At 40.2% G+C, this 280,926-nt stretch overlaps 4 protein-coding genes and 2 long non-coding RNA genes across 12 annotated transcripts; 3 read left to right on the forward strand and 3 right to left on the reverse strand.

Annotated features, from left to right (window-relative positions):
- The first annotated feature begins 7,468 nt into the window (after nucleotides 1-7,468).
- CCN2 (cellular communication network factor 2) lies at nucleotides 7,469-10,621 on the forward strand. Its single transcript, XM_061474850.1, has 5 exons — nucleotides 7,469-7,852; nucleotides 7,960-8,182; nucleotides 8,300-8,551; nucleotides 8,764-8,975; nucleotides 9,281-10,621. The coding sequence occupies exons 1-5, from the start codon at nucleotides 7,802-7,804 to the stop codon at nucleotides 9,575-9,577; spliced, it is 1,035 nt and encodes a 344-aa protein (XP_061330834.1). The 5' UTR covers nucleotides 7,469-7,801; the 3' UTR covers nucleotides 9,578-10,621.
- Nucleotides 10,622-11,652: 1,031 nt separating this feature from the next.
- LOC133280305 (uncharacterized) lies at nucleotides 11,653-13,401 on the forward strand. Its single transcript, XR_009747114.1, has 2 exons — nucleotides 11,653-12,265; nucleotides 12,940-13,401. It is a non-coding gene; the product is annotated as an uncharacterized LOC133280305 (long non-coding RNA).
- Nucleotides 13,402-25,675: 12,274 nt separating this feature from the next.
- On the reverse strand, nucleotides 25,676-80,157 carry ENPP1 (ectonucleotide pyrophosphatase/phosphodiesterase 1). Of its 3 annotated transcripts, XM_061474872.1 has the most exons (25): nucleotides 79,928-80,152; nucleotides 63,676-63,748; nucleotides 62,061-62,177; nucleotides 59,250-59,375; nucleotides 59,025-59,085; nucleotides 54,100-54,197; nucleotides 50,860-50,939; nucleotides 49,390-49,509; nucleotides 47,504-47,613; nucleotides 46,206-46,271; nucleotides 45,833-45,905; nucleotides 44,063-44,171; nucleotides 43,686-43,817; nucleotides 42,021-42,052; nucleotides 40,759-40,886; nucleotides 39,812-39,881; nucleotides 36,659-36,746; nucleotides 34,333-34,508; nucleotides 33,752-33,803; nucleotides 30,843-30,997; nucleotides 29,930-30,065; nucleotides 28,815-28,895; nucleotides 27,660-27,792; nucleotides 26,778-26,934; nucleotides 25,676-25,930 (listed from the first exon to the last, which is right to left on the reverse strand). In XM_061474872.1, exons 1-25 carry the CDS (start codon nucleotides 80,117-80,119, stop codon nucleotides 25,763-25,765), a joined length of 2,733 nt encoding a protein of 910 aa, XP_061330856.1. In that variant the 5' UTR covers nucleotides 80,120-80,152; the 3' UTR covers nucleotides 25,676-25,762. The 3 variants fall into 3 exon arrangements, with proteins under 3 accessions (XP_061330856.1, XP_061330857.1, XP_061330858.1); XM_061474873.1 differs by lacking the exons at nucleotides 54,100-54,197; nucleotides 59,025-59,085 and having other exon boundaries at nucleotides 79,928-80,151; XM_061474874.1 differs by lacking the exons at nucleotides 25,676-25,930; nucleotides 27,660-27,792 and having other exon boundaries at nucleotides 26,794-26,934; nucleotides 79,928-80,157.
- A 20,997-nt stretch (nucleotides 80,158-101,154) lies between these two features.
- On the reverse strand, nucleotides 101,155-142,958 carry ENPP3 (ectonucleotide pyrophosphatase/phosphodiesterase 3). The gene is made up of 25 exons (XM_061474854.1): nucleotides 142,726-142,958; nucleotides 139,155-139,233; nucleotides 136,985-137,107; nucleotides 135,820-135,945; nucleotides 134,827-134,887; nucleotides 132,257-132,354; nucleotides 129,551-129,630; nucleotides 128,869-128,988; nucleotides 127,652-127,761; nucleotides 126,181-126,246; nucleotides 125,233-125,305; nucleotides 124,467-124,575; nucleotides 124,175-124,303; nucleotides 117,621-117,652; nucleotides 114,745-114,872; nucleotides 112,865-112,931; nucleotides 112,319-112,406; nucleotides 111,377-111,546; nucleotides 111,210-111,261; nucleotides 110,358-110,512; nucleotides 107,361-107,496; nucleotides 106,790-106,867; nucleotides 105,346-105,478; nucleotides 103,552-103,708; nucleotides 101,155-102,022 (listed from the first exon to the last, which is right to left on the reverse strand). Exons 1-25 carry the CDS (start codon nucleotides 142,840-142,842, stop codon nucleotides 101,849-101,851), a joined length of 2,661 nt encoding a protein of 886 aa, XP_061330838.1. The 5' UTR covers nucleotides 142,843-142,958; the 3' UTR covers nucleotides 101,155-101,848.
- Nucleotides 142,959-149,453: 6,495 nt separating this feature from the next.
- Nucleotides 149,454-192,904, forward strand: MED23 (mediator complex subunit 23). Of its 5 annotated transcripts, XM_061474978.1 has the most exons (31): nucleotides 149,504-149,625; nucleotides 149,825-149,978; nucleotides 152,919-152,950; nucleotides 153,063-153,150; nucleotides 153,889-154,013; nucleotides 154,162-154,273; nucleotides 155,010-155,108; nucleotides 155,662-155,763; nucleotides 156,754-156,823; nucleotides 158,434-158,546; nucleotides 164,124-164,219; nucleotides 164,794-164,811; nucleotides 170,985-171,185; nucleotides 172,718-172,861; nucleotides 173,968-174,113; nucleotides 174,683-174,928; nucleotides 175,124-175,266; nucleotides 175,809-175,983; nucleotides 177,740-177,903; nucleotides 179,007-179,131; nucleotides 179,626-179,831; nucleotides 180,803-180,983; nucleotides 181,672-181,842; nucleotides 183,105-183,321; nucleotides 184,099-184,335; nucleotides 185,468-185,633; nucleotides 186,678-186,750; nucleotides 187,804-188,018; nucleotides 188,851-188,971; nucleotides 190,824-190,955; nucleotides 191,612-192,904. In XM_061474978.1, the coding sequence occupies exons 2-31, from the start codon at nucleotides 149,964-149,966 to the stop codon at nucleotides 191,783-191,785; spliced, it is 4,107 nt and encodes a 1,368-aa protein (XP_061330962.1). In that variant the 5' UTR covers nucleotides 149,504-149,625; nucleotides 149,825-149,963; the 3' UTR covers nucleotides 191,786-192,904. The 5 variants fall into 5 exon arrangements, with proteins under 5 accessions (XP_061330960.1, XP_061330961.1, XP_061330963.1 ...); XM_061474976.1 differs by lacking the exon at nucleotides 149,825-149,978 and having other exon boundaries at nucleotides 149,454-149,625; XM_061474977.1 differs by lacking the exons at nucleotides 149,825-149,978; nucleotides 164,794-164,811 and having other exon boundaries at nucleotides 149,454-149,625.
- An 8,652-nt stretch (nucleotides 192,905-201,556) lies between these two features.
- Nucleotides 201,557-227,461, reverse strand: LOC133280301 (uncharacterized). Its single transcript, XR_009747111.1, has 4 exons — nucleotides 227,344-227,461; nucleotides 222,214-222,423; nucleotides 203,592-203,792; nucleotides 201,557-202,312 (listed from the first exon to the last, which is right to left on the reverse strand). It is a non-coding gene; the product is annotated as an uncharacterized LOC133280301 (long non-coding RNA).
- Between the last annotated feature and the right edge of the window lie 53,465 nt (nucleotides 227,462-280,926).

Here is a 280,926-nt window from a genome sequence, read left to right on the forward strand (position 1 = left end):
TGATAGGTTACAGAAACATAAATATGATTTTTGCATTTCTCCTTTAATTCTTCCTTTTTCCTTGCTTCACTGTCTTGTTACAGATCTGTACACTGAGATCAGGAGGATTTTATAAATGAAAATGTGCCTGATTCACTCCTTTTGGCTCATTTTGGATCATTTGCTTTCCTGATCATTAAGTAGCTCCTGAAAATTACTTCATTCTTTCCCAAAAATTGTTGACCAGGTTGTCCAATGATAAAAATCTGCAACACAGACTCCAAAAGCAGCCTGTTCCTGAGTACAGCAGGGCAAGGAAAAATGGAGACTGGCATCTGAAGGTGCTCCCAACAGCAGTACCCAGACTTCCCTGCAGACACGTCTTTTCTTCTTCTGGCGAATGAGTTTGCCCGTGGTTAAACAGATGAACACTGTTTATTGGTGGTAAAATGCTGTGAAGGTGGTGCGAAGGATGCTGCCAAGCCCACCTCATCCTTGGCTGGTTCATTTTCACCGCTCTCCTCACACACCATTTCCTCCATTTCCTTCTGTATTCTCTCCTAAGCTCTTCCCACACAAACACGTGTGAGCTGCTCTCTTCAGCCCTGTTTACCCTTTCTCACTAAGCACCATGGTTGGTTGACACAGGGCACACGCTCAAATCCGGCACGTGGGTGGGAAGCTGAGAGGAGAGATAAGCCCCCTTCCACCCTCTTGTGCTGCACTACCCCAAAATCCTAGCCCACTCCTTCCGCTCTCACACCCACATCCCCATTTCTGTCCCCATCTTTCCTCCTCAAATAAGGAGGAAAATGGGCACCAGGCCCACTGGCAGGGCAGGACAGTTGCTGACAGCCGTGCTGCTACCGCAGACCATGTGCTGCAAAAGCAACTGTGGGCAGACACAAGAGGAGAGAGTATTCTCACAGCTGGGGCTAAGGCATGAGGAACGCATCCCCTTCCCCACCCTTGCTGCGCAGGACCCACAGGGTCCAGCTATTCATGCATCAAGCAGATAGAGCAGATTCTCCATCACTAACAGTCCCACAAGAACAAACCTTTTCTATCAAGTTGTTAAAACTTTCCTCGATGTGTCCTCTGCCTTGCAAAGCCGCCTTGCCTCTGCCTAGCATTTTTTCTTCCTTAGCAATAGACCTAACGTGGGAAAAGCCTTTCGTCAGAGCAACAGGGATTTTGCAAGTACTGTACAACTCCCACATGTCATCTTCCCTCCTGAGGCAGGAAAACAATTCAGTCACATTCCCCTTACATCTGGACAGTAACGCTGGTTGGAATGAATAAGAAAAACAGCGTGGTTTTGCGTGCTGTGAACCATTCGGCTTGCCCCAGATGCAGAAAACCTCCAGCTCCTTCTCCCAACCAACACGTTCATTCCTAGCACATCCACTCTTCTTTGCGCCTGCTCTTCTCCCCGTAAAAGACTGGCCAGGGTACGCACATGGAATACAACACTCGCCTCGGTGGCTTCTTGGGCAGCACAGTCCTTTCCAAACTTCTACTCCCCCCTGTGGCAGCTTGATGGCAAAAAAGAAATGCAAAGCACGCTTCCCAAGACATGTACTCTGTCACTCCTCGCAAGGCATTTATGAAGGGGGAAAAAAATGATATATGAAGGCCTTAGCAAGGTTTCATTCAATTTAAGATGGAAAAATAAGAAAGCTGAAAGAAAAAATTTAAGATGGTAAAATAAGAAAGCCCAGGGAATTTGAAATTCAACCCTCTGTATCTTGGGAATGACACAAGGAGAAAGGAAAAGATGTTGCCAATTTATATATGCTTTTAACACTCACCTGAATATTACAAACTTCCTAACTCACAGGGTGAACACTGGTTAGGACAGTTTTAGGATTCTCAAATACCTTTCAAATCTTAGGTAATGAAAAAAGGCTATTGATGGACTGTCTTTTCATCCCATGTCATAATTGAATCTTAAATAATCATACAGATCTACCATGCTATTAAGGTTAGACTTTTCCACAGGATTCATCACAGGTAACTTCCTCACAAGAAATGCACCACAAATAACTTCACAGACTCAATCTTCATAAAGACCCCATTGTCCAAAATGGTCAAAACAAACACAGTGAAAACCTAACCCTGATTTCTATTTAAACCCCTATAATAAAATGGTTATAAATGGAGTAATATGCTCAGAAACTCTTGCTGTTAGTATGAGTCCAACCACTTTTACAACTTCATGCTTTTCACTTTAAAGCCAGGCATCACTACTACATTTGTACCAGCATGGTTGTATACTCTAGGCCTGGGACCATTGCCCTTTAAAAACACTACATTTCCTCGACTAGTTCCTGCAGGAAATCAAAGCATCTTAGAAATATCCTCACTTCTCAAACAATGCACATTTCTTGGAACATCTGTTTTTCTCAGCTCCATGTGAAAAGTAGTCTGACAGAGAATTTCCCACACGCACCAGAGATTAGCATTGTAAGATGGCTTTCAGACCTGGTCTTGTAGTTGCTAAATTTCACACACATCCACAGGTCAATAAGGAAGCCACTTTGGCTGTTGTAGGTCACAACCTAGTTTCCCTGTCTGCGTCACTTGTACAGATGTATTTACACAGGTCACATACCATGCAACACTTGCTGAAAAAAAGAGCCAGCCAAGCTGGCAGCTGAACCAGGGGGAACCATTTTCTTGAAAATCAAGCAACCTCTAAAATCTGATGTTATTATGTTAAGGACATCACATTCCTTTGTAGGTCAGCTCATGAAGCGCGCTTATCAAGTCCTCCAGAGGTGTTATAGAGCTATACAACAATGCAACTCCTCCACTTTTTCAGGAAGGCCTGTGTAAAAGAAAAGCCCATGCTACACTATCCCAAGGTCAGTGAACTCAGGTTCCATCAGCAATGGGGAAAATTATACAAACAGGGATGTCTGTCTGCCCAATGAAAACACTCTATTCATCATCCCCAAATATACAAATATCCATCCTAGCTTACTGGACAACATAGATATGTATCCCACAGGATTCTCTACAGGCCTCTACTTCTCCCAGAGCAGCTACAACATAAATTAAGAGATCCCACAGTTTAAGACAGAGCAAACTGTATTTATTAGGTGAAGGCTTAATTAAACATCAGTGTCTCTCAGCTTGGGGTAAAATAACCCACAAACCCTCAAAATTTATACTGACAGCTCTGAGAGCAGCAGGTTGAAAACTGAAAATAAAATCACATGCATTTTAGAATAAGCAGATCTAATTTATTCCTGCTCACAAATGCCCTGACAGAGTGGGAGGAAGTGCTCCTCCAGCTGTTTCCCACGTGGTTCCTCAAGAGACAGACCTCAAAGGACTTCTGGTGGATGTTCTGAATCAAGTCCCTGGTCAAGTTTCCTCTCCAGCCAGTGACACTTACTTTTTATGAATTGTTAACCGTTTACAGAACAATTGTTAAAGAAGCACTTAGTGACTCACTGCATTCCTGCAGTAGTTGATTTACTACTGCAAGAGGTTACGAACCTCAGTTAAATCTGAGGCAATAACTGAAAGTCTCTTCCCTCCTTAGTCACCTTTGCAAGCTGTGGAGGGGCTCTGTGCTTTCCCACAAAAACCTAGGACACAGCCAACCTCTGCACAGATGTAGTGAATGCTGCTCCCTCTGCAGTGCTGAGAAGACCTGTGTCAAATTCTTCAGAATAAAAGAACCTGAGGCTCGATAGGTAAAGGATCCCTGGCTTCATGCTACATATAATCTCTCATACCAACAGTTATATATGTGCTTTGAATACTCATTTAGATTATTCTACTTCCAGTAATCACTTTGCTGCTTTAAGACCACACACATTCATAAAAACTCCAATTACTTTTTAAGGATGAAGCCAAGAGCTTCAATCAGCATTCTCAATGACTCTAGAAGTACAAAATGTTACATGTCAGAACATAAAGAACGTAAGCTCTTAAATAATGACTATCATGGAAAACAACAAGATCTGCTAAAGGGAATCACATCTGATGGCTTTGCCAAAGCATGCACTAAGTAGCTTTAGCTCAATAGACTCGGACTTCTCAAGTCCAAGTATTTTGATGGCCAACAGTGCATTCAGTGAATCTGCCCAAATGACACTAGCAGAGAATCTGATCCAGTATCACAAGGAACTTGGACTAGGTCCACCAGTTCAGCAGCAAACATTTCCATAGGCTCTCTGCCATTCTCTGCATTGCCCAGCCTTCATATCCTGGTTCCTTTTGGAGAAGAGCTAATGCCTTTCATTGGTAAGATTAGCTGACGTGAACTGTCACGGCTCCAAAGCGGAAGGCTTGCACCACGTGCCTCACTCTAACAAAGCAATACAAATGGCACAACTTGGATAACTTGCTTGACAGCTCCTGGAAAAAGTAGTTCTCACTTTGCCTTTGTTGATTCATGAGCTCACGCATCCCTCCAAAAAGGGATGAGTAAAAGTCTAGCGAGTAGTCTACTTCACAGCACTTTCTATGCCTACAGATATATAGAATAACTTACCAAATGACTTCTAAGAAAGACAAATACCAGGCAACCACATTAACGATGAATAAATCTCTTTATTGTGTGTCTATTTCTGAGCTAGCAGAGTTAAGTCTTGCTTGGAATCTGCATTTTAAGTAAATGCCTGCTAACATAACTTTAACTGGACCTCTCGGGATTTTGAGATATATTTATTACGATTTTTAAGAAATATCCTGGTGAGCATTTTGGGAAAGGAACTAATAGGCATACCAAACGTGAGGCAAGCCAGAAATGTCTGAAGCCAGCTACAAGCCTATCGTGATGATAAACAGCTCAGGGTCCAGCTGTCCATATATGGCAAGACTTCCTATAAGACTGACAGTACTGTATGTGCATTGCGTATGGTTGTTGGATCAGATTCACATTCCTCGGGAATGTTTCTCTGGGAGTTTTTGATTTCCGCTTTGAGGGCTGGCTCAGACCTCCAACTGCTCTTATAAAAAAATATCTGACTGAAAGTTGAAAATGTGCAAGATTCTTTCTTTAAGTACACAAACACTCCAAGTCTAGCCACTTTCCTGTAGTCTTGCCAGATTTTCAGTATGTCTGATACCTGATCAAGTGGCTTTTTGGGGGGAAGGAGGAAAAAAAAAACAAGAAGGAAAAACACAAGAGAGGAATGCAGCCTATCCACACCTGTACGTTTTACAAGACTTCACCAAAGGAGCTATACCAACTGAAGCCGGTGTAGACACATGCATACCGTATATAGCTGTGTAAACAAGTCTGCAAGGCCAATGTAGTGAATTCCTAGTTTCAGCAGAAAAAATATACTATCATAAAAGCATGTGCTGTATAAACACCTGCATGGAAGTCAAAAACAGTGCTTTTTAACCATTTCATTTGTCAATGCCATACTTCTCCAACGCAGGACACTGTCATCAGAAAGGATAAGCTGAAGACCAACGGGACTCTGAAAGAACCACCTTTGCTTCCAGGTTCCCTTTGCCCCTGTGCATACACACACATGCACATATGAGGTAGTCAATGAGTCACATCTGACAGTACAGAAGCCAGAATGACAAAATGTAAACCTGACGGACTTTGATTCTTACCCACTGTCATGGGCTGGTACACCTTGCAATTCAGTGGGCTAATGCCCAGTATACAGCGCTGCAAGACCAGAATCAGTTCTGAAGTCCAAATGCTTATTTAAGTCTTTTTTCTCAAGGCAGCAAGCGGATGGGTCTTGCTGTGCTTGGCCTGCAGTGGGAGGACTTAGGACAGACTTATCCTTTAATTTTGAATTTCCTTGCTTTCTGGTGATTTGTTACTTTTAAACATACTTTTTATGTCAGTAAGATTCTTGTTTCGTTTAATAAAATTGTTTCTCTGAAAAAATACTCTTACATGGAAAGTTATAAAACATGTCTAGAGCTTCTCCCTCTCTGATGTTCTCCTACCATATTTAGGCATTCAAAAAAGGCATTCTGTTTACCTGGTTACATTTGCATTTTGGTATGCATGTCATACATAGCTTGGTACACATATTATTTACCCAGCACTGAAGCCATTAGAGTCTTTCAAGTACAGATTTTGGGAGGCCTCAAAGTTTGGGAACATACATTATTTACCATAACTGTTCCCCTGAGGTCTTTTTTTCTTTGTTTCAGAGCCAATCTCGTTTCTGTTAATGGAGAATTTCAACAAGAAGAAATGACATTCAAATGACTTTACCAGACAAAGTACAGTGCTGGCAGAAAATAAATAGCAGTTCTACAGTACAATATAACCTACCAGGGCTTTACATGAAATTGTTTCTTTTTCCCTCACACATATTGCTACGTCATAGTACAGCAGTATTCCTGCATATGCAGGGATGGAAAGAAGCGGGGTATGGCAGTGAGAGAAAGCCTGCATGAAAAGATGTTATCTTTTGAGATATGCATCAGATTTCAGTCTGCCTGATAAAATGAATTACGCTGATCTCTCTCATTAAACACTAACATACTTCTACAGGTCAAAAGCCAAAAGTCTGGCATTCCTTGCATTAAAGCTGAGGTCAAACAACATGACATCACTGAATATTCAAATGATATGTTGGGAGATGGGGGAAGAACCATCCTCCTGGTATAAATAAATAAACAGAAAGCCATAACAGTTCTCTGCAGTGATTTAATACAAGACACAATGCTTAGGTCCTGTGTTCAAATACAACCTACAATGTTAAGGTTTTGGCTGAGTGCAGTAACATGCCAGTCCCCTCTTCTTGTAATCCTGGGTAGCACCATCAGGGAGGCTGGGAAGCAGGGATGTGCGAGGAACGTGCTGCTCAGAAATGACAGCTGCACACAGGCAGTGGGAAAATAATAGCCACTTCTTCCATGCTTCAGACTCCATCCGCTGTGCCAAATATTTCAGAGTAAATAGGCACTCTCTCTATTCATAGAGAGCATCTATTAGGGAAGGAACACATTACAAATATCCAGTATGATTCAGTGGTACACAGAGTCAATTTATACCCGGTAGCGTAATTATACCTTTTTTTGGTGGTACCAAAGCACCGGGACCATTCGCTGCTGGGTACCAGGCACCCCGACGTGAGGGCCCTGATGGGGCCACCCCAAAAACACTGGCCTCCTGTCCCCTCTGCCGGGGGAGGGACGAGAGGCGAGCGGGGAGAACCGAGGAAGAGAAATAACGGATTCCCCCGGACGCCCCTGGCAACCGTCCCGCCGCCCCCCTCGCCCCTTCCCGCTGCCCGTCTAGGAATAACGCGCTGCCGGGGGTAGGACGGGACGGGGGGGACCCAAAGCCGCTGGTTCCGGAGAGGACCCACACTTAAAAACCATCAGGATGAAAAATAAAAAGACGTGAAAGGGGTGTGCGTTGGAGGGGGGGAACAGACGGAGGAATGCGGGAGTCAGGGGTCAGGGCCGCTCCGGGGCGGCGGCGGCGGCGTGGGGCGGGGCGGGCGGCGCGGCGCGGCGCGCAGGAATGCGCGGAATGTCGCTGTTTGTCCGCGGCCCCATTCAGCCCATTGGCGAGGCTGAGCCGAAGACGTGTATAAAGGGGCGTCCTTGCCGGCACTGCGCAGCACTCACACAGCCGCTCTCCCACCGGACTCACAAGGAGCGGAGCAGAGCAGCGAAGCACCGAGTAGCAGCCTGCACAGCGCCTACCGCGACAGGCCCGTCCGCGCACCGCTGCTGAGAAGACCCGCCCGACGGGAAGCGCTCATCGCCTCGCCTCACCTCGATTCGGCTCATCTCACCTCACCGCCCCTCTCTGCCGGGCAACCCGACTCCGCTGCGTGCTTGCCGCTCTCAAGCCGCTGACCGCCGCGGGATGGCCTCCGCCAGCTTCGCCGTAGCCCTTCTCCTCTCCCTCCTCAGCCTGGTAAGTGCCGCGGCCCGCGGCGCCGCCACCCCAGTTCCGGGCGGCTTGGTCCCGGCAGCGGTCCTGACGCCCCGCTTTCTCTTTCTCTCCCTCCCCGCCGCTGTCAGGAGGCGCAGAGCCAGGAGTGCAGCGGGCAGTGCCAGTGCGGCACAGGGCCCGGCCCCACCTGCCCCGCCGGAGTCTCTCTGGTGCTCGACGGCTGCGGCTGCTGCCGCGTCTGCGCTAAGCAGCTGGGTGAGCTCTGCACCGAGCGCGACCCCTGCGACCACCACAAGGGGCTCTTCTGCGACTTCGGCTCACCCGCCAACCGCAGGATCGGCGTCTGCACCGGTGAGTGAGCGGGGACGGGGCCAGCCGCGGGACAGAAACAGCCTCCCGCCGGGCTGGGGTCTAGCAAAGCCGGGGAAACTTTTCTTCGCCTCACCCTCCGCCTCCTGCCCCTCGCAGCTCGGGACGGTGCCCCCTGCGTCTTCGGCGGTATGGTGTACCGGAGCGGGGAGTCCTTCCAGAGCAGCTGCAAGTACCAGTGCACCTGCTTGGACGGGGCGGTGGGCTGCGTGCCCCTCTGCAGCATGGACGTCCGCCTGCCCAGCCCCGACTGCCCCTACCCGCGCCGGGTGAAGCTCCCTGGAAAGTGCTGCGAGGAGTGGGTCTGCGACGAGACCAAAGAGCAGACTGCTGTGGGACCTGCACTTGCTGGTGAGTGGGGGTCCCTCAGTGGGTGGCAGTCTGGGGGGAAGAGGTACCCTGCATGGAGGCTGAAGACAGTGGGATGGGTTGACACAGGGCACCCTGGCAGCTGGACTGCTGCAGTAAGTGTGGATACTCAAATTTCCCAGGAAGGGGAAGAGAGCCTTCAGCAGGGCATGAGGTCAGATGATGGTCTCATTTTGGCTGTCTGTCTCCTGCAGCTTACAGACTGGAAGACACTTACGGTCCAGACCCGACAATGATGCGTGCCAACTGTCTGGTGCAGACTACGGAGTGGAGTGCTTGCTCCAAGACCTGCGGTATGGGCATCTCAACCAGGGTCACCAATGATAATGCCTTCTGCAGACTGGAGAAACAGAGTAGACTCTGCATGGTCAGACCTTGTGAAGCAGACTTGGAGGAGAACATCAAGGTAAATAATCTAATCTTTATGTATAACCTACAGGGATGCTTCCATCCACTAACTAAAAAACAGTGTCTTGCCAAAAACTGTGTAGTTAGTTTCAAGTAGTTTACCTTGAAATTTGAGTTGCATCCCAGTGATGAACAGTTTATAATTAAATGTCCTGAATTTTCCTTTCGTGCTGTGTTGTGGTACTAAGACACTTGCCTAGTGAAGATGTAAGGATTAGTGTGCCTGCTGCCCTTAGCTTGCAAACTTAGTGCTGTGTGAAAGCCTACCTTCTAAACACTTTGTATTCACTTATACCCTAACAGAAAGGCAAAAAGTGCATTCGCACCCCCAAAATCTCCAAGCCTGTCAAGTTTGAGCTGTCCGGCTGCACCAGCGTGAAGACCTACAGAGCTAAGTTCTGTGGTGTCTGCACTGACGGGCGCTGCTGCACACCCCACAGAACCACCACCCTCCCCGTGGAGTTCAAGTGCCCTGATGGGGAGATCATGAAAAGGAAAATGATGTTCATCAAGACCTGCGCGTGCCACTACAACTGCCCCGGAGACAATGACATCTTTGAGTCTCTGTACTACAGGAAGATGTATGGAGACATGGCATAAAGCCAGAAGGAGAAGCTAACTAAATTCCCGACTTGAACTGATCTGCATCTCAATTTGTAAACATGATTCAATAGCACAAGGTATTTAAATCAGTTTTGTTTTTTTTTAATGTCAACAAACTGTTCCATGTGACTTAAGACAATTTTTCTACTGACCCCAAATGGCGGTTTGAAGAAGAAGGTAAAACAGATGGACAGTGAGACCACAGCAAGACACAGCTTCATAACACGTTGTTCATGAGGTGATGTGAAGGGTGTAAGGGAAATAGGCAGGAAAAGCAGATTCAGGCAAATGTTCCCTTAATGTGGTACAGCGTGCTTCATGTAGTAGTGCAATTCAGAAGGAGACTGTTAGCATGTTTGCTGGTGTTGGCTTAGTAACAGCAACAGCTGGAAGGCAAACTTTCACGCAGCAAAGTGCTAAGTAGAAGGTGTTCTGTTAGGACAGTAATGTTTCAGCTCTGACGCTCTGATTCATATGGCTTGGTCAACAAGAATCAGAATCATGTCTGTTAGACTGGACAGCTTGTGGCAGTTAATTTACCTGTAACAAGCTACTTTTTATTAATATTGTAAATACTGTGTGTATATATATATTTGTACAGTTATCTAAATTAATTTAAAGTTTTGTGCCTTTGTTTAATGCTTTGAAATTTCAATGATAGCCTTCTTTTTTTTGAACAAGATAGGTAGGATTTAAAGCTTGTTTGACAATGCATTCAAAGCATGAAATACATACTCTAGTGGAAATTGTTCAGATAGGGCCAAATGGCGAGTTGAGAACAAGATGGAGATTGTTAGAGTTGAGGTGCCCTCATCCTTACAAAGCAATCATCTGGCAAAATACATGTACTTCTACTTTATTGGACAAGTAGCTTTAAGAAAAAAGGCTCTTCTGTAGCTCATCAGTCTTTCCACTCGAGCATTTGTTTCTTTCTTTGACGATGGCTCTTTTTGGACAGTTTATTTGTTGAGAAGTGTGACCAAAAGTTACATGTTTGCACCTTTTTAGTTGAAAATAAAGTATTTATATTTTTTATATAAATGGCTTTGTATTTCATTTACCTTTAGTCTTCACTACTATTTTACATATCCCTAAAACGGCTTGGCTTTGCACTAGATGAAAATCAAGTAATGCATTGTGAGGGTTTTTGTCAAGAAGCACATACCCTTGCCACTAAGCTAATGATTTATGGTTACTTATTTTGTTACTAGTGAACCAAGTAGTTTGCTACTCTTCCGAATGGAGGGCAGGGCCAGGCTTGCTTTGGCAAGCCCAGTGTTGCATTAGAAAGTGCAGCAGGTTCCAATTGCATCACTTGTGGTGGCTTTAAAATGAGTCAGCTGGTCACCATAGCATTCAGCTCCTGCTGTAACACACCATGCAACATGCTTAATTGCACTGACATGTTCCAGTGGTTAAATTTTGTTTCCAACTAAGGTGAGAAACATTTTTAAAGTGTCTGCAGGGAAGTGGCTCCTGACTCTGAAGTCAAATCCAGAAGCCCAAAATCTGGTAAAATTCTCAGTGAAGAGCTAATGACTTGTATCATAAAAATCACAGAATGATACAGATTGGAAATGGCCTCTTAAGATCTCATGATTTAATGTTCATGCAGAGTAGGGCTAACTTAGATATGGTTTTCCTTGAATCAAAACCTTAGTATATAGTATGGTGGACAGAGCACTGAACTCAGATGGCAAATACTTTCCTACTTGGTCACTAGGAACAAATCATTTTACATGACAGTTCTGTGTAAAGCATCCATTGATTCAAACTCTTCCAGGCCCACAGATGAGAAGTACTGTAAGAGCTACACATTTTGATAACAGTCCAAACATTCTTCTCAGATAACCAAAAAACAGTATAAGGACAGTTGTGATTCACTTACCTCATCCCCCTAAAGCTAAAAGGAAAGCTTCAGTTCTATGCTAGGTCCTACATTAATAACAGACTTTTTTTTTTGGTCCCTTTATCAAGACAAGGGAATTCTTTGAATTTAAAATTAACCTTTGCACTAGAAGAATTAGTTCTTGTTTTCAAAAAAAAAAAAACCAGCAACTCTCCAACAAGAATCCTTTTCAGCAAAACAAGTTCAATCTGGAATTTCCTGGTGATGAAAGAGTGTTAGCTTACAAAAATGTCCATCCTTCCTGAGCACCTTCCAATCCCATTGATTTCAGCTAGCATAACAGCTAGCATTTCAGCATAACACCAGCTTTGACTAATGATGGACAACAGAGCCCTAAACTAACGGGAAGTCAATGGGAGCCTTGCCAGTGGCCTCACCAGGCTTTGCACAAGGCCATAGAAGTATTTCCCCTTCCTCTAAATAATACAAGGAATTTTCCTGGCATGAGGAAGTGGCTTTCTGTGTTCCATATTAAATAATAGTTTTGGGCAGCCTTTGGCTCTTACGCTCCCTGAGCCTCTCCAGCATTTTTCTCTATTTTGTTTTTTTTTGTTTGGGTTTTCTTTCAGGTTATGAATATGATGTGGCCATGCAGTTCACCTTGGAAACACTTCAAACACTCCTACAACCCCAAGGACTGGTTTTCCAACCACTGCTGTGGCTCCACCCCCAAATAACAAGAACACTGTCATTTCTAGTTCCAGCAAGGACAGGATGTACATGGACTCCAGTCATAGCCATCACTGTAGAAGCTATCAGGATCAGAAGAACAGAAGGTAGCATAATATACCTGGCAGGTTGGGATTAATGCCTTTAAGAGACGTGGTGTTTATGATGCTGCTCAAGCCCATTTATTAACAGAACTGCTCTGCATTCTTTTACAAATTTATATCAGACATTATAATGAATGACCATTCCTTATCCTTATAACATCAACATCTTGAGCCTCATGACTGGCTCATGAGATTCACCCAGGTTCTGCACCCAGTCCCCTGCAGCATGGCCTGCATCTCAGACACCTAAGCTGCACAGGGCTCTGGCCAATCTGGGCACTGTCCACCAGCTATGCCTATGGTACAAGGCTGCAGGGCCAGAAAGCAGCAGCAGTGGTCTGGTTTAGGAAGGGCCATCTGCATTTAGATACCCACAAAGGGTTTCCCCCACTACAGCTCAGGACCACGACCTACCCTCTGCCTGGTAATGCAGTGATGCAGCTGCTTTGCCTGCCATCTGACAAATTATCACACTGCTTCACAGCCTAGGGGAGAGGGACAGAAGAGGCCTCCTGTCACAATGTTTCAATGGTGGTTTGCTTCTATCAGTGTGAATTATAATAAGGAAGTATGTTGCATATGCAGATCAGTTTAGTAAGTTGCTGCTCTCCCCGATCACTTCGAGGATCATAAACCTCAGCATTATAATGATTTGCACTCACTGTTTTTTCTCCCAGGAACATGTGTATTCTTCTGACAGAAGCATCCATGTTACACCGCTCCTCAGGTGTTAGACCTCTGAAGGTAAAGAAATTTAAATACTTTGTTGTAAAGTTATCCTATAAGTGTAAATAGGCCTCATACTGTTTGTAAGACTTTCAAAGGCATCTTGGGAAGAAGGAGCCCTTGTGTGGAATTCATGCCATCTTAAATGATGGTTAAAATGTGAGCCTTTCAACTGTAAAGGTATTTCCTGATTTCATTCTTTGTGCCTAAGATGCATAGATGCAAGAATCAAAACTTGTGTTCAACAGTCCAAAGTCACCTACATGGGAGACAACATTGGTTCACATTGCTTCTAAAATACATTCTTTTGGAAGTTGCTTTCAGATATTTGCATCCTCAGAAAATCCTATTGTGCAGTTTGCTACCGTACTTTTAAAGCATTTTATTAATATATGAAAGCATATTAATTCAAATGACTAGCTCCTTAAAATGGATCTTCAGCAAAACTAACGATACAGTTGGTAAGGGACCACTGTAAAGTCAGTAATCATTTAATACATGATACTCAATTAATCATTAAACAGGAATTCAAGGTGGCTGGAGACCAGAGTATCAAATAATTTGTGAAATAACTCTAAGTCATTGTATTTCAGATTTTTGTACCATAACACTTTTGCATGGATTTGCAGCTTAGCTTTCTAACACAATACAGATGTGAACAACAGACACGGATTACAGCCCTTTCATATGAAATAGGCTCTGCTCTCCAGATGGAAATTTGTCAGATTCCTCAGAGCTAAGAAACATCCAAAAGGCACTAGTTAAGAAACTCTTCAAGAATGAGCCACTTTTAATGATCCATAACCACAGAGGAACAAATAAGTCTTTGAACAGTATCCAGTTGTTTGTCTCACGAAGACGGGGACTCAGCTGAGAAAACTGACTTTTGGACATCACTAGAAATAGCATGCTCTTAACTAGATCATTTGTATTTTTTTTCATGTAGCATGGCTTTTTCAGACATTGTGCTTGCAGAAAGTACTCATACCATTGCACTGAGAAGGACATTAAATGCAAGAAGGAATGGTAATATTCTTACCTAAACATATAATAATTCAAACATTCTGACTTTGCATCCTACCACCAAAAACCTAAGTTCCTTAAAAACAGGGCTTAAATGTGGCTTTAACTGATGTTATACTATGCCTACATATGGAAGCAGTTAGCAAGAAATTGGGATGAAATACCAGTGGAAGGCTTTGCCCAAAACCCAAGAAGAATCCGAGAGAGGAAGTAGCTCAGTTAACTTATTTTTCCTCTCATTTTCCACTTTTTTTCCTCCCTGCAGTTCCTTTGATTCATGCCCATAAATGGACATACCAAAAGCCACCACATTCTCACAGTGTTTTTCAGCCTGCCTGGAACCAGGAAATACCAGGAATTTCTTCAAGGAACCTGTTCCCGAACTGTACTAAAGCCTTCAACACATTTAGCATTTGAACACAGTTTAGAAGCGTGACTAAGGTCCCATCTCCACTGCATCATCCAGCATTGCTCCTGCAGAGAATGACTGCTTGCAGTCATTAACCCTAGCTCAGTCCATTTCAGTTCCTCTCAGTGCTAGTCCGAGCCCAGCCTCCCCAGAATAGTGAATCTGGGATGATTCAGAGAAGTCCCCCCAGAAACCCCTGGCGGCATGTTGTAGAAGTATTCCTGAACTCCTGTCTGTTACTGGGGCAGTGCCAAATGCAGGAGTATTTACGTTTGCTTAATGGTGAGTAAATCCAACCCCAATAGTAGTATAATAGTGTTTATGCTGTGAGGAACAAAGCATTTTACAGCCTCCTGAGCAGGACCAAAAGGTTGCTAACACAGTACCGCAGTGTAAAAGCAATCCAGTGGTGCCTCCATTCATTACTCAGCCCCATTAATTGGGCCGCTGAAAGAAATGCACAATCCAAAGAAATGTTTGGGGTTTTTAATTAGTCCTATTAAAAGCAGGTATTTAGCAGCTTTCAGCAGCTATGAAATATGTTTTCCTGCTCCTGCCCTAAATGCTAAGAACCAGCCAGTTTTCAGGACTTGGGTCAGCCTAGCTAATTGACGTAACTGCAGTCACACTGGTTTAGACCACCTGTGGCCCCAAGTCCTGTGGCTGTACAGCATTAGGGGAACTGCACAAGGCTGTGTGCCTGGGAAGGCTTCCAAGAGGACACATCCTGGCTCCTGTGGCATTTGCTGGGCAATAAACAGTTGCAGGAGCACAAACTGCACAATAAAGTATTCTGTAAACAGCTAAAAATACAACCTACTAAGGAAGTGATAAGCCAGTGTAAATGGTAAATGAATGTGATAGACAAGGATACAAAATAGACCTGAAATACTGTTCAGGCTTTAGCCAATATAACATCTGAGAAGGTATTAGATATAATCTTATACACTGTGATACAATATGGTGTTAATTATGCTTTCTTAATTACATATTTCTTAAATTGTACAACTAAAAAGTCTATTCTTAACCAAAGAAGACATTAGATGTCTTCTGATGAGAGACCATCTCATTGTGGACTTTGTAATTTGACACAACACCATGCTCTAAAGGGACTCACTTTGTCCTAACTCTCAGGTGCATCACATGCACAGAGCCATTTGCTGATCCAAGAATGGGTATGGTCCAGCTGACATCTGTAACAGCACCCTGCTATCACACAGCTACAGCCCCAGGTGGAGACCCTGGCAGGAGAGTGTTGTGGTTTATGATGGAATTTTTCTGGGAAGGAAAAGAACTCTGTTCCAGCTGAAACCAGGACAGAGGACTGGTAAAACGACACAAAACAGATCAGCTAAACAAATGAACCACTCTGGTGCTCAGCATCATAGCCAACAAGAGCAAGACAGAAAGATAATACTGTGCAAAATTTGCACCTTCTTAACTGTGAATCCAGAGTAAGAGAGTATCTGAAAAAAAGCAGATTAGTTAAGGACAACTACACCCTGTAATGCAAAAGTAAAAAGCACACAGGTAATAAAAGCACATGCTCTTGCTGAGAAAAAATTTTCACAAATTTCCAATTTCTGCCACCCTAATTTAGCCTTTTCCATTTATACATATTGTTCTAATTGTATACATATTCCATATATACATGTACTAATTGTAGGTTTGTTCGGAGGTCAAAAAGTCTCAGTACAATAATCAAGCTTCTGAAGTCTAACATGGTTGGAGTTAATGAAGAAGGCCAGCTCATCTTGTCTCAGGAACTGCCCTGAGTGCCTCTCAATGGGTTTTCCCATCAGCATTATAGCTGTAGTTGCCCACCTGAGGGAAATCTGCTCAACGGGTTTTTCTTCTGCCTGTGACTCCAAAGATTTTTTATAAGATGGAATAGGAATGAAATGTTTCTTTTCTTCCAGCTACAGGTCCACAGCCAGTAAGTAGCCACTTTAGAAAGCACTACATAGATCAGAACATGCTCCTGCCAGTGATCCCAAATGGATCTCAGCATGGCTTATGCCTACAAGAGGCCACCAGGAACCAGCATTGCAAGGAAAGGCAACATTTGGCTTTGCTTGCTGCATTATAGGCCTAGTGCTGATGCTCATCCCTATGTTCTGTAGCACTAATGGGTAGCATTGTGGAAGTGCCGTTTTGTTTTACAGTTATTTGACTAGATACCCAATGAAATGCTGTTACAGAAGCATTGGCAATGTTACCTGCCTTTCCTTAACAGCCACAGTACCTGACTTTTAGAGCTTGTCAACATGGAATTTTCAGTTCTGGCTTTTCTGACTTCTGCAAAGCTTGGAAGTACAGCCAGCCTGTAGAATGCAAGGACTCTCTGGATAAAAACTTGCTTTCTGAATGAAGAACTAATAGACTTTTTACATGCAGAAATTAAGACTCCTCTATCCTTAAGAGTGCTTTAATTTCATAAAGCAGATAGGAGGCTATTTATGTAATGTTTTCTTTGGCTCCTGAATGGCATTCTCCACAGCCCTTATCACAAAACAATTTAGAAACTGTATATTTGCTAGCAACCACAGAGCCATATGTAATGCCCCTCTCAACTAAAATCAGAGCAAAACAAGCAAACATAATGCTGGCTGATAAAATCTCATTGTGCTGTACAGTGACTGCTGACTGTGAGAGGCAGCATGTTCTTGTTCCAAATAGTTAACAGTTTCGACTAAGATGTCTCAAAGATTATTTATTAGACTTACTCTAAACCAGTCTTTCTTTCGTGTGTGTGTACTCTGCATATTCACACCAGGGCAACTTGTGGGGTGGTAGGAAACAGCCTGTCCTTTAGTCAGAAAGTGAAGAACTGTCCATTGCCACCTGAATTTTGTCTATCTCCTTCTCCAAAACAAGGAGGAAGGAAAAGTCAGTCTGTCATTTTATTTCATGAGTGCATTTAGGTAAAAACTGCCTTTTTGATGAGGCAGTTTTGGAGTGTATAATTTAAGTTACATGATGCTCTTGATGGTGTAGGAAGTATGGCAATGTAGTCTAGTAATAAACCTAGATAGCACTTAATACACCACCTGAACAAGTATCAGGCTAGCAGCTCCTGAAACAGCAAATACATCCTGTGCTGGGTACTGCGTAGGCCGTGTCGGGACCCGGCTGCCACCGGGCTCTGCTGCAGAGGGCTGCCAGACCTAGCGCCGGGTCTCAGCGATGATGATGACGCTCTTTCTCTGCATGACACTGACACCGTGTGGCTCCTCTGCAGCAACAGCAGCAGCCTTGTGCTCCAGGTACAAAAACTTCCCCTCTGTGTAAATAAAGGTAAGGAAGGTCATTATGCTTGTTTTGGCTGTAGGTATTTAGTTTCTCACTTGAAAGAATTCATGATATTTTGTTAAGAAGGATGGTGTGAGCTAAACATATTGTTTGGAATATAGGGAATAGTTCTTATTTTCTCAGAAAGTATTAAAATAATAGCTACACAGGTCTGTCTGAGCACCATGCATTACTTAGACATATGCTTATACATTTTGCACATCATTGCTACCTATATTAAAGATACAGAAAAAAAAAACCACTCATGCATGCAGTTGAGACTCCTCTGGAACCAGCTACAAGTCACAGGATGAGGTCTCACTGATCCCCATCACCTCCTGCTTTGGGCTGTTGCCATTCTTCGAACTGGCAGCAAGCAGCAGAAGAGGAGCCCACTGCAGACCCTCCCTCAGCAGCCTCTGACTTCCCAATGGCACCCATCCTGAAGGAACAGATCACAATAATACATCAGAATGTATCACAACAATTGCCACCAACAGGTACTTGGAAAAATCATCCAAAAGAGATGTTTGTTTATTAGAGGCAATAATAAAGAGTATATTTTAAATGTCTTGGGTTTCATCTTCCATGCTTCTTGAAAACTAATCTACCCTCCAAGGTTCAAGTTTTGGGATGAGCAGAGCTTTCTTCTCCTCCTTAGGTGGGTACAGATTCACATGTAGGCATCAGGCATCTGTTAGAAGTCCATGAAATTAGCTTACGTAATTGTGTCTCTTTTTCTGGTTGACTAATTATGGTACAATAAGCCTTTGAGTTAAAGTGTTGAAAGAGAAACTCATTTCCCTCCTGACTTCTTCAACATGCACAGACAGTGAGTCGCGTTCATCTCGTGTTGGTTTGGTCTGATAAATAGGACTTTGAGTCTGATGCTCTGAATCTAACCCAAACCTACTGTAAGAACCAGCTCCTCACTTGAGACCCATTTCTGTGTAATTGGTTTGGTCATACAAATGGGCAACAGGGCTGCTGTGCCTCAACCTACAGATCCTCTCTACTGCAGCTGGCCCCCCAGTTGAATGGCAGAGCAGGGTCTGGTACATGGACAGCTACATTACTTAGGCTCAAAAAAGCAGTGTAAAATGCTGGATGTTTGTTAGGTGCATACGCTTCTTTCACAAATAAGCAAGGTTTTTACAACTTTTTGAACACCACCTTTATTCAGTAGTAGTAACGATCTAGGTCTAAGGCATACTCAGGTAAACTTCTCCCAATCACTGTGTTCCCCATGTAAGTATTTTGTGTTGTGATTCAGCCTTAGCACTGCTGTTCTGGCTATTTTCAGAATGGCTTTGAAATTATTATCATCCACACACTCCATCAAAACTATAAACACAAAGTGTCACCTCTTATACCATCAAAATATGATATATATTACCTCTTTAAGAAAACCATCTTCTAAAGAGAGGCCTAAAATTAATGTATGTTTTGGTTTTAAACATGTGGCTTTAGGAAGATGCTTGCCATCTACCGACTCCGCAGAATTTACCTTTTTATTAACAGGGGGAAAAATTTCCTTTTTATGTTTTTATCCAAGTTTTTTCAGCCAAACCAGGCTTATTTCTTTTTCTGTTCCAAAAAGCCATATGATTGTTCTCAACTAGTGGATCTGTTCCCTCCAGTTCACAAACTACTGCCCCTCTTCTGATGCCCTTTCAATAATGGAATAGCTGCACTCTTGCTGAAATACCTACAGCTCTGTGCTTTTGTGGACTCTGACATTAAGCTTCACATGGCTTTTTCTTGTATGTATTTTTTTTTCTTGTAATACTTTGGGTTCACCATTATGTCTTTAGTGCCAAAAAATGTCCATCTTTGATAAGTTTTAGTTTGGCATGGATGATACTTTGACAAATTGTCATTGCACAGGATTCATTCCAGATGTTGCAGGAATCTCCGCACTTTCTGTATTCAAGGAGCTACATGCCAAAGGGCTACATGAATGCAAACTTCATCAGCTGCTGAACCTGAACTGCTGTCACCAACTCTTTTCCCAGAGCTAAAGCTATCTATGACCTCAGATGACAGAGTGTGCAAGTCATTCTAACTCCTGATAAGGACTTAAAGCCAGCTACTGGATATGTTTAACAATTTTCTTTCTCAGGGTGTTTTCTGATCTCCTCAAGTTTGTCTGTTTTGCCCTCCACACAGACTGAGAGGTGTTCTATCAAATGAAAACTCTTCTCCATATGAACTGCATGTCAGTCCAAGTCCTGTTCTCTGGAACATGAAGTCTGCAGCCAAACTTCTTGTCTTAATCAAAATACAGTCTTTACCATCCGATCCATTAGCTGACTTCCCTCTGAGTGCTCATTGTTATAACACCACCCCACCTCCCCCATGTGAATCAGGCTATTTTGGCTGCAATGTGTTCTGATCTTGTAGTATAAGGGGAGAAGGGGTCTGGGGTCAAACTTTTGCTGTTCTTATTTTTCCCTTTTTTTTTTTTCAGAAAGCTATGGACAACTTAGTTTGTATTATGTAAGCTCCAAGATGACATCTATTGCTGTGAGGTATCCTAAGAACAATTATTCCTGCAGTGATTAAGAGGTTAATACAGAGTCACAGTGCATTTCTACTCTGTTGAAGCCAGCAGTGGGAGTTAGCATAACTCCCATAATCATAGCATAATCATAGCATAACCTTCTCCTGCAGAATTTTTTCTGTAATTCAGCAATTTAGTCTTCCCAGTACTCTTGTCCCTAAAAATCGTAGCAGGAATGTTTGCTAATTGCAAGAATGTGAAATACTTCATAAAAAGCCTAGGAAGGCTGTTTCATCTCCAAGTGGCTTGCCTGGATTTCTACTGCCACAGGCTCATATTTCCATAGAAAACGTACACTGAGCAAAACAGATCATTTCCCAGTTATCTCACATCAAACCAGAAGAAGGCCAGATATCACCAGTAAATGCAGCTACATTCATAATTTTTTCAAAGTTAAATGCGTTCATAAGTGATTATCAAGCTTTTCACCTCCCTGAATAATTTATTTTGAACAGCAGAGCCCAGTGTACACATTCTCCAGTGTAAAGAGGCTAGGTAAAGTTTTAAACCTAGTTATAGCACTATATAAAGAGTATAATTGAAATTTTGTAGTGGACTGTGCCATCTTATGCAGCCAGCAGGCATGAGTTTTTAAAGTGAATCCATCATCCTCAAGCAGCTCCTTTGTACCACCCAGAAATTCAAAGCTCTGGTACAGATGCAGATGGCAAAGGTAAGGCCTCCAGCACAGAGAGATACAAAGAGACAGAAACAAATCCTTTTTCAAGCCCCAGATACTGGTGCTGAAGAACAGCTTTGCCAGTGCCATGAACGCAGTCTCATGCCATCTAGGCCAACTTTTAGCCATGCATATGTGCCTTAGGGACATGGCTAAAGGGTGCTTCCACTGTCTTCTCATCAGGTGAGAGTGATCATGAGCTTTGGGGCAACTCCAGATTTTTCCATCCCACTGTATTTATTTCAGCAGAGAAACTAAAAATAGAAAGGACCAAACCTGCAATAAAGGGCAACACTCATTTAACACATGTTGTGGCTGAGTAGGAATTTGGTAATTTGCAATGGCATCTTCTAAAATCTGTTGCCAAGCTTCCATAATTATTGCAAGTTTGTCCATGGTCTCCATAGCAGCCTTTCCTGAGTCTCAAGGCCTGTGTGGTGACTCACAGTGAGGCACTGGACTCCTTTCCAAGGGAGTCTGAGTCACAGGATGCCAAACCTGGACTGGTTTCCTGTAATACAGAGGTTCCCAAATTACAGTAGACATACTGCTCATGGTACACAAGCCACCTCAGTTTGGTGCTCCAGCACCTCCCAGACATTGCTGCCAGGCGTACGAAGGCAAGCAGATGCTGCTGCTGCCACTAGCGATGGTGGTACCCAAACAAAAATATTTGGAAACTTCTGCTTTAGCAAGTTGCTGGGCTCACACAGACGCTGTCCCTGAATTCCTCAGAGGGGCAAACAGTTTGCACAGCAGTAAAAGAGCTGAGCAAAGCCTTCACCCTGAGTCCTGGGATAGTTTCCCGCTGTCGATAACAGTGCTGCTGTGGGCACAAACTGTTAGAGCAGCTGTCCTGTGGCCATGCAGCAGGAGATGTCCCTTACAGTGCTGTCACCCCTGAACATCCACTCCCAAGCGGTACGATTGGCAACTCATCCTGGCACAGGTGCCACCTCAGCAACAGAAATGAGATCTTTCCTCCCAGCTGACTGCCCTAACCACAGAGTCACAGATTTAGGCTTTCTCTTACATTCCTTTTTGCCTCCTGATCCCCATGAATCTCATTTTCCTGGAAAAGTGGGTGCCCTCACATGCAACAGAGGGGTAGCTCCTCCCAGCTCGCCAAGGCCAGTTTATAACCTTGTATTTAAGGGGATAATTTTGTACTTTGAGCCTCCTCAGACTAAGGAAAGGAAGAAGCCCAGGCCACCCACTCACCGGATGAGACAGGGCAGCCTCTGGGAGGTGCCGTTAGCAGACAGCTATTGTGCACTGTGCTGGACACAGTCATTTAGTGGATGCTGGATGCATCGAAAAGAGAATTTACCAGAACAGGACCATCTCAAATACAGGCAGTTAGGTATTGCTTCATTTTCTTAAAAGACAAGTGAATCCTGAGGTAAATAAGAGCAAGAAGCCTGTAACACATTAGTCAAATTAATTACCTTGCTGTTACTGACTGGAGCAGCCAGCAATATAAATCTGTACCACCTGAATACCTCTGAAGGCACAACTCCACATGCATTTATTTCAGCAGCAAAGCTAGTAATTAAAGGGTGGCTACAGAAAAGAATGCGACTCCCTTTTTATAAGGAGACACATGGAAAAGACAAGGGGTGATGGGCACACATTACTCCTAGAAAGATTCCAACCAGACACAAGAGGAGTATTTTTCACAATCAGAACAGCCAGCCACTGGAATAATCTCCCCAGGGAAGCGTTGGATTCCTCAACACTAGACACTTCTAAGATTCAGCTGGACAGGATGCTGGGACATCTAGTCTAGGTCATGCTTTGCCTTGAAAGGTTGGACCAGATGATCCTTGAAGTCCCTCCCAGCCTAGTGTTCCATGATTCACTCTGTTGACCCTGAAACAATCTTTAATGTCTGTGAAGGCGCCTATTACTCCCTTCTTCAGTTATCCTTTCCTCGTCCTAAGCAAATATTATTGCTTAGGACATGGAAACTGGTCAGCACCTTCACAGTAATAGTTGGGCACCAACTACAGCTTACAGTATCTCCTAGTGCTTTCCCTGGGAAGGCCTGGTGACACATGACACTGGTAGGCACATCCAGACTGATGACCTTTAGTCTGCTCCTCCACTATCTTTTTTTACCGCAAAGAAGGCCAGATGATGCAGCAGCTGAAATTAAGCAGCAGTTACATTGAAAAATGCTGACATCATGACAAAGTTGCTCTGACACCTTCCAGCTTCATCTACTAAGAACGCTCACTGGAGCTCTGATACCTCAGCTGAAACAAAATATTTTACATCCAGATAGACAAAGCTGTAATTTTTTTCCAGAATTATGAGTTTGACAGTGGCCACAGCATGCTCCTTGGGGCCCACTGGGCTTCAAAACCACAGTTCAGTATCTGCCATCCTGGGGTGTCACCAGCCACTCAACACCATGACTAGCACCAGCAATTATTCAGAGTGCTCTGCCACCACTACTACAGATGTTTCTAAAAAAGCAAAGATGAAGAAATAAAAGAAGCAAAACTATTTGCACTAAGTTTAAAACAGGATAGCTCTCTTCCTTGTCAAGTTGACTTGTCAATTTCTGGCAAAGCCATGTGCCAAAACCCTCTCAGCCAGTACCCTCTCTTGATGACCATAGTAGGTTTCACAGCTCTCTCCCTCCCAAAATCCTCCCTAGGTCAAACCAGCAATCACTTGCTTGAAGCCTACCCTGTTCCATCTTTACCCAAGAGCTAGGCTAGCCTGCCTCTTAACTGGCAATGCTTCACTTTCTGAAGATGTTAACATCTGTCATTTGCATTCAGGAGACACTGCCAGTTCTAAAAAGAATTTAAGAACATCTTCACCATCTTTCTTCCTACCTTCCCCTTCAACAATGAATGCTTTCAATAATAACCTCAATATTCCAGCTGGAGGAGAAGTTATTTTCAACTCAAAGAGCAGGCATTGAAGCAACTCCCTCCCCACACCTCCAAAATAATGCAAAATAGTGCTGTATATCTGCACCACTGTTTCAGCTAGCCAGCAGCATTTGGTACAGAAAGGGTCATGAACAACATACTACTTCCGATGGTTTTATTGGTCACAGGCAATGTTACAAAGCAGTTACACTGAATAATGCTGTCACAGTCATATCATAATGTGAGGTTGCTACAAACACATTTGAATTTCACACAGTGAAACTACTTCAGGTGGAAAAAAAAAAATATCAAGCTTGTAACAGAAGATAAAGAAAATACATTTGGTTAAAAGAAAAAAAATGGTCCCAGGATTTCAGCCCACTCAAACTGAAGCTAATGGAAAAGCTTCTATTGACTTCCAACAGGCTTCGAATCCAGCCTTCTACATCCCCTGACCAAGCTGTAATGCAAAATATCTCTCTGCTCAGTCACAGGCTCTTCATTCTTCTAACATACTTGTGCGTGACGTATTTTCTTCTCTTTAAATAAGAGCATAAATGTGTAATTGACTATGCCAAACTTTATATATAAACAGAGCCAATTTTGGCTCATCAGCTTTAGAGAGAGTGGGAGAATTAGGAAGGTGATTGCATGTGTACTGGAAAAGGAGGGAGTTCCTACACTCCTGAGTGCCTGTAGCAGCTGATTGTGTAGCCTGAAAGTTTCCAAGAAAGCTCATTACATGCTTCTTCAGAATTTACATCTGGCCATGTCTGCATTCAAGATGGGAAACTTATGCGAGTTGTAATTTGGATGATAGTGCACTAAAGACAGCTACAAATGCAGCTCTGTTCTGGTCATTTGTCACCAACAGACAAGTGAATGGCCTGCGAGCATCTACTTCAGTGATGAGATGTGCCATTACAGATGACAATCTTAGCAGTCTAAATAAGGAAACAATCTCAGGGCAAAAATTACCTTTTCTTGACAAAAATGGGTTTTCAGAACTGCAGCTGACAAAATTATTCACCAAATTGAGAAAGACATCTTTGCTTCAAGAAAGCAAAATCTTTGCAGCGAATTGAAGTTTAATTTGAAGTAAGATCACAGAATCGTTATAATTGTTTCTGGGAGCTCAGAGATATTCCTGAATTAATTTCTAATTTCTTGTGATTTGCAGGTGACTTGATGCATACAATTCCTGCTTAACCTGAGGATGCACTGAACAACATGCAACCTGTGCATCAAATTCTCCTTAGGTGTCGGAGACACCAGGGGGCAGCAACATATCAAGGCTTCCCAGATAACACAACTTTAGCCAGGCATCTTTTCTGTGCTGTGGAAGTTTCAGTTGCCAGTCCTACTAGCTTAGCATTAGTTTATCGAACCATTATTTTATAAGAACCAAAGCTCAGGATATAATTCATGCTTCAAGGAAAATTGGAGTGAGAAGTCCTCACTCCTTTTGAGGACTCAATGGTCACCAATGGTGACTCAATGGTCACCAAGAATGTAGTTATTTCCCAGAACTGTATTTGTTAAGTATTTATATTTGAAAGTAGAATACTGATCATAATTCATGCTTTATGAACTTTTCCCTCTCCAGTGCATATAAAAGATAACATTTTTGTTCGTGTCTCAGACTGTGATGATTAAAGGCTGTTAACATTTAATAATGGACATGGTTCTACCACATTCAAGTGGGAATGACAGGAGCTGCCATCCTGTGTTTCACACATAGTCCACCAGGAGTCCCTGAGATAGAAATACGGCACCCACTCTCCTCCCTACTGGCATTTTGGTCAAAAGTTCAATAAATGTTCCAGCTTATTAAAAAAAAAAAGTTTTCATTAATTAAAACCAGTCTATTTACAAATCAGTTGTGAAATGGATAACAACATTCCATAGGGAAAAAAAAAAATCAGACCCTTTCAAAAGCTGGTAAATATGTTTTTAACTGTAAAATTTCAGCTACTGGCTGTTTTCTGTCTTGATAGAAGCTGAGTCCAGTAAGTAATTCTATATCTCTGACCCGAGCTGTATGAAACTTCATTCTCTCTTCAACCCACATGGACTCAGATTTGCCATCCTATTGGGACAGAGGAGGAAAAGAAGAGATTGTAAACCATCTTTTTTGTTACATATATATATTAAGTTAGCAAAAGACATTTTGACATTTCATAGAAACAGAAAGCAGTCGCTGTTGGCAAGCATCTAACAAACAGAGAACACTGACTTAAAAATAGCTATAAGCTTGCCTGAATTTAATACTTGTTGTTACTTCCTTAATTACACAGACCGTGTTGCTGCACCAGAAGAAGTTGGCAATAATGTGGAATAGGAGGTGATGTCCAGCATCTATCCAACATCTATGATAAAACTATTTCTGAGCCTGACTTGGGCAGCAAGTTGTGTCATACTTTGCTGTAGGATAGGTCAACACACTTTCCATGCTTTGTTCTGGCTTATGTGGAGCATAGCTGTGTGCATTCCAATCACAATTTCAAAGTCTCAACTAGAAGCAACCGATGTTCTTCAGGAACATCTGTCTTCTCCCTTTGAGTACACATTTGGCCTAGCACTGACCTTCCTTTGTGGATGACTCATCTTATCCCAGAAGTTCTTCATCCTTCTCAGCTGTTGACTGGATATTTGTGCTGCAGAAGTCTGTGCGTGTATCACACTGATAATGGTCTCTAAATACTCTGACTCTGCTCTGATAGCACGAAGTTTTGCTCTTTAAACAGGGAACACCTATTTTCACATTTGAAGATATATACAGGCTTTAACATAGCTCTGTTTGCAGAACTATTGTTTTCTCTCTCAAGATTATCATGATAGACTGCCACACTTTTACAGTCTTACTAGTTAATTTCAAAGCAAAACAAGTTCAAGCCTGACTTCAGATGTATGTGGGGACTGAATAGACTACTTACTGCACAGCTTTCACTGTTGTCTTCTCTGTGAGGTACAATGAAAGGCAAGACATCTAGAGACCCTTCACAGTCCAGAGGAGTTTCAGAAGTATTTTTACAACTAGTCAGCACAATGAAGAAGTGAGTCGGAACTGGAACTTCTGAATTACTGGGGTGTCTGAAACACAAAAGACTGCTCTGTAAAATCCATCAAACCATACTTGCACCAAGAACAATGACAGCAAATCAGGTATACTCTGCCGTATCAGTTTTAGCAATCCACTTTTTTAGCCCAAAGAAAGCTTAGGCCTTAGGAAGGAAAATTCCAGATTACTATTTTGCAAATTCAGTTTGGCTTGTAGGCTGATGTGAGTAACAGGTTTGATGAGGCATAACAAACTGATTTATCATAAAAATGCCTTAAGAATCCACAGTACATGGAGAGTTCAGCCAGAATCCAGAAAACCACCTGCCTGCTGGCTTGAACCAATTTTGCTAACTAGTTTATTTGCATTCACAGCTTTGTAGTGGAACGCTGCCAGGTCAGGAAGTGCCAACCATGCCACCAGGGACAAGCCCCTGCCTTGTCTGCTCCTAGAGTCAATATCAAAAGATTTCAGGCTAGCAGACATTTTTCCACATGCAACATCTGCTCTTACACTTCACTTTCAGAGTTCAGGATGACACATTTTGAGGGTGCATTTTCTCTATGTGCTTGCAGCTTATTTTTAAGCTTTACACTTCCATACCTGCTTAGGGCTATTTGTCTGTCCCTCTGAACTGATATAACCTGACAAGGGCCCATCTCCACAAGATGCTTTTCTCGATAACAAATATCATAATTGCTTTTTGACCACTAATAGGAGAAAGAAACAAAGCATTAGAATGTGGAAAGGTTCCCACCTTTTCACTTTTGCTGGAGTATCATAGAGCCCATCAGAGTCATAATCAAACACAGGACCACTGACTACATTGATACCATTCCTGGCTGCAGCATATTCAGGTAGCAGGTATTGATGAAAGTAGTTCCATAACACTGAAACACAGTAATGGAAGTGGGAAACACATATCCAAGGTAGAATCTGTTAATACAACTGTGCAGATTTTTCAGGAATATAAATAGACATGATAAGCTAGGAAAATAATTAGTTATACAGCTGTTTATAGTTTTTAAAGGTTGCATCTAACTGGGCAGCAGCATGCACTGCAGTATCTCCTGACATTGTGGTTTCACAGCTACCCTAATCACAAACCTGATTGAGGCATAGTGATGCTGCTCCCTTGTGTCCTTGGATTTCTGTCACTGGAATGCAAATTGCAGAGAAGCTAGAGGAGGGAAGGCAACCTGTGTCTTACCACACTACCAAATTGGCCTGGATAGCTTTGTCACCCACACCTATGAGCTGTGAAGTACCAATATGATATTTTTAATTACAGTTAAGTGTCGACCTCTACTCTGTTACAAAACAGGACATTTCTTTGTCCAGAGGAAATGCTACCCTTTTTTTTTCACTAGGAAAATGCTTAATCCCCCTCACCCAAGAAAGCCAGGTCTTCATATTTTTTCTGAGACATCATTATTATCCTGTTTCAGGATAATACTGAGGCCCTAGACTCTTGCCTGGAACCCCATCTGAATTTAGAAGACATCCCTGAATTTGAAAGTAATTTAACTCACACAGTTATATATGGCATTGGTGTTCTCTAGAGCATATTCAGTTTAAAACCCCGTTTAGGTAGGCAGGAAAATGTAAGATGTCAGACATTAAATGTCTTGCACTATGTTCCCATGTAATGCGCCAGTTGATTAGGAATCATAAGCTCACAATGGTGGGCCTTTTTCACAAGACTGATAATCCTACTTCTGGGAACTTTTCATTGAGGTAAGAAGCCCGCAGTTGAGGGAGATCTTATTTTACAGAGACAGTTGAAGCAGGAATCATTTGCATGGTTTGGAAGCAAGCAAAAAAAAAAAACAAAACCAAAAACAAACAATAAAAAAACAGTAGCCTTTCTAAGATTCAACTGTGCATACAAAATACGCATATAAATAAATACCTTTAAATGCGGGATACATTGGCACAATGTTGCTAGTAAGCAAGGCATCATACTGATGTTTTTTTCCATCTATCATGAAATCTAAAACGAAAAAAAGCAATTAATTACTTGGATTTGTTACTTTAAGCTTGCATTTTCATGCTTCAAAAGACTGGTGTAAAAAGTTAAAGTGTAAAAGTTAAAGTGGAGCTGACCTAACTTCACTTTCCAAAGGTGATGTGGGTCTAAGTGCTAACTTCAGTACATGCTGTTTCCCATCCAAAATAAATAATCTCAGCAGCACCAGCAACTGCTCTTTTCAGAGGTACAAGGGACAAGTTTTTGTGAGATTTAAAAATACCAGAACAGACTTTTCAATTGTGGGGAAGGGAGTAAAATTCACTTCATGAGTGTCAGACCAATTTGCTCTTACTGCTAAATCTAGGCATAAAAATAGGAGCTCTAACAGAACTTAACAAATTACATTTGATATGGATGTTTAAATAACATACTACTCAATACTTTATGCAGTAAAGTCAATGTAAAATGCTTCCAAACCAGCTCAGCAACAATTCACAAACAATATAACCACTTACAAACAGAAAAATATTTTGTAACATGTTTGAGAATCAGAGCTATGTTCTTCAGATCAGTAATGAGTTGCTTTACTAAAGACCATATATGGCACACAACAGTATATTTCAAATAGAAAATAAACTTATCAAGACAGGTTTTTTATTAAGTGAAACATCCCTAAATTTTACTTTGGATGTTTCCATCCAAACACGTTTTGGGTGTTTCCAAGTAACACCCCTCTCACAAAGTGAATCTGCAATTTACTAGCTTGTCAGACTTGACTCAAGGTTTAGATGCTCCTTCCAGTTTCTTCTATGAGATGCCACTTTAGAAACCTGGTAAATTCCAAAGCTTTTGGAAAGTACTAAGTGACCTCGGACAACCCACTAACTGCTGAAGTGCCTAAAATGTTCTTCTTTTGCATACGCTGAACAGCAACAATTCAGCAACTACTGCTCTATACTCTGATTAGTTATCAGGAACATCGATAATGGACTATACCTACTACATTACAAATCATTTAAATCAGATATGCAGTACAATGAAGGCAACATACTTACTTGGAGGAGAAAGGAATCCATAAGTTAGGCGAGGATGATTGTTGTAAAACAAACACGTCTGGTTATGATTAAAAGAAATACGAGCATCCTTGTGTAAACAACTGGAGGTATTTTCTGTATCAGAAACCCATTTGTCCTATTGATGAGAAGAAAGTATCAACAGTAAAACAGATAGTTGACATACGATAATTCTCTTCAGTGTGGGGGACTGCAGAATGCTCAGTATTTAGCTGCTACTGCCTTTAAATACATGAAGGCTGTTAACTAAAATGCAAGAAATGTTCCTCTTTTGTCAGTGGAAAATGAGCCCTCCCATCTATTTTGTATATTTTGGAAACAAAGTGAACTGCAGCATTTTACTCAAGTTGAGAATATCATCTTCCAAATGAGAATCTAGAGGTGCCCATTAAAGATAACCTGATACACTGTAAATGTACTTGTCCATTCAGGCTAGCAGAGGCAACAAGATGTGTTACCATCTCTCTCCACTAGGCCACTTGTTCAGATTAACTGGTAGCTTCATGCCACTAACCTCAATATATTTAGCATCAAGCAAACGGCCCTGCCACATTACAAACACTTCTTTAAGACCATGAAACTGGTATTGAGCCCAGACTTTAAGAACAGCACTGGCAGACTGCTATGGCAGACCTACACTGCCAATCAGTAAGCCAGTGCAGACTCATAGGGCTTCTCTATGAAAGGCAATGGGCTCCTCACTTACTGGAGGATTTGCTTCCTCTGAAGGCAAAACTGCATCTCATTCCAAGAAGCACTAAATAGTCAAGGATAGTCCTTACTAACATAGGACAGTAAAGTTCATACACAATTCCTCTTTTTATCACACATGGTTCTATTTAGTTCCCTGGGAGACAGTACTGTGAGATCTAGGAAGCATTCAGGAATAACTTACATTTTTGTTAACAGAGTATGCACTCCACAGAGACATCCTGTAGTCCTTGCTGTACCCACTCACATAGCGGTAATGGTAAAGAAGACAGTAATTATGGCTCTTTTGCAGAACCCTGGGCCGTCCATAGGGCAAAGTAAGCTCCTCTATCTTCTTAACTGTGGCAGAAATAGTGCTTGTTACACTTCAATCAATAATGGTTATTAAGCATCTTCCTCTTTTATACACCCTCAATATGCTTGCCTCAATTTCCAATTTTCAAATAGAAAAGGCACAGTAACTAAAGAAAAAGATTGTCATTCTTATGTCAAAGGAAGAGTTTCTATGCTAAGAAAATAAATGACAAAGCAAGTATAAAGCAATCATTTAAACTTACGCTGTACAAATTAAGCTTATATTTAAAACAAAACAGTTTGCCATTTAAAACAGGAGATGGATCTAAGTTAGAATCTTTGTTGACTTTGTGTTTCAACTTAAATACAATGTGGGAACTGCTTTTAAGTAACATTCAGATAGAACAGAAACCAACTGTGGTGTTTTGAAATTTGCTAAGGGGACTATTTTAGTAGAAAACACAAAGTCATATGCAAAAGTGACATTTACAGGACTAAGAAATAGAGATTTAAATAAACGATACAGTGAAGGACTGGGTGAATTTTCTGATGTGCAAGGACTTGCTTTATAATTAATGTGATAGTCAAAACCTTCCTTCTCCCTCTTTCTCATGGACCACCTCTCTTTATAAAGTTTGTATACAGAGATAGAGATCTCCAAATATTTATGCATAATACTGCACAGGCGTTTTCGCAGACCCTTGCCTAAGGCATGGGCTATTTGTTGGCAAACTACTGCATCCAATGAAGAGTAAAGACTTTCTTTTGAAAATCCGCAGAAGGTATGTCATTAGAACCTGAAAAGTAAGGCAGTTAGCAACATAACTACTTTAGAGTCAATGCCATTTATCTTAAAGAAAAAACAACTAACAAAATAGAGTCATGAGAAACACATGCTCTTGCAATTATTTGCTGCAGTCAAATATCAGTAGAATGTTTGGGGTTTTAACTCACAAGGTACATTTCCATTTCATCAAAACATTGAATATTTACATTTTTGCCAACTGGAAACAAAAAGAAGGTTTTCAAGTTTTAAATTCTCTGATGTAAAATACAAACTTGAGGAAAACCAGCATATCATGGAAATATGTTAAAATAAAAATACTACTTTGCCTTTGAAAATGCAAGTATTTCCAATCATTACACAACTGGAATTATAACAAAGGTGTAAAAACATGTAGTCCTTAATGGACTACTTAATGGACTACTTAATAGGTCACTACCATCCACAAGTTATGCAGAACTACAATTTCAAGATAATTGTTTTAAATGGGAAAATAAATTGAGCAATGAATGCTGCAGGTTTTTTTCCACAGCAGTGCCGCAACACAAGAAAATGTCAAGATTATTACATTTATTTCTAACCCGTCAGGGAAAAACTAAACATTTTTTCATAAGACTAAAAATGCAGTTGATATTATGTTGTTCTTACAGGTCGTCAGGTTATGACATTCAATAAGGGAATATGCAAACTGAGGTAACTAATAAGCTCTAAATAGTCTAAGAATCATCTAAACTGGTTACTATAATTCTTTTATCTGTAATTGTGCTTTTCATATCAAATTAAAAGTAATAATTTCATCATCTTCAAGAAATTATTAAGACTAGTGCTAAGCCACTTCTCACTGATAACCTAAGCCAAATTCTTACTGTTTCAGAATCATAGGTTTAGAGACTTAGGTTCCTATTTGTACCAAACAGAAGAACCGAAGTAGGTTGTGTACCTGGCCTTGCCATGTTTCTTCAAAGCCAGGTTCAGCAGGCACTCAAACATCCACCTACACATCAGCAGTCTGTTCCTGTGAATCCATCTTACATGCTTCAGGGAAAGCACGCTGTACTGTACTAACTGGATTTCATCTTGCTGCTCTCATGATTGTTAATTTTAAAAGAGTTATTTTTAAAGGGTTCTGGGATTCATTTTAAAGAGATGTGCTGTTAGTGGAAAAGACTCAAGAAAGCTCTATCTGCTCTTTCTACCAGGACAAATTACACAAGCCAACAGAAGCCTTAAATCAGCCCTGAATAAGCAGCAAGCACTGGATCTTGTCTGTTACTGGCATTTAAGACCAGAGACCTACAGTGAGGTGTTTCCAAATAGAGTTTATCTGCATAAAAACCAAGGTTTTATGAACACTCACAAGGCAAGGTCTCAGCCTATTTCTCTGTCTGACAGCCTAATTGTCTTGATTTTCTTTTAAGGCATTAGCACTAAGGGCTACATTCTATTTTGGCTTACAATTGTCATGATTTATTTATTGTCTTACCTGCTACATGCTCAAAATAGTTTACTTTGCTTTACAAATCAGGAGCACATCTACAGCCTTGCAAATTGCAGCTCAAACATGGTATGTTCAATAAATGGAAATAAAACATACATAAAACAAGCAAAAGCTTCAAACCACATAATAACTCAACCACATAAAATACCCCTTTTGCTCCATTAAAAGTATGCTGCCATTGTGATGTCAGTATTTGCACAGATTTCTTCTCAGGTGCATACATGCACATTCCCTATACACCATTTTTGCTTCCTATCCTGAAATGCTCATTACTTCAGTGCTAGAAAAGTCAAAAGTATCAGATAATATGTATGCCATAAAGACACATGGAGTAGGATACATATTTATTTGTAGAACAAAGGGTTCAGTAAAATGATGTTTGAAAGCCTCAGAACTATAGCAAGCCCTAGCAAATATTTAAAAGTACTTGAGAGTTGCTCAGAAGTTTAACAAACACTTCATATTTTAATAATTCCTACCTTTTTTAACATTTTATATTAATAGCTAAAGTTCTTACCTTCTTTTTCAGTGAGATTTAAACGCTGGTGAAAATCCTTTACTGGCAAGCCCTGTAATTATAAAGCAAAAACAGTGAGATTCTACTAAGTATCAGTGCCCTACAAAGCATATTATGAGCCATTACTACACTTAAAGTACTGAGTGTAACATCTGCCTTGCACTGTACATAACTGTGACATCTATTGGCTAGAGGCTATGGAGAATTTCCAGAAGCAAACTGGTTTTGCCAAAGGCAAATCTACAGTCTTGAAAACCACAGCCCAAATGCACAACATTCACAGAAGGGAAATTTCAGCATAATTCAGTAAAGCAAGCAAGAACTGAATGCTTTCCCCATCAATGCTTGCTTCTACGGCATCTTCCAGGCTCTGTAGACCTGAATATGACTTCACATAAGCAGACTGCAAAAATGGATATACAAATAAAGGCTGGTACCCCCTAACCCTAGGCAAGATTTGATTTTGAAACCAACAATAGGGAACTGCTCAGCTGGTGAATAAACACAGGAGAATCCAGAGAGTTTCATTCTTTGAACGCAACACAGCTGTCTGCCTCCACTTTAACAACTTCAGTACTTACCCCTGTCCTGCAGGAGCAGCCAAGGCTCACTGAGAAGGCTCTTTGTCCCACCAAAGAACATTCAGAAGGATGGCTTGTTTCTGTGGGATGTTGGGGTGTGTAAACAGTATTCCTTAACAGATGGTTTAGGCGACCATGAGTTCCATTGTTTGGGGCTGGTTTCAAATCAAGCAAATCTATGAAGAATTCAAGTGATATTAGCAGGATTAGAAAGACTGTTGTACACTGCTGATTCTATTGTGATTACAAGGATGGGGGAGTCAATAAAGCTGCCCTGCTTGCTGATCACAATGCCCAAAAGGGAAAGCACACATGTTCTCAGCTAGAGCTCAGGATAGTATTAGTCTGCTTGTAATAAGAGACAGAACAAGTGCAAGAAAGTGGCAGAGGTTGACATCTGAGGATAAATGAACTTCCAGAATCCAAACTTGCAGTGGGGGACAGAACGGCAGTCTCAAACACATGAAACTAATGACTATGTAACATTGGAGCTCTGGGGGGTAAGTCTGGGGGATTTTTGGTTTATTAGTTTTGGATTATTTTTTTTTACTTCTATGAATATTAAATACATAAGCACCACTGAAGAGTAAAGCCATAAAAGAGCCTAGGCAGAACACAGGTTTCTGCTTACATCTAAAACATCACTTGCATCTAAAATTTTAAGATTCAAAATTGTCACAAAAGGAGCCTAACCAGAAAAACATCTCTACCCTAAATACCTAAATCTGCCATTAAAGTAACTCAAACAACTGGAAGCTGCCTACCACCAATGCTTGGAGATATTTCAGACACCTTCAAAATACTGAAGAGTTCAAGCTCTGTTTCACGCTTAATCCACACTAGCATTCATAGTTTTGTTGTTTCTCCACTTAACTCATATGGAATCCACGAAATAAGATATTTTCAAAACACAGCAGGCACACTTGTATCCAAAAGGCTGGTGTCTAGATCACCTACCTACAGCACAAGAGTTAGAGCTGAATTTCCCTTCCTGCATGGGGAACTGAACACATGCAGGAAGGGAAGTTCAGCACCACTCCTGTAACAAACAAAACAGCTTCAGCTGGAGGAAATGACATTCCTCCAGATGAAGCTGCTTTTCTTTGGAAGAATAAACCAGCCTTTCTTATCCTAGCAGTCCCTGCTCCAATGTATATATCACACAAAGCTGCAAAAAACCAAATCAGAACCAGTCCCGGAACTCAGGTCACCACTTCAGCAGCTAAATTACACGGTTACGTTACTATTATTTTAAGTGGAGTATCCAGGAATTCACAACGCCCCAGAAATCCCCAAGTCTGGCAACATGGAAAACCTGAGTTGAAATTCCCCTATTTAGACAAGACAGTTGCACATATCCGGTGCTTGCACTTTAAGTGATGAGAGATGTTGGACAAATGGGAAACTCTCTTCTCAGGCTACATTTTGCAAGAAGATGTAATCAGCCACCTCCAAGAGAAACACTAGAGCCCAAAAAAACATGTGAAAGAAGATGCCTTTCTGCAGTCCAGAAGGCATTTAAGCCCTGCACAAGGAAAGGGTTGAGTAAGTCACCTTGCTTCATTCTCTTATCTGGAAGTTAATGTGCTGGCTTTTGCACATCCTATTATTCTTTCTATACAGGATAGAAAATCTAGACCTCGATGACTGCACTTAAAAAACATCTGATCTGTTACTGAACCTGCTTCACTGGGATGCCAGTAAGGACTTTACCCCTCCTATGCAGAATACACAGATCAGGGTCATGAGGAGGTTCAAGATCAGTTGTGACATAAGAAGACTAGATGGTCTTAAGGTTCTTTCCAACCCTAACTATTCTATGATTCTAAGACAGCAAAGTAAGCAAGACTGCAAAAGGCAGGCTTCCTGACAATGGCCTATTTCCTATTCCAGCAAAGAATTTAAACACGTGGTTTAAACATGGTATACCTGAATATTGCCACTGATCTTAAGCACGTGCAGTGATCCCTGTAAGTGCTTTCTGGATCAAACCCTTTGGTAAAACTTTGTCTCTCAAAGTCTTGTAAAGTAGTCAGTTTTAGTAGTGGTGAGTCAAACTACCAGCTCTGGAGCAGCCAGAGGAGTACACAGGGTGACCAGCGGAGAGATGTAAGGTGGCCTGACCAGTAGATCCTAAACAGCCGTTAGTCATTTAGAAGGCTGGACCTTTCTCAAAAAACAAGCAGCTTTTTATTTGTGAAAATGAGCAGTGAGTTTTAAGGACAAATTTCTAAGGACACTTAAAAACCTGCCATTAGAAGATTTATAATGCCCAAAAGATATTATGTTTTACTGAACAAAGATGACCCCCATCAATTGTACTTACCACACATTAAATTATATACTTCAATGTTTTCAAATGGATCAACTTTAGTACGAAACTTGAATCCTGGTCCAAACCCAATAAAGATAGCCTAGGATTTACAGAGAAAAATAAAGTGGAACTCTGTTTAGAACAAGTTAAAATGGAAAATATCTTCATATTCAGAGGGCATTTTCTGCTAAGAACTTAAACTTTACCAGCATAGTATGGATCAAGTCAAAAAACAATTTTTTCTTTAAAAAAGTAAGAATATTTTTTTATAGTAGTAAGAGTATCAGGAAACTGTCTCATTGTTGCCTTTAAAAAATTGCCTTCAGCCATTTATGATGTACCTTGCTCTTCTTTGCTTTTAAGGAAGTTAAATTCATTTTCTTAAATGCTTTGAGGAATTTAATAAACAGAAAACGTTGAGCCAAAATAGCCATCGCATTTCATGCCCTATAAACAAGGTGGAAGCTTTTGACTTAAGGCTATAAAAACATCTGTTGGTAGCAATGCTTTAAATGGTTTAAGCAAAGGCAAGATCCTAGGCTTCTACGCCTGGTTTGCAGCTGTTCTTTCTTCTTGCAACCACTTCCCGAGCTGTATTGGCACAAGTTATTGTGTAGCCGTACAGCAAACCTGATCCAGAAACACAGCCAGCTCAAAAAACTTCTTTCCTGCTGTCTCTTTTCCTTCTGGTTCAGTTCTCCGACCTACTTACCACTGCAGCCATGCAAAGCTTACACCAGCATAGAGCAGGGTTTGCTGCAGGAGTAAGAACAAGGAGGCAAGGGTAGCAAATGCTTAACTCAACTGCTGCCCCCCTAAAAAAAACCTGTTTTTAAACTTATCCTGAGATATTCATCTTATTTGTGGTATCAAGATACTGAATGAGTGATAGATGTTTTGCACTCCGTAGCATCTTCCTGTGTAAGATCTCAAAGCTCTTTGCAACGCAATTGTCTCAGGCTTCATAGCTGTATGGCAAAAATTAGAGCTTCAACTCTAACTGCTTTTTTTGACATTAAAGCATAATTCAGGCTGACATTCTGCAACTGTTGATACTGTAGGCTAATAATTTACTTGACAAGCCTAATTTGAACCAGATGAGGCAGGAACATGCTACCTCCTTTCTGTTGAACTAGTTAATTACAGAGCATGAAATTCATGCTGCTATAATGTTAGCCGCAAAAGGATAAAACATGTTTGGTTTAAGACCAGTTGGGGCTTTTATGAACTGACAATCACAAGCCTAGAAGAAGTCTGAACCAGAACAAAAGAAATTACACAAGTCAAACTGTAGCAGAGAGAATATGCTAAAACTGGCATTTGGTATCACGTGGACTTGTTGGTTGTAAGCCATTACCAGGTACCCTATCAACAGGTTTCTCACTGTCAAATCAGGGAAAAAGAGTAGGCCTGGAAGGGTAAACTGATACAATATTAACACTGCTTTTGGCTAGCAGTTTGATGCCAACACTACATTATTCTACAAGACATGAAAAGTTAGGCTTTTAAGTGAAATCTATGCTTCACATTGCCTATGTAGGTTTCTTCATAAAAGTTGCTTTCAGTAATTTTTTTTAAATAGAGGGTTCTCTCTATATAGATGTGCTTACACATATTAACTGTAATAGTAGCAAGTACCTCGTAACTGTTAGTGGACTGCATCCTCAAAACCAGCTATTTCAAATGAAAAGTATTGCTTTTCATTGTTTTGATAGCAGAAACTAAAGCAGAGGATAGGTTAAGTGACTTCCCCAAATTAGATGGAGCTGCCTAAGAATCTGATTTCGTGTTTCCCTATGATCTCTCCCATTTCTCATTAAAGAGAAGAATTTCAGGACTCTCCTTGTTTTAAACAACCGACATGCTTTCTCCTGTACCTCAGAACAGCGATACATAATCTAGCATGACACAGCAGAATTACGGAGCTGGGAGATAATCTAGTGAACTTTCACAAAAGACAGGATCAAAAGTAATTATGTATTTTGCAAAAGATGCTTGTCTGACCAGTTGTTAAGTAACACCTTCAGTGGAAGCTCCACAGACTTCCAGGGCGAACTGTTGTACTCGCTAATGGTTTAAAAAAGAAGTTTTCTAATAAACAAATCAACTCTTCTTTACTGCAGCTTAAGCTTGTTACTTCCGTTCTTAGGCAACCCAGAAAACAAGGAATGGACTAGCCTTACAGCCCATGGAGACTGGTCGGCTAGGGAACAACTTTGCTTGCAAAGGCCTGGACAGCAAGCTGAACATGAGCCAGCAGCACACCTTGGCAGCAAAGGTCAGCAGTATCGCATGCTGTATAAACAGAAGCTGAGCCAGCAGGTTGAGGTAAGGGATTATCCCTCTCTACTCAGCATTTCTTTACGCCATATGAGGATTCTGCACCTCCAACATAAAGGAATGACATCAATAAAGAATCATCACAAATTCAGTAGAGGACCCCCAAGATGGTTGGGGGCTGAAGCTCCTGCCCTGGGAAGATGAACTTGTTCAGAATGGAAAAGAAATTGCCTCAGGTGGACATAACAGCAGTCCCCCATCATCAAAGAGACTGCCACTTCAGTGCTACACAGTGGGAGGCAGAGACACAATAGGCATAAACTGAAATAAGAAAGGTTCTGGCTGGCTATAACTAAACAGATTTACAAAAGGAGAACAGTCGGGCAATGGAATGAGTTGGTTAGAAGCTGTAGAGCCTCTATCCTTAGCAGTTTCAAAGACAACTGGGTAAAGCCTGAGTAACGTGGTGTGATCTCACAGCTGACTGTGTTTTAAGTAGAGGTGGGACTAGGGACCTCCTGAGGTCTTCCAATCTGAATTCTCTTAAGACCTACAATTACTGTGTTGACGATTCGATAAGTTCTCTCTTTTCCTGCTTTTAATGTTACAACCAACCAAAATGGTGCAATTTTGACTCTTAACAGTACAGTGAAATCTCTGGGGTAAGTCCTGTTGGGTTTTTGCCCAAATCTTATGACAGTGGAATCCCACCCTCTGTTGGTTACCCAGCACATCGTAATAGGAATGCTACAAATGCTTGATTTCTTTATTTGCAGATGGAATAATGTTACATATCTTTAAAAACTTAAGTCTCACACCCAGCAAACACAACATTCGGAAATAAAAGGAGCTAAAAATAAGAGCTAGCGTAAGTTTAAGTCTCACCTGCATACTGGGGAAGCGATTGTCTGAACCATGGAATCCACCTGTACATCTTTTAATCTCAAGCGGTTTCCTATTAAAAATTCACAGTTTCTGTAACTCACACTTTATAAATCATATCAGTATAAACCGCATTCAGTAATGCACTGTCCATGTATCTATTTAAAGATTCTTAAAGGCTTGTCCATAGGGAATAGAAAGTCTTTAGAAAGAATAGAAAGCTCTGGAAAAGAATGCCTTGAAAATAACTTCTTCTGCAAATGTTATCTGCAGATAGTTTCCTCAGCAAATGTTATCCCTTTGGAATTCGCAAATGTTCAGAGTAATTTAAAGCCAAATATCAGATTACAGATAAGCAAAATGCTTGTTCTTAGGGTAACAGATTTTCACTGTCATTCAGGTAACAGAACTTCACAGTACTTCATACAAATAGATTCTTAATATTTCTTTGGTTTTTAATAAAAACTTGCTCACAGTGTTAGACAACAGGACTTACTGAATACGCAGACTGAAACCCTTTTGGTTTTTGAACAGAGGTGCTCAAAATTCTATTATTATAGCAGATGCTATTGTTCTGGGACTTGTAAAGTCATTGGTCAGAACATGTAACTAATAATAGCAGGCCCAGTAAATTCAATACATTCCAGTGGATCATTCAAAAGACTGATTCAACTAAGTAGTTAAGCACATGCTTAGCTTTCAACACTCACTTTGAAAATTCCTAAAGCATGGCAAGGCATGCTCAAGTATCTGAAAAAGTTTCTAACATTTGAAGTATGCACTGTTTCTTTGCAATGTCCTTTTGCTATGACAAACAAGAATACCATGCTTTAATAGCTATCACTGATAGTTATTAGAAGAGAATAGCATTTGGAAGAGAAATGCTATGAGAAAACAAGAAATTATTAAATTATTTACTGTATAATCAAGTACTGAAAACTGTAACTTACCTAGCAAGCTGCCATTGGGAGTCTAAATAGAAGTGCAATGGTTCAATCCGGTCATTATATGAATAATGGAAACGTTTGGGTAGCATCTGTTTCATGTAAGCTTTGAAAGGCTGATTTGGTTCTAGGCACTGAAAAATTTAACGTATAAAATGTATGCTTCACCAAACTTCTGCTTATGTCATGAACAGTTCTTACAATGCACTTCAATAGCAAAGGTCCTGCAATAACTTCCACTAAGGACAACAGGACTCTGTCAGGTTTAGATTCTTATGGTCTGGGGACACGACTAATAACCATTTAAATAACAAATACTGTCTGGTTTTGCATTCAGTAGTTATTGGAATAATATTTACATTGGATTATGGACACAACTTCTTTTTTTACAGAAAATTATACAGAACCAAACAGTATGGATTAGAATTAATGAAGATTTACACCAAAATATGAACATCATGATACATTCACAAGTTGTAGACTATCCACTGCAATAATTCTACCTCTCTGCAATACAGAAAATAACAGACATTCAAAGGGTTTTCAGATTGATCCCTCAGGGACAAATAGATTTTTCCACCAAGATCCATTAATGATTTAAAAAACAAAAACCACCCCCAAAACAAAAAAAAAAAAAAAAGAAAATACCCACAAACACACACAAAAAGAAAAACACCAAACAAAAACCTCTACTGTAATATTGGAATTTTTGAAAAGTGAAGTATCTATACAAACAGCACTGCTCTCACCACCAGCAGTGTCTGCACAACCGAGTGGCAAACTGATTGTGGTGCAGGCATTAAGAACAGGTATAGAGCAGAAAAGCAAGTTTCTGAAGATGAAGGAAAAAAAAAAAAATAAGGGAAAAAAAATCTATAACCTCTCTCAAAGCTGTTTATCTAAAAGGTGTGGGCAAGAAAATCTCATGCTTGTCCAGGAAATGGAGCTGAGCTTTACACTGACTTGGCCCTCAGCCAGTATGGTCCAGATACACAAGTTCTCAGTTTGAAGAGCAACATGATACAGTTAGTGAAAAGAGTTGAGCACAAAACCCTAGTTAATGCACAACCAAAAAGCCATATGACACCTTACTCAACTTTGACCTTCCCCTGAGTGGAACTACTTTTGTTGTTAACTGCATTGCGTATGGAAGGTCACCAATTCAAAGTCCATATGCTATGCAAGTAGCCCAGCAAACAGCTGATGCTATAAAATACTGTAAACGTCAATAGAAATTAAGCTAGAACAACAAACACAAAGACACTTACTGTGAGGTTTCTGACAATGCCTTCATAATTAACTGGAAGAATCATATGTAAGAATTAGACACCTAAGTTAAAAAAAAAAATCAGATGTAAAATGAAAGCATTCCCATCACATCATATAATTGGCTTGAGTTTCAAAAAAAATCTGGACATAAGAAGTTATTTTTCCAGAATGAAAACCACATGGAACAAAACAATCACTAAACTGTCATGCTACTGCTTTTATGAGCTTCTAGTTCACAGTTCTCCTCCCCTTGCTTACTTATTGAAAGATTTAAAATTTTAAACTATGTTAGCCACAGTTAGAAAAATAATCCAAGAAGTACATTTTCACAAAAGAGGCAACTAAATGCTGCACTAACCAAGCTGGGTTTTTCCTTCTTGCTAATAAACTTCTAAGCAAAAAGAAACAAATATAACAACCAGGGCAGCAGTTTTATCTGGCAAGCATCCTTAGAAAGATAGCCAAGTGCAAGCTGGCTGAGATCCAGATACTTAGACTCAAATCAAAAAGGACCATTACATCATTTAGTTTGACATTTTGTATAACACAGGCCCATTACATTTCACACAGTTACTCTGTCCTGAGTCTGATACTCAAAGCATGTAAAGGATCACACTGGCAAGGAAACTATTAATAACTCCTACATAGATATATGCAGTTTTACAAAGACAACTTATGCTCCTTCGTGAAAACAGTGCACATTTCAAAAGCAGGAGATGCTCTGCTTTTCTTCTTCCTGAACTTGTTTCTCCAGGGAGAACCTGTAACTGCATTTGAGAACTCCCATCTCTCCAAGGAAACATTTAAACCAATCTGGAATAGCATCAAGCAATAAAGTAAACAGGACTTAAAGTCACTGGGGTTGAGGTCTACAACTTTTAAAGGGCATGGAGAAGAATAACCTAGATAGACAAAAAAAAAACTATCAGGTGTGAAGGGAACACCTGTATCCAACATTAAAAAGTATTAAAACCAGCAGGCATTAAGTGTTCATCTAAAATGAGACTGCATGGGTTGGATGAGGCTTTGAGCAACCTGGTCTAGTGGAAGGTGTTGCTGCCCATGGCAAGGGGGTTAGAACTAGATGATCTTTGATTTCCCTCCCAACCCAAACCATTCTGTGATTCTAGAATTCTATGAATCAAAGTTTAAAATTTTTAAAGCATTCATTGATTTTTATTCAGGCTTATTTTCTTATTTATGCTTATGTGTAGTTTACTCAGCTGCTGTCAGGCCATTTGACCATTTTTTTTTATATGTAAAAGATAGTAACAGTCTAACATTCCTTTAAGACAGAAATACAGCAAATTCATATATAAACTGGTAAATCAGAAAATGAGGTGAAACATGAGGGGGGCATTTTTGGGCTGTCTTGAGCACCGAAGATCTAGTTCAAAGGAATGCCATTCACAAGGCAAAAGCATTTGCAGTTGGTCACTCCGAGGCAGCCACCAAAAGCAACCTGTAGGATTCAAATGAACTTTCAGCCCAGCCTTTAAAAAACACAGGTGCACTACTTCTTATTTCCTCTTCATCATTACCCAGGTTGTACCTAGTTGACCTCCACTCAGGTTTACCAATGGAATATATGAATCCTAAGACTGTATTCATAAAGTACAAAAGTGTATAACCAAGTAACAAAAATTAGTTTAGCAATTACATACAAGAGAAATACTCATCTGGAACATTATTAGGTCTTAGGCGAGCTGCAGGACCAGGTACTACCATGAAATCTTGAACATTGTCCAGATAGCTGTTCAGATATGCTGTTTTTCTGCAGCTCCCTGCTTCCATCCCTGCAAAGGGAAATAAAGTTCATTTAAAAATGGGAATACCAGTGTAGAAAAACCTTGTTGAGGCCAAAATAGTCTGATTCTCACCTACACCGATTATCTCTTGCATGATCTTGATAGTACAGAGCATAATTTCTACAGGTATTGGCTGCATCATTAACCTTGCCAGAAACATGCAAGTATAAACTCAGAATATTATTATAAAAGCAAGTATTAAATTCTGATCTATTTTATAAAATTTAATTTACCATGATCTGATATGAAAATAATGTTCAGGCATTTATGCAAGTTCATTTGCTTGAGACCATCCATCAGCATCCCTACTATGTTGTCCACTCTCTGTAATGCCATAATGACCTGTAGGGCAAAATTGGAACGTAAAGTAAGTGTTAACACTTCAATTAAGAATTGAATTTATTTCTAGAGAGTGAATAAATTTTAACTGTAACAGTTTGTGCTAATAAAGAACAAGGAGCTCTTCTTACAGACTTCAAAGCTAGATGCAGTCCAGATATGTATGAAGGACACAGGGGACCTAAAACTGCAGCAACTCCCACGTTATAGCCAGTGAGGGTGGTTTGGGTGGTTTTAAAAGTATGAAATAAAGGATGTTTATTGCATTATGAGGGGTACAACCAAGAGCAACATGGAATGTCTTGCCTAAGAGTGCAGATGCTGATGGGAGAACACCAGAGGGCTGAAGAGAATAGAGGAAGCCAAGCCTCAGTACTCTTCCTCAGAATCCCTGTTGAGAGAAACCCTGGAGTAAACTGTCCTTGAAATTGTGACTGGATATCAGTCTCAAATTATTTTAAAGGGACTGAAAAAGCCTAGAACAAACTACCAGCCTAGCCTTGTTCATGATCAGGGGTCTGGCGTTCAAGCTCATTTGCACAGGTACAGCCACTGGAGCTACTTTTGAATACTTGCCAAGTAAACAGTGCCCAAAAAAAAGTACTTTTTAATTAAGTTATTCTGTTACCTCATTATGCTACTTGTATAAGCTGTCTGGGTTTATGTGAACAAAGATGAGATGCTCCTGGGGAGACTATGTTCAAACCCTCAGGATCTTTTTCTCCAAAGCATTCCTGACATACAGAACTTCAGATCCACTTATTAGTCAAAGAAAACTATAATCAATTTCAACGCTTTCCCTATACTGCAGTTCTAATTAGTTGTCTGATACTTCACTGAGCACTTACACTCACCTTTCAGTTCCTTAAAGAAACAGTAACCATTAATACCTTCGAAATTGGCAAGAGGTTTCTACTGTTGTCACCACTGAGGTTAAATACCGGATTAAGATGCCCAAACTTCCTGACCATTCAAGACAAGAGAATTTTACAAAGTTCCTGAATTTCCAGGAGCTTTTTCCTTTGCATTTTTCACTGTGGTTTATTAAAAGGTAGTGCTGTTTAGCAGTTCTGAAAATAGTAGCTGTCTCAAAAAACATTCTTATTTATAAAGTAGGTACAGCACAGACTGTGATGGGGTGAATATCCCTTTTATCACCCTCTTTCCAAGAACATATAAAATCTAACCACAGGGAGATAAGACCAATATTCACCTAACCTTTGTACAGAGACTGTGGGAAAACAAATGACAACTATAACATGAATGCTTAACCACCAAAATTTGGACCATTGCTATAAAAATCTATTCTTGCTAAATTGAAAGTATACAAACTTTCTGTGGTTCCCCCACCCCAAATCAACATAAAGAATTAGTAACAATAGATAAAACTACATACAACACATATCAAAAAATGCTTTTGCAATTTAAAAGTTATTGAAATAAATAAAATAGGAGTTAGACTTACTAAATAGGCTGTTTATTACATGCTTTGATATCAGTGTTAATTATGGATGGACTGTCTATTCACAATTCTTTTTCCTCATAAGCATACTGAACACGGTTTTGGTTAACCTGACATGAATCATGAAAGTTTATTATAGAGTCAGAGCAAAGATCCACATTTTAAAAAAATAAGAAAATTAAGAAACTACAAAACTACTTACTCCGCTGCTTACTGGTCCAAACATATGGCCCGAGGAATCTGGTTCTTCTAAATACAGAGTGTAAAAGTGTGGTCTATATCAAACAGTACCAAAAATGTCATATTTTACATACATGTTGAGACAGTTTGAAGAGATTATATTTCAACAATGGATGTCAAATATTGGAAACAACACTGTCAGAGGAAGGACACATTAAAGGGAAATAGAGAAATGTAACTTAATTATAACAGATTTCAGTCATAGAAACAGGCTTGCATTAAATACTTTAACTCTGTTAGAATACTGTATAAGATACTGTTTGAAGCAGAAATAATATTTACAAAGCGATTAACTGCAACACCACTTGAACGGGAATTTGCAGTTGCATATGTACCTTTCATCTTCAGGTAACTGCAGCCAGCGGAGAACAGTTACCACCCTTTCTTCAAAGGGGATTGAGCTGTATCAGAACAACAGAAGATCAACCAACCTTGCACTTCCAAAAGCTAAAAAATTTTAGTCACACATTACAAAGTCAATGTACTTTAGCAAAGAAATTTTAATTCAACTAGACACCATTAATGGTGATTTAGCAGGATGCAAGTTTATTCTAATTGCCTACGAGTCTACAGAAGTTAACGGCCTGATCTAAAGCTCCCTTGAATATTATCCCCGTTGATTGTACTGTGATTAGAATAAAGCTCTCAGTATTGTGTTTATTATACAAAGAGAATAATTGGCTTTGAGGTGCAAAATCATATGCAAGTTTTCACTCCTGTACTATATTTTGAAAAAGTTTCAGATTGGGGATGGTTTGTTGTTGGGTTTGGCTGGTTGGGTTTTGATATGAGTTTTGTTGTTGTTTTGTTAAATGTTTAAACAGTTTGAATACAAGTTCTCAATTATGTCACAAAGTAGATGCTCTATATCAAGGAGACCAACAATATGCATGTTGACCTAGAACAAGATGAGGCACCCACAAAATTAGTAATTCAGCTACTCCATACAAGTTCAAGTAATGAGGTACAAGTTCCTAACAAAAAAAAGATCTAAGGCGACAATCAGAATTTGATTGCTATAAGAAGAGTATAGGAAATAATCCTAGGAAGATCAAAGTGAAAAGCCTGATTTCTTGGGCGAGTTTTGAGATTATTAAATAAAAGGTGATAGACAGATTTATCTAGAATTTTCATTAGTCAGAAAAGGTTTAGCTGCAGTGAAGAGCAATCACTAAAATATGACTGCCTTAATATGAAATACTTTCAAAATTTGCAATGAAAGTAATTTTACATTGGAACAATTTACCTCAGATTACTTCAGTTTTCATGGACAATATCATGACAATCCATGATCTATTCAGTGTATGAGACATTTGGGCTGAATGACTCTAAACACACCCACAAAAGATGTTCGTAAGTAGAAACAGAAAAGCACTAAAGCTTCAAAGCTGTCTGCTTTTAAAACTGATTTTCCACATCTTTCCTTAAAACGTTTGCTGAGCAATGACAAAATGATTAGACAAGAATCTATGTTATACTGAAACAAAGTTAATTGCATCTTATCTTTTTACATGTTGCATACAGCTATTTAGAAAAGCAGGGTGGTGGAAGGGGAAATAATGGTTTCTCTGGTGTACATCCTATTGCAACAGTTTAAGTAAAATATTAATCCAAGACACAGGAATTTACATACCTATTATATTTTTCATACAGGTTTGGAAAGGTTCCATTAACTGCTACATCTGACCCAGGCCAAAAGAACGTAGCAGCTCTTAAACCTTGGTACATAGCCGTTAGCCAAATCTGCAGGACAACAATCACCATCATTAGTGCAGGTCACTAACTTAACCAAGTAACTGCAAGAAAATGCACTACCACCAGACCAAAGCCTAAAAATGTAAGTAGAGGACACCATACAGTCAATCTTGCATGTCATCTGCAATCCAGATATACCTTGCAGCCTAATTCATTATGGCAAATACTTGCGCCCTTTCTGCTGGGTACAGACCTAGGTAGGGGAAATGTCTTAAGAACAGTGAAGAGTGAAGTAAGAAGGGGTAGGAATGTTCTGAGGACATATGTCCCACATACTCTGAAATATAAAAGTAGGACTTTGGTCAGCTCTTCTCATTTTACTGCTGATCTCAAGATTTGCAGGTTTCTGTCTGCCTTCTGCATGTTTTCCTGCCTCACTTGTGCAAACCACTTCTCAGCAGCTTGCAAAGTCTACACTTCCACCCCCCAAAAAAAAATAAAAATTGGTCCACCCACATTACTAAAACCAGTTACAATAGTTACTGGTTTTATCATTTTACATTTTGCCAGTTACTTCTTGCTATTCTTCAGGTTAGCACTCACCCAAACTGTCCCATGCCACTTCATCTTGATGGTATCAGAAAATTTGCCATAGCTGTATGATTGAACTGAAACATTTTCTTTACGCATCTTTTAGGTTTAGTAGTAATCTGGGCACAGCATAAACCTTTACTACTACTGATACACCTGGGTCGGAGCAATCTCAGGCACAGCTACAGGATGGGCAGAGAAAAGATTCAGAGCAGCCCTACAGAGAAGGACTTGGGGGTGTTGGTTGATGAGAAAATGAACATGAGCTGGCTTCAGTGTGCGCTTGCAGCCCAGAAAGCCAACTGTATCCTGGGCTGCATCAAAAGGAGCGTGACCAGCAGGTCAAAGGAGGTGATCCTGCCCCTCTACTCTGTTCTTGTGAGACCTCACCTGGAGTATTGTGTGCAGTTCTGGTGTCCTCAACATAAAAAGGACATGGAACTGTTGGAACAAGTCCAGAGGAGGGCCACGAGGATGATCAGGGGACTGGAGCACCTCCCGTATGAAGACAGGCTGATGAAGTTGGGGCTGTTCAGCCTGGAGAAGAGAAGGCTGCACGGAGACCTCATAGCAGCCTTCCAGTATCTGAAGGGGGCCTATAGGGATGCTGGGGAGGGACTCTTCATTAGAGACTGTAGTGACAGGACAAGGGGTAACGGGTTAAAACTTAAACAGGGGAAGTTTAGATTGGATATAAGGAAGAAATTCTTTCCTGTAAGGGTGGTGAGGCACTGGAATGGGTTGCCCAGGGAAGTTGTGAATGCTCCATCCCTGGCAGTGTTCAAGACCAGGCTGGATGAGGCCTTGGGTGATACGGTTTAGTGTGAGGTGTCCCTGTCCATGGTAGGGGGGTTGGAACTAGATGATCTTAAGGTCCTTTCCAACTCTAACTATTCTATGGTTCTATGATTACTAAAACTAATTTGTTTGTCAATTTCCTCAGAAAAATTAACTGCAAGTCCACTTCATATTAAAACCAGAACAAAATCTGGTATCTTTATTAGTTATTTAAAGCAAGTTTTCTCCTTAAAGAAAATTACATTTAAGTTCAATAAAGTCTGCTGCACTTTGTTTCATTTGTCATTTTGCTGCTCTAGTATAGCAGTTCCTAATCATGCTGAGTAATGCTTCTTGGCTGACTCTGTACTCTTTCAACATCACTATGCATCCAAGTGATATTAAGTAACATAACAACAGGCCAATGTACATTCTCAGCAGTGTATGAATACTTACAGGCTGCCCTTGGTACCACTGTGGATTAAACTTCTCTTCACTTTTAAGGGTGAAGGATGCATTTCTTTTGGGGTCATACATCTTGTTATCAATTATACCATGAGATTCAGGATACAGACCCTGTAATTGAAAGTATACCTTGTTACAGTGTTATAAAGAAAAAGAACCTTCCACCTATATAAACAGATGTCCGTTAGACAAGTATGTACAGTGAATAATCTATATGTGACTTCCACTCTACCAGTACCTCAAATTAACAAATTTAACAGCATCACCCACCATTGCCACTAAGTCCTACCTTACAATTCTTAATTGCTTCTCAGTGAGATTTAAAACCTAAAATAAAAAAATATAAAAAAGGCAAGAAACTTGTTCTGGGATCAAACTGAAAGACAACCTCTTAGTTCACACATTTGTTTTATCTTTAGTACCAATGACAAAGCAACTACTTCTGCTGAACCTCCATCACATGGCCAAAACCAAGATTTCAAAGGAGAATTGCATATCAGCAGACGAAAGCCATTACATAAGCAGTAAAAGTGCTCAGAGGCACCAGATATTAGGTAGTTTCAAACAGACTTTGTGTTCTGCCTTCAAGGAGACTGGCTCCTTTTTACTTTAAAGCATGTAACATCATCACTATTAGGACCCTGATAAACACCACTCCTGGAGAGCTGAGACAAAGCTCTATACTGTATTTAGGGGCACTTTCACATGGCTGCAGGGCATGATTAATGCCTCTTAGTTGCATATTCAACAATGGATATTTGTGAGGATTACATATTTAAACATCTCATTCCTGAATCTGTGCTCCTCACTTATCAGAAGTCCTGACAAACTAAGTCAAAAAGAAGGGGTAGATCATCATATTTGACTGAATGTAGTCTGACATATGAAACTAAGAAGAATATGCTGGAATCCAACCCTGCATTCAGTGTTGAAAACCTCACTGTTTCTTTTTTTACTACATGTAGAAGGGGATAAATTTACAAGATCAGCTTTGTGACATTCCTATCCAGGTTTGGATACACTCTATCAGAGTCAGTATCAATGTGATGTTTAAATCTTGCCTTTCATTTCATACTCTTCTTTGCATCATGCCAAGCTACCTTAAAGAAGTGGAACAAAAGTGGCTGTGCAAAGGAGTCCGGCTGCTCTCTCAGAGAGAGACTGAGATGCAATTTAGTGGAAATATTTACACGGGTGGGGAGTTGCAAAGTGATGTGTCCTTCCACCTATACAGGAATTCTTGCAGCTAGTCTTGGAAGCACTGGATTACTTAATCAGATTAGATTTGACCACTGAGTTGTAGCTTTATATAATGACTGTCTTTATCAGTTATAATCCGTTTCATATTCTAAAGGGAAATCCTATTATTTTAATAGTAAAAAATACATCACGTCCTTGGAGACAACTTGATAATGAACAGTCTCTTCAATATTGCAAAACATAATACACAGGAATACTTACTGTGACAATAGAGTAATGATTGGGAAAGGTTTTTGAAGGATACACTGGTCTCATACTGGAAGTATATGTTCCACATTTCTCTACAGAGAGGAAGAAAGAAAACCAGCAAAATTACAGAAATAAAAGCCTCTAAGAACCCTTGCAAGTTTCTCGCATGAAGATATACATCCATTAAGAAAAAAAAAATATTTCCAGAACATTTTTATTCTTCAAAGTTTAGGAGTTAACACTTCATTTTTATTTCTATATCCATTTACAAGCTGACTAAAAGGATATGATACAAATTTTACATACTTCTAATGACTGACTTCAGTGGTCATATGAGCAAAACCTACAGTCCTTAGGAAAAACATGCATAGATAAAAACAAATTATCAAAGAAATCACACCCTCCAAAATTGCCAAGGTATGCGCTAAGTCAAGTCTGCAGCTTGAGACCAACTAGCTACTTCACCCTGGGTGCTCTCAGAGATGAAGTGGACGCTAACACAGTGATGCCCTGGCTTTCTCAGTCACCTATCAAATCACTGTTTACTTAGCAGTTTGCAATCTTTTTTTTTTTTAATAAAAATCAACTCTTAGTCTAGGGTGGATCTCAAATTTTTCTTTATCTTGATATACAAATCATAGGGCCACTATATAAAATACAAAGAAAATAAAAATGCAAGGTTTGAAAAAAAAAGTGTTGTATCAGGGCAATTTGAGCTCATGGCATTAGGGTTTTTGGATTAGATCTCAGCTGAAATCATCAGTTTGAGCTGACCAACATATAAAGAAGCGAAGCTGGAAAAGTAAATCCTCTCGAGTTACACAGACATTCCTTTCCACATATGCATTCAAATCGTCCTTTGTACCCTTTTTGCTACTGCAATACACTTGACACATTTCAACCACTTCTAAATCTGTTGTTAAGGCTGTTTTCTGAATTTTTTTTTGGTTTTCCTTGGGGCAAGTGGGAAGCTGGGTTTTGGGTTTGTTTCGGGTTTTTTTTCCTACTGTTTTTAAAGTAAGAGAAAAGTGTGCTTAAAAACTTGGCTTGGCCAACATCCTAGGGGGTTTTGCTGGGAATTTCCATAAGCATTATCTTTCTTCTTGTTGCCTTGGTTAAAGACAACTTAAGACAAAAGAAGGATTTATTTTAAACTTATGATACCACAGCCAAGAAGTATATGAAAACATCTTCTCTCAATCCCATACATACACATTATTTCTACGTCTCAGCTCCACGCTGAATTGCCACCTTTCAGCAGGTAGCAGAGAGAGAGTGCATAATAAAGCTTGCTAAAAAGTTACGAAGATTTATTCAAGGAGACAACAGAATTTCACTGTGGGCATGGCTGAATTAACAGGACTACATAATGGGAACATTTCTAACTAACAGAATGCTGGACTTGTCATCAAGTGTTTTAAAGAAAAGCTCCAGATTTAGCATGGCTCTAATTTAATAAAGAACTGGGCAGTCTGAGAAGTTACTTAATGCAAGTAACTGTTCACTTCTTTGTAAATAGGCATTCATATATGGTCTCTTTTTGAACATCTACATGTAAAATGGATAACTATGAACTCCAAAAAGATTCAATTTTAGTCAAGCACTTTATCCATTATGCTCACTTGTGTACCAGAGATTCATTACCCTTTCCTGCACAGTAAAGTACTGTAGCAATGTTTCTTTACAATATGACTCCTTCCACCATTTTCAGTGCTTAGACACATAGAACATGAAGCGCCTTGAGATCTGAAGCCACATGCCCGAGCCTCATGCGATATGCATACCACTGACACCAACTTTCATTCATGAGATTTTCTCTTGCTGAAGAAAGCTTGTGTTATCTGGGCTTTTCATCCAGCATTTTACTGGGAGGGAGGGAGGGGACCTGAAGATCTTGTAGTATATCCCATCACAAATGTCTTTTATCAGATTACATAACATGCTCCAGCATAATGTAGAATTGTTGACATAATGCAGAAATATTTTCCCCCAGACAAGACTTTATTTTGCCATGTCCAAAGCCTGTATTAGCCATTCTGATTTTAGAATCCTTTAAAAATGCAAGTTTTGACCATCACAAACTCCATGGTTCTGGAGAAGTAAAGCAACATTGAAGAAGCTGCTATGTTAGTTGTATTTATTAGTGGTCAGAATTTATCATGGTTTCAGTGGAAAAAGAAATACAAGTTTATTATAGAAATTAAAGACAGAAGTTGCACTGTAGTGCATCCAGTCCAAAGAATGCAGAAGCTTCACATGTATAAATGGATGTCACAGCCTGGAAGTCCTAGGGATGCTTTGTGGCACTGTTATCTTGTACTGCAGCCAGAGCTATAAGCATTTGCAAAGGCCAGCCTCTTCTTGCAGTGCTCAAGAAGTCTTCTGCAACAGAATTCTTCTGTAACTATATTTAATGAAATTGTTTCAAATGCCTTGTATTATTCTAACATGGATCAAAATGAAAAAAAGCTAAAACCTCAAATACATCTGTGAGTTGTTATCCTCTGGAACAGGTCAAGTTGTAACAACCACTGTACAAAAAGCAAGTATTTTTACCAATTTATTTTTAAGCCAAACTGAAGCCAGTCACCCCATGTAGTAATTTATGAATGTCAAGAAGATTGGCGTAATCAAGAAATACCATCAGTTCTTTATAGACCACAGCCAAAACAGAGACACAAAATGCAAAGTTAGTTATACTCTAGGAAAGTTAAGTAAGACACTACAAAAGCTAGGAAAAAAATATGTGCTTATGAGGCTCTCATTTCTTCTGCAAATGGTTGCTAAATAAAGATTCTCAGATTCAGCACATTTCTACCAGCCCTTCTATATCACCTATTCCTAATCTCTTCCTTCTCTTTTACAAACATAATCAAATGCTTTCTACCTTGCTTACCATTTTCCAAAGCTCTTCCATCTGAATACGAGACAATAGACAGAGTAAAAAGTGGGTCTACTTCTATTTTGAAGAAATAAACTCACAGCAAAAAGCATCCACCTCATAAGTAGAGAAGGGCTTCTCAGTAATTTTTAAGGTTTCAATGAAAATCCAAAGCGCCCTTTCCTCATGCCCTCTCCTATCTTTTGACCTTCCACCCTCCCACACCTCAAATTCTCTGTGCATGGCTGTTATTTAGAGCATCAACTTCCATTTCCATGGAGGAAGAGTGAGGATTTTAAAGAGCAAGCAAAGCTGCTCTTGATTTTTCAGACAAGATATCATCATATTGCTTAGACAAATAAGCTACTCACGTAATTTGCTAATAACAGGTAGAAGTCCGCCCCAAGTCTGCAGGTATTCTGCTCTGAAGCCATCCAATGAAAATAGTAACACTGGAGATTTGGTAAATCTGAACAAGCAGAAATTGAAGTATTAGAAGACTGACTCCAAGAAGTAATTTCCAACCACTTATTTCAAGAAAGTTTCCCTCACGTAGTGGGGATGCTCATTATGGGACTATAAATCAGACCAAGGAAGTAAATCTTCCAAAACAGGCAGGCTTGCAGGCTGTGAGCAGACCAGCCACCTAGTCCCTCACCTCACAGGCTGGTGTAGCAACCCTACCCAAAAAGGCTGAGGATTACATGCACAGAGCCTGATTTCACAAGCACTCATAAAGAAATGAGCCAAGATGTTCATGCAATCTGCCTGGTGGGTTTGGAACTCCTGATCTTGAAATCAGTCCCAATGGAGCAACACTCAACCACTCCAACCCTGCTTCCCACCCCAAGGTAAAAGCAGGGAAAGAGCAAAATGTGAAGCCATGGCTTTCCCTTATTCTTTTTGCTCCTGAAAAATTCATGATCTACCTGGCAGAGGGGGAGAAGTTACCTTTTTACATGTACATACACAGTGCATAAAAAAAAAGTAACAAAGTCTCATGTACAGGATTCATTAAATCAGCAACTATAACACAGATTTTTCCCCTTTATCTTATAAAGATTATTTAACCAGAAAGAACTTGATTACTCTACCAGAAGTACTACCAACCTCCACACTGAAAAATGTGGCCTTATGACTGGAACACTGTAGCAGTAGTATTTCTGTCTGGAACTTGACAGAACTTCAGAAGCGATTCCACTGGAACTAGCAATAATAAATTCTCCCCTTTCAGGACCTACAGGACCTATGTTTTCCAGCTTTGACTTGCTTCCAGCTTCAGCCCTATTCAACGATTTCTCTCCAACTGTAAATACTTAAAAAATCCCATCGCGAACAGGAATAATCACCAGTGATTTCTTCCTCATAGAAAAACTACCCTATGTTTGACCCATAGACATGAAAACATGCGAGACTGCAAAAAAAAAAATAAAATAACTGCAGTGCAGCAAAAAACAATGAAAATACAGATTCGCATCAAAGGATTGAATGTATTTTATATGCCAGTTGCAAGCTCAGTTTTCCTTTTTATGTTTACAAAGTGTAAAATGAAAATGTTTAAAGCTTTGTTGCACTTCAGTTTCCCAAAACAGTGAGAAGACAAATATTTATAAAGTGTTGACAATTTTTTTTAGTGAGTTACCCCACAAAAAAAAAAAAATCCAGTCATTTATAAGTGAACTATTTCTCCTAGTTCAGTCAAACATGACATATTAAACTGAAGATAAGTCAGACATGTTTTGGTTGCCTATCTTAAGAAAATTTCAATCAACAATGTGGACAACAGTTCAGCCAAAAGGCTTTAATTAGTCATAATCATTACATAACCTACCCTACAGCCCAGACAGAATAAAACAAGGTAGTATGTTTGCAGACTGCTTCTTATTTCTATGGTATATGTAATATTATGTTTTGAAAAATCTTAGTAAAGGCAGTTAGTGGGGAAGAAGAAATGAATGATCTTCAGACCAAGATCATTCAGATCAAAGTCCTCCGGCAGAAAACAGTAGGGAAAACGTCACGTACTGCCTTCACCCATATTACAAGTATTGTTTGTACCACAGATTCCGATTGCTGCAACTTCTGCAAATGCCTTCTCTGCCACCCCTCCCCCCATAAAATTGATTCCCTCCACTGCAAAAATCTCAAAACCTTCATTGAGAAGTTTCCTGCAATAAACCAAACTTTTCAATATTACATTCTGACAAGTCTAACTTCAAAACAAAAACCAAAACCAACTCCTTAGAAAGGCACTTTACGCAACTGTTTCTGGTTTGGCATTTACAAGTAAACCAACTGTTAAGTACATGTTTTGCTTGTCTGCAAATCCAGCTACTGAACCCCTCACACATGCAATATTAAACCTGGCAAAACAGACCATTGCCACAACCAGGGAGACTGGCCATTTCACTTCTATACTCTACACATGCTGAAACTCATATACTTAAATGATCTGCCCTGTGCTCAGGGAAGCAAAGCATGACAGACAATGCGGAACTGCACTCTTTGGAACAGCTTCAAGTAAAATCCCCTGGCAAACTGACCTGAGCTCAGTTCTGAGATATATCAGCAATTTCCATGACGTTTTCTTGTCAGTAGTCAAGGTTACACTTGCTGCTTCAAAAACGTGCCACCATGAACAAGCAAGCCTGGGAGGCTCAAGTTTTGTTTCTACCTGTGATTCATGCTGGCTGTGTCCAAACAGTATGACAAGGGTGTTTCACAGCTCTTGGATAAATATGTATGCCACAGTCACATCCTGACTCCAAACTGAAGGAAATGCAGTGGTAATTATCCACTCCTATAAACTGGCTTCTATGGAAACTAAGTGCAGGAAACACAGGCTTGCTGTGGTCTAGTAGGTTCACCAGCCTGGAAGATCAAGAGCCCAGAACTGCAGACCACACTGCCAAGCTGACCTGCATTACTACAGGCAAGTTAGACCACAATTAAAGGAAAAAAAAAAACAGAAGAAAGAAATGGAAGAAAGAAGAAAGTCCCCTTGAAAAGCTAGACATACTGCACAAAACTTCTTATCCCAAGCACTACTGCCTATATAAAACCGCAAAGCTTTCTTTTCTGGTAAATGTATGTAAAGCCTCAACACGAGGTGTAATAGCAATCTTCAAATATACAAGAAATATCTGCAAAGAGGAAACAAATCAGCTGCTCTTCCAGCTTACTGAACACAGAATAAATAGCATGAGCCTTAAGGTACAGAGAAACATAATCAAACCCAAGGAAAACCATCTAGTTAAGCACTAGGGTAAACTGCCAAAGCAGGTTTAAATTCTTATAGTATTATTTCACTCTTAGACCAGTGGAAAGAACTAGATCACTCCTGAAATCTTCTAGCCCATTAACTGTATAATCCTATTCAACAACACAGAGCCTAGTCTTGGAAAGATTTAGGTGTGTATTTCACTTTAAGATTTGATCAGTCTCATTGAAATTATTGGGCTTTCCCAGATTAAGCACCTCAATGAATACTGCATTGTCTTTCATCTATTCTGCACTACAAGAGCAAATGCAACTAAACCCAAAATGGAATGAAACCAGCAATTTTAACCCACAAAACATGCTGCATTAATATGTACAGAGTCAGAACTGCTATCCTGAGGCCTGAAAATGAGCACTGTGTTAGTTACCTGCACTCCTGCCCACCCCACCATAGGAAGAAGTGGATTATTTACAGAGTTGTTCGTTTTGGGAGAAGCTTGTGTGCTAAGAGCCTGAGATGAGGCTTTGGCCAACACTGCTCAATTCAACTTTGACCAGACATCGCCCTTCCCTGGGTTGGGTTTTATTGCAACACTTCTGGTTTTGCCAGGATTAAAATAATTTTAGTAGAGTAACTGCGTATTCTTTTCATGGGCTGAACAGAAATAACAAACAATAAGCCCTAAAAACCAAGTTAATCAACAGGAGCTGCTCAATCTGCACAAGGCTCTTGCTTGCTTATCCACCCCTTGGGAGTAACACTTCCGATCTTGTGTTAGGGATATCAGCATCCTAGAGCCAGCTCCCAGCAAACAGTCCTGAATGGTCCCTGACCCCAGAACAGGAGCTAATGACAAAAGCTTCCAGAAGCACCTGGCTACCTCCCTCCTACATGGAGACTTATCCGGGACTTGGACTCCAAGCTGCACAGAAGCTCCAGTTTCTGTCCTGGTGAAGGCTCTGGAGTGCCAGTGTTATTGCTCTGAATCAGAATGAAGAGTACTCATTTGGTATAAAAATATTCCAAAAGGAAGTGTATTTTGTTTGATAGTATTGTAACCCCAATGAATAAGTATAGCATGATTTAAATATCTTAAGTTTAAAAAAAAAGTACTGTTATAAGAACAGGCTGAAATGTTTTACCTTACTAGAAATATCCACAGCACACCATAATTTCAAAATCATCAAAATGAAAATAGTTTTGATTTTATTGACACTTCTCAGACATGAACATAACTGAATTCAACTCATGCCCACAACATATCTACAAGCTATTTTCCAGTGGAACATCTCCAATCAAGAGTCACTTCTATTAATAGAACTTATACATAAAAAATCATAGCTTGCAGTCAACTTCAGCTTTAACGTTAAAGATCTCACAGCAAAAACAGTACAAGAAACACAGGCTTTTTTCCTGGCTGGGAGCTTTGCTGTTCTATTTGAGCCTGAGAGCTGATGCCATTATCTACATGAGTCATTTCTCACACAGTGTATACATAACTTGCAGGAGCAGGCCCAATTTGGAGCCAAGCCAGAGAATACAAGGATCCCATAGCATTTTACACCTTTTAAAAGAAAGTTGTTCAGACGGCTTGCAAATATTGCTGATGAAACTGAGACAGTGATCTGCCCATAGTCTGGAGCTCTGGGGCTAGAACAGGCAAGGAAAGGTCTTCAGAAGCAACTGCGAGGGAAGCAGTCTTTGGAGCCTGAGATTGCTGGTCGAGTCCCAAAATATTTGGGAGAAAGGGTATTGGAGCACATGTAGGACAATAATGAGGCTGGCACAAGACAGAGCTGCCCAAAGTACACGCAACTGTGAAAGAGCAGGGTTCAGTAACAGGCATGTCTTGCAAGTCAAGCAAGTGCTGGGATACAGGAGTGCTGCTGAGATGGAGCAACCTGATCTGTTAGCAAGTGCTACCAAATGCTGGCTGAACAGGTGTCCTTTGTCTGACAGCTGCTTTCACCATGATAAGAAAGGCAAGCAGGTCCCAGGAAGACACATTAGGGAAAATAATCTTAAAAATGAAACATAAGCAAAGAGCAGAGCTATGCAAATATACAATATCCTCACCCTTTTGGACACTGAGGTTCAGTAATGTCCTCACACTCTTCTTCAACCCAGCTTGCCTCTCCTTAAAACAAAGGAGTGTGATTTAAGACAGTACATTCTCATAGATAAATGCAAGGTTTTTTTTCATTTTACTGGATGCTTTGAAGTTGCATTATGTCCTTGCTCCTTTCAAACAAATATGGGTACATATATGAGAGACTGTAGGAACTTGTTGAGGATATTTACCTTTACAGACAGCACGATAATTGACACAGCAATCTTTATTTTCCACACAATCATCTGAACAGGAACAATGATATTCCAGTCGCCTTTTCTCTCCACACCTGAATTTATTGCAGGTCCATATGTGGGCTAAAAAACAGATGAGAGAGAAGGACGGCACAATGATTAATACCGGTCTAAATGCAGAATTCATTAACTGAATCATGTTAAATTCCATCTCAAATGCATGCTTACTGAAAACCAACCCTAGGGTATCTCATGCATGGGTAATACTGCAAGTTTTGGCACTTTAGAAAACAGAATCATAGAACAGTTTGGGTTGGAAGGGACCTTCAAATGTCTAGTTCAACACCCTGGCTAAATAATCCAAGTGTGTAGCTGTCTGAATACAATTATGCAGCACATGGTTATCAATACCACAGATCAGAAAGAATCCTTTCAAATATGGTCATTTATGTGGGTTAAATTTGGTAAATGTGAACTACAAAGACACTCCCCAAAAAAACTCCTCCAGATAAAAACCAAACGAATCTAGATTTGGAATGCCCAGAAAATATGGAGAAGCAGTATTCTGACTTGCACTGACTTTTTGGTTTTTGTTTTTTTTTTACCAGTCACCATCTGGCACTCCCAACTTTTTTCAGCACGTCTTAGGTATAAGCATCACTCTGCCACTATTTGAGACTATACACATAAGCTCACAGGAAGACCTCTGACTTCAGCTTCATTGCTGTTTTTAGTTGAGACTTTTTTCCTAATACATATTGATTTTTCTGAACAGAATATTCCAATACATGGTATAATTTGAAGATAATAATTTTGTTAGCAGTTGTAAACACATGTAGAGCCTTTGCAGTCAAGGAGGATAAAAATGAATGAATTTACCAGCTGAGTGAATGCTTAAGTGAAGATCTTAGAGACGCGGAATCCAAACATAGATGTTTGAGTAGAATCACCGATTTTCATACATGACTAGCAACTAGAAATCCCTACAAGTATTCCCAGGTGGTTAATCTCACTTTCAGCAATACTGAACTTCAATAACTACCAGTGTCAGTAAATCTTTACTTCTGGGAAAGCGAGAGAGAGAGGGAAAGCGAGAGAGAGAGGGAAAGCGAGAGAGAGAGGGAAAGCGAGAGAGAGAGGGAAAGCGAGAGAGAGAGGGAAAGCGAGAGAGAGAGGGAAAGCGAGAGAGAGAGGGAAAGCGAGAGAGAGAGGGAAAGCGAGAGAGAGAGGGAAAGCGAGAGAGAGAGGGAAAGCGAGAGAGAGAGGGAAAGCGAGAGAGAGAGGGAAAGCGAGAGAGAGAGGGAAAGCGAGAGAGAGAGGGAAAGCGAGAGAGAGAGGGAAAGCGAGAGAGAGAGGGAAAGCGAGAGAGAGAGGGAAAGCGAGAGAGAGAGGGAAAGCGAGAGAGAGAGGGAAAGCGAATAATCTGTTATGGTTCTAGTTACATGATACTATTTGTAAACTAGAATTTGATTCTCCATTGATGTTAAGACTAATTAAATAAAGGACAAAAAAAAAACAACAAACAAACAAGAAAACACACCACCAAACCACCACACAAGAAAAACAAACCACCACCACAAAATAAATCCCCATTCTTACTGCTGAGACAGACTCTCCAGTTTGGTTTTAAAGAATTCCTTAGGTTGAGAGAGAGTGGTGTAATAAAACACAGTGGAGAGCAAATCCCACGCAACTATTCCATAAACTCAAAGCTTTACAGAATTTAGATCTTTCAATAACAGTCAGTTGACTTGGGGATCTAAGCCTAGTTTCCTCATTTGGTTTTAAAAGTCAACAGTGGAATTTCTAATTTTAGGATGAGAATACATTGATAAATTTTACAAATACATGTAAAGAGGAGTGAGAAGAAAGATAATAAACTGAAAAGAATGCTGCATATGAAGCACTAAGGCAAAACTAAAATAGAAAAAAGAGTCAGGTTCTGTTCTTAGTGTTTCTACCCACACTAACACTTTTCCCTGTCAAGTTTCTCCATGGTACTTTTCACACCTTTGCCTATCTGACCTTTACTTTCTGGCAAACCATGAGAACTGCTTCTCACTTCACAATCATTCTCCACCAGTGGAATCCATTTTGTCACCCTGCCTTGTCTCAGAGGCCAGCACATGACCTTTGCTTCACACTCAAGCTGGGGAGTAACAATGCAGAAGGACTGAGTAGCTGGATAAGGAGAGATGGCAGCTTTCACAGAGCTGCTCTGTCCTTCCCCTTTTTCACGCAGGCGATGACAGAAAGATAAAATATGCAGAATGCACTTCTATTCCTGGATTGCCTGAGAATGTAGGAGTTGTCCCCAGTGCCAGGGACAATGCAGGTCACTGTTCTCTCACCCCCAGACAGAGAACAAAAAGCTGGCTGAGACCTCAAGTTACAGTTGTTCTCCTCTTTCCAAACGAGAGAGCAGCAGTACAGTCCCTCACAGACTCTCCCCCCATTAGGAGCTATAAGAAAGCCAGCCGACTGGCTATGTCGGCTCCTATGTAGTCCAGCTGCATAAAGTACAAGTTTTGTTCGTGTACAACAGCTGCACCAGAGCCCTGATGTTTCCATAGGAGTCCCCAGCACCACCATCACCACTGCAACTTCACCTGTGCTGCAATTGAGAGAGCACAAGGAGGGGGAGACCACCGGTCAGAAACACCCCACTGATGAGCAGCTCCCCTTTGCATTCACTGTCTGAAAGTGGTCAGGGATCATGGCCACTGGATCACAACAATACTCATACACAGAGCTGTCCCACATCACAGAACAGGAGAGTTCACCCCCACAACTTTTCTCCATCCTTACCTGGTTGTATACATGCTTCCTGGTAATCTAAGCAGCAGTTTCCAAGCTTGACACAATCTCTATCACAACGGCAGCTTCCAAAGGTCCTTTCAAAGCAACGACCTTTGCAGGTTTTCACTGTAATATTGAATAGTGTTAGATATTAGTGGCTGAGCCCACATCAGTCAACATGCAGAAAGAAATTAATACAGTCAGCATGTGGAATGACACAGATAGTCATTCCACACAACTTACAGGATGGCTGCAAAACACAGTAACAGCCAAAGGAAAAGTTTACCATTTAGTTCCTCTTCTTACTGAACAAAACTATTTTTTCATCATGTTGAACAAAGGGTTCTGCTCTGCTTTAGCAGGATCATGGTGTTTCATTATTGGAAGGAGAAGTGAAACAAAACACTATAATTCTATTTGCAACTGTTCCTGCCTCTCTGTATCACCAGAAAAAGTGTGTCATTCAGAATATGGAAGACCTGTCAGAGGAACTTTAAACCCAGGTTTTCAGTAAGGATGCCTTAAATAGTAAAATGCTTTTACAGAGAGCACTGATCTTCATTTTCATGTCTGATAAATGTTCCACTTTCTATAAATGAACATTAATTAGAATCTAGACTGCATTAGCTATGCTTGCAATTCCCACATGCTCATGCCCTGTTTGAATGTCTGTCCTCATACAAATCAGAGGAGCTGAAGGAGCCCCAGTTCTGCATCCCACTGTACAATAATTAAGGTATTATCTCAAGACACAGGAAGGGTCATTCCAAACCAGATACAAACTTGAGGTGTGTGATATTAGAAAAATGCGATAATGAGCCAGTATTGCAAAGCTGTAACAAAATGAGGAAAAACACTTCAAACAAGTTGTAGTAGGAAATTAACAACCTGATTTTTAGTTTAAAAAAAAAAAAAAAGAAAAAAAATATCAGTGTAGGACTATTTGTCAAACAACTTTAAAATTATTCTACATAGCTGCTCCCGAAGAGAAGCTTGATTTTTTAACATATCTTTTGTAACCTTCCACCTGAAGAAACTTCATCATTGAAAAAAGCATGCATTTTTCAGGACAGAAAACAGCCAGAGGAATTCCACAAGGAACATTTTCAGACTACAATTCTAAACAGTAAAAAAAAAAATGGAAACAAAACACCAAACAACTTTTTCACCATCATTGACTGGAAAAGATGAAAAACAAATGTTCCAGGACAACATGAAATAGAAGTTATTGGTTGGGGTTTTTGTTTGGTTGGTTTTTTTTTTTTACGGTGAACTGAGAAAAGACAGCCATGCGACATCACCACAGCGACTGCTGGGATATGTGGAAACTGCCAGACCACACACAGAGCGCCAGTTTACCTCTCAAGTGAGTACACACAAGTACTGAGTACACCTGAGGTTTATTTCCTGGTATTTTCATTTCCCTCTAACTGAAACTGCTTTCAGCAATGCATCCCATCCTCTTCCTGCAGCAAGAAAGGGTGGCATTCTGATAATATCAAGACTAATTTACAAAAACAAAAAACAAACAAAAAAAAACCCACCACACAAAACCCAACAAATAAAAAAGAAACCAAAAAGGAATTGCTCAGAAATATTACTACATAAAAGGCAAATTAGTTACCATCTTTTGAACAGCTAGGCTTCAGGCCAAATATACATCCTAGGATTGTCGTTAACATGCAAACACAGAGTACCTGTGAGACAGAAAAAAAAGACTGTAATCTGAAGTGACTACTGAATGCTTTTGAAAGCCCTCACTTTCTCTAGACTGCTACATAAATGTAACCAAACTGATAAACATGCAGATTAGGAGGCTGATTTCATTGCTTTTACACGCATTTTTCACTTGCACGAGTAGTTACATTGCTTGCAATTAATTACTGCTGCACAAACATGGATATTCCCAGGACTGGGCCTGTGTATTTAATTTTTTATAAAGTTACTTACTGTAGACACAATGGTGCTTGCTTCCAATGAACAGTAAATTGTTTATTGTTACACATCAATTTCATAGAAAATTCTTTGCTCCGCTTCTTCCCTCCTCCTAGGGTGCTCTAAGAAGGTGAAGCTTTGCCATTGACCACAAGCTACAGAAAGCATAGCCCTTAAGTGATACTTAACATTTTCTTAGCCAGGAAAACCTTTTCCCACTTCCTAGTATCCAATTCATACTAGATGTTGGTCCATCCCATGGTAAGCAACTGTGGGATGTCACATTAGACTGACCACAATGTCTGACACTGACCAGAAAGTATGGCCATGTTTATTTTGGATTCTGAATGCATTAGTGTTATCAAACAAGCACCATACTGTCCTTAACACAGCATTTTAGGGCAAGACCTAATGCCTACTCATACACAGGGAAAGATTCCTTTTAACCTCTTAAGTACTGGAATGGGTTCATAAACTCTTCAGGAAAAGTGCATGTACTATCAATGCATATAGAATAATTAAAGAGTCTAGGAAAGCCAACAGTGCAGTTATAATGCCTATTCTATTCAAGTGTAGAAGATAATACAGTACTTTGCCAAAAGACCTGAAAGAGAAGGCACTGTAATAATGAAGACTTTCTTATTCAGAAGTATTTGGAGAGATACAGGTAGGAGGGAATGTATGTACCGCCTTCCTAGTCATCATTTTCTGAGGAAAGCTTGCCTTCAAGCAATATTTCAACGATTTTTTTTTGTACATGCCTACACAAAGTCTCTCCCTTTATTCCTCCTCCCCATCAGAAAAAACCTGCTGAGTCATGAATACAATGCCTGAATCATGTTGGGATGAATTTTTGCCACATCATATTTTAAAAAAAGCCCAATTATTTCTCAAGCTTAAAGACTGTGACCACTTCAGTAAATAAAACTATTTGTCTTGGCTTTAACAAGCATACAGTTCACTAGACAGTTTTGTTCACTAAGCAGCTAACAAACACAGCAAGAAAGCAATTTCTGGAATGTACAGCATTGCAATTCAGATATTCTGGATTTGTGAAGTGTAAATTATAGAATCATACAATCAAATAGGCTGGGAAAGACCTTTAAGATCATCAAGTCCAACCATTACCCCAGGACTGCCAAGACCACCACTAACCATGTCACTGAGGGCCTCATCTGCATTAATTTTTTAATACTTCCAGAGACAGTGACTCCACCACTTCCCTGGGCAGTCTGTTCCAATGCCTGACAACCCTTTCAGTGAAGAAATTTTTCTTAATATCCAATCCAAGCCTCCCCTGGTGCTGCTTGAGGCCATTACCTCTTGTCCTATTGCTTGTTACTCGGGAGAAGAGACCAACCCCCAACTCACTACAACCTCCTTTCAGGTACTTGTAGAGAGAAATAAAGTCCCCCTGAGCCTTCTCTTCTCCAGACTAAACAACTCCAGTTACCCCAGCTGTTCCTCATAAGACTTGTTCTCCAGACCCTTCACTAGCTTTGTTGCACTTCTCTGGACCTGCTCCAGCACCTCAACATCCTTCTTCTAGTGAGGGGCCCAGAACTGAACACAGGATTCAAGGTGCAGCCTCACCAGTGCCCAGTACAGGGGGACAATCACTTTCCTAGTCCTGCTGGCCACATTATTTCTGATACAGGCCAGGATCCTGTTGGCCTTCTTGGCTACATGGGCACAAGACAGCTCATGTTCAACAGCCACCAATCAGCATTCCCAGGTCTTTTTCCAACGAGCAGCTTTTCAGCCACTCTTCCCCAACCCTGTAGCACTGTACAAGGTTATTGTGGCTCAAACGCATGACCTGGCCCTTTGCCTTGTTGAAGCTCATACCAGTGGCCACAGTCCATCAACCCAGCCTGTCCAGATCCCCCTGCAGAGCCATCCTGCCTTCCCGTAGATCAACACCACTCAGCATGGTATCGTTTGCAAATTTACTGAGGGTGCACTCGATCCCCTCATCCAGATCATCAATGAAGATGTTAAACAACACCGGCCCTAACACCAAGCCAGGAGGGACACCACTAGTGACCATTCACCAATTAGATGTGATGCCATATACCACCACTCTTTGGGTTCAGCCATCTAGCCAGCTTCCAACCCAGCAAAGAATACACCTATCCAGACCATAAGCAGCCAATTTGTTTAGGAGAACGCTCTGGGAGACAGAGTCAAATGCTTTATTCAAGTCCAAACATACAACGTCCCCAGCCTTTGCCTCATCAACCAGGTGGGTCAGCTTATCATAGGAGATCAGGTTAGTCAAGTTAGACCTGCCATCCATGAACCCATGTTGACTGGGCCTGATCCCTTCACTTTTCCTCACGTGCTTTATGATCTCACTAAGGATCATCTGCTCCATGACCTTCCCCAGCACTGAGGTCAGGCTGACAGGCCTGCAGCTCCCAGGGTCATCCTTCCTGTAATTTTTGTAGAGAGGTGCCACATTAGCCAACCTCCAGTCCCCTCCGACCTGCTCACTAGACCAGGACCGCTGATAAGTGATGGAGAGTGGCTTAGCAAGCTACTCTGACAGCTCCTTTAGCACTCTTGGACGTAACCCATCCAGACATATAGACTTGTGTATGTCTAAGTGGAACAGGAGGACACCAATCATTTCTTCCTGAATTATAGGGATTTCAATCGGCTCCCCATCTCTGCCATCCAGCTCAGGGAACTGAGCACCCTGAGGATGGCTGGTGTGACTATTAAAATACGAAACATTATCAGAAACATTAATCAACAACAAAAATAATACATATATAACATTCACAAGGAAATGGAATTATAGACTCAATCTGATGAAACTATGGCCTAGAATTCTGAACCACACAAGCCCAGAATCTTAGATTATTCAATACCATGTCTAGCAGAGAAATAAGTACTTTTTGAATTCAAATCTATCTTTGAATTGATAGAAAAAGAAGGAAAATAAATTAAAAAATAAGGAAAACAAAAACAAAAAACCCTGGCATTATTAATGCACCAAGATAGGATACAACTGATAGAAAGAAAGGTGCAAGTCTCCATTAAGCCGGCTGTCAAGAATGACCACAACTGCACAGCTACGTACTTTGTAAAAAAATAAATAAATAAATAAAATAAAAGCAGCATACTAACTGTTAAGTCAGTATCAACAGTATTATCATCCACATAAATCATTCTAGACCTTGGAACCTTGCATATGAACCTAGATAAGAGCACATGCACAGCTAGGTAGGTAGCACATCAGATGCAAGATATTAAGGCCCTGCAAAAAAAAAAAAATCCATGGAGAGAGCAAAACCTCTTATTGTCCTTTTAACTTATTCATTATTATTTGGAAATTACAAATTGATTCTTTTGTTTTTAAAAAGGCAACTTGGGAATTTCTTTTTCAGGGTGACAATATATTGCTTCTCAACTCCCACCAGGCTCTGCTACTAAGATCAAGGAGTAGAACATCCTCTGACATACAACCACAAGTGTGCTTTTAAACAAAAGCCAAACCTAGTCTGCCTGCAAGAGCTTTATCCCATACCTTCAAACAGCTACATGACTTATGACACTTAAACCACTTAAGGCATCCTCATAACAAAAACATGTTGCAGTGCCGCTAAATAAACTATTACTATTCCCCCATGGAGCTTCAGTGTAGGTAATGCACTTTTAAAACAGGAATTGAATTGTGACATTAAATTAATTATAAAAAAAAAGCAAAAATAATCTAAATAAAGGCCACCCCAAAGTAGTATCATTGCAATACTTTCCAATTAAAGTTAGTACATCCTCACTGAAGTGCACAAATAACTCATGATATTTTGGCATCAAATGTTATAAAATCATGGCTGTGCATCATATTCCAGATTTTCAGTTTTACACTTCCATGAACATAATTTATTACAGCAAGCAAAAACATGAAAGGATTAAGTTCACTGAGCCATATTTCTTTTGGCTAGGAAACACTACAAAATGGACATGCTACTTGAGGCATTAGTGCAACTTGTTTCCCCAAGTAATACTCTGGAAACCTCATACAGTCACAGACAACAGCATACTACAATCATACTACAGAAATGCTCTCTGCGTCTCTAGTACAAACCAGTTCTGCTTTCAGATTTCTTATATATACATACAAGAGAAAACATGGTCCAGGTCCCTACCTGGTATGTTACGTCCATCTATAATAAAGAAGATCCCGGAACTTCCATTTACTCGTCACATTCAAGCCTTTGCTTTCTTAACATTGGGCTTACTAGCTTAAATTTTAGTCTTTAAATATTTTACTGCAAAATACTAAAGCTTCTCCACCCCTGTTTTGGTTTTGGGGTTTTTTTTTCTTTCTTTTTTCAATGCTTAATAAAGAAGCTTCACAAAAATGGCAAGCTTAGAGGTAAACCTTTTGATAATGGTCTGGCACAGCCAACTCCAACCTAGTGGAGTAAACATTAAACTGCGGTTGCATAGTATAAGGTTTTCAATCAAAGCTTTATCTTGAGCCTGAATGACTTCAGTCACGTGGATATTATTGATGCAAACAGCACAAACATTCAGCTGGAACAATGTGGAGCAATTAATACTGGCCAACAGCAGCAGTCATCCTGACTGGGCACAGCAAGAGGTGCCACACTAGTAGTTGACTTATTGTTGGTGGAAAGGCTCCAAGATGATCAGTTCTGCAGAAGACAAGGAATATTTGTGCTAGCTTTAAAGGTTGCCCAGGTACAGAAATTCATCTCACTGCTGCAGTCCAAATGTGGACTCATTCACTTTACTTCTTGCTAGGTGGTACTTCACTGCAGAAAGCAGATTGCCAATATTACCTAAACTATTTTACATACACACGTAGCTCAGTTTTGGGATGCTACAGTCTGCTGTGTAAAGATTAGGGTTTTTTTTTAAATCTATATAGAAACAAGTAGCTGCACATGTAGTTTAAGATTTACTATCAAGAACCTCATGAGAACCCCGCAGCATCCTGCGGCAAGCACTAGACTGATCCCTAGTTACTACCACACTGCCTGCTTTCAACCTTTAATCTCTCTTTAAACAAAAAGAGAAAATCTTACCAGTTCTCTCTCTACATGCCCCCCTCCCTCCCTCCCCCCTTCAAATTCTTCCCCTCAAAAGAGAAAGCAAGAACTCAAGAACGAGAGAAGGTGCAATTAAGAAAGAATATGTGAATCCAACACTTACTAGGAAGACCAACAAAAGAAACTGGCCTTGTTATATGCAAAAGTAGCACATGAACTTTTTGTCCTTTAACTTGAGACATTTCTAGGACAAAATGCCAGATGTGGTTTTAATATAGTATCTGAGAAAAGCTTTTAAATCAACACAGTAACAACTGTACAGAAGAAAGTGTCCTTTTTTGTTTTAAAATATTTTTTAGAGAGTTTGTTTTGGAATTTAAAAAAACATTGTCATCTAGGGATGAATCTTTGTCCCATCACTGCTTCCTTTACGTGGGAGGAAGCAATAAAAGCTTTGCTTTGTAAACATTATAGTGGTTGGGAATAGGTGGTTGAGTGTCTGGAGAACTGTAATCCTGAAAACATTTCAAAAGCCTTTTATTTTGAGCTGGGCAGATGGAAAGATGATAACATGATTAGAGAGCAGAATTATTTCCATCATTCATCTCTAGAACTGCAAAGAAGAGAATATCCCAGCAGTGATTTCGAGGGCTGGTGGAAGGGCCACAGAGGCAGTAAGACACCGGAGTCCAGAGACTGGTCAACTATACAGGTCTTGGTGACATACAAAGAAAGCTCTCACCAGCCTTAGCTACTGTTGTCTATCCTTTGCTGCTGTATTTTACTCTTCCTTCCATTACATAGTCAATTATACCGTCCCTTTCTCTTTACTCCTCCCCAGCTATATCCATCTCCCCTACTTCCCCTCTACTCCTCTATTCTGCATTTTCTTTGCAGAATTCCTGAAGAATGCACTGATATTCCTTTCAAGGAATAATAATTCTGAACTACGTTTCTTCCTGTGTTGATTTTACTCAATCTTCACCTACCATGTACTTTATTGCTTCCTGTCTTTGTTTCTTCACCCCTGGTGCTCCACGGCCAATAAACCTTGTCTCTTAAGTACTTTTATTAAGTACTTAAGGTACTTTTATTAACTACTATGCAATTAACAAGGCAAAAAGTGCAAAGTAGTGGTTTTCCATTCCAAACTCCATGATTGACTCCCACAGTTGTGTCATGTCTGTCCATGAAGGGAGAATGTCTAGACTGGATCTGCAATGCCAGTATTACAAAAAAACATGGAATTTTCCAAAACCACTGGGATCTGTGAAGGGTATACTATGTTTTCACTGTTCTGTGCACCTAGAATAGATGACTAACAACCTGGACCTTCACATTGAAATATCTTTGAGAAAGATATTCACCTGCAAAAGTGTAAAGAGCACAGTAATAAATAATGAATTTCCAGTGACAAGCGAATTACCTTCAGTCTTTAAAACGTCATTGTTAAAAATGCAGAAAGCATAGTGTACAGAGAAAAAAGAAAATATCTACACTTGCCAGGAGCAATGGAACACTTACTTATGCTTGTAAAAGTTATTTTTTAAACAGGCATAAATGCCCAACAGTTCAGTTTTATTCAAAAGTAGGGGATTCTTAATAATGTTTACTAAACTGAAAAGAGATGGATACTTTCACTCACACCAACACAGCCACATACCTAAATAGATCACTTAAAATAACAGGTTATCGGCAACTGTAACAAGTGTACCACCTCCTTCTTGCACCACCCATCTCTTCTTTCCACATTTGTAAATATTTTTATGCTCTTCAAAGACTTACTATGTTAACCCACATTCCACAGCTAGAGCTCAGCAGGAGGAGAGCTGCTGAGGCTCTCAGGTCCTGGCTGTCCTGAAACGCTGAAGGTGACTGAATGATCCTTAAGTCAGTGGATGGAAAAGCTGGAGCTTACACCCAAAACCTTTTCAGAGCTAAAAAGATAAGCTATAAAAATGCATAGGGGTTATTGATTTTTCTTCCCATAGCAGCACACAGCAGGTCTACTCTCATTGTTTTTATTGAATGTTCTCAAGAATGTTATATACTATTGCAACCTAAGGTCATTCAAAAGACAAAAACAGTTTAAAGGTAGCGTGAGCAACTGTAAGATATTATAAAAATTCTTTATGGACAGCTTGCCAAAGAATGATACTTGTTCATTCAGCAGGGAATTATCATACTATAGCTCTCTAAATACCTTCCAGAACTATTCGAGCACCTGGTTTTAACAAGAGACAGAAAGATAGGAAAGACTTAGCACTTGTCAGCTAGGATCTAAAATATTTGTCTTATTTGTTGTTTGCCCAACTGTACAGGTACATATTCTCCTGGAAGGTATTAATACATCAGTTGTTCTCAAAGCACATCTAGCTGTTCTGGTTTTCAATGCATTTTACATCATGGGAGTATTTAAGAGACAAACTAAAGTGTAACTATATGCTAGACAAAAATAAAAGGAAATAACTTCTGGATAAATTCCCAGAAAACAGATAGCAGCTGACTCTACTATTTCACCAGAGTAGGGTTTAGGGTTTTTTTCAGGACTGAAAGCTGATCTTGGTTTATGAGAAAAAAGTGTAAATACTGTACTTGCAAACACTATTTTATGCAGCAGAGCAGACTATTTAATCAGCAAGTAGGGTTTTTTTTTTCAGGACTGAAAACTGATCTTGATTTACGAGAAAAAGCATAAATATTGTACTTGCAAATACAATTCTTTCATTCAGCACAACAGATCATAAACAGGACTTCCTATTCCAAAAATCCCTTCTCAAGAATAAAGCTAAAGCTGTTCTGATTCTAGTACCACCAGAGTTACAAAACAAGAACAGTGTAAGAGGAGGCTGCTTCTCCTGGGTACTGATAATGCCACTAAGTATACCAAAGAAACCTACATTCACCTCCACCTTTCCCTAGCAGATGCTGTTGCTTCTGCCACCATGACAGCAACATTAGGCTGAGCAGGAAGACAGAGCAACCTTATAAAGCAAGTGAAGAAAACCTGTAAAACAAATGTAAAAAGAATGTAAGGAGTATCAAAAATGGTACAACCACAAAGCAGTAAGGTAAGAAGATGGGACAAAAAAGGTTTCAAAGCTATTCACCATGGGTCTTCACTAAGCACACTGATATCAATCACAGGCACACCCTTAGCCTTGAATTCTTTGGCCATTTTCCAAAAATGGATGTCAGGGCTAACAGAGAGACCATTATTTCCCACTGCACCCTTTTAATACAGCCCCTTATGATACAAAAGGCAGACTATCAAATTTTAATGCCTCACAACATGGAAACTTATTGCAGTCAGAAGAGGACTGAAGAACTGGGCCACTAGATGATGCCAAAGATAAACACAATGGAAGATAAATGGCTGGGTTTGATTATCGACTTTAGTGCAAACAGCTGTAACACCACTATACTTACCTTGTTGTTTATAGAATAGGAACTTAACACAAACTGGTACCCAAACACAAACTTGCACACAGATACTACCACATATTAGAAGGCATTCACATAGCTTAATTTATTTATATGCCATTACACAGCAGAACGGGGACAAGGTTCATACATACCTGGAATGTATGAATATTCATACATACATCTGAAAATGCAACATTTTATCTTTTCTCACTACTTCCCTTTTCTCCTTAGCTAACTTAGTCAGTGTTGAACAGTTAAACAACAGCCTATTTGCCAGAATTCCTTACTTACCCTGCTTTCCTTCACCCTTCACCACATCCCATTTATAATAAAATCCACTGCTGTCTTATAAGTACCCTTAAAGGAAACTTTTTATACAGCTGACCTATGCAACAGATGTGCAGAAAAGTATTTTTGCTTTTCAGCGCAGATGGTACATTTTATGTTGTTTTATTTCCTGTCCTATTGTCAAAATACCATTCCTATACTGATCATTATAAAATAGCTTCTATGAAAATCATACATACTACTGCTCCATCAAACAGGACACTACTGCGATTGTCAAATTCTGTCAGACAGAACATTCTTTAAAACAAGTATTTATCCACTGCCCAGACCATATTGTCACAGTGATGTTAGTCAATATATTAATTTCTAATACCATATTCAAAGTGAGAAACTTCTCATACCTTCCATGTTTTCAAAGCCTTAAATTCGCTCCACTCCTCCTTTCAGCCAAAAGTAACAAAAATGCAGCGTCCATAGTAAATCAAATCAGAACAGTTCACTCCTTGTATAATTCTACTGATATTAGAATGCTAAAGAAAAAGCTTCAAAAAGCAGGAGTTGGAAGGAAGCCTTGCATAATTTTTGTATCTTTGACCTTGCTTGAATTTAAGTTTCAGCACAGTAACTAAGCTGTCCCAAATTCAAGTTAATTATTGTCTCTACAAAAGGCCTACCCATTTAAACTATTAATGTGTTCATTCTTATTTTTAGACCAAGAACACACTATCACATCCCAGGAGTCTGGCTGCCACTTCTCCCATGTTTCAGCTTCTGAGAGCTGCTGTTTGTGAAACCTCAACCAGCCTTTAAGGCAGCTCTTCCACAAAAAGCTGGAATAAGCCTCAGCAGTCACTCCTCACCTTGGTTTAGCCAGCTCTTGCCTCTGTCCTCTGCCTGAACTAAAGCCACACTGCAGTCGTGTCCATCCTGGCTAAGCACTCCATTGACCCTGACCCCAACTTAGACACTATTTTCTTCCTTGACCTTGGACCTGCCTCATCACTACATACACCTCTGGCAATCTAGACTATTGGCCAAACACAGCTAGTGTCCCCAGACCTGCTTTGCTCACTTTGTTCATGTGAGGCATGGTAAGAATGTCCCTTTTCAATGAGGCCACTGCCTGCATCTGCATCGTTATCATACCTGTATGGCTTTATGTCCCTTTCAGTAGGGCCTTCCCTCTTCTAGTTACCTGACAGGTAGACAGAGGCTATTACTGCAAAACAGAGAAACCCTGAGGCATAGATTGAGACAGATCTCTGAACACTCCAAGCAGGAAGTCTGAGCACATGCTGATAATAATCATAGCCCCTATTGCTCATTTGTTTTGTCTGAATGGACCAAACAGCTGATCCTAGCACACTACAGCCTAACCCACCAGCAGGTAGTCTACGCTCAAATTGCTAGGCACAATGTGGATGTTTTCAGGCAGCCAACCAGACAGCAGTGTTGACAGAAGCACCCAAGTCACACAGCTGGGTGTACTTCAGCCTGTTCCAAACTTTGCACTCCAGCTGGACTCCAAGAAGCCAGGAGCATTCACAGACTGCACTCGGAAGGGTCAACATAACACTCCAAGATGGCCCCAGCTCTGCTACAATAGAGTAACCATGCAGTCTGTCCTAAACTCCACATTGTTTTGTCCGAAAGCAATACTAAACTACACATTTTAAACTGAGCTGAAGTATGTTCAGCAAAACCTCAATCACACCTTTGACTGTAGCTCAGCTGCACCCTAAGTCCACATAGCTAGGCAATAAAAATTCGTTCCAAGTACAGTTATAAACAAAAGTGGTCCCTATTCTCTCTCTGTGAAGATTTTTACACAAGTGGATTTTTTGTTGTGTTTGCCTTGTTTGGTTTGTTTGTTGTTTTTTTTTTTTTCTTAATTATTGACAAAGCTTCAATTTCTGCAAGTGTTTATTTGGATATTTTTTTTTTTTACCTTATATCAGCTTCTGTCATCTAGGATAGGATATGCTGACAAGCTCTGTGAAGCAAAGCGCAAGTAAAGCAAGAACACAAGTTAACCCTGGCAATCCCTTCAGAGTTAAAAATCATTAAGTATTCCTTAGCTTTTTACTGTACAAGAACAAGATCATGATTTTTGTCTTCAGTTCCCAGCATGAAGGTACCCACTTGAAGAGTAAAGAAATTGTGGTTCTCTCTGCGTAACAAGAATTATTTGCAAGGTCTTCCTTGAAAAATGAGTTGACTGAAGAGAAACGGTAAAAAATTCACCAACCCCCAAATCTTCTTTTCATGGATTAAATTGGATAGCAACATATTTATTGCATGCATTTATGGTTACAACTGCATTATTACTTACATGCATCTAATTGCATCAACAGCAAGTATAATAAAAGAATATTTTGTCAAACACCAGTTTTTATCAGGTCTTCAGAATTTAAAACAAGCCACCACTGGAGCTGGAGAGCTGTAATGTTGAAGGAGGACAGGCAAGACACTTGCTTTAAAACACCCTTGTTTCCAAATACTGGAACAGAGTTTCCTACAAAACATTAACATATTGGAGATTGGCAAAGAACTGCTTTAATATTTCTGAGCCAAAAAGCACTTCAAAGTCTACTTAAACTATGGCCATCCTCTCACTGTCATTTTCTACTTCATATTTCACCAAAGGCTGTTCAATGCTAAAAAATTCAAATCGCTTAACAGTCAGACACTTCAAAATTACTGTTAGTCTGTGTGGAGTTTCTTGGAACGCAAAAAGTTCTATCTAAGCACAATCCAGCACTCTCATGGGAAAAGTCATTTCAGGACTTACTGAAAAGGGAAAAAAAAAGGCAAGGCACATAAAGCAAAACAGTTAAAAAAAAAGGCTAAAATGGGCCAAAAAAGTTTAGAGGAGAGACTGAACATGGTGCCCACATCTCCCAGACTCAGGCACAAAATACTTAGTCCTTAATTCCAGTGCTTTAGAACTGACCAATACTCATAAAAACAGCTATGCCGAAGTTGGCTGGAGTGAATAACTATGATCCAAATCACAAGGTCTGGGCACAAACACTTTCTTTTCATTGTCTTTCCTCTCCTCACGTGAGTTACAATAAAGCCTGGTTCCATCTTCTTCTTGACAACCTCAGAGCTGTCCCTCAACTGTTGCCATTAGGTGCTCCTCATTGAAGCCACCTCTTCCCAAGGCTGAAGAAGCCCAGGGCCTTCTACCTCACCTCACACAAGGAGAGCACCAGCCCACCTTGGTGGCACCCTGCTGAGCTTGCTCCAGTTGAATTGATCTGGAGGGCCCCAGCCTGGACACAGTATTCCACGTGGGATGGAATACCACCAAAGCAAAAGCTTTTCTTGGCTTACCAGCAACTGGATACAGCCCAGCACACTTTAACTGCTAGATAAAAAGGCAACCCAGACTAGTGCAGTGGCTTCCAAAGATGTCATCTTTATCATGATACCCTTCACTGGCTTCAGATCACAGCTCATTACAAGGCCCTGTCCATGCCATGCACTATCTTAGTATGATCATCAGGTTAATGAAGAGCTCACCAACCATTCAAAAGAAAAAGTAAGCAAACCTACAGGAGTGCAGCCACATACCCTGGATTGCTTCTCACTGCACCTGCAGCCAGCTGTAAAACACAGAGCAGCTTTCTGAGAGCACATGCCAAAGAGCTACACTGTCTTAATTTGTTATATAAAACTGTTCTAATTTACGGTTATTATACAAGTTCTATCTACCCTCTCAGCAAGCTGCAGAAGGTAACTGAACAAAACAATATTTCGGAAGACTATAGTGTTTGGCACATGCATCAAACGCTAGTCTTAAAAAAAGACTGGACTGCTTTAGTGAAAAAAGTACAAGGAAAAAATATCCCAGACTTAAAAATATTTTTAAGTGTATTCCAACAGCAATTTTTAAAACTTAACAATTCATTACCTTTATACACACCAAAATGCTAGTGTTATTCTTTATAGGAGGCTAACACTCTCCTGGGTTCAGGACCTTATCTGGAATTTTTTGATTTTTTTTTTTTTGTTCTAATGAAGAATTACGAAGCTGCAAAAGTGCTAAGAAATTTTCTAAACAAAGTGTTACCTTAAATGAGTTTCCCACTTCTGACAAAGGAAGCCTGAAACTGTTGAAAAGAAACCTTGTCTATTTTTTTACTTTTTTCCCCTTCAGCTGTTATAAATGCATGGAAAAGTTTATTTTAATGGAATGAGTGAATCAAACCAAAATGCAATGCCTGAGAGTCACTGGCAAACTGGAATAGAAAGCCTCAAACCCAAGCAAGAGTTATACTGCTCTGTCGCACAACAGCAGCTGGTGAGCCTGGAGGGACTAGAAGCCTGCAGACAACTCACTGGGCTTTGAGGGACAAAGGTACAATCTCAGAAATTGGCAAGACACTAAACGAAAAGGTGTGCACAGAAACTGCATAAACAGATAGAAGGATCACCACCTCTCATGACTGTTTAAAGCTGGATGCTTCAACTTCTTTGCCTCAGAGGTTAGTAAATACCGTGGGTTTGTCCCATCATTTGCGGAATTCTCCCTGTGCAGCAACAGAAGATCAACCTGCATGGTATGAAAACCTACAGCTGAACTTCAAATTATGCCTGCCACAACAAGCACTGCTAGAAGTGGAAGTGACTCCATACCACTTCCTCATCTACTTACATCTTCCCGTAACCAACACGCCGAGTACCTCCAGGTAACACAGAGGCTTCTAGCACAACCAATAAAACCCATGGGTAAAGTCCACATGGTACAAACTTTTGCACCTGGGAACTTTGCAGTTCCTCTGTAATTGGGTAAGGCTGGCTCAGGGACAGAAGCTGAGAGCATCAAGGTTCTGTTCAAAAATTGCACAGGCATCTACAGGGTGGCAGGTACCCAAACAGGAAGAGGGGAACGCAAACAAAGTCTGAGCTTCCCAGGAAAATGAAAAAGTAGTAATTCAAGTATTCACTAATCACTAGAAATGCACTCATCTGCTTTTATCAAAAAAAAAGCCAAAAAAACAAACACATCATAAGTTTACCTAAAATCAGGTTTTGGGTTGGTTTTGGTTTTTGGTTGTTTTTTGGGGGGGGTGGTTTTTTTCTTGGGGGGGGGTGGTTTATTTTTTAATCTGCTTAAATAAAGGAAGCAACAGTGCATGCAGCTACAGTACACACAGGCAAAGAGAGTTTACTTATGTCTAGTCACTTTTATAGTTTCACATTGCCCAACCAAAACACCAAGCAGGTAAGCCTACTCACTTTTTTCTTACATGAGGATGGCATTATCAATGCATTGGCTTGCGAGAAAGAACAGAAGTCCATTTCCAACTCCAGTTTTCCACTTCCTAACGTGAGGCTTGGAATCACAGAGTCACAGATTAGTTAGGGTTGGAAAGGACCTTAAGATCATCAAGTTCCAACCCCCTGGCCATGGGCAGGGACACCACACACTAGACCATGTCACCCAATACTTCGTCCAACCTGGCCTTGAAAACAGCTAGGGATGGAGCATTCACAACTTCCTTGGGCAACCTGAGATTAAATACATTCTTGGTTTACTCAATCCAGTAACACCTGTAGTATTTAGAAAGCTTTTCAAGTTCTCTCTGAATATTCTAAATTATATCACTGCCTGCAACTGCCAAAAATAATACAGCAGTCATCTATGTGTAGAAGTTCTAAATTATTTCTTCAGAGATGACGTATATTTCACCCTGGCACTTCAGTCAGCACAGGATGAACATTTTGCCAAGTCACAGCAAACAGCTATGGTTTGAAAAATAAGGACTTATTTCAGAAGAATAAGTGCCTGCAAACATTTTAACTTGTGTTCAGTTCCAGTCATTAAGAGCCTATGTATCTCTAATCACTTTGCTGTACTAGTGCCTAAAAAGCTCAGAGCAACATTAGTTTGTTAATAGCATATGATTATTTTCCACTATTTCCACTATTACCACTTATTTCTAAGCCTGAAAAAAGCTGAGCTTTGGATGGCGAAAAAAGCTCATCCAACTGCAGTGGCTTTTATGGCATAACCTAACCTTCCCAGAACAAAGTAATGAAACAAGCTACAAGCTTTTATTTAAGAGTACTTTTCATATGAAAAGTTGCCAAAAAAAAACTTCTACATGGAAACTACCATGGAACACCTTAACACGAATTTTGGTATCTTCCTTATGTTCTGACAAACTTGGAAGTTCAACTTACCACCCATTGTCAGATAGTACAACCAACACAGTTGCTATGAGGTAGACAATTCATTTGAAAGAATAACCAGATTATAAAGCTATGGGTAAATTTGGAAAGGCATCTTGATCCTTAAGCTTTAATGCAGTGAAATCTACCTATAGAGACATATATATATATTTTTATATATGGAATAAAAGTCTACTGCAGCTCCACTGAAGCTTCCTTCCAAGAATGCTGCAGTTCTTTCACCTCGGTAATGACTTTAGCATCATAATGATAACTCCAGGCAGTCTGGAAGGCCTTATTTTCACATCTCTACAGGGAGGATAATTATGATACAGCAACAGTGCTAAAACTGGAAAGTGACCTACCTGTTAACAATGGCTTTGGCCATCAAGGCCTCTGAGCCAGGGGTGGAAGTGTCTCAAATTAAGTTATTATACTTTATACTCCAAATTAAGCCTTTATACTTTCTCTGGCCTTTTGGCTCTTGAACTCTTCTTAGCATTTCCAACCGTATTTTCCTGCTTTAGCCTTCCCTGGGGCACCCTCTACACCAACCATTTAAAACGACACGGTGGGAGACGGGACAACCACTAACACTACAAAAGAATCGAGACGACTCAGCCCTGAGCGCTGTGAAAACCGCAAAATAAACCAAGTAGAAGAGCACGAATCCCGCTTCCCGGCAGGTTGCCGCCTGTCAGCGGTAACACGCACAAGCTCCGCGCATCCACCCAGAGCGCACTCCCGCGGAGGGAAGGGAGATCCGTCCGGCAGCACCGCGCCCGGCCGTCCTGGGGAGCCGCTGCTGCCGAGGCTGCCCCATACCGGCGGGAGAGCCCTCCGGGAGACCCTGACGGCCCCACCACGGCCCCCTCCCCCATCCGCGACGGGCCGGGCAGAGCCTTGTCCGTTCGTCCGGGGCGAAACACCTGCCCGCAGCCGAGCCGCTTCACACGCACCGCCGGCGGGGCGAGCCCCGGGGAAAGCCGCCGGCCCCTACGACACCCCGGCCCTTACCAGGGAGAGCACTTTGTACGTGTTGGGGTCCTTATTCTTGCCACCCGGAGCTTTCTCCGGCTCCTCGGCCACCTCCATGGCCGGCAGCATAGGCACGGCGGCACCCTGCAGCCCACCATCAGCTGCCCCTACCCCGCCGAGGTGGTCTTCATGGCCCTTCCCCGCCACCGCTTGCTGCCCGTTGCCCTGCATGCTCCCCACGGCTCTACCCTTCACAAGCTACGGCCACGGCTATTAATAACGTGGCTGGGCGGCCCTGCCCTACCCGGCCCCGCCCCGCCCGGCAGCCCGGCCGGCGGTCCCCGCTCCCCCTCCGGCATCCCTCGCCGGACGCCGGGAGGAGGGGAATAGCTCTCGGGCGCCCCTGCTTTCTGCCCCGTCCCTGCAGGTGAGGGCGGGCTGCGGCCAGGGCGGTGAAGGTGCCGCTGCCGTGACATCACGGCGGTCCAAAATAGCGGCCGGGGGAAGGCGCCGGGCCGTGTTTACGAGGGAGCGCGGGGAAAGTTTCCGCTGCCTGACCCCGGCGGCGGTGGCGCCGCCTTCCCCGAAGCCGCCGGGCGGCCCCGCAGGTGTGCGCGGAGGCGGGGGTCCCGTTCCCGATGTCTCCAGAAGCACGCAGCCAGCACCCGGTGCCCGTCGGCAGCCCGAGCTCTGCTCGCCGGCGCTGGCTGAGGGAGCATCTCGCCCTGCCCGCTGGTCTTCCCCACCGAGGGGAAGAGACATCAAAGCTCCTCCAGTTCCAACCCCCTGCCATGGGCAGGGACACCTTCAACTAGACCAGGTTGCTCAACGCCCCACCCAACCTAGCCTTGAACATTGTCAGGGATGGGGCATCCACAACCTTAAGCAACCAAGACTCACAAAGTATGCTTGAGTTTAAAACTGCTGGAAGTAACTCATTTTCCATTACTTCTTAAGTTATTGTTATATGTGTAGTTATATAAATTTAGACTCTGTCTTTCAGTTCTAATGTGATTATGGCTTTGATCTCTTGGGGCCTGAGGCGTCTATGATAGATTTATTTTTACTGTCAATGTATTCTGAAAAGAGTGGCACTTGCATACTTTCTGACAACATCCGTATTTTCTGAAATGAAAATTTCCTTTGGAAGTGATTTTGATCCCTGTCAAAATGTTGTTGCTCTGTTTTCTATTTGAGCTGAGTCAAGCTGCCACTACAAATTTCCTTTAAAAATAATTGCTGGTTTGTGGTGCTGCTGCAGCTCACAGCATACTAAAGTTAGTGCAGAGCTGCCTGTGCAACTGCTATCATCTCATGAGGTTCCATAGGTGCAGATATGAGGATTTCTACACAAATATTTCACTTGATTACAAAAATAAAGGGCAACAGAAACTGTGAGAACTAACCTCCTAAGTCTACAGTAAGAGTCTCCTTCATTCCATTACTGCACATTTCAAACAACTGCCCAATTGATCAGCTGCTGACTTACTCTACACTCAAGGATTTGACATTTGAATTGTTAAAAAAAAAGTAATCTGAATACTGATTGTCTAATAATTTTAAAACACACATGAAAACTGACATAGCCAAATTGTTTTGTTTGGGTTTGTTGTTTTTTTTTGGGGGGGGGTGGGTGAATGTGGTTTTAATAACTCTCACAACAGGCAGCAACAACCTCACTTTATTTTATTTTTTTTTCTATAAATGAAAAGATCCTGCAACCACATGGTTTAAAGTTCAAATATTTTTTTTTCTGTTTCCAGTCACACTGGCAGGAAAAAAGAAATGTCTTCCTGCCCCCCCCCAAAAAAAAGAAAAATTAGAAAAAAATAAAAGCTTTCAGGTTGGTTGTTGGTTTGGGTTTGTTTTTTTTTTTTACAAATAATAAAACTTCATCTTTCATTTTCATGTGTTTCACTGTAGAAAGATATTTTCTGATTAAGACTATAATAAAGAATATAAACCTCCTTTTTTGTCCTAAGTCTTCCACTCAAAAGTTTGAATAGCACATGCTTTGTACTGATGATTCAATGGAAATTATGTATAACTGCATCACACAAATGTATCTTTCTTTTTTTTTCCATAGAAATGGAGGCACTGGAATGAGTTGCCCAGGGAGGTTGTGAATGCTCCATCCCCGGCAGTGTTCAAGGCCAGGTTGGACAGAGCCTTGGGTGGCATGGTTTAGTGCGAGGTGTCCCTGCCCATGGCAGGGGGGTTGGAACTAGATGATCTTAAGGTCCTTTCCAACCCTAACTGTTCTATGATTCTATGAAATAAAGGGTACTCTGCAGCTGTAGCTAACTTCTAAGTTGGTCATTCATTAGCTATTTATTATGGTTACATTTCTGTGTACAAATATTTATCGAACATCCTCAATTTTATAATTTCTTTCTGTGTCAATACAAACAGTTAAGGTGCTTCAGGCTAAACACAGAAAATAATTAACCAGCATGAAAACATGGAAAATAATTAACCAGCATGGAAACGTGGAGAATAATTAACTTACCAATGAGAAGTACTCTCGTTTCAGCTAACTGTCAGGCTGTCAAGGTACTCAAGAGGAGAATGGAAGGCCAAAAAGGACTAAGTTTTGACACTAAATAAATCAGGTTAAAAGTCATTTCTGTTGAATACCAGGGGAAGAGCAGAAACATTTCCAGTGTTAAACCTACAGAAATCTGTAGCTGCTTGATCTTTTTGAGGACATTGTTAAATAGCAGTCAATACCATTTTAAGAATTACGGGACAGAAGACATCACTGTGCAATGAATTAATTGCAGGAGTTACTGAGGTTGCACATTGGAATTCCAAAGAATTGGCTATGCAATTTCAAAAGAGACTGATGAAGCCTTTAAGGAAACCAGAGCAGCTGCTAGCTCCAGCTGTAACTGAATCAAACTGCCTCACCAAATGTCAAGGGAGAACAGCAGCAGCACCAGCTTTGTGTTTCCAGGCCTTTCTGTAAAGGGAGTCACCAGAGACCTTCAGTTTTAATTTGTTCAGCCATTAGCAGCTGCAGGGAAGACAAACGAACATAAATGATGTCATAGGAGGGAATGGTGAACATTTTCCATGCTGCTGCATTGGGAACTTGTGACACTTGTCACTTGCATTTCTTTAAATTTAATTACTTTGAGTTTGTAGATTTTAAACATCTCCACTAAATGTCTGTTTCTTAGAAAGACTGGAGCAAACAGCAACTACCCTCAACTGACCCCAATTTGTAAGGTAGTTATGGCACAAATAGGAACTGTGGGCTAGCAACAGGTGTCAATTGCACCTCAGTGCATGAGTGGACTATCTGCTCACTCCAGCCAGAGCATGGACACCCTTGCTGCCCTCACAGCAGGGGGACAGACTGAGCTTGCAGGCAGAGTACCATCCTGCAAGGTGTCCTGCCTGTGACAGTCAGCTCCAGGTTGCCTGGGTCTTGACCCTTAAATTGCATCATAAACCTCCCAGTATTTGTGGCAACTATTTCTTGCAACTATGATTGTCTAATCATCTGCAAAATTTCTGTGGCCATGGAAAAAGCCAGGAGCTCCAGACTAAAAGCCTGAAGCTGCTCATTAAAAGAGCATGGCTTCTTAGTGTAACACTGGACTCTCCGCCTTAGAGGAGGTAAAGGAGCTCTGTTTCTCAGCTCCTGCTGTGAGTATTTCTCTGGCATTGTTGCATGCAAGCTGTGCTGTAAAGTATTCTAAAAATCAATGAAAAATTAACAGTTATCCTGGTTTCTGAGTTATCCTCACGGGGAATTCTGTTTAGCACTGAATGTTAAAAACTTTACAAAAATTGAATAAATCCTTAATAAAATGGACAATTGAAACTAAATGTATATCTGAAACCATTTAATTGTGTCTTGCAGTAATGCCTAAGATGAAGTCAGAAATCCCATGGTGTTTATGGGCATATCAAACCAGGTGGACTGAGCTGTCTTTTTCAGATTTGTATCTGTAAAACCAGCATCAAGAGATGGCATATAGCTGAGCAAAGATCCAATACACAGGGTAAAGTTTCAAGACATACACTGAAAGACTCAGGTTCTGAACTTCCCATCACATCTCTGTCAGGAAAATGTTACTTAGTCCTTTATAACTGCTTGTTTAAGCATGTGTTAATTTTATTCTCCAGCATGCCTCCTTTTTGGTAACAACGCAAAGAAAATCACAAAGAATTGCCCATTTTTTGGCTCTTTTACTGGTCTTTAAGAAAAAACATGTTTCCTGTATCATTAAAAAATGGCATTATCCTGCCTGCTGTCAGTTTTATATTACAGCATCTATTACTGTAAATTTTATACCTTAATCTAACAGTTGTTAGATTCTTGGCAACAATACAAGGAAAATATGAAAAGCCTGTTTTAGCAATAGGAAACACTTGCTTCACAGTGATTACCTGTCTCTCTAAGCTATATAAATATACCTTTATTTGATTTTAGAAAAAATGCCTAAACACCTTTAAACTATAAAATCCTGACATGATGACAAAATATTGGCAGTATTTGGTGGGAAGCATATTATAAGATGTTTGAATACCATAATGCTGGCCAAGCACACGTTCATTATGCTGTTACCAGTGTAATATCTCTAGTAAGCACAGTTTTAATATCTAATCTGCCAACCGTATCTAAGTGGTCCACACAAGCAAGCCTATTGCCAGGAAGAATACTTTTGTACCTGTGGTGGAAAAATAACAGGGTGTTCAACAACGAGAATGAAAAAAAAAAAGGAAAAGTACTGTAGTAGAGTAACTAGACCAATGGTTTCTTGAAGTCCTGAAGGGTTAATTCAATGCTGTTTCTAGTGAGATTAAAAGCAGGGTGTATCAAACTGAGAGGAGTCCAGAACAAAGCAATAATGTAGGTACTGTAACATCGCTGCAGCTAACTGGTGTTTAAAGATGATAAAACATTCTTTCACAAGTTAAATGTTGTGTTCCAATATAAACTAGGTAAATAAACAGAAAGCATACTTGCGTTCTCATCCATGTTGGCCTCTGCATAATATGGACATGCTACAACCATCTCCTCTTTCAGTCCATGCCTTAAAACACATTTTTTCTAAGACATCTATAACAACTTGGTGATCCAGAAGGTAACCTATAGAAAGGCCACTGTAAAATTATATTGACTAACTCCCCTCTGAACCTCATAGGTGCCTAAGGCCAAGCCTCACCAACCTAAATCACATTGAGAAATCCCCTTACATCCCACTGATTTTTGACAACTCAAAGTGAACAAGATTTAATACAGAGATGAGATTAAAAAAAAAAAAAGGGGGCTTTCTTTTGAAATAGATGGTCAGCTGGCGACAGAGATCTGAAAAAAAAAAGAAAAAAAACCGCAAGGAATTTAGGAATGCACATCCCGCATCTCCAGAGAGATTTCTATTCCTGAATTGTATAAACAGTTTTGAAATCCACCTTTATTTCATGCCTAAGTTTACAGCTGCTGTATTAGATCCAGATAAACAGCAGTCAAAGATCTGCAGCTGAGAAGATTTGAGCCAGAGGGAACGTTTCCTGCTAAATGCTGTTCATGATAATTTTTCATCATGTCTAACCACGTTTTGAACACATGCACGCCTTTAGCATCTATCCCATTCTAAAGTAGGGTTTAATTCTTGCTGCCTAAGTCTACAGTTTAATTCTTGGTGCCTGAACAAATACCTCTTTAAATTTTAGTATTTACTGTCATAATGTAAAATATGTAGGTCAGTGTAATATGAGAAAGTCCTATGCCCTGTAGAGTAGCATTACCATTCAGATGTTGCATATCTCCTTTTCAACAGCTACAGGCATGGGCTTTCACTACCTTTTTACTGGAAGCAAGTGCATGAAATGCCAAGTTTGTATTTCACTGCTGGAACAACATCTATTTCATATGAACATATTAAAATATCACCAAAAAAAAAATTCTGGAAAAATATATTTACTTTTGAAAAGTACCCAGAATAATTCTTTAAGACTGCACTGAATTATCATTAAAAAAAGAAAAAAGTTTGTGATTTCCACAATGCAATTTGATCCAGGAACTTCTTGCACATTTAAGAAAACAACTGGTATTGTAAAACAGGCTATTACTCAATAATATCCACACAAAATTAAAATACCACGTGCAAGGATAATGAGAAAAGTACCATTTTTTATTCCTTTCAGAGAAAAACTAATGAAGGCATAAGGCAAGAGTTTAAACATTAGTAACATTAATATTAACATGATTAACATTAACATTATACCAGACAAGTAGAATGTTAAGGCCAATTAGAAAATTTGAGAGATAAAGATCTCCAGAAGGGAGGGAGAGGACAGGAGCACCTGGGAGGAAAGAGAAGGTAAGTTCTATCTTTGGGTTTTCATCCTGCAGATGCTGTTTCTCACTCATCTGAAGTTCACTGCTGTATATGCAAGCATTGTAAAGTTAGAAGATAATTAGATACAATAGGAGATAATTAGATTCAATAGAACAAAGCACCTAATGAAAACATTTTGTTGTTTGTATCAAATTTCCCCTCTGTAAAAGGACACCCATAAATCCTCCAAGTAATTTGAATAGCTGTGGTGTTTCTGTGCTTCAGAGTTACGACAACAACAAATGCTCCGTGTTTCTGGAGTCTTGACCCTCACAGCCTTCACTGGACATCTGGTTTTGCAATCCTAACAGGTCTGTTTACAAATACTTTTGAAAGCTTAAACACTTCTTAAGAACAACATCTGTATATAAATTTTAATCAACCATGAATTTTAGAGCTCTCTAATAATATCTAATTAAGATGACTAGAATTATATTTTCTCAGGAAGAAAGTCTTTTCCAATGGAAAAAGCTATCTAACATTAGAGGCTTGTATGTTGTTACTGTCAAGGATAAATGCATTCTTGCATGCCACATTAACCTATGGCCGAGTTCCTTGGTGGCACACATCTGCTCACCTGTTCTGCTTCTGTGCTGTTTCTGACTCGAGGCAAGCATGCATATACAGAAAAACCCATCAAGTAGGGAAACAGTGTCTCCTGGTAGGAGATACTTATGCTGCTGTCTCCAAATAGCATGAGTAGATGTGACCAGCACCTGAGTTCACCCAAATCCTCCTTCAACTCTAGAGTCTTCAACTCTGCCTTGTCACACACTTAACCTGTGCTGCTTCCTCTTAGGCTCCCACAACAAAAAGCTACCCAGGGAACATTTTAGTGTTATTCTTTTGGGCTCTATAGTTTGCCTCCTCTGCATTTATTAAGACAGATCTTTAGAAATATTTATAAACTACAAGAGGATGCGCAACACTGTTTCTGGTAAAGCTGCTTCAGTGTGATAAAATTAAACCATTTTCCAGGACATGGCCTGGGCGTGAAGCTCACCAGGAAAGGGAAACAGTGCACATTTCAAAAATAGTTTAAAAAAAAAACAACCAAAACTGAAAAACAAAACTAAAAATCCTTCAGGATGACATCTCAAGAATGCATTAGCTGCTCTGGGGCAGGACACTGCACCTACCCCTTTTTTTGAGAACCAGTGTGAAGTCTCTAGCTGGGTACCTGCTGTTGAATCCTGCTACTTTATGCCTGACCCAGGAATCATCAAAAAACTTTCCAGAGATTCGCCAGAACTAGGTGTCAGGAATAACAGCTAATTCAGATTGCAGGGAATGCCGGGAAGGACATTCTTTCAAGTCTGATTCAAGGTCTATACAGGTGCCCTAGGCATGATCTTCAGGAATCCAGAAGATCCCGAGGGATATTCTGTCATACAAACTCAACCCACTGCCCTAGTTTCAGAGCAGAATTTGAGTATGTTGTTATGAGTCATAATATTTTGGTGGATAAAGTGATGGTGGACAAAGAGAGCTGAAGTCTGCAGGTGAGGATGACAGACTCCATCTAGCAAACATGTGCTAAACCACTTCTAAATGGACACATGGCAAGTTAGTCAGTAGTGGCTCCACAATAAGTATAAAGAAATATTAAAAACATAAGTCTTCTGATTTCTACTATTCTGTTTTCATACCTTCTGTAGCTCATAACAGAAGTGGAAGGCAACACTCCTGAACCTATTCAGGAAGTAGAATAACAGAAAGCAGGTCTTTCACAACAAGAGCAGCCACTCCTCTTCTGACCAAGCCTGTATTGGGTATTTCAGGCAGCAGACTCTCAGCCTTCCCACAACTAGATTCGTTATTTGTTCCAGCTTATTTTGCAAATTAATCTTAGCAAGGAGTAGAGTTAAGGATCCTTTATAAACTCCCAAGTGGTTTATGTCAAGTTTGTTAACAAACTTTTCTTTGAAGATGTCTGCATACAACTAAATCAGGAATTCTCTTAATATGGACATGCCACAAACAGATGACCTTCAGCTGCCAGAGGCAGATTGGCTCATTCCATATTTGCTTCCCTTGCCTAAACTTGTTTGTCCCCAGTTTCTCAGTAGTCCATCACTTACGAGAAAGTCTATTACTCAGCAAATCTTGGCTATGCATCACTCATTGCAGGGTATGTAATGCAGGCTGTGCAAGTGTTGCCTTCTTGTATGAGCCTTTCCTGCTAGGACCAAGAAGCTGAAAAAAAAAGGGAAAATATCTCAAAAGGCCAGTGTATGAAATTTACCTGACAAGGAACTCCTCCACAGAAAAGCTTAAAAGCTCATCTTTTTTCTTTTTTTCCTATTAATCTTTCTATTCATTTGTCTTTTTTGAAGAAGATGTGAAAAAAAAAACAAAAAACCGAAAACCAAAACCAAGTTGTCAGCTCTACTAGGGATGTTTCTTTTGACTGTCAACATTTAAAAAGTAGTATGTTCAACCAAACCCAACTACGTATTTTAAGGGAGGTTTAATTGACTCAACCAGGATGTTGGTGGTGTCTAGAAGTCACTTTACCCTCACACCAGAAAGAAACATCGTGTATTTTTAGTGAATGTTTATTTTTGTCTGGGGTTCCTTTTTTGTGGAAAGTTCCAAGAGCTCTATGTACCAGATATCTTGGCCAAATAGTTTACAAGTTATTGGAAAATCAGCTTGTCTCAGACTAGCCATTTAAGCTTCTGAAGAACTGCTTGTCTGTGCAAAGTATCTTCCTATAACACATTCAAGGTGTTAACTCGTCGAGGGGTTATTGTATTTTGGCACCCTGGTACTTATTCTCCTCTCCTGAATTGCAGCATAATTCACAGAGAAAGCATCTGAACGGTAGTGGTAGCTGACATTTTGAAATAGGCAACTAAGTGCTAAGGCATTTCATTACTAGTTACCCCTTTAGACTTGTTTAGTGTTGATAATCATGATAGCATCCACTGACAGCAAGTTGACTCAGTGATGCTATGACACACGGTTACAACTGCTAATCAAACAGTTAGACAAGAGCTCCTTATAACTTGAATTTCAAATCATGTTTTTAATCTAGCCTATTTGGAAAAAGGTTTAGCATTTACAACTTCTAATTGCTTTCCATAGAGGAGAGGGGTAGCACAAGCAATTCCTTGAGATGAAGTACCGAAGTGCTTTAATTGACAGTCAGAAGCCATTGCCCATATTCTTCCAGCTTAGCAATTCACCATGTGCATGGGCTTTCAGAGCACTTACAAACAATTATGAAACAAGTAAAACTTTAGGCATAGCTCCATGTTCTTGTTAGCATTCTTAGAGAGGAACAGGTGTGTCTAAGAGGATTTTGTAAATGCAGCTTAGCTTTTCCACAGAAACAACAGAAACTGTCTCCACATGTACACAAGCCATGTTTTCTTCACCTGATGCCTCACAGAGACATCTCTTATGGCTTTTGTCATATCCCTTTTTACTGGAACAATTCATACAGCTCAAGCCTTTTTCCATTACTCCCATCTCTCTAACACGAGGAAATCTAACTCAACAGTTCTGAGATTGATCAGGAAGACTGACCCGATAATGAGGCCTACATATATGAGTTCAACACCTGAGGCACCCACCAGGACATGGTCCCTCACCACAACAACCAGTCCCAAAAATGAGCTAGTTGGTACCAGGTAATAAGGTGGGATGAATCCCAAACACTGAGGGCCAGTCCCAACACTGCCACTGACCCTGTGCTCAATCATTCAGTCTGTGTTTTATTTACAAAAAAAAAAGCCTACATAGCTTACATTAGCAAATATTATTGCTTAGGTTCACTAGTAATTATTGGAAGATAGATATTAACAGAATAGGGTTTGAGGATGCAAGGGAAATTTTACTATAATCCTTTCTCTGTGTGAGCTTAAAGTTTCAAAGTACATGCCAGACATCTATCTTTTCAGAAGTTTTATGTGAAGAGCAGAGATAAGCATTAATTTTACCCTATGAACTACACAAATACAGAATCCTTACAAGGCTTACATGAAAAGTATTTGGAATAACCTTTTTATAAAAGCTACAAGGCAGTAAATATGCTCATTCTTCCCTTTTATGGCATAAAAATCCAAAGCTCCAGCATATCAGTTTTAGTTCATGCATTGGCTCAAGCATATAAGCCAATTTCCCTTTGATCTTTCTTCTGAGGTTGTTTCTCAGCCATTAGTGTTTATCTTGCACATTGTGTGTCTCCTAAATAATTGAAAGGTGGACAGAAAAGTAGAATTTATTTTTTTTTTCCCCCACTACTCTGAGAATCCGCAATTGATAAAACAGGCAGGCTTTTCCACTGCCCAGCATCCTAGGATAACAACTAAGTTGTCTTCTGTCACTAATGAAGTAATGATACTGATGAACAGTGATCAACAGCTGCATCCTGTATCCAAAATAATAGAGGTGGGGACCCAGCTATTATGACAGTCATTCAGTCAATCAGCTCTCATATCTACATAATTTAATACATTCAATTGCATTTGTCCTCCTGCATTTCTCCTCCATCTTCTGACTGACTGCTCTCAGTGGATATACATGGGAATGACCTGCAAGCCGGCTTCTCTGCAATGAAAAATTCTGAGCAGATCCAGTAACTACCACATCCTCTGTCATGTGTCTGGGCTCTTTTTAGCCAAGCTGCCTTAACCTCTGTGCAGATTCCAACTAAAATTCATATATCTTTTTCTTATGAGAAGTTGGAATAGGATTTTGGCAAAGAAAGCAAGGACAGCAGCATTAGTTTCAGATATGCTGAAAAGGACAGTCACGGCAGAAATGCTGTGCTGGAAAAAATTTCCTGCCTTCAGGTAATTTTTAGCACTTCAGAAACTCTCACATTCTGCACCAGTTCAGAGTCATCTTTCAGGTGAGGAGAGCAGCCAGACAGAAAGGCAACAAAACAAGCGGCATGTAGGTTGTTAAAACACTCACTCAAGTTGGACAAAATGCAGCATCAAGCTTGTGCCTGTGAACTGCTCCAAGTAGGGATTTTGTCAGCTCAGCCAGGCATGGAGAAATATAGCTGTTGGCTAGGACTCGATGAGTTCAGGTTGTTTGTCGGCTCAGGAGAAGCCTGAAAAAAAACCAAAGTCATGGAGATGGTGTGTTGGCACCTAACCTTGTTCTGAACACGGTTTGGCTGACAAAGTTGTGTTGGGACACCACCGAAAGCAAATTCAGAGTCTGCAAAATTATTTCATTTCAATGAGCTGACTAATTCATACAAGAAAACACCTCAAAACCCAACTAAGTTTTATTAAGCTTTTTCTGACCAACTCTATCCATGCCCTTTTTTCCCTAACTAGTCAAAGGCACTTTGTACAGACTTTTCTGGCTCAGCATGGCATCTGCTGTCGCTATATTTCAAAGAGAGTCTCTCACATATTCTTGCAGATGCTATGCAAAGCAGTCAATAAAGTCAATACAGGAAGGAGGAAGGAGGTATTGATGAGTTGCAGTACAACTCACCTTTGGAATAAAGGGCTTTTCTATCACTCTCACCACCTTTTCCTCCAGTCATCCACACAGAGACTTCCAAACCTCACAAACACAGCTGGAAGCAAAGCAAGTAGGGAACAGTTTTCCTATCCCAGTGTTCAGGAAGATGATTCAGAAGCAGTGAAAGCAGAGAGGGAGCTGGGACTGCTGAAATGGCAGCACAAGCAATGCTCATGCAAATCCTGGCTTTTAGAGTGCAATAACCCAAGGTAAGTTTCTCAAGTTCCTGGCCAGAAGGACTTCCCGTGTTAATCTCTGTTAAATATCCTTGAGCACTGTCTCAATTAAGCATTTCTTGCATTACCTCTCTGCAGTAAAAATGCCTTCTTTGTCTTTCATTTAATTGCTATTCATTGAGGCAAAGAACACAGATCAAATTGAGTCATTGAGGCAATTCCCTGTTATCACGGGTAACTCTAATTCAGGCTGATTCATAGATTGACTAAGTTCTTTCTTAAAAGTATTTTTGTTTATCCCTTGCAGTTTCCATTCAGTAGCTGTTCCAGAAGCTTACAGGTAAGTATCTGTCTTCTGACTTCCAGCTGGAATCTACTGCTAGCAAATTTATATATCATTCTAATTATCTGGTGTCAACATTGTTCTATGCCATAGATACCTCTTTTTTTTTTCCTTTCTCTGTTCATCACTATTATCACTCCTAGCAGTACAGCTAGAAAGATTGGTTTATATATCCTCACAAGTTCTGGGTGACAAGACAAGCTTTAAAAATATTTTTATTGTTTCAGAAGAGATTAAAGTAGGAAAGAATACAGGGACTTAAATTTCTATGTCATAGCAAGAGTCTTCCTTCGCTCTGCTCCAAAATCAAATCACCTTTCAGTAACTGGGATTACAGTGTTCGCTTACAGTTTAAAGTCCCCTTCACATACTAAAGAGCAACAAAAATAGTATCATTAGTGTGCATTAGCCAGCCTTATATCAGCTTTGTTCTGTCCCTACCTACAACAACTACCTCTGGAGACCATGTGAACAGCTATTTGATAAGCTTCGTAGCTACTGACAACTAGCAATCCAAGACAGGGAGGTGTTACCAGTGACAGTGTGTGACCTTTCACTTTGAAGCAAGACTTTGGTTAGGCAAGAGACTGCTGCAGCTCTGAGTGAACTCTATACAGGATTCACAATGACTACGAAGACCACTTGCTTAGAAGTTTCACTGCCACTGATGATCGTTCCAGGTCTAGAACACAATCCTTGTGCCATCTAGACTGAGCTGGGCAAAACCGTAAGTAGCTATATGTGAAACCACTCAAAATTAATATCTAAAAAAAAAGAAATGAAGCAATTCTTTGATTTCTTCTTTCTACTTAGCCATTAGGGCATCACTGCAGTTGTTACTCAGTTCAGACAAACCCATGTGGATAAATAAGCAACAGTACATATGAAACACCTAATTTGTATTCAAAGTGATATGTAGAAGTTTGAGAGCAGTTTGCAAATGACACAGAGTAGTTAAAAAGCAGATGGATTATCAGAGACCAGGAGGTAATAACTGTTTTTTTCAGTTTAACTTCAAACCTCAGTAAACAATCCAAGATGTCACACAGGAAAATCCCTGAGGATAAACAACACACTGGTACGTCATAACCCTTATATCATTATCCTGTTATAGCTGTCCAGAATCCTGTGCAGCCTTTTCGGATGAGAAGTTGGCTGTGGATTCAGTGATTCATAAAGCAAGAGCTTTAGCCAGAACATACAAAGTTTGTCAGTGCTATTTTTCTCTGCAGTTATTCTGAATTAATCACAGTATAGAAACATATCATAGGCAATAGAAAATTCATTCCTACAAAAAAAATAATCTTTCTTGCAGCTGGTTTCATAAATTTCCTGGGATATTGCAGAAATCAGTTAGACAACTTCCCTTTTGACTTTGTCATTCACCAACTGTGTTTCACCAGGATCTAGTTTTTACAACAATCAGCAAATTTGTCAAGCAATATTACAGAAAACTGTCCATGGTTGTATTAAGTTGTTCCTGACTGGAAAAGAGGGAGCTTTCCATAACTGCATTAACTGCAGGTGTCAATTTCTGCTTGCTACTTTGAAATATACACTGCTTGTCTTTATGCGAGAAACAGAAATCCTGTATTCTATTTTTAATACTCTTTCTAGAAAGCTTTCATGTTGATTTTGTGCACGTTTTAACATTTGGTAGCTTTTAATAACTAGAACATTTGGTCGAACTACTGACAACATTTCCTCTGGAGTATTTGTCTTAAAACACTTTTCATGTGAGGAAGATATTGGAAGAAACACTATATATACTTCTGTACAGTTTTATAGTATTTTTCATACAAGGACAATCATTATAATGACATACGTGTTATCATAAGATGTTAGTCTTTTGTTACTGGAAATGCTGATTTCTGGACTTCTCATAGCTCCTGCTGTTCCTTTGGTGGAAGCCATGTGATTTTAATGACTAAATTCATCACTTACACACTTCAATTTCTCAAAGTCCTGAGTTGCAGAAGCAGCATGATTTCTGAGAAAGCATGAGTGGCAGTGATCACAGTCCTGAGGATGAAGCAGAAAGCTAGTTCACATATTGATTTTATTCCAAAGTAGTTGCAGTAGCCAAAGGTCACATTGAGCCACAGGTGCTGGGAAGAAACATGACTGAGACTGGGAAGAGAAAAAGACACATGTTGAAGTAAAAGAAATGGTAAGCAGGGACCATGGGAAAAGGAAGATGCTGCACAGCAGATACACACTGCACAAAAAATAGAAACTGATGTGGTTGCTTCTTACACCCAATGTCAACTACAAAGAGGGGTCACTGGCTAGGCCTTGTGCTCTCCACAGCCCACACTCTCCTAGGGAAACATTACTGGTCCCTTTTGAAACATGCCTCATTGCCATCTCCTTCTCTTTTCTCATTCCTCTGCTTTCCCGTCAGACAGAGTCCCTTTTGCTGTCACTCCATCAGGCTGTGCCTTTAGGAACAAGAATTATAGGGAATTATTTGCTGCCAAGCCACCAGAAGCATGTTTGATGCACGAAACAGAGCCTGAAAATTGTTTGCAATGTTCATGAATAAAAAGTTACTAAATCAAATACAAGATCATACCATGTGTGTTTTCTAAGCCTATGTAACTAAACTGTTTCCAAAACTATATACTACTCATAAGATTAAGACGCATACCACATAAAATGTGATCTAACTCATAACCCAGGAAAGGAAATGAGGCAAGATTTCTCATTCTGTGGAAAGAATTAGATTAAGCAACAGTTTCAATTCACCTTTCCCATGAGTCTGTAGTTAAGATTTTAAAAATGCCAAGGAAGAAAAACTTGAATATTCTCTTTTCCTGTGTTCAGACTGCGCTTTTTTCTGACCTTCTTCCTCCTTGTAACTGAAGACTGATTGGAAATGCTTAACAGCACTAAGGAGATATCCAGCATCTGTAATCTGAACAAAAAAAATTTAGAATGCAAACTGGTGAGATGGAAAGATGTGGGCAATGCCCCTTAGGGAAGATTGGAAAGGAAGGCTGCAAACTAGTCTCTTGAATCTGCTGCTGCATGAAAATGTGTTCCCAGATATAAAAAAGGCATCTTTTTATCTAAAATGGAGGAGAAATTCAGAAGGGGAAATTGAAAACATCTGTCATTTCTGAAGCACATTTTGCATTCTTGGCTGATGGGAATATCCTTCAAATGGTCTAGGGATGATAGAAATGGTATTCACAGCTGTAGTTTTGGTAGTTAGACACAAATTTACCAGCTTTTCTCCTGAAAACAAATAGCAGTGGGGAAAAAAAATCCAAACAAGAACAGCTGAATAGATGGAAATTTCATTTACTGCCTTGCCTGAAGAGAAAAAAGAGCATTCCTTTCTAAAGAGCTTTTTCTCTTCCATTCCCAGTCAGTCCTCTTTCTTCTTCTGGAAAGCTGGTTACTCCTGACAATCAAGAGAGAATTCTGTGCCATGTCCTGCATACAATAATAAGATGAGGACATAAAGATTGTTAGTTCCCATAGTCAGTACGAAAATTTTGGTTGAACAAACTGAGTGTTTTATATATACAACTGACTGATACAGCTTCCATGTGTGCTGATGAGTGTTAAGCTGCTCATACATTGTCTGGAATATTTGAAATGCAGGACATTAAGAAAACTCTTTAATTCTCCTTATAGAATAACAAGGTTTTATTCTGCCACTAAGAACATGTCATAGCAATAAATAAAACCACTGCCTTCAAAAAGCACTCCTGAAAAAGCACAGTGATTACCCTTGCAACCTTTGAGACATTCCCATTGCTTAGTAGTCACTAGTGATGTGCACTGGGTCCATCCAGTAGTGTTCAGTATCTTTATTAATCCTGAATTACTGTGGATATCCTGCCTGAAGCCAGTTTAGAAGAACGCAGGTTGCTAACAGGCACCATTAGGAAAAAAAAAAAAGATAAAAAAAACAAAACAAACCAAAACGTTTTGGTTTTAAGGAAATAAAAAAACCCTGACCTTTGGCTTATTTTGCCCTGTCAATGTGTGTAGAGCCTAACGAATAGCTCATTTCTCTTTCAGCTACAACATCACCATAGACAATCATGCAAATGATAAAAAAGCCCTCTATTGCTTTTCTTTTTTTTGCACAGCTAGAGTTGGTGTGGTTGGAGTATCTGTGAACTGTTGATCTCACTGAAGTCACAAAGTGGTGAAAAGTCACTTGTCCAGCCATGGCTCTCCTGAGAAATCATCTCCTGCTGTCATTGTAACTGTGAACAACATCCACTGGTGAGGTACAACCAGTCAGAAAAATTGCTTCCTTACTGCCAAATACCAGATTAGTTGAGTCTCTTCTTTGGCAGAAAGGAAAGACTGTGCCTTTGTCTGCCCAGATGAGACCACTGTGCCTCATAGCTTGTAACACCACTCTCTACAATCCCTCATCTTGTGTGAAACCACACATGCCTTTGGTGACTTGTTCCATCCGTTAGGCAGCAATCTGACTCAGTGATAAGAGGCAAGCTGGACAACAAATAATTCTGCAAGTTTGCCTATTATTGGAGCATCTCTGGAAAACCGGAGCCCTCTTCTCTCTAGACATGTTTCTCTCACTTGGAGTAAGACCTGGAAATCTCCCCTTTGCAGTCAGTCTTGGGAAGCAACTGCCGTCCTTCCAACTTCCAATGCTTACAGGCAAAGCAGGCTGTGGCTGAGCTTCCTGGACAGTGGGCAGTTTGGTTTATCATAGAATCATAGAATGGCTTGGGTTGGAAGGGACCTTAAAGATAATCTGTTTCCAAACCCCCTGCCATGGGCAGGGAGACCTTCCACTGCACCAGGCTGTTCAAAGTCCCATCCAGCCTGGCCTTGAGCACTGCCAGCGATGGGGCAGCCCCAACTTCTTGGGCAACTTGTGCCAGTGCCTCATCATCCCATAATCCTGTGTACAAACATTGCAATACCAGTGTCAGAGGTAATTTGAAAAAAACATCCCTTTCTATATCCATTAATACTATTTTCCTTAAGGAAAAATGTCCAAGGTATGAGTCAAGGGTATTCTGTGCCATTTAAATGTCTGCACTCAACTTTGAAGGTAGCCTTTAGTGAGGTACTAACAAAAAGCCCACAGTCTCTAGAACAAATACTGAGAAAAAAAGAGGTTTATTTTATATGGTGTCAGACTCACAGAGCCAGGGCGTGGTGTTTGGGAAACGGTAACGCTTGCTAAAAAAAAAAACCACAAGCAGTTGAGCTTTTCCTTGCTCTGGCTATAGGATTTTCTAGAGCAGAGTAGACTGTGTTTCCCTTACCTGCTCTCTTTTCATTATTACTCAGCCTTGCTACAGAGACAAGATTAGCTATAGGTAGTGCCAAATTCCATAATTTGCTTACAGGTCTGGTTCCAATATTCTAAAATTCAAAACCCCCATTCATCAGAAAGGAAAACAGACAGGTCCTTCTGAGTTCTGATTTTCAATGGCTACAGGAGTGGTCAGTTTCTCAGGTTCAGTGGTGGTCTATGGAAAATCATGTTTTATGAATTTATGTTTTTAATTCTCACACATAAGATAGCTATGAGAGCTAGGACTCAGCAACATCTGCTTTTACAGTCAGCAAATTGATTTATACCTATTCCACTCCAGTTTCATAGTTAGGGGTCCCCAAACTGTCTAAAAACATACAAAGGGCTTGCTGTTTTTGGGAAGCTATACCCACATCCCCTAGAAAACAGCAGGAGTTTGAAACATTCAGAAAAAGCATTATTTCTTAGTTCTCAGCACAAAGCAGAGTGGTGGTTATCAAAGGAGAAACACGCTTTTAAATTAAATATTTGCCGTATGATGGTTTTACTCTGTGTTATGTATTTGTTGCTACTTTCAGTGTTTCTTTATTTTAATTTCTGAATTTCTCAGCATTTCTTAGTATTTTTTTTATAGTATAGTTTTATTCAGTCAACTTTTCTTTTGTCCTGCTTTTCTATGGTAAGGAACATGTCCCAAATAGACTTATTACAATGACACATAAAGTTCCACTGCCTTTGAACTGCAAGATAGAACATATTCCTCCCCATCTCTACTCTACATACCAGAACTTTCATATTTTTGCTAACTTTAATGAAGAATAAGTATTTTTTGTTTTTGAAAAGCAAACGAGGACAACCAGTTGAGAGTCTTGAAATGTAAGTGGCTGAAATGTTCCAGGTCAATGTTATTTCAATAAAATATTTCTTTTTAGATTCTCAGAGCCACTGTGCTCTAATTTGTGGCTCTGCTGGTGTACAAATTCTGTTTGAAGCAGCTGCTAATTTCCATCTCTGTGCAAATCATAGAAGTTACTCTGTTTCAAAAAGGAACAGATCCATACAAACGTCTTAGGGAACTGTGTAAGTTTCAGGCTGTGTGTCTACTGGTAATGTAAGTAGACGTACGTACACTATATTGAGTGCTTTCTTATGAACTAGCAAGTGATTTTGGTTTTATTTCTATAAATGGATACATTTGTTTTCAAGTTTGAACAAGTGTCCGTGCAAGCCTATGAAACTGATTTTAGATACAGGCATCAAATTCTAGATACAGGCATCAAAGCTCAAAAGCTAATGATTTTCCCTTGCATAAATCTCCAGGGTTTGAGGCTGCACTTCCTCCCATGTGCAGTTTTAATTATGTGATACAAGGGCGGTACACAGAGCCAAATCTGTCCCCTAATCATTTTTATATCAATTTCACTGCTAGTACTCCCAATCTCCAGTGCAGGCACTGACTCATGTAACTAGGGAAGGGAAAGCAAGAAAACTTAAGTCTTCCAAATCAGCCAGATGTTCTAAATCACGTAAATGACTAGACCCCCTGGTTGAACTTAGCAGTGATGGGGGAAAAGAAAATCCTGTGACTGTTCCTGTAAGTAACAGATTCGAGGAGGCCTGTGAAAGCACATGATCAACTAACATGGGCGTTACAGTCTCTGGAGATTAGAGGGAACACAATGCTATCAATCAAGAAGCAGTTTGTAGCAGAGTTTGTGTCACAGGGTGCGACAGAAGCTGCATGATACTGCGTACAGAATTGGCTCTGAGAAAGCTGGAGACCCTGCCATGCGAAGAGGGTACCCAGGCATCAGTGCCAAAGGAAAAATAAAGAGCTGAGAACCAAGTGCTTTGCTCACAGAAAATTTTCATTAGATATTCCTATGCAATCTCCATACTTTTATCTGTAAATGACACACTATGCTTCTGAGCACTAAATATTATGACAGCTGAATGAATAGTAGAGGAAATAAACATGACTATAGCAAAACTACTTTCATATTTGCTTTCGTAAAGTAACTGCAATGTGATCAGGATCTTTTTGTGTTAGATACTGAACAAGAAAAACAGGTTTTTGGCAGCTTGATAGGCAGGGATCTTTACACAGAAGGGGACAACTTTAATTAGCAGGGTAGGGTGTTTTTGTGGGGTGAGGCTGAAGAAGAACATTAAAGAATCTTGTGAAGGATGACAGCAGATAACTTTTGCTGCTATATAAGTCCAGTATCCCTCTTGTGTAATAGCACGGATGAAATGAATTTTCAGAAGTCTGGGCAAACCTCAAGGACATTATTTCATCATGCAGGTACCCAGAGATACACATAATTCAAACATGAGTGTTCACAAAGGCATATCTACACAAGAAATTTGCTTTCATAATTGAGCCAGAGTATTGGCCTGAAGCTTGCATTGCTGCCATGGTTGGTGATATGGGTGTGTCGTGGTTTAAACCCAGTCAGGTAATTCGTTCGCTCACTTTCCCCCCTTTCTTGCCCTCCCCCTGCTCTCGGAGGGACGGAGAGGAGAATCAAAAGAATGCAACTCCCACGGGTTGAGATAAGAACAGTTTAGTAACTAAGGTATAACACAAATCACTACTGCTACCACCAATGATAATAATGATAAAGGAAATAACAAGGGAAGAGAATACAACACCTCAGCACCAGCCGACCGAGAAACATGACTGCTACTGCTGAACCCAGGACAGGGTGTTAATTCAAATTTAAATATCTCAAATCACAACAATCACATCAGTCAAGCTAATTCTACTTTAAATTGCTAATGTAGACATGCCAAATATTATACTCTTAAAAAACTGTTTCTTCTAAATTTTGAAATTAATTTTATGATTTTAGACTAGTTGATTTACGTGTCTGGATTTGTTTCTGTTATGTAGAGTCATTGACTAGATTTAGGGTATGATTTACTATGCAGTGAAAAATCAGTTGTATTCTTAATTGAGGCATTTAGCGTAAGTCTCTGATTTAGATGGATAGACTCAGATGCCACAGTGTTGCAAGATAAAATATAATTCCATGTTCAAGGAGATGGCGTAACGGTTTAACCAAAGATACAAATCTTGACATTCAGCTTGGTCCCACACCTTGATTGCTAAGCTGTTTGGAGTGTATGTGCACACACTGATCATCTGAGACGTAGGAGAAAAAAATGCCCTGTGATTTTTATTTATTTATGTATGTATTTAAAGCTCTCTTTTTTAAACAGACATATCTTCTTCAGTCCACAACTAGTTACAGATTGAAACACTCTTTGACATGCTTCCTTAAAACTCCCTCACTGTGCCTGTAAATCAGACAAATGGGTAATTGTCTGTTGTTATTCATACTTGTGCTTAGCAGCATGTTCAGTGGAGAAATATGTAACATTTCTGTAGTAGCAGAATCTGTGAATTTCCACTGCCCTGTCCCACTTACCTGCCCTCAGTAGGTGTACACAACAGTGTGAGCTAGAGTCGCTATGTATAAAGCCTTTTTACAGAAAGGAACACTATTTTTTAGATGTGATTACTAATTTTGTGCTCTAAACTCAGGTTTAATTATTTTAAAATAAACACAAACATTTAGGTATTGACAGACATTTGAAAATTGTTGCAAATACTAGTAAATATCCAGACAAAATTCTTCTGGCTAGAGCACTTCTTTTACCTTTTCATGTTCGGAATGCTTTAAGATTTATGAAGGGTACAAAATACAACTCATTTATTCTAACTTCACTTCACATGTTACTAGCATAATGAATTAACCCAAGTGGAAAACACAGGCCATGATCATGGAAGACACTTCCACTATATACAGAGTTTTTGTGAGTCTGAATATGATTTTTTTAATACATAGCAGTTTCCATGTGAATTAATAGGTGAGAAAGAGAAATTCAGAACACTTCAGAACATACTTGTATTAGATAACCATAACCTTTCTGATAAGCACAATGGGAAAAAAAACACACACACTCTCAAAATGTTTCACTTTTCCACTCCATTATAGAAATAATTTTTATACAGTTTACAATTCTGGGGTCTCTCTACTATGAAACATGATCCTTCTGGAAGTTTTTACAAACCACTACTAGTAAAATATTCTCTGCTTTGATAGCCTGGTTCAGCAATGATGATTTAATTTAGGTAATTTTTATGCAGTTCACACTAAACACTTGACTGCAGTACACAAATTTGAAAAGCGAAATTTGCTCCTTTAAATGTGTTTTCCTAAGGAAGAGCTGTAGTCATGTTTCCTGCTTACTTCAGCAAGGAAAGTTAAGTTAAATCACTTAAATTTGTCTTCTTCCAAACACTGACAATTTTCTAACAGATACTCAGTTAATTTCAGTCTCAAATGTTGGCAAAAATGTCTTTAGCTGCAAGATCTCAGAGACAGGTTCCTTTCTTTCCTGGTAAAAGTCAAGTCCAGTTAGCAGCTCCACATCCTGAACACGGGCAGAATGAGCCTGAACTCTCTCTTCAACCCATTCAGACAGTGTCTTATTTTCCTGCCAAAACAAATAAGAACAATGTTCAAACACACAAACTCTGTTGTTTGGTAGTGGTCTTAGACAATAACCAGTGTCTGAAGTGTCTGAACTGGTTTTACAGACTAAAGGCCTCCAATTGATAAAACTCCATTCAGGCTCTCTAGGCATCTTTACAGACTTGCATTTACAGCTCTCATGTAAACAAGAATCAAATGGATGTCCCTTCTCTCCACCTCCAAAGCAAAGGAGAAGCAAGATTATGCTGAAATGGCAAGTATGATTTTTGACTACAAAGTAAAGTCAAGTCATGTTTTAATCACACAAGTAAGGGTATTTTTAGTTACAGTATAAATTAGTGCTCAGGCTAGCCAAACAATAGTCATCTGAAAACCTGAGCAAAGTCTTTACAGCAGCTCAGTCTTGACTGTTGGACAGCTATAATAATTGCTAGATAGACAGGGAAAAGAATGGAAATGTAAGCACTAATCAATCAAAAATGTTATTGTTCAATTCGTTTACTATAAAGTTTTTTGCAAACAGATGGTAATTTGCTTTTCCATTAACAGTATCTGCTTCTGACACAAAGGTTCTCTAGATTCATTGCTGCAAGACACAACGAATACAAATACAATATTTGGGGTTTGCTGATAAACTTTAAAAATAACAGGTGTTAAATTCTAAAGTACAAAGACCAATTCATCCAAATTATTAATATTGTATACTTAGTCAACTCTCAACTACCAAAAAGATTATTGAATATTTGTGGATTATCCACACCACAAGTGTGTGATAGGGAGACACACAGCTTGTTTCGAAGATGCAGTTATGAGTTCAAAGTTATAAATAAACTAAATCAACACAATTGTGTTGCTTTGAGGGTCAGTTTTGTGCAGCTATGTTTTGAATGGGGAGACTCTGTAATACGCACACTGAGCTAAGGAACCTTCTGTATCCCATAGCTTACAGAATAGACGCTCAGCTAGTTTAACAATACGTATTACACTCAGCTAACTTATTTGTTTGCTACAAAACATTAGATTTACACTGTTAGTGTTAAGCATGAATTTTACATAATTCAAGTATGAATTTCAACTGCAGAATCATCCATCTAAATGCCTAATGTCTAATTTCTAATACAGGTGTAACAAAGGATTGTAGGAACTCTTCAAGCTACACTGAAGGAACTAACACTCAAAGTCCTTTAATATTTGTGGAGAAAGATTGTCCTGCAGCTTTCCATAAAGCTATCTGATCACCCTGTTAGATGTGCTACCGTTCTCAACCCTTAAGTGCCAGCATTCTCAAGTCCTCTTATCAAACCTTTCTTTATTCTTCTTCCTTGCTTCCTATCAGCTCACTAGTTTCCAGCTACTTCTTCTGGAGCTTCTTACTCTCCTAATCATTGCTTTAGCTCTCAACTCACTCTCAACTCATGTGGAATGAATTAATTAAACACTTAGATTTCTAAAGATTCTCCAGATGAATGGATCCCACTGGGACCAGTTCACAAAGCTCACTGGCACAAAGGAGCATGAAACTATACTTACAGCACAGCTTTCAGTGTTGTCAGGTCGATGCGGAATGATAAAAGACAAAGCATCCAAGGAGCCTGAACAGTCCAGTGGAGTATAGGACCTATTCTTGCAGCTAGTCAGAACCACAAAGTAATGGGTTGGGACAGGGATCTCTGTATTGTTTACATACCTACAAAACAAACATTAATTGATTTATCAAGTATTTAAACTATTGATGCCATTAGTAATTTATAGAACGTATCTCAGCATAGATCTTCCACTACTACGTGACTTTTATTTATTTTGTAATTTAAATAAATAGCTGATGGGACAGACAGCCTCACTATTTGTTTCACGGACAGCCAAACATGCATGGATTAGTACTTTTGCTTCAAGCATTCACACTGAAACCAACAGGTTTGCTTACATGATCAACACTCTGTTTTGCCAAAGCCAGACACTTCTACATCCGGAAGAGGCAGGATATAGCACTGTATCTGCCCTTCATTACATTAAGAATTTCAAACATAATTGGAAAAGAGTAATGAAAAAACTAGCTTCTGGTTTCTTGACAGCAAGAAATGGCAGGACAATGTCTTGTCGTTGTGTTCTATAGAAACCAGTTTAGGATACCTGAATGAAAATGTCTTTGTCTCCCTTTTCGGGCTATTCTGTGAAAATGGTCACTTTGTATATACACTTATGAGGAGCTGAATGCTTTCCAAATTTGCTGTACAGCTTCAGTATTCAACTAAACACCATCACTGAAATCATTGTACTGCTTCATATAACTGACTAACCACGCTGAATAAAACATACTTATTCCAAACTGTAGACAACATTATGTGGTTTGCTGGGTATTACAGCATTCTGCTTGGAAGGAAGTTCTAGTCTCTCCTCCCTTCCATCCTCCTACTTCGTGGCAGAGCTGATTTTCCCATTCTCAAACCATTTTTGACAGATGTGGTATTAAGTCTAGCCTTGAATGAAACATCTCCAGTGACATATTCAGCTGTGCAGATTTCCCAGCACTTTTCTACTACATAAGTGTTCTTACTGTCACAAGGCATTTGCCCTATATTTGGAACAATCTAAATTGTTCTTATACTGTTTTTTCCTCCTTCTCTCCTCTTTCATTAACATAAATAATTGGTCTTTATCTTTTATATTTCCCTTTCACAGAAATTCTTCTAACGTAAATCTTCTCTTATTCCTGTTTCTACTCACACATAGATTTTTAAATGTATTTTGTTATACTACCAGAGCTCACTAAAATTTGCCTAGAACTTGTCAGGCCTTCAAGTGACCTGTGTAAACCACAGCTATGCAAAGGTACCAGTTAGGAACGTTACATTTACATTCCCAGTTATATGATTCAGTGAAGGCAAACACAGAAATCTGGTCTTTGATAAAACACACCAGTTTGAGACAACAGGGAGAAACAATGAACAGGTGAGTGAGCACGACATGAAAGTGAGAAAATTATGCTTAAGCAAATGTTCTGTATATTTAGATGTCATATATTCTCCCAGTATTTCTGTTGCAGAGGCCCAAAAATCTAGACATAACCTTGGGAAACACATTACTGGTCTGTATCTGTGCATGCGTACCTAGATAAATGCAAAGCTTTCTTCTTACTGGAACTTCAACTTCTACAGTACTATTTGCAAGAGTGTTTGCTGTTGTATGAGTAACAGTGGATGAAGTGTAATAAAATGAATACTCTCTTCTCCATGATACTTTTTTGTTTTGCATAGAAGCTTGTTTTTGTGGAAATACAGTGGAAAATAATCTGGAGTTTGACTTCTTGCTTTTCCAAGTACTTACTGTTTAATTTCATCAAAAGCATCAAAATGGCCATCATAATTGTAATCGAACACTGGTCCACTGATAACATTTACTCCATTCCTTTCTCTAGCATACTCCTGAAGAAGCACATTATGGAAATAGTCCCATATGTCTGTCATTAAAACAAAATATAAGCATATTTAACATAAATTTGAAGTTATTTCATCACTAAAGGAGAAAAAGAAACCTTTTTTTTCTGTAGATGAATAATAAAAAGTTTCAATCTAAACTGCCTGTAAAATCAACATTGTTATGCAAAATCTGTATTTCAGCAAAGGTTGAAAGAGGCACAGTATTTATAGGTCTGCAAGGCCCATTACACTACTGGAGATAATGCATTTGATCTGCAACCTATGCTACAATTTTAGAGCTATGAGGTCATTAATTTCTGGCCTGTCTGCTAGCACCTGCAACTGTACCAGTTAGTAGGAACTGCGATAATGCTTTGTAAGAGGAATATTTACCACCTGAGAGCTAGTCTAACTCTACAGAACTCATGTCAAATATGACGAGACAATTGGATTTATTCCACAGATGTTATTTAAGAAAATACAATTTGTAGGATATAAGCTAGTGAGGTTATTCATCTATTTACAGCTATCATGGCAAAAAAAACAAGATACATTTGGGGGGTTGAGGGTTGATTTGCCTCTTGCTTATAGTCCACAGTAACTTCTTGAAAGTTTAAATCTCTTGTACAATTTTCCTTGGAAAATTGGACTTTACATGTCTGATTTACTTGGACGATGAAAGCCACTCAGGTTTTCTGGATCTTTGTTTTTTTAAAGGGCATGAGCAAAAGAATAAATGAGGTCTGAATGCATCAGAAAGGTAGCTACATCATCACTTTTCCTACAGCTTTTTCCTTAAGCATTTCCTCTTTCTATCCTTTGTCTAAGAAAATGAGCTTACTGCACATGTATAATAAGAAATGAGAAAAATATGATGAAATAAATATTTCAAGATGAATATTGTTTGGTTTGAGATTCTCCTCGATTAAACAGGCACTGTATCAGGGCATTGTTTACAGACTTTGTCCTGTCATCTCTTGAGACCTTGCAAAAGGAAAGAAGAAGTGCCATTTTCATTCACCTTGAGCATTTCCCAAGGGGACATTTTCATAAGAGTTTCATAGCTAGCATTTCCTGTTAGGAGAGCACATGGGAGATGAAGGGAAAATTCAAAGGTGAACAGGTACACCTAACAGGGGTCAGACAGGACTATGTACAGGGAAGAAAAAATTAATGTAGGTGCATTTTAAAATTTCAAACGTTTACTTTTAAAAAGTTCTAAATATATTTGCACAAGATCTGGATATAATGCAGGAGTGCATTCATGTTTTTAGGTTCTTGTCTTAGCTTTATCAGATCCAGAGCCATAATTACAGAAATTACTCAAAATTAAGCAAAACTTTGCAACCTACCTTTGAAAGCTCTATACATGGGAACAATATTGCTGGTGAGTAAGGCATCATACTGCTCAAGAACAGAAGAATTTAAGTCTATATAACAAAAAAAAAAAATTAATGAAATTAAATAAATATACAAAGAAACGTGATTCATATATCACTATAAGTTGCAGGTACAACAATTAAACTACATTTTACATTTAAACATTAGTATGATCCTACTGCAAACATATTTCTAAATTTATTTATACAATCTGTTCAATAAAGTAATTATCAAATTTGACAACAGGAAATTAATATTCATACGGAGGAAGCGGGACAGCCCTTTACTCCAACCCTTTACATCTTTCCAACCATCTTGTTCCATTTTTAAAAGAAAGACTTTAATGTTCTAAACTGAAAATATTTAGATACAAGTAGCAGTTGCCCTGTTTTTGGTCAGTCTACAAACACTGGAAACCTTTTTCTGCCCAACATGCTGATCTGAAGAAGTTTGTTTTGGTGCTTGGGTATATGTTTAAACATAAACCCACATCCAGCTGATTAAGACTTTCTAAGCTCTAGCTATAAAAAGAACCATGCTCACTGGGAGGATAGAGGAAACTGCGGGTGAAGGTCAGCCCTTCTGGGTAGTTGGAACAATTTTGGCTCCGAGCAACAGGGATTCTAACATCAGCCCGCAGACAGTCTGAAACAGTGGGAGGAAGAGGAGATGTGTTTTCCTGTGAAAAGGGAAAAAAAAGAAAATATCACACCCACGGCTGTGGCTAACCCAGTGCCTTGTACGGTTCTAACCTTCTAGAACAGACTTCATTGAATCTTCTCCTATTTTCATAGTGAATCAGGTCAATGCAAGTAATGGACACTGATGTTTTCTGCCTAGTGTTTTTCCTCTATTTCTGTTTTTAGGTAATTCAGGGAAATCCTTATGCAGCGTGTAAAATTGCAGGAACAAAATAAGGTTATACCTTAGGCAAAAGCAGGTGACAAGTTTGGCTCATTTGTCACTTTTACATATTTCTGGAAGCACCAACTTGATGTCACATCCTCCTGGAAAGCCTCTAGCATATAAAGATGAAGCTATCACCTCGTCTTACCATCTGAGAATACTGTCTCTGTAATAAGAGTCTGTTCTGCTGAAGAGTTGAGGCTAAATAAAGTCATTCAGTAAATTCAGTATATTTTACTGGCTAGCTTCAATGAGACATGTTAGCATGCACGGCAGCTAAGACCCGGCCAAATGTGATTATGATCAGTACAATTGTTTCTATAACCTTTACTTTTTTTTTTCTTTCACCTTTACCATAGTTTTACAATATCATTAACTAAAACATCAGGATATGCTTTTCTGTGTTTAACTGGATCTTCTTTTTCATACTGATTTACATGTAATTTATTTTCATTTTGGTAATAGAATGTATTTATTTGCCTTATACTTTTATAAATGGTAGTAAAACGTCTAAATTGACTTTCACTACGTTGTTTATTTTGATCGCCTAAGACCAAGCATTAAAAAAGAACTGGAATGTTCTTTTTGCACCTCTTAGTACTCCTTGATCTACTTACTTAGTTACTTGTATGAGAATTCCTGTAGATGCCCATATTATGGTCCGGTTGTATATTAATGGAAATTGTATATATCACATGGAATGAAATATAAAAGACAAAAGACTGACACCTGAACAGATAAGCTGAAATTGTCAAGCAAACATAAATCTTGACACAAAACTGATATCCAATTCATCTGAGCATTTTGTCCATTCTAGTGTCCAAATCAATAAGGCAGGGTTACTAGATAAGGGTTGCTGAAGAAACCAGTATTTTAAACATAATAATTGAGCTGTGGTAATCAACAATGACTTCAACTTCTTTATGGTCTCCAAAGGAAAACCTAAATCAAAGTAATAAAGGCCTGAGTAAAAATGCCAAGGACTACCCTGAAGAGAACTTCATTCTTCTCATTCAATACAGTGGTCACACCTGTTATCCAAATACAGGAGGGAATCTACATTTGACCTCTATTATGAATCTGAAGTGATGAGGACACCACTCAACTCTCTTCTTATTATTTCAGTTTTCTTGAAGCTGTCTATATGAGCTATGATCACTAATCCAAATGCCAAGGTGGGAGGTCAGTGGTTTAGATCTGTCTGTCACATATACATCATCATTGTATTCATACATTAAGAGGTGAAGACTGCTTATGGCTATTTCCATTGGACATCACAGAGGAAAATTCTCCAACTGAAGAGATAAGAATTCATAATGAATTTATGATGTCTCAAAATACAAAAAGGCAACCACTCAAGAATATTTCAGGGTTTTTTTCAAGAATCTACAAGTCAGCAAGTAAACAATACCAAAAAATGTTGAGAGATGAGATCTCTCATAGTTATGGCTGTGTCACCCTCAAGTACAATGGGATCAACAGTTAACGTAACCCCAGATTGCAAGCCATATTGCTAATAGAATTGATATACTCACTCTACTAAACCTCTATTCATTTCCTTTCCTCAAAATAGAGGAGTAAGTTATTTTTAAACAGATCATCTATCCATAAGAATAGAATGATTCTCAAAGAAGCTGTTGAAAGTGCTTATTTACTAAGAAATGAGATCTTGACAGCAATAAACACCTCTTCAAAACTCAGAATAAGAAAACATTCATCACCAATTCAACACCTTTAGCCCTTTTAGCTCTTCATCTTTCAAGTTAAAAAACCATAATGTCTTCTGAAGAAAGTAGTTACAATTAAAAATAGCTTTTCCTATCACATCATGCATTACCTTTTCTGACACAGGTCATTGTCTTTTGCTGAGCTAGTAATTAATGTTGGGAAGCATGAATTATTAGCATTCCAAGACAAAATTTAAGCATCTGCTGTGGTCTGTCATGTCAACTTCAGCCACCTCCAGGAATTTTTTTTTCAGTAGTCAAAGAGCATTTCTTCATGGCAACTTAGAAAAAGGGTCAAATTATAGGGGGAGTTAACCCCATGAATTTTATTTCATTTACTGACCATGAAAATTCCAACAATTTATTCCAGAGCCACATACCCTTGAACTCTCAGAGACTGATTCAGCCATAATTATGTTTTTCAGAAATTATGTAATGTAATAGACAGCAAATTAGTAGAATATACAGAAATATGCATTAGAAAAAACTGTCTTGCAGACTTACATAGAGGTTTGATAATAGGAAAATGGTGATATTTGTAGGAAAGCTTAAAAACTTCTGATTTTGGAAATCACAGACTGCTTTTCCTCAGGAATTGACAGGCAAGTTGGAATACTGTCTTGACAACTTTTCCCTGTTACAAAACAAGCTTCATGGAACCAACTTACCAGCAGCTCTATTCTTTTATCTTTTGTGTCCCTAACAGATGGCCATTCCCACTTTTTTTAAACAGTATTTTAAGATAGTTGAAATTTAAAAGATACCAAATTTTTTTTTCAGAAAGAAAAAGAACGGCCTTAGTCACATAATACCCGTCAGTCCTTAACCAGGATTCCTGGTGGATGAATTACATTTTCAATCCATTATATTACATATTTATGAATAGTAAAGATATTTGATAACATACAGGCTTATTCACAGTGTATGCAGTCCATAGTGGCATCCAGATATCATAGCTGTATCCACTCACATACTGATAGTGGGAAAGGAGGCAGTAGACATTTTCCTTCTGAAGAACTATGGGTCTCCCATATGGCAAATGATATGTGTTTGCCTCCTTAACTAGGATTTAAACAACAATTATTGATTCATTCTTCTATAATGTTTTGCATGGTACAAAGGTTTAAGAGAGCAGAAAAAAAAAATTAAAACATTAGTAAATACAAATAAAATGAAAGGTAAACATGGGCATGTGTTTCAGCTCTTAGCTTGAGTGGAACAAAAAAATGTAGAAAATAGTTTTCATGTATGTTTAACATACAAAAGTCAATGTAATATATCAGACTTGTTTATTTGCAATTTCGTATCAATATAATTTTTTTTTAACTTATCTTGCCAGTGGTGTGAAAGTTACATCTTTTTGTCTAGGAAGCATTACAGTAGATCCTAAAATTTCCAGAAACCCCATAAAAAAGCACACAGAAATATCTATGGAAATTTTTGATCAGAGAAAGGAAAAGTTGTGGTTACAAGGTGGGGAACATATAGCCTGGACGTGCTCAGGCTTTCTCCAAGGACCACTGAAACCTGTATGGTTTTTTTGCTAGATTTTAATGGGAATCTAATAGTATCAATTAACATTGTTTAAAGAAATAAGAAAAAAAAATAGAAAAAAAATTATTGTTCTAATTTGGCTTTCCTACTTCACTTTAAATTGTAGTTAACATTGCAAAAATTCCCACTGAAACCAATAATATAAAATGTAAACCAGGCATAGATTTTAAAAATACTGCTGTCTTTTTCATTTCTTTCTACTTACTTTCTTCTGTAGTGAGATTTAACCTCTCATTTAATACTGAAATATTTGATATCTGTAAAATATAAGAGAATCATTCAGAGTGAATCTGTAATATAGAAAAAAAAAACAAACAAAAAGAGAACACATTTGACTAAAAAGATTTAAAGATCCCAGAAGCCCCTACTTACATGCATACATGTGCATCCCAGGTCATCTATAGGAGTCAGACGGGAAACTGGGCATGAAGAAGGAGATGAGACTTCTTTTGAATGTGAAGGATTGTAAAAAGGGGTCTTTAGGAGGTGATTCAAACTGCCATGTGTTCCATTGTTTGGTGCTGGTGTTATATGCAGCAAATCTGTTGAAACATTTGAAATTATAAACAGATTTTAAGACTAAATGGCATTTTTAAAAGTCATTATCTTTCCAATTCTACGTAGTTCCTATGCATTCATTCTAGAGAAGAAATAGCTTATTCTGTTATTTAAACTATTATAGTAATTACTACCATCAACTTCCAATTTTCTGGATATGAAGGTTCATTGCTATCTTCCACTGCATCAAGATTTCATAATTATGCATTTGAGTACTGTTGATACAGTTTTATACATTGCCATAACATTCATGAGATTAGATGATGTAATGCAAAATACAAATGTGATTTACTGCAAATGCATCACATTGTGAAGCATACTAGCTTATTGCATTTTTGTATGATGCCTTAATCCATACTTTCTGAGGCTCATACTTCCTAATTACTAACTGTGGGGACTGCAATGGTCCTTCTTAAGTTATAAGCAAGAGCAGTAACTCTCTACAAGACTCTTATCCCACAATTATTCCACAGGCGTCATTTCAACAGCAAGTGCATGTGGCAGGAGTTCTCTCCGATTGTTTAGTGGGATTCTTGTGCAACCAGAAACAAACTTCAAAGCATAACAATTTAGGGCAGTTAATCTTTTAGCACTGCACATAACGCAAAAGAGCATGGCTTCAGTCTTTTGTGCAAAAAACCTAGCTTCTGAATGAGTACATTCAATTTTCAGTTACTCTTCTTTTAGCTCTTACAACACTGGTATTTGAAAACACTGTTGATTTATCACGTAAAGTACTGGATTGCTTCTACTCACCACACAGAAGGTTGTAAACCTCAATGTTTTCAAAAGCATCCACTTCAGTCTGCTCTTTAAAGCTTGGGCCATATGCTAAGAATATAGCCTAGGTTGTAATAAAATAAAAGTTGTTATCTTAAGGAATCCAAATTAAAAAACAATTCATTTGCATTTTACAGAACAGGGACACTGGAAAAAAATGTTGTCTTTTCACAATCATTAAAACTTAAAATGCAGGATTGTTCTGGTAAGGAAGGCAAATTTTTTCCCATTGCATATAATTTGAAGAAAAACACAAAATAGAAATTCATTTCTCAGGGTACTTTAAACTATATAATGAATTGGGGTGGTCTTTAATATTTTGCCACTTATTTACAAAAATTATTGTTTGCTATGTTTCAGACTCACACCTTTTTATGTTTTCATTGCAACAACCAGTAACAATACCATATCAACAAACGCACACTGCAAAAACTATCACATATTCTATATCGTGGTGGTTCATCTAGTACTTTGTGATTTTCTACGTAAGAAGGTGCAAGACTTGAATAGAAATCATCTTACCTCCATACTTTTAAATTGGTTGTTATAACCGTGGTTACCCCCATCACAGTATGTGTAACTTCTGTCCCTAAGGAGAAACCATCATAGTGTAAATAAAAATGGCACAAATAGAACCAGTTAATAACAGTCATCCTGACTCAATGGACTCTGTATCATGTCTGAAGAACTGACTCTCGCATTATACTGTAGCACTTTTTGTTTATCCAGTGTTCACTTTTATGAAATTCTCTTTCTCCTGTAACAGAAACTGCTATGGACTGAAATAAATTATCCTAGGTAGTTACTGAGTGCACAGTGAACCGATGTTTTCAAAATTAATTGAAAAAATGGCTATTTTTGAACTGAGGCCTTCACCCTGCGTCAAGTTTCAGAACAAGTGTAATCTGCTTAGGAAAAAATTCTCAGTTATATTCTGTGATATCTGCATTTTAATATAGAACTTAGAATGTGAGAACTCTGCTATTAGTCTCTGTGTAACAACATAAATAAGACTGCAAGGTATTCTGTCCTACAAGACAGTGCATTTTCACCATGGATTCTAAACAGTGAAGAAGGGATGTGGATGTGTGGGAGGGGTTATAGAATTGATAAACATGTCAGAATAGTCTGATTTATAATGACTAACACTTTTTAATTTACCCATTGCTGAGATACATGGGAGGATAAAGAGGTAGTCATCCCACACTGATTCAATGTACAGTTGTCAAGCACACGCATCGTGTTTTTAGAGGCGTAAGAACATTTGAGCATAGTTTCAAAAAGGGTAAATATGAGATTTTTCACAGGGTATTTCTTTTTGTATGTCCAGGATGATTATTTGGTTGCTTCAAAATAATCAAGTCATATATTAATCAGGCATTTTTTACTACTTGAATAGCTTTGAAATTCCAAGCAGGAAATTCCAACCTACTACAACACTCTAGCTCAGTAAACACAGTACTGCTACTAACACCACAGGATTTGTACTGAGTTTTCAAAGCCTCAGGACTAAGGCTTTTCTGAACTGCTCTTGACTTGCCCAGAGCTATTTTGTTTTATTGTTTAGCTCTTACAGCAATTTTTTGTACTGCCAAGTTGGTTATGTCTAATTTTTTATCATATCAGCTTATCTTTGCATGGCAAAGATACAGTTTCTGTACAGAATGGAGACCCCAAGGCTCTGAACTGACCAATGGTCAATTAAGGAAATACAGATCTGGAACTGAATAAAACCAAACTTAGAGAGGTAAGAAAGAGAGTAAAAAACAAATATCTAATACATGTAGAATGCACCATATCTAGTGAACTGAGATGTAATGTTAACTCTCGAGCCAGTGAGGAATGAGCAAGCTCTAGTGTTAGCATACATACAGGAAGGACCCAATTCAGATCACAGAGTAAGGAAGAAGAAACATCAACATCATATTCCTCTTGCTGAAGAACTCATAAATGCTGGTTACTGGCCATATTGACACATGTACCAGACTGAAGCCATCAACCTGAGGATTCAGAAGACCAGTGGAGAGGTGACTGTAAAGCCAGGAAAAGGCTAGATACCAGGAAGGCTTTGTACAACAATATTAACTGCATTATTTTTGAGACTTTTTCTGTGTAATAATATTAATTTCCTTGTTTTCTTTTGCTTTCCTTTTTTCTGCAAAAATTTGATCCAGAGTAACGATAATTCTTTTATTACAATGTTAAGATTTGAATCATACTAATAATACATTCTTGGCTTTATGTATAAGGCATGTTTCCTTTTTACATACAGTAAGAGTTTAAAGGCAAAAAACATGGAAATGTAGTGAGTCTAAAGCAAAGCAGGAAATGAGGCACCTGTGAAGGAAATTAAAAGGATGAGAATGGAATGAAAAAGATAACAGTTCCACAAATTATGATACCTCACAGCCAGCCACTGTCGATCCACCAAAAGATTAACTTTATCAATACGAATGTTGTTAGCATAGTGAAGTCGTTTTGGCAAGTCAGGACTCAGATAAGGCTTGAAGTGCTGAGGGGATTTTTTGCACTGTGCAAGAGGAAAGAGCACTGTCATGAGTTTTGCTCAGTTTCAAAAATAAACCACCATTCAAAATTATCACAACTACCTCAGTGACAGGAATGTAAGCACAAAGCACATTATTCACAGATAGCTTTTCAGATAACTTGCAGATTTTTTTGGCCCAAGAAGCAATGGAAGGAAAAGTGGCTTTTTTTGGAACTGCTTGAAAATATATTGCTATAATATGTATAGCAAGTTCACAGATAATGTGGAAAAAGTACACTTAAGGTTGAAGGACATTTAGTAGTATTCTTTTGTCTATATGTCCATCCTAATATCATTAGTATATAGCATGTAAGATTACACTCTACAAGAAAGTTTCTTGGCAGTTTATTTCTGCCATCTTCTATTACTTTACCATTTAATTAATAACAAAGAAAAGCAAGTATATATAATGCAGCATAGTCTAGGGTTTTAGCTGCAAGACTGAATATTTATGCCACATAAATGTCCAGTGCTTAGCTATTAGCTAAAGGTCTTACTTTTCACATCCACATTTACTGTGGTAATATATTGTGTTAGCAGGCACACCATGAATGAGTTTAGCACTGGGAGCCTAATGACAACCATATGACACACTGCAAAGTTTTAACTACATATGGCCATCAGGAGCCATTCCAGCTGGTGGCAAGCATCATGGCAATGTTTCAGGTGCGTTGGTCCTGGTCAGGAATCCAGCACTGTGACAAAACAGAACATCTAAAATGCTGAGGAAAGAGCTGCTGGGAAGCTGGGTAAGCTAGAGAAGTGGATTTGTTTTACCACATAGGCAGTACAAACTATAGCATGCTTGGAGTCTGATCTGACATCTTTACCTCTAAGTACTAGAATAGTACACCCTGCACAGAATGACATTAACAGCTGAAATTCGAGTAAATGTGCTTGGATAGCCATCAAAGAAGCATAGTAGAATCCAGGAACATGAAAAATAAGGATTCAGTGGATGTGCTAGCCCAGGAGAGGTAGTCATTCTACAAAGGATAATCTAACTAAAGGGAAAAACAGAGAAAATCAATATATAATATGACCTTATGTCTATTGATTAGCAATTAATATACAAATATTTTGTATTTGTATCCTTCACTGCCCAAAGGCCTCATTCTAAGAACTGAAAGGGAAAAAATAAACCAAGTTTTATGAATAAAAAAGGAAAGAGGAGGTGTCCTGATACCAGATTGTTCCTATTAGGCAGAGATGTCACATCTCTGTAACTACTAGCATTCGCAGTTTCAACTGGGGTAGAAAACATGCAAATTGTGCTATCCCACTCACAATGCTGCTCTTTTCATATGACAGATTCCATATCATACAATGGAGTAGGGGATGTTGCATTGAAAAGACTTCTGCTATTCCCAGCTATTGATACCCTACTCCTCTGTCTGCTTTGGATACTGGGGAATAAAGGATGTGTTCCTATTCATTCAGAATATAGAAAAAATTAAACAGGAACATTAAAAAGGAACGCTGACTGCCCTTTGGGCTTCAGTGGCAAGCAAAATCTACATGGAATATTGCACAACTGAGTTCAACAGGTTGAAGGAAGACCTCTAGTGGGGATTTATCTGCAGTATACCCAGCTGAGACTGCCAGAATTTTTCCAAGCTGAGAACATTTATTCTAAAAGTATTGGAACATCTGTCTAACGCTTGGATTAGGACTAGTCACAGAATAGAAAACAAACTGGCAATGAAGGAAAGAAAGGAAAATCATGGCAATACATAAAGAGCAAGCAGTTTAAATTTATCGCCTTTCAGTAAATATAGGCTTGGTATTCCTTTGTTTTGCACTCTTTCTGCAGCCCTTAGTTTGCATCCTTCAGAGTTCAGCTGTCACAGAGCATACGACAAGGAGCAACAGTCTACATGGGAGACACAGACAAGCTTGGACCTGCCCTGAAGTACTACATCGAAACAGTCTGGTGGGGATCCAAGCAAAAATATTGGTATGGGGCCCAATGGTAGTGCAGCATACCTAAAAGCACTGCAATTACTTAAGTGGTATGTCATAAAAGATCCTAAAAGGGACATACTGCAAAAGGGCAATCTTGCCTAATACTCTATTTCTAATCAGATCTCCAGTATTTCCATAATCAGGTAAAGACTTAGTGTCTAAGCCATCCCACTTATATACTTAGAGACAAAATGTCTAAGAACAAATCAAGTACTGAATGAACCTTCTTTCTGGTACCTGCTCTGTTTGCTCCAGGCTTGAGGGATTTCTTTAGTCAGAGGTTGCTTATGGATCCTGTTTAGTAGCTCTTACGGGCCTATCCTCCATTAATTTGTCCAAAATCCCACCATATATTTATATTTTCAGTCTCTACAACATCCTGTGGCAATGTGCTTTACAATGTCATTTTCTGTTGTGTGGATAAATTGCTTTAACGTAGTCTGGGTGCAGTACTTGTGGCCCAGAGCTAACAGATGCCTGTTATCTAAAGCATCTTTGTGTTGTATTCTGTTCTATAATGAAAATATACCCTGCTTTCTCCATGTGAAGCCATCCACTTCTTCTCTTTCAAAGCGAAGTACAGAAAACTTTTCTTCTGAACAGAGATCCCCCATGGCAAACCTTTGTGCACCATCTCTGGACAGCTTTCAGAGCTACACTGTACTATTTAAACTGGCACTGTAGTCTCAGTTTTTCATGAACTGTGCTTTTTGATCAGATTCTTAAGAGGAACTATGAGGAAAAATTATGAAAATATTTACTCACTGTGAGGTTTTTAACAATTCCTTCTGAGTCAACTGTTGAAAAAGAAAAGATGAGTTAACATACATTCAAACAGCTGAAAGTTCGAAGCCTCATAAGAAAAATTTCAACATGCTTTTTGTCTGTAGAATCGGATTTCTTCATTAGCCTATAGAGATTATGGTAGCCATAATCTTCCATGGGTAGGACTGTTACATTTCCAAGGGTAACTGTCTGTAAGTGTGGTAGCCTGTGAAAGAACCTAGTACTTTGGGCACAGCAGGACAGACTGTAGAAAACTGCCAAGGAGATGACTGCCTACACCTAAAGCTGACACACCATTAGAACCAAATTTTCTTCTGCCACATAACCTCTTGTCGTGGTTTAAACCCAGTCAGGTAACTTGTTCACTCACTCCCAGTGAGTGGTGCCAAGCTGACAACAATCAAGGTCCGTGTTCGTCTCCCCCCCCTCCCTGCACCGGGGCTCTCCCCTTCCCCGCTCCCGGAGGAACGGGGAGGAGGATCGAGAGAGTGCAACTCCTACGGGTTGAGACAAGAACAGTCCAGCAACAAATCACCACCGCTACTATCAGCTAAAACAATGATAAGGGAAAATAACAAGGGAAGAGAATACGATACCACCGGCCAAGAAAACGAGTTCCACCCGGAAGCCCCTGTCCTTCCGGGCAACTCCCAGTTACCCCCCACCCCGGGCATGACGTGCTGTGGTATGGAATACCTCCCCGGCTAGCCCGGGTCAGGCGCCCCGTCTCTGCTTCCTCACAGCTTCCCCTCCTCCCTGGCAGAGCATGAGCCTCACAAAGTCCTTGGTCAGGGTAAACATCACTTAGCAACAACCGAAAACATCGGCTTCACCAACGCTGTTCTCAAAACTAGAAGTCAAAACACAGCACTGCACCAGTTAACACAAAGGAAAAAAACATGACTGCTACTGCTGAACCCAGGACATTATCCACCCCTTATTCCATACCATTCACGTCGTGCTCAGATCCCACATTTTCAATACACCATCGCTCTCCCACATATATACATCCATATACATACAGACCAAGAGGAAAAAAAATCATTTTCTTAGTGCATGGACCAATCCCTATAATGCTGCCGAGTCCATTCGGTCCATGATGTTCCAAGTTCATTCTCTGTTGGGATGATGGCTGGAGGGAAGTCAGGGCCAGTCGCTGGTGACCTGGAGACATCTAGTTGATGGGCTATAAAAGCATTACACAGCAGGCAACAGCATACAATTGAGTTCACTGGCTGTTTTCCCCTAATATCAAATCCCCTTGAGGTATACATCGGACTTCCCCATCTTCCCGCATTACCCACCAAGTATATCCAGGTCCCTGAGCAAAAGCAATCCCACGAGTGGGTTTGCCTTTACCTGAAGCAGGAATAACCCAGACTGTCTTCCCCAGCAAATTCTTCATATGCACCACGGGAACTCTGTCCCCCTCTACAATATGTAAAAGTTCTGACTGGGCTGGGCCAGCCCTGTTGGCAGATCCTCTGGTGTTGACCAACCAGGTGGCCTTTGGTAAATGTGTATCCCAATGCTTGAAAGTTCCCCCACCCATCGCTCTCAGTGTAGTTTTTAACAGCCCATTGTACCGTTCGATTTTCCCAGAGGCTGGTGCATGGTAGGGGATGTGATATACCCACTCAATGCCATGCTCTTTGGCCCAAATATCTATAAGGTTATTCCGGAAATGAGTCCCATTGTCTGACTCAATTCTCTCTGGGGTGCCGTGTCGCCACAAAATCTGTTTCTCAAGGCCCAGGATGGTGTTCCGGGCAGTGGCATGGGGCACAGCGTATGTTTCCAGCCACCCGGTGGTTGCTTCCACCATGGTAAGCACATGGCGCTTGCCTTGGCGGGTTGGTGGCAGTGTGATATAGTCAATCTGCCAGGCCTCCCCATATTTATACTTCAACCATCGTCCTCCATACCAAAGAGGCTTTAACCGCTTGGCTTGTTTAATTGCAGCACATGTTTCACACTCATGAATAACCTGGGCAATAGTGTCCATTGTTAAGTCCACCCCTCGGTCACGGGCCCATCTATATGTTGCATCTCTGCCCTGATGGCCTGAAGTGTCATGGGCCCACCGGGCCAAAAATAATTCACCTTTATGTTGCCAATCTAAGTCCATCTGAGCCACTTCAATCTTAGCCGCTTTATCCACTTGTTGGTTGTTCTGGTGTTCCTCAGTGGCCCGACTCTTGGGTACATGGGCATCTACATGACGTACCTTCACCACCAGATTCTGCACCCGGGCAGCAATATCTTTCCACAGTGCAGCAGCCCAGATGGGTTTACCTCTGCGTTGCCAGTTGCTCTGCTTCCATTGCTTCAACCACCCCCACAGGGCATTTGCCACCATCCATGAGTCAGTATAGAGATAAAGTACTGGCCACTTTTCTCGTTCAGCAATGTCCAGGGCCAGCTGGATGGCTTTCACCTCGGCAAATTGACTCGATTCACCCTCTCCTTCAGCAGTTTCTGCAACTTGTCGTCCAGGACTCCATACAGCTGCCTTCCATCTCCGATGCTTTCCCACAATACGGCAAGAGCCATCAGTAAACAAGGCATACTGCTTTTCACTTTCTGACAGTTTATTATATGGTGGGGCCTCTTCAGCACGCACCACCTCCTCCTCTGGTGACATTCCGAAATCTTTGCCCTCTGGCCAGTCCATGATGACTTCTAGAATGCCTGGACGACTGGGATTTCCTATTCGAGTTCGTTGTGTAATTAGTGCAGCCCATTTACTCCATGTAGCATCAGTTGCATGATGTGTAGAGGAGACCCTGCCTTTGAACATCCAGCCCAGCACGGGCAGCCGGGGTGCCAGGAGGAGCTGTGCTTCAGTGCCAATCACTTCCGAAGCAGCTCGAACCCCTTCATAGGCTGCCAGTATCTCTTTCTCAGTTGGGGTATAGCTGGCCTCAGATCCTTTGTATCCCCGACTCCAAAAGCCGAGGGGTCGACCTCGAGTCTCCCCTGGAGCTTTCTGCCAGAGGCTCCAGGTAGGACCGTTCTCCCCAGCTGCAGTGTACAGCACATTTTTTACATCTGGTCCGGTTCGGACTGGTCCAAGGGCTACTGCATGAACTATCTCGCGTTTAATTTGCTCAAAGGCTTGTTGCTGCTCAGGGCCCCATTTAAAATCATTCTTCTTCCGGGTCACATGATAGAGAGGGCTTACAATCGAACTGTAATTTGGGATGTGCATTCTCCAGAACCCCACTGCACCCAAGAAAGCTTGCGTTTCTTTCTTATTAGTTGGTGGAGACATTGCTGTTATCTTGTTGATCACATCTGTGGGGATCTGTCTACGTCCATCTTGCCATTTTATTCCCAAAAATTGAATCTCCTGTTACTCCAGAAATATAGATGGGTTCCACCCCTTGACAGCTTGATGGCATCAGGGTACACTGTGCACCGGTATCTACTAGAGCCTTATACTTCTGTGGGACTGATGTGCCAGGCCATCTGATCCACACAGTCCAGTAAATCCGATTGTCCCCTACCTCCACCTGGCTGGAGGCAGGGCCCCTCTAATGGTCGTCACAGCACTGGACACTTAAGTCGTGTTGAAAGGGATTATTCTTCGTTATCACAGGAGCTGGAGTAAAATCAGCTCTTCCACTCCATCTGGGAAACTGCTCACCAGAGACTGAAGCCGTAGCTCTCATGGGACGATCAGTCTTGGCCCTTGCTCCCCTCTTCAGTTCACTCACCCGTTCCTCCAAAGCTGAAGTAGGTTTTCCATCCCACTTTGTCATGTCTTCTCCGTGATCCAGCAGGTAAAACCATAGGGTACCCCGTGGCGTATACCTTCTGTATCTCCTCTCTTGAACAATAGGACGTCTTTTGTTAATAGCTGAGACGCGTGTTGGTACACGTGAGGAGCTGGATAAATCAGATACATCGTCCCTCAATTTGTCGAGGTCCTGGGACAGTTTTTTCACAGCTGAGATGATGGAAGGAGTGAGATTGTCTTCGAACTCTCGGAGTTTATGAACCATTTCATCCACTGTTAGTGGTACTATGTCATTCCAGGTCACTGTTGCCAATGAATGGGCATATGATGACGGTGCATTCCGTGTAAGTTTTCGCCACATGGGTCGTGTACATTCAACTTCATCTGGATCTATAGGTGTATCCCCGTTATTCGGCTTGATGTGATAGATCATCTCTACGATGGCCGATTCCCTCAGAGACTGGATGCCTTTGTCTATAGTAGTCCACTTGGCCGAACGACTCGTAACATCGTCCTTGTACGGAAACCTTTCTTTCACAGCTGCCAAGAGCCTCCTCCAAAGGCTGAGGGACTTTTTCTCTCTTGCAATTGCTTTGTCAATTCCCCCTTCTCTAGCAAGTGATCCCAGCTGCTTGGCTTCTGTACCTTCTAGTTCGTGACCATCGGCCCCATTGTCCCAGCATCGGAGTAACCAGGTGATGATGTGCTCCCCTGGTTGACGGGTAAAATCTTTTCGCATATTCCGCAGCTCGGTTGAGGTCCGAGGTCGAGAAGTTACTTCTTCTTCTTCTTCGTCATGTGAGGATGACTCCTGATCAGATTCTGGACCGGGTGGTGAATTCATTGGTTCTTCATCTCGCTTCACCCTTTTTGCCTCCTTTTTGCTTGTTCTCTTGCGTACAGGGGCAACTGAGGGTCTCTGTAAAGCAGAGAGATGTCCTGTCCCACAGCCCTTTAGTCTCCCTGGCAAGCATGTGGGTGCAAAACAGCCAGTGAACTCAATTGTATGCTGTTGCCTGCTGTGTAATGCTTTTATAGCCCATCAACTAGATGTCTCCAGGTCACCAGCGACTGGCCCTGACTTCCCTCCAGCCATCATCCCAACAGAGAATGAACTTGGAACATCATGGACCGAATGGACTCGGCAGCATTATAGGGATTGGTCCATGCACTAAGAAAATGATTTTTTTCCTCTTGGTCTGTATGTATATGGATGTATATATGTGGGAGAGCGATGGTGTATTGAAAATGTGGGATCTGAGCACGACGTGAATGGTATGGAATAAGGGGTGGATAATGTCCTGGGTTCAGCAGTAGCAGTCATGTTTTTTCCTTTGTGTTAACTGGTGCAGTGCTGTGTTTTGACTTCTAGTTTTGAGAACAGTGTTGGTGAAGCCGATGTTTTCGGTTGTTGCTAAGTGATGTTTACCCTGACCAAGGACTTTGTGAGGCTCATGCTCTGCCAGGGAGGAGGGGAAGCTGTGAGGAAGCAGAGACGGGGCGCCTGACCCGGGCTAGCCGGGGAGGTATTCCATACCACAGCACGTCATGCCCGGGGTGGGGGGTAACTGGGAGTTGCCCGGAAGGACAGGGGCTTCCGGGTGGAACTCGTTTTCTTGGCCGGTGGTATCGTATTCTCTTCCCTTGTTATTTTCCCTTATCATTGTTTTAGCTGATAGTAGCGGTGGTGATTTGTTGCTGGACTGTTCTTGTCTCAATGTTTGAAGTATAACCATTTTTACACTGAACTGGACCTGGAGCACTTGTCTTGTGCTTCCAGCAGCAGCCACAGAGGAAAGTTCAATCTATCTTAGGATTTTCACCTTCCACAATTTCAAAGACTGATTTTAACCTTTTGATGTTAGCTGTCTAAAAAACAAATATGAGCACTTTACAGAAGTAAAATTCCTTCAGAAAAAAGAAGACCATTAGAGGAAAGGTGTCAACAATTACATTGAGATTAAGACACATAAAACCCATCATTTTTCTCTCTTCTGCTCATTACTCTGCTCTTGTCTTAGACTTTTACTTAAACCAAGGAAAGCCTGCTTCATGTTGTATAAATATTGTGCCTACAAATATAAATACAATTAGAAAAGATTAAAAAGAAGTACAATGGGATCCCAGCTTTTATTTGAGATCTGAAAGAATTATGCATTTTAGAATACTTTATGAATTCTAGAAACTCACTAAATAGAGCACTTCCATGGTTTTACCTCTTTCCTTCTTTTCCTGCATACAGAAAGTCTGAGGATTTTTTTTTTCCAGTCTGGTAGCACAATATCTATTCCAAGTCACAGTCAGCTCACATGGTTTCAATTTTGTGTTCTTTTGTAATACTAGCTAAAGGGCCTAACCAAGGCTTAGATCCCAATGTGCTAAGATTCAGATTCCACAACTTTGTATGCATGGTTAGAAATAGTCACTGCTTGAAAAAGTCTTAGTCTGCCAATGTTGCACAAGAAACATCTGAAGAGCAATGCAGTTACGAAAGACCTCAAGTTCCAGGTCAAAACAATAGAACGATCTTTACTTCATCTTTCCACATGCCAAGAAAATGGAAATCAGAGTCTGCAAAAAGATTTTCTAACCTTCAATTTCATCTAAAGGGGTCATTCTTGAAAACAATCAAACAAAAACTTAAAAATAACTTCCATGGATGTTTAAGCCAGGTTCAGTGAACAGAAAGCTGTTCACTCTGCTAATTACTACTGCTTATCCATTTTTCCCTATTTATTCATTTAGTTCCTGTTATATTGATTGCGCAATCCCAGGATTGATCCACACTTACATGTATAGTAGTCCTCCGGAACATTTCTTGCTCGAATGCGAGATGCAGACCCAGCATATATGTAGAAATCCATCTGTTCAAAGTAATTAGTCATATATTCTAACTGTGTGCAGTAGGTCGACTCCATCCCTGAAGGATAATATAGAAACTGCTATTTTTTATATGCAATATATGGAAAGGAAGATAAAATGAATTACAAAATCTATCAGAACTAGTAAGGACACATACTACACAGACAAATAAAACAATGTCTCAGTAAAATTTAGATTGAAAAAATAACTATATACATTACCATGATCAGCTAAAACAATGACATTTACACATTTGTGCAGGTTTCTTTGTTTAAGTCCTTCCATTAGCATCCCCAGTGCTTGATCTGCTAGCTGTAGGGCTTTAAGTACCTGTGAGATAAACCAGTTTTGTTAGAATTTTTGTTTCTGATTTCAAGTTCTCACTTAAGTGTAAACATCGAAGTTTGAAAAGCCATCTTTTCTGTCAGTTTTCAGGTTCTTAACATTGTTTCTTCCTTTCTTTTTCCATCATCATTAATTATGTGCAGAGTTCCATTGTTCTATCACAGAATATGTGACTTACAGAGTCACAATTATTTTTTTCCATTACCCTAGAAAAACGCTTTACAACACGTTTATTAAAATAAAAGATTAACACATTCAGATCAAATTTGTTCCTCATTCCCAAGTTTATATAAAAAAACAGATTTATGACATTAAATACATTTTTTTAGTATGAATACTAAATTTTATTAACATTGAGAAGTGTTCAAAAAATATTTACACACACATATTATCTATAAGACCATTGTAGCACCCAAGAAGGCATGGTGCCTTTCTCTCATATATAGTCCCTTTAAACTTCCTACAGAAAACCACTGACCACCACTGAAGTGATGTGGGAGAAATCCAGTACTACCTGCCCTGCAGCCATTCACAGAGGATGGTTCTTTGCTGTTGATTTACAGGAGCAGATTTACAGTTGCTGAAATTCATAGTACAGCACCATTTTTAGTGTGATTTAGAAAAACACAAAAAAATACTTACACCACCACTAACTGGTCCAAACGAATGTCCAGAAGAATCTGGTTCTTCAATATACAAAGTGTAGAAATCAGGCCTCAAGTTAGAAATAAATAAGAACGGAATATTATGAGAATTTGAAGACAGCAATAAAAGAACATTTATTAAAAAAAAATAAACAAAAAAAACCCAAACCCCACGAAACTTAAAGTCAAATTATAAATAACTTCTTAAAACCTTAATAAAAGTCCATACAGCAAACATAATTGTTCAGCTTCCTCTGAGTTTTGTAATTAATCAGCTTGGACCATTTGAAATTATAATTTCAGAAACAGTACCCAGTATCTTTAATTGGTATCCAGAAATCACTCAGAAAATCTTGAAGATCTCAAACAGCAAAGCAAGCTGTTCCTTTGAGATATAAGTGGAACTACTGCCTAAAGGATCTCTTCCTGATTAAGCAGTGAGACTCTAGAAAGTATGTCCTAACTGCAAATATGTTAGGAATTTTTTAACAAGATATCATATAAAAGATTGCACTTAGTTACATGTCACAAAGTCGAGCACCACAATCAGTAGACATCTACTTTTCATCCTGAATTACTGTCTGCAATTACTTTCAGATATGTAACATTTCTTGTGCAATATCTTCCATATGAGATCTTTCATCCATACACTTAGACTAGACACTGCGTGTTCCATGTTTCCTCTAGGCCATGCACCAAGGAAAAAGACACAACAATAAAAGAAAAATTACAGTACATTCCATTCAGATATATGTTCACTTTTTCATCTTTACTATCTACAATCTTATCCTTTAAATGACTAGCTGTACTTGTAGAGCAGGCTTAAGTTCAGCAAATTATCTGAGGAAGATTACATGTTTCACAAACACCAACTGAAATTTCAATTGCTAAGCATTAAAATCTTTCTAACTTATAGTTTCACAAATCAGATAGATATTACTGTTACCTCTCAGATTTGGTGTAATCAAGCCATTTCAATATTCCTGAAATTCTCTGTTCATATGTAACTGAACTGAAAGAAAAAAAAAAATATGAAAAAAACCAAAAGTATGTTAACAAGGCTTTTCTGATAAGCCCTTCTAATTCCAGGATATAAAGTGTCCACCCTTTAGTCATGTAGTAAAGTCACAAATACGGATTTCAAGAATGATGCATCTTAACAAGTTACAAGCAATCAGGTTTATTATTCTTATTTTTTATTTAATATAACTCACTTTTAATGCTAAATTAGACAGACCCAGATTTAGCAAACCCAAACGTGATGTTGGTGGGATGACCCATATATTTATATGTATGAAAAAAGGGATTTCGAGCTCAGGACATAAGCTTGAAGTACAAGTCAGAATAATTTTTATTCTTTACAGCACGTATAAACCTTAGACTTTCATATTTTAAAACCAAGTATGTGCCCAGCAAAATCTTTCTGAGGTCCTGTTTTTTCTCCTATGAAGGAATTCACCCACTGATAGCTTTGCTTTCTCCCAAAGTCATGCACAATATTTATGTTAGTTACTTACAGTACTCAGCTTTTATACTAAATGCATATCACTGCAAACCTTTGTTATCTACAGAGACTTATATACTTGCTTTAGATTATCTTTGTAAATGTGCAGAATCATGGGACATTTACTGAAATCAACATGAAAAATTAGAAATAATTTATTAATATCAGTGTTCCATATTCAAATAAATATATACAATGAAGGTAATTGCTATATTTTCACGAGTAGCCTGTGAATTAACTAGACAAAACACACAGAACTATCTTTCAGCAGCAGTCTGCACATTATCACACACAAACAAGACCAGAGGGAATTGATCTAGAGCTCATCTTCTTTCAGTAGCTTCCTTATCCAGCATCATCTCTTCAATTAGTTTCTGTTTCCTATAGTGCTATAGGAAATACAAACTTCCAAGTTTGTGTTCACTGTCTTATGGCAGAAGTTATCTGAAAGCTTATTCTCAAGTACAACTATTTTTAAAGGGCCATATAGAATGTGTAGATTTTATGTGTGGAAATATGGTAATCAATGGCAGAGCTCAGCAGTGGCTACTAATCAGTTATAGGACATTTTCCTAGTGGGAGATCAGTGGATTGCAGTTGACTGAAACTCAAAACTGTCGAGGAGAGAAGAATATACAGTACCCTTTGACTTTCTCGTTGCAAATTCCCTAAATGGTTTTGAAAATTTCAACTAGTATTGGTAGTTATGGTTAAATATGGTTTATTTATAACCATATGCTCATGGTTAAATAAACCAGAAGGATGTGAGAAGGCACTTACCTCTCAAACTGTTGTTTAAAAATCTTACACTTAATTTCCTTCAACTGTTATAAGGCAATTTGGATTTCTGGAGTAATTTACAGGAATTTACTACAAGTTTTTTACAAATTTACTACAAGTAATTTACACTTACCCATTGTATTCACTGTAGAAGGTGGGGTATGTTCCATTAATCGGAACATCAGAACCTGGCCAAAAGAAAGTACCTGCTTTCAAATTTTGGTACATTGCTGTCAGCCAAACCTATAGGTAAAGATACAAACAAATGATTTTATGGCATTTACACCACTGGAAGTCCTCAGATCACCAACGTAAAAACACATCATTGGATCAGAAATATGGGCTGCAAGCATGCATGTCTCTTTCCTCTTTCACACAATACACAGTTGCTTAATAACCATATCTGATTTGAAGATTGTTTAACGTATATATTCTGAACAAAAATTAGTAATATGGAAACCAGAAAGTTGCCATGTCTTGGGTATTCTCAACGTAGGAAAAAAATCATACAAGTATTTCCAAAATGGGCAACAAGTTCTTTTCTCCTATGACAAATGTCAGTGGTTCAAAGCTGCATCAAGAATGTTCAGAATTTACATTAGGAAACACTTCTTTACAGAGAGGGTGGTCAGGAACTGAAATAGGCTTCCTAGAAAGGTGGTCAATGTCCAAAGATAGTTATATATATATATATATATACACACATAGACAAATACATATACATGTAAATAAATATATAAATAGTAGCTTGATACTTCCAGTAAATACATAATATTAATCATAACCATAGGTACAATCAGGGTGGGGGTTTTATTATGAAACGTGCCATGTGTTAATATATGTGTTCATTTTGCTGGAAATTCAGCTCTTTGCTGTTCTCTTCCTTGCTTTCGTATGCCTGTACTCTGTATATGTATTCATAAATGAATATAACTTGGAAGTAGATTCTCAGATTTCATTTTGTAGCTAGTTGTGAAAAGACAAACAAAAAAAAAAAGACCCCACAATAAAACCATATCCAAAATTTACTGGAGCTTCCTATGGCAAGAGATCCACTGCAGTACTCTCCAAAATATTTACTATCCAAAATATTTAAGTCTTTTTTACTAACTGCCACATTAAGTGAAATTGTTAAGTCTTGGCATTGACATTTTAAGATTTCTTTCACTTTCATAAGATAAGCAGATAGCAAACTGCTTTGTAAGCACCCTATAATATGAAGCCCACCGGGCAATTAGCACATACTGCAAATACATCACATAGCTTTGCATTTTATTCTCATTTTGTTTTATAATATGGCACACGAGGCACTCTAGACATAAACAATACCATGACGAGGAATAAACCTACTGGCTGCCCTTTCCACCATGAAGGGTTGAATTTTTCTGTCGACGAAAGTGAGAAATGCTTGTTCAAGTCTACATCATACATGTTGTTGTCAATAATACCATGAGATTCTGGGTACAATCCCTAAAAAATGAAAATAAACAAAAAAAAATGCGGAATCTTGAAATCAAGTGGAACCTGAAGTATGTTGCAAGGCACACTGCTGCAGTGTTGCAACTATTTTTAGACCTGTTTTATCACAGAAGCTGAACATGTTTTCCTTACTCACACAGATCATCATACTCCTCCTGCCAATGAATTCAGAATCCTTTTCAAGTTTCCTTGAGTTTTCCTGTTTTCTCCCCAGCCCAATTTAAACCTGATGTGCTATAGATTAAGCACCATATATGCCATGTGGCTGTATATCAGCTGCCAAACCCAAACACCCACTCTTACCAAATGTCTGTGTCCTCAACCATGCTCACCCATACCCAATTTGACTGACAAAGATCAGGAACAACTGGTTCACAGGCCAGAAGCAGATAGCTTACATATATAGACACATACATCATGCCCGCGTGTACTATCTCAGCATCTGTCTCTTTTGCCCCTCTAGTTTCCCCACGTCCCACAAAAAGATAGGCACCAAAAAGCCTTCCTATGTCATCCAGATAGTGAACATGAAAAATAGCAAATTCTCACTTACTGTGACAATAGTATAGTGGTTTGGAAAAGTTTTTGTGGGGTAAACAGCTCTCATGTATTTTGAATGTGTGCCACATGTTTCTGCAACAGATCATGGAGTTAATATATATTTGTTTACACTTTTTTAATTGAAAAATAACAGTCTTGAAAACAAGTAAAAAAGAATCACCAGAGTCAGTCACTGTGGGATTAGAAAAGAAATTGGACTTCAAATTAAGATGCAGACATTTGGTGTCTTCTTGTGAGTTAGCCTTACCACCCCATTGCAGTCAATAGATCTAGACACTCAATTCAGCAGCCTGAAGTGTAGATGCCAAGGGCCATTTGAGACAGCTTTAATGATCCTGCCCGGCATTCAGATGCTGCTTCTACATCCCGTCTGGCAACACAAATGAGTGTCTCAGATACTTCTGAGATCCAAAATGGCATTAGACATACACGTTTACACAAGGAGACTGAAGCCTGGGGTCAGCCCAGGCAAGATATTGTGGAGAGCTGTCTGGTGACTAGATGTATGGGAAGGACTCAGTTGCTTTAGCACTGGAGCCCAGCACCATTTAGGATATCCTCTGATATCCAACATATCTGCATGAAAGTTGGCAGTTTTGATGCAAGAACACTGGGAGATCTGTGTTCTTCTGTCACAGCTGTTAAAGGCCACCTAGGATATGGCACAGCACTCTGAAGAATACTAGAAACAGAGGTTAAGGCAACAATTTGTCCTGTGGCACCCTCTCTGTCTGTCAGTTGAGCTGACTTGCTCTCTTCACTTTTGCACTGTGCTGTACAGACCGTACTAACCATAAATGAACTGACTACAGTGTGCATGCAGACATCTCATATGCAGACACCTACATCCAAGAACACATCTAAATGCTGGTGTCCTTTTCTGGATTGAATCTCAACCTAGGTATCCTGTTTTGTCTCCAAACATAGTGCATTTTTCAGCAATTTAAGGCACCTACCATGCCTGAATATCTGTAATATCTAAATCCACCATAGTATCCAAGTTATTTATCCAAAAACAAAGGTGTGAAGACTGGAAAATGCCTTAATGTCATTTTTAAATCTAACTGATGTGGAGAAACAGTTCTGTATTAAGCTGTAGTCATATGATTATTTGGTTCAGACTCAAAAACAATTTTTTCTCTGTACAATGTTTCAGGCAAAGAACAGAAATGGATTTTAACTAAACCATCTCAACTAAGCAATGAAAGCCCGAAATTATTAAACAAAACTGTTCCAGTGTGGTACAGGAAAAAAAAAAAAAAAATAGTGTTTAAAGAAGGTCTGAATAACTGATAAGTACATCAGAAAATCACCATAATTTTTCATGGATTTCTCTTGAACAGTGAAAGAGCTAAAGAGCTACATTCACAGTGTAGGTATTCTATAACAATTAGCTTGATTAGCTCTACTGAAAATCCTAGGTTAATGGACTTAATAGCAAGGAAATATTTTATGCTACACATCAGAGTTACATTTTTTCTTTTGCAAAGAATTTCCATTTCCTTTTCACTGTAGATTTCTGAGAAGTATAAGCATGAATTAAAATTGATCACAAATATGAGTAATACTGAATTAGATCTGTTCTTATGTGAAAGGCTTTGTGGAAACATACACATAGCATGATTTTCATGCCTTTTGTCAGTTTCGCATTTTCTTTTCACCTGTTTCAAAAGATTAAGCACTGGCTTCTGCAAGCATGATTTATGCCAAAGTTCCTTCCAAAGTCACAATGACATCCAAGAAAAAAATGCTTGTACACGAAGTCAGGGTTGCACACTGCTTCAAGTTCAAGTTTCTGGATAACCTCATTATCCACAAACCATTCAGTAAAATGTAGTACTTTATAACATCCATGTGAAGTTTTCAAATGATCACAATGGACATAGAATATGATATATTCAGAACAGACACAAACACAATTTAGAACTTTTGCTGCTGAGAAGAAATTAATAAATAATCAGACATTTTGTCCAGATACAAAATATCTTGAGGCCTGACATCTAAAATACTCAGGAAATTTTAATGAAGGGTGCAATAATGAGTCTCACTTTTTAGAGCCCTTTACAGCACAAGATAAAGGCCTTCAGTTTACTCTTTCTCCCAATATTAACAAATACTGGGAAGCAGTTACTTGAACCTTGCTGCAATCATATCAAAATATTAAATTATACCAATACATAAATTACTTTGTGTTTAAGTCTAATATAATAATATTCACTGGCATACTTTTAAACACGCAGGTTCTCTTTAACATCTTAAAATACCTGACTTGAAAAAGTGCATCTTTGAGGAAAATTTCCCAATAACCCAATGAATTTTCTCTTTGTATTATATGTTAATGATGATTTTATCAGCTAGAATTTTTCAATGAAGTACAGAGAATGCAGGAAATCCTTCTTTGGAACTTTTTTCCCAGTCTTAAACTGGATCTGAAAGTATATTTCAAACCATTTATTTAATTAAAACCTGCTGATCAGCATTAGAAGCCTTGTACAAAAAAGCCCCACATGTGCTGTGTACTCAAATGTAAGAATTACTGTAGAACATATAATAATGAAAATACTCAACTGATGAGGGAGACCTGATTTGTGATTTTCTCATTGATAAGCAACACATGTTCATGACAGCAGTAAAATGGACTGGAGAGGTTGCATGCAGATTTCTAAAGAAAACAGGCAAAGCACTCTTGGTAACTTACTGAGTTTTTCAATATTTGGCAGCAAAGAACTCCATGTTTGCAAGTATTCTGCTCTAAACCCATCCATTGAAAAAAGGATAAGGGGGGGCAGATCAAACCTACAAGAAAATATGAGTTTGTCATTGTAAAGGAGTTCGGAGTGTTTGTGCCTTGTTGAGGTCTTTAACAATATAGATTCTATTTTTAAAAGCAGGATCTTGAATTTCCATGTACTGCTCAAAACTAATATTACAGGGAGCGATAAACAGAGTTCAGTTTTGAAAGCAAATATATAATCCTCCTGAAAAACAAACACAATGAAAGAGAAACAAAACAAACAAACAAAAAACACCTGGTGGAATAAAACCAAGCTACTCAATACATATAGAAAGTAGAAAAAGAAATCAGGTTTTGTTAATCTTTTATTTACAAATATTTAATTACAAATACAAATAAATACAAATGCAGCAGACTAGCCTCTCAGTACAAATCCAGAGTATAGAACAACTGAAGTACTCCTGTACATTGCAATGAATTGAATTTTGTCTCTTGTCCCTTAATGCATCTTAAAAAAATCTTCTAGGACAGCTGCACAAAGACTGTAAAAATACTGCAGCCACCCAGCAAGCAGTTAGGGTCAATTAACCTCAGTGCTGAGAAATGTAATCTCTTTGTAATGCCAGGTCTGAGCTAACACCCTACTCTACCACATTCCCTTTATGAAGACATCACTAAGCAGTCCATGTTCTTTGTGGATTATATCTTTCAAGTTTCCCAGCTCTCATGGAACTGGAGAATATTTCTTTGCCTCAAGGCCCCCGACAAACTGAACTCAAAGTTACAAAAGGAATGCAGCAGCTGCTAATACACTTAGGGTAAGACTATCCAAAGAAACAAGGATAAAAGCCTCAGATCTGACTTCATACAGTAGGTATGATAAAATAGACACAAAATCAGCCGATCTCTAGAACAGTGTTTAAATTCTTGTTATAAAAATTCTAACTAGGAGGTGCTAGCTGTGAAAATAAACTTCATAGTTATTAAACATCTTTTCTCTTAACCAACCTAAAAGGACTGCTATTAGGAAAAAATGCATTAGTTGTTAGGAAGTGCTGGTGATTGTCGTGATTTAAACCCAGTCAGGTAACTTGTTCACTCACTCCCCGCCCTTCTTTCCCTCCCCCTACTCCCGGAGGGATGGAGAGGAGAATCGAAAAGAATGCAACTCCCACGGGTTGAGATAAGAACAGTTTAGTAACTAAGGTATAACACAGATCACTGCTGCTACCACCAACAATAACAATGATAAAGGAAATAACAAGGGAAGAGAATACAACATCTCACCACCAGCCAGCTGATAACTCGCCCCCCCCCACAGCCCGACCAAGCACCGACCCATATCTCCTCCAACCCTGCAGTCACCCAGCCCTTCCGGCTAACTCCCAGTTACATCCTGGGCATGACATGCTGTGGTATGGAATACCCCTTTGGTTAGTTTGGGTCAGGTGTCCTGTCTCTGCTTCCTCCTGGCTTCCCCTCCTCCCTGGCAGAGCATGAGGCTCACAAAGTCCTTGGCCAAACCAAAACATCATTGTTATCAGCTCTGTTCCCGAGCTGAAAGTCAAAACACTGCACTGCACCAGCTACCAAGGAGAAAAATGACTGCTACTGCTGAACCCAGGACAGTGATATAGCACCTTTTTTCATAACACCAAGTGACATCAGCAGGATCAAGTCATCTAGTGCTGCAAATTCAGCCTTTTTGTTAACTATCATTATATATTCCACAGTCTCCTTAGAAACATATAAAGAAACATAAAAACCCAAACTATTTTTAATTTATAGTGATGGTTCTCTAAATAAGCCTGGAAATACTGGGGGAGAAAACGATTAATAAAATGAAGTTACTGGTAACTGACTCCAAACCATTTTTTGAGTAATATTTTGAGTGATGGCTATTTAAAAAAAAAGTTATATATTCATACCATGATTACAGTAATCACTGTTACACTTTGCTTCTTATTCAATGGTCTTTCCAAAACACAGAACTACAGTGGTACCAATACTTTATACAAAAGCAGTTTGCATCAAACAGTTCCTGATTTAAATCTGAAATTAAAAGGAGTAAAAAAAAATGAAGCAAAAAAAAAAACCAAACCCCTGTAATCTAGATAAAGAACTGCAGACACAGATTCTAACAGTTATTACAGCTTGCGTAATGTGATTTATCTGAATTATCACAGATACAATATAGTAACATAAAATGGACTATGAACAATTCGCTATACGTGAACTCTAGATAACTTTAACAAGTTTTCCAGGTCTTTGCAAAATGATTTTCAATCTGGATTTGAACTTCTGTACTTTGCTCTAAACTGTAAATGATAAATGCATGTGCAACAAAATGACAAAGTTTTTAGTAAGAAAAATCATTGCTAGCCACAAACTGCTTCTACTGAATATTCCTTAAGGCAGGAACCTTATTCTCAGTAAATATGAAAATCTCACAAAGACCTGCTTCAGGCCATTGGAGTAATTCTCACCGTCACAGTGATTTTATTTGCTAAGAAGACAAAATTCTTTTATCCTACCCAGCTGGACACTGAGGAGTTTCAAGTGGTACACATGGCTCTTCTACCCAAGGGATTTCACCTAAAAGAACAAAAGAAAATACAGAGTTTGCATTAAAACCGACACGCAAACAACAAAGAAGTTTCCAAGTTGATCTTTTTAGAGCTCTTCCTCGTATTTTCTTCTGCTCCAGTAGGGAATTATAGAAATGTAGGGCTAAAGATGCCTTTTGAAATCATTTATTGCAACCTCTAATAGGTTTGCCCTCAAACCCTGAAAGGGCTAATGCTTACAATTGTAAGTTACGAACAAGGCACATATTACACAGACAAGCAAACAAATAAAATGGAGAAGAAATCACTGTGACAGTTTAGCCTAATTTGCATTTAAGTTTCAAATATAATTTTGCAAAAGTTGCCTGAAATATCTGCCACCCCACAATATAAAGGAATTCTGATAACAAATACTCTGTTTTATGCCACCAGTATACTCCTCAGGTATCGTTCCTATAATGATTTTACCAGTGCGATTCCTTGTGTTTAGCTGGAGCCTGTATGAAACAATCAGGCATGAACAAAGATGTTCATAAATAGGTAAAAAATAAGAAACCCAATCTGAAAATTTATTGGTAATAAAAAAGATGGGAGATTTTAGAGATTACAAAGTACTACAATGTGTACTTTGGATTGTATGAAATTTAAAACAGAAAATATGTCTCCATCTATTTTTAATAAAAAGAAACAACCCTGAACCATCTCATTTGGTATACTACTGCAATATTCAAAACATTTTGTCTTTTTTATGATTGACACCCATTCACATTGTTCTTCAGAAAGTTTTTCCAAGTCAAAAAAAACAAAAGCTTCACTTCAAAATATTTTCATTTTCCAGAATGTCACTGTAAGACTCTAATCTTGAGAAACAAATGCATCCACCTTTACATTTGCCATGTTTGCCTATATATTTATTTCACAGGACTATTTATACATAAATCTTTTTGACTTTTTATTTACCTTTGCAAATGCTGTTGTAGTTTACACAGCAGTCTTTTTCCTGCAAGCAGTCATCAGAACAGGAACAGTAACTTCCAGGTATCCGTGTTTCACCACAACGGAAATTAGTGCACCCCCAAGATATGGCTCAAAATTGGAAGAAAAATATTATGATTCATTTCACAGAACCTTATGTAAACGCCTTTATGTGGAAATCCCACAAACAGGCAAAGAAAACAAAAAAGTTTTTGTTAAACTATAATTTATATGGCCTGCTTGAGTTGTTTTAGAATTTTTTTTCTGAAAGGAAAACTCAAGATTTCATTTAACACATAGAGCTTATTTCTGCAGCCATTGAATGGTAACACTGAGTCACAGAAGAATTTATTTTACAGAGGCTTCCAAAGTCACCTTCTACAATGCCTTCCACCCTTCCAGGAAGATAAAAAAATTAATAATAATTAAACCCATATTTCTCCTACACAAAACAAAGAGAAGGAAATGGGTCCTTTTCCAGCTCTTGCACGCAAGTCCCAGCAGACAGCAAGAACAGAGATGTTTTTGGCTGAAGTGGGCAGAAGAAGTGGTAAGGATGACAAAACATTCAAGCAGCTGCCAGGAAAGCAGAAAGAGTAAGTAGAGTCTGGTCTCAGTGGAGAGGTAGGCCAGTCCCTTGGAAGATGAGTGCACTCCTCCAACACCATTGTGGCTAATGAAGATGAGTACACTCCTCCAACACCAAGCCTCCACCAAGCACTGTATGAGGCTGGAAACTGCACCTCACCAGGAAACACCCATGCATTTTCAAAAGTGCAAGAGGTGCACTGGTCAAAGATAAACTACAGTTTCTGCTTACAGTCATCCATAGGTATACCTGGGACAGGAAATATGCAGTGCAATTGCTTCAGTTATCCACGGGGGACAAAACTACAGGGATTTGATTTGAGAAAGACACAAGAAGATTTTGTGTCCTGCTAGGCCAACAAATTATGGACCTCTAGAGCCATTTGATTTCAGAAGCAGCTCGACACTGACATGTCCTTTGCTCCCTGACAGAATGTGACATAACTTCTGTATATCCATGTAAATACAAGAATTTATTCCTTTCTTATGACTATCATGTGAAAAAAAAAACAAGTCCAAAACATAACGGCAACCAGTGAGTACTGCCTGTTGGGGAACATACTTGGCTCCACACAGGTGTCCTCATAGTCCCAGCAGCAGTCCTGTCGCTCCCTGCAGTCACTGTCGCAGTGGCAGCCGGGCATCCCTTTCCTGTGTGGCTCATTGCACTTGTGTCTGCAGCTGACTGTAAGGAGAAGGCAGAGTCTGAGTGCTTGGGTAACCCTGCCCAAGACAAGTCAGTTGAATGGATCACAGGCATGGACTATGGGGAAAAACATGCTGAGTAATTTCCCAAATCTGTTTCCTGAGTTATTACAACATCCCTTGAAAATTTGCAAGTTTGGTTGTTTTGATCGAAAGAAAGAAAAGGGTCCAAATGAAGGGCCTCGAGTTAGATACAGAGACATGTATTTTCTCACCACAGCTCTGACACCTTCATGCAGGGTGAAGGGAAATCTCTGGCGCTCCCAAGGACACCTGAGGACAACTGAGGACAAGTCCAAATCTCCAAACAAGACCTGCAGTTCCACACTAGCCTCCACAAGACTTTTGTCCGCATTCTTTGCACTGCAGAAATAGTCTGAAGCACCCTGAACACCTGTATTTCCAGCTTTCTTGTCCACTCAATGTTAGACAGTTATAGGTACAACTACTCAGATTTGCTGGTGCAATTCTGTTACAGTTGCCAAAAAGTTCATGCTTTTGCAGGTGCACTGCCTACAGAATTTGGGCTTTAATACCCATTGTGCAGAAAACACATAGAGCTAAAATTATTTTTTTCAAGCTAGCCACTTTGTTTCACATGTAGAAAGTTCTCATGTTGTACCTTGCAGTTTAAGAGCTTGTATAAACAACTATAGTTCAATGCAAGAAAGCTTTACAAATAATTAGGATAACAATATATATAATGACCATAAGTGTATCTGTCAAAAGTAGCAATGGGAAGAAGAAATTGAGGGTTAAGTGTTTCATGAGCGGAGTCTGTTCTGTCAAGGAAGACCTACATTTTCTCACAAATGTACATACTCAGTCTGTCTTTGCTTTTTTTGGCTGAAGTTTAGCATACAACTTAAAGTTGTTTAGGTGGTCTACCCAGTTTAAAATTGTACAGAATGATGAGTCTAAGTCAGAAAATATAAAAATATAACCCTTTTCCTCTGTGTGAAATGCAACTGTTCATACTCCAAATAATTGGCAACTCTTGCTTCTAATTTCTTTACAACATTTACATAACTGTGCAAGGTCAGGAATTTAGTACCTCATTAACTTTTACTTAGAATAGTCAGTAAAATTACAGGAGCTATAAGGAAATATACTTTGATATATAAACAGAATCAATTGTACTATCACCAAATGCAAACTCTGCGCTAATCTTTAAACATACAGACTGCCAGCTCCTAGTGACTCCATCCACAAGACTCAGTACATATATGGACTGTGAACCCTTTTGCTCCTCTTTCCCACTGCCCTCATAGCAAATGCAACTGCAAAAAGGTGTGTGGCACTCAGGGCTGAGGCTTCAACTCCCACTCCGCAGCATAAGATTGTGTGTATCTAATTCATATTTTCCAAATAGTTCTAGTTATGAAAGTAGGAAATAGTTAGTCCCTATTTAAGCTTCCTCTGTAACACCTGCAGTTAGTCACAAAAATGTTAACATGCTAATTTGGTGCCATCTTTCACTTACAACTATGACCAAGTTCTTCATGTAAATACCAGTGAAACTCAGGCTGTTGGTATCTACATATTTTACACAGAAAGTTATAATACAACATATGCACTATCAAAAGCAATTACAGTTCCATCTCATCCTATTTGCTAGGCCCATGATATTGAAAGATCTCGGAAGGAGCTAAGACATGCTGAATAAGTAAGTAAAGAAGTTCAGTACGCGTTAATTAAGAATGAAAAGAGGCTGTGCTTCCTTGAACTCCTCCAGTATGAGATTACTATTCTCTTGGTTCTAAAGGAAGTGTTTTATTTACAATGTGATTTCTTTGTTCTCATAGGGCTTTGCCCCTAACATCGAAACATTACTTTGTTTTTCTAATCAAAAAAATTACATTCCACCTAATCAAAACATTATTCCCTTTTAAACATACTTTATAGAAATTGAAGTTGGCAGAGAAAATTCATAAACAGTTTTAACATTAGCCACCTGAACTATGCCAATTGCATTTTTACCAGATTTAGCTTCAGCAGTAACTATGCTGAAAGTATTATAAACATACCTTGCTCCTGAGCTCCATGGTTCAGTCCTAGTCCCAAACCTAATCCCAGGGATACAACCAGCAAAGCACACAGCAGAACCTGTCACATAGACGCAAGAAAATTAAAGTTCACAATTGTGATAAAATGTTATGTTTATTAGAAATAACTTTGTGATTCCTATTTTTGTGAACCTATGATTTCTTATTAACTAATAATTTCTCTGAACTTGTTCATCAAAACATTGGAGACATTCTGAGCCTGAAGACAGGACCAGAGCAAGAATGATAATCTTGTGAACTGCTTACAAGCCAACGCCGTAATAACGCACTTTTAACCTACTGTTAGTCCCACGTTGCAATCCAGAAAATCTTTGCTGGGAAAAAGATAGTAGGAAGTAATCAACATATTTACCTGGTTTGCAAACTATTTATCTGTGTAAAAAAGAAGGTAATTCCTTTATTTACCTTCTGTATTTTCTTAAAGTGTTCCCAAGGATTTCTTAAACTCAGCTGGATTGGGGCTGCAAGTGTCAAATCTCCAACCACACGCCAGTTTCTCATAATAAATTAGCAAGCTCAGAGATGGGAAAGAGGCACATAGAAAGAGACAAACAGCTCAAGGTCTGGGAGATAGGGAAAGAGCTGAGGAGACCTCTATTGGCTTAATAGGCACTCAATATGAATGGCAACATACATTGGCTGAAAGGCGCAGTGAAAAGTGGCTACCCTCTCAAGAATATTTCATAGGGCATCCACATTCATATGTTCGTATTCACTAAGGCAGTGATGGAAAAGAAAATGCATATCACAGAAGGGTACCATAAACCATCCCAGTTTACTCCTCATTTTTGTTGTCAGAGCCTTCTTTTATCTCCTGCCGATTCCAGGGACCAGCAGGAACTAGCAAATAAGATTCAAAATAAAGCAGAAATAAGAGAGAGTTACTCTCATGCTCAGTATTACTGTAATGGAGTCTCTTAACTGAGACTATAGCAATTATAAGGAACTGAGAAAAAAATGTATGGTAGGATATAAACAAGTGTAAATACACTACCCTGTTACTTTTTGCACATCCCTGCTCAGAAAACCACCATATGCTCTTTGTCAGTGCCCATCCTGCCTTGCAGGTACTAGGCATAAGTGTGGCAGCAAGGAATGCTGCTCAGCTCTCCGGTGCAGGCGTACCATTTGGCCAGGACATACCACCAGGACAGTCCATGCACACATTTCTCCTTCCCATAGCTCAGAAAGGTCCAGGCACACAAGCGAGAAAGTCAGGAGTGTGGCACACTATCAACTAGCTCTGTAACAGGGACAACTAGGAGACTTAACTGTGAGCCTGGCATGACACATACCTCTTCCTCTGGACAGACACAGAGGAAGGGGCTTCTTACAGACCCCACACTTTCTCCTCCTGCTGCTATGTTCCTTGAAACTGTGCTCAAGAATTTCCTGTTTCTCCCTTGCTGCCCACCCTCTTCAGCCTCATGCCATTGATTTTTTCCCAAGCAACATCAAACGCCAGCAATGCAAAAGCCACTTCTTTCATGCTTTCTCTCTCCCACAGTTACTTTCTTTCTGCTGCTCACTCCCTGGATTTTGTACAAGAGAAATACCCTCAAACCAGAGCTGGGACAGAGAGACAGGTGAGATAAGCATGTTCGGACAGATTGCCCAAAGTGGCATAGATGCTGAAGTCCCTCAAAAAGAGACCCCAGGTGTGAAGGCAGCAGTTTAATCCTACATCCAGTCAGCAAAGATGGAGAATCAGGCCACGTTTTGGCACATCATTGTACAGAGGACACAAGAGGGCACATTTGACAACCAGTCTTTCTGGGCAGGGAAGATAACACTACCACAGTAACCTAACATGTCTTTTTTCACTGAGTACAGATAAACCCAGTCACCAGGAAATGCATTCGTACCCTTGAAGTTCACTATGGTTTTACCTCACAATTTCATTAAAACTCAATTTGTAACTGAAATAAATAGACTGTACTAAGTAAAAAGTACAATTATTGCAACAGCAAACATTCCACCACTGCAAGCAATGACAGAGATGAAGTAAAAACCTAAAACCCAAAACCCAAAACCCAAGGTGTACAAATGAGATACTGCATTTTTTACAGAAAAACCCTCGATTCTGGGACATTCATCCTTAAGATGAAATAACATTGGTAGCACCTATTCAAATCCTCAGACTTTCCACAGCTAAATTCTATGTCTAGATTCAGGACTATTTCTACTTATTCATAAAAAAGTTGTTCCTAATGCATACGCTCTGCTACCTGGAGGACTTATTACAGTGTGACTGCTATTTTTGAGTACACAGTTCTCTGCCTAAGCTTTCAGGAAAAAGTTGCCAAGGAAGTACCTCATGGATATAGTTTATATTATAGATAGATTAGATAGATAGATAGATAGATAGATAGATAGATAGATAGATAGATAGATAGATAGATAGATAGATAGATAGATATAAAAAGTAAATAAATAAATAAATGGTGTGGAATGATATTAACAGTTTACACTTCCAATATTTAGATTTTTGGTTCGGTTTTGGGTTTGTTTTTTTTCCATACAGGTAAGCATTAGAAACTAATGTATTTGAAAGAATTAATAAATTTTAGGATCCTTATATTTCTCACTTTACTCTTCCAAGTACCCCTTGAAAGTATAAATTACTTTCCTTTATAGTTAGGCATTTTTTCCCACATTGTTCCTCATTATTCATTTATTTTTAGTGAAGAATTAAGGAAGCAATGTCTGCCATTTTATCTTCTATTTTTTTCTCGATTTCCAGTATTTCCCTCATATGTTATGCAATCCTTGCTCGATGCAGCATTAAATAGGAAGTTGTACTATGTTCAATTGTACAGATGGCATAGAGCTAAAGAATATTGTAACTTATCTCTCTTTCATAGCGCTGTTTTCAATATTAAGGTTTGAGTCTTACTAAAATCAGTACTTACCATTTTCTCTAAATTCCAATTTACAGATGCAAGAGCTTGTGCAAACGTATACACATATATATATTAATGATCGCATCTTTTGTGGTTACAAACAGAAGCTGAAAACTGTATTGGCTACAACAAAAGATTTTAAAAACAATGAAACCGCTACACTTTATCATCTACAAGACAGCCAAAATGGTTCATCAGTTTTTCCCATGCCCTGCTTCCTGAGTGTTTTTTACCAACACTTTGCCACATGTTCTGGTTTGTTAATGACAAATCCAAAGGTAAAAAAGTAAGCAAAAAGGAACTGTGGCTGCTCTGGCCACAAACGCATAGTTTTAAACAAACGTTTACAGTAAAGTATTGAAGCAATGTCTTTGCTGTGCAAAAGAACTGTCAGATTAGGGTAGTAAAACAAAAAGTGCAGTTAACTGTCAGAAAGCAAAGCAAACAATTTGCTTGATAAATACCAGAAGAACTTCAGAAATCTGTCGGTGAAGTCAGTGCGTTCATGCAGTAAAACTTTAAGCACCAATTACCAAGCTACCCTGAATGATCAATACAATTAAACTTCTAAAAATCTTGCAATTTGAGAATTGTTAAACTAGCAGCCCTGAAGAACAGCACGTACTTACAGCGCAGATGACTCTGTATTTCAGGAGAGTTTTTTTCTTCACATAGTTTGTGGGGTTTAAATACACCCCATCCAAATGTCCGCTTTGATGCTTGATAATATGATCCTGAAGCTCCATTTTGCTGATATCTGCCTCTAGGCTCCGTTCCTCAGGCTCCCCAGCTGGGTTAGCTGCGACTAAAAGGCTCGTACTCCTGCTTCAAGTGTGTACGTACTTTGTTCGTAGGTTTTTTATGAGATCCTAGCACTTGCATCAGTAATAGTGTTGCAGGAAGCCAAAGTAAGCAGGAAAAAGATTCAGAAAGGTCAACGGCTGAAAAGCATTATCTGTGTACAGAGAACCTGTCACATTACAAGATAAGAACGGCACTAAGTAAACTCTTAACTGGAGATTAGGAGTAATACGTTGCTAAGCAATAAAATGCAAAATGACACAAATTCAAGTACTCAACTATTTAGTTAAAAGCTTGTCATCCAGAGTATTTGTTATCTTCAAAGACAGTGTTAAATATATCAGACAAAATCAATATGAAAGTAAACCGTTTCTTAACTCCTGCTCTGTCAAGCCTGTTTTCAGGTGCTTTGCCTTATTTAGCACCAGAGGATTCCTCCCATTTACTTTCAATCCATCTTTGTTACATACTTCTTTCAGCTTGTTGTATGGGTTTTTTTTTCAGTAGTAATAGATGTACACATTAAAAACTAAGTGCATATAGCCAAATCAATTTTAATAAAAAATAAAAAGGTTTCATTTAAGAACAATTTGAAATTATTTGGGTTTCAATTTGGGGTTAATTTGTGTCATTTTTGCATTAGTGGTTGGTTGTTACAAAAATGTACCTTCATAGCCTACTAGGCTATGCAAGTGTAACTATTCAAATGTGGATCTGATTTGAAACTTAAGCACTGCATGAGCTGTAATTTATAATAACTAAATTTATAATATCTGCAATTAAGAAAAAAAAAAAACAACCCAAAACATAGCACTATATGACTTGGTATGAAGAAAATTAACTCCATCACAGACCAAAACAGTTCAGTCTCTACCCCTTACTCTCTACCATTTGTGTCATGCTCAGGTCCCACATTATCCAATACATGTCCATTAATCACACACACACCCCTCCTTTCATACGCATACAGATATAATTCCTTTAGACTACGGAAATGCCCATAATATGCCCGTTGAGTTCACTTCTTTCATGACCAGGGCTTCATTTGTTGTAGTTGCTCAGGACAGGAAAGACAGTGTGCAGTGGGGTTACTGGCTACCAAAACCCATTCAGGTTGGGTCACACTAGCAGGGCTTCTTGTGAGGATTGTCCTCTGTTCAGGTGATTTCTGCTATAGCACTTCCTGTAACATACAACTCAAACAACAGGTTACAACTTTAAGTTATATCCATTACAGTTGCCACTATATCTGGTCCCTTTGAATGAAGCTATAAAGTTTAAAATTGCAACGAACTCCTTCTCTTGCCCACATTCTGTCATGAACTCATACACAGGTTGCAGTACCTTCCCTTGGTGAAAAGGACTAGGAAAAGGACTTGGGAGTGTTGGTCAACAGCCATGAGCCAGTGGTGTGCCCGGGCAGCCAAGAAGGCCAAGAGCACCCTGGCTTGCATCAGAAATAATGTGGCCAGGAGAACTAGGGAAGCGATTGTCCCCCTGTACTCGGCACTGGTGAGGCTGCACCTCGAATACTGTGTTCAGTTCTGGGTCGCTCACTACAAGACATTGACTTGCTGGAACAGGTCTAGAGAAGAGCAGTGAAGCTGGTGAAGGGTATAGAGCAGAAGTCTGATGAGTGTAAGGAGGTGATGAGGTGACGATGAGTATGAGTGTGAGTGTGAGTGTGATGAGTGTGATGTCTGAGGAGTGGCTGAGGGAACTGGGCTTATTTAGTCCAGAGAAAAGGAGGCTGAGGGGAGACCTTATCACTCTCTACAGCTACCTGAAGGGAAGGTGGAGCAAGGTAGGTGTTGGTCTCTTCTACCCAGTAACAAGTGATAGGACAAGAGGAAATGGCCTCCAGCTGTGCCAGGGGAGGTTTAGATTGGGTATTAGGAAAAAATTCTTCACCAAAAGGGTTGTGAAGCACTGGAACAGGCTACCCAGGGAAGTGGTTGAGTCACCATCCCTGGAGGTATTTAAAATCCTTAGGGACATGATTTAGTGGTAGACTTGTCAGTGCTGGGTTAACAACTGGACCTGATGACCTTAAGGATCTTTTCGACTTACCTGAGTTTATGATTCATGACTGTACCTGCTTCACTGTGGATCTATCCACAGCCACAGACAGTTTCGGGTGTATCTGCTCCAGCATGGAGTTACAGGTCATAGTCCCTTTGACTGGAGTTGCAGCATGCCTGCTACAGCAGTACAGGAACAGAAGCAATGCCTTGGCCATATGCCAGCCCAGGCACATGGTCAGTGCTGTTACAGAAATGTTCCTCGACACAGCAGAATAAGATGATAAGCACTACAGCAAATAGCAGCCACTAACAATCATTAGACTCTAATATACGATAAAGAAAGCAAGTCCTGTGGCAAGTGCAGGAGCCTGACAATTAATAGCTAAACAGCCGTACGAGTTATAAATCTGCTCTAGCACATTCCAATCAAACCTGTTGTTATCTTGAACCCCACTTTGCCCCACACTGGCCACAAAAAAAGCACTCTTGTGTGTGAATCCCAGTAGGCAGCTCAGAACCACACAGCTCCTCTCTCACTCCCCTGCAGCAGGTTGCGGGGAGAACTAGAACCATAAAAGTGAGAAAACTTGTGAATTGAGAAAACAACAGTTTCATAGGTAAAGCAAAGTCACGCACACAAGCAAATCAAAATCAGGAATCCATCACTACTTCCCTTTGGGAGGCAGGTGTTCAGCCACTTCCAGGAAAGCACCATGTGTAGTGGTTACTCTGGAAGAGAAACACCACCACTCCCTAAAGTCTCCCGTTCTTCCTTTTTCACCCCAAGGTTTCATTGCTGAGCACAGCGCCATATGGTGTGGGGTGTCTCATTGGTCAGTTGGGGTCAGCTGTGCCCCCTCCCAAACTCTTGTGCACTCCCAGCTTAATTGCAGAGAAAGCCCTGAGGCTTTGCTTGAGCACAGCTCAGCAATAGCTAAACTCTGTGTGCATATCAATACTGTTTTAATCACAAATCCAAAACATAACACCATACAAGCTACTATGAAGAAAATTAGCTCCATCCCAGCCAAAACCAATACGCAAATTTACAGAAGCAAATTTGACCACTGAAAGTGTGAGTCATCAATATAGGCACTCAGGATTAATTTCTGATCCCATTGATATAAAATAAAATAATTTATCTCATATATTTGATTTTGCTTTTACCTAATCATTGTTCTAATTTCACAAATTTCCAATTTCACTGCCCACATGATTAATTTCTATGACATTTCTCACTGATAAAATAAGAATATAAAACTTCATGAACATTCACCAAGAACCCAGACTTTTCTGTTTAAAGATCAAGGGCCTCACAAGTTTAAAAACACTTTTCATCCCTACAAAAAGACAATTCACACAAAAAAAGCAATCCATACGATCAATACTTAAGAGTAAAGAAACCAACAATGAAGAGGAAATTATCAATTATCCTTTTTGTTCTCAGTTAATGAATTGTAAAGTTAAAGTGAGCATTCTGCGTACAGTGTGACCCTATACAAGTGCAGGGTTAGGGTACAGACAAACCCATTCCCCTACGGTCAAATGGCAGCCCTCGGTTCATCTAGAACTTCCAGAAATGGGAAGATGGTTTTGAAGAACACAGGCAGGACATCTCGCCATATATACATGTTAACAAGAACCTTAGGGAAACAGGGAGAGACATTTCAGAATAGCATTGTGTTGCAGCCACTTTCAATTTTCACTACAATTCCTGTGGTTATAAGCTACTAGTATAAAGCAGGTGAAAGTCCTCTAAGGCCATCAGAACTTACGTATCACCAATTAAAAGACACCTTTATACTTATTTGGCATCCATCTTCTAGAATGAATGCCACTCAGGTAAACAAACAAACAAAGAAACAAACCCAACAGAAACCAAACAACAAAGATTAACCACTTTCCTCCTAAATGTTTATTATCCTTTAAAAAATAGTCATTTTGGTGAAGGCTTTTTGCCAGAGTGACATCATATTTACAGTCAATTTAAAAAGTCCATTTCCTTTTCTGTCTCTGGATGAAGAGGGTAATTTCTTCCTCATGCAAATGCCACTTTCCTTGTTTGGTGAGGCTTGTGGCTCCGTGTTACCTAATATGAAGAGTCTGACAGGGCTTCCTACCTTGGCAGAGACACCTTAGGCAGTGCCTAAGGTATGTTGCTGTTCCTCCTTCTGGACAGACTAAGGATAGACTAAGTCTGTCTATAAAAGGTAACCAGTTAAATTTGGGCTGGCATGGTAAGTACAGTTTAATGTTGGTTAATGACTGAAAATCAAGATAAAGTCATATCAGGTACAAAGCTGTGGACAGATTCTGGTTTGATACATGTCAAGAGTGGATCAAGATCTCGAGCCCAAGGCACAGTTAGAAATGGCTGTTAGCCTGTGAGTGTGACAGAGTAGTAAGGCAGAAAAAAGTAAGAATAGGAAGAGGTTGGTCCTCAGGAGAAGGATAACACATAATGATGAGTAAGAATGCTTCTTTTAGGCTCCATTTCCAATTCTGTTATAGGTCATGATAGGAACGGATTAGGACCTTGCATAGAACTAGAGCAGACACCCATCCTGGGGGTTGCCATTTTGATAAACTATTGAGCCGATCTGCCCAGGATGGGCAAGTACTGACACTAGATGTTAACAGGACATCCAAAGGCATGTCAGATTGTACTGCAACATACTTTAAATAAGAACACAGTGAGGAGGATAATGACCATTTCTCATAGAATAAATAGCTTCCTGTTAAAACTGAAGGCAACCCAATCACAAAAGAAACACAAGCAAGTACAATTGTATCCTTTCTGTTTCCAGTGATCATTCATTACACGTGTACGTAGGTAAGTACTGTGAAGGTAAGCATTATTTGTTTTCCAACCAGGCATTTCCCATTACTGACAAGACTGCACTGACTTCAACCATGTGTACTACTGCCTGTTTGCTACAGCAGGCCTCTGCTAGCTGGACAAGCCCTGCATATCACATATTCCTGGAGTACATCTAAAATTTATTTGTAACTGTTCTCATTGCTTATGTTATGTATTCTCTGAGGCTTGCTTATACAAAAGCTATTTACTTTTATAACAAATTATTCTCTATTCAATTCCACATGAGTTTTCCAGCTATGGGTTATTTTCCACTTAACTCCAGGCCTGGCAATGTTAATTTTGTGCTGTTCTGGGACCTTGGAATTTGAGATGATTGGCTTTATTATTCTGCTGTAGACATAAGTTTGTATTTAGCTGGATTTAAGTTCACAGCCAAGCATCCTCAGGCAGCTCAGAAAACACAGTGTCAAAGACCCACAAAATTTTAACACTGTCTTGAGTTGGCATTTCACATTTATTTTTAATTTCAAAACCACTGCCAATATATGATGTGTCCTCGTATGTTGTCAGACAAATGCATTTTCATTTATTCTATGACTTTTTACAGGAATGAGTAATTCCAACCATATAGTAATTACAGCAAACTATAGTCCCATAAGAACAGTGAAAAGAACCAGAACATAGAATCACAGAATGGTTTGGGTTGGAAGGGACTTTAGAGATCATCCAATTCCAACCCTCCTGCTATGGGACATGTATTTTGTCAGATTACTCTAATAACTGATTATTCAAGAAACAAAGAAGCCTAACCAAATATTTTGATTTAAAACAACAAAAAAAAACCACCCAAACCCCAAAAGCAACACCACCACCACCACCCCTGTAATGAGTAAATTCCTGTTTATCAAATCTTGCTTGCTTAGGAGTTACTTGCTTAGAGTTACTTGCTTGCTTATTAGTTACTGGAAAATTACGGTGCTTTGACATGTTGCTTATAGACCCCAGGTATCCGTTAAAGTAAACGACGCATGGGGAAGGCAATAAGGAGCCTTCCTCCCCACACCCACCGGGAGACAGAATGAAACCCCGAAGGAGATAAGGAGCCTTCCTCCCCACACCCACCGGGAGACAGAATGAAACCCCGAAGGAGATAAGGAGCCTTCCTCCCCACACCCACCGGGAGACAGAATGAGACCCCTTATCTACAGATCACACAGACGCAGAGGACGCCAGGAGGTGACACGTATATCGGATGAAGAAGAGTTATAAAACCAGTGACTCTGGGGAAGTGGGGTGCGTGCCGTTGGCGGAGCGGAGACTTCCCGGCCGCCCAGAGCTGTTTTGCTTGCTGTTGCTTGCTCAATAAACCGATTTGATTCATTGGTCTGGTTCTCGTCAATTTATTTCAGCCACATTTATAACAACACCCCCCACCCCCCCTCCAAAAAAAAAAAAAAGACCAAAAAAAAAAATCAAAACAAAAACCGAAAACCCCACCCGAACAAGCACAAACAAAACAACAAAGAGCAAACAAATCTCAAAAAGTCAGTTCCCAGGTTGTAAACGGCCGTTTCTTCCCCCTCTTCGCCCGCTCTTGCCGCCACCGCTCCGCCAGGGAGCGCTCCCAGTCCGCAACCAGGGCGGCAGCGGGCGAGCAAGAAGCGGAAGGCTGCGCTCGCAGAACGGCCGGGCCAAGCACTCGCTTCCCGCGGAGCGGGGGGAGCAGGAATCGGGGACGGAGCTTCCGGCGCGGGAGGGGCCTCCGCACCGCGGTGTCCGCCTGACAGAGGGCCCGGCGGGGCACCGGTGGTGGTGCCGGCATCATGGCGATTCCCATGGTGCCTATGGAGACGCAGTTACAGAGCATCTTCGAGGAGGTGGTGGTGAGTCCGTGGCCGGAGCGCCGCCGCGGGGCCGGGGGGGAGCGCTGTGGGTAGGCCGGGCCGGGGCCGTGCGGCCCGCCGTGCGCCCTCTGAGAGGTGGGGGAGGGAATCCTGAAGAAGAACAGAAAACGGAGAGAATAAGGGTTTTTGTTTTCCTGACGCGGATTGCTTACCCACAACCAAGCTGTGTTGTGCCAAGTTCACTGTAGAGTAAGCAGTTTTTAAGGAAACGTTTCGAAGGAAGCTGTGAGCAGATAAATGTCTTGAGGAGACGTTTCTCTTAAGCCACCATAATGGCGTAAGTTGTGGAAATACAGACACGCAGTGGTACTTCCAAAATGAAGCATGGTTTGGTAGGTAATTAGAGTAGCCCAGAATAGACTATTTCAGTTGGAATGGGCCTACGACAACCATCTAGTGCAACTGACCAATTCAGTGCTGATCACATGTTGAAGCATGTTATCTAGAGCATTGCCCAAATGCATCTTAAACACTTGGGGCATTGACCACCTCTTTAGGGAGCCCCTTCCAGTGTTTGACTGCTGTCTCTATAAAGAAATGCTTCTTAATGTCCAGTCGAAGCCTCCTCTGGTGCAGCTTTGAACCTGTCTGGATGCCAGGGAGAAGAAATAAGTATCTCCTTCTCCAAATCCCCCCCTCAGGAAGCTGTAGAGAGCACTGAGGTTGAGCCTCAGTCTCCTCTCCTACACAAGCCCAGAGCCTTTATCTGCTTCTGTCGTAGGACATTTCTTCCAGCAGTTTCACCAGCTTTGTTGCCTTCCTTCCGACACATTCAAGGACCTTGACAGTCTCTTAAACTTTGGGGCTGAGAACTACACACAGTATTTAGGGTGAGGTTGCACCAACACTAAATACAGTGGGATAATCTGTTTTTGACCACCTGGTTATCCTCTGTATGATGCACCCCAGGATGCAGTTTGCCCTCTGGGCTGCCAGGGCACACTGCTGACTCGTGTTGGGCCTGCTGTTGACCAGCACTCTCAGATCCCCTTCTGCAGGGCTGCTCTCCAGCCATTTCTCTTCCAGTTTATACTTGTTCCCAGTGTTACTCTGTCCTGTGTGCGGGATCTGGCGTTTGAAATTGTTAAATTTCATTCCACTAATCATAAGCCAGTGTTCCAGTGTGCCTAGATCCCTCTGCAAGACCTCTTGTCCTTTGTGAGAGTCAGCAGCACCTCCCTGTTTGATATCGTCAGCAAACTTGCTAATGGTGCATTTAACTGCTGCATTCTGATTTTGGATAAATATACTGAATGGAACTGGCCCTAAAATCAAGCCCTGAGGAACAGTGCTTGTGACCGGTTGCAAGCCAGGTGCAGCCCCATTCACTACCATGCTTTGACCTCTGCCCTTCAGCCAGTTCTTCACCCAGTGCACTGTGAGCCCACTGTTTATCCCACAGTTGGATAGCTTGTGTAGAAGCGTGTTGTGAGGGACACTATCAAAAGACTTACTAAAATCTGGAAAACCCACATCCATGGCCTTCCCTTGGTCCAGTAGGTGGGTGATCTTATCATAGAGAGATATCAGATTAGTTAAATTGATCTTTCCCTTTGTGAACCAGTCATTGGGTCATTAAGTCATTGATTTTTTTAAAGCTTAAATGAATGAGCTTCTTGGTAGATAGCTTCATGGCTGGAAACGCTGGGGTAACAGTAGCTGATAAGATCATGAACAGGAGCCTGACTGATGTTTCAGAGAGAGGAGGTTGGTCAAATTGTCTGAACTGTAAAGAGTATGTAGCTCCCATAGGCAGGTGTATTTGAAAGTGGTGTCTAAAAGTTGAATCTCTGTAGAGGGAAGGTTGAATTTTGCTTCCTGTTTTAAATTTGTATTATAAAATGCACAATGTACTTTTCTTGAAATGGTGTTAAGTTGCTTATAGCATATTAATTGCCCATACCCAACTGATTTCTTGTTTGGGCACTGTCATTCAGATTATGTTTTCTCATGTTTAACAGTGCAGTTTGACTATTGTCACATTGCCTGTTTTTAAGCAATGTTATTTGCCTAAAATTTTCATGGAAGAAGCAGAAAGGACCTTACAAAGTTTCTCTGCATTTTTGAAGCCAGAACTGAGAAAATAGCAAGTTGTTGCTTTCGCTGTTGCTATTACTGACTTGGTAGACAGCAACAAACCTAAAGTTTCTATACAGGACAGATGAGTATCAGTTTCCCTTTTGTGTCTTGAGAAAGCTGTGAGTGGCAGTGAGAGGTGGTTCTAGGCTGTGTGATTGAAAAGGTTCACCAGAAAGATTATTCGGTTACATGCTGTTATTTCTGCAATATAAAATGAAAATACATAGTGGTTAGTTACAGATCGCATCTGTGTATAGTATGAAATTCTCACAGAAGGTAGAAATAGTTGTGGAATAGTATTTTCCAGAACTTCTGTGCTGATGTATTAGAATAATGATGTAGAAGCCTTTGAGCAAAATGGAAGGGTTTGTTTTGTTTTTTCTATATAAAGTGGAGTGGGAGGAGGTAAGGAAAAAAAAAAAAAAGAAAAAAGGAATGTTTTAGAGAAAATAAATTGGATATTCATATATCCATCCATCCCTGGCAGTGTTCAAGGTCAGGTTGGGCAGGGTCTTGAGCAACCTGGTCTAGTCGCAGTTGTCCCTGCCCATGGCAGTGGGGTTGGAGCTAGATGATCTTCAGGACCTATTCAACCCAAACTGTTCTATGCGTCTGTGGTAATATATATATGTATTATATATAATATTATAATATTATATATATTTTGTATATATATGTACACACTATATATTTCACCTCTTAGAAGGCCATATAATTATTCAATGGAATTTAAAAAGCAATGGATCTAAACTAAGATGAGAAAGTAACTGCAATAATTGGCTTATGTTACTGAGTGTCATGCAACATAAAGGAGACAAAAACTTAATGGAGTTAAAAAATAACTTTTTTTCAAAGTATGAAAAAAGCTGCAATAACAGAATCAAAAATTTATCCAACTTCACAAAGTAAATTAATATCTAGGGGTTCAGAAGAAAAAGGAAAAAAATCCACCCATCCCATGTCAAAATCCACCGAAACAAACCAAAAAGCCTTAGTTTGAATCCACAAAGTGTGTTGTTTATGGAAAAAAAAAAAGCAATCTCAACTTTGGAAGAGTCTAGTGTAGCAGAAGAAATAAACCTTTCTCTGATACAGTCCTCTGACAGTATGACTTACTCTTCTGGGCTTTATCCTGGTGGTGTGATACTCATAGGAAACCTCACAATAGCTCACTCAGAGTTTTTCTCTTGCAGAAAACAGAAGTAATTGAAGAAGCTTTTCCTGGGTGAGTGCAGTGTTAGTTTATTTGTGGAAGACTTTTGATATATAAATGTGTTTTTCTACTTACGTTCTTTCAATGGATACTGCTAATAACTAATGTTTTTTATTTGCATTAGTATGTTTATGGACACTCCTGAAGATGAGAGAACCAAACTGATCAGCTGCCTGGGTGCTTTTAGACAGTTTTGGAGCAGTCTTTCCCAGGTTAACATTAATTTTGTTTCTTACAAGTACTTGATATACTTTTTTAATACAGTGATACGTTGTCTAATAGGCAAACACTTAAGCTGTAAGGTCTGTGTCCAGTCATTCAGGATCTAGTTTTGAATATGCTGCAGTAAAGAATATAGGAAGACTATGCAAGAAAAAAATTAGTTTTGTCATTTATAAGATGATATAGTTGTTCAGCAGAGGTTGGTGTGCAGTATAAATAGGGATAAGCAAATGAAAGTATATCAATAAAGAAATAAAAAAAGGGAATTTGTTACAAGATTTCCAGTAGAAGTGAATAAGTAGGGGAGAAAAAAAAAAGGAAAATAGTTGTTTGTGTTCAAAAATTACCTTCCAGAAGTTAGATACCTCTAGGCTCTATTCTGTAATCGGAGACCTAGTCCTCTTTGTTTTCACTGAATTTGATTGTAACCGTAAAAGGGAAAGAATAATATAAAACAATTTTATTCTGTTCTCTGCTGACTTCATGTGAAAACCAAAGTTGACTATACAAATCAGTGTTTTGGCCATGAGGTGTATCCAGTACTGAGCACCTGGACTGCTTCAAAATAAGATCGAAAGACTTGTAGGAAAAACAACACAACTGGACAAATACGATTTATAATCTTGTTCTTGTGTTAGTGTCATCTCTTTGTGGTAGGGTACTATATGAATTCTAGTTTGTTTCACTGCCTGTAAATACATTCTTTCTCCCCTCTACTGCTTTTTCAGGAATCCCATGAACAGTGTGTCCAGTGGATTGTAAGATTCATTCATAGCCAGCATAGTCCTAAAAGAATTTCTTTTCTTTATGACTGTTTAGCAATGGCAGTAGAAACTGGGCTTCTGCCACCCAGGTAAGTAACTATGTCAGAATGAATCAATTAATAGGGTTTGTGGAAGTTGTGATATCGGAGGCTAATTTATGATGATGTTGTAAAATTACTGCTGGAGAGCACATGCTTATTATCTGTCACTCATTCTTGCATTGTCTCCTTCTGCTAGGATGGTTTGTGAATCTCTGATAAACTCTGATACACTTGAATGGGAAAGGACCCAGCTGTGGGCATTAACATTTAAATTGGTCCGCAAGATTATTGGAGGTGTAGACTACAAGGTATCTTCCGCCCATTCCTTTCTTTGTGCTAAGATGCTTCATTTTCTGGCTTTGTTTTTATGATTCTATGCCAGAGACACGCAGTATTTCAAAGTCTGCTTGGATTATGAAAGAAAAAGATGATACAGTGAGACCACCTTTAATACTTTTTCATAGCTGAGCTTTACCTTAATAGGTAATTCTGCGTGGACAACTAAACTCTTCCTACTCTTTATTGCACAGTCCTCTTTCATCCCTCTTTCAGTTGCAAGGTAAATACCCCTAATGCAGTTGCAGAAGTGGTAGATGTGGGAAAGTAATACTATCAAGCATGGAGGCTTACGTTCTGTTATCTGCTCTGACCCATGTTGCTATGCAAGAAAAAGGTCTTAAAAGCCAAGTCTTTGTCAGGGTACAACTCTTAGCAGAAGGAGTAGGAAACTGCATGTCTTGCAGTGAATCACCTCACCAGCATTGGTGAGTGTATTAGAGCCAAAAAGCCATAAAACACAATACGGTACTTCTTTCAGCCTGTACAACCCATTGTAGGTTGGATGTCTCTGGCTGCACATCAGAATTTCAAGAGTTACTTTTTCATCTGGGATATCCTGAGATTAAGAAGTTCCATAAAGGGGCTTAATGTCATTAGTGCAACTAATGTGTCTGTGCAAGTAGTGTCTGACCATATTGATTGTCTAATCATTCTGCCAGAAATAAAGAGTATCTGGGAAATTTAATTTTGTGTGCTTTCTTTTAGGGTGTGCGTGATCTATTAAAAGTTATCCTAGAGAAAATCTTAACAATTCCAAACACTGTGAGCTCAGCTGTTGTACAGCAGCTTTTAGCAGCAAGAGAGGTAACTATCTGAATTCTGTACATTATCACTATAGAGGAAGATAGGCTTCATTCTTTTATTATTAGTGAGTTCCTAGTAGCTGGGATGACTCTCTGAGAGTTGGTACAATTCAAAAGCAAAAACTACATTTTGTGCTCTAATTCTTTTCTGTAATTGTATTTTATGCAGTAAACAAAGAGCTTTTTGGGGGTTGTAGATGAGTACTAAAATCTGTAACAGGAGGGTCAGGCCCAATATTTGATTTGCCTAAGGTAAGATATAGGAGTTACAATATTGAGATTAATTTCTTAATTTTTTAGTAAATAAAAGTAGTAATTGTTTTCAGTACTTCGTAGCAGGCAGAGAGGCAAAGATTTACACAGGCTGAAACAGTCTTACATTTGTACAATTAAAAGCAGGTTTTAAACTAATGTTCTATCAGAATACGACTTAAGAAGACCTATTTAATTGGTCTATCTATTTTCATGGGCTGCCTCAGTAGACAGACTACACCTTTGTTTACCTTATCCAAAGTCTTTTACACTGATGTATTTTTTTTTTTATTTATTTATAGGTGGTAGCCTACATTTTGGAAAGAAATGCGTGTTTGTTACCTGCCTACTTTGCAGTTACAGAAATCAGAAAATTATATCCTGAAGGAAAACTTCCCCATTGGGTAAAGACATGATATCAAAGCATATAATCTAGGGTTTTGTTCCACATAAACCAAAATGAATTACGTTTTTATAAACAAAATTTAAACAAAGATTTAAAATCTTCTATTCAACAGTAAGGTCTTTGATCAGGCATGTAAATTAAATTATGCAGGCTTGATGTGATTGTAAGCAGCTCTGTGTGTTCTTGCATGAAACTGATGATGTAGTTCTGACCTCTGATTTGATGTTCAAAACTCTAGAAGCGCTGAACTGGTTTTGTTGAATGCATTTAGAAATGCAGGTCATGCTTAATCTACCAGTTTGTGCTTTCTCTATGGCTTCAAAATAGGAGAAATCACTTTAAATAGCTGACAGGTGTTTTCTTTTTGTTTAAATTCAGTCATACAAAAATATTTGGGGCTCTCATGCATTGAAAATGGTCACCGTTTCCAAAAAGAATGTAACGTTGATCTAGTTTTAATTTTGTATTCTGTTAAAATAACTAAGTTTGGGGAAAAGAATTAAGTCCTGACTCCCTTGAATTAATGGGGAAAATATTACTGACTTCTTTTGAGCCAAGATTGAATTTAATTTAGGTTATAAATATTTAATTAATACATTAATGTAGCTGCTTTGTGGAATTGTTATTTAAAGGCAGACAGATTTGTTACGAACAAATTCTAAGCTTGTCTGAAATCATCTGTTACTAAATGGTGTGCATTGTTTCTCTTATGCATACTGTATTATTTCAGTTATTATATAAATTCTCACATGAGTGCAAACTGAGAAGAGTGCTTCCTGACCTTTCTTAATAAGGGCACATTTTTCCTTTTGTGGTTTTAGGTTTTGGATTACTTTTCTGACTTGTTGAAATGTAGTAAGCCAGTTATTTACTAGACTACTGTGTTTTTTATAAAAACAAAGAAACTATTTGTAAGTCTTAAATACACTTATTGGTATCTGGAACGTAAACCCTTACCTTTCTTTTAATTTTTTTTGGCCTCACCTAGTTACTGGGTAATTTAGTATCGGATTTTGTGGATACCTTCAGACCTACTGCAAGAATAAATTCCATTTGTGGTAAGAAAATGATTTCATGAGTGACTTAAAATTAAATTAATTAATTTTTAACTCTTTTTTTTTCTTATAACCTTTTTGGGCATATATTCATTTAAGCTAAATTATTCAGAGCTTATGTTTCATGAAGTATCTTTGTTCTTGTCAGTTTGGTTACAGACTTTTCAGTTTTTGCTCTGAAGGGGAAAATTAATATTGATCAAAATATTTTTTACTACAAGCTGGTAGTGGAAATGTACTACTTGTTACATGGTCATGTAGTTTCTAACTACAGTAAGTTAAGAAAACTGTAGGTTTTCTAAGCTCAAGGATTTTGAGTTAATACAGATCTACTGATATGTTAGTCATGGAGTATTTTATGACTTCAGCTTCCATTGGAGCTTTTGTAGCTGCTCAGCCTTGCTGTTGTTGCAGGCTTCTGTGTGAACATTTCCTAGTAGGCCAAATAAGTACTGGCTCTCCTTTTCTGTGAAAGAAACACTCACCTTTGTTTATTGCTAGAAATCAAAAGGTTAAAATTTGGCTGTTTTGATTGTGATGCCTGTTGCATTTTTCTTCAATAAAAATCTTCTGTTTTCTCTGAGAATTAGGTAGCGTATTAGGAGCTGCATTATTTGTTAGGTCTCAGCAAGGTCTATTGCAACTGAGCTTCCTCAGTGCAGAGATTAAGAATGCAAATTCATTCTAATGCTTCAAAGCATTACGTACTTCAGAAGCATGTAGTTATTCGTGTATTGAAAATGTGGCATAGCTTTTATGCATGTGACTTGTAGGGATCACACACAGATTTTTACAAGACTTATATATGTAAATGTCTTGCATAGATATGGTTGAAGGGAAGAAAGAAATGTTTCTTTACTTGTTTTATCTGATAGTGATATGGTCAGTCTGGACAATAGAAGTCATGGACTTTGAACTGACAATGAGGTTTAGGTCAAAGTTGAAGCACCTAAACTTAGATGCTGACACACAAGTGTGCTAGGGGGTTCAGTTCAGGTGCCTGTGCGTAAGCAACTGAAAGAAATCTCGGGTGTCGAATCTATACTAACAAGTCTAAATTTACAGTACAAAAACTTTGTGTACGATGGCTAAATCATATTGGCCTACACTGAATTGACTAGATCTCCATTAGCTACGTGTACTCCATTGGAGTACAGATGCTTTTATTTGACTGGTTTACTGACCTTTTACTTTTAGCAGTTTACTAGTTAACAGTCCTGCCTAGTATTTGTCTTACAGGGTGAATACTGGAAGACTAGATTATACCCTTATTTTAGAAATACCATTTTCTTTCTGGAAAGGGTCAGCATGACAAAATTAAATCCCTAGATCAAGCAAGGGTAATGGAACAGCACTTTTAGATTAATATTTGCAAATACTTCTCTTTTTCAGGGTACTCAATCTGAATAAATGGTGATTTTACTCCTTAGATTTTTTTATTAGGTGAAAATCAGTTCTAAAACTAAAATCAGCCTGAAGCAACCTTATGGTGAAAAGCTAAACAGTGGAAATTAAAGGGGAACACAAAAGTGGGTGAGGCCAGGTTTTGCATCAGAATGATTAAGTGATAGGCCATTTTCACTGTTGTAGAATTTATGTTTCATTGCATGTAGGTCGCTGTAGTCTTCTTCCTGTGGTAAATAACTCGGGTGCCATGTGTAACTCATGGAAGCTGGATCCTACAACCCTTCGTTTTCCTTTGAAAGGTCTCTTACCATATGATAAGGTATGCCTTATTAAGCTTCTTACAAATGTCATATTCAATAAATATAGAGCTTTTATATCGGGGCGGGGGGGAATAATTTCAATTGTGAATATCTGATTGTTCCAGCTAGGCTAACATTGAAAACATAGGTTTCTTCATGGTGTTACGTATTTTGCTGATCTCAAGCTATATGCCGAGGACCTTTAGAGTAGTGTGTGGTATAAATGCTGCCCAGGATGCTGAAGAACATGAGATGTTTGATGTGCTTTGCGGAGGGGGGGTGTGTGAGAGAGCAAATGAGAGCACAAAATAGATTGGAAAATTAGTTTAGCAGTGGAGAGATGGAAGAGAATGAGAACATAGTGTCTTCTTTCTGTGCTCTTTCTTTTTCCACATGAAAGACAATTTTACAGTTCAAATTTCTAAGTTAGCATATTTAAACTTAAAATTGAGTGTGAAATAGTGGTGCACTGAAAGAATTTTAAAAACTAAAGGATCAGAGCAAAAATCCACGTTGTCCAGCCTCCCATTCCCTGTATCCTAGATGTCTAAGGAAGGATATAAGGGTAGAGTATCTAATGACATGTATAATGTTCACACTCTACAGTCATTATCATTTTGGATATTTCCTGATACAGGTGTTGTTTCTGTATTATTTAGTAAACCCTCCTCTTCCAAATATTTGTTCAGTCTCCTCGTGAGCCCCTGTAAGCTTTTAGCATCCTTAACATCCCTTTGACAGGTAGTTCCACATTTGAACTTCATGTTGCATGAGGAATCGGCTCCTGTTTGAGTCTAGCTTGAGATAACATTTGTCTTTGAAGTAATTCAGGTATTGGAAGGTACAGCGAGCAGTTGTTCCATACCCGATTTCTTTACACTACATATGTTTTTTATATATCTTAGTCATAGATTAGAATAATTAGGGTTGGAAAGGACCTTAAGATCATCTAGTTCCAACCCCCTTGCCGTGGGCAGGGACAACTTACGCTAAATCATATCACCCAAGGCCTTGTCCAACCTGGTCTTGAACACTGCCAGGGATGGAGCATTCACAGCCTCCCTGGGCAACCTATTCCAGTGCCTCACCACCCTTACACTAAAGAACGTCTTCCTTATATCCAATCAAAACTTCCCCTGTTTAAGTTTTAACCCATTACCCCTTGCCCTATCACTACAGTCCCTAATGAAGAGTCCCTCTCCAGCATCCCTATAGGCCCCCTTCAGATACTTGAAGGCTGCTATGAGGTCTCCACGCAGCCTTCTCTTCTCCAGGCTGAACAGCCCCAACTTCCTCAGCCTGTCTTCATACAGGAGGTGCTCCAGTCCCCTGATCATCCTCGTGGCCCTTCTCTGGACTTGTTCCAACAGTTCCATGTCCTTTTTATGTTGAGGACACCAGAACTGCCCACAGTACTCCAGGTGAGGTCTCACAAGACCAGAGTAGAGGGGCAGGATCACTTCCTTCGACCTGCTGGTCATGCTGCATTTGATGCAGCCCAGGATACGGTTGGCTTTCTGGGCTGCAAGCGCACACTGCCGGCCCATGTTCATTTTCTCATCAACCAACATCCCCAAGTCCTTCTCTGCAGGGCTTCTCTGAATCTCTTCTCTGCCCAACCTGTAGCTGTGCCTGGGATTGCTCCGACCCAGGTGTAGGACCTTGCACTTGGCATGGTTAAACTTCATAAGGTTGGCATCAGCCCACCTCACAAGTGTGTCAAGGTCCCTCTGGATGGCATTCCTTCCCTCCAGCATATCAACCGAACCACACAGCTTGGTGTCATCGGCAACCTTGCTGAGGGCACAGTCAATCCCACTGTCCATGTCAGCGACAAAGATGTTGAACAAGACGGGTCCCAACACCTATCCCTGAGGGACACCACTCGTTACTGGTCTCCAGCCAGACATTGAGCCATTGACCACAACTCTTTGTGTGCGGCCATCCAGCCAGTTCTTTATCCACCGAGTGGTCCATCCATCAAATTGATGTCTCTCCAATTTAGAGACAAGGATGTCGTGTGGGACAGTGTCGAACGCTTTACACAAGTCCAGGTAGATGACATCAATTGCTCTACCCCTGTCTATCAGTTCAGTAGCCCCATCATAGAAGGCCACCAAATTGGTCAGGCAGGATTTCCCCTTAGTGAAGCCATGCTGGCTGTCACCAAGCACCTTGTTGATTTTCACGTGCCTTAGCATGCCTTCCAGGAGAATCTGCTCCGAGATTTTGCCAGGCACAGAGGTGAGACTGACTGGTCTGTAATTCCCCGGGTCATTCATTTTCCCCTTCTTGAAAATGGGGGTTATATTTCCCTTTTTCCAGTCATCGGGAACTTCACCTGACTGCCATGATTTCTCAAATATGATGGCCAGCAGCTTCGCAACTTCATTTGCCAGCTCCTTCAGGACCCGTGGATGGATTTCATCAGGTCCCATGGACTTGTGCATGTTCAGATTTTTAAGATGGTCTCAAACCAGTTCCTCTCCTACAGTGGGTGCAAGGTCTTCATTCTCACAGTCCCTGCATCTGCCTTCCAAGTCTTGGGTGGTTTTGTCAGAGCATTTGCCAGTGAAGACTGAGGCAAAGAAGTCATTCAGAACCTCAGCCTTCTCCAAATTCTGTGTAGCCAGTTCTCCTGAGAGCTTCCTGAGGGGGCCTACATTCTCCCTAGTCTGTTTTTTATTTGCTATGTACCTGTAGAATCCCTTCCTGTTATCTTTAATACCTCTAGCTAAGTTTAATTCTAACTGAGCCTTAGCTTTCCTAACCTGGTCCCTAGCTTCCTGGACAACATCCCTGTACTCTTCCCATGCCACCTGTCCTTGCTTCCACTTATTATAAGCCTCTTTTTTCAATTGAATTTTCCTCAGGAGTTCCTTTTCCACCCAAGGAGGTCTCCTGGCCCTCCTGCTGCACTTCCTTCTGGTTGGGATGCAACACTCCTGAGCTTGTAGCAGGTGATCCTTCAGTATCAACCAAGAGTCTTGGGCCCCCCTGCCCTCTAGGGCTGTATCCCATGGAACCTTCCAAAGCAGGTTCCTGAAGAGGCCAAAGTCTACCCTTTTGAAGTCCAGGGCAGTGAGCTTGCTGCACACTCTTCTCACTGTTCTGAGGATCTCAAATTCGAGCATCTCATGATCGCTGCATCCAAGGCTGCCCTGGAGCGTCACATTTCCAACGAGCCCTTCTGTGTTGGTGAGCACAAGGTCAAGCATGGCACCTCTCCTTGTCGGCTCCTCTATTACTTGCAGAAGGAAGTTGTCTTCTACACAATCGAGGAACCTCCTGGATTGCTTGTGCCGGGCTGTACCGTCCTTCCAACAGATGTCAGGGTGGTTGAAGTCTCCCATGAGAACAAGGGCCTGCGAGCGTGAGGCTTTTCCTATCTGTCTATGGAGTGCTTCATCCACAGGTACTCCTTGATCAGGCGGTCTGTAACAGATCCCCACAGTAATGTCTCCCATAGCTATATTCCCTTTAACCCTGACCCACAAACTCTCTGTGTACTGCTCACCTGTCCCCAGAGTTCCATACTCTGCAGCTTATCCCTAACATAAAGGGCAACTCCCCCTCCCCGCCTGCCAGGCCTGTCTTTTCTAAAGAGCCTGTAACCTTCCATTCCAACACTCCAGTCATAGGAGCCATCCCACCATGTTTCTGTGATGCCTATTATATCATACCCCCGTAGACGTGCACACATCTCTAATTCTTCTTGTTTGTTCCCCATGCTATGGGCATTTGTGTAGAGGCATCTGAGCCGAGCTCCAAATGAAGCTGGCTCATTGGCTGGAGCGGCTGGGATATCTTTACATTGCTCCAAGCATCTATTATAGGTTCTGGCAACTGACTGCGTGTGTTGCAATGGAATGATGCCCCCCTTCCACAGCACATCTAGTTTAAAGCCTCAGTCTGGCAAAGCCTCCTACCAAAACTGCTCTTTCCCTTATCAGACCAGTTCCACCAGCCCCCACTAGACCTGGCCTACAAACCTGGGTCCCGTGTTCAAGACACCCAAATCCCTGACTATGACACCACCCTTTTAACCAGTTATTAACCTGGCTAATCCTCCTAGGTTTTTTTAGGTCTTCCCCTGTACCCTGGAGAATTGATTAAAAGACTGTCTGAGCTCCAGAGCCCCTAACCATCTCCCCCAGGGCTCTGTAGTCCTTTTTTATGTTTCCCAGGTGACTACTATCTATATCCCTAGCACCACATGTATTATTAGAAGTGGGTAATAGTCTGTGGGACTTACTAGAGCAGGCAGCCTCTCTGCCACATCCCTGATCCGTGCCCCCGGTAGGCAACACACCTCCCTTGAGACGGGATCTGGCCGACAGACGAGTGCTTCTGTCCCTTTCAGTGTAGAGTCCCCTACTACTATGATCCGGTGCTTTTTCCTAGCAGCACCGGTAGAGATCTTCTTTACCAGGGCATCAGCCGGCTGTTTCTGGCTCGAGTGCATTTCCTCATTAGCCCCCTGCAGGACAGCAAAGCGGTTCTGCGTGGGGACAGGGGATTTAGGGGGAAGCCCCTTGCTTCTGATTGTCCTTTTCCTTCTTTTTTTCATCACTAATTCCCAGCTTCCCAGGTTAACAGCCTCCTTCTTTCCTTCATGAGGTAGAGGTGAAGCTCGAGGCCCCTGCACAGTTTGGGCCAGGAGCAAGCATTCCTGCTTCCTCTCAGCTTCCCTGACATCTCACAGTCTATTAACAGCAGCCCGCAGCTCAGCCACCTGCTGCAGGAGGACCTCCACCAGGGAGCACCAACTGCAGCCCTGCCCATTGTGCACCCTCCCCTCACGGGACCAGTGCAGGCACTTTCTGCACCCTGAGCTCTGCACTGCAGCCTCCCCTCTCCTTGGCTCTGTCTGGGTGCCTACGCTGGCCACCGCTGAGGCAGCCAGAGCAGAGCTCCCGGACCGGGCCCTGCTCATACGACGAGTGCTCACCATCCCGCTCGCCTGCCCGTGCAAACTGCCTCAACCCGCTCTGTTCCTCGTGCTCCCTGGGCAGGTTTTTACCCAGTCAGGGCTGGTGCCGCTGCTCCTGGCTCGGCCCCGTGTGAGTCAGCTGCTCGCTCTTGTCAGCTGAGCTGCTGGCTCCTGGGCAGGTCCTGTCGAGGACTTGAGGCTCCCTCGATGGCTCTTGTCGCTCTGAGTTGAGGCTCCTGGATGCTGAACTCCCCCCTCCCCCCCCCCCCCGGCTCCGGTGTTGAAGGCATCCTCTCTCGAGCTGCTCACCTCGGCAGTCTTGGTCCTGTGCTTCCTCATTTGTCTTAACCTGAGTTCCTTCGAGTTCTTGATGGTCTTCCAGTGCTTCAAGGCTGTTTCAAGAAGTATGCAATCCTTTTACTGGATGAATAATGTTTATCTATTTGGTCCCCCTAAAACCTGTCACTTCCTAAGAGCTATGACTATTTCCTTCTTGATTTGGGGTATTAGAGAGCAAAAAGATATGCCAGATAGTACCTGTCTGCATAAATTAAACATTCATTCTTACATGAACTCAGTTAAACTCAGTATTAAGCATAATCTTGAGGCAGTATACGTTTGTATGTGATTGCTTTTTTCTTTCCTTTTTTTTTTTTTTTTTAAGGATCTGTTTGAGCCACAGACTGCTTTGTTGAGATATGTGCTGGAACAACCATATTCAAGGGATATGGTCTGCAATATGCTAGGTCTGAATAAGCAGGTACTGTACTATACTGTAACGTGTGTTTTAATTCTGCATAGAATCTGCACTATTCTTTTTCTCTTTTCTTTGCTATAGCTAACTAAGCAAAACAGTTTAGGTCCAGAGACTGAATTTTTAATTTATTTTATTTTTTTTATGAGATCATATTAGGTTAATTGGACACTGTTGTTCCTATCATTTATATATTGCTTTACAAATGTTAAATTGAACAGTAGAGATTTAAAATATGATTTTTTTTTTTTTTGCATTGCTTTTTTTTCCTATAAGGCCAGCCTCAAGTGCACCTTTGACAGACAGTAGGAGACTGCTAGCTCAAACAATAAAAATGGTTATTGTTTATTAGGTTTTAAAGCGTTATACTCTCTTATATTAGCATGTTATGGTACTAGGACACTGAAAAGCTGGGTTTTGTTTTGTTACATTTTTCCTTTTTATACCGTAGAATGGGAGGGCTTAGTCTGACTTGGGGATCCTTGAGGCTGGCCTCATAGTCACTGTTTTGTCTTTTCTTTTTTTCTTCCTTTATTTTTGTTCTGTCCTGTCTTGTCCTGCCCATCCTCCAATGCTCTAGACCTTGAACATTGCTCAGGTATGTTCACAACCTTACTGTTGTATTGTGACTAACGATACGCTGGCCGCTTTGTAGCCACTGATTCCAGTTAGAGAATACATGTACAGTCAGGGCTTGAAATTGGCAGGACCATTAGTTAAGGGCAAATTCTCACTACAAATTGCTAGAGATACGAGAGATGTAGCATAAAAATGACAGTTGGTGGTCCTTTGGTCCTAAAATTTTCACTGGAATGGACTGCTACAATTTCCCTTACCAGTCTTAAGAACTTTTATTTTGTCTGCTGGAATTTTCAGATGAGGAGAGATTCTTAGTTCAAAATTTCTTTTCTTATGCAGGTGGAAAAACATCCACTGCATTTGATTGTAAAATTATAAAGCTGTAAATACATTACTGTAGCACAAACCCCCAAACCAAAAACAAAACAAAAAAAAACCAAACCGAAAAAGCTTTACTAGTGGAATTTTCTTATCGTTAGGAAGCCTCTGTAAGAAACTTCCCAACAGGCAATTATTATTCTCTTCAAGCTAGGTTAAAGAAAAGTAGTGCAGAATACCATGTGAAAAGTAGTTCCTTAAAATTTGACTATTTGTTTAAATAAATAAACAAATGTCAGAGTAAATCAACCAAGTGGACTTCTGCTTGAAACTTGAAATTATGGGTATTAGATTTACAGTTGGTCCCTTGTTACAATAATAAATTCCCCATCTATTAAAAAAAACCCTCATTATTTAAGATTTATTAAAATAGCGTTGCTGTTTGCAATACTATAGTGAAGGTTGTGTCAGTGTTTCCATTTAAGAGACTTTTTTCAGATTTGTAACTTGACTATAAAATTTACATGATCCTGAAACCTTGTGTATATTTCCCATTGTGAGTGAAATACACCAGTGATTTTTCTGGATTGGGACAATAGTTTTGAATGCGCAGATTCCTACATTGTGGCAAACAGTACTCTGTGTTGTATATGACAATCTTTTGTATTTGAAACTTAAAGCAGCTGAAATGATAACCCTTGGAAATGAGCTGCTAGGTTTAGTGTTGAAATAGGTAATATTTGTATTCTGTGTCTATTTCTGTGTCTACATTCAGTTAATCAAACGATGCCTCTATACATCTTGTAGCTGGTAAATAATACAAGATCTAGACCAAAAATACATTGAATCCATTTTGTTCTTATAGTTCTGGATGGTCTGATATTAAAAATGCTTTTAACTCCTACTTTATTGTCCTTCAAAAGTACTTTAAATAAAGTAACATATCGAACTTTATTTCTTAAATTTTGTTTACTAGTATAGGAATACCTACACAAAGTTTCAACCTGGCGTGAATTTTTATGGCCAAGGAACAAACTTGAAGAATGTAGCTTATAAAGGAAATGCTGACAGAACATGAACTATAGCTGTGCTACTACAGTTACATCAGCATAAAGATGTGTGGGCTGTTGAAAATCTGTGAGTTAAAAGTACAAAGATAGAGTGGTGTAGTGATACAGAACAAGAAGTAATTTTCCATTTAAATGTTAATATGCTCTGTTTAAAACTGTGGAAAACATTAAAATTTGACTTGCTTTTAGTTACAAATTAATTTCGTGTTATATCTGGATTTGTTAATGTATCCACTTGACAAAAAATAGCATGCTTTTCAGAAGTTGCGTAACTGTATCAATGCTTTCAGTGAAATGGCTGATAATTTTGTATTTTATTATTAGAACTGAACTAACCTGCAGAAGTAAATTGTAATATTAAGACACTTAGAAATGCAAGTATTGCCAAGGTTGTTTCAAAATAAGTTCACTAACACCTCAAAGCAGTGATCATTATTTATTTATGATCGTTAATTATTTTTGTGAAGCTTCTGGTATGCCCTGTTAACTATTTCTAGAGATCCAGTTGCAGGATTGGACCCTTTGAATCTTTTGGCATCATAAACTATGTATGGTTGAGCCAGATCTGTCCTAGTTCTCAAAACTCTGAAGATGAATAATGAAATTTTCCAGTTCAGTTTTAACAAAGTAGTTCTGTGTTAGAAAACTGATCACTCAAGCCATCTCTGAGATGTATTTAAAAAACAAAACCAAAAACCAAACTAAAAACAGTACAAATCCAGCTGTCCTGTAACCTTGCAGAGAGAAAAATGAAGATAAAATTCGATAAGTTTATAGATTCATATGTTCCTTTCAGGATTCTAAGTTTTGCTGTGGGATTTTGTTGTGAGATGAGGTTTTCTAATACCTTTATCAAGTATATAGTTTCAAGTTCAGGTGTAAAAGTACAGACTTCAAAATGTTCTTTCAGTTGAAGTCTGGGGATTTTTATAGTTTGCTACTGTTTTATATTTTGCACTGGTCTGTAGGAAGTAGAGATTTAAATTGTATTTTATCATGTGTGTTATCATGGTTTACGGTTGGACTCGATGATCTTAAATGCCTTTTCCAACCTAAGTGAATCTATGATTCTACGTCAATTTCTATTCTGCTATTAGCTGGCTGATGTTCCCCAGTTCTTAATTATCTTTTAAGGAATTTGCTGAGGTATGTAACAGCCTGCGTTTTGAAAAATTATTATCGATTCAAAGTGTCTTAATACACTGATGCCAAATTAAAAGTTCAGAAATTTTACAGTTGAGCTTCAGTAATGTCTTAAGGACATGAAGTTAGTTCAAACATTTTGGTTTCTGTCTTTACCTTGTCTGTACAGACTTGCATGAAGGATAAAATGCCATTTTTGCTTTCATAACTGTAGTCAGGTTTGTACTGCAGTCCTTTAAACAATGAAAAACGTTGTTATTGATTTCTCTGGGTTGGAGAATATTTGAAAGAGGAGATAATTTTACGGTGTCTTGGTTCTGTGATGTTATACAAACTTTTAATTAGCAGCTATTGTATTAATGATTTTGCTCTTTAAATAGTATATTTGGCTGGTCACCTTTTAAACCAGCAGCGGTGATCTCCAGCTTTTGACTAAGAAGTTATCTATGCCATACTCCATTCAGGTGAATGTGTAGTTGTGTTTTCTTCTAGCTACAAACCAGGATAATTTGTTTATGGAAGATGTTATTTCATGTTTGTCCATGCATTGTGTAAGCAGAATAATAAAGTGAAAGGAATGACATAATGCAATGTTAAAAAATTTACTTACCTTTCCCTTTTATTTTTAAAATATTGTAGGTTGATGCTGGGAACTTACTATCCAATATTACTAGTGTTACTATGGCAAAGTACTTAAATTAAGGGGTGTGAATATTTTCATGTATTTCTGATTGTGAGAGTGTGCTTTGAGAACACTTGAGTGCAACTTGCTTGTTGAAACTTACTCCTTTTTTAATGAGGAAAACTTGAGAATACCCACTGAAGTTCGTAGAAATAAAATCAGGTATAATATAAAGATGGAGCCTTAAGGTTCTGTGGCTTGGTAGCATACAGTTTTGGAAAATGGAAGTGGCTGTGGCTATAGTTCTGTCTTGTATTAGCTACTTCAAGCATTTAACTTGCACAGGCTTGAATTAGACTTTTGGAGACACCATTTACTCTTGCAGACATCTGGGGCTCTGCGGTTTGGTCTTCTGAATCCATTTCTTATGTGCAAATATATATTAAATATTTTTGAGCTAGATGTTGTTTGCTCAAAATATTCAAAAACTATAATAGCTTGCAGCTGGCCTCACTGACTTCTCAAAATAGCCTTCTTTTAGGGAACACTTTGAATGCTACACCTCCCCCCCCCACCTCCCATTCCACCCCCTAAAAAACAAAGCCCAACCAACCAGAAAAAAATCCAAACCAAATCAAAACAAACCCCATTGAAGCTTTGATCTACTTAAAAAAGTACCAGTGTTCCGTCAGAGGGCTGGTGCAAATTTGTGCAAAAATGTATATTCACTGAAAATACAGAAAAAGAAAAAAAATGCCAGAAGTTTAAATTAATGAAGATAGAATGTGAAGTACTGCTATATTTCTTTATGAAAATTGTTCTTAAAGCAATAAAAGCATGATTTTCAGAGTAAAAGAATGAACTTGTTTTTTTAATTTCCTGGATCCTAAACTTTTCCCAATTTTAGGATTATTCAGAATAGTGAAAATTCCTACTGGAAATTCTGGCTTTCTTTTTAACAGTAATATTTTCCTGTTGTATTCTTTGAATAACATTATTCTAAATTAATATAGCCTAACATGATTAGGCGTTTGGACATTAACCTGGTGCTTAGCAAACTATTAAATTTCAAGCCCTGTACATAGTAGTTTTGCATGCTGGATTATAAACTAGTCTGTAGTGTTGTCTGTTGCACCCTGCTCTGCTTCATAATTAGTTGCTTTGGGAGGGGGAAAAACGAACCACAAAAACCCCGAAGTATTCTCAACTGGTGGTTTTAATACTGCTTTCTGTAAACCTGTAATGTGGTTGATCTGTGATAATGGCATTGCGTACTGGAAGAGAAGGTGAAACTGTAATTGATGCTTTCTGTTTTAGTTGGAGGTTTGCATTAAGCATGCTTTAAGAAAGCACAGCTGGAATTGTAGCTTTCTGCAGTTTTGAGCTGACGAAGAGCATGCAACAGGGGATGCTGTTCACTATTTTGTCAACTTCTCCCATTCTTGCATTTTATTTTTAATTGAAGAGAATCTCTTTTTTTTTTTTCATAGCAAAAGACTACCATCGATGAAGGTAGAACAAGCATCTCCTTTCAGCATCTCTCTTTACTTTTATTATTTCTTTCTTTATTAATTAAAAGGGTTTTTTTAGGCTGCCTGGCTAGTAAGTCAAAGAACTCATTTAAGGCATCCCTAAAATATTTTATGAGTACTTGGGTGATCTTTTTAAACTTCTTTACACACACACCTTTTTGCCTCTAGAAAAGGATACTGCATTTTCATGGTTAGTGTTTGGGCAGCTCAGTTCCTTTTCTTTTGTATCATGAAAGTAATAATGTTTTCTTTAAGGCTGCATTATGTTACAGGCATCAGCTGTAAAAAAAGCCAAACCAAAACATTCCTGACCATTCCTGAATAGAGGTTTTAATGAAACAAACAGAAGTTTGTTTCCAAAGTGCTAGCTAGCACTGTTTGAAGAAGTTAAATTCCACACAGCTTTTTGTCCTTAGTAATAGTATGACAGTAACCATACAAACACAGATAGAGTAATGGTTTTGCACTAAAGAACGTATGATGTGTGACATTATACTTGATGATCTTGAATTGAAGATTTATAATCTGAGTTACAAATCGCTGGTAGTGGGCCTGCTATACATGTGTCTGTACTAACATATGTATTTGGCTGTATAATGCATTCCTTAATCATTATTAAAAGTCATCAAGGAAGGTGTGTATTTTAAATTATTTCTGTGCTTGCATAGCTTAACTGTGGAGACTCTGGCAGTCTAAATCTAACATCTGAAGAGCTCATCGCCATACCTGATTTCTGTTCTATTCACAGTATGTAGAACATACTACTTTTGTCAGATTAATTTTCAAGTCTTTTTGACCTTGTACCAGGTGGTACTGCATCAGTAGGACAGCACCTAATTATGCGTGTTAACCAGATGTTAATTCTGCTACTTGTTGTTGATGAGCCCAAAATAAGTGAAAAGTAGAATAGTCATTTAATATCTATATTGTGTTTTGGGATGTTCCCTCTGGGTTTGGTGGTATAATTGATACATCTTTTTCTTTATGGTGATCCCTATTTTTGAAATGGACTTAAATGAGAAGAGAAGAAAGGAGAGGGGGAAATACGTACACACAGAAACTCCAGTGTCAAAACACTGCACTACACCAGCTACCAAGGAGGAGAAAAATGACTGCTACTGCTGAACCCAGGACACACCAACCTCCCCAACCAAACACAAATACTCCTACCAACATTTGAAAAGAATAGACTTTGTTTTCCATTAATGCAAGATCAGAGAAATAACATTCTGTATGAATTTATTAAAAACCACAAACCCCCCAGATGTTATTTGTGCATTGATAACCTGTGGTTTGGAACTGAGTAGGGAATTATGCGATAAAATGTAAAAAGTCATTGTGACCTGTAACATAGTGCAGCTTTAACACACTGGATTATCCTTAAATTCAGACTTCATTTCATGCTTCCCAGCCTTCTGTCAAAATACTGTACTATAACTGCAACTATACAAGTTCTGAAGTTAAGGGAAAGGCTTTTGGAATACTGTATCTGATCTCTGCCTTACAGCACAAGCAGCGCTGCCCTGTGCTGGAGGACCAGCTGGTGGATCTTGTGGTGTATGCCATGGAACGATCTGAGACTGAAGAGAAGTTTGATGATGGTGGAACCAGTCAGCTTCTGTGGCAGCATCTCTCCAGCCAGCTCATTTTCTTTGTGCTCTTTCAGTTTGCAAGTTTTCCTCATATGGTCCTGTCACTCCATCAAAAGGTAAATTGTTTGTATCGCTCCTACATGGTAAGAGAGATTTTAAAAACAAAAGAATTTTTTTTTTTAGGGGAAAAAAAACCCAAACCAACAAAAACCCTAACCCGTGCAAGGAGTTCCTGATGTATAAGAATTAAATTTTTGATCACTGTGCTCTGTCAAATTCACAAGTGAAACTCCCTGTGAGCTGGGTCTGTTTCTAGTGTATTCAGTTACAGGATGTTGTACTATATTTGGATTCAAAATGTGCTAGTAACTAGAATAAGGACATAAACTGGCATAATTGATAAGATAGAAATACTGTGCTGTTGCATTCAGTTTACAACCAAGCTTCAAATAGAGCGAACTCCCTGTTCAGTTTGTGAGCTAAAGAAACATGCCACGTAAATGGATGCAAGAATTTGTAATTTGTCTAATCAGAGCTATCTAATCAAAGATCATTTTTCCAATTACAGTGATATTGGCAATCACAGTGAAAAATTATTACTTCCTAATAATAATTCTGGTAAGACTGAAACACTGTCTAGTATTTACATTTTTCTATGGTCTCAGTGCCTCTCTGAATTCTAAGGGGGGTAGTTTTGCCAGTCCTTCGTAAGTAAGGAGAATAGGGGTTACAGTAAGCCAGCAACATCCTGAACACTTTGCTGAGAGAAAGTACCATGTCAATAGTAGGAAAGAGGTGTTCTCTTTCTCCTCACTGTGCAAGTGATTAGTTTGTGGCAATTTAGATAATTTCTAACATGCACAACACATTGCTCCATCTTCATTTGCTCCCAGTTCCATGTCACATCAAAATTTGCTGTGGCTGTGTATGTTATGTTTTACTTGTGATGGAGTCTAGTTCTCTGTTCTCTTTGGTATCCTTGAAATTAGTTTTACTAGGGTTGCTTTTCTTTAATTACTCTTAATGAACCATTGAAACAACGGATGCTATGCAACACAGCTGCACAAATCTAATCTAAAACTAAAGCAAGCTAGATAAGAATAGAGGTTAAGTGTATAGTACTGGTCATTAGAGAGTTGCTGTTAACAGATGGAGAAGTTGAATAACAAAAAAATAAATGCAAAATATGTCCATATGAAGCAAGCCCAGGTTGTTCTGGTTCAAAGACTTTCTTTGTAGATAAAGTTAATATAAAACCTGTGGCCTGCTGCTAGCAGTGGCAATGCTGTACTTGGCTACAGGGCTACAAGGTGACAACTTAAATCCAACATTTATGAGTTGCTATTTTTTTTCAAAACGGTGATCCTCAAGAGCTAAATATTTTTTTAAATCTTACCATTAATTGTTACGGCTCTCCCAGAGTCTGTTTCTGTGTTACAACTACTACAACAACTACTACTACTGTATTACAACTACTACTACGTGTTCGCCATCTTTCTGAAAACAAGACATATATTTTGGCTTAAATCCTGCTATAAAATTCCAAGTAATCTCTGCTGGAATTGTTTTAGTCTGCCCTTTTATAGGAATCTTTGCAATGAGTTTTCTTCTACATGCGTATTTGTCTGTTACTGAGTCTGTTTGACAGTTGGCAGGTCGTGGCCTCATTAAAGGAAGAGACCATCTGATGTGGGTGCTACTCCAGTTCATCTCTGGGAGCATCCAGAAGAATGCATTGGCTGACTTCCTCCCCGTTATGAAGCTTTTTGACCTCCTGTATCCTGAGAAAGAAGTAAGTCTTCTCTCTGAAATTAAAAGTTTTGGTTTTAATTCAACTTGAGACCTTCAGATGTCAATATTGGTTTTGAGTCACTGATACAGCAGTGTGCTGTGTAGTTGGAGAGAGATGTTTCATAATTAAATGAAAATTTTCAGAATTTCGTAGCTGTGTTTTTCCAGTAGCCACATTTATGCAGTGTTTTTAGGGGTGAAAAAGACTCTTCTCTTCCTTGACTTTGGTTTGACTAAGGTTCGAAGGAGTTTGTTAAAGCACTGAGGATACTGTGTGGAATTTGACTGTTCTGTCTGTGCTGTAACAGAATAATATACTGAGAGATGCTTTCAGCAAAGAACTGAACAAGACACATTAAATTTATCCCATATCAAATAAAATCCTAGTTATGCTTTGTATGTTTGTGCATTCCTCTAGAAATAAGGTTCCTGAGGGGGAGTTTTGGAAAGTTCTTAAACTTCCATCATGACAGCACTGTCAGCATGAAGTCCTGGTTACTTGCTCTTACTTACTATGTGTTGCTGTTGTCTCACTTGTGCTACTCAGAGGGCTTGTGTGGTGGAAACTGTACCAAAGGGAAAGAAATGAGGATGTTGGCAAAGGAGAGAGACAGACTGTCTTTTCCAGTACCAGTAATATACCTGAGTCTGTAGCCAAAATCCTTTGAATTCTGGGGTGTATTTGTTCCTTTTCCTAGGAAGTGTATTAATCTTTAAGTGCAATGGTGATGCTAGACAAATCAGATTTCTCAGAAAATGCTGGTGAACCACTGAGCCATAATTGATTTCTGAATAATGTATAAGTGTGAGACTGAGAGTAAAAGTATATGCATCGTAACTGTATATGTCTTGAATTTCTATACTCAAAGCATGAGCTTCTGTTTGCTAAGGTCTTAGGTTATTTGTTTATTTGAGGTCCAGGTCTTTTCCAGAGCTCTTGATATTTAAAATTGCAAACACAGATGAGGGTAGAATCTGTTCTCTAAAAACGTTGCTTATGGTATTGCAAGTCAGAAAAAGCAAAACTTGACCTTGTGAATGCTGCCTAAGTTGGTTTTCTGTTCATTAATACGTGCAATATGTCACATTCATGTGTTTTTTCTTTAGTATATTCCTGTACCTGATATTAACAAACCCCAGTCAACTCATGCTTTTGCAATGACCTGTATTTGGATACATCTGAACCGGAAGGCCCATAGTGACAACTCCAAGTTACAGATTCCCATTCCTCATTCTCTTAAACTGCACCATGAGTGAGTTTTGAGGGTTTTGTTATGTTGTGATTTGTCTGTAAACATAATGGAATAGGAAGCCTTAAGTCTGTATTCAGAATGTATTGTGTGATGGGGTGCTGTATAAGGGTTATCAAAGGAATGAGCTCAGTCATTCAAAAAGCAGGAGCTCCAAGTCAAAATATTTCATAAAAATTGAAATACTCTTTATTGTACAGCTAATGGAAATGATATATTGCACCTTGAATTAATGAATCATTTTTACTGATGGAGAATTTGAAAGCAAATTGACAGGGTTTATTATGCTGTAGTTTGGAAACTGAATAAGCAGTATGTTAGGTTTTGTCTGGAAAAGTGATTTTTAAAGCGTATTTTTCTCCTGAGTTGTTTCTCTGATACAAGAAAATCCACGCAGTGAAACTGGCGTAAGGTGTAGTCATTTTGATGTGGTGCAATTAATAATTTCTTCGGGGTTTCTGCTGTTTCACAATGGATTTTTGGTTGAGATCATTGTGGCTGTACTCTTGGAATGAATTTGTGGTGTTCTGCTTGTTACTTTCTACTCAGTGTTTAATATCTTTGGCACACAGGTTTTTGCAACAGAGCTTAAGAAATAAGAACTTACAGATGAACGACTACAAGATTGCCTTGTTGTGCAATGCTTATTCAACTAATTCAGAGTGTTTCACTTTGCCAATGGGAGTGCTAGTAGAAACAATTTATGGAAATGGCAACATGAGGATACCTCTTCCAGGGACTAATTGCATGGCATCGGGGTCTATTACCCCGTTGCCAATGAACCTCTTGGACTCACTCACAGTTCATGCCAAGATGAGGTACAGTATGCAGCTAGGTTTTGTTTGTTTGTGGGGTTTTTAGTTTTTTTCTCTTGTAAATCTGTGTTTAACTATTATCAGGAAAGCTTTCCTGTGTCTGGACATGATAAGTATAGATCTGTTTATTTACTTAGTAAATTTCTTAACTTTCAAGATCTTGTTTTTGACTGAAAAATACTTTCTCTCTTTCCTCAGTCTGATTCATAGCATAGCTACAAGGGTAATTAAGTTGGCTCATGCAAAATCTAGTGTGGCCTTGGCTCCTGCTCTTGTGGAAACTTATAGTCGCCTGCTGGTTTATATGGAAATTGAATCCTTGGGCATCAAAGGCTTTATCAGTAAGAAAACCTTTTTCTTCCCTCTTTGTTTTGTTCAGTAGCGTTTTCTTTTAAGGGCAACTAGAGAACATAGTAAAAATGAAAATAATGATGCAGCATGTTGAGTACATGTATGAATTATTTTAATATAAAAGAAACTGTAATACTTAGGCTAGCGCTGCAGTAAACTTCAGATGAATGTGCTGCTCTCCCATTATGCCATCACTTGTGTGGTCAGGACCTCACTAGTTAACGCTGCACTGTGCAAAAATATACTTAGTGGAAAAGCATAAGCAAAGTTACTTAATTGGGCACAAATGATACTTCATTGCTCTTGTTAAAATTATTTGCATGTCTGCTGCGTATTCAAAAGATTATTGAGCTCTACACATTTACAGCATCTTCAGACAGCACTTGCACACTCACTCCTTGTAGGTAATACCGTTTTCAAATCAAATACTTGACTTGCAGCCTACTACAGCCTTTCTCCATAGTGTACTCTGGAGTTGTATTTTAAAGTGTAACCACTTGAAAGACTTATTTTACAAACTCTTTTTCATAAGGTCAGCTTCTGCCAACAGTTTTCAGATCTCATGCATGGGGAATTCTGCACACTCTACTAGAAATGTTTAGCTATCGGATGCATCACATCCAGCCTCATTACAGAGTGCAGCTGCTCAGCCATCTTCACTCCTTGGCTGCTGTGCCCCAGACTAATCAGAACCAGCTTCATCTGTGGTGAGTGATGGCTACCATATTTAATCGTAATCTCAGATTTCTCCACCATACGTGGAAAGCTGTGTGAGAACTATGTTTAAAAGGGAAATAAGTACTTCCTGATCTTACTTCTGTGACTAAATTGTGGTATCCCAGCAGGTCACGTTTCAGAAATACAGATGGATGTTAGTGGTAGTACTCCACAGAGTTGCATGAGGCAGTCTCTTGTGCAGATATGGCAGCAGTGTCACAGGTCAGAACTCACGGATGTGCTCCAGAAATGTCATGTCAACATCTGTTGGAAAACTAGAGATAAAGGGCATTGCCCGCTACTTTTAGTCACAGTCATTGGCTTGTCTGCCAGCGGGACTGTGCTTGCTTACTCCTGCAGAGTATGTTTAATTTCATTACAAGAGTTAAGTTGGTTCCAGTTAATTCTTTTCTGAAGTTAATTTTTGGTCAGATCAGAGAAATGATCTGATTGAGCCTGCAGCTGTAAAGCTGTTGGAGCAAAAATATGGTGGCTGTACAAGAACTTGAGTAGACAAGAAAGTGTCACTTCCATTGTGTGGTTTGTGTCTTACGTTGGTGTAAACCATGCATAAAACAGTGGCTAATTTGGATGCAAGAAAGGTGAAGAAGTTGGTTAAAGAAGCTGTGGAGTTGATATACAGATAATTCTAGGGAAAAAGTTTGAGTTTACCTTACTGTTAACAAAGTTAAAGGGTGTGAGGTTTGGTTTATATGTAGAATCTGGGATTTGTTCTAGAAGAGTTGAGGAAAGTGTCCATTCACACTTAGAGTAGAATACTTCTTTGTGGGGGTGTTTGAGGGGCACAGAACAACCTAATTATTATCAGTTGATATCAAGGAAGTCTAACTGCACGCTAATTTCTTAGCCCAGATTTAAATTGCTCTGTTGCTTATCCTTTATCAAGAATAAAGAGAACAGTGTTCAGGGTCATGTTGGACATCGCTTTAAGCAACCTGGTCTAGTGGAATGTGTCTCTGCCCATGTCAGGTGTTTGCAACTAGGTGATCTTTAAGGTTGCTTCCCGAGCCATTCTATGATAAGTGAAGACAAGTTTCTCCTTAAATTCAAGGTCTTGCTCTTTTCATTCACCTAAATCTTGTTTTGTCATCTTAGTCTGTGAAATATGGATGTTAACCAGTCACTTTTGATAAGCACAGCATGCAACTAGATTGGAGTAAACTAACGTATGGCTTTGGCATTTCAAAGACACAGTGCTGTAAGAGTCTTTTAAATTACTTAAAGCTACCTGGTGTGAAAAGCACTTCCAACTAGAGCACTGGAAAATAAAGTGCTTTCAATCATTTCTTTAATAAGGACAGTTTAGTGCTGTCTGCTTCAAAGTGATAGTTAGCTTTGAAACTTCCTATGCATTATTTATGCCTTTTTATTCTGCTTTTTTTGCATACATTTATCTATATATTATTGTTTAGATGAAGGTGCTAAAAAGATAACAAAGGAGGGGATGCTCTAAATTGGAGAGACTTGAGAATCTTCTGCAGGGGCTCTGCACTTGGGATTTTCACTAAATCAACTTTTGAGAGGTTTATTTGAAAATAAAGTACTTAAATAGTTGCTAATAGATTTATTAAACAGTAGGAAAAGCAAACTTCTGATAGGTTAAGAACATAATTTTTAAAACATGTTTTTGTATTATTTGAAGCTGAAAATAGAGGAAAAATAGGTATTTTTGGAATCTTAGCAATATAAGCATGGCTTGCTAACTGGACTGTTTCCTTCTTTCAGTGTTGAGAGTACTGCTCTAAGGCTAATCACAGCTTTGGGCAGCTCAGAAGTCCAGCCACAGTTTACACGATTCCTCAGTGATCCCAAAACAGTTCTTTCAGCAGAATCGGAAGAACTCAACAGGGCTTTGATCTTAACTCTAGCAAGGGCAACACATGTGACAGGTAATGGCAGTAGTGGAAACAAGATCTTAAGTGAAAGCTGTAGTCAAGCCATTTCTTTAAAATACCATTTAATAGAGTATCATGGAAATGACCCAGTCATAAACCATATCCCAGACAATTCTGGTTTTGAAAAAAGTATCATTAATTTCCAACTAATTGTTTTCAGGCAAAAAGCTATTATTAAAGCAGTAGTGAAATGGAACATCATTTAAAGCTTCATTTTTATACAGAAATAGTGTGACGAATTTCTCTTCTTTTTAGTGTCATGGTTTTAAATTTAAAAGTTTGGATTGATTACTGATACATGTCATTACAAATAAAAATGACCATGGAATATTCACAGCAAGTATGTTGCTTATGTGGAACCCACGCCCTCTACAGCTTGCCTCTAAGAAAAAGTAGTGTGCATTTTGGATTTGTTTTCTTGGGGAATGGAAAGGGGGAAGCTTTTATTGTGTGTTTTAATGTTTTAACAGTGTACTACAATGGCATAGGTCAGGCTTTTGTTAGCTTTGAGAGGGATATTTCTTTTTTATGGTTCTTGTCTGGAGACTTGCTGGAAAGTTAAACCAGGTGATTTCACAAAAAGGTGATTTGAAAGGGAAAGGGCTTCTTTGTATTAGGGGTTTTGTTTAATTTTATTTTTAACCTTTCCTCAACCTTTAATGTTAACGCTGGGTTTGGGGGGATGAGGCTTGTGGTTTATTTCTACAGCTTCATTGGGAAAGCTGAGTGGCGTTTTTAAAGCAACATAAAGTGGCATCTGGCAGTTTCATCATAATTATCTTCCTCAGGATTTTTTTAAGTCTAATCAGTTAATCAGCAAAAGTTTGTACTGTCATTACAGGAAATTAAATATAAAATCTGAAAATCACGATTGTGTTATATGTAGTTCAAACCCTAAAAATAATTTTGTTGTTGTTTATATAATAAAAAATGTCCAGCTTGTTCTATAGAGTAAATAAGATTCAGAGAACAGGTATGGGAGAAGTTGACCAAAAAGGAAACAAAAGAATTGATGCATGTGACTACAAAAGGAATACCAGTAAGAATTTTTTTTATGTGTGTGTGTGAAATTTTAATATCATCAATCCATTTTCTAGACTTTTTCACAGGCTCTGATTCCATTCAGGGAACTTGGTGCAAGGATATACTGCAGACTATAATGAGTTTTACTCCACATAACTGGGCATCACATACACTAAGCTGTTTTCCAGCTCCTCTGCAGGTTAGTTTCAAACTGATGATTTTGTAGTTAAAATTGTTTAGAGTTTACTGTGTTAACAAGATGCTTTGCCTTTTGCTAGTTGATGTGATTCTTCCCCTGTCCAGACTACATTAATCTCAAGTCTAAAGAATGCAGCATGATTGTAACATTGCTATTTCTTCAGAAATGCATTAGCTTCTGCTGGATTATTATAAGGCCGAGTCTGGCCAAGTGATATTCCCAGTGGAAGGTAAATCAGGTCCATTAAAAAAAATAAAAAAAATGGAATAAAAAGAAAAGTTGGAAAAGCCTTTTTTCTTCTGGGCAGCTTGTCATGTAACTTTGTTAGTGACAAAACAGTACCTGTGGTGTCATGGTGAAGCACAGCCCTACCTGGTAGGTTTATATTGTACAAGGAAGTAGGAACTCATAAGGTGCTAAGTCAGGTAAAAGTTTGTCTGTTCAACTTTTTTTATTGTAGGCTCTCAGTCACAGCAAAGCCTACTTTATTTCAGGTGTTCTTCAAACAGAATAATGTACCTCAGGAAAGCCGTTTTAACTTGAAGAAGAATGTGGAAGAAGAATACCGAAAGTGGAAATCTATGACCAAGGAGAATGACATAATAACACACTTTTCTGTGCAGGGTTCACCCCCGCTTTTCCTTTGTCTCCTATGGAAGATGTTGTTAGATACTGATCACATTAATCAAATTGGCTACAGGTGAGCTTAAAAGATGTGCTATTTCAAAGTTGTTTTAGCAGTGTTCTCAGTTCTGAGGATATAGGTCTTGTGCGTTAACAGGATTAACAGCTTGATTTGTGCTTTTTTTTATTAATTCAGAGCATACAGAGCCTGGAAAAAAGGAGCAGAGCTAGGTGTTAGCAAGCATATCATAATAATTGTGCACTGTTAAAGACTGGTTACACCACACAGTAGGCTGCAATGCATATTCTTCCTGGTAAGAGACAAGGATGTGAGGTGTTTGAATTAAGCAGTTTACTTATAAAGGCAGTATTTCAGGCAATCTGAAATAGCAACCAGAAAATGTAAAACATTTATCTACTTAGCCTTTAAATATGAGTAAAGGCCAAATATTTTTTCAAAAACTAAATGTTGGATTAAGATGAACATTTTCTACATAAGTAGTAGTCCTACAATTTCTTTTTTTACTTGTTCTCATCAGTAGCATCATCAGCTGTAGCTGTGAAAAATGGATTCTTTCTTTCCAGTCATTATTAGGTCTGTTGCAACAATTAATATTTTGATCTCATATGTTACTCTTCTGTGCAATGATGAAATACCAGTATTTTAATGTTCTGGTTATATCGAAAAGGATACTGCAGGAAAATAAAGGAGTTGCAGAGAATTGTCCTAAGAGGTGTGTAACTAAAATTGCGTAACTGAAGTGTGGGTTCTGGGCAGAATACTATACATAGGAACTAGTGAACTTGAAGCATTTTTTCTGATTAGTGTTTATACTTTGGAATTCCGTTGCTATGAAGTTGTTTTGTTTTTTTTTGCTTTGGGGTGTTCTTCATTTAATAAAGGGAGGGTTTTGTCTGTTTTTGTTTTTTTTTTAAGACAATTGTATTAAACCCTACTAACTGTTATAAAATAGACCAGTTAAAAATATTAAAAACAGTAACAATTGCTGCTTTTTTTTTTCCTTTTCTTCCTTTCTGCCCTGATAGAGTATTAGATAGAATTGGGGCCAGAGCTCTGGTGGCACACGTCCGGACATTTGCAGATTTTTTGGTGTATGAATTCTCTACCTCTGCAGGAGGTCAGCAGCTCAATAAATGTATTGAGATTCTCAATGACATGGTGTGGAAATACAACATTGTAACACTGGATAGGTTGATACTGTGTTTGGTAAGTATTGTCTTAGAAGGTAAAATGACAGTTCTTCATGCAATCTGGTCTGAGTCACTTTTGTAGGAACATTACATGATTCAGAGTCAAATGAAAATCTTGTACCCATTAGAGTATGCTTTCTTTGCTTAGAATTCAGTCTGTTTGATCAGAAAAGTAAGAGAGAAATGGCTTTCTCTTGTCTTTTCAGGCTGTCTTACAAAATAAGGCAGAACATGTCTAGCAAGAATGAAAATTTTCCTTCAGTAATTATTCTTATTTTTAAAATGTGATTTTAACTTAAAGCTCATTTGAATTTTAGTTTGGTTTTCAAATTGAAGTCCAAACATATCAGAGTGGCCAGAAATTTGAAGCAATTTAACTTCATTAATTGATTACTTTCAGTAAGAGTATCGACAGCTAAAAGAGAGCTAGAGTTCTGGGAGAATGTGCTATCATTGGGGAGTTTGTACGACTCTCTGAGTACATAATAAAAAAACGTGATGGGTACTTTTCACAAGAGGTGATTGAAACTGCCCCTGTTCTGTGTCTTCAATTGAAAAATAGACTTGAAACTCCATGTTCAGTGTGAATTTGTGTGCAGATGTACCTGATATGTAGCCACTTTTGCTAGCCAGTGTTTAGGGGTTATAAAGCAGACAGCAACATCAACTTTAAATCTGTGTTTTGTGATCCGTTTTTTTTTAAGGCTATGCGTAGTCATGAAGGAAATGAAGCTCAAGTCTGTTACTTCATAATTCAGTTACTCTTACTGAAGCCTAATGATTTCAGAAACAGAGTGAGTGATTTTGTGAAGGAGAATTCTCCAGAGCACTGGATGCAGAATGACTGGCATACTAAGCATATGAGTTATCACAAGGTATCAAAGCTAATAAAACTCTGTTGTTATAAAACTTCTTGTGGAGTTGAGACCATCCAGAGAGTCTTTTGTTCTGTGAATGACAGGACAGCTCTGTCAAGTTTTAGAGTTAGTCAGTTGTAATTTATCTGGGCTAGAAGAAAAAATGTATGTAAAAAAAAATTACTGTAATTATGTATTGATGTTAAAATTATCGTGCAGTGATATTCAAAGATAGAAGCAGCTGAAGAGTTGATTGGAGGTTCGTTCTTGCTCATCTAAATCCAGTTGGTTTAAAGTCTTGGTTTTACTGATAGTCTTTTAGAACAGTCTTCGTGCATCAGAGAAAAGGTATTTCCTTCTGGTGTTTTATGAGTATAGCAATAGCTAAACATACATTTTCTCCTAATTGTTGAAACTGCCATCTGTGTGGCAAGAACATGATATCCTGTTATGTTAGGGAAGAGAATTGCTGGGATTTGAAAGCTGCTGTAACATAGTGGCTTCTGCTAACTAGAAGAGGATGAACCAGTGCAGGGTTCTATGAAAAGATAAATCAACACTGAGATTAAGCAGATACAAGCAAAGTTGTGTAGCTAAACACATGGAGTCTAGTTCTGATCCAGAAGCTGTTTGGTCTGTGTTAGCTCTCTGCTTTAGCCGTGCAGTGTCTTAACAGTGCCTAAAAGTGTAAGGGTAGCAGGAAGGCAAATTATCTTAGCCTGGGAAGTACTCTGACATGGCTGCACAGTTATAGACCCCATCTGACATGTAGAAATCTCAGTCACAAAACACTATAAGCACAGCCTTCAGCTGTACTTATCTGGTATTTGAGTGCACTCTAATTCTTTCCCTGGGAGTTACTATTTCTAGTGTTTTGATTTAGTATATGATACAGAAGCTTTCAGCAGTGGTGATTTTCCCTTAGGGTTTCTCTTACAATAGTTGGTAAGGGACACATAAGCGCTGGCTGTTTTCAGCTTTGCCTTGAAGTGCTTAATCTTCTCTTGTGCCCACTTTAAGTGGTGGTGAAACTTTGTTTTGTTTTGTTGGCTTTTTTTTTTTCCTGAAGAAGTTGTTATCTACTAGTCTAATAACTAAAAAATTAGAGTTGAATTTTCTTCAACTTTCTTCTTAAGCCTTACAGTGAAATCATTTCACTGCAATCATACAAGATAATGAAGGCTATGAATTGTCTTTTTAAAGCAATGTAGATGCTGGATACTTAACACATTGCTTTTAAGGGAAGGGCTTTTGATTTTGTTGTATTTCTTTCCCTCCAGAAATATCCTGAAAAGCTGTATTTTGAAGGCTTGGCAGAGCAAGTCAATCCCCCAGTTCAGATCCAGCCCCAGTACTTACCAATTTATTTTGGAAATGTATGCCTGCGATTTCTGCCAGTGTTTGACATTGTAATACATAGATTTCTGGAATTGCTTCCAGTGTCCAAATCACTAGAAACTTTATTGGATCATCTGGGAGGTTTATACAAATTCCATGGTAAGTTATCTGTGAATATAGACTTTTATTCCTGTTGCCATCATTCTGTTCTCCTACACTCGTAATTTTCATCTACTGCAACAGCATTTGAAGCCTTTCCTATCCTGTAAGCCCCATGTACATTTCTACAGAGAAGTAAAATCCCTATTTAGTGAATTTCAGCCTAATAACAGTGAACTTTTATTCAGGTAGCTCTTGCTAATTCATGCTTCCTCTACAACTTTCGCTTTCATTACCTTCTGGTTGTATGTACTTGGACCTGTGTTCTAACAAACTTTCTGTTACGAAGACTGAAACTGTCCTTACTAAAGATTCAAATATCTGATTTTTTTAGCACTTTTATAACAGCACCTTTATGATGAGTTTTTTGTGTAGATGTCATTGCTGTGTTATGCCCAGACAATTTATAGTATTCTCTTTCTTGTGACTTTATACCTAAATTCTTCTAGACATATATTAATACCTTTATACAAAGAGATGATTGGGACAGTTTAGTTACAAATATATTAGTTTTATAATTAAGAAACAAACTGTTAGTAATGCTGACTTTCTTTGCTCAGCATCTACTTGTCTGCACAGACATTGAAGTGTATGTAAAAATAAGGAAAATTACTGTTGTATAGTGAAGAATTCTAATCAATTCCATATACGCTTTTTTAAAATACATACATATTCTTGTAGGTCTCTTAATTTTAATTTTATGTTTGCCACCATAAGGATAATAGCGATGCTAGAAGTTATTTCTGATCTTTGTTGTTTTCCTTTTCTTCTTGGTAGACCGTCCAGTGACTTACCTGTACAACACTCTTCACTATTATGAGATGCATCTCAGAGAGCGCACAAACCTCAAAAGAAAACTCGTTCATGCCATTATTGGCTCTCTCAAAGATAATCGCCCACTAGGCTGGTGTCTAAGTGATACTTATCTCAAATGTGCTATGAATGCCCGAGAAGAAAATCCATGGATTCCTGATGACACTTATTATTGCAAGCTCATTGGAAGACTAGTAGACAATATCCTTCTTAAAGTTTACGTTAAATAAGCTGTACCAGTGTGTTATAGCTTCATCAAAATACGAAGTTTAATGCCTGTTTATTCACATATGAAATAAAGCTTGGAGTCATTATTTAGCTGCTTATATCAGTCAAAATTCATATTAGATTACTGCAGTGTACTTGTTTCAAAATTATTCTGCACAAGAACTGTGCTGTAAAACATGTTGAAAGATATCGTGAAAACAAAGAACAGTGCAGCTCTATAAATGTTTCACTGTTTAATGCATCACTTATAAATACAAATACTGATGTTTATGTATTCCAAATTGAATTCTAATTGCCACATAAAATCAGCTTGATGCAAAGCGTGAGTACATAAATGTAGAAATGAGTATTTCTACATTTAACAACAAAATGTAGAAAATGAGGCTGCTTTTTTTCCCTAATGCCATTATCAGTATTACTAAGAATAAAATATTTTAAGCAGTGCCACATGTAAGATGGTATATAACTGTGTCTAGTTGAAGATCAGTATATGTGATGTTAGCAACAGCTGAGAATCTCTTTTTTAGGAAGTAAAAATAGAAGTTATATTTTTAACACAAACCTACATGTTCTTAATTGTTGCCTTTTATTAGTTTTTATAGTTAAGACTACTGCTTATTTAAATTTCTGTGGAAATAGCTAATGAATCTGTGCATCTGTGTTCTAGAGATTAGTACCAGTGTAATCTCCCTGGACATTGTCTTCTTTCTGTGTCACCTTTATTGGAATTGACCAGTTTTCTGCATGTTATGTGTCTTCCTTCACTCCTCTTCCTGAGCTTGCTTTTCTTTTACGTGTAACTTGAAATCAGTTTATTAGGTCGCTCTAAAGAAAACTAAAATCATAAACCCCTGCTTTTATGCAAATGTTAACAGTATGTTCAGAGATCTTTTCTGTGTATAGCTCAAATGAGTTAAGTCTTGGTTAGGAAAGTAGAGTTTCATTGCCTCATATTCATACTTTTGTTCATATGTCTTGTGTTTATGAAATGCAGCTGGTTTATTTGTTCTCAGTGACTTACCTTTTTGTTCATTTTAGTATGAGGCAGTGTGCTGCTTACACTAGTCTGTATCTGGTCACCTTTTTTTTCCTTAATCATTGTCACCTATGGCAGGCAAATCACCAGGTCCATTTCCAAATTGTGACTGGAGATTCAACGAGTTTCCTAACCCAGCTGCCCATGCTCTCCATGTTACCTGTGTTGAGCTCATGGCTCTGACTGTGCCAGGGAAAGATGTGGGCAATGAATTACTGAATGTTGTGCTGAAGAGGTATGTTGGCTTTCTGAAAGTGTTTTCTGCAATATGCAACACATAGTTAGAGATACATTGTTAATGCATTGTTAAGGTAGTCTGTGATAGTCATTTTCTTAGGGTTTTATAAGTTTTAATTAAGTATAAATACTTAAAGATTTATATGTGAAAGTGTCCATGCCTGTGGCATGGGGGTTGGTACTGGAATCTTTAAGGTCTCTAACCCAAAACATTCTATGATTCTTTGATGGTTTTGAGAAGGTGGCTATGGGGATGAAACAGAAAATTCAAGTTAGATTTCTGTGCTGTAGCGGACTGTGTGTGATACCCTTTAAAAGACAGAGGGAAGACCTCGCACAACCAAAGAACTTGACCCAGTGGGTTCAGTGGAGAGAGGCTCGAAAAAGTCTGTTGTTCTTTCAGCTGTGCTGGGAGGAGATTTCATCATTTAATATCACAGCATCTTTGAATGCAAAGAAGTGAGCAGGAAGCATTGGCAGGACTCTGAATCCTCCTGATAATAATGTAAAATCAGAGGTACTTGAAACAGAGTGGTGTGCCAAGGCTAACCTTTTGTCATAGTGCGTTAAGTTTGACCCACAGCTCTGTTTCTTGCTCAGCCACTGTGAAAATACCTGAAGTGAAAGGAAGAACCTGGTATTATCACAGGGATTCAGATGCCATCTTTGATCAATGACAAACTGAAGTAGTTTGATTTCAGCCTATTCAGCTTAGTAATATATTATCGTTAGCTCTGTTTTGGAGTCAATAAAGGGACAAGCTCACCTTAAACACTGATGCCTATTCAGTATAAAGAACAGTGTGGTAAGAGCCTTTGAGGAAAACATGCTGCTAACACAAAATCACGCCGGAGCAAAGTTTTGCAAGCAACATCACAGTAGTATTTATACTGTTTGTTTGCTCTCCTAAATACTTGTATATGTTCTTACAGTTCTCTCAACTTGAGAAATGTTCTTTGCATGAGTACACTTTGTCTTTAGGTGCACTAGAAGCACAAATTGCAATTGAAATTCAGAGCTTTAGTTCTCTTTGTTTCTCCAGTCAGCCGCTGGTGCCAAGAGAGAATATCACAGCTTGGATGAATGCGATTGGATTAATCATCACAGCCTTACCAGTGAGTCAATATGTTGTATTTTAAAATAAAAAAACCCTCTGCTTCCATGTAAGGTTTATCATCTTTCTAGAGTATATGTTCTAAGAACTTAGAGCCACCATGTAGATTCTGCAGAATGCCATTCAGAAGGCTGCTTGTGTGTCTGAGAAACATCTACTCCTCCAGCATGGAAAAATTGACAGGGTTTTCTGAATTTCCATTAAGTTTTGAGGCTAGGTTGAAAAGTAGTAGAGCACTCCTATTTGAAAACATGTTTAAATACTGTGTGTATAGAATTGAGAACTGGAGCTATGAAATAAGATCTGCAAGGCTTCTGATGCTAATTTTGTGTTAATCCTTGTACTTGCATGTCCTTAAATCATGTAAATGAGACATGCCTAAAACTGCAAGAGCAAATGTGTGCAGTATCAGGGTTCATGTATCAGTAGAAACTTTGATCTTCTGAATATAACGTCTCTTGTACCTGACCAGGACTCCCTGAATAATTTTGATCTTGCTTATCTGTTGCTTGTATCTGCAACAGTTATCCTTTCCTTGTGATTTTTCTTCCCCAACAGTATGGATCGTCTTCTTGGAAGAAAGCTGTCATGGATTTAATCTTTATTATTTTTATGTTCTTATTATTCTTTGTGTTCCCTCTCCTTGCATCTTCATCTATATTCTTTAACTTTTGTACCTTTTCTTTTTTTTTTGCTTCCGTCTTTGGATTTTCAGTCTGTTTTGTTCTGGCAGTTAGAAGCCTCAGAAGATTCTCCTTCCTTCCATTAGGGCTTTTTGCCTCAATGCTGCTTCTCTTTTAGATCTTTATATTAGCTAACTAAATAATTAAATGAATGCAATGGGTCTTGATAATGTCATAACGTTGAGTATACCGCATCCCTTAACATGGATGCAGTATTGTGATTCTTAATTTCTGTGTTTGTCAGACAGGGTTATAAACTACTGTGTGGTCAAAAACATTTTAGAAATGCACTAATAGCAGAAAATGTTTAGGAGGCATTGTCTCAGACAGTGTTCTTCTCAGAAGCAGTTTGACCTTTTGTTTTTTTCCAGGAGCCATACTGGATTGTTCTCCATGATCGCATTGTGAGCGTTATCAACAGTCCCAGCTTGACATCAGAGACAGAGTGGGTTGGTTATCCATTCCAGCTGTTTGACTTCACAGCATGTCACCAGTCATATTCTGAGATGAGTTGTAGCTACACTTTGGCTTTGGCACATGCTGTCTGGCATCATTCTAGCATTGGACAGCTTTCTCTCATTCCTAAGTAAGTGCAATGTTATTTGATGATTTAATTTGTCTTTTAGATTCCACGCGTATTGTAGGTAACAGAGCTGTACCTCCAGCACTTACATCAGCAAATATGTACAGGGAAGCTTCAAAACTCACCAGATAGATCACACGTTTTGTTCCAGCACTCTTTGTTACCCGTAAGCTTTGGGGCTTTCATTTAGAGTATCTTTAATGAACCTTTTTTATCTTTATTAGCTTTCATTCTTTTATTAATATAACTTTTATTAAACCTTTGACTGTAGCATATTCCTAAAGTATCAACTGTAATCACTAAATCCATCCTTAATTCTAGCAAATACCATCTACCACAAGTTGAGATGGTTTGCTGACTGAAGGATGCGATAGTGGTCCACTTAATCATTAAAGCAAGTAAAAAATAACTACTTCAAAAAAAGTTGATTAGACTTTCCCCAGGGCCACATTAATGAGAGAACTAATGCACTTCACTTACAAAGTCTTAAAATACTGAATAAAGTTAAGGTGGTATGAGGTATTTCCCTCAATCCTGATTTTTGATTTAAGGCTAGCATTAAAACATCAGAGGACAGCTTTTTGGCTGTGTGTAGCATTCTGTTAAGCTTAGAGTTGTTGGCTGTTGTAGTCCAGTAATGATGCCCAGAAATGCTCTATAGCTTTACTGAAATAAGTAGTATTTGTAAACCTAATATTTTCAGAGTTCCTCTGTGTTTTCTATAATAAAGGCCTAAATCTGTGGGGCCCATTCTTTTTGGCTAGAATCTGGGATAGGGGAAAGAAGAAAAAAAAAAAATTCCACTTGAAGTACTAAGTGTCTTGAAATAATGCAGGTTCCTCACAGATGTATTGATACCCATAGTGAAAACAGAGTTCCAGTTACTCTACGTTTACCATCTTGTTGGTCCTTTTCTACAACGGTTCCAGCAGGAGAGGACACGATGCATGATAGAGGTAAAGTGTAGCTCTTGGTCTCCTTTATAAAGTATATGTTATTTTATCTTTGCAGTTAGATTACAAAGAAGTATCTGACAGGAGATTTTTCATAAGCATTCAGAATTAAATTCCCTACAAAGTAAACAGTACTTTCAAGGATCTGAATTGCTGAGGTGGTACTCAACTACCCAGTTAACTGAAATCTTGTCACCTTGGTTTAGGATAAAACACCTAGCACTTTTTCTAAACCCAAAAAAGAAATACAGCCCCGAAATAGGAAGCAGTACATGCTTTCTTTGGCCCCTAAACTGGATGCAAAATATGCATCAGACTTACTGCCTTTTAAAAGCTTATAGGCAGGGGAGGGAAGTACACAAAAGCTGAACTGTGAGATCGGAGGAGCATTCCTATCAGTGTGGATAAGGGTAGGGGAGGAGAAAAGAACTGGAGCCAGCCAGTAGGTAGATAAGCTGAAAAACAGCAGGTAGAAAAGATCCTTCTAGAAAGAACTTAACTTGGGAATCATGTCTTTAAAAATACCTGTGCTGTCATTAAATACACACAAAGCCTGTATGTCAAGTGTCCATCTTGACTCCCATTGGTTTCTGTGCTGCAACTCTCTGCCCATCACTCCCAGTTCATTCTAAAATACTTAGTTTGCAAACGTTGATTTGTGAAGAAGTCAAAAAGTGCAGGGATGCATACACAGTGGGAGAAGATCTGTAACTTTTGTTCCTATGTTTTTGGATATATCATGAACACAGGATACTGTAAGAAACTGTATCAGGTAGATAAACAACCACATGCCAGTGGTTCTGTGTACTAGTTTACATACCTCCTTCAGTTTTACTCCTGACTTAGAGCTTTTTCTGGTTCTTTTCAAGTATTCTTTGGAAGTATGAAACAAAACATACATGCACAGTTCTTTACAAATGTATTTTTTCTCTTTCATTTTTTTCTGTTTTGCCCTTTGTGTCTTGAAACTACAATAAACATAACTCTAAAAAGTTGTTTCATAAAGCAGCACTTAAAGAAAAGTACTGGAGAGCAACAGAAAGTACTGTTTATACATGGATCAGTATCATTTTATAGATTATTATATAATACTGTAAATTGCTAGCAAGTATTGCTTTGACTGGTTTCTTCTTTCCTCTGTCAGGAAGGAAATCTTTTCTGCCTGCATTCTCTGGATTGAGCAAAAATACAAGGAAAACTAAAAAGCTGGCGTCTTTCCATACTTCTTAACATTCCCTTCTCCTTTTTTCTTTGTGAGGAGTTGATTTCAGTGTGAGGAAATTGTGAGGAGTTGCTGGCCTCAGAGTAGACGGCAACCATCATGAACTTTGTACATGGTCATTTAAGTCACAAGTTTCAGACTGCCATATTTAAACTCTTTGTAGAGAATGCTTGAACCATTAAAATGCACGGTATGCTGGAGACCTTGCCAGAGACTAGGTACAAGCTAAATGCCGTAAACTGTAATGTCTTGTCTCTAGAAGACTCAAATCTTGTGCTAAACTTTTCCTGGTTATTTATTGAGCAATACTTTTGCAAATTTTCTGGCACTTACTCAAACCATATTGCAGTCAGTGATGTTTAAGCGCTAATTATGCACCATGTACCAAAATACCATCACTGCACTCGCTGGAAGTTAAATTGGAAAAATGAAATCATTTAGTTGAGCACAGTGGGTGGAGTTAGACTTGCCCGTTTGTCCTTGTAAGAAAGTAAATGGTAAGAAAGTAAATAGGAATCACATATACTTAAAAAACAGTACATATTTTTATTACACTGTTTAGGTGTATTTCTACTCTAAAGCATTTAAAAAACCTGTATTCATTTGGGGTGCTTTTTGTGTCTGTGGAAACAGATTGGAGTGGCATTTTATGAAATGCTCCTGAATGCAGATCGGTACAGCTCCCACCTGAACTACATGGATCCTATATGTGACTTCTTGTATCATATGAAGTATATGTTTACAGGTGACAGTGTGAAAGACCAAGTAAGTGAGCAGTAGCTTTCGATACTTTCATTATCTTTCTTCCCATACAGAAATTTAATCTTTTTATGAATTATGTTCATGAGTAGCACTACAACAAAATGCTTAACAGTTGACTAGTCTCTATGTACAAATTAGGAAGTTGCTGCACTTCTGCACATTTAAAAGAAAGCTTTAGATGCAGTGGACTGAGTATCTCAGATTTCAAGATTGATTTCTGTAGCCTGAGATTTAAGCTACAGTTTGACGGTACTTTAAGAAGTATTATTAAAGCAGTCACTAGAAGTAAAGCTACTGGATGTTACATACCTTTTCCTTATACCAATCTATATATCTTTCAAGCATCCATGTTCAGTGAAAAATCATTCACACAATTTAAGTTTAGTTTATAAGAGTATGCACTTTTATAAGTGTCAGTTGTGTGAATTGTTTTGCAAAGCTTTGGTTCCAACTGTTACATTAGGGAAGGATTTTTAAGGTTAGTTAACAAAAAAAGTTAACATGATAAATAAAATATTAACATAGATACCGCTATTTACTATATCCTTTTGCTTTTTTCATTGTGATAATGTGACGTTTGTGTATAGTAGCGACATTATGTCAAAATACTCCTGTTTTACTCAATGCATGTCTGTCTTTTTTTTTTTTTTTGTTAACAGGTTGAGAAAATAATTTGTAATTTAAGACCAGCTTTGAAACTTCGGTTACGGTTCATAACACACATCAGCAAAATGGAATCAGCTGCTGTTCCACAACAACCCCTCAATAATGGGTCACCCGCACAGCAGCCTAGCCAAGTGCCTGTTAATGTTGCTTTGCCAGTAACACAGTGAAATGGAGCATTGTTCTGGCCTTGAGATGAAGGCTTCTTTCTGTTACTGATCAAGGTGAAACATCTGATCTGAAATCTGGTATGCTGTGTACACATGCAGACTTCTGCTTCATTTTCTTTTGCATAATGAAGCTATCTGTGCATGCCACTTGTCTTAGCTATTGATACCAGATGCTGGATGAGGTGTATTTTGTCTTTCTCTGAGAGCACTGAGTAAAGGTTCTCTGCAAGCAAATGCATGGATTTCTGAAGAGTTTACAATATTCTGCTCCCTATTCTGGTTTGAGTCCTCTGGATTTTTACTTTCTGCCTCTCTGATACAAAAGAACACTCAGTGTAGCCTGGTAGAAAATGGCCTTTTGAATTTGAGTTCTGCCTTATTAAAAACTTCTATTATTGTTGCAGGAGAGTTATACTTCTTTTGGGCAGACAATTAAAGTCCTGATACAGAAACATTCCTAGACAGAGATTGTACTGGTTGCACTGAGCTAATTATAACATCTTTCCAAAGACTAAGAATGAACCTTTGAAAATACTTGTAAATCTTGTATGTACAGTTTACATTCAACAAGTGAGCAATGGATTTGACCTAGCATCAGTTACTGGATTGTTAGATTATTACTGAAAGGCTGTCTCTAATGAATCTTTTAGAAGTCTGCATATTCAGTTCAAGCTGTGGTGGTTTATATTTTATCTTTCCTGTTTTGGAGATGATGTAATTTTTATTAAAGTCAATCACTTAAATTTTATTATATTTTAGATTTATATAATATCCTACTTTAAGTTTTGTGTGCTGTGTTCAGCAGTTTTGATAAGAGACTTGAAAGGCTCAAGACTTTGTAAATACTCATCATGTTTGACAGTTTTTTTTAATTAAAAACCCACTTTGACAAGATTGTATTCAGTATTGTTAAGCTTACTTGTTTTCTGTACCCATTGCTTTTACATTAAGGATTGACCATAGCAAGTGTATCTCCATGTCCCAGGTCTCTCATCTTACAATAGTGACAGTTTTAACCTGTTACAAGTAGAGCCCAAGTTAGTAAGGCCAGGTCTGATTTATATTTCTTTAAAAAAATAACAGGTATGAAAAGGACTTCTTGATTCAATGGATGGAAGGCTTTTTGGTCTGTTTGTTTTTGAAGGACAGCAAACCTGGATTGCTGGAAACTGCTGTCATTTGTGTTGTACTTGGATCCTAAATTCTGCCAAGTGTGATGTGAGTAACAGGGAACTGTGAGTCCTCTGCAATGAATTTGTAGTCTGATAGAAAACAGACTGTCTGGCATATATACTGTGTGTTTGGTTTAAAAGGTCTTGTATTCCATTCAAGGGTCACATGACTTAATACCATCGGGCTTGATTTTTGATAAGAAGAACATAGTTGGTCTCCAAAAATCCAGTGGACCATTCTGTACAGGCATTCCCATAGGCTTTCTGGGGCAGACCTGAGAAGCAAAATTCTGGTCATGAGTTTGCAAAATTCTGTCAGCAGTGAAACTGTGTTAAGACTTCTCTTCCTAAACAGTTTTTGGGATAAAGAAAGATAATAGTCAGTAGAAACAGCATGTTTCATGGCTATTCTGCATATATGTTCTAACTGAGCTGATGCTAACATCTCAGGCATCACTCTGAATTGTCTTATTTCATACTAAAGTAGTTTTGGTTCTTGATGTGGGACCCAGAGTGTCCCTTTTAGTATTTAGAGTAGCACCTGTCTTCAGTCACTGGGGTTTCAGGGATTGTATTGAGGAAGTTGAGTAACTGTCTTCAGAAACAAGTCATGAGAGGTGTTGGAATTCTTTAAAGCTTTGGGTGTTTTTAGTTTTGTTTTGTTTTGTTTTGTTTTTTTTTACTTGTACATCTAAAAAAAAATTGAATTCTTCAGTGCTGTGGCAGGCAACAGTGGTATACAGAAACAGCTTCCTCGCTCAGATTTGTGTCTACCAGACATGCAATTATGTTAAGAGGTTGATTGCAATATGTTGGCCTTGCACATGTGGAGGTGATTTGCCACAGCTGGACTGGCATGAGCAAATCATTGAAAAACTTGCAGTTTCATCAGTACTGGACTGTATTCAGACTTTTGACGTAGAACTTAAATCTATGTATCCCACTAACAGTGCTACAAATCAGGACCCTGAGCCCTTGCTTACCTAGTAGTATTAGTGATTTACATGGTTTATGTGTTACAAAATGCAAAGGGAAGACTCTTCCCCTGAGTGTGCACTCTTATGCCCTGCAAAACTCACCAGGTTTCTGAAGGTGTTGAGCTCTCACTAGTTGGAATATGGTATCTCTTCAGCTAAAATCTGCACTTGTCTCTTCAGCAGTATAGATCTAAAAATCAATTTTTAATGATGGTTTGAATTAAGTAAATTGCACTTTAAAACTCAGCTAACCAAATTCACTTTCTAAAGTACTAGCACAGCAAGACAAAATTCCAGGGTAGTTTCAGCCCTGTGTTTGTAACTGATTATGGCTATGATATGGCTGTTTTTTTAAATCCAAAATACTGTGTTTGGCGGTCTGCTGGAACTACACCAGTTGTGTGTAGTGAGGAGAGAATGATACCTGAGGTTTTGGCTTTGGCTTTTGGATTTGGTTTGGATTTGGTTGGTTTTTTTTGTATTCCAGGTTACAGGTAGGCAGCATATGGAGCTCACAAATAGTACGAGGCTTTTTCCACCTCATCTGAATTCTATAGAGAATATTTATTTACTAAGACTTGAACATTCTATTATTACATGGCTGGGAGAGTCAACAGAATTCCTTCTTTAACCACCAGAGGGAGAGTTCCTCAAAAGATTTAATCTGTTCTTCAGCTAATAGCATGTATAGTGCACCGTTTTGAACACTCAGGTCTTCCTTGGATCTACCAACATTTTGATGCAAGATTTAGCAACTTGCACTGATGTGCTTGATACTTGATGTTTAAAATATGCTTTGATATTTCTCTTCCTCATAAACAAGTTTGCTGGAGGACTCCCTAGAACTATGGGATTTACAAAATCCCAAATGTCAAGATTTTTAATATTTCAAAATTATCACAGATTTTTACTTTGTTTTTTTTAAAGAACAGCCAGTCACTTGACGCATGCAACAGTTACCAGAGTTGAGAGATTTTTGTACTTAATCACAACAAAAAAAAAAGCAATAGATAAGAACAGTGTATTTCACTTTGATTTTTAGCCCTAAGACTATTTTAGGATGTAAATGAATACTTGTGGCTAGGCAGACTATACCTGAAGTCATGCAGCCTTCTCTGAAGGTGTACAAAATGAGGATAGTATCATTTTAAATGGCTGTTTTGACTGTTAAATTCACTTTCTTGTGACTCCCACTATGCCTACTGCTGAAATAATCTTACAATAGTCAATGAACAGTTGAATAAAACGATCACATAATATTTAACTTGTGGTACCCTCTGCAACTCCAAGAGGTGGCGAGTGTTTTTGGTTTCCACTGTGCCTTTTTTCCTTCAGCAAATCAGTTGTGCTGTAAGGCACAAGCTTCTTTTCCTGGTTTAGGATCCAGAAACCCAACAGAGATGTTCCTACCCAACCCCCCTGTTTCTTCATTTATGCATCTGCTGTTAGCCTGTGATGCATTTCCAGCCCCCTCTTCTGGGCTGCTCTGCCATCTCAAGAGTTCTGTTGGGCATTTGCCTGCTTATAATGAGTTGGGTGATGAAGCGTCCCTTGACTGTACCAGTGTCATGGTTTAAACCCACTCAGGCAACTCGTTCACTCACCCCCCCCCCCTTCTTTCCCTCCCCCTGCTCTCGGAGGGATGGAGAGGAGAATTGAAAAGAATGCAACTCCCACGGGTTGAGATAAGAACAGTTTAGTAACTAAGGTATAACACAAATCACTACTGCTACCACCAATGATAATAATGATAAAGGAAATAACAAGGGAAGAGAATACAACACCTCAGCACCAGCTGACCGATAACTCGCCCCCCAAGCCCGACCAAGCTCTGACTGATACCTCCTCCAACCCTGCAGTCTCCCAGCCCTTCCGGCTAACTCCCAGTTACATCCTGGGCATGACGTGCTGTGGTATGGAATACCTCTTTGGTCAGTTTGGGTCAGGTGTCCTGTCTCTGCTTCCTCCTGGCTTCCCCTCCTCCCTGGCAGAGCATGAGGCTCATAAAGTCCTTGGCCAAACCAAAACATCATTGTTATCAGCTCTGTTCCCGAGCTGAAAGTCAAAACACAGCACTGCACCAGCTACCAAGGAGAAAAATGACTGGTACTGCTGAACCCAGGACAACCAGGAACTCTTGCTTGGCTAAGATGGGAGCAGCAGTGACCATACCATGAACTCCCATTGCCTGGCCAAGGTGGGAAATGTGAGTGGGAATAATCAGTCATTCCCTGACAGCTTTGGAACATTCCGCACCTTGGGCGTAGCCTGAGCAGAACGATACCATTGTTACTGGAATTTTGAAAATTCCAATAAGTACAAACTCAGATTGTGTTGAGGATTGAAATTGACTGAAGACTAAAGCCAACTATCTTGCAGCCTTGTACACAGTGATCATAAGTGAGGCCTTCTGAGCTCTCCTGGACCCCGCTGGCCTGTGACCAAGCATGTCCCTCCGAGTGGACAGAGCTCATTTCTGAGAGAAGACTCAGAGCTCATGAACTCTCAAGTTTGCGAGGTTCAGAGGACAGATGCTGAAAGCTGGTGATGCAGTGTGGGCTGAAGACTCCCCATTCCTTAAGGCCCAGCCCTCACCGATGGGGAAATTTGAAGTGAACGGGGAGGGGAATTTTTAACCACTGTCCAAGTCGGAGGCTAAGATTGGACCTAGCCACATAAAAGCTCCTTCAGGAGTTTGGAAAGCAAGGGGGTCCACTCTCAAACCTCATGACTCAGTGGGAGGGTTTCCCTTACTCTTCTGCATCTTCAGCCTGAATCATTTTAGCTCAAAACTATTTTCCTTTGTACATTACATTCATATAGTAAGTAATAGAGTGAACCTTGCCATCAAACTTCTAGTCACCCTTTTATAAATAAAAGAAAGGTCTTTGTTTCGGGATTGGGATTTTGTTTTTTGGTGGTTGGTTTTTTGGGTTGGTTTTTTTTTTTCCTTCACTCCTCGGTATGTCTGTTCTGTATAAGCTCTTGTGAACTGTAATGCTGTTCGGGTCTGGTCCTTCATCTCATTAGTGTTTCACACAGATTGCTATATGACTTTGTGGTGTGCATCTGATGTCAGATTTAATAGGAGTGAGTTGTTGTAAAGATAAGTGGGTGCCTTCTAATATTTTTCTCCTAAAATGTGAGGGGATCCCGTCTGTGTCTGGTGAGAGGAGCACAGTGGGTTCCTATCAGACATTGAAGGCAGAGGTTCAGTAGTTCTGCCCTAACCCTGTTTTGATACTGAGCAGGTCCAGGCTGCTTCATAGTTTAACTTTTAATTTAAAAAGCTGAAATGCCCCTACACCTAATTGCCCCCAGCTCAGTGCTGCATAGGAAATTTTTAAAGCAACCTAGACACCTTTGAAGCAAAAGGCTGAGCTGCCTTTGACTAAAGAGACAATCAGGAAGGTTATGTTATGTTGAGGGCCAGCTAGAGCCTGAGGAGAGATGAGTGCGAGCTTCTGCAATTTGGTTCTTGCTCTGAACTGGCCTCAGAGAAGGTTCCTGCCACTTCCCACTTACTGTTCATCAAGTCAAGGGAGATTGGCTGGTCAAGCTAGGTGCTGGATGGTATGGGTAGCATCCAGTCTAGTTCTGCTAGGATGCCACACCTAGTGATCTCTAGAACACGTTGAATAAAGCAAAGCAAGCAGGAAAAGAACGTACAAGTGTCAGTAAGTTTCATGATTCACATCATTACAAATAGATAACTGATAGCTACAAAGAATGAAAAACGAGTAGAGAGAGAACAGTCTGGCAGTCCTGTGTAACACTTGTTCTGAGATACGAGACTTGAAGGGGCCTGTTCCAGGCTAACATGATGAATATATCTGTCATGGCATTTCCTTATTTTCTTTTTATGAAGCACATTTTCCTAATGCTGCTCTCGAAATGGCAGGTACATTTAAATTTAGCAAAGTTATACTGAAAGCGGCATAAAATACAATTAGCGTGTTCAGTGTGAAATGACAGCATGGCATTATCTGTGTGATTGGCCTGGAGTTTAGAAATTCAGTGTTGATTCCCATTGCAGCTATAACTCAGGCATGCCATTATTTGTTAACTACTGTCAAAGTAAAGAGCACAAACCAAAGGTCCTTAATGAGCCAGCCTCTTGCACTGAAGAACTTACAACCTATAAATGAAGGTGTGCAGAAATAGAATAATTGTACTGTTGAGAAAAAAATAACTTCTTGCGTTTTCTTGTTAGCATATCAGTTTTCCTGCAAGTGCTGCAAAATCAGGGCGCATGTGTGATATCTTTGGATTATTTTATGGAGGTATTTGGCAAATGGAGAAAGGCCTCAAGAGGTGAGGATGAGATAAACAGATGGGAATGGAAAGTGTTAATGTTCTCAGAAGGGTTGTGAAGTTGAATTCTCTTGAAATCCCCGTAGGCTCCTTTCTTCCTTGATGCTGTTACTGCTAAGACATAACTTAGCAGGAAGGAGATCTGGCCATAGCTTATCACATCAGTATCTTTTGCTTTTTTTTTTTGTATTGTCAAGCCCCAGCCAAGCCAGCCCCCACAGGAGTAAATCCCTTCTTTTTATACTTGCTGTCTTTAAAAGGATAGATGGTATAATTAAAGTAGTGGAGGCATCTGCCTTCAGCTGGCATGTCACCTGTTTTTATCAACAGCAGTGCTCTGACTATGGATAAAAAGGGGAAATACAGAGAGCATATCCCCTCTACCACTTCAGAATCAGCATTGCTTCCGGAGCAAAAGCCATGTTAAAATACATGATAGGAAGAGTTCAGCAGCAGTACTGGCTTCCACATCTCCTTTCTCACCTATTGTGTTCTTCCCTGGCCCCACTGACTCCCCTCCTACCTAACTGTAGAACTGTGAAAATAAAAATTACTTTTCTTCTGCGGGATGGGTTCCTCACTGGGAGCTGGTATGGGAGAGCCTGAGGGGGCACCAGGGCCTGGGGAAAGTTTGGTATCGTGAGCATCTCCCAGCCTCCATGCTGCAGGTAGCTGATGCAACTTGTGTGAACGTGCTAGTACAGGACTGTCAGCATGAAATGAAGTCATAAGTGTTGAATGGGTATGTTTGGACTAGTGAGTAGCTTTAGAAGTAGATCAATGATGGGGGAAGCTCTGAGAGGTTAGAAAGAAAGATTTGGGGTGCAGCGCTCATCTAACTAAACCATAGCACAGACTGTTGTTGCTGGATGCAATGCAGAGGACTGAGCCCATGCCCATAATTGGTCTCTAGGCCTGGATGTGCCCATGCTTTGGAAGTGCAGGTCACACAGCAGCCATGTCACCTCTTTGTCTTTGGTGGCTTTGTGCCCACTCTCCTTATGAGAGGTCATCTGGAGAATCATTTTTTTTCCAGATAAATGCCTTTTTTGGAGGCACTGAGTGCAAATGCTTAGAGCAGCTGGAAGCAGGGCCCTTGTCCTCACAGTCTCTTTCCTTCCTGTGATCTCAGATGAAGAACTATGATGCCCTGCTTTTAATATTTGTTTCAGTTTTACACAGTTGAATAGCTGGTTTTGAGCTCTGTTTGGAGAAATAGGCCAAAAGAGAGGGGTGAGGTGAGACATTGCTGAGGAGCTGTGAACACTGGACAAAAGTAACTTCTGATTTTCCCCAAACAAATTCTGTATTAAGGTCAAAACAAAGATGACAAATGTCAGTCCTGCAAGCAATGTTTGTGAAAACTTCTTTTCCTTCCCAGGAGAAAAATGATGGCTAAGAGTTTTCTGTATTTTCTACAAAGCTCCTTTTTTTCACACAAAAGGAATGAACAGCCTTGAAGAAAGGTCGCAGTCAGCGGCAGTTTCATCATTTGCAGCCTCACACGCTCCAACCAAAAGTGTTTCTAGATTGGTCTGACAAAAGCCAGAGATGCTGTTTACCTATCCCTTTGAAAGAGGAGCTCCAATTATTCCAACTCATGGCTTCAACTTGACACTCATGACACCTGCAACAGAGGTGAAGTTCCTGTAAGGAGGAATTGGAGGAATCTGGTTTTCTTTCCATCCACGAGGAAAAAATAATGTACAAACCCAGCAACAGCAGTTATTGCTTTACTGCTTTCCTGTCCTTAAGCCTCTTGCAAAGCTGTAATTGTTTGCTGTTTTCTTAGACTGATAATTTGCAGTCTTTCCTCTGTCTGAAATGCCACCTTAGCAGTTTTTTAAGAAGGATGTGTTTCCATTATGTACAATGCTGGACAGCACCTCTTGAGTATCTTTGAAGGACAAAGCTTTCACAGAATACATCCTGTCTCATGTCGCTATTTATAATTTAGGTCAATTCTTTTTACTTCATTTTACTGTAGACAAAGGCATTTGCTTTAAAAGGATGAATAACCCTTGACCAATAATAACTCTGTCACCTTTGCACTCTGGCAACCATTTCAAATTCCCGGTGAGATTTCTTTGGATTTTTTTTTGCCATCCATGTTTTTACTCAGCATTTTCTGCAGGAAAAGGCGGACAAATCGAGGCCAGAGGTTTTGTATGATTCCCCACATGGCATTGCCACATTTCAGAGAAAAATTCCCATGCTTCAGTGCTTGAGAGAAAGTCTACCCCAGATGCAGGGTACAGCTGGGCAGGCACATGAGGGGAGGGCTGTGCCTTCCTGAGTTCCACTGCATTTGGCTCCTGCACCCCTGAGCTTTCTCCTCTCTCACCCAGAGAGCCAATGGAGAGATGACAGACCAGCCCAGGATCCACTGCAAAATCTTGGTTTTCCACAGTCTCCATGCTGGCATTATCCCATTTCTGTCACCATTCCATGCTCCAACTCTCACTGCTTTCACCAGAGCTTTCCTCTGCAGAACCTTAGTGGCTGCAACTTCCACTGGATTCAACCTTCTGCTGTTCTGAGCTCCTCACCCCTATGAGCACATGAAGCAGCCAAGAGCTGAGCATGCATATCACAGGCAGAAGTAGCCATTTGGTGAAGGCACAGGACTTCTTGTCTTTAAAAGAACAAGAGAAATTATAATAAGAAACTAAGAAGCACATTCACTGTGATTTCTTATTTTCAGAGGAAATCTAAAAACGCCTTTGGCCATTCTGGAAAATGCAATGAACCATATTTGACACTGAATGTTCATAGAAAAATACTCATTTAGGGCTTTTTGTTTTTTTTCTCTCAGTCACCCTGACACATGAGTATGATTAAACATTTGCCACCTGCAAAGGAATGTCACTATGTAATTTTCCATAGCATTCCGAGAGAAAGGCTGTCACATCAGCTGTGGCAATTCTTCAGCCTCCCAGCCTGCAAAGAGTTTTATTGAGCTTGTTGATGGTGCTCTCACCTCTTGGAGGCAGTTGGGGCCACTGCTTTCTTCTCTTCAAAATGAACACTCTAGCCTAAATGAAAATAACAGGGTGCTATAATTGCATTCTCTTTTTCTCTTAGTGCATGAAATCAACACTCAAGAAGATGCTGGCTTGATAACATTTCCAGCCAGTCAGCGTGCAAGCAGATCCTGCAGTATTGCAAGCTGTGAAACAGATTTTTATATACACATTCCTTGTCTGGCCCTTAGTTACATTAGAAACTGAATGTAGTATATTCAAGCTGTCATGCACTGGAGGTTTTCCTAGTGTTTTATCCCAAAATATCCCTAGTGTTTTATGCCGGTACAGCCCTTATGATAGTCCCTGCTCTAGGCACTTTTGCAATGTTTTGGTTCATGTAAGAAAGCTTTATAAAGCAGAGGTTGCTAGACATGTTCCTTCAGGTCCTCTTTCAAATCTCAGTGAACCTCAGGGGAATCTTGTCATCACTTCACTGGGATTTGGATCTGGGACTGGCACACACACACCAGCCACCAGGTTCCACCATTGCGGTTGTTCTGTAGCGAGTGATGTCCAAAGCAGGTTATATTACAAATGCTCCATTTAAAGCTTTTCAAATGGACATCACATCAGCCCTAAACATTTAACTTGTGTGTATATAACTGTTCTTTCTGATTGAGATGTTGGAATATATGGTGTTCAGCTAACTTGAGGAAAATGCAGGATGGATAGTCAAATGAATTAAAAGCAGAAATGGTCCTCTGGAGCACATGCAATGCTTCTGAAGTACCATCTTATGTCAACCATCAGAGAAAATAAAGCCCTTTGAAATGGATGGAGCACCATGAAAATCCAATTTCTGTGATCCATACGCAAACTATTTCTTCTGCTCCACTAGATGACAAGCTGACAAATCTTGTTTTAAAGAACATTTTCAACTTGCTTAATAAATTATAAAACGCAGCTTGCAAATGGCATATTTCATTTGCAGTGACATAAATCCCAAACAGATTTTTCAGTAGTGTTACAAATTATATAAAGTGATTTATATGTTTCCTTGGCATCAGTTCTCTGTCTTTCTCCCTAAAATTAGACAAGCTAAAAGAAAAGTAGGACATCGTTAAAAAAGCATTAGAATGAAACATTGCAAAGTGGGAGTATTTGAAATTTATAAAATGCTGACAAACCACTAAGGAATGATGGGCTCATGGTTAAGGTGCAGGAAGGGACTGCCAGAACGTAGATTAATTTCTTCTCTAACACAGTCTTCCCAAGTGACCTTAGTGTCCTGGGTTCAGCAGTAGCAGTCATTTGTCTCCTTAGTAGCTGGTGCAGCGCTGTGGTTTTGACTTTCAGCCTGGGAACAGCGCTGATAACACTGATTTTTTTAGTTGCTGCTCAGTAAAGTTTACTCTGATCAAGGACTTTGTGAGCCTCATGCTCTGCCAGGCAGGAGGGGAAGCCGGGAGGAAGCAGAGACAGGACACCTGACCCAAAATGACCAAAGAGGTATTCCATACCACAGCCCACGATGCCCAGTATATAAACTGGGGGCAGTTACCCAGAAGGGATAGATCACTGCTCAGTCGGGCTGGGTATGATCAGTCAGCGGGTGGTGAGCAGTTGTATTCTCTTCCCTTGTTATGTCCCTTATCATTATTATTATTGGTGGTAGCACCAGTGGTTTGTGCTATACCTTAGTTACTGGAATGTTCTTATCTCAGCCCATGGGAGTTACATTCTTTTGATTCTCCTCTCATCCCTCTGGGAGAGGGAGGAGGAAAGGGGGGGGAATGAGTGAGCGAGAGGCTGCGTGGCTGAGATGCCGGCTGGGCTTAAACCACACCACCTTAGTCAAAGCTTTGAGATTCACTGAGCCTTTATTGTCTATCAGTAAACTATGGCAAATGGCTTCCCTGCCTCCCAGTTGTGCCATGGAGACTGTAAAGTACTCATATATACACAGTGACAATCAGGACCATGTGGTGGCCACAGGGAAATAAGAGGAAAAATTATGAACTGAACTGCTAAGAGCATCCTTTTTCTTGAGTGTGGTAGTCTCTGCTTTGTCTTTTGCAGAGGTCCCCAAACTTGTTGTGCTCCTGTGCTGTCACTGTTGTCACGTGCTCCCCCAGTTTCTGTGTGTCACAGAAAATCTTCAGTTGTTCAGTCAGCATCTGTAGGATTTGAATTAATAGCTTCTGCACACCGTACCAAGCCTACCACAACTCAGGAATCCCAGGTCAAAATATAGAATTATTGTCAAGATAGAGGTATATCTTAATATAAAAGGCATCTCTTTTTCCCCAGGGAAAGGGGAGTACAAAAGGAAGTTTCAGACAGAGGCATAAGCATTCAGGGACAGGTTCATGTTTACCCTATAGATTTTTGTTTCATGAGCTCTTCTACATACCCCTTGTTTGCCTGTGTGGGTGACATTTCCTGCCAAAATCACTGTCCATGATCCTAGTTATCACCCCAGGATACGTGCCACCCTCTCTGGACTCAGGTCATGACAAGGAGCATCCCTCAGCAAGAGGAGTAGCATGATGGCTCTTTTTCTTTGGACTTCTTCATCCTGCAGACAGGTGACGGAGGACAAAAAAAAACATTAGGGAAGGTGTGGGGAGACTGTTGACAAGCCCCCTGCAACCAAGCAATTATCCCTGTACCTGAGCCCCTCAATTTGAAACTGTCTGCAGGTATTAGTTCAGAAGAGAGCTAAGAGCCTGTTTGTAGTAGAGCTTGTATTTTTCAGCTAGGCTTGTGTGGTAGTGGTGCAGCTCCATAGTGTTTATAGTGGCTGACACATGGTGCCCCTCATTACGCTCTTCCACCTCACCATGAGGTTTCTGTGCTTATCCTTTCATGTGTTGAGCCAAGACATTCTTAAGCTTCTTTCACCTCCTTGTTTACAAAGAGGTGAAACAACATCACAGCTGTAAATCAGGAAAAAATTGAGTCTCATCATTTTCTCAGCTGTATATCGAGTTGTTTTTCCTGTAAACAGCACCCTTGTGGTACTACCAGGAATCCAGTGAATAGGTTAGACGACTAAGCAGATATGAACAGTGATCTCTGGCAGGCTGTGTCTCAGCACCGCTCCATAATCGCTGCCTGGCATTAGGCGTGGGGATGGTATGATGGTTCTGGCTGCTCCAGGCACAACTGGACAACATGGACATCTAGTTTTCTTTCAACATGAAAATACACTCTTATGGATAATAATAGTCTGTCTTGTTTTCTCATCTTAAATGCATGATGTGGAAGAAGCTATACAGGGGAGGATTCTTCCACCTGAAAAGGTGGAGGAGGTCACTCTTCAGGTTGCACTATCCCTGTTTCTCAAACCAGTGGTTTTTTTCCCCAAGAAGTATTTTCCAGTTGAGCCCTGGAAGTACAGAAGGCAAACTTGGGCATTTGGTTACACCTTCAAGTGATGTGTGGAATGGGAGCTCTTCCCACTCTTCCCTTCCTCTTTTTCTTCCCCCTCCTCACTGCCTATATGGTGAGTCAAGCCTCAGGCTGTGCACTGATCACTCCATCCTGGTCCCAGTGCAGCCAAGGATGACTGCTGCAGTGCTGCTTGCACATGATGCACTGAACTTTGGGACACCCCTCCATGTTGCCATCAGGGCTCCAGCAAGTCCAATAGGGTGCAAGGAGCAGGGTAGGACAGGGCCACCATGTCCACTGCCCCTTCAGTGGGAGTGCCCTCAGCTCTTTTTTCAGGAGCCTGATGTTCTGAGCACAAGGCAACCCAGTTGAATAGGTGACAGCAGGAATACAGCCCTCACTTTTATGGTCACAAGAAGGGTTTTGTGGAATAAAATGAAAGCTGAGATGTTTCTCCAGCCCTGCTAGGTCCCAAAAGTGCTGAAAACAAAGCCCTGCTGAGAAGTGCAGAACCTGAGATTTCACTCACAAGTGTATGTAAATCCAGTTACCATGGATTTATACACAGGCTCTAAGCTTACAATAATGTGCCTATCAATGCACTACAGCTAATCCCATTGCCTTCAGCACTTCAGATGAATATATTGAGTTTATGCAACCAAAGGCAAGAACCAGAAGCAACAATCATACCACTGACAGCAAATTTCAAACCCTTCAGGCAGCTGGAGCTTGTGTTTTTTCCACATGGAAATAGGCAAGACCACAATGACCTGAAAAACTTCTCTTCTGATCAGATGAAGAGCTGGGACTTGATTTCTCCAGTGTTTGCAAATTGCTTTCTCATCTCATTGCTACCCGTTGTTCAGAAATGGGCATCAATGGGAATTTGTTGTGAGAAACTCTGGTACAGAGAAACTTTCTCTTCTACTGTGTTAGCTCTTGTTCTCCTCTCATAACAAAGACATTTCCATTATTTTTCTGAACATTCAGAAGAAGAGCTCATTTGCTGAGCGCAGCAGAGCCTTGCCAAAGTTACTGCTTCCAAACCAGCAGCTGCTTGTACCTGTGGGCAGTGAAGGGAAAAAGGGTTTGGGTGGTGTCATGCAAACTTTGTGTGGAGGTTCAGGAGTGTGTGAAGGAAGACAGATAATGTACTAAGGCTTTAGAAATCCCAGTAGTCACACAGAAAAATTGCACTCAGCTTTGCTATTCCCCTCAGTTTTCAAGTGAGATATTAAACTATCTTTCAACTTCAACTCATACTAAACATGATCATTTTACATTGGCTCATACTAAATGTGATCATTTTATATTGGCCCAATTCCCTACATATTTAGTGTGTTTGTCTATTGTGGCTCATCACATATGAGGTCTGAAATTCCCTGGTACAGAAACTCTCTTATTGCATCTGTTCTCAGTAACTTAAAAAACAAAGCTTTAATTCCCCTCAGCAGGGCTTTCAGGCACAGCTATGCTGCATCAGGTGCTCTGAAACCCCAGATCCTCAAAGATGCAGAAATCTGCAGATTCTGACATTTATTTTTCCTTGAGATTTCTACACAGCTCCTGTCAAGAGCTTTGCTTGTCCTGCTGGGAATGCTGTGAAATAGTCCTCTACTGTTCATATTTTTGGCTGAGATGCTTGAAACCAGATCAATAAATCGCATTTTAGAAGAATATCTTTCTGAGGAGGGGGGACTAAATGCAGTATTACAGCCTTCATCATACTACAGTGTCACTACTTCAGTAAAAATTTCTGACTTCCAGGGGAACTGGATTTTGCCTTGCTAAGGTTATCTGAAAAGACTGAAACTAGGTACATGCTCCATTTCAGAATGCATGCTCTTTTGAAGGGTTGTACCCTTGTCGTATAAATTCCCTGCAGATTATAGATGGAACTCATTCAAGCTTGGGTGTTCACCTTTACACCAAGTAGTGCTGTAGCCATAATAAACCTTGATGTGATAGTGTTCCATTGATTTTAGCAAAGCAAAAGTGTTGCAAGGTATTCAATAATATGCAGAACAGTAATTTTGTGTATTAGAGTAAATGAGAGAATAAAAAAAACCCACAAGGGTAACAAATGCAAACCTGGAGTTTGCTCAAGCACCCCAATTACAAAGTTGGAAAGTAAGTCACGTGCATGTGTTGTATACCAAATTGCGACTCAAATACAAATCCTACATTAAAGATAAGAAAGTGTATTACATGCAAGATTTTATACCCATCAGTTGTTTTTCTTGGTTTCATTTTAGCAGTAAAGATCAGTGATGTTCCTTCATTATTTGTTAGCTAGGGAAAGACTGTTATAATTTTTCCAACTCCTAAAATGCTGCGATAGCACAGTGGGGGATTCACAAGCACTTTGATTAAGACATAAAATAGCAAGGAAATTAAAAAAAAAAAAGGCAGAAAGTGTTTTTTGTAAGTGTGGTTTAAAATGGATCAGGAAGGAAGGTAAGAGCACTCCAGTGTTCTCCTGCTGTGCAGAGACCTTCCCTACACAGGCTGGGGGTGAGGAGAGCAAGGTGAGTTGCAGAGATGCTGTGGATTAGTCTGAAGCTCACCTGAACAATGTCTGGTCTGTATAGCCTAATTTCTCAGGCCCAATGGGCTGCTGGTTCGCAGGAAAGGTTTTCAGGTGACACAGGCAGAGGGATAGGCAGTGCCTACCAGTCTCCCAGCCTAAGACAGGCACAGTGAGATTGCATGTCAGAGGACCTAGGGTGAGGGACCATCCCAGGAAGGGTTAAAAAGAGCTGAGTTCGTTGCTGTTCCAACCTGCCTTGCAAATCCAACTGCCTTTGAGAGCCAGGCTGAAACACGGTGTCATGCATGGTAGTGCAGGACAGGCAAGACTGCACCGCATCAAATGCAGAGGCAGTGAGTGATATTAATGTCCCTGTGACCCAATATGCTTTGGTGTGCCTCATCCTGCCAAGCAGTGTAGCCATCGTGCTGTGCTCAGCCTGTACTGTATGAGGTTAACCTAGGACATCTCCACTGCAATATACCCTGTATGAATCAGAAACTTTTGCTCTGACAAATGCAATATGGGTTGACCAGGAGCCTTTTCTGCTACAGCCAACTGCTGCATTTCCCATTTCTGCAAACACTTCAATTTCCTGGCAACAGAAAACCTGTGGAAGGCAGATTACACAAAAGCTTTTGGAGAGCAAGAGAAATTTCTGTTTTTTTTTAAGACCTTGTGGTGATATAGCAGGCCACAAGACAGTACCAGAATAGCAAAAGCCATCTCCAGAAGGGTTGTTTATTCCCCACTAACAGATGGTGCAAAGTAAGAGTTTTTAATATAGGCTTCTATCAGGGGGAGGAAAAATTATAATCCTGTAGAACTGAAATCCTATTTAAGTATTAAATGTTAAATTTAAATATAAATTTAGATCTGTAAAATGCCCGAACAGTAAAAAACAAAGGAACGTGGAAACAAAGTCTTGGTTTGAAAATGTTGAAGTGCTCCATGTCAATGCTGTTGGACCAGAATATCCAACTTTATGTTTCACTCAAAACAGGTTTTGGTATAGAAAAGAAGTAAAATTAGAAAACAAAATTGAAAGGAGTTTAATTACGCACAACATATTTTGATTTAGTTGGATGAATCATCAGATTGTTTACGCTGTTTTCATCTGAGAGGATAGTATTTGTTTTGGCTCAATTAAAGCTGTTTCCAAGGATGGAGAAGTAAGTAGTTAGTTCCTACTGTTCACCCGTGGACCTAAACCTCTGCATTGATACACCTGAACCACTTCCACTTTGTGCCCCTTCTGAAACTCTTTAAAAAAGCCTAATTTTTGTCTCCTGGCCCTCTGTATCCCAATACCTTCCTGTGGTCCCTCCCTTCACTTTGACTCTGCCATGCTTCCCATGAGTCTTGGGTCTCACTGCGTGTTCCCACAGCCCTCACCTTTGGCGAGTGGGCAATTACAAACATGGTAAGTATCCTCGGACTAACCAGTGGTTACTTCCTGGCAGCTTGAGAGCACATTCAAGAGTTTAACAAGTTTCTTTGCACAAAACTCATTCTTTAATGATGGTTTCTGTGTATTTCCCTCATCTGAGCAAGGTCAACCCCTCTTAAACTTGTGTGGGGAAGTCATTTTACCACACAATGTTCTCTATGACACAGCATTAGGGGCCTTTGTTTGGCTTTTGGCAAGGAGGATTAGGACAACAAAAGCACTGGTACCAATTCAGCTCTAAAAATATGTAAGGAGGAACCTGCCTTATTTTTATGCTTGAATAATTTAAATTACAAACAGAGCAAATTATGTCAACAATCAGCTACCTAGTGAGTTAATTTGCCATGAATTTCCTAGTTTTAATTCATCAGCACTCATATCACTATAAGCCAAAGAATAAGCCTTTTGTGTTCTTGTCCTAATATAGCTTTTGCCTTAAATGAGAGAGAGAGAGAGGTTGATTGACTGACTGTAGCACAGTCTGATGGTGAAGAAAAGTTATGAGTCTTTTATCACTGCTTGGGAGTTGACAGCCAATGTCCTTTATTGAGTTTGAAAACCCAATCACTTCATGAACTTGGGTGCAAAGGGGCAGAATTCCACCTATTTGTTCATAAGGTCCAGCAAAGGCAAATGATACCGGAGCTGTGAGCATGAAAGCATTTAACATGCTGTGGAAATAAATTTTTAGTGACCTATATTCTCTTATAAATGCTGCATCTGAATAAGAAAAATGAATTGAAGAGGAATGTGTTCCACACAATCCTTATAATGGATCTTCTTTCTAAATAGATATTTTCAACTACTCTAAAGTGAACCAATAATGTATAAAACTCGCTTTGCTGCAGGAGGTATACATACGTATTTTCAAAGACTGTTGAGGCTGCTCTGTCAACAAGCTTCTCAGTGTTGTTTTTTGTTCTTATTTTGCAAGATTCACTAAGATTAAAGGCTAGTTATGAAAAACATTTTCTATGGAAAAGCAGGCAGAACTGAGTGATAAAAAGTGATTTACACTTTCCTACAAACAATAGCTACATCTATTTATTTACTCACTACCCTTGAGATCCGTGAGACCAGGTGTAAATTGTCTTCTTTCCTGAAGAGCTTTAATTTTCTACTGCCTTCTCTTGAAAATATCACAGAAATTGAGAACTTCTATTGCATTAACCTTGCATACATAAGATGCTAAGATTCTCCTTCAATATCTGGGTGGTAAGACTATTGCATGCTTTGTCAGTGATGTCCGTCTAAATGGCATCAAGTCCAACGGGAAGACAACAGCTTCAATGAAAGCTTTTGTGCTACCAATTGGAGGATGTGAATCCTCTTTAAAGTACTAGATCAAAACTCAGAAGAGAGAGCTTACATTGTTTACGTTTTCTCTGAAGCTGTGGTCTTGTGTCATACAAGGGTGTTTTCAGAGGGGTGCTTTGCATGTTTGATCAGATACTGCATAAGGACTATAAGTAAGTTAAACTGAGTAAAAATTATAACTTTAGCTAATTGTGCTGGCAAATTGAAGGGGGTCTTCCTAAAATCTTTCCTTGCACCTGCTACTCCAGGCTAACCAAAATCAATGAAAACAGGAATCCTAGTTGATGTCCTGATGTTCTTCCTCAGCCAAAAGGCTTAACTATGTTTTTCATTCCCTGTAGGAGTAACATCCAACAGTGTTGAACTTGATCTATTTCCACTACTTTTCTTTTACCCTTGTGTTAGCTAAATAGAGAGTTTCTGTCTTTATCGTTGTCATGGTAGATGCTCAGTAGAGGCCCAGTCTGACAACTAGTAAAGTTCATGGGAGTCTTTCCACTTAACTCTGACAGGAGATTGATAGAAATTCAAAACAGCATCCTCAAAAGTTTCTGTATTCTCTATCCTAATATCCTTACTCATGGGCAGTACGTCTTGCTGCCTCAGCTTGGCGTCAAAAGAAGGATATTGCCATGGGAGAAGACAGGTCTGAGAAGTCCAGCACAAAGTGTCCAAAATACAGCAGCAGAGGGTGAAGACAAAAATAAAATCTGAAATAAGAAAACAGGAATGAGCAGAACTCAGAATGGAAAATTTATGGGGACAAAATAAAGAGTGTGAAATTAATCCAGCCTGTTATAAAATGCAGGATTTATTTTTCAATCTAGAATTACTTTTCTTACTTTAAGTTTGATTTTAAATTACTGGGAAAACACAAAAAGAGGAAAGCACAACAGTGCTTGTACCTGGTGTACTTTGTGAGTGAAATGCACTTCTCTTGAAATTCTCATGCATGCCTTATAAAGAAAAAAAGATTAGTGTATTCATTGTGTTTATGACCTTCTTCCATTGGAACAGCAACGTGAAGTCCTTCCTGCTAGATACATATCAGATCTGGGGTTGCAAATGCAGTGATTCCTTCCCTGAGCCTCCCAAGCATCCCTATTCCTTCTCCTCCAGCTACTCCTTTTCTTTGAAGGGCACAGCACAGAGCTTGAGGATCACCAGTGCTATGACTACCACTTCTTTTCATGCTCTCCTTGATGCATGGAGTCTTTGTGCTTTCAGTGTTGAGCATAAGTCCCCTCACATACCCCCTGATATCAGTGATTTCTTGTCAATCTGTCTATCGAAATAAGAACAAACCGACCAAATAGTAAAATTTCAGTCAGCTCTTCACTGATTCATGTATTTTTTGCACATCCTTTGTCTACCTTGACAATAAGACAAGGTGTCAATACTTGCCAGTTGTTCCCACCACATTCTGCCAGAGGAAGAAAACTTCAAAATTGACAGGAGGGTTATCCAGGCCTCTTGCAACCTGAAACTAATATTCTACTTATCTTTACCAAAGGTAAATTATTCTAAAAATGGGCACCTAAACTGTACTAAAAACCTAAGAGTATCAAGATCAGGATCTCCAGTTCCAGCTGTCAAAGTCTGACAATACTGGTATGTTACATGGATAATTCCTCAAAAGTTTCTGCTGTAGCCTATTTTCTTGCATGCCTTATATAATCTTCAGATAAATTATTCAACTGAGACCTTTTTCTTTCCATTTTATAGAGAGCTAGACTTCTTTATAATTGTGTAACTGTTTGCCTCTGCAGATGAGTAGAAAATGCAGAAGAATTTATTATTTATGGAGAACAAATATTAATAGTTCATGATTAATTTGGTATTATGGTTGCAACAGAAAGGTTTCTGGGTAAAAGCTACCTTATGACATACCTTTTTTTGTGAATGCTTTCTCTGCTTAACATTCACTGTGTGAATTATACTCAATGGGAGAAAAGGAGGTTGGTTTCGTTTTGACACCAACAGTGACAGCTAACGCACTGATTAACTAAAAGAAGTGGCATCATTACTGAGTGAGTCATTAGCATCCTCAGAGAAAAGCATTAATGAGGAGGGGAAAAAACCCAATTGCCTAGAAAAAAAATCACAAAGCACATGATAGAGTATTTTAATTTGTTCAAAAATAGTTACATCTCCTGCTCCTATAATTAAGGTTTTATTAATTTAGGATTGGAACAGATGAGAATATGAATCTTTGTGTGTCTGCGTCAGCTCAGGTGTAGTTCATAACCCTGAAGAGAGACCCCAGTGAACCACAAGGGCCTGGCCACTTTCAGGGACAGAGGTTCCTTCATGGTACAGGTGGTGGGAGAAATGAGTACCAGCCTTCTCTGTATCGATGCCTAATTCTGTATCAGTTTTTTGCAGCGTGCACGTATGGACAATCAGCAGACCTCAACAGTCTGACTGTTTAATCATGTTCAGAATAATTCATTTTCAATGGGCTCCTAATAAAACCCTACAAGTATCACAAAAGAGGCAAAAGCCTACACCTCTGCATGTAAACAGGAGTGGACGCTGGAGTATAACCAGGAGTTCATTCATAATGTAATGACCTCTCACCACCATTTTGAGTACCTCTGTGTTGCAAATACCTCCAGAAGGTCCTCAGGCAAGGCGCCACTGAAATTAAGGATGGAAATCTGTATCAGGCTCCAAGTCTGCGTCTGGCAAAGGGAATTTCCCGCCCTCAAAAAAGTCTGGATTGAAATCCTGAGATTCTGTGCAGCAACACTGTACAGAATTTCAGAAACACAGATTTTCCTGGTTAATTCCACTGAACATGTTTAAAAGAAATAAAAGGATGAGTTTGTCTAGATTGTCCATTTGTATGTGTGACTTTCACGTTCAACATATCCAGAGAGGGATCATAACAATGAGCAAAAATTGAAGGCCCATCACTGCCATGGTCTGAGTGTCTGAATCATTGATTTAGGACATCACAGAACAATTTAGGTGGGAAGAGATCTCGTGAGAACCCATCTACTCAGACCTCCTGCTCAGAGCAGGTCTAGGTAGATCACCTTTCACAGGGCTGTGTCCAATCAGATGTCTAAGGATGGAGGTTCCCCATACTTCCTGGGCCTGTCCTAGTACTGGACAACCTTCATGGCAAAAAAGGTTTCACTAATATTTAACTGTAATTTCTCATGTCTTCTGTCTTCTCAGATGCTCCAATCAAGGCGCTGCAGACAGTCATAACATCTCCTTTAAGCCTTCTGTTCTTCACAGGCGTATAAGCAAAAGCACAGTGCATGCAGCTTCTACAGAGTCAGGCTCTGCACTGCTGCCTAGTATGTTGTGGGTACCCAGACTGTGACATTACTCATTTCTACCCACTTTTCTCCTCTGTTTGTACCAGGTACCCTGCCTCTTTCAGAAATACTATTTTAAGGGAATCATGACTTGTAATCTAGTTGCTGGCATACTGAGACAAGCACAGAAAAGCTGTTCCAGCTATCCTCATCCTATATTCCACTGTGTGATGGTGGTTTGCTCCTTTGCACAGAAAGGCTTCAGGGGAGAAAACAATAATAGATCTCTTAGTCTTTAAAATTTGTGCGGATTTAGTTAAATCATATTTAAAATCCATTAATCATTTAATTGCATGTTTGTATTTAAACTGACGGATATTTTACAACATGTTGTCATGTAGTACTTTTTTAGATTTTTGATACAAGGAAAAAACCTTAAGTACAAAAAGCAATAATTTTAGAGCATGAAAGAGAAAGAGAGCGTAAAAACATCTCATCACTTCTCTCTCTGAACAGAAAAGTAGTTCAAAATGATTATCATTTTTTTCTGAAAGTGCTGCAGACTTCTGGTTGCCGTGAACCCTGGGAACCCTGTGCGTCTGCACTTCAGTTTGGCAAACAGGAACCTTACTCTTCTCTTTCTTCAGAAAGGCTTAGTTCAGAATTAACAAGCTGATAAAATACTTTGCTATAAATTTTGTAAGAATCTTTTGCCTTCTTTATAAGAAACTTGGCTTATAAATGTTATAAGAATCTATGAATGGGTCACATCGCTACGTTGTCATGGTGATGAGAAGTGCAGACGTCAAACGCAAAGTAGAAAGTGGTATGTATGATGGCTTGATTTTGAAAAAGATTTTATTAAAGCAGCTTATAGGTGGCTTGGATATTCTTTCTTCTAACAGGTTACTCAGACTTCAGCAGTTAGAAGCCAAATCCAGGGACCACCGCATGCAGTAACCCTCAGGCTGTTGGATTCAGTGGACTGTGGACTTGGCCATTAGGAAGGTACTGACGTGAAACAAATACATCAGTTTCCTCTTTGCACAGAGACAAATCCCTCCTACAGACTGAGGCCCTACAGCTGCCTGAAGTACATGAAAACTTAATAAGATTTATTTTTAGATGGTTGTGTTTGATACATGGTGCTAAATGGGCTGTTACTCTTGTAAAGCTTGCTGTTATCTGAAGGGTACTTTAGAATTAAATTAGAATTAAAATTCTTATTTACTTAACCTATTTTCACATATAAATTGTCAATATATAGTACAAAATATGGTGAGTGGCAATTTAAAAACCAGCATTGACTCTACTGAAGCAGAGGGTGACTGGCTTCAGGTATGTAGTGGCATTGGTGAGGAATGGAGTCCGTAACAAGGATGACAATACTGAAATCATTCCTCTCTTTCTGTTCTTTGTTTGCATTTTTTAATCCCTCCTTGTTATTTCCTTTGTGCTCACACCACAGAGAGATGCTTTCATACATGCTTTTGATACTTTTCGGCTGTCAAGGCTGTATCCCTTCCATGACCTGTACTTATTTTATTGATTTATATTTACACCCTGACCCTGTGCTATGACGCATCCCAGGCCTCTCAAGGCCTCCACCACCACCCTTTGCTTGTACTCTTGGGGGCCTACAGGTCTTTTGGCAAGAGTGTTCGCAGCTCCAAGACCAGCAGTAGATATATCTACATGGTACACTACTGCAATGTTACTTCAAGTGAGGGTGTCAGTCTTCCCCACCCTGCAGCCTATTCTCCCTGCTCAGACACTATGTTCATATCCCTTGGCATCAGCTGAACCGTCTCCTACCTCTAATGTCGACTGCAGCCACCACAAGCTTCCTCAGATTCTGCAGCACCTTTTATGACTCTTGAATGTTGTTTTCTAGGTACAAAAACCAAAAACAAAACCCAAACAATTCTGGGCAGCATAGCCTTAAGGATAGTCGGGATTCTGGGCTATTCTCAATGCAGCATGGACACCATTCATAGGCATCTTACAGGAAATGAGAGGAACATGTGGAGTCATCTTCGCATGAGCTGGGCTTTTGATTTCCAACCTGCTGAGATTTCACTGGGGTATTCTTGCCCTGCCCAACAGATGAGTCCCTGGATGTGACATGAACAATTCTACATGTTTGGTTGTATAAACAGAGTGGGGTTTTTTTCCAAAATCAGAGCTTATGTATGGATGGGCATCTGTGTAGTGGTGAGAAAGAGTGGAGTCAAGACCAGAGGGATTTAGCTGAAGCACTAGTAGTAAATGTCTAAATCATTTTCAAAGAAAGAGCTACAGTCTTCAAGGTTTTCCAGAGTTTTCAGGTCCAGGGCTCTTTGGCTGAGAATATACCTGATGAGATAGTGGTTCAAAATGGTCCGTTCTGGATGCAGACACCTTACCCTCAGAAATGGTACTATTTTGTGTGGGCCGCATTTTCCTGCCATAGCAAATAGCATGGAGATCTGAGTTTTCTTTCCCAGAGCTTTTTCCGAAAAATATGATGATCACTGGGAATGGAAGAGGGGGAACATGTATTTCTCAGCAGAAATCTCAGAGATACAGAGTGTGGTTGGAAAGCTCTCAGGACAGGCTATATGAACCAGAGGCACATGTTTTGCATTAACCTGTGCTGCTGTGAAAGGCATAAGTGGCCTGAGCTTTCCAAGAAGCCCACAGAGACACCTGTAGGGGCAACCCAGGTCCAGCCAGGCTGATGTTTGGACAAAAAGCCAATGACTGAAAATAATCTGATTGGGCAGGTGCACCAAAAGGAATGAAAAGGGATTTAGAGGTCAGAGTCAATAAGTGGAAATCTCTCACATTAATTCAAGTATGTTGGCCTCTGGTACATTTTTTCCAGATAAATAGAAATGTGACTCATTTCCAAGACAAAAAATTCATTTGGTAGAATGGCAAAGGGAGTTTTCAAAAAGCAACTTGACTCTAAGTGCTCTGAGGACATTATTAAAAACATAGTTAGCTGACAGTCTGAATGAAGTTCTCTGTGTGCACAATGACATATTGCTTCATCCAAATACTACCTTCAGAAACCTGGCTTTCTGCCTAGCCCTTTCAGATGACATTTGGTCAAAAGCCTTATATGAAACAATGATCACAGGGATTTCAGTTTAAATCATTTCACCAGGTAGGGAATAGCAGTAAGGCTGTAATTATTCGTTAGCTACCGGGTGATGCTCAGCTTCCAAAATGAAGGGAAATCTTCGGCTGAGAGTGCAGGCACTGCAGTGGAATTAACAATGATGCCTCCATTTTCTGTACTTGTCACAGCTGCACCACAATTATGATCATTGCTCCATCAGGAGCTCATGCTCCTGATGTGGAAGGAAAGGGGGAATGTTTGGCTAATGATCTGGTGACGGCTTAACTGTGGAAGCTTTTACAGAGGTCACAAGTTCAGATGCAGCTCTCCTATTTCTGCTGCTGGGTGAAAATTCTTATCCGATCGCTCTTGTCTGTTAATGGTTTGTGTGAAAGAGTTGGTGTTCAAAAACTGTTCTGCAATGGATTTTTGCACCCATAATTTAGGATTCAATGCCTTTGTTAGAGGGATTAAAGGAAAGGGAAATGAAGACCTGCTAAGAGCCATCCCCTGGAAGGTGATGGTTTTGCTGAAAAAAGGTGGAATTTTGCTGATGTCAGTGGAAATATAAAGCAGCAAATCCTTCAGTTTCTTCAAGACTTTTGTTCTTGAGAAACAGCTTGAGTTTTACGCTCAGTGCAAGCAGGAGAAGAAGAAATCAAAACTTCAAGCAAGTACAATTCTATGACTCTACTCTACATTGAATAATAACATCCAGTTCACCCATAATAATGTTTCATAAATATTCATAGATCTGCAAAACACCGTACTGATGGCATAAGAAAACAGATTAAGGTCAGGTCCCTGGATAACTGTACTTCCAACTTCAGTTGTACACAATTTTGTTTTGAAATATATAATTCAATAAGTTATTTCAATTTTACAAGAAAGTACTTTTAAAAAGGCATATTTGTGGGAACTAACTCAAATTACAGCTCTCTCACACCCCTGTGTAATACAAAAGGCTTTTGGTCTGTAAAAACACCTCAGAAACTTCAACAGAGATTTGTGCAGAGAGCAGGAATAGCATCACATGATTTCTTTTTCTTGATATCTTCAGGGTTCAAGTGTGCTCCACACTACATAATATCGGCAGAGGTCATTTCTATTTATCATGAGCTACAAAATCACAGAAGGGCTGAGGCTGGAAGGGACATCTGAAGGTTGTCTGGTAACCTTCTGCTCAAACAAGATCATCTAGAGCTGGTTGCTCAGGGCTATGTCCAGGCAGCTTTTGAATATCTCCAATGGTGGCGATTCCACAACCTTTCTGAATATCTAGGAAAATGGGTGCAGAAGTGCTGGCTATTTTGAAAGAGTAAAGTGCACAAGTTTTTAGAATTTTCACCCCATTAGAAGGGCATGCTCTGAAATCAAGACGTATTCCAGCAGCATCAATAGGGAGGAACTGAAAGTTAAAGAATCTGCCTACTTAAAGACAGAATTTTACAAAAAGGTAAAACATTTAAGTGTGTCATTCTATTTTGCCAATGTGTCCACCTGATGCTCAAGTGTCTCAGCTTCGGAGCAGGGTAACTAGCCTCTGCAAATTTCCTAAGTACTCCCTACCCTCACTGTTTCTAGAGCTTCAGCTTTTCTGTTCCTGTTGTTAAAAGGAACAACCGTAGCCCTCGTCCTATGAAAAGTGTCCTTCTGTCCTCCAAGACTGGAAGATTTTTCCTCTCTCTTCTAGTATAGATGGACACTAGATACCATACAGTACTGCAGAACAGTGGCATCTCATACTTTACTCTTCTTAACTGTTAATCTTTAAATAGTTGAATTCTTATTTGATATATTGTATATCTCACCTAACATGTTTCAAACTTGGAATTTTATGCTGATATCTTTTTTCCTAAGTCTAGCAAAACACAGTGATGTATGTGCAAATTGTATGTCATAAAGACTAGTTAAGATGCAGGCTTCCTTTATTATTCATAATGCACAGCCTTGTGCAAGCTTTGCACAAGGCTTACAAATAATATATGAAGAGAACAAAAGCTTGCTCTGAGGACAGACTTGCTGACTGAATGCAACCTACTCTTCCTGCTTAGCAATACTGCTGGGATGCATTCACAGAGAAGCTGCTATTTTTTAACCAGCTGACTTCTATCCCTTTTGCACCCAATACCCTCCTTAAGATCTACATCTTTCAGGCAGTCCTCAAAACACAAGAGGGTATTTAAGGATCCTTTCCTCACAAAGAATATTTTTTATTTCCATAATGAAAACATAGTCTTTCTGGGATCTCTTGTGTTAACTGTCATCATCAAGTCACGTCTTCATCTCACTTGCAAGCTCTTCAGAACGTGAGACAGGAATGGGCCCCAGCTGCACGCACTGCTGGCAGCATGGCCATGCTGGCTTTGCTGAGGCCAACACATTGCTTCAACAATGCTTTCTTGGGTTGCCTTGTTTCCTCATTGGTGTGTATGGGCAGGGCTTTTGAATTCAGAGCACAGTCTGCACATCAGTACGAGAAAAATCTGTGGGTTAATTCCTACCCAGACCAGCTAGGTTTCTAGTTGGAACTTGATGATCTTAAGGTCCTTTCTAACCCTAACTATTCTATGATTCTATGATTCTATAACCTGTACTTCCAAAATTACCTGTGTTGAACAGGTAGCTTGGTTTCATACAAAGAGGTGAGATCTTGCTTTACAAGGTGCATAAGAAATGAAACTCCGAAAGAAGCCAGGCTAGCAAAGTATCCTTCTTCACTGACTTCTGCGGCTGAAACGTGTGTGGTTTGTGTGTGCAGGCTCCTGGTACGGCTCAGCTCTTTCTCGAGAGGGAAGTGGCTTTGGTCAAGGCTGGTCACTTTTAGAAAGTTCACTAGCTCAGACAGGTTCTGTGTGTTCAGCACAGAGCCCAGGATGGAGGTTTGTGCCCAGGGCCATGAGTTGCATGAGTGAGGGGCTGCACTGCTTCTGCATCCTGGGTGGTCTCAGGGAATATCATCCTGTCACATCCAGGCTGGTTCTACCACATTTATGTTACTTCAGGTCACTGGCAACTAACGAAAACTTCGTTGTAACAGAGTGCTCCTATTTGTAAAACCACAGTTTAATCACTGAAAGCAGCTGCAGCTAAACTGAGGTTTAAAACAAAGCAGACCATATCACAATGGGAGGACGCTAAAGCAAAGCGCTCATTGTACCTATCAATTACCACTATCCATCTATTCTGATCTAGTGTACACTACTGCCCCCATAGATTATTTCCTGTCTCTTTCAAGACATGTAACAGTGAAGGCCTTTCCCTCATTTTGCAGACTTTGGCTACAAAGTCGTAAATTTTCTTTACACAGTAAGCAAATTATTCACTTCACTGAATTGTTCTTGGCAATCACCTTTAAGAACAGTGGCAACGTTTGCTGTGACATGCCATATGTGTCTGTGTCTGCCTAGTCTTTGGTCTTTGCACATTTGACAAAATAAGCACAGTGGCAATGAACAGCAAGGAGAGCATCTCAGAATTTCATTGCTGTGATGTAGTTTCACCTAGCTACATAGCGAAAGGCAGCACTAACTCTTCAGAAACAGATGACCATTTCCTTTGGCCTTATCATCAACCTCTCAGTGCATCTGTCAGTGGAGCACATGGGAAGTAATATCTTGCAGAAGAAATTCCAACAGAAAGCAGCTGTGTCTGTGAGTAAGAGTATATAGATATAGGTATGAGTAAGAAATATTACCATATCAATTTCAGAGCTTCACAATCCTCATTTGAGGATCTAGCGTCCTCATTTTGGCTGAAAATTGATCTTTTTTCTCCTTGAAACAATTTACTACTTGCCTACTCTGCAGTGAATGTTGTGAGCAAATTATTGTCTTTCTCCTAGCACCTACAATTCTGTGCACATGAAGATTTGTGTCATACCCTTTCTGCTTGTTTTGTTATCTAGGCCAAACAAATTTGGTTCCTTCCAACTTTCTTTGTAGGTCATGCTTTCTACACCATTGGTAACTCATGTTGCTCTTTGGTGCACTTTCTTCCGTTGCTCAGTGGCTCTCCTGAAGTACCAAAACTGGGCTTCGTTCTGCACTTGGGTTTCAACAGTACTGAGAGTATCAAAGGAATTATGTAGCACCAGAGCGTAATCAACACTCCTGCTTTTACACTCTGGGATAATGCTCCTTTTTTTCTAAGTATGATGATTACTTTTTAACTTGCGTTTAGGCTGTGATCCCCTCTATGATGTGTTTTCTGCAGGGCAGTTGCTAACAAATGTCCTCTCCTCTGTACTTCGGCAATTGCTTTATTGTGTAGAATTGTTCATTTGTTAAATTGCTGTTGGCTTTGGGTTTCTAAAAAGCATCTCCAACTTTTAAGAGTTCATTTCTATTCTCCTTTTGTACTCCAACTACTTGTGTTTCAGTCTCCCTGTGCTGGAATTGCTACCTCTATCCTGTTATGTAATCAGTAGTTTTACTCACCGAAAGTTTCCTGTGAAGGTGGAGAGCATGGGGACACCTTGCAAGTATCTGGAAGACTATAAAACAACTGAGTTTACACAGGAAGGTTTTCTTAGCTTTCCACAAGTGAAGAAAGTTGGTGCAGATGGAAACACAGAAAGGTCAGCTTCAACAGGACAAAGTTAATAATCCCCCTTTCCCATACTGTGGAAACCAGAATATCACAGATGTCTGTTCCTTTTCTCTGAGTCAAACCACCAAAGCCTTGGCCTTTACCTTCTCTGAGGTGGAACTGAGCTACTTCCCAAGTCCCAAGTCACGAGCTGGGTGTCATTTCTAGCCACAACCTTAACCATTAATACCAACAGGAGTTCAGAATAGCTAAGGAAATGGTCAGAGGTCTTTCCAACAGAATACAATGCACTTCCAGGAGTCCAAGACATATAGGGGCCTCATATAAAGCTAGCTGTATCTCCTTAAGTGTAACTTCACAACAGCTCCTGCCCATCTACAAGGAGCAGGCTCTACTGCCACAGGGTGCTCCCTTTCCACTGTGCTGATCTTCCCCCATCTGTCAGTGTTTTCATTGATGCATCCTTGTTGACCCCTCAGCCCTGAGAAGTTTTAGGTCTCCTTTAATCCTTGGGTAGTGTATTCTGTCCTTGCCTTGCTAGAACCAACTACTGTTATCTTAACACCTTTGAAGCATTAATCTGAGACACAATTTCTGTGTTGTTCTTTTCCCTTCTTGTTCTTCTCCATGTTTTTTGCAGTTCCTGTGGACTCAGTTCAAGGCATTCAGCCATGTAATGGTGCAAAATTAGAGAAGAAAAAAGAACCACAAATAGATTCAGACAAAAATACCATAAAATTTCGAGTCTGACACCCACCATTTGCCAGTTCAGTGGCTTGTATCTGCTACTGTTCCCTGGAGATTAACATGCAAGCAAATGCAGGCTGATATTCACTCTTTCTACCAAAGTTTGCATATCTACTGCCATGAAACCTGAGCACAGAGCATCAAGAGTTGCAACATGTAAGTTATACATTCTTCTGCCTCCGTATTTGCTTTCTGAACTTCCCCTACCGCAGAAATAAAACCAAAACAGCCAACCAAACTCTCCACTGCCACCGTAAATATTTCTGTGGGGAACTGCTCTTAATGTAGTTCATTAATTTTACAGAAAGTCATGTCGGGGGGAATGTGTCTACAGCTGCATCCTGACTTTCTGCAGATCACAACCTGTAAAGATCAGTCCATTTCCCTCCAGTGAGCTCGGAGCCATGACCTGATAATTTCAGGCTTTCAAAAATAAAATAGTATGTGCTAAGCTGAAAGCCAGATACACCAGATGGTACCAGTGCCCAAAGTCACCTACAAGTGAAGGTGTTCTCTGTGTCCAGAGGTCCCGCAGACAATGTGCCATGCTGTAGAAATTAGTTGTGTCGATCTGGTCTAGAGAAAAACATGACGCTACAGCCATCAGCAGCACTTTATAAGTAAGGACACCCCAGAGAGCTTGTCCACACAGCAACTTTCTCTCATAGTGCACATTTGCCATCACCTTGAAAGTAGAGTTGCTGTGTGTGAGATGGGCTGTAGAAACACATGGTACTCAGCAGGGCATGAGCAGGGATATCACAGCCAATTGCAATCAAAAAGCTCTGAAGATGGTTGCTTCTCTGTCAGAAGTCAATAATTTCTCAAAAGTATTTTGCACTGCATCGATTTCAACAAACAAACAAAATAGAGAAATGATTCACCATCAATTTGTTTTTAATGTTCAAAATAAGTTTTTATTACAGGTTTTAAAATGTGTACTTGTTAGACAAAATAAAAATTGAGTATTTGTTAAAAACAAAACAAAATTGCTGATTACCTTAGGGGTTTTTAAAATCAATTTATTGGGAAATTTTGATTGCTTCAAGTTTGTTCTATCTCTGGTCAGACTTGTCTTCTGATTTTGTGGCAATCTTTGTGAAATGGGAACTCCATTTACTATCTACCCTTGAACTGAGCAGCTGATCAGGCTTTTTCCTGATTTGTCTGTAAAACCTAACCTGTTGTATTTCTTTACTTTTTAAAAATTGCATTAATTTTATTTCTAAAAGGTAGAACTTTGATGAAATCCTACTGTTTCTTCCTGCTATGTTTTGTATTTGCAATGATAACAAAACTTCCCATATGGGGATTCTTTAGTATCATTTAAAAATTACTTCCAACTAAAAGAAGAAAAATAACGTTTTCATGACACGTATTGATTTCTTTTGGATAACAGCATGAGTGAATCAGAAGTCATGATGTAATTTTGGTAAAATATTTACTAAAGTACCATGAACTAAAGAAGCATGGGGGTGGAGCTTTCATTGTGATGATAGTCTTTGGTAATGGTTTTGTTGTGAACATTGGCACTTCCCACCGATCAAGTAATACATACATGCCAGATTTTTTAAATGAAATGACCACATCTCAGGTTCAAGAGCTGTTATTCCTTTCCCCAGAGCCGATAAAGCTGTGTTTGGTGAGCTGGATAGGGTCTAGAAATGAATCGTCAAGAAGGTTTGATCTTCCAAAAATTAAATCAAAATGGTGAGATGACCTCAAGTTTCCTTCAAAAGAGGCAATTTTGTCAAAAGACATGGTGATGTGAACATGCAGTGAGTCCTGAGAGCAGAACCAAGCTCTCAGTGTCTTCCCATTTTTCTTTGCAGGTCTTTTTTTCCCTTTAAATCTATTTTAGGAGCTTCAGTGCACAGTTCCCACCCTGTGACAGCAAAGGAGTCTTTATGTGGTGTAGGCTAGAACAGACTGCAGTGTAGGAGGATGGTGGATCACTGTAGCTTCATATTACAAGCAAATTTAGCAAGTACTTTAAAAAGCCAACATAAGAGATAACATCAATAAAATCATGATCAAAAAAAAGTCTAGAAATATAAATCTGAGGCTTATTTTATTCTAAGAGCATGCCTAAGTGGAGAGACAGGGACTGGGGATGTGGGAAAAGCAAATTATTACAATAGTAAGAAAGAAAGTCAACCCAAATGACTGATTTCCTGGTTGACTCACAGTCTATTATATTAATAGGATCATTTATTAATCTTCAACTAAATCTTCTTTTGCCTTTGTTTTTATTTTAAACTATTTTTAAAGTTTAATGAGTTATGTTACTCATTACGTTAATGAGTTTACCTAGATAAACATGTACCTAATAGGCACCAGTGTGAAGAAAGGGTCCAGACATTATTTATGGCTACTGTGACTATCAATGTTCCAGGAAGGTCTTAAAGGTTTGAGAGGGATGTAATCTTTTCCTCTCCCTGATTCTTAATTCTTACTGCAGGTTAAGTAACTTCCCCAGTGACCCATAACTGCCCAGGAACTGCTGGTTTGTTTGTGAATGAGCAACCTCTCCTGAAAGAGGAAGAAAAGCAAAACCTGCCTTTGTCATTCAGTAGATGGTGCTCTTCCCTTCTCCTGAAGTTACGGCTCATGCTGCTGATGCTTTAGGTGCCATACTTCAGAGGTGATTGAAGTCTACAGCTCTTCTACTTCTTGTGCCACCACTGCTTGCTACAAGTCTTCCCAAGATCTGACCATTAACCCCTGTGCCTAAGCCATGCCAGATTTTGCTTACTTCATTTAGCTAAAACTTCCTACTTTCTTACCTGAAAAGGACTATGTAAGAACATATGATGATTGGGTCTACTGACATTTTACAGTCAGTCCTCAGGAAACAAACTGTATATGCATTGTGCATGGACTTGATATCTCACCAGGCATGGAGCTGCTGGTTTTCTTTTGGGGTGCAGTGCTGTTCTGATATGTCCCTTCCACTCAGGCACCAGTACAGACTTATCTCAGCTATCTGGCTTTACAGGACCTACATCTATGTTGGTGGACTTCAAAGGGTCCAAAGGGCGAGTGCCCATGTCCTGGCACTCAGTTTGACTATCCTAATTCCTGACCTGTCCTGGAACAAGAATTGGACATGCTCCAGCCTGCACCTGGCATACTGAACCTTGATTCCCATCAGAAGTAAACCTGACAGCAGCTGTTCCTGCCAAGTCCTTGATCTGGGTTTTGCAGAAATGCTGAAGGCACATTAGAGTATGCATCTCTTGCTCTGTCTGGAGACAACCTGAGGGGTGAGATTTAAAGAGTCAGAAAAGTTGCAATTTAACACTAAGATGGAAGATTAAGCTCAAGGATCAGAATGTGGCTGCAACTGCTAGCAGGGCTTCCTAATAGGACCGGAAGGAAAGGGTTGATTCCTAGGGTGGGTACTCTTTATTGAAGAGACAAAGAGGCATTTGGTTCTTGTGGAAAGAAATGTTACTTGTTATATTGTAAGCTTATTTAATTTTGGAACACATTTGTGGGCACATGAAGGAGAAGATGACTGGGAAAAGCTAGCTTGCTGAGCTTTGAGTGAGAGTGATAGATCATGCCTGAGCAACCTGATTGCATTGCATATAAGGCAAGAGCCATGAATGTCATTTACACTGACTTTAGCAAGACTTTCAACTGTCTCCCACAGTGGCCTTGCATCCAAGTCTATGAATGTCTGGATGAGCAGACAACTAACAGAGTAAAAACGTAGTTGGAAGACTGTGCTCAAGCAACAGGAGGTACCAGGTTATATTTTACCTGGAGGCAGGTAAGATATACCTGGAGAAATTGCAGAATCTATCCTGGGACCTGTCCTGTTTAACAGCTGGAAGATGTGATTGAGTGCACTGTCATGAAATTTGCAAATGAGCTCAGACTGTGGGCACCACCAATATCCACAAGGGGAGGAATGTCACTCAGAGACACATAGACCGGCAGAAGGAATGGCTGGGCCGATAGGAACCTTATGAAATTCATCAAGGAACAATGCAAAGTCCTGCATCTAGAAAGGAAGAGCCCTTGGCAATGGTGTAGGCTAGGGACAGGCTGGCTGGGAAGCAGTTCTGTGAGGAAGGCCCTAGTGTGCTGGTGGCAGTGAGCTCAACACAAGCCAGCAGCAAGCCCTTGGCAGGAAAGGAAGTTTGAAAGAAGAGATTCCCCAGCATACTGCTGATTTCTGCCACAGAGTTTCTTCTAGCATCACCTAATCCCAGCTGCACCTGCAGGAACGTTTCTCATGTATGCTTGTCTTCTGTTTGGGGTCTGCACAATGCAAGTGTGTGCTCCCCTGAGTCTGAACTGAAGGAAAAAAAGCCAGAAAGTCTATGACAATAATTTCAGACTGATTGCTTTGCAAAAGTAATGATGGAATATTTGAACTCTTCTGTCTTTGACGTGCTGCACAATAAAGCAATAGAGAAAAGCCATGCTGAAGGTGGGATGCCTCCATCACCATTACAGATGAGACAGTTGATGCTGGAACTATCATGTCTTAATCTCTAAAGATATAGACACTCATTACACACTTATCACACCCTGCAGTCCCAACTAGATTACAGACAGTGGACCTACCTTTATTGTAGCAGAACACGCTCTTAGTGAAAAGGCCAGCACACAGGAAGAGATGTGGATCTAGTTTATATGGGTTCCAAACCAGAAACTCACATAGATGCTGAAATTCAGACTGTCAGTCTGGGTTTCATCCAGTAAATGAGAAGGGATTCATAGAATGCTTGAAGCAGCAAGCACATATTTTTCTAAGCTGGTTTGCTCATCCCTATTCAGAGGTGAATGTTGGATACAGTTCTGAGTCTAGCAAAAATAGTAAAAATTGTCATCAAAATCAGTATTCATTATGAGCTATTTACTACTCAAAACAAAATGCAGAGTTGATTTTCAAATTCCTTAAATTAATCACTTTTTATTTTGATTTTCTCTTTGTCTCTTGTTTGACATTTACTGTGCCATTCTTTACTAGTTGGATTTAACTCAACAGGATTTTTAAGAAATCCAAGCTTTGAAATATACTTTCCTGCCAAAGCTTGGCTCATTAATATGCTTATCAGTCTTGTACATATTCAAAGTATGTGTCATATAATACAAATCTGAATGTGTTGGTGTCATGGGGTTGAAATATACAATCTTTTTCTTTTTAATGGAGAGCCTTTTTAGAAATGTATTTATGCTGTTGTGTGGTTGTTGTTCTGCCTGTCTCCTGCCAAGCCAGCAGCTGGGGGAGGGCTTCCTGTGCACTTTGAGGTTCTGGTCTTTCCAGCAGGAAAACTCAAGCAACCAATAATACCTTTTCTGATCTTAATCTCAAAGCCCAGTAAGGGCTGATGCTCATCTGTATGGACAAAAAGCCGCAGCATTAAAATGTTTCCCTTTTTTTCCCTTCCCCTCACTTGTCTTTTTGTGTAAAAGTTTACAAATCAGACACCATAAACCATCTCAGAAGGCTGACCATTGGAAGTGTTTTCTTAATGTGTATACTTCTGTCAGCTTGGTAAACCTTCAGGCATTGCCTTTGCTGTGGGCTGGACCAAGACCACCTACAGCTCCTGCAGCAAAACAGGAACATACATTTTGCCCACAGGACTCTGACTTTCATCTCCTATTTCTCTCCTTGCCCTGAAACAGTGAAGGCTGATGTATGGAAGGCTGAAGGATGGAAGGCTGAAGGATGTGCACGTGGCTAGCAAGCTGTCCTGTCACTGTGTGGGTAGGCATGTGTGTGTCCAACACACTTACCATGCACTCTGAAGGGGTTGTTGCCCTGAGGACTTTGGCAATAGGAAGGGGTCCTGGACATCTGGGAGTGTCCCCCTTTACTTCACATCTGCTAACAAGACCTCCATAGGCACACTCTGAACAACATATAAATAGAAAACCTCCTTCGCTGTGTAGAGAACAGCAACTAGCCAGGCTTCTACCACCATCAGAAAGCTTTTGGACAGGTGGAAAATACTGATTCCTCTTTGAGGGCTGAAGAAAGTAATGGCTATCTGAATGCCATGTTATAGTATCAGGTCAGTTTGTACAAAAAGGAGTGATATCAGCTAGATAAATTAGTTACAAGGGACATACCCATAAATGCACTTCCTCTTGCCTTCTAAATTCCTGGATTCTCAGTCTAAAATAAATTTGGCAGAACTTTTTGCTTGAATTAAGAGATGTGTATTTTGCTGCGTACTTTTCACACTCATCTGTCACATATTAGCCCTCTATAGTCCACCCCTACTTTCTTTGAATTCCCTGGATATGTACAGAAGGAAACCCCTTTTTCTCACATTTACACTGAACATTGGTAGTGCAGGTCAGGATCCTGGATTACTTCTTTTATTTTTAAACTTAAACTTGCACTGAACTGACACCAGAAGTTGTTTGGGAGGCAAAACTGGGGAATATTCCAAGGGCAACACTCAAATCCCAGCCACCCATAGCCAGAACAAGCTCTGGTGGGAGTTATGGGTGGTGGATGGAAATGGCTGCGTGCCCTGATGCTTCCCCATCCAGCCCATGGGCAGCTGGGCAGGAGGAGATCCCATCAGACACCAGGCTAAGCCCTTGCTGAACCAGACTGTGCCAGGAGATTCAATCAGGTGCTGCTTTGCTGTCTTTGCCACACACGTCCCACTGAGCTTTTCACCACTTGGGTTATTTCAATCTTTAATTACTGCAAGTAATAGGATTGAAGGGTATTTAGCATATTAGAAAAGATATCTCTAAGTCTGGGTTATTGAACCAGTATTTAACCCAAAAAGCATTTGAACCAGTAGAGAGTCATAAATGTCAATGACATAAATTTATGTGTTTATTGATTATTTTCTTAATTTCAGTAATCAGTAAACAGCTGAGCAAATCCAGTTTGCTCTTCCAGACTTGTATTTCTAATTAGAACCAACAAATAGTCAGGAGAACAGCACAGAGTAGTCACTGATTGAGCCGTATAATAGATTTCTAAATAAATAGGCTACTTGGCTCCCTCTGGGAAAGAAGTCAGCTATGTGTCACTCACAGAAAGTGTTACACTGACAGGTGACAGGAATGGTTTTGGTTTTTCAGCAGAAGCTGAAATTTGTATAAGTTTATATTTCCTTGAATTCAGAGAAAGAAAACTCTGCAGCCATTTAAGTTCACAATTTGAAACCTGGCATTGGTAGGCTTTGGTAAAGAATGATATGTAAGTTTTCCACAGAAAGGTAAATGAACACAGTTTCAGAACATTCCAGAGATTTGTTATTGTGACTGGTTTGGGTGATACAGTGATTGCTTTTGAAGTTAGGTTGGTTTGGTTAATTTGTTGGGGTTTTTTTTTAATACCCTTTGGCTTACACGTGTCCTGCAGAATCCAGCACCTTGTTCTACCAGGTTAAACTGCTGATCTTCCAGAAAGAGAAAATGGTATAAATAGCTGTCAGCAGGGCAGGACAGATAAGTGTGCTATCTGGAATTTCCAGAGATCCTAATGTCAGGCCAATCCTGCAGCACTGAGTCAAGGCCGTGGGGGGGGGTGGGTGGGAATCCCATTGGCATCAAAATGATTTTTTACTCAGTAACGTGCAGTCTGTGACTTCACATCTATGAAATGAGCTTAAGAGTGAAAAAAGGAAAATGGTCAAACCAAAAAAACCTGTCCACCTTCGAAGACCTTGAAGTAATAATAACTTCTGCACTCCTCACTCTGACAAAATCCAAGCAGGCTTCTTTGCAAAGATGTCCTTAGCTCTGATGTCTTATGACAAATTCTTAAAACAGGAGGGAGTCCTTTGCTCACCATTTGTGGCAAGATTGCAGTGTCTCTGGTACTCCTAGACTCGCAATACAGTTTAAAAGTTCCATCTCATTGCAGCAAAGATGAAGGGCTGTGAGTCAAGAAGCTCTCTTTAGGACACACTAGGGCTCCTGATGGTCCACATTGTAAACCAATGTTTGGTTTGATCTTTAGTAGACAATTCTGCACGAGAAAAGAGTGAAGTTGACCATGAACTGCTGACTATTAACAGCATGGAGTTTTAGACACAAGTTTTGATTGCATTTCTTAATGAGTACAACTGTTACCTGAGAGCAGTATTTTAAATGAAGAACTGAGAACCACAATAGGGCACACAGCTTTTTCACTGAGCGTCTGAAGAGTCTTCATTGTCTTGGGTACAGGGACATTTTTTGAATAAGTGGCTTTTTGTTAATTTATTTTGTGAGAGTTTAATAAGTTTCTGTGCCCTAATGATCCTTGAAGGCGTCTTTTGGGTTTGTTTCCTACTATATTTATTCTCCATCTTCTTTCTCTGTATCTGGTGTTTCTCAGTCTTTAGCTTTGCTGCTGCTGCTGTTACTGGTAGGGAGATTTTGGAAGAGCAAATCCATATGGTCGTCTGCTGAAAATACAAGGACAGAGGAAATACAAATGGACACAAAGAAAAGGGTACAGTGTCTATGAAATCCTCAGATTGTAAGAGAAAATGCAAAAAAAAGTAAGAAGATAAAATACTTATTTTCAGGTGGAGGCGTCTAAATAGAGCATAAAATTTTAAGATATCATATAGTATTTTAAGCTAATTGTATCTACTTTGAGATGTCTCAGCCCAAAAGCATCAAAAGAACACTCATCCCTTAGTACCTAAATGTCACGCCTACTATTCAGCTACACAAATTTAAAGTTCACAATATATGTTTCCACTGCATGTTATCATTAACAAGACCAAGACCTACGTGCATTCATTACTCATGGCTATGAGGTACCAAAATGATATAACCATGAAAGGAGTTACTGAAGCTAAAGGACAGCATTGTCACAAGAATATACATATAGGAGCCAGCCATTTATAACAATGACCCTAGGAGATTTCTAAGCATCAAAGCTATGAAGTGCTGATATGCCTTCCTGCCGAATAGTGAGAAGTAAAACTCAAATTCCTCTTAAAGACAGCAACTGAATACTTTTGAACTGAATACTGAGGGCATTGCACAGTAATAGGAGAACACACACCCTATGGCCCAGGAAGATCCTTGTGTCATACACACCTTGGAGAAGGGGAGATTCAAGTCCATAGGGCATAAGATACACAGACCAAATTTCTGTCCTTTTTTACTTTCCTTTTCATCTTTCCTTTATCTCCATACCTTTTCACCCCAGTATGACTTTTTGGCACTTTTTACCCCTTCTTTCCTTCTCTATGAGGCAGGAATGTACCTGTCTTGAGGAAAATGAGAAAGTGGAGTAAGCACCAGGAGAACAAATAGAGAGGTGGAAAGATAAAGAACAGACTTAATGAAAGTGATCAAGGGCTGTATCTCAGTGTTCTTGGTGACTGTTTCAATCTCAAATTTTGGGGGTTGATTTTTTTTATTTTTCAGTCTCAAAACTTTACTAAAAATTTATTTTTTTTTCTTTGCTCCCCCCAAAAGCCTGAGAGTTTCTGGGCTCTAAAAGTTTATTTTGGATGGCTGGAATTTACCTAGAAAAGCCCCATGAATCCCTTCCCTTCACTGAAGTTCCCCTCCAAGAAGGAAAGACTTTTTCTTCTCCTGCAGGTGCTTGCTAAAGTTATCTGTGAAGAATGGTTGCAGAAGTGTCTGCAGGAATAATATTCTCTCCCAGCTTTGGGACCATAAATGCAGTCCCAGAATGTAGCTACCTTCCTGTTCTGGATCCTGCTGTCCTCTATGAGGAACTGCAGAGCAACTGAGAGCAGCAGCAAGCATGGTGGTGTCAAGATTTCACAGGCTTTGCTTATAATTACTTAAACAATTTGCTATAAGGAAGTCAATACAGTTTCCTTCGATCACACTTCAGTCTGCTGAAAACTCATGACTTGTCTTTGCACACCAGCAGTAGGTAGTGTTTATGGGTTTAATGGTGCAATATTCATGGATGTCTGGCACAGTGACATGCCCCAGAGTGCCCGGAAAACACCAACTGACATGGCATTCAGACACATGGCTGCCCTGGCGCTGGGCTCTTTCTGTTCTTTCTTTCCCGGGTGGCAAGGAGCCATGCCCTACCACAATGCCTTCATTGTTGAAACATAAAGAACAAAACGCGCGTGTTTAGCCTGATCAGTACTGGAACAAATCACTTGTACTTATCAGATTGCAAGGTCTTCTCTGGGAGCAGAAATTTGGAGTCCTCAGAAACTCAAGCAAAAGAAACTCAAAGTAAAAAGCAACAGGCAAATCAAAATGCACTGAGACATGTTCACCTTTACATATGGTGTTTCACCAGTTGCTCGTTTTTGTAACTAAGTATTATAGAGCTAGGGCAACATGCATCCAGATATCCAAACCGGAGGAAACTTTCTTATCATTAACTACATACCTGAAATACTCATCCTTACTGCCTAAAACCAGATTTGTTCCTGTTAGGAAAGCAGATATGAACTAAAAAATTAAGAACTGCAACCTGGGAAAAGACTAGCCCAATGCTCTCTCTTGTACCATTTCACTTGAGAAATTGCCAAAGGCCATTTGTCCATAATTACACCCCAGGAAGTTTCTTCTCATCCCAGCACTTCAGACGTGACTCTGATACTGCTGGATTTAGGACAAAATACCCTAGCATGTCAAACTCTGACATAGATAAAAATCAAATAAATGTCATCTGCGTAAATGGTTGTCCCTTACTTAAATCCAGGAAAAGGATCACCTGATACAATTGCTGGTATCTGCGGTTCAGTGACCTTGGCAGTCTCCTTCAGTCTTATATTATTTCCAGGTCTCTGCAAACAGCTGTTTGATTTTTACTAACCATCTTCTGCGTCTCTAAGTAAGCTATTATATGTTCTTTTTTCCCTAAGTTTTAATAATACTGAGTTTGGTGCCAAAAAGCAGAGACCAGTCAATTATGTTGCCTGCTGAGCTTGAGAAATAAGCTATTTATACCCCTCTTCAAACATAATTTTGCTTTTCTTGGAGTATAGTTTATTTAGTGTCACAAGGTCCCTAAAGTGAGTGGAGTCACGACTTCATGGCCTTCCTTCTAGCCTTTCTAACCCTGCCAATTTTTTCCCGTTTCCCATCCCAAAAATTCTGCTTTGATGCTTAGGGTCTCCACAGCTTGTCTCGTTAGGACTTCCTTTCTTCCTTCCTCCAAAACTAGCTTTTCCTGAGTCATTCAGCCAGCCCTAACCTTGGCTTTTCTCTTTCCAGGTAATCCAAAGGATCTTAAATGCCTTACTGGTTTAGCTGGGAGAGAGAAGAGAATTAGTTTTCCTACTCCACCCTAAATAACACTTAGATACCTTACTGTAAACAGGTCACTATATTTGGAGTGCCTATTTTGGTATTATCTGTAGTGTTCACAAAATCTTTTCAGTAAATACATCCATTTTTGCTCTTCAGCTGACAAAAGAAATAAGTAAAATAAAATAGTAAATATTTTCTGTTCTTATTTCTATTTTCTTATTGCTAGTCCTTTTTTATATTAACCCAGTAAAATTCCTCCAGTGCAATTCACAGCCTCCCTTTAGCATAAAAAAATTGCCATGCTTGGATATTTAGGGCATAATAACAGTTTCCATTGACATACACATGAAGAGACTCGTTCCCCTGGCTTCTTAATGACTGGGTTAGGTCCTACAGGAAACAACTCCCTCTGGCTGTGACGTCTGAAAGACACCTTACCTTTTTTACTATCCTGGGATAAAAAAGAAGCGTTCCTTACTGGTTGTCCTACTATACTAATTGGTTCCCTTCTGTTAGACAGATACTGTTTTGTTTGGAGATCTTCTCATTCCCAGCAGCTGGACAAGAGGAAATTGAGATTTGTGAGCAGCCTGAAAGTCTTGCTATTGAGTTTTATGAGATTTTTTAACATGTATGTCTCAGTCAGACAGATTGAGGTACAGCCCTAAAACCTGCTCTGTGTATGTTAACAGATCCATCTAAAAATACCCAAAAAGTACAAATCACATCAACTGCATTTCCATGATCCCACTTCCTCTCCCTGAGCTTTTTCCTTAAGGTTCTTCTGTGATTCACACCAGTGGTACAAAACAGTTGTTATTAATCTGTAGAAGATACAGAGGCAGAGAAAGCATGGGGAAGAAAGGAAGCATGGAAGGTTAAATCTTAATAAAATTATTGGGAAAAAAACACTGAAAAATTTGGGCAGAGCCAGTCTATCCAAGATGTAATAAGCAGTGATAAAGAGTAAAAAATAGGCTTACTGTATTGATTAAGACAACATCAAGCACTGTAATTCTGTCAAGAGTGAAGATTCAGAACTCCAGAAAAAGATACTTTGTCAACTTCTGCTAACTGATGTTGTTTGACTGTGTTAAGATCTCCTTTGACAAGAGTAGTTAATTCATTATCTGTGCCAACTGAGGTTAATGGCCCCCTTACAGCTGGAGGTAGTGGAGAGGGTTTTGAAAGAAATTAAGGGAACAGGAGAGTAATGTCCAAGCTAAGGCACGGACTAAGGAGCAGCTGTTAAGGAGATTGAGCAGTCCTCATATTCCAGACCCTTTCCCCATTTTCCCTAAGTTTTGTGCTCATTATGCCACTATTGCCATGGCAATGATGGTCGGTGGGGTGAGGATTGAGCCTAATTCTTCAGCTGCAGCAAAAATTCTGTTCCCTACTAACCTGATTCGTGTTTGAACCAGTAACCCAGAGCTGGGAGGCTGCCTAGCTCATTAAAAATTCCCTGAGCTAGTTTTCTGACCTAGTTCCAAAACAACAGAGAAAGCTTTTCAAGTTGGTTTTTGGGATTCATGTCATGAAAGATTCAAGTAGCATATGGATTATTTATTCACACAGGGGATTTAAAACTGATGTTTCATGAAAATAAATAAATAAATAAATAAACCCTGTTTTCCAGCACCATCTTTGTTTTACAGCTATCCAGGGGGCTAGTAAAGGTACAGGTGGCGCGGGAAAACAGGAAACTGGGACAAGGTCTTAGGCATGATCTCAAGGACCCAACAAATCTAGTTCTAATGCCAAATTGTTTTAATGAAAGAGCTGATTTTACTTTCTACTTGCCTGTGAAGGGCAAAAGGGCACATTTATTATCTCAGCTATTTTATTTGATTCTTTCTATATAAAGAACCTACCCATTCTCCATAATCAGAAATAATAATTGCTCCCATATTTGCTCGTGCAGCTTGCTGTTCATTTCAGAGTCAGATCCATAATAGATGTCACCAGGGACCGGTCCACTGAAGACACACCAGCTCTCCTGATTCGTACTAGCTTCAGCTCTACTCCCCACTCTGTTAATGAAAATGAGCACAGGCTTGTGCTTCACCAAAACTATTGTTCTTGGCTTTGGGCTCTAGTTAGAAACCCCCTCCCACTGCAGTCGTGATGCATGTCAAAATCCTTTTGAGGAAGCCAAAGGTAAAAATAGAAAAGCAATGTTGCCATTGCAGACAAATCTCAAACAGGCAACAGCCTCTCTCCATGAGCTTCACGTGGAAAAAGGTGGGCTTTTTTCAGGAAATCTGAGTAGCAGTTGAACTCTTTGGCAGATACAAGGTCTCTTTTGTAGATACAGAATAAGAAACAGAAACACAGCAAGCTCTAGTTTCTACCCCTTCCAGCGCTAGCTATTGAAAAACTAAGGTGGGACACGAATGATCAGAGAACAGAGGAATTTCACACCACCTGAAAGAGGTCAGAAGCGCAAAGAACAGAGGCTCAGGGAAGCAGCAGTGATAAGCATGACATAAGGAATTGAGTCCTGCACAGGGACCCCAAGGGCAATGCTGCCTCTGTGGCCCACAGCCACACTCCCCTCACTCTCACGGCATCCCTGCATGCTCTCCCCCTGCTCTCCCAGCATCACATCTGAGGTTTGCCTCACTCCTTTCTTTATGGATAAGACTTGTCTGACCTTGGAGGATAAAGCATTCAGCTTCTGAAATTTTCAGACTAGCAATAGCAAAGGAGCTGTGCAGTGGACCAGAACCCAGCAGTTTCCCAGCTGACAAAAAAGCTGATGTCTCATGCACTCATCTTGTAGTACAAAGATTCCCCAAAAAGTCAAGTTATAACTTGGATAAACACTGATTGCTGCATCTGTGGGGAAAAAAAAACAAATAATCGGCCGTATCTTGCCAACCTTCTCAAGCAAGACAAATAAAAATGTCCATGTAATTATAGGCCTGATAGCCTGAAACTAATCCCAGGTAAAATAGTCTGTGGCTGATCTGACAGTCAACTAATAAAAACTTAAAAGGAAGCAGTATATCTAATGCTGAACAAAGTGCAATTATGAAAAAGTCGCTTGTTATCCGTTGATAATATTACAAGATTGATTGCAAAAGCTCACTGTGGCTGTTGTAATAGACTCTGCAGGGTGTGTGATGCGGTGCGGCATGGCATTTTGATTAAGAGGCAAAGTGAATTAAAAACTGGCTGGTAGGTCTCAAAACGTAACGGGGGTTTTTATTGTAATGGTTGTATTTCTACTGGTTCCCACAGAGATCAATTTTTAGCATTATACCATTTAAAACTCACCATTAACAGCATACAGAAAGGCAGTCATTTGCAAACATAAAAAAGGGGGGGGGGCACTAATCAGCTATGAAGAAAACAGGTTTCTGATACACAGCAACATGTATCTGTCAGTAAATGAGATGCAAGTAAATAATCTATATTTTGGTGTGGCCCATTATGAAACTATGTCTCTACAAAAGACTTCAAGTTAAGTCCTGGGGATGACTATAGCGGAAGTCGTGGTGCGTCATCTACTGAACATGAGCTTCAGAACGAAGATGGCAAAACCACCTGATATCATCTTTTATATCCCGATTATAAAAGCACAGAGCAAAAGGAACAGAGACATTTGTGTCATGCCCACAGGGAGACTGCTGCTGAAATGTTTGTCCCTTTTGATGCCTACAAATTCAAGGAAGATGCTGGGGAAAATGCAGAAGATTCAGGAAGGAGCCACAGAAATTACTGATGGACTGGAAAACATGTCTCTTGAGAGAGAAATCAAGGAATTATTTAGTTTATTCAAAAGTATTTTGGCATGGGAGCTGTTCACTTTTTAAACATAGGGAACAGAGATATGACAATTAGGCTTCAAGCTAACAAACAAATTCAAAAGCTGGAAAATCAACCTGGCCAAATATAAAGTATTTTTCACATGGTTTCCTAGGGATAGCACAGTCTATGCAGTTGGGCTCTCTGTTCATCTTTCAGTTCCATCCCTTGTTTTTCCTACTTCTCTCCCACCCAGGCACATTTAAAATATCTTCAACATGTTTGCCCAGTTACAACCGAAGTTACTGAGGTGAGGCAGTAGGAAAACAGAAATCCCAAAGACACGACAAGCCAATAAGTGGCCTGACAACTGGGCAGAACATTGTGCACATTCATGCTCTCAGAGGAAGGCAGCTGTGATTAAGCTTCACTCTGTCTAACGCAGATGCCAGCTGGCCCATTCATTGCACACACACACCTACTGCCCAGTTAGCCAGTTCATGCCCCATTTTTCTTGTACTAGATTTTTCTAAAAGACTGACCAGGAGTGTAACAAAGACCAAATCAGAGTAGTCTTATGGTTTGCATAGAAGATCAAGGTAGACATCCATGGTAGACTTTCTGCTCTTCCTGCCTCTGAATCATGACCATTTAATTTATAAAAATTAAGCCAGTGAAGAAAACAAAAGGGGGAAAAAAAGTTAAGCAGTCAGCTTGTCCAAGGGAAACAGCCATGTCAGACAACAAAGAGAAGTTTAAATGTCCCACTCCAGTTTAACAAGTGCCACGGGATCTGACTTTGTCTGGCTCTCCACTGGGATGGCTCAGAACTGTGTGAGTGAGGTTACTGGGGAAGTCAGAGGGGTAGCCATGGCATTGTCTCATCTGTGGAAGCCTTTAGCTGTCCGAGATGGAAAAGGGGGCTGTCCTGGCCCTCAGTTGCCATGAGCTCTACCACTTCTTCCAATTTACACTTAATTCCCTGGGTGGAAACTGCACCATCCCCTGCTATTCAGGCAACAGCTTGTGCGTGGGCACCTGGAGCCTTAACCATTGCACCTCGGGCTGTGGCTGCATGGTCAGTGCAAAGGCAGTTTGCCCTGGCACACCCAGCCCTTAGCTTACTATCCCACCAGCTACACCAAGGCATGTACTGACCCTGGCACAGTTGCCCACTTCTCAGGCTGAAGTAAGGAAGCTTAGGGAGCACTTCCAGCTTGCTCACTCTTCAGCTGGACCTGGGTCACCAGAAAATGGCAGAAGCAACAGTACCAGAAGTACGCAGTAGGTGATGCAAGGGCAGAGCAAGCGGTTGGGGAATGCAGGAAGTCAAAGACGCTTGAGTCAGTTGAGGCTTGTCAATGCTGTCAGCAAATCCACAGCCAAATGCAATTTGCAGTCCCCCTTGCAGTGAGCCCAGGCTGAACCCACTGCTTCAGTGATACTAGTCTGAGCTGCCCTGGTTAATGCTAACTCAGGCATAACTACAGAAATCTCAGCCCCACCTTACACTGTCATACAGGCATAGAATCATAAAATCATAGAATAGTTAGAGTTGGAAAGGACCTTTAGATCACCTAGTTCCAACCCCCCTGCCATGGGCAGGGACACCTCCCACTAAATTATGTCAACCAAGGCTCTGTCCAACCGTTTGTCCATCACCAAGGTATGTCCTGTGAGAGTCTCATATACTGTAAGCAAGCTTTCTCCCTAGTGCATTTCATTTGTCCTGAATATTTTGCTTGAAAAACAGCCTCCACAGGAGGAAGAAAGCACCTTGGGTGCGGGGCTGTGGGGTAAGCTAGTGAGGAGCAGAGCCGCACTGGATGCTCCCCAGCCAGGCGCCTGCAGCCATTGAGAGAGAGGCAAAGTGTCAGTTTGCACAACCTCTGTCATCAGGAGACTGTGCCCAGCACTTTCTCAGAACATGCTGAGAGGTGATTCAAGACAGATTTATTCCTACTTTCTTTTCAGATAAGCACTTGGTAAATAGGGGTCATGGTGCTTGGGCTGTTGCAGTCTTCCAGTGGCAGACTGGCTTGACTCAAGTACATATGTAACTGGTGCTCAGGCTGATTACTGCCATTCAAAGCCCTGGCTTTGAGGCAGCATATCACCTCGTATTTTCACTATTAGAAATGGGGAAGCTATTGATTTGAGCTGGCCTGTTCCACTTTTCATCTCCCTGCTTGAGCCGTACATGGGAATTCAAAGGTATCGTCTAATGCTATGTGGCTGTGCTCCAGACAATGATGGGGCAGGGGGGAAAATGGACAATGCTGGTATTGCTCTTCTGAATTAAAAGTGGCACCCAAACTCCTGCATTTTGCAGCCCAGTGTTACATGGCTTCACAAGAAATAGTGTACGCCGTGGCTGCCAAGTCACACCCCCAGGAAATGCAGTCCTGGCTAGGCTGGTGCAAGACCAGGCCAGTCCAGCAATCTACTGGCTCAGGTTAAGGTGTAAGCTGCCCGGTTGGTTATGGCGTAGCACCAGTGCTAATAGGAAGTCCTTATTGCCAGATCCTGAATAAAAAGCATCTGATCCCTGGAGAATGGCAGGACCAGTTTGTGTGACCTATTTTATTCAATATATTTTGGAGGCATAATAATTTTCCTATAAATGTACACAAATGAATAGGAATTAGGAACCTTGTAGAAAGTTGTCTATTGCACTTGCAACACAAGAAACCCAACAGTTTCCCCAGGTCACTGCTGCCACCAGCCCAGCCCCACTAGTGCAGGTACCTGCAGGTTGCTGGGGCCACCTTCGGGGTGAACAGCGGGTGCAGCCCAAATTCTCCTTTTCCATGTCACAGTGCAGTCTTTGCTGTTCCACTGTTTCAGAAACACCCCAGCCCCCAAATATTCTGCCACAGCTTTGAGCCACACTGCAGCCAAAGCTCATTTTGCAAGCTTACCAGCCTATGATGTGGTCCCCAGCAGATGCCTTACAAAAGACCTGTGGATACCTCTCTTGATGCTGTTTTCTTTTCCCATGTGACCCCTCTGCAGACACCAAAGGGAAGGAGCTGCTGACTCTTCCTGAAGAAGCTGCAGCTCAAAGGGCCTCATGCCAGCCTAGAAAACGTAAGATAAAAAGAAGAGCCCAGTTTTTATGCAAGGAGAAGAGGATGTTTACAGGGCTTGTTCCAAGGAAGAAATAAAAAAGCTCCAGGGGATGGTGCAGGAGAGATCTTTAAATACTAGAAAAGGTTTTAATAGCAGTACATCTGCCTGAATCAACACAGTCAAGCAATAGTGTTACAGAGTTAAATATCACACTAATTTCCTTCATATCTTCCTCCCTATGGTCCTAACCTTTACTCTTCCATCTCTGCTACCTGCCTTCTGCGTTTCTTGCCTTCTTTCTCTTTATGAACCTGTTCTGCCTTCCCTGCCTGATGCCCACATGTTTCCCAGCAGTAAATACCAGCTGCTGTTTTGAAGTCAGCAATGGACTGGGAATAAAAGAAGCTAAAGCCAAATTTTCTGTGCTTATTAAAAGGCACCAAGTCTGACCCTGGAGGCTCACCACTCTGAAACCCCTGGTCTCTCTTGTCAAAGCTGTTGGCCAAGGAAAACTTGTGTGTGGAGGGGGAAAAGCTTGTGGTTTGCACATGGTTCACAGCCGGGCTGCTACCAGTCTCTGTGTGAATGGAACAGAGCAGAAGGCAGCACCTAAGTTTTGCTCTGCTTTTCTCAGGAGCCAGAAAGACCTGCTTTGAAAGCAGTCATCCATCCGCATGGACTGCCCAGAGGACATACCTGTTTCTGCTCTGGGAGGTGTGTTAGTGAGGGATGGGACAGGGGCTCCCAGCTCTTTGCCCAAGTTTGCATCTGATTAACAATGTGGTCCTGTGAAATTTCCTTAGCCCAAGCAATACAGTATCTGTAAAGGGCCTCAGAAGGGCTTTTGGAAGGAGGCTTTGATGGGGATTAAGCTGTGCAGAATAAAGGAGTTGCTTTTCACATTGGCAGTATGGACAACCTTAGCAGTTATTCCACTCAGCAAGTCCTGTGAGCATTTAATGATTCAGATACTCAGCTGGGATTTATTATTTAGTCGAAAGCAGAGACAAAATTAGCAGGGATAAATCAGAATTTACAACAGCTATGTGTAAACCTCTACCAAACACCCCTTTTGCTCAGAGCTTAACCTACAAATATGCCATGTAGTCCTCCTTTTCTTTGCAGAACAAGCGTGTGGCGTCTTTATAGTGGTGAGATCTAGCATAAGAGTAAAGTCTTTTTTGCATTCATCTTCAATCACACTGAGGCAAACACGCAGAGGTGTCTGTAACAGTGCTGCAAGTTAAGAGCTAAGAAAACTGCCACGCATATATTTTATTCTAGACTCCCAGGAGCTGTGAGTCAATCACAGCTGAATATGCACAGAAAGTCCCAGATAACCTTGTTGGAATTTCATTACAGCACTGTGCAAAAGTTGTGCAGAGGTTCAGTTAGTATATAGAAATCACAATATAATAGTGTTACATATTTAAAAATTTTTAAATGTTTAAAATTCATAAATGTTTAAAAACTGCTGGTAAATGCAAAGGAATTCCCCAGCCAGCCTTCATAGGTATGGTTTTCTCCTGTTATTACTATAATCTTTTGCTTTTCCATCTTCATTTCCTCTAATTATCTCAGTGCCAAACATAACACAAGTGTCAGCACAACTAGTCTTTTCTTGGCATCCCAAGGTCTCACATTGTGGTCCCTTAGAACCCACACTAATGGGCACATGAGAGTGATGGTCCCTGTGGGCTCCTCTGCCCCTGTGGTGCTGTGGTGCCAAGCTGTGGTGCCACAGCTCCTGGGTGGTTCTGCCTCCTCCCATGATGGAGACAGATGTGCAAAAACATGTCATGACAAAAAAAGGATTGGCATTAGCTCAGATCATGGCTTCACCATCAAGGTGGAAAGCAGAGCAAGGATAAAGGCTTGCAACACCAGCATCCCAAATGGGGCAGAGTCAGCCCCTTGCTCAGCCCCTCTGGAGCTGGGTTAGGAGGCTGCACAGCGGCTTGCCCTGAGATGTAACCAAATGCAAAGGCACTAAGAAATAGTAAGACTTGAAGGCTGGTGTGATGATTTTCTCCTTTTTGCTTTTCCTTGGTGCTCTGTACCATCCCTAAATAGATTAATGAAGCAGAGTCCATAAACCCTGCTATTAATTTAGTTGAAAAACATGCCAGCTTGACAAACCAGTGGCATGTTAATTGAATAAGATATTTGGATAACAAGGCATGCGAATAAATACATTTGTTACTGAGCAAGTATTTAAAAGATATGTTATTGATTATGTTCTGTTCATAGATATTTCTCCTAGATATGTGTATATATTGTAGTTAATGTCTTCTGTATTTTGATATTTATCCACATGCATATACATTTGGGGAAAAACAAATGTGTGTAACTAGTTTTTAAGTTCTTAAGTATGCACTCTCTCTAGGTATTCTGCAACACCTTTTCCATCAAAAGTATGATTGTTTTATGTGTTCACAACTGGAAAGGCTTGAGTATTTGGCCTACGGTTTTCTGTGCTTGAATAGCCTAACCAAGAATGATGTTCTTGGGGGAATAAATAAAATTTCATGAGATTTTTTTTTTTTTCTTATCATGGAAAGGTAAAAACTGAACATCTTCTGTGTTTGTTCTTTTGAACCTGGATACTGATATTAAAAAGTTGCCAAAGGTATTATTTAATCACTTACTGAGGACTGAGATGTTAAAAATACACCATCATAACAATAACAGCAATAGTAGTAGTAATAAACAACAATAACAATGATATACATATATATGTTAAATAATGCAGAGAGAGCCTGGGCATCCTTGGGATCCCCTGCGGTGCAATGGAGAGTGCTGTGTCTCACTGCTGTGGACAAAATTCCCTCTTGTGTGGCTGCTTTGCCAGGGGAAGGGAGCCGGTGGCAGTCTGCTTTGCCAGGACTTCCTCCTGCAACTTTACCTTAGTGAGAAAAAATTTATCTCCTACAGCTTCTGTTTAATCTCAGTGGATTTTTGACAAGCCATGAGACCCATACCTTACAACCTCCATTTTCACATCGTTACTTCAAGGAGGGCTGTAAACCTGACTCTGCCTTGGTACTACCATAGGATTTTACTCCTTATTTAACTTTCATCGTCTTGAGATTTTGAATCAAAGACTAGAGAAATCAGTGTCACTATTTTACAATTTACATATTTCATTAATGGAGCTTTCTTCTCTTACTATATTCAGGACAAGTGATTGCCTGGGTTACAGCAGACACCTATTACAATATCTCGTATAGGAAATGATCCAGTGCAAACCATGGCTTTGACGGGGAAGCTCCATGACTGCCCTCATGTTGCTTGGAGGAAGGTTCTGCTCTGCCATATATTAAAGCTGATTTAAGGGTGAGCTAGTATCAAAAAAGTTGCTTTTATCTTCTCCCCGTCACCTTTCAGCCTGCCACTGGCCATATGTTGCGGTGATACCAGTGTTCACATTGCCAGCAAATGAGCTGGATCCTACAGTTTATCTGGCTTAGAGTTAATCTTTACTTTTGTAATGGCCATTGACAGGTGAAATTTCAGCAGCTGGCTGGGCAAAGGTAATGTTGGCTCAAGGAAGGCAGTAAGGAGTGAGGCCTACAGGACCAACCCTGCTAGTAAAAACCAGGTCACATACTGATTTTAAGTTACCAAGTTACCATCCTTGGCGACCATGACTTGCAATAGGCAGTACTGTTAAAGGGCATTTCCTCCCCTCCCCTCTGTTCAATTTGCACAAAATAAGCGATTTTCTAGACAACTAAAAATACTAAAAGAAATCATTGAGTATGGTTTTTTTTCCTACATTTCACTGTTCTTCAATTCTCCAGTAAAGCAAAGAAGGGGAGGCAGTGACAGAATTAAGGAAGAGAAGGGAATTTAAAAATGGGTCTTTGACCTCCAAAGCAGTGGTGAGAAGAGAATTTTCTCTCTAGTTATGGAAATTACAGTCCGCTGCCTACATAGAGATAACTCTGCAGTGCAACTTTATTCTTGCTGAGCTTTTCTTTCCTTTAATCCCGCTGACTAGAAACAGTCTATTTCTGTACTGTAAGCATCGTCAACTGAAAAGCCTTAATTTAATTCTTCTAGACAGTACTGTGAGATGTTTCTGTGGTTGATATTATTTATAGAAGAAAGCTAGTAAAAACTATTTATTTCTTAAAGATAGTGACTGCAGAATTAAATCCTATTAAATTGGGCAGCACATTTTTAATTCATCTGTATCACCTCAAGAGATTCATATATATGACTACTGTTTTCTGGCTCCAGAGAGAGAATAAAATTTATAAATCAAGCACTGAAGTTCATCTGCATTTCATCTGCTGGGAAAGGGAGAATAAGAGCAGGAGCCCTTGTGAAGATTCATCTGCTAACAAAATTATGAATTAGATGCTTGCCTGGTGTCAGCTGTTGTGATATGAGGAGTGCAAAGTGGAGTACAGAAATGCATAGCTAGCTCATGAACTTGTCATTGCTAGCTTAATTTCACTGATGGTGCTGGAACTGCCCTCATAATTTTTTCCAGATGACGAGCAAAAAAGTGAAGAGCTTCCATCAGAAGCAGTGTAAAAATGTTTTTCACAAAGACTTAAATATTAGGCTGATGGGTTTGAAAGAGGCAGAAAAGAACTCTGAGAGAGAGTTTCTCATCTGGAAGAGAATTACTGACACAAACTGATGCACTACAGACAACTGAGTTAATCCACTCAATATTACTGTAGGAAAAGATACAGGAATTGCCAGTGGTGGTGAAAGGGCTGTCAACACAAAATGCTGCAGTACTGCAAGAAGCACTTCATTGTGCAGCCCTGCTGCCATGGTCATCCACATCATTTTAAAACCAAGTTGGTTGCTTTTCCTCCAGCACTGTGGATTTGTGAAAGCTCTGGCCATGGCTTAAGAGTCCACCAGTGGGTCCCAGCAGCTGGGCTCTCTTGCTGCAGCAACCATGGCTATCAGTGCACATCCATCCCCTGTGGAAAATGACCTTGTTCCCCCAGTGATACACTTATCAATTTTTAATTTCTGGTATGAGCTAGAATTTTTCTCAAAGGTCTTTTGAGTCTTGACCCGTGGTCTTTGTCATTGTGGTTGTCTTTCCTGTATTCCTTACAAACAGGCGGAGAGTCACTTCACTCTCTGCAGCACCCACTGCACAGCTTTCAGGTGGTATAAATCATGGATACAGTTTGCAATAGAAATTGCAATACCAGTTATGGATATCATGGATTTGGCATCAGCAGTTCACATACCTGTTTCTGTAACATTGGTTGTAAAATATGGACGCTGCCACCACAGGAAACTCATGTTTTACGTTTGCTGTCAGGGTTGTTTTTATGAGTGAGAAAGCGGAGCAGTAAATTTGAGCATGCACCTCCAATACATGTACATTTATTTACAAATTATATACAACTGTACTAATATAGCATCAACCTTAGAAAACATACACAAAAACAAAAATTAAAATAGGATGAGATAAATGTGAAACAGATGTTTTTATTTTATTTTTAAATTTAATTAATTAATGGTCGGAAAAGTATTTTCTTCCCACACCCCAGTGGCTTGTCCTGAGCAGCCTTGATATGTACATACCTTGCTTTTGAGACCATCAGAGTGCCCTCCTGGTCCAGGTGACCTGAAACCCTCTCTGGAAAGCAGCGTCTCTCCTTTTCCCATAGGGGGCCATGGGTGTTTGCCTTACATCTGATCACCTCCTCCTCCTCCTCCCCCTCCCTCCTGGTTCACTGCTGAGCTGTCTCCACTTCTGCACCTACTGCTGCTCCTGGCAAGCGTTGCCTTTAGAAATCCCCTGCCCTGGGCACCTCTGTTAACCACTCTAAGATTGCTTGTATCAGATTAGTACAATCACTTAAGCAGCAGGTGTTGAGCTTTTAATTACATCCACGGTATGTTCTGGCTGCACAGCACACAGATATGTTATTTTTCTACTCGATATACCCATCAGTTCTAATTATTCTAAGCCACTGGAGTCAGAACAGACAAAAATGTCAAGGTATACTCTTTTGACTCTTTGAATTACTAGTGTTTAGGCAATAAATTAACCCCAACCCTAAGACCAAACAGAACCTCAATGACAGCCTGGGCAGATCAGATGCCTGGCCATGGCCCAACTTGCGGCATCACCCATCTTTTTTCTTTGCTTTTGGGGGTATTTCTTGTGTAAGCTCTACAGGAAACCTAGCCACAGTTACTCACCCTAAAGGATGACGAAGATGTTTGTCTCTGCTCTGTACTAGGGCTGTCCCTCACCCACTAGGCCCTAGAGGAGGCAGCCCCTGCCATGACTTGGGGATGCAGTCTCCCCTGCCCAGGAGATGGTAAGCAGCTGGTTAACGTAGGTTGGAAGGGCTTTGCTTTTCCTTCTTGGTAGAGTTTGTGCCAAGTTGTGAGGCTTCTAAAAAAGCCAAACCAAAACCCAAGAATTTTGTATGAATTTAGTAGGACTTTGACTATCACCAGCAGTGTAGCGGATGGTGATACCTGAGGGATTTTGGTGCATGTGTCTTTGGGTGGGTCTGTGGGCTGTCATTCAACTTAGGACAGGCTTTTATAGGGTAATTGAATCAAGCAATCCAAAACTTCCTATTCCCCAGCTGGGGACCTCACTGTGCAGGAGGCTGAGCTAGGAAGGAGGCGGGCATGACTTGGGTCCAAAGCCTTTTCTCACCTTTTGCAGACTGAGTCACGTAGTGCACCTCAGGGATCTGTAAGCTGATCACAAATTTAGGGTTGAACCCTGTGGGGAAAGAGGACTAATGGCCTCACCAAATGTCCACCATTGTACTCTTCATAGCTACTTATGTCCCCTAAAATCTGATAACTAATTATGTTTGCTCAAGTCTGCAGCACCTGAAGAGTTATGAAAGTGGCTGCCTTCAATTGCAGCCCATCTTTTCTCTCCATTCTTAAGAGTAATTCTTCCCCTGGGTGGACATAAGAGCAAGGTGCTGGTGAGAGCTGGAAAATCGATAGCCTCAAGAATGAAAGACATTGCTGGCATTTAGATAAACTGGAGTTTACAGAAGAAAAAGAGCTGGCAGTATTAGCCAAAGGTTTTGTTCTCTTCCTGCTCTTCCTCGATGTGTTATTCAGGCTAGGTTAGGATTTCTTCTAATTGGGAGTTAGGAAACCTGCAGTTAGGTTGCTCCTGGGCAGGGCTGGCCAGGGGAAGCTACCTGAGGGAGCCAAAATCCTTCATCTATTGCAGCAAGGACCAGTTCCTTCATTAATTACTTCAGGTTAGTGTTGGAGTTATTTATAGTTTGCCCTAGGGTCAGGCAAACCTGGGAACATTACAGACCAGATAAATCCTACATACACGGCTTCTTCAAAACTATTTCTGTACCAATACTAAACTAACAGCTGTGTTGCACAGCCTATTAGAAAACAAGAAGGCAAAGCAAGACCCCTGCTGTTGAGTCTGAGGTCCAGTAAACATGCCTTGAAATAATTTTCCAGGAAAAGTTTCATTTTTCCTTCCTGAGAAGCATTTACGATAGGAGTTAAATCTGTAAAAAGAAAAAAACATTGCTCTCTGGCAGAGCTGTATTCTTTCAGTATCTTAGAAAAGTAGTTTCAGGGGAAGACATTTATATAACCAAATGGTTTGTCCGACTGATTTCCTGAGTGCTAGTCTTAATTCTTGGTTATAACAGGAAAATGGTGAACTTTGTTGCTGGTAAATGAGGAGCAGGCCTGTTTCAGTCTTTTGGGGTTTTTTAGGTAGCTGTAAGAGACCAGAACTCTTTCTGTTTCACAGCTTTAATGGTTGGCCTTATTTTAATGGTTGTGTCATTGAAGAGGGTGTTTTCTTTCTGGTTTCTAGGTGAAAATATCAAGCTCTGAAATTCTCACAGAATGTCCCGTTTGTCCTCTGCTTATAGCATTTTTATGGCACATGTTAATAATTCATGGGGAAAAAAAATAATTGTGGTTAAAATTCTACTCCTAGCTGCATAAAGGCAGTTTATTGACCTTTCTAAAGGCTTTTATTTTCATCTTTTTATTGGTTTATCCATACATTTTTCTCAAAGTTGACCTTCAGAGCTTCCGGATGCAAAGCACAACTTCTTGTTTGTATGACTCTGGGTAACCTTGAAGTGCCCTGAGCCAATGGGTAACCTTGAAGTGCCCTGAGCCAACTGAAAATTCAGGAGGGACAAAAGAGAAACAGCAAATTGAATAATTTCCCAGGTGCCTAGAACACGCCTGCACCAGCGAGTCAGGTAGTACACAGTGGGGTATCCTCTGCTATCAAGGATGTTTTGGAACTATTTTAATTATGCAAAAGCCTGTCATCAGAAAAAAGGATGAGTGCTGACCGTGAATACTGTCAAGGAATGTGTTCTTAATGGTACTTTATATCCAGAAATGCACAAATACTTTACATGATTCAGTTCTTACAGTACTACTTTGAACTACCAATATTTTACCTAGCTGCACACAAAGATGCTTAAACTGAAGCACTGAAGAGCTTCCTTGACTTACACTAAGGCATTGCCCTGAGTTCCCTGAATTCCAGTTTCTGTTCACCCCATCAGCTTTCAAAAAGGCAAATGGAAAAGACAGCTTGTAGGCACACTAATGGCATCCTGGTATTGACAACAGCCACTTGCTGCCAGGCACACAAACTGGTTCATTTTCAGCCATCTATGTGCAATGTGACACAACGGCAGTTTTGCAGGTCTGCTCCTAAAATTATAGCCCCAGTCTCTGGAGCTTTTACTATAATGGGTTATTACATGGAGACACAAGCACCAGAATTCTCCATGATTTTTCTGAACTTTTCTGGGGGTAGGAGGTGGCAATAAGGGACAATAAAGTAGTGATGATCTGCAAGATTTTTTTCCCGTGAACTATCTGTATCCTGTGTAAGAGCTAGGGTAAATTTCAACACTTCATGTGGGGTTATTTGTGTTGACAGTGAACAAGGACATCTTGTATCTTTTTTTCTCTTCTTAGCTCTGGCCTAAGCCTTAAAAATGGAACAGTTTATGGCTGAGTGTAAGGACTTCGAGCTTATGTAAAAATGTGGATTCTTTCCAGAGAACTTCTAACTCTACCTCCACATTATCATTCAGCTCCATGATTGAATCTAGCCTGCAGTAAACAAGAATTTACTGTAAAGCTATCAATATTCTGTTCTAGCTGGGTCTGGAAGAAGAAAAGTTGCTGATGAGCCATTAACATTCGTGGTGCCAGCAGAATTTACACTATCTGAAGATCTGAATTCTACAGTCTGCTCACAGCACTGTTTTATTTCTTATCCTTCCTTCCATTTCCTGTGCTATTGAAGCCTTTCTTGGATGAGGTCCAGCTCTCCCCTGGGAAGTCAGCTGTATGGTATCAGATACACGAACACAGGCTTCAGGCTGCTGTGAATTCAAGTTTTGCATGCGATGAAGCTTCTTCGGCTGTTGCATTCATAACACATAGTACCGGATGTTGGTTAGCAAGGGCCCTGCTGGCCATGCTGGCTGCATGCTGCTCACACCTGGAGAGTAAATAAAAGCACTGTGTGCCTCCCCAGTCTATAGGTACAGGCAGTTGCTTTCATCACATTCAGCATCTTTTGTTAAAAAAATAATCACACACACACACACTGCCTCAGGAAACTCAGTTTCATTTGTAAGTCTGGGGATTAATCCACTGTAAATACACCAGACAGAAGTCAAGCTAAACGCTGAAAGGCAATGCTGTACCATCACTGCATTAATTCACCAGGCTCATCAGTATTTTAATCACAAGACCCAGGTGTCTTTTCTGCACCATGAGATTATTAAAGCACAGTGGGATATCTTCTATCTATAACCACTCTATTCAGGAAGCAACTATTCTGCAGCAACAATAGATTTACTTCCTACAGCTGCCAAACATTGCCACCAGAACATACTAATATTTCTGAGGAGAAGCTATTCCTTCTAGATCGAGCATGTCAGACCACAGGGTTGTAGCTGCAACAGACATCTCAGCTCTGCAGCCTGCGGTCTAAGAAGGCTGAGAAGTAAATTCTGATATTAAGAAATTAAAAACAAAGTCATATTTTCTCATGGCCTGGGAAAAAAGCTCCACAGTTCAGTTCCAGTTTCAGCCTCCCTCTGCACTGAATCTGCCATCTGAAATGGCTTATTTTAGCACAGGAACATGTGGAGGAAATGGACTGGGCCAGATCTATGTGCCAAGCTCCTCCCAGTTGCTGCCCAGTGCCTCAGCACCACTGCATCCAATGGCATGTATGTACCATCAGAGTGAGAAGGAGGGCAGAGAACAGCAAAGATGCTCTGGGGCACCAACATTGCATGGTGGCTTGTGCAAGCCCTGGGCTACAGGACCATAGAGGAAAACTACAACAAATTAATGTAATGCTGGATATCACATGGACAAAGCCATGGGAGAAGCTGAGGACAAACGGTAAATAACACCACAACACTTTACCTAGTCTTCTTTAGATTCAAATCGTCAATTAATGTGTTGCAGAGAAGAGTTGCGGTTCCCCATCCTTGGAGATATTCAATACTGAACTACACAAGACTCTGAACAACCTGATCTAAGTTATGTTGCTCCAGGGACCTCTTCCATCTTAAATTGCTCTATTACCCAAAAGCTCAGGATAATAAGTAGATAGCAGATAAAATTAGATAAAATATTTGTAAGGAGCTATTGTTATGTTCTCTATGGTTATAGAGAAGTGAAGTGAACCCTGAAAGGCCACAGTGTTTCTACTTCCAGAAAGAAGCTGTGAATTAAATACATCATTAAGAGGAAACCTTCACAGTATGACTTTCTAAAAAGATGTATCACGTGCTCTATTTTTCTCTAAGGGAATAGGCTCTTATTCTCATTTTCCTGAGTATATACTTTATGGCTCTTCATTGAGATGCAATACCGGGTAAGTGGGTACCATTACACTAGATTAAGTAAGTGTGAATTAGTACTTTGGCAAGACAATAGAAAATCAGTGATCTTAGCATTTGGATTTGCTGGAAAACTCATTTCTTAGGGGGAAAGCAGTAGCTTTACTGAACAATTAAGTAATACATATGAATTGACTAGACTTCTTCTACCTGTTTTGGCAAGTTATTTTCCTTCTGTGCTACTTAGGACAGTTCACAGCTTGTCTACAGTCTAGCAGCACCAAGCTCCACCAGGTTTATAGTGTATTCCCGAAGTGCTTTTTTGTTATGTGTCAAAGTTTGTACTACATATCTTATATATTTCATGTGAGCCTACTGTTCCTATTTTAGAATATATGTATGTACCTTTACCTTTATGGTCTTTATAGAGCTGAAAATTTTTTATTGACTTCAAACACAGGAAAATCACTGTGAGTTGATCTTACGATCATGCGCTGACCTGGCAAGCTGCGCTGGTAGACACAATGCCTTTGGGGAAAGATGTGTATAGGAACAAGCCATGTGAAGCTAAGTCCTAGTATGTGTCCTATTGCTGCTTCTGAAACTCAGATATTCAATGATTAGGTATCATTATATATATGAGGGGTAATTTTGCCACCTGAGATATCTGCAGACTTACTCAATCACACTTTAGAACAGAATGTCACTTGGGTGACATTTCTCACTTACCTTTGACAAGACGAATGCCTGACCTGCCTTAAAACTAAAAAAAAAAAAAAAAACAACAAACAACAAAACAACCCATTTCTTCTCCTTTTCCTGGTAGTAAAGGATTCCGTTTTATACAAGTTTAATACCTATAAATCTCATTTCTTTCTTTCTTGCACATTTTTCCCTCCCTTGGAATACCTCAAATGACTGGAGTTTGTTTAGAAGTAGAGAAGCCGAAAATTGGTTATCTTATTTCTCTCTTGTCCCACACTCTTGTTTCCAAAGCAAGGCAGAATGAAGAAAGGCAATACTGTGGCTCTTCTTTGTCATCTTCCTGCACTCTCTCAGAGTCAGATCATCAAATTGATTTCTGTTAATGCGTACTTTTCTGTTTAGTTAGACAAAGCTAAACTGACCTTAGTCTATTCAGTATGCCAATCTGAGCCAATGTAACTGTCTCGAAACAGATTGATTGAATGAGTGCGTGTTGTTGTATTTATAAGGTTAGACCTGCATCTGCTTTTGAAAAACTTTTACTGGAATTAAGTTTCGGTAAAAGACAAACCCATTCTCCCTGTTTCACAGCTGGGCACAACCTGCCACATGATTCCAGGGGTTTAGAAATATCTGACACCCACCCTAAATCACTTCTTTGCATAGAAAGGTTTGAAGTGAAAAAGAAATACTTCAGTCATCATTACCCATGGCTCTTATTATTGATATGAGATTATTGATAAAAAAAAATCAAACTTACTTAGAGTTGTGTCTATGTTGAAAATCTTGCCAGTCTGTTTTCAGCCAAGATACTGTTTTAAAAACATGGAATAAGTAAGACACAGAGAGAAAACTTCACACAAAACTGCTGGCTTTCAATCAGGAACATTTTAAAGAAGAGTTGTAACATAAAAAAAAAAAAGGAGTTTACTCTTAAGCATGATGATAAGACAAGGTTTGTAGATAGAGTTGATCTTTTTACTAAACGAAGTAGCTTAATTGGAAAAAAATAAGGTTTTGGATACCAAAACTCTTGCTCCAAGAGTCTCTGAAGAACCTGGATATTTGAGATTATTAAATTTGTTGGTATCTATTATTTTAAGAGACTTCTGTTGGAGAAGCTCCCAGACTGCCTCCTCTCCTTCAGCTGCCTCAGCTTGGAACATTCAGAAACTCATTTGAAAAACAGGGTTGTAGAAGATGTAAAATAGGCACAGAAAAAAGGATTAGCCATCTAAATAGCATAGTTAGAAAGAGACAGTTAAGCTAAATTGTATCTTCTTTAATTTCACGGTCCTTATTAGCTTCTGAAGGAGCTTGGCAAATATAACCAAGGGCATGGTTTGGTGTTTGAAGTGCAAATTCAGCCCTCCTCGTCCCAGTAGGAAGCTCTCATTCAGTTTGTAAAACCTAGGAGTACTTTTTTCACACTACTTTGGTAATATATTCCACAAATTGTACCCGCAGTGGCAGTGTTATTACTGCTCACGAGGCAGTTAAACACGCAGCCTCTCAGACACTGGTGGGCAGAATTCACCCCAGCGATCGCCCTGCTGGAGGTAACACTGATTCCTTTGAAGTCAGTGGAAAAACTTCAGAAATTCACCTTGGATTTCAGTGGAATCTGTGAAACATGAGATGAAAAATATCTAGAAATACTCTTAGTGCCACAGGGACTAGTAAAGACTCTTGCTTTTGTAATTGCCACTTCATTAGACATGTAATGATTCCATGCCTGGAGAATTTGAAGGAACAACGTAGCAAATACACATGCCAGCACACATTTTCTTTGCTCTCTTCTGCTAAAACTTTCTGTTCTGACAGCATATTTGAACAGCTGGAAGATTCATAATCATTGCTGTACTTTAACGCCTTCATGGCTGAATCTTTAATCCACAGCAATCTGCATTTTAGGCCATGTGGATGAACATACTCCAACATTATAACAACTTCATTACAGTTGTTTATTAAAAACTCTTCTATGCTCATCTGAAAAAAATAACTGGGCAGGAAATGGAGACCAAAAAAAGATATATACCCTACCTCTGCTTTATTCTAATCCGGTTAAAAGGAAAAGCTCTAGAAGGATCTTTTACGGCTATTTGAAAATACATAACTGACTAAAAAGGTAAATGTTTATATTATTGCCTCCTACAACGAGAAAAGAAACACCAAGCATCTAAGCTGATCTTAAGTAAAGCTTCAACACCCACAATTACCTAAGCTTTTGAGACCATTGATGTTCAGTGGCTTTGCTTCTTTTTCCCTTTAGTTGCTCTCAGTCACCAAGGGCCACCAGCTGGTGACAGTCTTTGTCACCTTTAGCTGCCAGCCTGTATTCCTCCTCCACCATCCTCTTGCACCCAGTCGCTCTCCATGAAGCCTGGCCTGGCCAAGTGAGAGGGGAGGGAGCTGTGCCTTGCCGGCATGAGCAGAGCTCACCCTGCAAAACCCAAACTGTATTTTTGCTGCATGAATCACCCTGAAAGCACACAATCAGCAGCCAGCTCTGCACATCAGCTCACATCTACTTGGAGCAGCAGGGCTTGCAGTGCAGGAGCACAAAGGGCATTCAAGAGACTGAAGGGAATACAGCATACAATTCAGAGCGCAGCAGCACTTTGATGTCCTTGGATAAAAGCGTAAAGTATTTTCTGACACACAACAGATAGGTCAAGGTGGGGTTAGTCTTGTTTCTTAAAAAGATAACAATACATTTGTTCTTGTGAAAACAGCTTCTAAAATTCACAGATTTTTCTGGATGCAGACTGTGCTACTGAGCTTTCCTTAGTGGTTTTCAGACCAAAACAGTGTGTTGTTTGTCTTTCTTCTTTTTTTGTCCCTGAATGAAATCCAGACTAATCTACTCTGAATATGCTCCTAGCACCAAGAACTTTCCTCCCTGCCTCATGCACCCTCCCATGTTCAGTGATCCCCTGATTGACTTTCTAGGGTTACTAGTAGGAAAAGGTTGGGGGGACAGGGACAGAGATGCCTCTCCTGCTCCAGGAGCTGGGAAGCAAGGTTCAATTGATAAATGCTGCAAGCCTCATGGGCAGCATCTCCGCTGAGGCTGGTGTTAGCACACACTAAGTCCCTGAGGCTGGAGCAAAGTAAGGGAGAAGCAAATAGGCTGGCTGTTTTTGTTTCCCTGCAACCTAATTGCACGGAAATGTTTTGGGAACACACAGCTGCCATTACACATGGCACTGGCCCATAGGTGGAAGCAGATAGAAATGTCTGTTTAACCGACCCCAGGATTTCTATGTGGTTGCAGGAAAATGTGCTTTTCCTAACCCTGACAGACAAGCCCTTGGCAATTTATCCATCCACAGCAGCCATCTGTTTCAAGAAGGATCATCTGCACCCGAGGACAGGTGGGACCATAAATCTGCATGGCAAAGCTAATGCTTTTGCTCTGTCTCTAAAAACAGATAGTTGCCAAGTGACACCTCTGCCATCATCAGCCTTTTAATGAGAAGCACTGATTGCTGGAGGCGCTTTGGGAACCCAGTTAACATCTGTCCTTTTCTGCTCCTGGACTAGGGGTTCCCATCAGCAAAGTTCTGCTCTTTGGTACTTGACCTACTGCCTTCTCCACTTGTACATGCTGACCCCACCCCAGGAAACACTCTCCCTCCATTAGCTTTGTTGCCAACCAAAGTGCCAGGCACACACCATCCCCATGAGCCTTCTGCAGCTCATCCACCCTTGTGCTCTGGGCTAGGGGGGAGCTCAGGGTTCATCTCTTCACAGAGAGGTTACTTAGTTCACATGCTTTTTGGGGGTCTGTATGTTGCTTGCCTTGACTTTTCCCCATCAAAATCCCATAAGGGCACTTCAGCAGTGCCCTTTTACCATCCACCATCTGGAAAAGATACTGGAATTAAGGCTGAGAAAATGTGGCCCAGATTTTCTTCAGCCTGCTAAGTCCACTATTAATTAGGAGAGACAGAGCAGTCACTGAGTGCATGCAAATGTAATTATGAGGCTTTTTAATGGATTTTAATGGGTTTAGCTATTTCAAAGCAGCTTTCATACACGTCTCTCAGCTGCAGAGTGTTTAGACCTCCATGGAGAATTTGACTTCGCACAAACTAGCTTTGTTGGTTTGTTCATGTAAGGATTTAGGCATTTTGGGTGTTAAAGAAGCTTTAAAACATTATTGGATGCAAAGTAAAAGGACCTGGTTGTCAGCCCAGGGTAAAGCCAGTAGCTGATCTGCCTGATGAGAATGGTTTATTCAAAATTAAATTGGTCATGCTTATGGCTTGCCTCAAAAAGTGCTCTCCCTGATCACCTCATAAATCCAAAGGAATTCTGTGCTCTAGGATAAAGACTATGCACAGAAACTGAGTACCTTTTACATGGAGGCAGAGAACAGTTAGATCACAGCCTGCCCCAAGGTATTAAACTTGTTCAGTCCCCTAAAGTTTTCAGCAATGACAAGCGCTGCAGGGAAAATGTCCTTCTTGAATTGCAGCCACAGCCTAATATGTGCACATGCTGCTCAGCCCCTATTAATTGCTGTTTCACACTGGCTGCTCCATTTTCTTCCCAGGATAATATCTCAGTGGATTTGCCCAAGAGGATCATGTTATCTGTCTGTAACCCAAATACTTCTTTCTTACCTTGCTTACAACTCACAGCCACACAGAGTCTGGTGGCTGCACTGACCTTTGGTACATTTATTACTACCCACCAGTGAGGCAGCCCTATAAATCTAGAGAGCGTTTTATGAACGTAAATACATTGTTCCTGTTCAAGGCCAGGTCGGACAGGGCTTTGAGCAACCTGGTCTAGTGGAAATTGTCCCTGCCCATGGCAGTGGGGTTGGACCTAGATGATCTTTAATTTCTCTTCCAACCCAAATAATTCCATGGTTCTGGAAGTGTTCTATAAATCTGTTCTGAGGAAAGACCATATCAGTTTAAAAAGGGCTGTGCCAGGAGAATAGTTGGATCAAGGTTAATGAACTAGTCAAGTATGATCCAAGACAGGCCACATGTGTAAGGATGTAGGTGACTTTATTCATCTCAGCCTGGCAGAGCTCAAACTAATGCTGCTCCCACCTGGTATTACCAGAAATAAAAGCCAGTTAAATACTTAGCAGTGTTGAAAAGTTGAAGCAGAGCATCCAGTACCAGCCATTTTCTACCTGAGTTATCCTTTCTGCAATAAAACCTGGCTTTCCGTGAAGGAGGCTGCATGAGAAGTGAAAGAAGTGAGGAAAGAAACAGTGATGACAAGAGAGGAAACTTCCATAGCATTTGCAGCTGAGCAAACTGGTTGAAACTCTTGTGTTGCTTTGGTTCATCAGGACACCCGATTACCCACCCAGTGGTGCTATGCATCCTCCTCACACCACACATTGCTCTCACAGCAGAATAGGTTTCTCCAGAGAGGGGTGGCTGGGGAAGGGGAAGAGGCTACATAGAAAACCTCTCCAACGCCTCCTGGTTTTATGTGGGAGATGTGACTTATCCTGAGACAGTCCACAGGGGTTAAAGAACTGAATCTATTTTGAACTTTTTTGTCTTTGGAATAATCTTGATGTGAAAGCTGCTTGGAGTCACTGGTATCCTTTTGTTCTTCCTTGTACCTTTTTCTGTTACAATGAGTGTCATGGTCTAAGACCTTTTCATCTTCTACACAGGGCTCTAGCATTTGCAGGGTTTTACCTCAGATTTCAGAAATGTGCAGTTTTTCTGTGAATTTTGAACATACCGTAGTGCACAATTACCTACAAATTGCCATCGGATGGATGTTGATTGCAACATATAAGAACTGCAGAGATTGTACAGAAGCAACTTGAAAGCAACAAAAATGAAGCTCATTTATGTTTTCTCAGCCTGCCTTCAGTAGCTTTGTTGCATATACACATTTTCTACCCTGATTGAAATTCAAATTACTTTTTACGTGGGTAGGTCTAGTGAGAACTAAGGATAGCCTTCATCTGCAGATTTGGGAATCTTGTATTTAAAATGTGGTGTTTAGCCAAAAGGCAGGTTTTCAAGCCAAGCAGCCTGACCTGAGCAAACGAAGGGGAAGTACTTCACCAAAGAGAAACCTTCACTGTGGGGTTTGGGCAGAGTGAGACCTTTGCCCAGACCCCATCTGTTCATTCACAAAAATCTGCGAGTGCTGATGGAATGGACTAAGCAGGCACCGCAGCAAGGGAGCAAGAGGGAAAGGCACAAGAGATGAGCGTCATGTTCAGCATGTGTAACTCAGCAGGTTTCCTATCTGCAATTAGCCCTTTTACAGAACTGCTGCTCCAGCACAGCAGAGCCTGCCTATGAACTGAGAGCCATTAATACATTTTTTTTTGTCAGTCGCTTGCTGTGAAATTGCAGTGACATGGTATGAGGGAAGGAAAGTGCTGGTGCCATTGATAAAAGCACTGAGATGCATCTTCAAAAGAGGATGAAATTTTATTCTTCCAAAAGAGGGAAGGCAAGAGATAAAAAAGGCAACAGCTCCCACCACCTGCTCCCACTTCAGTGGTGAGGGATATCTGGAGAGTGGATGCTCTTTAATATTTACAGTACCACACGTGAGAGAAGACAAACCCACTGGAGCTTTGCTCTGTTTCACACTCCCAGTTAGCACTGGGGGAAACAGGAAGCTCTCTCTGCTTTCTGAATTGCACGGATTGTGTTTGAAAAGCCACTCACTCCTGAAGAGTGCTCACACAACACAAGCTGAAGTCACTCATTCAGAAAGTACTCCCTGCCATCTGACATCAGATGGTTTCTAAGTGCAGTAACCAACTTTTTGGTTCCATATTAAATGTTCATTTGTAAGCAAATCATCTGACTCTTATAGTGAAGGGCTAGGACTTGTGGCACCAGATCCTGCACTTGGGCCACAACAACCCCATGCAACACTACAGGCTTGGAAAGAGTGGCTGGAAAGACCCTGGGGTGCTGATTGAATGCCGGCTCTACATAAGCCAGACTGTGCCCAGCAGCCAGGAAGGCCAATGTCATCCTGGACTGTATCAGCAATAGTGTGGCCAGCAAGGCCAGGGCAGTGGTTGCCCCCTTGTACTTGCCACTGATGAGGCAGCACCTCAAGTCCTCTGTTCAGTTCTGGGCCCCTCACTACAAAAGAGACATTGAGGTGCTGAACTGGGGCCAGAGAAGGGCAACAAAGCTGGTGAAGGGCCTGGAGTACAAGTCTGATGAGGAATGCCTGAGGGAACTGGGGTTGTTTAGTCTGGAGAAGACCAGGCTCAGGGGGGGACCTGATCACTCTGTACAACTAGCTGAAAGGAGGTTGTAGCAAGGTGGTGCCAGTCTCTTCTCTCAAGTAACAAGTAACAGGACAAGGGGAAATGGCCTCAAATTGTACCAGAGGAGATTTAGACTGAATATTAGGAAAAAATTCTTCATCTGAAGGGCTGTCAGGCATTGGAACAGGCTGCCCAGGAAAGGGGCTGAGTCACCATCCCTGGAGGTGTTTAAAAGATGCGTAGATGTGGGTATTAGGAACATGGCTTAGTGGTGGATTTGGCAGTGTTTACAGTTGGACTCGATGATCTTAAAGGCCTTTTCCAATCTAAATAATTCTATGATTCCATATTTTTGTTTCAGGACAATTTGGCTGTGTTCTCCTTCTAGTACAGCACGTTAAAGACATGACGCATGGCATTTCAGGCAATGACCAAAAAAAATTCTTTTGCAGGTACTTGTTCTGATGTCTTTCTTCCTCCAGAAAACACTTCCAGCTAAACCTACACAGCGGACACAGAAGAAATGCATCATTAGAGAGGAATGGTGAGAGACTGGATCTGTTTAACTCGATGCTTTCCCACTTGCTGAAGAAAAGTTGTGTATTTTTCCCCTTTCATCCTCTAATTTTAAATGATCAATGCAATAAATCAGCAGTAATGAGACTGTGGTTTTGCAATCCTCAACAGCCTCTAATCAGCAATGTAGCACTCTGCACAACCAGCCTGGCCCTCAAGCGCTGTTTGAGATTGCTCTTCTGTGGCACACTGCATCCTCACCATGTGGGCTGTGGAAGCCATGCCTTTCCCTTCAGGAAGAGGGCACACCACAGGGGAAGCCCCTCCAGAGCCTGAACAGGGCTTTCTTTTTGTCAGGGTTTACAGCTGTATCTCTTGTCCATGGCCAAGGGGTGGAATCTTCCATCTATGGTGGCTGACCTGGGCTCTGCTCCCTCCTCCCCTCCTCTTCCTCATTCACAGCCACCTTGCTGGTGAGCAGAAACACTGAAAACGTGAGGAAATCTAAGACTGTAGCAGACACCCTTAAGCAAAAAGGCCTCTGAAAACTGTAGCTATCTCTTGACAAATGTGAATTCTCTTTACTGATGACTCCAATTTAAACTGACAGTTTTTAAAGCAGCTTTTCGATCTGATTTTCAAGGTGTCCTATACCATATCTTCTTCCCTTTGGGCCATGACAAGGTCAGGAGCTGTCTGTTGAACATGAACTTCAATCCTGATTCAGACTCCAGAGCATGGTCACAGTAGAAATGAACATATTTAACAAAGCTGGAGGTGTTCAAGATACTTGCCTATAGATGCTCCTGCCGTTCTTCTGAAGGTGAATAGAAGATCTTCATGTATGTGAATTAGGGATTTCTTTCTTTAACGATCACCTTCCTAGACAATAAGTGCCCCGGGAAGTCAGATCACACCCTAGAGAGAGCTCTACACAATATCCTTTTGCGTTTTATATTTGCCGGTTGGGTGTTTATTACTTTGCTATTTTCACACCTAAATCTTACACAGAGATTATGATCTTCGTGCTATAGATAAGAAGATACTTCATCTGTCTTGGTTGCAGTTGTGTTTTTTCCTTGCTACTTTTACTGTCAGTGTTCTCAAACATGCCTTGATGTTTCAAACTCATGCTCAGAACATGCACTTCTCTGCTGGGTGTTTCTGCTGCTAATGAGCAACAAAGATTATACTACCCAGTATTAATAGCGCTGCAAGCGCTGGGCAGCTTCTGGTGGTCCCTGTCACACCAAAAGCAAGTACTGCAGCAAGAGATTCCCTTCTGCCACTGTTTGCCGTGCAGAAGGATGAAGTGGTGCAGTGGCACAAGGGGCTTGTGCAGCCCAGCTGAAAGCCCAAGGCCTGCAGTGTGCAGAGGAACAGGGATGACACAAGCAGACAGATCTGTTCTGGGAAATGTAACCTTCGGTTCATGCTTCAGGATTGTGTTGGCATACTGCACTGAAAAAAAGGCAGCGGAAATATCTGATATAAGAGCAGACTGATTCTGAGCACAAGGAGAATGAGCAAACAGAGAGGAAACTTTACAAGGAAGGGCAGTACAATAGGCAGGAGTACTCTTTAAGTCGTAAATGTGACCCATGTAGTCAAGATGTACAGGCAGCAACTATTTCAAGCCAGATGGACAGAGTTATGCAGCAGTGCTTTTGTCTGCTGCATCAATGAACCGCCAAGGCATCATCTGGAGTCTTCCTAGGACAGCAAGCCCAGATCTCCCCTGGCTACAGCAGCCAGCCATTTATAGGAGGTCTCTTTCCGCAGTTTTAGGGGGTCAGCCATGTAATGATGTAATGTTCATAGTTACTTCATCCAAATATTGCTTTGTGAACTTCAGTTTTCAGTCATTAGGAAAAAATATCCACCCACTCTGCAGACTCCACATGAAAACTCATAGCATGCTTTAAGACAGGTGTGTTTGATGCAAATAAATGGTGCATTCAGAACTTCAGAGTTCCACCCAGCACTTGGTTTTGCAAATTATCATAATCATAGCTAAACCCCACAGAATATTCCTGAGGTGTTGTGACTGATGAAAAATCTTGAATATCTCATAACCCCATGGATCTGCAATTTAACTACAAGTCTTTGTAAAGTAGTATTTGGAAATGCTCTCCTGTTCTTAAAAAGCTTAATAGGTGGTCAGCAAGCTGTTTACTCATCCACAATGATTTAGATAAGGATTTGACAGCACACATAACACTTCTATGGTAGTATTGCTGCCTTAGAGCACTGATCTTGCTGATCATAAGTAAGTATCTTACTTATGCTAGTATTGCTGTCCTACAGCACTGATCACTGGTGCTTACTAATCAATACTTACTGTTAGTATTGCTGTCCTACAGCACTGATCTTACTGTATCAGGAAATACAGATGAGACTTTTTCAGTCTAAAGGCATATTTTTTTTTTTTTCCTGCAAGGTTTGAAGGCCAAATGATCTTCACAGTTAAATCCCAAAAGCCCAGGGAACACCATGGTTATTGCATGACCTTCGCTACATACAGCTGGAGCATCCAGCAAAAGAGCTGGCTGGCAAATCCCAGCCTGGGAGAGCCATGGCAGCAGGCTTCTGTGTGGCCAAAGGTGCCAGTCTAACTGGGGTGAAGGAGACCAGCTCAAGGTGCTGAGCAATGCCCCTCAGGAGCCTGCAGCATCCCAAAAGCAAACTCAGCTGTTTTTTTTTCGCTTGGGTATAAACAAACACTTCGCCACCCAAACCTGGGGCCTTGTCCCCATAGCATCCCTTCCTCTACATCACACACAGCCACATGTGCTCTGCCCAGGAAAAGGAGAGATACTCCTGAGCTCCTGAGCCTAGCATCCCACCACTCTCAGCTGTCACCATCTCCTCAGGGCTGCCACCAAGCTGATTTTCTTTACAATGGGAGCCATCGAATCAGTAGCAGCAGGAAGCCTTTCAGAGCAAACTGGTTTAATTGATATGTTCATGGCACTGCAATGAGGGCAGTAAGGCAGAAAGGCAGAAATAATCTGACTGATCCTTGTCTGATTCAATCATCCTGAGCACTTTAGAAAACTGGCCCAACTGATCTGATCATGCTATGGGAGTAGACTAATGAACCATCAGAAGTCAACTGGAAAAACAGCAGCTGCCTCTCTTTTTCCCACACTCCTACAGTCTAACAGTTAGAGTTTCTGAATGCAGCTCTTTGCTCCTGCTCCTGGCATGGTTTTCCAAGTTCCAAAAAAGCAGGTATATCTCTTCTGCCTGCTGGATATATATGGACTCTGGTGTGTATCTTCTCCAGGCTTTGGACCTTATATGACTTTCAGAAGCATAAAAACTATGTATCTGTGGAACAGACAGCGGGGGATGAGGTTTTGATTCGGAGAAAACTCCAGGAACAAACTTGCCAGCAGAGTTTCAAGTTGACAAGCAGGTATTCTTTATTGCGGCGCTGGGAGACACGGGGATAGCTCCTAACGTGTGTCCCCGAATTGCTATACAGGTCATTCTTATATGGTCACTGAGCATATTACATCATTTTCCAAAACGTTTCCGGCATGCATACAAAATGCGGTGGTCTTTAAGGGTCGTTTACTTTTCCCAACAAGCTGAATTAACATTACAGACATAGCAATCATCCTGGCCTCCTACTTATCAGTTAGTTTAACTGCTCTCATCCTGGGCATCTGCTAGTCCGGGATACTCCCTACTTACACCAGTTTAATGGGTTTATTAACACCCCAAGCATAGCAACCATCCTGTCCTTTTACTTATCAGTTAGTTTATCTGTGCCCACCCTGGACATCTGCTAGTTCCAGATACTCACCGTCCCCAGGTCCTGTCCTTCTGTTCTGCTTTTCTCACACCTTTTGTACTGAGGTCCTGAAACTATGTCAATTACCTTCAAGCACCGCAGTTATTTTCCATTACAAAGCCATCAAACTTAACATTACTTAGAACTGATTACATTTTGTACTTTTGTGCCTCCTTGTCTCAGTTTCTAATAGTAGGACTTCGCTTGTGAAATTCTGAGCATTGTCCACGCCTTTGGTGTCACCGGCTCACAGAAAGGGTTGGGAGCGCTCCTGGTAAAAAGTGTTTTCACAAATCAGGGTAGAAATTGTGCTAGTGAAAGATTACAAAAACCTGACCGCTGCATATTCAGAGTACAAGATACCCATAACAACTGAAAAAGCTTCCCTTCCTCAGTGTACACTCTTAATATTACTTGCATGTGCTATTCAACTGTACAATTGTGTAAATGCTGGACAAGCTTTGCATAAATTTTCTAACGTGCAAAACAGATCAGAGGAAAAAAATCCAAAACCCAGATGAAGCCATTTGCACAGTGTTCCTGTAACTTAATTGTGCTTGCAATATCACCCTTCTGGTGCCTGAAGCAAGGGTCTGGTCTTACAGAGATATGTGTGTTCAAAGATCTATTTCTCCTTTGATGTTGTTAAATATGATCTTAAAATATATCAGTGAAACCGTTAAAAGCCTGATCGAATTTTACTGCCAATAGGATCTCTTCATTTTATCAGTCCTCACTTTGGGTCCACATTCCAAGCATTATCAGAGAAATAGGCTGAATTAACGACTGATGCGATAACGCATTTTGGTTTAGATCTTTGCCACTGAAGAAAAAAAACAAACAACCCAACTTCAGTCCAGACAAGTGACTGAAACAAAACTGAAACAGAGTGCTGAAGGCTTATATTAATGGACAAATCTGTACACTTATTTTATGTTCAAGTTCTAGATTGGCAGAACACAAGCCACCTCCAGACTAGAAGCTACAAACCTGTGACTGACCAAATCAGCCGCAGAACCAGATTTGTTACATGGTGTTCAGACTGGGCCTGCCTCATGTTCTTCCAAATTGGAATGCTCAGAGTGAGGTGTTTCTGTAAGCGCTCACCTCTCTGTTCTTGTGGATGGGGTCCATTAATTATAAAATAATCTTAATGGTTTTAAAGTATTTTTTGTTTTCAAAGGAAATTGATTATAAACAGATATATTTGCTAAATTAAAAATGTATTACAAACACTATACAGTTATTTATTAAAGTTATGGTTTCAGAAACTAGCTCTGCTTCTTTCTTCATTTCTTCCATCCCTTCTTTCTTTCTTCCTTTCAAACTTTCTTCCCTCACCCTTTCCTTTCTCTCTGCTTTTCCATTATTTTTTTTTTTCTCCCAGACAGACATTTTTCATACAAAATGCTCATTTTTTATCCATTCTGCTGCCATGCATTGATTACAGTGCATGGCTGGGGCCATCAAGGGGGGTTGTCTTCTGGTAAGTAGCCCCACTGCCAAACCAGAGAAGCTGTAGGTACCTCCTGCTGAGATCAAGGACTTCCACTCCATTGAAGTGCACCCGTCGAGGAAGGGTAACTCACACATTCGGGTTTGGTTTCATAAAGCCCCAATTTTTAACTCATGGGATTTCCCATGACATTTTCCTTGAACCACGTGAAGGCACTGTGCCCTCTGGTTTGGTGACCTTACCTTCCTCTGCGTGCAACCACCTCACACTTTCTTCTAATGAGATTTTCCACTCCCCCCCCTCCTTTTATGCCTTTCTCAAAACATACTTCCCATAGCAACCACCACATCAATAACCAAGGATATCATCTCACACAGTGCTGCTGGCTGTGAGATCTCCCAGAGTATTCTCCCTGCAGCTGAAACCAGCAGACACTTTTCACTGTCAAATGTTTCTTGTGCTATTAGTAGATGGCCTCTCCCCACATATGGTCCCTCTGCCATTTGATGCTTTCACCATTTCTGTGCCAAACCCAATTGTTGCAAACCAGCCATACAACTAAGATCACAAGTGCTGGTATTTGTCTCGGCAGTTACAGCGGGACCACCTGGCTGGCAAGGAATGCTGCCTGCGGGTCAGCAATGTAAGCCTCATCTCCCAGAGCACTGTGGCTGTAAATGAGTTTCTCTCTCTTCCGAGCACATTGTGCTGACAGCCCTTAGAGTCTCTCAGCTGCAGTAGCATCACTTCTGCTTGGTCTCCCATTCACGGGCTGTGTTGCTCAAAGTAACTCAAATCCCTTTGGTAGTGTTCAGTAAGATCTGTGATTTTACACTTTCTGGCTGCTGTTGAAATTTGCACCTAATACCAAAACCTAGGGGGCTTCCTGGCTGCACATACCTGTGAATCCCAGTGACAATTAATCAACTGTTTAATTTCTATGAATATTTAAAAAATCCTTCATGTTCAATAGAGCTTTTTTTTTCTGTATTGGGAAATAGGTTAAGCTACCTGTAGCTTACCTTGATGCCACTAGCAACCCCTAAGGAAGTAAAGCATATTGAGGCAATAAATTCAATTCAATAGCCAGAACCAAACAATTCCCAACTCCTAAAAGAGTCTGCTAAGAAAGCTTTTCCCCATTAACAGCACAGAAGTTTCAGATAACATGGAAGAGTGATGATATACTGCTGATAGATTTTAAAAGACTATCAGGGTGAACAATGCAACACAGCAGCCTGCCACAGACTCTGGGAAAAATATTGACGGAAAATAAAAGTGGAAAATCACTGCTGGTAGAATTTGTCCAGGCCATTTCAGTTTTCAGGTGATAACTGTGGTAATGAGTGGTCTGATTGCAGCATGTATGTATCTCCTTAGGTGGTCAAAGAGCTTCTTTAATCTATTAGAAACAATAACAATAAAAAACCCAATTTCATGGAATGTAAATTCAGAGGAATTCAATTAACAATTAGGATCACATTCCTACCAGCAAGAGCACTTAGTGAGACAAGTTACTTAGAGCAATGATGGATTTGCCATCTCTTGATGTTTTCCAGAGAAAGCTGGAAGCATTTGTAGGAAAACACATCTGTGGCCCATGGTGTTGTTGACCCTGCAAAACAAGTGGGACTGTGTAGGGCAGGGAGACAGAGCCCATGCCAGCAGCGCAGGCATGGACAAGCTGCCCCTTTGCTCTTAGGAGAGGTAAAAGTCATCGTCTTAAAATCTGGCTGACTGCCTTTTGGCTCAGATGCTTTAGTCCAGGAGGTGGCTGAAACGTAAATGCTTTAAGATGTCTGACAGGCGCTGTTTTGGTGAGCTGCGGACACCAATATATTGTTTACTTCAGGTAAACAATTTCCCCTTTCTCAGGGGCTCTGCACCCACAGGCAGGACATGGACTCCTGGTACTCCCGTCAGCCATAGCTGCTCACATGCCAGACTCGTGTGCCCAGCCCAACCACACAGAACTGCATCGGTTTTGCCTGGGGAATCCTTCCTGCACGTCAGTGTAACAGGACTCAGCGCACTGACTGTTCTAGGCTTAGTTTTCACTCTTCTTTCAGGCATGCTCCATTTATTGTGATTATTGGGAGTTTCATATAATGAGCCACCCAATACCTGTGCACCAGCTGGCCCATTTCACTTCAGTGCTCCTACAAATCCAGTGCTTAGGTGCAGGGACTGCAGCGTCATGTTTTCACTGTTGTTTCAGCCTGTTAGAAAAAAAAGTTTCCAAGCTGCCTTTCAGAGCTGCCTCCCCAAGGGGTCATTATTCGGGCTCTTTGTTTGGTTTAGTTCTGTATTTGTCATCTCACTTCCAACAGACATTCACGTGGACGGGACATAAATGAGAAAACATAACCTGCGCCATCTGTGGCCCCTGAGGGTCTAATGACACCTTAACTCAGTGCCCAAGTATTCATCCCATGCCAAATGAGCCCTGGTGATTTCTTCTGCTCAGTTAGCTGCTTCCCAAACCAACTGTGCAAAACTAAACCGTTGCCAGGCTGAGTCCCAGGTATCTGGCAAGCCAGTGGCCATGTTACACCAGCTAGCCTTTGTCTCTGAGGCCTTTGGGACCTTTTTTTGAGGAGTCCTGAGTAGCCCTGTGATGTAATTCGTGCAGCCTGGCTCTGGGCCAGGAGGATGCTGAAGGAAAAGGTGTGCATGCAAAAGCCTGAGCTCTCATGGACATAAAGACAATGACAGCTTTTGTCTGGATGCCATTAAAAATTCTTCATTTGTACAAGCTGCAGTAGAGAGAATTGGATTTGTTTTAAGGAACACAGATGCTGACACCATCAAGCATTTGGTTTCTTGAGTATTGGCATTTCACTTTGAATGCATAGAATGGCATTAAGGGGCTCTGCAGGGAGGTTCCAGATGGAGGTGGTGGATCTGCAACATGGGGCTGGGCTTGAGGGTCCTTGGCCATCCAGGAATGGCTGTGGCTCACACAGAATGCTCAGTTTCCCTGAAGGAAGATTAAGAACTTGTCCCAAGACAAGCTCAGTGACCTTGTTTCAATGGGAAGGGGCTTTCATAGAATCATAGAATAGTTAGGGTTGGAAAGGATCGTTAAGTTCCAACCCCCCTGCCATGGGCAGGGACACCTCACACTAAACCATGTCACCAAGGCTCTGTACAACCTGGCCTTGAACACCACCAGGGATGGAGCATTCACAGCCTACCTGGGCAACCCATTCCAGTGCCTCACCACCCTTACAGAAAAGAATTTCTTCCTCATATCCAATCTAAACTTCCCCTGTTTAAGTTTTAACCTGTTACCCCTTGTCCTGTCACTACAGTCTCTAATGAAGAGTCCCTCTCCAGCATCCCTATAGGCCCCCTTCAGATACTGGAAGGCTGCTATGAGGTCTCCACGCAGTCTTCTCTTCTCCAGTCTGAACAGCCCCAACTTTCTCAGCCTGTCTTCATACAGGAGGTGCTACAGTCCCCTGATCATCCTCGTGGCCCTCCTGTGGACTTGTTCCAACAGTTCCATGTCCTTTTTATGTTGAGGACACCAGAACTGCACACAATACTCCAGGTGAGGTCTCACAAGAGCAGAGTAGAGAGGCAGGATCACCTCCTTCGACCTGCTGGTCACGCTCCTTTTGATGCAGCCCAGGATACGGTTGGTTTTCTGGGCTGCGAGCGCACACTGAAGCCGGCTCATGTTCATTTTCTCATCAACCAACACCCCCAAGTCCTTCTCTGCAGGGCTGCTCTGAATCTCTTCTCTGCCCAACCTGTAGCTGTGCCTGGGATTGCTCCGACCCAGGTGTAGGACCTTGCACTTGTCATGGTTAAACTTCATGAGGTTGGCATCAGCCCACCTCACAAGCGTGTCAAGGTCCCTCTGGATGGCATTCCTTCCCTCCAGCGTATCAACCGAACCACACAGCTTGGTGTCATCGTCAAACTTGCTGAGGGCACACTCAATCCCACTGTCCATGTCACCACTTTGCACTGAATGAAGCTATTTCTGGTGAAGCCCAGAGCTGAAATGGGGTGTCCTGGCCAGGTGGGAGGCCTATGCCCATGGGCAGCCCACTGCCCACCTAGCATGGTGGCCAAGAGACACTGTGCTGGCAAGGAAAGGAGATGCCTGGGAGCACTGGGTACAGGGCAAGGAAGTCCAAGCGCACTGTCCCAGACTGTGCTGTGGGTGGTCAAAGCAAAGCTCTGCCTGCCTGCCTCACCTTGAACCATGGTAGACGAATGGCACAGAGGAAAAAGAAGAAATCCATGTGAACAAACCTTGTGGAAAAATGAGAAGGGCTGGGAAGAGGCAGAAATAAGAACCAGACAACAGCTTTCCCACATGACACTTAGGATTTCCATGCTGGAACCTGGGACTTTGGCGGGAGGATTTCTCTGCTGAACTGGGGTGGAAACTCTGTTGACATCTTCTATTAGCATCTGGAAAGGCCTTTGCAATGGAGAACGTCACCACAACAGCTTTCTCATGTCTGCCTTACTACTCTTCTGATCAAAAAAGGTTTGTAACAACAATTTAAATTTCAGGATCTGCTATTGTCAATGTTTATTCGTATTTTTTCTTTAAGTAACATATGGCTGAAGTTGATTCATTCTGGCAGAAGGATTCAGCGCTGATGAAGTGACATGTTGCCACTTCAAGTGACTTTCAGTTCTGTTCCGTGCAGGCCAGGGAACATAAGAAAACACAGATGTGGCAGTTTAGCATAGTTTTTTCCTTACTAGCAGGTTCAACTGTCCTCTGCAACTAAACCTTGGTACAGCTTTCAAAGTGCATGCTGATAGTCCCATCCTTGCTTCTCGACCAGGTAACATGTAAGACTGTGAGAATTACGGGCCTCAGTAACTCATTAAAACTGTAAATTAATAAATCTGTAAACAGCCTGAGCACTGTGATGCTGTCAAACAACTGCAGCCCTTTATTTGCCTTCAGTGACATGCTACAGCTACCCACTGTTTTTTGACGTGTCTGTCGTATCAGACTGTTGCATCCATGGGTATCCCTGTGTACATGTCCCTGTAAACATGTGGCCATCTTGCAGCGGAGACTGGCTGTGTCTGGCAGCAGCAGGAGCTGCAGCACATGCTGGCAATGTCCTGCAGGTACCAGCTCATCCCAGTTTGCAGTACTTGGTGGTGAGCCACAGATAGGCCATACAAAACATACATATGTATCTTTAGGTCTTTTAAGGTGGTTTGGTAGAACAAATCGCTCTCTTCCCCACTGTTCTTGTTCTTTCCACATCAGGTCCAGCCTTTCTGGCCCTAGTGGTGCCCTTCCCGGGTGCGTCAGCCCGAAGCAGAGTGGACACACGTGCTGCTTCCTCCCTTGGGGGAAAGCAGCTCCTTGGGGACACCTGAGAGAGGCCTCTGAGGCCACACCACCCCAAGAGACCTCTATCCCTTGCCACCAACACCAAAGAGGGCACAGGGAGAGAAGGGAACACGTGTCTGAAATGCCCAGACTTTGGGGGATCACTTGCTTTTAAGGGGGTGAGTTTGTTCCTCAGTAGCTACATGGACTTTGGAACCATGTTCCGCTCCTGCCTGACAGCTGGTCATTGCTCCAGCAGCTCACCTAAAGGCTCTTAAATCCATGTAAGAACAGTTTAAAATTTAATTGTTTAAAATACAGAGTATGGATTTGTCAGGGTTTGCCACAGAAAAAAGTTTCACTGTTGAAGTGAATGAGATTTTTATTTTGAAAACTGAAAAAGGAATGTCCGGCTTTCTGAAGGCCACAGAATTGGAGCGAAACACAAAACATGAGGAAGTGGCATCCCCCAGTGACCATGGGGGAGCCTGGTGTAGCCCCAGGTGCTGTGAGCACACGGTCTCCAAAGGCGTGGATTTTCCTTACCTGAGGTGGACGAACCCTTTTCGCAGGCATCAGCAAATCTTCTAGAAATAGAGAGGAGGCACCAGCTGGAGAAATGGACATGCCTGGATGGGAGTGCTGTGGCTTTATGCCGTGAAAGAAAGCTTAGCTCTGTGTAACAGACTGTATTCTGAATTAATGTATTGTAATGATCTTGTGTAACACCCTCTAGGCTGGAACAAGAAGTCAGGGTTTTCCCATGGCTCTGTTAGGGTGCCGTACTTCTCAGCATGTGCTAGAGAGTAGCCCTAGAGGGCATGCTACAAAAAGAGCTCATGAATGCCTCCAGCTAGGCGGTGAAAACCTCCCACTTCCCAGCCTAGTACCTGGTTTAATAGATGCTGGGGGGGGAGGCAGAGAGAAGTGATTTACTAAGGGTTCAGAGTAAAAGAACTTGCAGAGACAGGTAAAATTGCTAAAAAGGTTGCTTTAAATAAAATATGAAATAAAAATGTTGCTTTAACTACAACTAGGCAAAATCAGCATCAAATATAATCAAAATGCCTAGGAAACAGTAAGAGGGTTCTGTTAAGCAGCAAATAGCAACAGGAAGTGTACCTTTCTCTGTACAGCAGGGAGGAAAAGGATCAGATCGATATGGGACTAATGAAAGTATTGAACAATTAAATTGCCTCTGGCATTGCAAATGAGAGCTGTAGACAGCTGTACATATAAAACTCAATTGCAAGGTCAGAAAAGGACTCACGCAGCCCACAAAGAAGTGGCATCAGATCACACTTAAGAGATTAAGAATATTTTAACTGAATGAAGACCCTCAGCTGGAAAAACATACGGAGATCCTGTGTTTGTTTCTTGGTGTTTTCAGCATTGCTCTGAGGGAAGAGAGATTATTCCAAGCAAAGAAAGGTGTGAGCAGGTTTTCCTCAAAGAAAGGTTTCCACATGCGGTTTTCATTTCAAAATCAAAACAAATGTCAAACAAACTTTACGGGATTTTTAAGACTTGCTAATTTCGGGGCTTTAATGAGTTGTTCTCTGTTTCACAGATGCTGCAGGGATGGGAACTGCTGCATAGTTGTGTTAAACTGTTCCCAAGGATTATTCAACCCAAACAGAAACAGGAAACCGCAGTAGTCATAAGGAAAACTTTGTTTTAATTCAGGCACAAGGTTTAGGTGCTTTTTTACTTGCTTATCTAAACACCTGCTGTTATCTCTAAGTGAATTTTCCAGGATTACTTACCAATGGCAGCTGTGATATCTGGAGCCAAAAACTGTTGCATTTGTTTGAAATTTATTTAAAATATTGACAACACATCCTGTGAACCAAAGTTCAAATGTTTGTACCCTTGCAAATGAGGAGAGGTACACTATGGACTACATCTAAATATACAAGAAAATTTTTGTCTGGCTAGATCTGTGTCTCTGTCATTGTGGAAAACATAATACTAAAGGTACATTTTCAGGTAGGTTTGCCCTGATGTAGAATAAAGCCAAGTCAGGAACACTACATTGACATATGCCAAAGATGTCCAGTGCTGAGTTTTGCATTTGTAAATAGAGACTTAAATTTGGTTCTTGTACCTGTTACTCTTGCCACATCCCTCAGAAGCCTGATGGGATCTAGTGTCTTTCAAGTTTGCCTCTGTAGTGCTAAAATAGCAGGCAGGGTTGCCACCATACTTAGCAGGTTGGGATCAAGCCATGGTGCGAAATCTGGTTCTGTTTCTAGCACTAGCAGAAGGGAAAGCGCTGTAACAGGCTCCTTGCAACGACATGACAATTTGCACATTAAAGAAATGGAATCTCTGAAGAGAAAATCAATCCAATATTTAGTGGTCAATATTTAGTCTAACTTATGCAATATTAGTATCGCAACTGAGTTTTAGAGATCACTGAAACTAAGATATGAATCTTACACAGGAAAGAAAATATTTCCTGCCTGAACACTGGAACAGAAGTCCATATGGTGCAAAATGGCTTTAGTATGACAGAAAATTGAAAACAGTTTTCTTTCTGAAGGCCAAAAATAAATTTTCTTGTATAAAACAATATTAACTTCAGCATGTGGGTTTTTCTTTTTGTTAAATTATCCCTCTCCCACAGATCCTTATTTCTTATCCCTTGAATTGCCTAAATCTAAATACAAGCAAGAGGAAATGAGTCTAGACCAAAGTTATTGTAATTGCTTGGAAGATCTCCCATCTTCTCCTTCCGACAAAGAACTGCTGTCTGAGTTTGTGTCCTAATTTCACCTGCGTGAGTCTTGGTAGAAGGATGAAAGGGGAGGCCCATGCAGTTTGACCTCCACCAGTACCTCTGTTTTCTCCCCTGAGGGCTCACCTTGCATGGGAGCTTTGTTTAGCCAAACCGTTTTCTGAAAGGGAAGAAATACTGTTCTTCTATCTTTTTGGCTGCAAGGCCATGTATGGCCCAAGGTTCTTCTGGTTATTGTTGCATTGAAAATTAGGTAGTTGCATATGAGCTCAACTATCTGAGCTTCTTACACAGCAAAATTAACTAATCCATGCCAGTTCTGTCACACTTGCATTGATAAAGGATCTAACACAGCGTATTTTGACACAAGGACCACTAAAACCTCTCAGTTGGAAGTGCACCGTACACTCAATTAAGACCACTGGCAAGAGGTACCTGTTCTTACTACTTTCTGTTGAGCCTTTATAAGTAGCCTAAGAATTCCAAAAAGTCCTGGACTTGAAAGCAATTGATACAAAGGAAAGGTGTGCTTATCTGCAGGTGGGTGAAGTGCTAAGCCTGCAGTGTGGCACTGCTTTTCCTCTGGAATTTCCCACAGCAATGCAACAAAACAAAAGGTAAAATCCAGCTACCCGACCATGAGTAAGTTCTGCTTCACTCAGTCCTAGGATGGTTTGAAATGACCAAACTGTGCATCATTGCTTAAAATCACCTGAGTTCCCAAGGATGGGAAAATGACAAATGTGGCATCGGTACTTAATAAACCCCCTGAGGAAATGTGGAGAAGTACAGGGAGATAAAGCTGGCTTGTATACTGAGCAGATTAACAGAGAGTATATTAAAAAATAAATAAATGTGTTATACAGGGAATGAATCAACATGACTTTCAGACTAAAATCTGTTGGATTTATTTGAATATATCAACAAATGTACAATTAAGCATGAGCTAATCACCAAATCATTTTAACAATGCCTCTCCTCATAGTGCATTGAAGCAATTATGAGTATAAACTTAGCAGTGTAATAGGAAATTTAATAGCTGTAGAACTCCATAATGTTTGTAAGTGATCATGCAAAGAATGTGAAGAATTAGGAGACATACTTTGCTGATATTGAATTATTCACAGTAAAGATCAGTAAAAAGATATCAGTAAATAATGCAACAGCTGAAGAAATTCAACATTGATAATTACGAAGTAATGCAAAACCTACCCTAATTCACAATAACAGTCTCTCTATTGCTGGCCAGGAAAAAGATCTTGCAATTACTGAGAGTATTTCTCTGAAAATTTCAATTTAGTTCAGGTCTGTAACCAATAAGCTATTGGTTATAAGGAATTATTAGGAACAAAATAGCGATATAGAAGAAAATATCATCATGCCAGACTGCATGTGTCTCTGGAATGACAACTGTGTCTTCAATTCTAGTCACATCAGCCCAAAGGGCCTGTCCTAGAGCTAAAGAGGTATAGCAATGGCCAACAAGAATAAAAATACATAAATACAGAACAGTGCCTATATGAGAAGAAAACACTCCCAAATAAAAGAGAAATAGCAAGTAGGTTATTTGTGTTAGTAAGGAGCTCTAAATTGATCTAAGGGGAAGGAGGACCATTTTCTGTGCTGGTGGTGGGAAAGATACTGCTGAAGCATGAAAACTCCCTTGGGCTATGAAAGAGCAATCTGCACATCTTATCACCTCCAAAAGGCTGTCCTGAATTTACCGAGACTATGTTTATATTTTTATCCATAATCTGATCGCAGCTTGGTAACAACGCTTTTCATGTATACGATCATACATATAGTCCAGCAACATTCCAAAGCTCAAGGAGTAAAGGTAACAAATTCTTACAGCTTTTACAGATGAGCTGAATAAAAGACTTAAAAAATTTCATATTCTAAAAGGCAGAAATAATTTTACAGTTGGGACATTCATGAAGTGGATATGGTTTCTGTATCAATCCACTGTGGATATCCCCTCCAAATACTCATCCATTCATCCCCCTGAGCCATGTAAAGATTTTCCACTAACAAGATCCTTCTTCAATATGTTCCACAGATTGATTATCTGCTGTATGACAAACCTGTTGTTTGCTTCGAGTCCTGACAGCTTCCTCTGATGCTCCTTACTGCAACAGAGAATACTGAAAGCATTCAGGCTGTCAAAGCCCCAAATAACAATATGCATCCAGCCTGTTGCCATGTACTTGAGAAGGACTATAATTTAAAAGAACATATATAAAAAAGGAGCATGACAGAAAGGGAATATGAATAATACTTTCTCTCAGGTTAGCAGGTTTGGTGCATTAAGAAGAACCAGACTTCTGCTAGCTGAGGCTTTGCTATTTCACCCCCTAACCAAATGGAAAAAAAAATTGTAATTTCAATTCTAATTGCTATTCAGGCAGCATTTCCCCTAACCTAATAACACGGTAAGACCATTTTCTTTCAAAATAAGTCTTTATTTTCAGCAACCACAACTCTATCATACATTAGCGGTTTTGCCTAATGCATTGCATTTGACCCTCTGGTCTATTTGAAATACATTTGCCCTGGGAGGGTGTGACTTATCCAAATTGCTTCTCTGTGAGAAGAAAATCTTGCTAATAGCAACACATCTATGCCAGGCAGAATCGCATGGCTGCTCCTCCGCTGGTGGCCATGGCCTCTGGACCTCCCATGTGGTAAGGATTTGCAGTGTCCTGTTTGAAAAACAAAGCTGTCCACCAACTTGCTGCAGGGAACATCCTCCTTACCACAACTGCCAAATGTCATCTGGGCAATAAAAGGACAGCTGTCAATCTCAGTATTTAAGTGCTTTGGGCAACTCCTGCCACAGGATGCTAAGAACCATGGTGTAGTATGAGCTTTGCCATTTCCTGTCCATGCTACAGGACATGGACATCCACGGACAGATTCATAGATAATAGTAGTAGAGCAAATGAGCAACCCAATCCACTCAGCATCTAGCAGCCTACCTTGACTGAGAGCTGGGACTATACCAAATAATACTCTATTCATTATCGTTAAATAGAACCGAGTTTCTCTCTAGCTCATTAATTCACTTATGACTTCAACTGTGTTTTATCATAATCTTCTTTTGTCTCTTCTCTGCTCTTTGGAAATAATTTTAATTTTTGGCAATCAGGCTGGGAATGAGAGCCTCCAGCTCCAGATACAACAAGCTCCCAGTCACAGGATCCCTGAAGGGTTGACTGCTCGAAACTGGGAGGATCTGCCAGGGAGAGAAACACTCAGCTGCCCCTGTTGAAGCAGCCATTGCTGGCTGCTCCTGTAAGGCAGCAGCATGGAGCTTTGCTCTGTTATGTTCACATGAGCAATGCAGATGGGAAAAATTTCTGGTTTGAAATATGCTTCTGCATGTAAACTACAGTTTGATATGTGCAATACCTGTTCAGAAAGAATAGATCTCCTATTCTCATTTGGCTCTGAAATTATATAGGAGGGGACACAGCCAAACAAACAAAAAGTGCTGAGTTTTTCTGATGTTATGTTCAATTATTCTTGCATAGTTTTATGCATAATGATTTTTAAGCCCATAAAAAGCAATAATGAGACTTGTGGAATGAATCTGTGACTATGTTCACAGGTTTACGTTGCCATTATTTAATTGTGTTTATCCCAAGGCTTGGAACAAGTGTTTTAAAAGTATTCACTGTTGGCTTAAGTTTACTTCCATTTTTGCTAATGCAAATGTCATATCCTGGGTATGTTTTTCCTGTAGACTGTTAGGTGAATTTGCCTGTGGGTAGCAATGGCATTTTCAGTTTTTGGACACACTCTAAAGTAGTCTGATGAAAAATACAGCTACTTTACACATCAGCCAGCAGCCCAGTCTATAAACAACTGCCTAACAAATACTGAATTGTTCAGGTTTGGTATTCTACTTCTCCATCTGTCCTTTCATCTGATGAAAGACCCTCCTGATGGTTACTCTGATTTTAAATCTAACTTTAAATCTAATCTTTAAATCTAACTTCGGTGTCTCTTAGCCCAGGTTTGCTCAGCTTCTGTGTTTGCGCCACTCTGAGCTTTTTCTCTCCATTTAAGCACCTTATGGTGCTCTTATGTTTGAGCAAAACCCTTCTTGTCATACAAGACAAGACATGTGACATGGGCTGCTGTAGCTGGAGTATGAAGTGGAGGGGATACAAGTGGCCCATGTGTAACTGTGGCTCAACATAGCCACCAGGTGAGACTTTCTGGCCTGTGCTTGGTGCAGAACCTAGTGTGCCCACCTGTACACTTAATACAATGTGTGGTAAGACTCTTGCTCTCTGGTTTAAGAAATGTTTCTTTTGACAGCTTCTTAGTTCATCTGTATGATTTCCAGGGTAAAAGTTGGTAGGATACGTAGTTTCTTTAATATGAAGGGACTGGAACTCAGCTGCTGCAACATGTTCACACCAGACTGTGCTAGGTCTCTGCAAGGCTTATGTTTATTTTTAAATTGGTCTTATACAAAACTACAAGCTAAATAACATGGACAGTTAGGGATGAATTACACAAAACAGCTGAACATGAGCACTTCCATGGGGCATAGATGATTCCCAGGCTGCAACATGACTCACAGGCAAATCAGAGAAAAGACAAGATTACGTGCAATACAGAGATTTTATCTGTGTATTCAGCATCCACCTCCTCAGGTTTCCACTTGATCTTGCCCATATTTCTCCTGTGCCTCTGTGATTAACCTTCCGAGGCCAGCCATGGTTGAAGCGATTTTCTGCTTGGATTTCTCTAGAGTGAGAAAAGGAGACAGGGTAAGAATCATTTGCCAAACAAACTTTAGCAGAGCCAAGTGTTGTAGGACTTCTTTCAAGAATAATGATTAACAAATGTTAGCTAAGACTGTTCTGAAACTTCCTTTTTCTAGTCCTTGCAAGGACCAGTTGAGTCTGGAATATTAATAGTAACATTAATCCACTCATGCATAAACTAATGTAGTGTTTGTACGGAAATGTCTGCTGATATGGGGAATGACTCTTATGACAACGTAGGGGGTGGCGAGGTTGCCGGTCATGTTGTGGCACTGGGGGTGATGTGGTGCAGGAGGCCACCTACAAGCATGTCTTTCTTAGCTCCTCTTCCCTTTTTGTGATTTTACCTTGGCTCACGGCAATGCTTGGCCAGTCTCTGTAATAAGCCTCCCTCCGGCTGGGACTTAGCTGCTATCCTACCCTGGTGCCAAAGTCCTGCTTTGACACAGGCCCCCTAAGCAACTCTGATTCAGGCTGCTGAGAAAGATGTGAGACACTGTGGCAGGATCCCCGTGCCAGGAATCACTGGGTCACACAGTCAGTGCACCAGCACTGGTAGAAGGGATGGCAGACGACAGCTCAGCATCACGGAGGCTCCAGTCAGGAGGACTCTGGAGACCGACCCTTCTCCTCCCATCCAATGCCCACCTGGCCAGCAGAGGCTTCGGGGTGCGAAGCATGCAAATGATTAGCTTAGTAGTTTGTCTACTCTAATTTTTTAAGTTGGGTTGTTACAAACTATCACTTGCTTCTGAGTTGTATTCGTCCTGTTTGCAGTCTCTTTGTGACTGGTTAAAGATGCCCAAACAAGCTGACAAAGAGAGAGGCCATAACATGCTTTGAGCTGAGACCTACTTGTGGTCACCTTCCCAGCCCAGGTTTTCCTGTGCTGATGGGGTAGGTTGTTCACCCAGCCTCCTAGAGCACATTGCTCTTCTCCACAAAGACAGGAGAGTCCCCATACATCTTCTTTTAGTCTCTCTTCGTGAGCCTGGTGACTTCAGTTACTACAGGGAAGATCCTACTTCCCTTTGATCCCATGGCTTCCAGCCTCTGTTACTCCATCAGACTCCCTAGTGTAAATTATTAATGCATATAAATTATTAATTTGCATTGATGGTCCAGAAATGCTACACTGGTAAAAAACCCAGAAACTTAGTAAGTAATTATGAAGGATCATCTTTGCAGTTACCAGAAACAAAAGTGGTCTTCCAATAGTCTGAAATTACAGGACAACAAGACAAAATGACACAAACTGATCTGTGGCTTCTCTGTGCATATCTTTTGTGTGACTCACTAAATCCAGTGATGTCCAGTAACGTGTTTAGTCTGAGCTATTTTGCAAGTATTAAACCCTGATATACCGAAACTATCTAGTATGTAACTTGGTAAGCTAATTTCCAGTTCCTCAAAGAAGTGCATAACTTCATTTGCTTTTTTATAATCTTTAAAGGTACAAATTAAATGGGTGCCCATTGTATTTCAGTGTTTCCCCTGTATTTCTGTAAAAAATATTACTATATCTATGTAGAAAATTACAGAATAAGTATGTAACAAAAACGCCAGGTAATTTTTAACAAATGTTAGCTTGATGAGCAATGAATATTTTTCTATATGTCTGCTACATGTACCATTAAAAGTAGTTTCAGCTATGTGTTTCTTTGATTAACACATTTTTTATGGTTTAAGCGTAATGGAGTTATACCTGCACTTGAAGAGACCTGTTCTGTGCTTGAAGTTTTGCTGGGAAGGGTGAAGTTAAGAATATCTGGATTTACTAAAAAATTAAATTGCTTTTTCCTATTGCACCTTCACTTTTGAAACACTTTAATTACCTTTGCAGTATTATTCATTTAGAATGTTGGTTTAGCCACCCTCCATATATTCCTTTTGTTAGCAATCATTCTACAAACACGAGCATCCACCCTGGAGCAGTGATACATCACATTTCAGAGCATAACTGTAAAGCAGATTTTAATTTATCTACTTATCATATTTGCTTGATGGTTCTGCCTGGTCTTGAAGTGGATCTTTTTCGGTTATTAACCTAAGTAAGTTTGTTCTTGTTACCTATACAAGGAATAGAAATTTCCATTCCTCTTACCCCTGATTTGTATTCCAATTTACTGTACTTTTACAGGCACGAAGTAAGGCAGCCAGCAGCCTGATGCTGCAGCCATCACATTCACCCATTTGCAAGCATTCAGTCAACCATTCACTTCTGGAGAAGGAAGGTTGGCTTCCCACTGTGCTCCGCTGGGTGGCAACATGGTACCCCAGAATTTTGTATTATTTGCAATTAACTTAGGTAGATCTCTGGGCACACTTAAGGTTGGACTACTGAGTCCACTTCGACTGCTAGACACAGAAGTTCAGTGGACCTACACAACGATAAAATGCATTAGCAAAAGGAGCTTCAAATGCGCGCTTTGTTCCTTTGCTTCTTCCTGCTCCCCTAGAGAACATGTCCCTGAGCTTTGCCTTGACTTCGCCTCTATCCTGAATACTTCTTGTAGCCCTTCACGACAGTGCTCTGCCAGAGCAGGATTTCAAGGCCGCATGCTCTTCCAGCCTCCCCTCTCAGATGCATGATTGCAAAATGTGACTGGGAAATAGGACATTTGCCTGTACAGTACAGCTGAGTGACAAACACAGCTGTGCACCATTCCACTGACCAGATGCAGAGAACACTATCATTTTGGTTCGCTGCATCCTTCAGCCTTCTAAACATTTTGACTTATTACATCATTTATTTTTTTTGCAGAGGCAGGTACCTTCGAATTTTATCAGTAGCTGCTGGAGTTTGTCCTTGGTGTTGTTCGTTTTGTTACATTTTGGTGCATGAGTTATGAATGAAGTCAAATCATATCAGCATGTTTTCTTCTCTTCTGAATGTTCCAGTGCCTGAAGTTCTCTGTATGGCTGGGGAAAAAAAAAAAGAATTAAAATAAAAAGGATTCTGAAACTGCAGAGCTTTGCCTGGCTTTGAATTCTAATTGTACTTTTGCTGGAATCTCTAGGGTCAATCCTGACCTCAAAACATCTCTGCCTTTCTTACCTGAAAGAAAAACTCCTTTTATTTCAAGTACGCTTCTGCTGAAATACTCATGTGTAGTTTCTTTATCAACTCTTTTTGACTACCCTAAATCTGCATTTTTGATTGGTTTAATCCTTAATCACCAAGAGCAAAAGAGGGCTTTATTTCCCAGCAATGAGGAGAGTCTCTTGCAACAAACAACAAACGGTTCTGCTAATGCATTTTGTGCCCAGGAGTCACTGAGCAAAGCACATAAACAGCAGTGGGAGCAGAGACCAGCACCCAGCAGTTAAACTCCAGCCTCTTGCTGCAGAAGTATTTGGTTATCAATGCCAGAGTGCCCTTTTTGCTATGCCAGAAATGGCAGGCATATCACTTTTTGTTTTCCTACGTATTGTTCTAATTACTGCTCCTCTGTGAGTGTGTTTTATTTCTCGCCCAGCCATCTCTCGGGACTGATTTTCATTCAGTACAAATGTTCTCATTATAAAGACTTAACATGAGGAGAATATAAATGAGAAGATAAGTGCACGCTAAGAACTTGCTTATACAGAAACTGCATTGATCAAACGAACAGCGGAGTAAAACACACATCAGCATTAACGTGCTCTATTTCCACAGTTCAAACAGTTTCTTTTCCCATAAGAATGGTGTGACTCCTTGCCTCCAAAACCAGGCCAATGTAATGATTCTGTTTAACTGAAAAAGCACAAAGTGCTTTTATAGAACATCATGGTACGGCACTAATGAGCTCTTTGAAAGCAAATGCACCTTCATCAGTTTCAGAGATTAAGACCCCTTATAACTCACTAGGTGAAAACTTAGGGAAGAGTCAAAATTCAAAAGGTTTTTACAAATTAAATTGCAACATGATCATG

This window comes from Pezoporus flaviventris, unplaced genomic scaffold, assembly GCF_033815535.1.
Source record: "Pezoporus flaviventris isolate CSIRO_AGI_PZ_B2104156 unplaced genomic scaffold, CSIRO_AGI_Pfla_v1 ptg000081l, whole genome shotgun sequence".
NCBI lineage: Eukaryota > Metazoa > Chordata > Aves > Psittaciformes > Psittacidae > Pezoporus > Pezoporus flaviventris.

Coding starts and splice junctions, on each gene's coding strand:
- ENPP1 (XM_061474872.1), bottom strand. CDS start 80,119: ATGCAGGGCAACGGGCAGCAAGCGGTGGCGGGGAAGGGCCATGAAGAC. Junction 45,906..46,205: donor CAGTTACCTGAAGATGAAAG/GTACATATGCAA, acceptor TGTTTGATATAG/ACCACACTTTTACACTCTGT. Junction 44,172..45,832: donor TTGGACCAGTAAGCAGCGGA/GTAAGTAGTTTT, acceptor TTTGCCCTACAG/GTCATTATGGCATTACAGAG.
- ENPP3 (XM_061474854.1), bottom strand. CDS start 142,842: ATGGAGCTTCAGGATCATATTATCAAGCATCAAAGCGGACATTTGGAT. Junction 112,932..114,744: donor CGACAGTGGCTGGCTGTGAG/GTATCATAATTT, acceptor GTTTCTCCTTAG/GGACAGAAGTTACACATACT. Junction 102,023..103,551: donor ACAACACTGAAAGCTGTGCT/GTAAGTATAGTT, acceptor TTGTTTTGGCAG/GAAAATAAGACACTGTCTGA.
- MED23 (XM_061474976.1), top strand. CDS start 149,566: ATGGCGATTCCCATGGTGCCTATGGAGACGCAGTTACAGAGCATCTTC. Junction 177,904..179,006: donor AAGGGCAACACATGTGACAG/GTAATGGCAGTA, acceptor TCCATTTTCTAG/ACTTTTTCACAGGCTCTGAT. Junction 188,019..188,850: donor CAGCTTTCTCTCATTCCTAA/GTAAGTGCAATG, acceptor GAAATAATGCAG/GTTCCTCACAGATGTATTGA.
- CCN2 (XM_061474850.1), top strand. CDS start 7,802: ATGGCCTCCGCCAGCTTCGCCGTAGCCCTTCTCCTCTCCCTCCTCAGC. Junction 7,853..7,959: donor TCCTCTCCCTCCTCAGCCTG/GTAAGTGCCGCG, acceptor CGCCGCTGTCAG/GAGGCGCAGAGCCAGGAGTG. Junction 8,976..9,280: donor ACTTGGAGGAGAACATCAAG/GTAAATAATCTA, acceptor ATACCCTAACAG/AAAGGCAAAAAGTGCATTCG.